General features: G+C 45.8%; 9 protein-coding genes, 1 long non-coding RNA gene and 1 other non-coding gene across 19 annotated transcripts; 5 read left to right on the top strand and 6 right to left on the bottom strand.

Annotated features, from left to right (window-relative positions):
- Window positions 1-369: 369 nt before the first annotated feature.
- On the bottom strand, window positions 370-21,643 carry GCH1 (GTP cyclohydrolase 1). The gene is made up of 6 exons (XM_051621186.1): window positions 21,255-21,643; window positions 9,751-9,860; window positions 7,459-7,514; window positions 4,470-4,501; window positions 3,392-3,476; window positions 370-2,760 (listed from the first exon to the last, which is right to left on the bottom strand). Exons 1-6 carry the CDS (start codon window positions 21,565-21,567, stop codon window positions 2,634-2,636), a joined length of 723 nt encoding a protein of 240 aa, XP_051477146.1. The 5' UTR covers window positions 21,568-21,643; the 3' UTR covers window positions 370-2,633.
- A 7,893-nt stretch (window positions 21,644-29,536) lies between these two features.
- Window positions 29,537-61,623, bottom strand: WDHD1 (WD repeat and HMG-box DNA binding protein 1). Of its 3 annotated transcripts, none has more exons than XM_051621135.1 (26): window positions 61,572-61,623; window positions 60,695-60,791; window positions 58,304-58,415; window positions 55,417-55,568; window positions 53,079-53,190; window positions 52,479-52,529; window positions 50,838-50,933; window positions 49,639-49,731; window positions 48,409-48,515; window positions 46,428-46,563; window positions 46,051-46,231; window positions 45,669-45,865; window positions 44,892-45,076; window positions 43,492-43,733; window positions 42,870-43,007; window positions 42,056-42,212; window positions 40,123-40,237; window positions 38,220-38,351; window positions 37,728-37,945; window positions 35,995-36,125; window positions 34,758-34,814; window positions 33,897-33,940; window positions 33,587-33,742; window positions 32,808-32,941; window positions 31,442-31,577; window positions 29,537-30,401 (listed from the first exon to the last, which is right to left on the bottom strand). In XM_051621135.1, the coding sequence occupies exons 2-26, from the start codon at window positions 60,772-60,774 to the stop codon at window positions 30,201-30,203; spliced, it is 3,363 nt and encodes a 1,120-aa protein (XP_051477095.1). In that variant the 5' UTR covers window positions 60,775-60,791; window positions 61,572-61,623; the 3' UTR covers window positions 29,537-30,200. The 3 variants fall into 3 exon arrangements, with proteins under 3 accessions (XP_051477095.1, XP_051477096.1, XP_051477097.1); XM_051621136.1 differs by having other exon boundaries at window positions 32,808-32,917; XM_051621137.1 differs by having other exon boundaries at window positions 43,549-43,733.
- Window positions 61,624-61,709: 86 nt separating this feature from the next.
- SOCS4 (suppressor of cytokine signaling 4) lies at window positions 61,710-70,237 on the top strand. Its single transcript, XM_051621167.1, has 2 exons — window positions 61,710-61,848; window positions 68,384-70,237. The coding sequence occupies exon 2, from the start codon at window positions 68,483-68,485 to the stop codon at window positions 69,791-69,793; it is 1,311 nt and encodes a 436-aa protein (XP_051477127.1). The 5' UTR covers window positions 61,710-61,848; window positions 68,384-68,482; the 3' UTR covers window positions 69,794-70,237.
- A 4,354-nt stretch (window positions 70,238-74,591) lies between these two features.
- LOC127385437 (uncharacterized) lies at window positions 74,592-88,237 on the bottom strand. 2 transcript variants are annotated; one of them, XR_007889674.1, is made up of 2 exons: window positions 87,983-88,237; window positions 74,592-78,506 (listed from the first exon to the last, which is right to left on the bottom strand). It is a non-coding gene; the product is annotated as an uncharacterized LOC127385437 (long non-coding RNA). The 2 variants fall into 2 exon arrangements; XR_007889675.1 differs by having other exon boundaries at window positions 74,592-76,665.
- A 117-nt stretch (window positions 88,238-88,354) lies between these two features.
- Window positions 88,355-99,361, top strand: MAPK1IP1L (mitogen-activated protein kinase 1 interacting protein 1 like). The gene is made up of 4 exons (XM_051621477.1): window positions 88,355-88,428; window positions 94,834-94,861; window positions 95,429-96,142; window positions 96,626-99,361. Exons 2-4 carry the CDS (start codon window positions 94,838-94,840, stop codon window positions 96,635-96,637), a joined length of 750 nt encoding a protein of 249 aa, XP_051477437.1. The 5' UTR covers window positions 88,355-88,428; window positions 94,834-94,837; the 3' UTR covers window positions 96,638-99,361.
- A 6,623-nt stretch (window positions 99,362-105,984) lies between these two features.
- On the top strand, window positions 105,985-110,593 carry LGALS3 (galectin 3). The gene is made up of 6 exons (XM_051621384.1): window positions 105,985-106,056; window positions 108,257-108,279; window positions 108,592-108,951; window positions 109,155-109,243; window positions 109,509-109,677; window positions 110,349-110,593. The coding sequence occupies exons 2-6, from the start codon at window positions 108,262-108,264 to the stop codon at window positions 110,502-110,504; spliced, it is 792 nt and encodes a 263-aa protein (XP_051477344.1). The 5' UTR covers window positions 105,985-106,056; window positions 108,257-108,261; the 3' UTR covers window positions 110,505-110,593.
- A 3,265-nt stretch (window positions 110,594-113,858) lies between these two features.
- DLGAP5 (DLG associated protein 5) lies at window positions 113,859-136,220 on the bottom strand. The gene is made up of 19 exons (XM_051621413.1): window positions 136,198-136,220; window positions 133,084-133,334; window positions 131,665-131,873; window positions 131,116-131,208; window positions 129,721-129,805; window positions 127,560-127,655; window positions 126,372-126,442; window positions 124,588-124,883; window positions 124,077-124,198; window positions 123,889-123,994; window positions 123,081-123,166; window positions 122,337-122,497; window positions 120,595-120,687; window positions 119,205-119,424; window positions 117,829-118,078; window positions 117,421-117,472; window positions 116,013-116,163; window positions 114,937-114,986; window positions 113,859-113,981 (listed from the first exon to the last, which is right to left on the bottom strand). Exons 2-19 carry the CDS (start codon window positions 133,322-133,324, stop codon window positions 113,859-113,861), a joined length of 2,505 nt encoding a protein of 834 aa, XP_051477373.1. The 5' UTR covers window positions 133,325-133,334; window positions 136,198-136,220.
- A 5,875-nt stretch (window positions 136,221-142,095) lies between these two features.
- On the top strand, window positions 142,096-184,473 carry FBXO34 (F-box protein 34). 6 transcript variants are annotated; one of them, XM_051620678.1, is made up of 5 exons: window positions 142,096-142,206; window positions 156,042-156,121; window positions 168,483-168,587; window positions 171,046-171,245; window positions 181,631-184,473. In XM_051620678.1, the coding sequence occupies exons 4-5, from the start codon at window positions 171,169-171,171 to the stop codon at window positions 183,819-183,821; spliced, it is 2,268 nt and encodes a 755-aa protein (XP_051476638.1). In that variant the 5' UTR covers window positions 142,096-142,206; window positions 156,042-156,121; window positions 168,483-168,587; window positions 171,046-171,168; the 3' UTR covers window positions 183,822-184,473. The 6 variants fall into 6 exon arrangements, with proteins under 6 accessions (XP_051476638.1, XP_051476637.1, XP_051476639.1 ...); XM_051620677.1 differs by lacking the exon at window positions 168,483-168,587; XM_051620679.1 differs by lacking the exons at window positions 142,096-142,206; window positions 168,483-168,587 and adding an exon at window positions 143,001-143,091.
- Window positions 184,474-187,949: 3,476 nt separating this feature from the next.
- ATG14 (autophagy related 14) lies at window positions 187,950-208,860 on the bottom strand. Its single transcript, XM_051620684.1, has 10 exons — window positions 208,619-208,860; window positions 202,080-202,142; window positions 201,898-201,940; window positions 201,391-201,472; window positions 196,232-196,469; window positions 195,440-195,669; window positions 194,857-194,974; window positions 193,681-193,771; window positions 193,485-193,570; window positions 187,950-190,995 (listed from the first exon to the last, which is right to left on the bottom strand). Exons 1-10 carry the CDS (start codon window positions 208,852-208,854, stop codon window positions 190,686-190,688), a joined length of 1,497 nt encoding a protein of 498 aa, XP_051476644.1. The 5' UTR covers window positions 208,855-208,860; the 3' UTR covers window positions 187,950-190,685.
- A 2,564-nt stretch (window positions 208,861-211,424) lies between these two features.
- Window positions 211,425-221,239, bottom strand: TBPL2 (TATA-box binding protein like 2). Its single transcript, XM_051622042.1, has 7 exons — window positions 221,189-221,239; window positions 217,632-218,038; window positions 216,528-216,615; window positions 215,798-215,889; window positions 214,769-214,936; window positions 213,234-213,328; window positions 211,425-211,504 (listed from the first exon to the last, which is right to left on the bottom strand). Exons 1-7 carry the CDS (start codon window positions 221,237-221,239, stop codon window positions 211,425-211,427), a joined length of 981 nt encoding a protein of 326 aa, XP_051478002.1.
- Window positions 221,086-221,157, top strand: TRNAG-UCC (transfer RNA glycine (anticodon UCC)). The gene has a single exon. It is a non-coding gene; the product is annotated as a tRNA-Gly (tRNA).
- Window positions 221,240-231,749: the final 10,510 nt, after the last annotated feature.

The raw sequence follows: 231,749 nt of genomic DNA, 5'->3' as shown, positions 1-231,749 counted from the left end.
TGCTTCCCACCTCCCCTGCCCCCATGTATTTGCTGTCAACTCCTCTGCTGACACCAAATCATACAATGAACCTTCAAGATCATCCAGCCCCAACTCCCTGCCATGGGCAGGGACACCTCCCACTAGACCAGGTTACTCAAAACTCCAACTTGGCCTCAATGGGGTTTGATTCTTTTTTTTCCTGTTGAGTCAACAACTGGGGACTGATCTGGAAACAACAGCAGCTACTCTTCCAGAAGAGCAACCTAACATCTCATCACAGGCTTGTGGCACCTGCTAGCCCAGAAACAACCCACACCCCAGGAGATGGAGCTCATGCCACTGCCTTGTGTGATGCCATCACCTCCAAGTCACCCAGGACACCACCACTCCAAAGGATAACACTGTGCTTTAATGCTTTAGAGACAATGGACTTACACATGGTACAACAGGCTGTGCATTCTACACCCCTATAGGCACTGGGTGTAGTTAAAGCTTGTGTATTTGAACAATACCAATGGTCCAAAAAACACACCAGGTCTTACAACAAAAATGTGAACAAAATCCAAGGCCACGAGGAGAGAGAGACATGTTTTAAGGACTACAGGTCACATCAAAATGAAACAGCCATGGTGCAACATGAACTTTATCCAGAATAGAGATAAGTGGTTAAAATGCAACTTTTCATTATTTCAGGAACAAGACAGTGTTCTGCAGAGACTTAATTTCCAAACTGAAGCAAGCAAAGAGAAAGAGATGGACTAGTGTGTGCTCCTTTGGTCCTCAGATTCTCCTTCCAGTTGTTGAGCTAGAAAGAGAAAGAGTTTTACTCTGAACTTCAGGCAAGAAAGATTTAAGGCTTTTCAGCTGGGTATCTGAAACATACACAGACCTCAAGAGTGGCAATACCTGCTCTTAATCATTTAAGAACAACAAATGCCATAGAGTTAGTGTATTTTATAAATGTGCAACACACACAGCTCATTTACACTAGCAGACAAACACTTTGATAGCACCTAACTCTACAGAATCCAGGACAGAGGATATTAGAAAGGATTTTTCCAATAATGCTGTGAAGGTCATCAAGGTAGATTAGTGTAATTGAACACACGAGGTTGCTGCTCTTGAAAGTTCTTTAGACCCAATGGAAATTTGTCCAGACATGATTTTCATTTCATTTCCAACACTGGTTGAAGCAAGAGCCCAGAAAGTTGGTAAGCTGGACCTTGCCAGATCAGGAGCTGCCTTTGAGGTTACTGTACAGAACATCTTGGATTCATATTGGGAAAAGCAGATACAACCATGGCAACCTGCAGTGGCAACCATCTGACACCCTGGCTGGCATTTTATTGCTCCAAGTTTTGCCTCCCGTGCTTATTTTGAGAAGGGTGGTTTTCATTTGTGCCTCATGTTTTCCCAATTAAGAGTTACAAAACACCCACTGGAATCCTAACAAAGAAGTTCAGCCAAGTCCAGCTGACTGAAAAAACTTTGTGTACCAATACTGCCACATGCAGAGGTTGCCACATGCACAGAAAAAAAAAAGTGGTTTAATTCATTTTGATGGCCCTAGAAATTGGCTTTTTTCAATTGCTCTGATGAAATAAGTTGTCACTTCAGGTTTCTTTGTCCTGAAATGACCTGCCCTCAGGCAGGAGAGGTACAATGTGCTGTGCTCAGGATTTCAGTGCTCACCTTTGGTCCAACATTTGAGAGATGCAAGTATTGAAATATCTGAAGAGAACTCTTCATTTTCAGATTACCAGACCAGACTTAGCCTTCTCATTCTAACCCACAAAAATTCCAAGAAGGAAAGCTCAAGATATAAATATCATTAAAAACCTCTTTGGATATCTTAGCACGTTGCAGAAAGACTCTGGGGTTTTCTTCCTCCCACCTCATCGTGTTAAATTTTGCTTTAAGATAGTAAGAAAGCTGAAGTGGTCAAACATTGAGGCACAGAGCAAAAAGGTGCACAAAACCCTTTACATTGTGTTAAGACTGTGCCCCGAGTGATTTAGAAGTTGGTTTCCTGGCATGTTAAGAGGCTAAGAAAAATGTGTTTTCAATTTCTCAAAGAAAAGAACACACACAAAAAACAGAGTTGGCAAGAATATAAAACACCACCAGCGGTAACATCTCAAAGAGGTATAACATACATATCCAGATACTGAAGTCACTGCAGAACTGGTAATAAAATACAGTCAGAGAGAATTCAGGGCCATCCATTTCAGCAGAGGCACAGTGCCTGCAGCAGAAGTGGTCCTACCAGGATCCAGAGCCTTTCAGCTCCTCCCTCTGCTGCTCCTTATTTATTCTAACAAACATCACCATTTCATCAATATCTGTTTCACTCCCGAGCTCCATTTTTCTCCTAACAGCAGCGTATCCTGCAGCGTAGGTGGGGCAAAAACCATTCCTAACCCCCAATTCACAGCTTGTAATTTTCTGTGACATCAGCATCATTGGAAATCCAGAAGGAGCCAACCTCATGGCTACATTTTGCATTTGCCATCAAAAGTCTTTTACTGCACAAAGACTGTGACAACAATTCACAACGATTTAGTTTCAAAGTGAGATGCAGGAACAAGGAAGGACAGACATTGACACTGGACAGAACAACCTCTCAGGTGCATTTAGAGAGTAAAAGAGTTTCAGCTCCTGATGAGTGTCAAGAATTCTTCACGGGTCTTTGGATCTTCCCGGAATACCCCCAACATTGTGCTGGTTACTGTTTTACTGGTTATTTTCTGTACCCCACGCATTACCATGCACATATGCCTAGAAGAAATGAAATAATGAAATAAGAAGAAACGAAATAAATCAGGCATCCTCAAAGGAGAGAGGTCATCCTACAGCAAGACATTTCCTCCACTGGCACATTTCATTCTGGGAAGTGACAAAACCTCCATATCCAGCATGGCCACCTGTCAGTGGTGTCCTCTGTGGAAAAGAGAGATTCCCGGCCTCTGAGCACTGCCTTCTCTCCCCTCAGATTCTAGGAGAATCCCACCTATCCAAGGTGCATCCTGATGCCAGGGACATGCCAATCCTAGGAGAATCCCACCTTCCCAAGGTGCATCCTGATGCCAGGGATGTACCTGTTGCTAGTCCCAGGCTTTGCTCCACCTGGGGAAGCAGCAGATGTGCTGAGGCAGAGCTCAGACCCAGTGCCACCAGGACAGATGACCACACTGCCAGTTGCCACTGCAGGGGACAAGGCAGGTCCCCACTTTGATGGCTCCAACCCACCAGGCCACTGGGCTGGGCAGGCAAGGATCAGCCCTGCCTGTGCTCAGCCTCACAAACAAGCGTGGTGCGCAGCTACTGCAGCCAAAGAGGCAACACACAAGAGCTCTGCAGCACACAGCAGGGGTCACACAGGACCCCAGAACAGCCCAGAGTAACTTACGTGGCTTCAACCACCACTCCAACTCCAGCAGGCTGCAAGGCTTCTGTGATGGCAATTGCAATTTGCTTGGTCAGGCGCTCCTGGACTGAGAGAACCAGGGGGGTTGAGAAGCAGAATTAGCTCTGACCAGCACACCAGTGCCCCACCACTGCCTGGGAAGCAACCCTGCAGCCTCCCTTCCAAGTATGCCTGATCCCCCCCCACCACCCACCAGCTCTGCTCTCCCTAAATCAATTTTATTCATACCAAATCCCATCTTACAGCTGGTATCCTGGAACAGACCTTTTATTTGCTGGTTTATATTGGGAGTCATTGTGCATTCCTCCTCTGCAGGAACTGCATTACCATGATTTGTTGTAACAGCTCTTGTGGCTCCTATTATGCAGTTAGATTTTTCTTGCTCCTCTATATTCTTTCAGTTTTTAGATATTTGTTCACTGGCTTTAATATGCTGCACTATCCATTCCCTACACAGTTTCTCTTGTGGAGAAAGGAAGTGGAGATTAAAAAATGAGCAGGTTAAGAGAGTATTGTCCTGCAAAGCTTTACTTCCTGCAAGCTCTAACAGCCTCTATTCACCAGTCTGACTCTTAGTGGTCTCTAAGACTTCTGTTGCCAAGAACAGGCCAGATTTAACAGCAGGACAATGAGAGCAGGCTGAGCCCAACCCAAAGCCTCAGATCCTGCAGCTTCCTCCACTTCCCAGGCCCAGCAGGCAGTCCATGACATGGCAGCTCTCACTTCACCTCTTCAGACAAGAATTCCTGAAGGCAACTCTCAAAGATCTGTAGGAGAGTTCATCTCCAGCAGCATCCAGCTAGCTCAGTTACTCCAGGCAGCTGTGTCTTGCAACACATTTACCCTCTGAATCAGTTACTGCCTATTTCTATTTTCATAGGCAGATTTTCCCCCTCACTGGAAACACAGGGGTTAAGACAACAGATGAGAAGCTCCTGTTGAAGAACATGGTGTTTTTCTTCACACCAAAATTTGCACAGCTACAGCCCACCTGCAATTACCAGTACCCTGACCTGGACATCAAAAGGGTACACACAACAACAACAAATTCAGTGTTTACCTTGTAATCTTCTACTGTATATTTCCACGATCCTGAAGGAGAAAAGAAAGGGACAATGTTACACATATCCCTACCTGCCCATTGCCTGATCTTCACTTGATACTATCAAACAAGATGACTTTGCAGACTTGTGTTCCTGCTGGAAACCCACACTGGCTGGCACTGCTCAGGGGCTTCCCTCAGCACATCCCTGCGTTCAGTGGCAAGTTGTTCCCCTACTTGCCACCCCCAGAGACAGCTTCAGGACACCTGTTACTCCTCCTTACATCATCTTCTGGTGGCTGTTACTTTGGAATCACTCATGCCACCACCCACCTGCATTGCAGAGGTGCAAGGGGATCCAAGCCTGAAGACTCCCCAAGAGCTAATCCTTGGACTCAGGATCCTTCAGGCCAGATTACCTCTTTTTGCTTCAATCTAAACCAAATGCTGTTTTAAGGACAACTCAGATATTGGGATTCCCAGCAGGCTACTGAAATTAAGCAAGAGATGTTTTGCATTCTTGCATTTAACCACAGAGTTAACTAAGAACAATGAGACCAAATTGTTTTTATTTAAAACAGATGCTCTCCCCTCCTATATCAGACCATCCTTCACATTTCAGTGCAGGGATCACCTTAGTGCTCCTCTCAAACACGACTTCAAAGTTAAGCCATCTGAGGGGAAATGCAAGTGGCACTATCATCATTTATTGTCACAATGTTATAACCCACACATTTAAGAAAAATCTGGTAACTGCTCTGTCACTCGATGGGTTATTGATGCCAACTTCAGATGCTTAATTACACATCAAGTGGCCATGTAAAGAAGTTGCTATAGAACACCCATCTGGTCAGAGTAGACAGAAAACAGACACAGGCTGTCAGCCTGAGGCACGAGTTACAAGGAACATTTCTGACAATGAGATTTGTCTGCTGTTTTGGAGAGACAATTACACACAGAAACTCCCCTCCAGAAATGAAATGGTTGTGTTACAGCTACTCTAAACAAAGCTACATAATCTTTATATTAAATATATGGATGGCAAACAAGATGATGCTCAGATATTTTTTACACTGGCATTGCATGCAAGAAGCCCTGTAAGCACAATTATATAAAAACAGTTATTTGTATCAGGATTTTCAAGCCCTGAGCTTAAAATCCAAAGATGTTTGTTTACTGAATGCAGGTCATCCACAACTACAGAAACTCCCCACATTAGACAAATCCTATTAGAAAAGATTAGGCCTACAGTACCAACAGCCTCACAGCTCTTCATGTGAACAATGGCTGCATTATATAGGGCACAAAAAGGCAGCACTACTTGGCCCACCCATCTCTCCATGCCCCCAAAAGCAAGTGAAGGCTGAGAGCATTTTGTTATACAAGATTCTAATCTTTTCATCACTGCAGTATGTGGGAGTTTTACCCTAACTTGAAAAAACAGAGGCAAAATTTCACCTTTCAAGCACAGCACAGGAAGCTTTGCACATTCATCCACCTGCCTATACTGAGAATAATCAGAGGGACAACTGTACACTTCTAGCAACATGTTGCCAGTTGCATTAAAAAATATATCACTGAAGATAGTTCTTTCTACATCTGCAATTCAGGGGAAACCAGGGACAAATCAACTGAGGCATATTTCATATGTGATCCTTCCTCCTGCATACAAGCCCTGCAGAAGTGAAGCCAAGTGCTGAAGACAGTCTTCTCAGCAAGGATGCTCAGCTTCAGAACTCCCAACTCAAAAAGTAAAGCCCTCACCCCTTAAAGAGACCCAGCCAACACAAACCCAAGCCATGAATGGCCACATGGATGTCCCCAAGCCTAAGCAGCTACAGGAGGCAAAGTCATTCACCCAGGAACTGCAGTGCTGTCAGCTCAAAACCTCCTCACAATGTCAGCAGTTAGGTACAGCCACAGAAAACCTGTACCAAAAATTTAACTCTTTGAGCTGCCTGTTCCAGCCTTTTCATCAGAGCAAAGCCCACTGCTACAAGCACTGCTGGAAGACATGAAGATGTCCTGCCTCTGCTATGAGGTTACATTAAAAGAGATGCCACCTCCAAGGGCCCAACACAAATTCACTGCTGTGCAAGCTGAGCACAGAACAGAACTGACTTTAAAACATTTCAGGGCCATATCCTACACAGCAGGTGTGCAGATTTACAAGGCTAATTCTCATTAGTATTATTGGAACTACAGTAAGATTAACAGATACATCAGGGAAAGTATAAGCAAAACCTACATGGACTTTCTGAACTACAGCCAATTTTTCAGAGTTGTTTCTCAAGAGACCCTTCCACTCCAGTCCCAAATAATCTGCTTTTTGAAGGGATCTCCCACCCCTTCCCTCACCAGAACTAGAAAGTGTCACTTGATAACAAGGTTTGGTGCAACAACAGATCCAAGGGCATTTGCTGAGGAAAAAGCTATTTTACATAACAGATGGATTTCTCCAGTGTATCATAACTGCTTTGTTTCTTAGGCTGAACCTTATCTATAAGAACTACCTTAGGGCTCTCTCAGCAGGTTTTGAGTGAAAGAAAGAAATGCCAAATTTCTCTGAAGAGTCAACTAAGAGATAAGAGTTTTAGGTTCAGTTTTTATCCATACAACGTGTTCATTTACGGTTTGGCAGTTTTGGATTTTTGTTCTTCTCAATATGCAGATGATTCATGAATAGCTGGAGATCCCCACTGGCTTTTGTGGCCTGCCTTTGAGACCAAATTCTCTGCTGCTCTTGCTTCTGTGCTCCCTGGAGACATCAGCACTGGGGGTGAATGTACAAAGGTGTTACAGCTCCAACCACGGTTGACTGATGTGAATCAACACAGCTCTAAGACTTCTCTCCTCTCCCCAAAAAACATAATGCTGAGAGCTGGTCTAAATCCAAATCCAGGACACAAAGTGGGCTGAGCTTTAGAGGGGGACCAGATTAGAAAGATTAGCACAGCTTGTAATCCTTTTTACAAATTAGCATCACTTTCATTACAGTAACACTTACCTAGCAAGCTTGCTGAGGCCAAGAACTTGTTTGTTAGGAAGGTAACCAATATGTACCTAGACAGAGGAGAACAAACCATTAACAGAATCAAACCCACACTTCCAAATCCATATGAAACTCATGCAGAGAGAAATGAAATGTGCATTTGCCCCAGAACTAACTCTGGAACAGTCCAGAAGTCTTAACTTGTGGGAGGAACATGCCACCATGCAAGCCTGAAAAATTTGGAGCAAACAGAGACTGTAGATGCCTGGTGAGGTCAGTGTCCTGGTGAAGAATAAATTAAGTTTTCTGAGGTGGAGAAAAATCACAACTCTTCTAGAGCCCAGGCTTATGTTCCAAGTCTCAGGAATGCTACAGATGACTTCTACATTTGGGTACTAAAAGCAGTCTATTACTCAGCACAGCACTGTTCATCTAAAATAAGCTTTTCTTTCAAGAGCTAAAATGGATTTAGGGAGCAAGTCCAAAAGGAACTGTTCTTTACTTCCAGTTAAAAGTCCTGATGGCAAGAATTACTTAGCCACCAAAGCCAGGCTGCACTTGTTGATTTATTTTTCCCTGCTATTGGTAGTACCATAAATCACTGTAGGATTAGGTCAGCTTCCATCCTGCTTGAATATGGATTTGCTGAACATTTGTCCTGAGCACAGAGTTGCACTAAGTTGGAACAAGTTTTGGAGAAGAAAAGTGCTCAGATACAAGGGTGGGGAGGAGGGGAAAGCTTCTTAGCTTCCTGTTTTTAGAAACCCACACACAGGATACTGAATCCAAGTGGGTTTACAGTTATAACAGATAAGGCAGCACTTGTGCCACTGTACCAGAGACTTGAAAAATGAGCCAAGATACAGTAGGGAAGTGTCAGTGGAGGATTCTGTCTGTGTGCTTTGCCTAGCAGCCCCACCTCAGAATCCTGTACTGCTGCACCTGCAGGTTGAGGTACCACAGTGCACCTAATTACCTGGCTAATTTGCTCATTCCTATCACTTCTGTTGGGTAATCAACCCACTGACACCTGAAAAGACATGAAACATTTCAGATAAAGAGACATCACTTAGAAATAAGCATTGAATCCTGTACCCCAGAGTACTGTTGTGAATTTCTTGATTTCAGAACTGCAAATACAAACCCAACTGGTCAGTATTTGCAGCCTGTTTGATGTACCCAACAGGAGAATGTTTACTCTTGAGAATATTTAGAGGCACACCAAGCCCTTTAGCAGACCATTACATGGGCAGGACCAATTCAGTGTTTGTGGGGAGACTTCTCCAAACCACACAGGCTCAACAGGAGATGCAAAAAGAATGCATATTGTCACTGGAGTAACAAAGGGAATGTACAGTGTGTAGCCAAGAACAACAGGTGAAACAAAGCTTGCACAGAAAAAGAAGTCACCTTGGTTTCCTGCATAGAATACCAACAGTAAGAAAAGAAAGCAGATGAAATGGACTTGACTCAACTACATAAACAGCTGATTTCTGTTTGGGTATTTTATTTTTGGAAGACAGTTCACTTGGGGCATGTCTGGTACTGATTGAATATTACAGAAAACAGAAGCACTTGCCACTCTCTGGATGCCAGTACATTTTGGTAAAGCAGATGGGGCAGAAGAAGCTCCATCCTTCTGTGCTGAGCAGGGAGTGCAAGGGCTGAGATGTGCAGGAGGAAGTACCCACTCTGAACTCTTCACCACATTTACACTGGTTAACTCAAGAATTTGTATTTTCTTTTATAAATTGTTGGCCTCACAATTCCAAGAGTCTCTAAACTACCACCAGCCCCTTCCATGGGAGTCCCAACCTAAGCAGCCCTCCTGCTAGGTCAATTTTGACCACCCCCTCCTTGCTTGCTTAAGACAAGGCTGCTAATCAGAAGTTTACTCCACCCACAGGGGGGTTCCTGAGATGAAGGAGCACTAGATAGCTCAGAGCCAAAAGCTAAATCCATGACAGAGCCAGCGTGCAGGGTGAGCCAGTTTAATATCAAGATGTCTGCCCTCAAGGCTTGTGGCTGCTTCAGGAAGAGCAGCTTTGATATGAAATGTCAGAAACCATTAGATTACCTAGACTAGGAAAGGTTAAGCATCGTATTTTAGGAGCTTAAATTCAAATAAAACTCACATTAAGGAGGCCTTCCTTATTTGTATTCTGAAGATTAACTTCTAGAATCATAGCCACAAGCAGTAAATACTTACAGCTTTAAAATCTTTGTAGTTACAGCTACAAGGTCTTTTACATGTACTTTAGGTCTTTGATCATGTATTCCCACATCTGTTTTGTGAGGAAGAGTTACCTTTCCAACAAATGGAACGAGGTGATGCTCACACAATGAGAACATGTCTATGTCCTTCACAATTACCATCTCATCGTGATCTTCGTCAAAGATGGCGTCATTCAGAACATCTGAAATCAAACATTGGCATTAAAAAAAAATATACAAGTGCACAAAGCATGGAAGGTTCTTCCAGGCAGCATCTGAGAAAGCTTGTAGCAAGGGCACAGCTCTCTCAGAACTACGGATTTTAGGTGTAAGATACAGGAGGAAAGTAAGGAGGAACATCACAAGAAGACTTTGGTTTGCATATGAGCACACAGCTGCCATGGTTCTGGTCAGACCCTCTGTGTGCTACACCAGAAGTCAGCCTATAGTGCTTCATTTAAATAATAGTTTGAGCCCCAGCTAGAACGAGCCTGCCTGAGCTCAAGAAGTGTTTGGATAATGCTCAGACACATGGTGAGAGTCTTGGGGTGCCAGAGGGACAGGAGCTGGATTCAATGATCCTGATGGGTCCCTTCCAGCTCAGCATACTCTATGATTCTCTGAGTCTACCCTTTGCAGAATTATTGTCATCTTGAAAGCAACAAAATACTGGAGCTGACAAAGCCAATGCTGAGGAGGAGAACACATCTCCAAGTGGGATTTGATTCGTGTTTCTACCTGCCACTTACAAAGCTGAGCCTGAGGTTTGAGAAAAGCTAAGCCACCACAGCAGCTTCTTCAAACAACTCAACACCAGTGTCTCCAAGAAGGCTTTGCATGCAAATAAAATACTTTCTTTCATCCTGAAGCACACCAGCCAGCAGCTCTTCAGGCAAACGCAAGAGTCAGAGAGAAACTTGCAACCACAGGTTGGGGGAAGAGATCTGCTGTCCTGAAATGAAGCAGGCATGCACATCCATACTCCAGCCTAATTCTGCATCCCAGAACTAGCAGAGAATTGAGGTGGAGAAACCCACAAAGATAGAAGGAAGAGGAGACAGCTCAATAAGTAAAGGAATATGAGTCTCAAAGCTCAGCAGAACAGATCCTCAGGTGGTTTTCCAGATTTAGCAGTCCTCCAACACATGCTCAAGCAATCTTGACACAGGTTACAGCAGATTCCTATAGTCTCCACAAAGACTGCAGGCAGCTGGACCATGCTTGGAGGCTAGAACAGTCTCAAGTCAAAAGACTTTCAAAGGACAAGAGGGAAGAGCTGTATAGAAGGGCCAGGTTAGAGAGAATAGTAAGAGAACTACCTGTACAGAAGTTGATCAGAACAACGAATTCTGTGAACAAGTCAGCTTGAAGCCACACTGACTACTGGGAGTTATTTCCAGGAACCAGAGCCTCACATACCATGACCAGCAGGGGAAGCAAGGGGCTGAGGGACTGCCCAGCTTCACCCATGGTGGAGCTTAGCACCCACCGTGGCAATGACACGAATCTGATAGTTGTGTCTGCTCTACTTGCCTTTGTGCCTCCCCCTGACACGCACACACACCTAATGGCCACCATCTGCTGGCGATAACGTCTCATCATCACGGAGCATTTTAATTTCCTGCTTGCTATCAGCACTACACAGGTAACCCTGGAAACTGTGCACAAGATGTTCTGCCTGCGACGCACGTTCTCTGCTGAGAAGGGCTGGCAATCTGCAAGGCAGCCAGGCTGGACCCCAGAAGGCTTCTGAGCAGGTCAGAGAGCAGGAGTAAGGGGCACAAAAGCAGCTAGGAAACATCTCTGTCAAGGTACATACTTTTGTTCTTCAGATTTCAGAGTTTAGTTCACTCCAAACACTGCTGGCAAGTTGTTTTTTTCTTACATGGGGAGCACCATGCAGTTCTATAACTATGAATTCAACCAGGAACAGGCAAAATCCAAACAGAGCAGGCTGAGAGGAGAGGGAAGGGGAGATGGAGCAGCCACCTGGGTTCTTAGGTCCCTCCTGCAGCACTCTGCAGACTTGCCATTTCCACAGCAGAAAGGCAAACAGTGGTTTCACAAAACCTGCTACTGTGCCCATTATTAAAACAAAATCCAAACAGATCCACGAAGCATCTCCAGAGTGATTGCTGCTGTTATTAGATCACCAGCTTGGCTCATACCAGCCTTGCCAGGAGCATATCAGAGCCTGATGTCAGATAGGGATTTACGTCAGCATGCTCACAAAGCAGACTGTCCAGAACAATCAAGAATGGCCACCTTCTCATTAAGTCATGGTAATGTGTGACAGGCTAAGGCCAGAGCTTCAACAGAAGGTACTTCAACCATGAAGTCTCATACGTGTGTATTTATATCCATAGACACACTTATTCATGTATAAAAGATGAGTCAATCCTTTCAGACTTCACCTAAGGAACCTAAGTCTATTCCTGAAGAGCTGTGGTGTATCATGGAGGCAGCTGTTGGTCCTGTTTTAAACTTGGAGGAAAAAGAAGGTTAAGTGACCTCTGAAGTAGCACACAGGCAACTTTCAGGAACAAAAGGCATCTTATCATGGCTACAGCCCAGAGTCACAGCAGCCTGGGCAATGCCAAGGGAGTTTTAGAGGTGTGTAAGCAAACAGATCCCTGCATCAGGAACATAACCACAGAGCAGTGGGGTGCTTCTCACTTCTCACTTATACAGGCCATGCCAATTTTGCACCTTAGATGAGTTCAACACCAGCAGCAAGTTGGTGCTGATTTTAAGTCAGCACCAGTCACTCCTGTTCAAGGAGGCCCAGAGCCTCTTAAAGAAGAATCCAGCTTGGTGTTAGCCCCTCCAATAACCCCTTCACAACTGCCAGATTATACAGGGGCACAAGGTAAAACAAAATGAAAGAGGGAAGACCAAAACCTGAGTAAATACCTGTGGTGTGAGAGGAGACCCCCAGTTACCTCTGTCCTGCTCCAGTCCCTCCTGCTCACACTTCACAAGCCTGTTACCCTGCAAGTAAGCACAGCTTATTTATCCATCCCTGTACTTCCCCCTTGGAAATCCAAGCCTTGTGTCGACAAAATAAGAGTTGGGTCAGAGTAGCTGCAACAAGAATCTCAGCCATGTCCCACCACAGCCCTTGTCTCCTGTCATTACACAGGAGATACTGGTTTGGCAGAGACTCAAACACTTCATGCAGGGAGGAAATACCTTTTTATCTAACTTTGTCTGCCTTTTTTTTCAGTCATTCAATTTGCAGCAGCATCAAACAGGGCCTCGACAAGCTCAGCCTGCAGCAAGTGTTCTGGAGAACTTAAGAGCTGAAAGCAGAGAAGGGGAAACAAGGCCCCAGATTAACCAGGCCAGAAGAAAAGCTGAGGACAAATTTGTGTCTCTTTTCCCATTCCTTCATTCTACCTACCAGGGCACACACCTGCTTCACTAGCTTGATTTGTTTCCTCATTTGAAGGCCACTCAGGGCAAGATCTAAAAGTCATGGTGTCCCAGCCCAGCCCTACCCCAGCTCACACAGAGCAATGTGACTGTGTCTCTCAGCTCCAAAATATCCACCTGCATCTTTGCTATCCCTTCCTCCTGTGGCACCAGGATCTTAGAAACAAAAGCATAGAAGAAAGGAGGGCTAGAAGTAAATACTGTTAGCTTGGTTTCCTGGCAAAACAAGACACCTGCAGCTCAGATGGACTTCTCAACAGACTACTTTTCCTTAATACATAAAGGAGATTCCTCCTCTCAAATGAAGCAACACTTTCACTTCCTCCAAGCACCACCTACACAATCCTCCACATCAGTAGGACAGGACTAGTGTCTCCTCTGCTAGCAAGAGGATGGGCATGTTCATAAATCATCCTTCTCAGAGTTGTACCTCCCCTCACTCCACTTTCATTAGTGGCAGCTGTGCTCGAGTGTTGCCACCAAGCCCTCTCTGTAAGCCAAAAACAACTGCAAATAACATCATTTCCATTCTCTACCACCCCAGAAAAGCTAAGGGTATTTACTGCTCAAGTCCTTAAGTCTAGGCACATCATGTTAAAAGCTAAAATTCAAACTAAAATAAACGGCTGGGAGGACAGAAAGAAGAACAAACACTTTATGCAGATTTGGGGGGTGTTCCAGCTGATTTTCCTTCAGCTCAGAGGTCAAGCCCTGTTGGAGAAACTTCAGTGGGCTCTTAAAAAATGAACAGTCACCCCTGCTGCAAGGTAACTCCTGAAACAGAGCAGAATTAATTTTCCCCCTCTCTTTATCTTCAAAAAAAGTTGATAAAAGCAAAAATCAGAATTGGCTGAAGACAGATTGAGAAAGACCTTTCAGGATCCTGCGTCAGAGCTAAGCAAAAAGACCTGTTGCTATAGAAACTATTTGCATGGCTTTAATGGGACACAGGGAAGCAAAAGCACCTCTGGGAACTGAGGACACCAGAGCCCACCCGGCAGCTGGCTGAGAAGGTGAGGGGAAGGAGGGCTGGCAACCCTCTGCAGAGCAGCACTGCACCAGCTCCACAGCACTTCAGGTGTCCCCTTTTTACTGTGCCTGTGAGAGAGAGACAACTGCAGTGATGTAGGTTGCTCTCACTAGGAGCTGAAGCAGTTCCCCGGGGTGTTTAGCAGCCTCACTGCTGCTCCACTTTTGAGGCATCAGACTGAGGGTTGTTCAGTGTCAAGAGATGAAGGCAGGCTCAGAGATTCCCTGATACTGTTCATGAGCTCATCCATCCTGGCAGACACCTAAGGCTCTCCTGACAGCCTTACAGAGCTCCACACTGTCCTCACTGACAGCCCCTGTGCTCTCCATGGTGACCCCTAAGTTGCAGCAGGCAGCTGAGGCCATCACAGAAATGGGTTCTGGCCAAGGGACCCTCCTGTGAGGCTGGTGGAGCAAGTCACACCATACCTGAGCCCATTAGCTTGAAGAAACTTAGAGGGTAAGGTCAGGTAGCTTCTCTCTCAGAAACACAAACCAAGTTACACCAAAACCTCTGGCAGGGCACCTTAGGTGAACCAGGAACAGGTCATGGTTTGGAGGATACTCCAGAAGAGCAATGCCACAAGCCAGAGACCAAAGGGTAACTGTTCATTAGGGCAGAATGAGCTGGGAGGATGCTGGCAGATGTCTTTGGCTGTCTCTCTCAGAAAGAAGTTCCTCTTCATCAGAAGATAGATGTAACTGATAGAGCATGAGCTGAATGAGGTAGGGAAACCAACTGACTGCTGGGTCAGAATTGATCTGGAAGGAAATTGCTACACAAACCTTGCAGTTGCTGCTGGGTAAGCAGTAACATGTGCAGTCAAAACTGACTTTATTATGTGATGACACTACGGGATAACTGTACTTTGAGAAAGTATTCCAGACAAGAAACAAGAAAATGTTTGCAGCCTTTCAGGGTTAAAAAGGCACCAGGAATTGACAGGCATAAAGTGAAGAGACTCAGGCTACAGAAACACTGATAGAAAGTTTGTACTGCTGCAGGAAGCAAATGGCTTCAGGTTGCTAAGAAAGGGAGTGATCTGGGTATGCCAATTCATGGCAGAACCATCACTTGCTTCAAAATGTCTTGAAAGGGACATGGCCTAAGGTAGCACATTACTATTGAAATAGGCAATAAAGCTCAAAAGCTACAGAGAAAATTAAACAAACACCATGTGGCTTCCTTGCCATAATGTACCTTCCTAACAGAAGCCAAGACACATGAGAATTTACAAGTTTCTGCCTAGAATTTCAGATTTCATCACTGCCACACCAAAGGACTAGGAACACACAATTAATTTCAGACAGGAACATCTGCTTCAGAAGCAAAGCTTAATTCCTCAGTTACTAGAAGAGAGGTGAACCAGATGTGTAATTTAAGGCACATTTCATAAAAGCAAAGATGGAGGAAAAGCATTATTGCTCTTCAACTCATTCTGGCCATCACTTGTACAGATCTGTTTATTTTCCTATAAGACATTTCCCATCTTGCAGTGAGAGACTCAAGTCTATTCATAAGAGATCAGTTATTGCAGACTCTCAGATGACAACTTCTAGAACCTAATCTTGGCTTCATCTGCCAGGAGATTTATTAATGTGAGGGAAAGCAGGGTTATGGAGATGCTCATTAAAATGTATCAGAATTTCAACAACTATTTCAATGTCTCATGTCATAGAAGGTGCTGAAAGTGCCCCCCATCCACACTTTTCTGAAATTGAAACAAAGGAAAAATCAGAGAAGATGAAACAACACTTTGAAAACAACATGAAGAGATTAGAAGCCTTCGAGTTAAGATCCAAGAGATTAAGACATTCAAGAAATTCCCAACCAAGCCTCAAACAAGACTAACAAATCTGGTGTTCCCTGAGCTTTAATGGGCAGGGGAGATCATCCTGGGAAGCCCTGCATCCCTAGTTCCCAGCAGAAGTTTCTCTGCACTGAGTGCCTGTTCAACAGAGCAGGTTTCACCCAAGCAGGGGGGGGGACTGAGGGAAGAAACCCCCAAGAACCCTTCTCTGAACAACCCTGCATCTCCCACCCTTCAGTTTATGAGGAACAAGCCATGGCCATACCACAATAATACTGATATTTGAGTCACTTATAGGTTAGACTCTTGCATCTATGAGAAGAGAAGCTGCAGTACCTTGTGTCCAGTAACAGGAAAGAGTGATGTAGCTCTCAGCAAAGGGCACTGCTGCTGATCAAACAGCCCTGTTTGTTTAAGGCCCTGCCTGTCTATTTTAGCACCTCTCACCCACAGCAAACTGAGTAAGCTTGGAAAAATTTGAGTTTACACCATTGTTGTCATCTGTCAAAATCCCAAATCCACACAGACCAAGAAGATGAAGGAAAAGAGCATTAAGGTTGCTTTTTCACTCTTCACCATAAGAAAAGCACAAACTAACAAGGGAGGAAAAGCAACATACACACAGTTCAGCAGGTGTTAATCTACTGAATGAAACCTAATTATTTATTTGCTTTAAAATAAAAGCTGCAGTTGAGTTACTTAGCTTGCAGGCAAATAAAGTATACATGCAACCTTTCAAAACAGAGATTCAGAAAGCAAGGCTGCCCCAGTATTTCTGATTTCCATTTCCCTATTAGACACGCTGAAAGGAGAACCTGCCAACATGCTTGAAAGTTAACATACCTACCAGAAAAGTCTTCCAGCTTTTGTTCATTTAACAATTATCACCATTGCCAGCAACTACACTGTGTAATGAACAGGCCATTTTTGCTTAGAGAACACACAGCTGATGAAGACAAGCCAATTTCCTCCTGCAGATGCAGGCAGCTTGTTCCACCCTGTGCCTAATGTTTCCTACAGGATTACACTATCAAGACCAACTCCTCTATGATTTGTCCTTTGAAATTAGCACCATTAGCACTCACCATTTCTGTAACTTACCACTTAGCTCTGCTTGCCAAGACTGAACTGAGGTCCTCAGCTGGAGTTACAAGTCAGTGCTGTCTGTCTGCAGTCTTCTATTTCCATTCATTTACAACCCCTTGTGCTTTGTTGTATTTATCTAGTCTCACAGCCAGCAGCACATGAAGCCTTCACTAGAGGAGTGAGAGATCTCTCAAGGTTTAGTCTCTGTGTGGCCTGAACCAACTATAGGAAACCTAAAGGCAACCAGCAACCAACAGCCCAGCTCACCTTTATTACCCCAGAGAACAAGTTACTACTTTGTTACACAGTTTGCTCCCAGAAGTATGAAGCTGATAGATCTGACCTGGGCTCAGGATGAGAAAACAGGTTCTTGGATGCTGATGCAGAACCACTGCATGAAATTGAGAAGTCAAACTTTTGGCATCCTGTCTGCTCTGACCTCCTCCCCACCTAGATAGAGAGGCTCCTGTCACCATGGCTGTTGGTCTGCACAGATGCCCAAGTGTGAACTGCCAGCATTTTTCTTTTCATCTGGTCCCCAAGTGGAATTTACTGGAAATCACTGGGGCATTCCTGCTACTCGATGGAAGTTTGATGAGCAGTGCTATGGAAGTGAGATCACTGCATTTGAATGTTTTGTCAGAGAAAGAATGAGGCTGTTAGTAGAGACCAATTAATAGGAGAAAAGACAAATCTAGAAAGAACAGCAAGACCCAGATTTAGATATTTAGCAAGCAAACTCTACTAATGGCTCTGAAATGCAACACTGACCAGCTGCAGAACACATAGCAAAGATGAGTAAGAGGTGAAGCCCAAACACTGTTTTCTGGACTTGCTGAAAAGCAACTAGGAAATGCACAGAGTGGAAGCTGGAAAAGCAAAACCAGCTTCACTGTTACTCACAAACCTGAATGAAGAGACAGAAAGCAGATCTTCTCTACAACACCACAGATTCAAGTTTGGGAAGTATGAAAACACAAATCCGAGCAGGTGCCATGCAAAGTGACAACACCCAGGAAAGGAGATCAAGTGTCCAGCATATTTAACCATGTCCCAAATGTATTGTGTTCTCAGACACACAGCAACCAAAAAGATCAAGAAAACAGCTGGGTTTTTTCTTCTCTTAAGGATAAATTAAGAAGTCAAGGCTCAAAAATGAAAAACAACCCCCATTTGCTGACTCTGTTGAAACCACAGACCAGCTTAGCAGCTTCCAAAAGTTTTCCTTAAAATCAAAGGAATCAGGGCTCCTTAAACTCAACTCCCCACTTGTTTCACTTTCTCCCCCAGAGAGGACAGCCTGCTGCAGGGCAGTCATCTAACCACGCCAGAAAGCTTCCAGCATCCTGACTGTACTGAGAAGTGTTCAGTGACAAAAGCCAGGCCAGCTTAAGTCACCAGTGAGCAGCACTGCAGGCAGCTTGTTTTGTGACCAGCCAGTAAACCCCAGGTTCTCACTTGCAGCAGGTGAGGCTTGAGTCAAGCACATTAAACACCAAAGACCTCCTGCAGTGTACCTGCAACCTTATGCTGACCATTCTTCATTACATTTCATACTTTGGGAATATATTTTTTACATCTTTTTTAGTTCCTATATGGAAATTAAAATGCCATCAAGAACATATTGCTTTTCTCCCACCTAAGTCAAGGCAGGCCAACTCAGAAGGCTGATTTAAAAGCCTGCAGCTGCACTGTATTCACTGCCTGGGTTTGCCATTGCCACTCCTTTCTGGTTGCAGTCTGGCAACACAACTGTTAACTTGAGAAGCCTTGTATAAGATGGGACTTCCAGTTACCAAAACTGTTATCTCCTGCCTCTTGAGGGGCAAACTTGAACAGCTCCTCCACCCACACCCTGCCAATCACTGCTTTAACCCCCACCTATCCAGACAGCCCCACATAAGGAGCTGAATAAGCTGCAAAATAAAGCTGAGACAACAAGAGGTCAGGGCTGCTTTTTTTGGGGATTTGGGGTTTTGTGGGGTGTGGTGTTTTTGGTTTTGGGTTTTTTTTGCTTTTACAAGCCATTCCCTGGTCTAGGGCACAGCCTGGCTAGACAGGCAGATGTATGAGCACACCCAAGTGAACAGCACATGGGGATGCTGCAGCAGAGACAAACAGCAGGAGCTGCAGCCCCACAGCTCCCTAAGACACTATAGCTGCTGGCACTGGGTTTCACCATGCAGTTAAAATTTTCCCAAGTATTAGTTACTTGGTTATCAACCCTCTCAGCCAACTCCTCACCCACTAGTTGTTTTGCTAGCTGCTGTGGATTGGTCCTTCAGCTACAGCTCTCTCTTCTGTTTGGCTAGTAAGAGTGGGAAGACTGGAAGCTGGGAATTGTGCAAGAGGTGGGCAGCTGGAAAGTAAAAGGATTCCACACCTGACACAGGAAGGGATGTTCAGATTACAGCTTTTTTTATTTCCTAGAAAGGGCAGAAAAAAAACAGTCCAAGAATACAGCACCTAGCAGTGATGCATCAAACACTTGGATAGAACACAGCTCTCTCCCAGGTATGGCTATGCAGAGGAGGGGACTGTTCAGAACTTAATGAAATATGTGAGAGATTGGGACAGACTATTTGGGTCCCAGAGAACCCACACTGGAGCAGACAAAAAAAGCTACAAAAAACTTAAGGTAAAATGTGGCTCTGCACACAAAACTGGCAGCAATGTATGACAGGACCTGAGATGGGTGGCAACCTCATCTAAGTTCAGCACAGAAATTTATGCTTAGGAGCCATCACTAAAACAATCCTGCTAGAGACTGGCAGAGTGACTGTGAAACCACCTGTGTTTTACAGCAATAAAAAGGCACGTGCAGTCCTCAAATAAGGAAAGTTATTCCCAACAAATTACTATTCCAGGAGACCCAAGGAAACTGCATCTCAAACACACCATGCAGCAGCACTCAAGGAAAAGGGGGGGGGGGAAAGCTGGCCACTGCAGCCCAGAGCTGATTTCCAGATGTGAACCTGAAGACCTGGTTTGGTCAGAAAGATGAAGGCAGAAATCCTGTTGCTGAGGGAAGCCAGGACACAACACCAGCACACGGGTAGCAGCTGGCCATGAGGAAGTCAACGCTGGAAGTTAACACCCAATCTGATTTCAGAGAAGCCCAGCGCTCCAGAAGTGAAAAAGAAACTCAACGCAGGAGCCAAGCGTCAGGCTGAAGCAGAGAGCAGGTCGGAAAAGGGCTGGCAGGAGGCAGCAGGCAGCTCCCTGCCGCCAGCCCCCAGCACAGCTCAGCCTCCCCATCCGGCTGCAACACCCTGATGGGGCTGCGGGTGCGGGGAGAGGAACACGAGCAGCTCCTTTCTGCTTGGCATCCCCAGCTCCCCGCTGACAGCCCTCGTGCGCCAGCAGGAACTCGCCTTTTACTTCAAGAGGGAGCAGAAAGGGGAATTCCCCAGCTTCCCAAGCCCTTTTTATTTTTATTTTTTTTTTTACTGCTTCTACTGGGTACAGCCCATAGCGGAGAAGGCTGAAAAGGGGAAAACTGATGTAAAAAAAGCTAAACTGTCGGGCAGAATTTACCCTGCACTGGAACCGAGAGACAATGTTGGGGTTGCTGGTGATGGTGAGAACAAATCCGCCCCAGTTCCTCTCCTCCTGGCTTCAGGAAGAGCACACAGGCAGCCGGGACACTCACCTGGGCAGGGTGTGAACCTGGGGCACCTCTCTAGACCCGCACTGGCTGCTCTCTCACCTCCTCCTTTCTCCTTACTCCAGCTCCTCAAGCTCCACTGGCACCCTTGGAAAACCTCACCTGACAAAAGCCCCAGCAGAACAGGACCTTGCCTGAGAAAATTCAAGCCACCTGCGTCTGCCAGAGAGAAGCAAGGGTTGCAACCCTTCCGCACACCCAGCTCAGCCGGGCGCAACCAGCACGTTCCTGCTCCGGGGCTGGAGAAGTTCACAGCAGCAGAAGGGAGGCAGAACCACCTGCTCCGCTCACCCAAACCAGAAGCACCGGAGTTGATGAGAAGGACGTGAACTTCACCAGCACGGAGTTCAGAACAAAACAACGACAAACACCGGGGAAACAGGGGGAGAAGGGGACAGAGAGACCCCCCCCCCGAGGTGACAAGGGGTGACAGGGCGGCGGCAGAGCCCACTCGAAGCAGGAAAACTGTCCCCAGGGCCGGTGTGGAGGCAGCAGCTCCAAGCTCAGCCGCCCCGGAGCCCTCCCGGGGGTGACCCCGACCCTGCCGCCCCATGGGGAGGGCTCCCTACCCGAGATGGTCTCCTGGTAGCCCTTGGTGAAGAACTGCATGGCCATGGCCGCCCTCCAGGGCGTCTTCAGCAGCCCCTGCCGCTCGGGGTCCTCGCCCAGCGACCGCAGGATGCTGGTGTAGGCTGCCGCCAGGTTGGGCAAGCTCAGCTCGTTGTCCTCCTCGCTGCGGGGACGCTCGTCCCGCCAACCATCCCCCCCCGCCCCGCCGCCGGGAGGGACGCGGGGCTTCTCAGCGCCCGCCGGCTGGGAGGCGGAGGGAGGCGGCGGCCGCTCCTGCCGGGGGTACCCGTTACAGCTCCGTGCCGCCTCCATGGGGGCCCCCGCCCCGGGCCCGAGCGGACCCGCTGGCCCTCAGCGCTGCCGGCAGCGCCCCTACCCCTCCCGCCCCTCCGCCCGCCGCCTCCGCGCCCGCCCCGCCGCGCCGCTTTTATACCGCCCGCGCCGCCGCCATTGGCCGCCGCGCCGTGACGTCACGGGCGGTGTCACGAGCCGGCCGGTCTCAGCGCGGCGGGGCCGGGATCCCGCGGGAACGGGGGTGGCGGGAACGGGGGTGGCGGGAACGGCGGTGGCGGGAACGGGGGTGGCGGGAACGCGGGTGGCGGGAACGCGGGTGGGCAGCGCTGCGCACACACCGGTGTGACCCGCGGCTCCGCTGCCCTGGGGGGTCTCGCTCCGGGAAGTGGCTCCCGAAGCCCTTCTTCATCCTGTCTTCATCACGGAATCATCACAGGCTGGTTTGGGTTGGAAGGGACCTTCAAGATCATCCAGTCCCAACCCCCTGCATGGGCAGGGACACCTCCCACCAGCCCAGGCTGCTCCAAGCCCCATCCAACCTGGCCTTCAACACTGCCAGGGATGGGGCAGCCACAGCTTCCCTGGGCAACCTGGGCCAGGGTCTCATCACCCTCACAGCCAAGAATTTCCTCCTCATGTCTCCCCTCAATCTCCCTCTTCCAGTTTTAATCCATTCCCCCTCATCCCATCCCTCCCTGCCCTTGTCCCAAGCCCCTCCCCAGCTTTCCTGGAGCCCCTTCAGGCACTGGAAGGTGCTCTAAGGTCTCCCTGGAGCCTTCTCTTCTCCAGGCTGAACACCCCAACTCTCCCAGCCTGTCTCCAGAGCAGAGCTGCTCCAGCCCTGGGATCATCTCTGTGGCCTCCTCTGGCCTCTCTCCAACAGCTCCATGTCCTTCCTGTGTTGGAGACCCCAGCCCTGGCCCCAGCCCTGCCGGGGGGTCTCAGCAGAGCAGAGCAGAGGGGACAATCCCCTCCCTGGCCCTGCTGCCCAAGCTGCTGGGGATGCACCCAGGACACGGGTGGGCTCTGGGCTCCATCCCACGGTTCAGCACATCCTCTCGAATTTCTAGAGGTGGTTCTTTTCCTGCCCGGGTGATGCTGGCACATCCTGCTAATCCTGCTGAAGTGCTGTCAGAACCACTCTGGGGTGCTTTGAGTGTCTGGCAGCAGGATACGTCCCCCAGAAAGATCTCTCAGCTGGATGTGTCCCCCTTTCTGTGACAATCCCAACCACTTCATGACAGCTGGGTTTTGGTCCCTTCAAACCTAGGAGTTCTGCAGACACCCTCTTGCTGAACAGCTCACGTGCCCCCATGTTTTCATATCCCCACCTGTGGCTCTGGAAAGGATGACCGAGACCAAATATTTTTGGGATCTTTCCACAGGGATCTAGCTGGAATATCAGCCCTCCAAACACCTTTGGGACAGAGGTGGGAGACGGAGCACAGCTTGTCTTTGCCAACAGCAGCCACCAGCCCTTTCTGCCCCGACCCCATGTAGGGTTCAAATGTTGATGGACAAATAAATGCTGGGATGGGTGGTTTGGAAGGGAGGTTCCCTCTGGCTGAAGCTATTCTGGGATTTTATGAGGTAGAAACTGAGTGGTAGGTTGAGCTGAGCATGGAGTGCATGCTCCACTGCTCCTCACCCCAACCGTGAGCGGGTAACTGATGTTTTCTGGATTGCCATCAGAATAAATAGCTGAGATGCTGAATGACACAGCGAAGCCCTCTCCTTTCACACCACATCTCTCCTGAAGGCAGCAGGGACAAATTCTCCCTGCCTCCTGCTTAGGAAATGGTAAATTGCTGGGAGATAAGGAGGGGAAGGAGCTGTCGGGAGGGTTGGGACGCTGAGCATGACTCACTGGCTTTCCATCTCCTCCTGGCACAAGAGCTACATTTAAACCCAGACAAGTGGAAAAAAAGAAAATGAAAATGAAGAAAACAAAATATTAAAAAAAACACAACAAACAACAACACAAAAAAGCCAACCAACCAACCAAAAACTCCAGCAGCAGCAGCAACACGCTCCACATTTATCGTTCCGACGTTTCTGATCATGGTTTTTACCAGAAGAGAACCAGGATGACTCAGGTGAAATCAAGAGACCAGCACTGGCCTGCAGCCAGTGAGGTTTTGTTTTATTTTATTTATTTTAGTGAGGTTTTTTTGCCCTGGGCTCTGACTGGGAACAGGAACTGTTGTAGCAGAGGATTTGAAGCCCTGAACTCCGTCCCCAGACACCCACTGAGGTGCAGCTGGATGCCTCACATCATCTCACAACCCTCTGAGGATGTCCAAATCCTCCCAAATCCTCCTTATAAACTAGATGGGTTTGCTGGAAACCTGCTAAAAATGTTCATGGTGAGCAACCAGCGCTTTCATTTGGGTCCAGACCAAGCTGACAGGAGCTTCAAGCCCCTGAAACCTAATCATTCATGTGAAAGAGGAGTTAGTAAAGGGCAACTAAGTAGCTTGTCAGTCCCTAGTCTTTGCTACCTGTTTTTTCTTGGGAAAGGAGAAGATAAGCTACAGAGTCACCCCAGACTTTGTGGGAGCTGGCTGTAATTTTTCTCCTGTTTATGGGGGGGAGAAGGGCAGCTGTCAAACTATTTGCCAGGGTGAGCACAGCCTGGATTCACAGAATCATAGAATCCAAGAATCACAGCATCATTAATGTTGGGACCTTAAAGATCAAGTTCCAACCCCCCTGCCATGAGCAGGGAACCACTAGACCAGGCTGCACAAAACCTAGTCCAACCTGGCCTGAAAAACCTCCAGGGATGGGGCATCAACAACGTCCCTGGGCAACCCATCCCAGTTCCTCACCACCCTTAGAGTGAAGAGTTTCTTCCTACTATCTCACCTAAATCTCCCCTCTTCCAGCTTTAAACCATCCCCCCTGCTCCCATCCCTCCCTGCCCTTGTCCCAGGCCCCTCCCCAGCTTTCCTGGAGCCCCTCCAGGCACTGGAAGGTGCTCTAAGGTCTCCCTGGAGCCTTCTCTTCTCCAGGCTGAACACCCCAACTCTCCCAGCCTTCGTAGCAGAGGGGCTCCAGGCCTTTGATCATCTTGGTTCCCCTTCTCTGGACCCCTTCCAACAGGTCTGTATCTTTCTTGTGCTGAGGGCACCAGAACTGCACACAGTATTCCAGGTGGGGTCAATTCCCAGATGCACAGAAAACCACTTTTTCTGGGTGGGCTGGAGCAGAGGTTGCACTCGTGGGGCTGATGCAGCAGTTCTGGTAACAGCCTTTGCAAAGCTGGAATTGTTGGGCTACAAGGTAATTCCCTTGTGTGTCAGGATGTGTCACAACCCAGCCTCATTTCCAGCCCTGCTGAAGTCCTCTCCCTCTGAAACACAAACCCACGTGGGGCTGGGTAGGCAGAAGCACTGATGCTTGGCCTTTTATTTCTTTTTCCTAAGTGTTTTATGATAAGATTTTCTTGATAGTTCCTTATTAATTACAGCCCACGTTCTCATGTAGCCTTCCCAAAAGACATTTCTCTTTGCTATTTCTGATGATATCCAAAAAAAGCAAAACACAGGCTATAAACAGCAGAGCAGCAGATGGTGCCATGCAACGGTGTTAAAAGATACTTGGAATTTCCTAGAGGGAATCTGTCCTGTTTCTCTTTCCCGTGCTCACCCAGAGCGCGGGGGTTATTGTCACTGGGCAAAGACTGAACAGAGACTCTTGAGAAGTGACAAAGCAAAAAGCCCCGTGGGTGTAACCTGAGTTATTGGCAGATCTAGAATAAGGTGTAGAGCAGGTGAAACCACCTGGAGGGGACCTGAGGGTCACCAGGAGAGCCATAGGGTGCTGTTGGGTGCCAAGGCTGGGGGCACATGGGTGTGTGGTCTGTGGAAAAGGCCACCAGAGGCCTCTCTTGTCTTTGAAAGTAGGGAAAATATGAAATAAAATCATAGAATTGCTTTGGTTGGAAAAGACCTTTCAGATCACCAAGTCCAACCATTCCCCCAGCCCTGCCAAGGCCACCACTGCCCCATGTCCCTCAGCACCACATCTACAGGGCTTTGAAACCCCTCCAGGGATGGGGACACCACTCCTGCCCTGGGCAGCCTGGGCCAGGGCCTGACAACCCTTTGGGGAAGAAATTGTTCCCAAGATCCAATCTCAACCTCCCCTGGTGCAACTTGAGGCCATTTCCTCTTGTTTTGTCACTTGTTCCTTGGGAGCAGAGCCCGACCCCCCTGGCTCCAACCTCCTCCCAGGCAGCTGCAGAGCCAGCAGGTCTCCCCTCACCTCCTTGTCTCCAGGCTGGACACCCCCAGCTCCCTCAGCTGCTCCTTGTAAGACTCGTGCTCCCTTCAACAGGGATGGGATGAAGCAGGTTGGTGTTCTGACTCCAGCTCCTTCACCCACCAGTCAAGGCAGTTTCAGTGGCTGGGAAGTGGAACGTGGTGGGGAAGGGTTGGAGCATCACTCCCGACCTGCCCAAGATGCTCCTCAGGGTTGGAAGAATACACTCTCAAAAGAAACCTCTCCACCCCAAGTTGGCTAAGGATGAAGAGACTCTGGACAATCTTCACTGGATCGGATGAGGTCATCTAAAAGGTCTTTCAAGGGTGATTTCTGCTCTGGCAGCTGCTAAATTCTGAGATATATCATGCACCAAAAACAAGTATTTTTCCTCTGTTGACTATAAAGCAGGAGTGTTTGGGACTGGGCTCAGAGTTTTAAGTTAGAGATGATGAATTTCACCTTCTCAAACCAGCTGCCTTGCCCCAGCTTATCATTAACAGCTCAAACAGGAAAACAGCAACACAGATCGATCCTGCTATTAACATCAAGCCAGAACGTGACCCAAAAGTGATCCTTAAATTACAGCTGAGGCCCTGACAGCGACGATGACAACATCACAGCCTCCTGCCATCCTTCCCATGCCCTGGAAATACAGCTTGGGATTTATCAGCCTCTGGAATCACAGTGTGTCAGCTGAAAGAGTGAATCACGAGCAGTTTCATTCTGTTACCCAGAAAAACGAGCAAAATCGATTGCAGGCTCCTAAACCACTAATTGCTTACAGAAGGATTCGTTGCTCTGTGAGGGCAGAGGATCCCTGAGGTCTGAGGGGTCTTCTGAGACACAATCTGCATTTTAACTGCCCAGGTGAGGGCTCAAGTATTTGAGCTGAAACTGGGAGTGAAGGCAGCCCTGCCCTGGTTTTCCCTTCCTGCCTTCACAGAGTGAGGATGCAGGATCTCACATCCACAGGCTCCTCCAGCTCCCCCAAACTTAGAAAACTTCCAAGGGCTGGTCAATTCCTATTTATGCTTCTCAGAACCTGCAAACAGCTGTGTAACCCAAGTCTGAAGACTCCTGTGGACCTGTTTCTGACGGGGCTGATATTAGCCAGGGGCAACTCTAGGTCTCTCCAGCCCATTCCCTAACCAAGGGTGACTTTTGACCCACGCACCGGGCAGGTGGGAACAGCAGCCACGTCCCCGCTTGGCTCCCCTCAGTTGCTGCTCACCATTGTTACCCCAAGATCAATGATGTGATTTGGAGGCTGGAGCGTTCCCTGGCAACACAAGGCCTGGAGCTGTTCCTGCAAATTTCCCCTGCCAGTTGAGTCCAGTGTCAAGTGGCTCTTCCCGCAGCCCGGGCAGGTATCCGTGGTTTTCCTGCCTATCAGCAAATAAACCCCTAATGAATTGATATTCACCCTTCAGCCAAGCAATTGCAGCACATCGACTGGTCAGAGCAGCAGCCAGGCCTGCTGTTCTCCATCAGAAAGCTCCACTGCATGAGACACCTGACCTTCTCATAGCAGTTATCCCCAGCCTTGTCTTCTCCTTGGATGAGCCAGCCAGGACCACCAAGCTGATTTCTGCCCGGAGTTCTGTTCTTTGGAAAGAAGTCGAGGTGTGTTTCATAGCCAGAAGGTGCTGCTGCTTTGCTTTGAGATGGTCTTTCTTTGAGCAACCTGGGCTGGTGGGAGGTGTCCCTCCCCATGCAGGGGGGTTGGAGCTGGATGATCTTGAAGGTCCCTTCCAACACAAACCATTCTGTGATTGTATGAGCTTTCTTCTCAGATGGAGGTGGGTATCTTGATGGGAATTGCATTGCCCCAAATATTTGCTATCACACTCCAGCAGCATATACTGGAGATAAGCTCATCAGATGTTGTGTTGCAAATAAACCTTCTAATCTGACCCACTACCTACACTGAGAACAACAAAACAAGTCAAAACTCCTGCTATGAAAGGCAGCAAACAGCTTAACCCCATTCACTTGAAAACAGTTCCTGCTCTGTGCTGCCTGCCAAACATACTCAGCCTGAGCACTGGGGTTTAAAGGGCAGTCAAAAAAACCTCACCAAACCCAACATAACACGAGTTGACAGGGATTCATGACACACAAAGGACAGAGAGATCCTTCTGTCAGGACCCTGCACCTGGGTCGGGGCAATCCCAAGCACAATTACAGGCTGGGCAGAGAATGGATGGAAAGCAGTGCTGAGGGGAAGGACCTGAGGGGTGTTGGGTGATGAGAAGCTCAACACGAGCCAGGACTATGCACTGGAGCCCAGAGCCCACCCGTGTCCTGGGTGCATCCCCAGCAGCGTGGGCAGCAGGGCCAGGGAGGGGATTGTCCCCTCTGCTCTGCTCTGCTGAAACCCCCTGCAGGGCTGGGGCCAGGGCTGGGGTCCCCAGCACAGGAAGGACATGGAGCTGTTGGAGAGAGGCCAGAGGAGGCCACAGAGATGGGTAGAAGGCAGGAGCAGCTCTGATATGAGGACAGGCTGAGAGAGTTTGGGTGTTTCAGCCTGGAGAAGAGAAGGCTCCAGGGAGACCTTAGAGCACCTTCCAGTGCCTGAAGGGGCTCCAGGAAAGCTGGGGAGGGGCTTGGGACAAGGGCAGGGAGGGATGGGATGAGGGGGAAGAGTTTTGAACTGGATTAAGGGGGACTGAGATGAGATCTGAGGAAGAAATTCTTTGCTGTGAGGGTGGTGAGACCCTGGCCCAGGTTGCCCAAGGAAGCTGTGGCTGCCCCATCCCTGGCAGTGTTGAAGGGCAGGTTGGATGGGGCTTGGAGCAACCTGGTCTGGTGGGAGGTGTCCCTGCCCATGGCAGGGGGGTTGGAACTGAATGATATTTAAGATCCCTTCCAACCCAAACCATTCCATGATTCTATGAGTTTAACTCTTTAGGACAATGACTGAGACTGAAGAGCTCTACTTTAGGGCTGCAGAAGGGGCAGCTTCACAGGCAGCTCAGCTTGATCATGGGTTACATGGACACAGACAAAAAGACAGACCATTCATACCCAGCCCCTCTCCCCACACCAGAGCCAAGACGCTCAGCTCCTCCTCAGGACACACAGAAAATCAGTTATTACTTGGATTCATTAACCTCTCTCCTCTCATCATTAAACAAAATGTGTAACATGTAACAGTGGATGAAAAAAAAAAAAAAGCATTTAGATTGTCAGGTTTTTGTATCTTAATCTGTATTTTCCACCCCTGGTTGACATCATCCCCCCCATTATCTACAGACAATGAAAACAGGAGCTGTTTTCCTCCAAAGTGGCCAACACCAATTGCTGAAGAAGTCCTGCAGAATATCTCCTACATGAAGACTTTGTGGCTTTTAAAGAAATCTCACTGAATCTTCAATAGATTCTATTATAATTTGATACAGACTTCCATGTTAAAAATGTGTTCTGTCATTTGCCTTTTCAGGAATAATGTGAAGAGAAAAAAGGAAATTATGAGGAGATGTGAAAACCCAGGGGGAAAAAAAAAATCCCTAAATTAGAACTCTTTATTTTTAGCTGTTTTGCTGAAGTGTTACATTATTTTACCTTATCTTAAGGAGTTTCAAAATCTGAGTTTGCTTCAAATACATTTATTAGACATAATGCCTTTTCTCCAGAGAAGGTAAACACAACTGCCTTATGACTTGGAGGTGGAAGTCTGTTTAGTTTAATTCTAAAAATTGCCAAGGAGAACACCACCTTAAACAAAGAAACATTCACTTTTTATTAAAAAAAACCCCAAACATTACATAAAACAATACAGAGGTTGTTCAAGTTCTGAGCACTTTCTGGACCCTGCTGAGGCACTGATTGGGAAAGCACATTTGCAGTCTGGGATGGCTCATTTTTGCACAGCTGATCTTTCTAGTTCAGCTTCTGTCCTGGTTTTCTCTCCCTGTCACACCTAGAGATGCTGAAGGTGCAGCTGAATACCAGCTCCATCCTACCCCCAACTCCCATTTCCTTGGGTGTCTTCCTCTCACCAGTGTCTGCAGCAGGCAGAGGGAAGGGTCCAGAAGCCAATCCTTTGCCTCTCTAAAAGTTCTTGTACTAAGTTTGTCCTCAGAATGATTAATCTGGCTTTAACACCAAATATGACAAGTATCAAGGCCCACACACACTGTGTGAACTGTGCTCCCAGGTGACAGGTCCATTAGTAACAGTTTTGCTACCAAGCTTTAGATTAGAAACTTCCAAAAGGTTGGGAGAGTGGATTCAACACTTCCCTTGGGAATTGATAACCAAATGCTTCCTAAAAAAAGATCTGGAGCAAGGCTGCTGCTCTTTGAGCACAGCAGCAGATGCCTCCCTGCACAGCTACCCAATGTTTTCAGCAAACAGACCCTGAGGAGGCACCAGGTTATTTAGCTCTGCTTGAATGCAAAAGCTGACAAGCGGACGTTTGTAGATTGATCTAAAGGTTTTGGTTTTTTGGATAAATTCGAGTCCTCTGATGTTTGCTCCTGGTTCTTTTTCACCTCACCCTCCTCAGCTGCAGGACGCTTTCGCTTTTTATCTTCTGCTAAATCATTAACTGCTCCTCCTTTTGCTTTCTCAGTCCACACCTTTGAAGAAAGCACATCATTAAACAGGAAACTACGTCTCAGGCCACCAAACCCACCAATTCATTTTGTACACCTTCTTTCTCTGATTATAAGGAAGCACTAAAGTAATTCCTCTTAAGAACTAATAAGGGTGAAGTGAGGAACAATTCCCTCACTTTCCTTTTTTTCTAACAATATCCTCCTTCAAAACTATCCTTCATTTGAGCCTGTATATGAAATTGAAGCTCTTCATTGTCTTTCTGGACAAATAAGAAACTCAAAAGGCCTTAGAAGAAATGTAAGCCCCAGTGAATTAAGCCTGGCTATGTCACTTTTAATGATTTCCCTTCTATTTCATTATTTCTTCATCCATTACGTTTCTCTTCACTTGGAAAAAGCTGCTTTCTGCTTTTAATCATTATTCAGACACTTTATATTTTCCTAAAGTACATGTTGTGTATCAGGGCCCAATTCACACCTGAAGTCCATGAAGATGGAGAACAGTGGGATTTTAAGGAAAAATTCCTCATCAAAAATAACCAAGGATTAGGGGGGGATTCTCAAAAAAGGATGGGACAGGCTGGAGAGGGTCCAGAGAAGGGCCACAAGGATGATCAGAGGACTGGAGGACCTGCCATATGAGGAGAGGCTGAGAAAACTGGGTTTGTTCAGCCTGCAGAAAAGAAGGCTCAGGAGAGACCATGTTCCAGTACTTTAGGGGTGGCTGCCAAGATGATGGAGACTCCCAATTTACAAAGAGTCACATGGAAAAGACAAGGGGCAATGGGCAAAAGTTGCTCCTGAGGAGATTCCAATTGGACACAAGAGGTAAATGTTTCACCATGAGGACAGTCAAACATTGGAATAGTCTCCCAAGGGAAGTGGTAGATTCCCCCACATTGGACAGTTTGAAGTCTCAGCTTGACAGGGTGCTGAGCCACCTCACATAAACTGTAGTAGTACCTAGAGAGGTTGGGCCAGATGATCCTTGAAGTCCCTTCCAACCTGCCATTCTGGTTTTCTATGAAAAAAAACCCCAGAATTAGAGAATGTTTTCTCACCTTTCTTTCTTCTGATGACAGTACTCTGAATCGACTCATGCCTTCTTTTATTACTTCTGCTTCATTCAGATCAGGATTATCTGCCAAAATGTTTGCTCTGTTCTCTTCTAGCCACATCTGGAATCCTGTCTTTGGTCTAAAACAAGCACATAAAAATTGTCTGTTTAAGAAGGTTATAGAAAACCCACATCCCCCAAAGCAACATTTCTAAACAACACCTAACTGGACTTTTTTGTTCTTGAAAGAAAACACATAGAAATATATATATAAGTCAGCAATTTGCTTTCTCCTGTTGCAGGGTGTTTAAAGAACATGCTGACAAGGCAAGACCAAGTCAAGCATTCTTATTAGAACTGTGATCTATATGGAAATTAACAGCTCAGTTTTAGAATGACAAAGCAAAATGCTTCTCTTCCTTTCTGACAGGGTCCCATCAACCTAAAAATAGAGCACATATCTTAGCATGCTCCATCTACTCCTTTTCACAGTTCTCCTCTCCCCTTGTTTTAGAACATTATCTGTAAAGGTTAATGAAAAGAATGCTAGTCCAAATGAATAACTACCTTCATCTTCCTCAGCTAAATGAAGTCTAAATGAAACATAATAATGCAAGTTTTATGACTGGGATTGTCAGAAAATACAGCTGCTCCAGAGCAACAAGACAGATTAGAGCCTTAAATAGGAAGAGATGTGCTCCTTAAGTGATACAAGATTTTTGTTTGTTTTCTATTTTAAAAACACACTAAAATGAAGCTTTGACACTTTCATGTAAACCTCTTTGCTTCTAGGCCTGCTCTGAGATTTGCTAGAGATGTTTAAACCTTAAGTATTTCCTATTCTTGGAACTGGCACAGCAGCATGGTGTCATTTATCATTCTAAGGTACTTACCAGATACAGAAGTATCATCAAGGCAAAAATTGCTGCTTAGAGCCCCAAAATTACATTTTGCAGAGTTCATTTATTATTCACTCACACATGGACTTGTCTCAGGTGGCTGGAAAGCTTCTACTTGGAATAACACAGCCATGCACTCTGGGAAAGGTGTAATAAACAGAGTGCTTTTCTCTGTCCTTTCACTGTGATTGGCATGTGGCAATTTGGGAACCCAACCCATGGGTTCAATGCAGGTTTCTTTGATGATATGAAGTGTAAGGAGCAGTTACTGAATTTCTGAAGTGTGTTCACAAAAGCAACAGCTATGTAGATCATCTAGTTCCAACCTCCTGCCATGGGCAGGGACACTAACACTTTCACCATGATGTTATGCTACTTCAGCCAGGTCAACATCTTCAGAAACAAAACAGTTTTGGACTTGCTGTTCTACCAAAATTGGAACATGGCATTGAGATGCAAGTGGCCACTCACCTTCTGTTTTCAGTGTTCTCCTGTGCAGTTACTTGGACTTCATGGGGCTCGTGTCCTGCTTCTTCTTGTCTATCTTCTCTTGTCTTTTCACTGGAGCTCGGGGTACGAACCTGGAAGAAGGAGGCTGCTGAAGCCTACATAAATGGAGTTTAAAAAAAGGAAATAAAAGGTAAGAACATTTCATTTTCAGACAACATGTACCATGGAGCCTAACAAATAACAGGCCTTTCCTAAAGATATAATAATCACAGAATCACAGACCGCTTTGAGTTGGAAAAGACCTTCAAGATCATCCAGTTCCAACCCCCTGCATGGGCAGGGACACCTCCCAGCAGACCAGGTTGCTCCAAGCCCCATCCAACCTGCCCTTCAACACTGCCAGGGATGGGGCAGCCACAGCTTCTCTGGGCAACCTGGGCCAGGGTCTCACCACCCTCACAGCAAAGAATTTCCTCCTAATGTCTCACCTAAATGTCCCCTCTTCCAGCTTTCACATGCATTAATACAGCATCTAATCCATCCAGTTTCAGCACAGCAGATGTTTAGTTAACACTATTTAAAAATAAAAGCCCAAGATTCAGTGCAGAATGTAGTGTCTAGAACTGAAATTTTATTTGCTGTTTTATGTATTTCTATGGTTTCTCCAATATGCTTACATGAACTTTGTCATCTAAGATGTTCTACTCAATCAACAGGGTTTCATACTTGATAAAAGCCAGTAAAATTCCATCTACTGCTCTTTGCTCACTGAAACAACATAAAAAAAATGGAAACATTACCTGCTTGGACTTGGGTTTGGGAATCAGAGGCTTTATAACTGGAGGGTTCTGCTTGTTTGCAGCTCGACTGCCAGACGAAGTTTTCTTTGAGTATTTGCTCATAGTGTCTAGAACATTTGCTGAGGGAACCACTGGGTCCTTTTTGCTAGATGACACCTAGCAAAACAAATACATAGACACTTAATTTTCTGTCATTTTCCCCTCCTCTGTCCCTCCAAGATATCTGTCATGGTTATACTGTCAACTTCAGACACACTGATCAGTTGCTATTTTCAGAACACCACAATCAAACCAGCTGCAAAATCCTTACCTTGAAGGGATTCACTCGTCCTTGGCTGCTTGATGCAACTACAACTATTTAACAGGAAAGGAAAAAAAAAAGAATGTAAAAATGTGTCTATGTACACACATAAATATACATAAAAATCCATGAAGCGACGGGCACATCTTAGGTAAGTGGATGAAACATCAGCCTCAGTCCCAAAGAACAAGGCTAACACTCATTTTGTGTGTTTCAGTCTCTATTCATTGAGAACTAAAGAGGAGAACTACATCAAAGGCAACTATGCCACACCAACGAAGTTCCCATCAGGCACAAAAGTGGTTGGATAAAGAGAAATACACTTTAATAACAGCATGAAGGTTGCACTCTACATGCTCAGCTATTATTAGTCATCAGAACCACCACACAAGACCAACAGCTCAAAATACAAATCCACAGGAAGACTCAGTACTTCCTCCACTCCCAAATCCGTTTCCACTCCTATTATTCTTGCTGGAGGGCTGGCAGGAGGGAAGAAGCAAGAAGCAGCAAGAGGTCACCTTCTGCCCCTGCCTGCCCAGACTCACAGTTCCATGGCAGTGCAACCAATAGATGTGTCTGTGATTAGCAAAACTAATAAACTGATCATTGATCCTCATTTTTCCCCTGCCCCAACAAATGCCCTCATGACAGAGCCAGGCAGACAAGTGATTTGGCACAGCCAGGGTTCTGGAACATCATTAGGTAATGGAGACACCAACAGGAATAGGGAACCTCTTAAAAACCTGAGAACAATAATCAGTGCAGGATACCACTTGACAACACTGTTGTGCACTGAACTTCAGAAGGAATGGGAGAAGGGGGATGAAAACAGGAGCAGATCTTGTGAATAAGTGGAGATTTACTCACCAGGCTTTGGAGCAGTCACCTCTGCAGAAGTGACACCTTTGGAGAAAGGATTTGGCCCTTTGGAACAAAGAAAGGGGTACATATTTAAGTGTAATAAATGTGATGGCATAACTTGTTAAAAATAAACCCTCTAACAGACAAGGCAGTTACAGTAATGCAACTTACACTTTAAGGCATGATTCTCATTTTTGAAGTGTACATACACTTTTACAAAACCATCTGTTGTCCTTACCTAGATTTACCTTAACAGGTTGAATGCTTATTCTCTAAAACTTAAACCTATTTATTAAAATGTGCCCAGCAAACTACCTGTCTACCAATTCAACTCCTGCAAGATCTGAGCTGAAACCAAAATAACAGCTTCACAAGGTGACCCAGTCCATTAGAAATAGCATCAGACAACACACAACCTCCCCAGAGGTCCCTCAACTCCTAAGTACAAGGTCCAAGCAAGCTGTGACAGAGCAGATGAGACACTTGTTTCTCTGCAGTGACTGCAGGCACAGGCTGGAATATGCACGTACTCCCTCAGGCAGGCACTGCTCCTCATGTCCCACAGGGAATTCCAGTAACAGGAAGCCCAAAAGAATGAGTTACTCCATGTCACCCCATTATTCTTGTGCATTTTTTCAGATGTCAACAGCCAAATAAGAGAAGATCAGAAACTACCAGACCTGCTCTACCTGGGTGGCAGAAAACCTAGTCCCTGCTACAGCTGCAGTTTCAAAACTCAGTGAAACAAATGGAATTATTTTCTAATTATGTCAATGGCTTCTAAACCAAACCTCCCACCCCTCACTTGTGGTGCCCTGTGACAGGTGGTGTGCCTTTCTTCCCTAAATTTTATGTCACAAGAACAAAACAAAGCCACAGACAGAAAACCATGTTGTCTGCACGGTCCTATAGACTGCTGAGTTACCCAAACTACAAATTGGAAATCTTCCAGAACTCCTTATTAAGTCATTAGAAAGAAGTTCTTCACAATGAGGGTGGTGAAGCACTGGAACAGGTTGCCCAGATGTGTGGTGGAGGCTCCATCCCTGGAAACATTCAAGATCAGGCTTGACCAGGCTCTGAGCAACCTGATCTGGTTGAAAAGTTCCCTGTGCACTGCAGGGGGGGCTGGACTAGGTGGCCTTTAAAGGTCCCTTCCAACCCAAACCATTCTATGATTCTAAGTCTGTGGAAGACACACATAGATAACTTTCAACCTATTCAGAGAACACATTTTTCCTACTTTGTTTAGGCACTTCTGGTGTTTCTTCTACTTCCTCACAGGCATCAGCTTCCTCAGCATCTTCCATTTCTTGGTCTTGCTGAACACTTCGGACTGGCCGCCGACTCCACTCCGAGGCAGAGCTGCTGTAACTGAACATGAGGAACTCATCAGAAAGGAAGTGGCCACCACATTCAGAAGGAAAACTAGAACAAAAGAAGGCTAACCTACTTAGCTAATTTAGGAAATGAGAACAATAACACTTGGTGTTTATTTGCATTGTGCCTCGGATTGAACTGTGGCAATTACTAAAATCAGAATAAAGATTCATTTACCACTTCAGCTCACCCTGAAACACCAAGTGCACTCACCTGAAGTGGAAGTCATGAAGTTTTAAACTACTTTTCTGCACACAGGAATAAATACACAGCTGGTAACATGGGTGTATATTTTCAGTCTGAAGCTTAGGAAGTGAGTTTTAATATTTAATCAGATTATTTAAATTTACAGTATAGTAGTATGTAAATTTCTTGCATTTCCCTCCTAATCTTTGCAAGATGACTAAAAGCTGTGTATATGTCAACTAAAGGCTCATCTCTTTCTACCAGAATGTCAGTATTAATCTGGCACCAAGAACAATACAGTGTTTGTGACCCATTTTAACCCTCAGAGTGGCTGACAGACACGGGATTGCAGCTTCCACGCATGATCCAGAAGAACAAGGTGGAGCATTTAGAAATTTAGAGCTTTAAAATGTGTAGTTTCACACAGAATAAAGGAAAGGCTACAGATAAGTTCAGGGATTTATCAGTTCCTCTTGCTTAATTAAGCTCCAAACTTCATACATAAAATTGCTATATGAAGACATTGCTTCTGAGAGAAAGTTATGACATATTTTCTGTGTTATCTGTGATGGTTTGTAACTATTTTGCTTACAGCTGCACCATCCCGAGGCCAAGCCAGGAACACAGCTCTTCTGTATGGTCTGCACCACACACATCTTTTGCCTCATCATCTGCTTTACAAAGCAGATACAGGTAGGAGATGAAAGGTAGAGAGGAGAGGGGGGAAATGAATAGCAAACTTGTAGTATTTCCATAGCTTTGAAGAGCAGGGATTAATTAGGAGGGAAAAAGACTAAATAGGATGCATTGAGATGGGATATTGAAACAGGGGAGGGCTGGAGGAAGATTAACACCTCCCTGGAGGTGTTGAAGGCCAGGCTGGATGAGGTTTTGTGCAGCCTGGTCTAGTGTGAGGTGTCCTTGCTCATAGCAGGGAGGTTGGAACCTGATGATCTTTAAGGTCCCTTCCAACCTTCACCATTCTATGACTATAAGATAGAAGAATTTTAAGTTAAGTGTGGAACAAAGTGAGATAGACTGAGACAAAGAGGAAAAAAAAAAAGTTGGAGTCATATAACCAAATCAGGACAATCCAGGTGGGAAAAAAAACAACCAACCGACTCTAAACGTGGTATGAAATCTGCCTCTGAAGCTGCTGAACACAGACACACAGTAAGCAAGCAGTGGAGATACTTTTGTGTTAGTACCCTGATACTAATGAGCCCTCACAAGATATCAACAAGAACATACCATTTTATATGTACAGTGTGCAAGTAGAGCAACACAAACTGTTACTTCATAACAAACACACTGCAAACTAAGGTCCAGAGAAGTGCATTGACAAGACCAAAGTCTTAATAGCTCAGTAAAAACGTTCCCAGGTTTTCTAATCACAGAAATATGTGTTACCCAGCATTCAAGTGCTTTCGGAAATCCTCTTCTTCCTCTTCATCTCCTGGGACTGTTGCCAACTCACTTGCTTTTTCTACAGCCATTTCACTAAGTCTCTGAGCTAAGTTTAGCCTTCGAGAACGAGAGGCATACTTGATAGCCAAATTCACCACGTTCTGTGTCATGAGGTCAGCGAGCTCCACGCAGCGAAACTCGCGCTCCAGTTTGCAAGAAAGCTGAGAGAAAGAAAACAAAAGCCTGGAGAGTCCCACTCCACAGTTACACACAAGGCTCTAGGAGCAGAATATTATCATCTTGGCTTTCTAACTTTCCCCCCTACCCTTCACAAAAAGCAACATTAACCCTTATCACAGTCTGTGAAGCAGCTGGATTGCCAGTCACCAGCCAGACTCCTAATTAGAGGAATCAGACCCACCCTTTACATCAAATGCCATCCACTCCAAATGAAGTTTCTGGGGTTCTTTCTGGTTTTTATTTTTTTGTACTTACAGCAAACAGCTTCATCAGAAGTTCTTGCTGCTCTCTCACTGCCTGACTTGTAATGTTTCCATCAAGTTCATAGCCATTTTTTGATAAGTAACCCAGGTGGTGGTGGAACAGGACAGAACGCCAGTACTGCTCCTGAAACAGAGAGGAAAATGCACTCTGCAGGTCAGAGGGGAAAAGACAGCTCACAACTTCATGCCTAACTATTTACAACATATTTTACCCATTTCTTCTTAAATGTTCCTTTCATTTCTAGGTTAATCCTACTTCAGTGGTAGAGTTGGACTTAATGATCTCTAGAGGTCCCTTCCAACTCTAGCAATTCTGTGATTTTACAATGAGAGTGAGGGGCAGATAATTCTCCTTAAAAGCCAATGCCTACCAAGAAGAAACAGAGCACACCAACACCCATCTGTGTAAAAACTGAGCCAAAGAGTCACCTTAGATGTTAAACTTCATTTATATTCCAGGCTCTTAGCAGGACGAGACCTACATGTTCACCGGTTTGCTACCAGGACAGACAATTCTAGAACAAGTTGATTATCTTCTAACTTCTGTCCCCCAGCAAATTGAAAGTATTCCAGAATAACTCAGTAACTGCAGGAGTAATCACCATCTGAGAGACAGGTAAACAGAAAGTAACACCTCTTGCTGTTCAGGGAAATACTGGTATGGCTAATAGACCAGGCTAGCTCTGTTACAAAATAATTATAAACTTAATCACAACCAGTATGTTTCCATCAGGTGTACTGGAATAATCTGCTGCTTTACTTACACAGCAGTACATATTCCCTCAAGCTAAATTAACAGTTCCTTCCTTCTGTTATTTTGGGCTGTGTGTGGAAATCAAATAAAGAACAAAAAGACTTGAAACAAATGAAAGAGGATTAATTACAAACAACAACATGTTTATTATTGAAACTTTTTTTATCTGCATTTCTATAATTTCAAATGGCTTTAAACTGTCTCTAAGGTTGAGGTTAGAATTTTATGTTCATTTCTATTTTGTGCACTACAGCTGAACCCCAAAAGACTGGGATATTTAAACTGATAAAAATTTGAAGAATAAATACAGATACTCTTCTGGAAGTTCTCATGTACACCTTGCTTCAGCCAGCCTCTATCTTCAGAAAGTAAGTTAAGCCTGCAGGCCTGTGTTTTCAGAGTGATTGAATGAATTGGAACACTTCGTATTTCTTTCAAAAAAGGACCTTCCAGACATTTTGTTATGCCTATAATATTAAAAAACAGGCACTTTCCAGAGGGTCTTGATTTGGATTCCAAAATGTGGTGTTTCCTAGAACATCAATTACCAGCCACTAACAATTACAAAAAAAAAAAAAGGAACAGCAAGACTTCATTGGTGAGAAACTGGTTATGTGTAAACATAAACTTGCATCAGCTCTAACAGCTTTCATAGAATCATGAAGGTTGGAAGGGACCTTAAAGCTCATCAGGTTCCAACCCCCCTGCTATGAGCAGGGACACCTCCCACCAGACCAGGCTGCACAAGCCTCATCCACCCTGCCCTTGAACACCTCCAGGGAAGGGGCATCAACAACCTCCCTGGGCAACCTGTTCCAGTGCCTTCCTACCCTCATTTAATTCTTCGCCCTCAGAATTAAGAACTTCTTCCTGATGCCTAACCTAAATCCAACCTCTTTCAGTTTAAACCCACTACCCCTTGTTCTCTTCACTACATTATTCTAGGAACAGTTGTGAACCAAACCAAACCAGAAAAGCTGTGCAAACCCCTGAAGCCATGTAACCTCCTCAGCCACAGGTCTTACTCAAGAGTTTGTGCTACCCCCTCTTCCATAGCAGAGATGATTAACAGGATTCTTTTATAATCCCTACTATGGGGCTACCCAAGACTACCAGCTGTGGACACACCACCACTCCATACCTCCATCTGGCCCTTTTCTGTTGTAACTTGACAGTAAGGAAGTTTAAAGGCTAATATTGCTACAGCAGGCCGGGGGAGCGTCGGAGGGAATCGGGCTCCTTTGCAGGGAATACACCTGTGCAAGGGAAACAAAAACCACAGACAAGCCTCCATCACCTGCAGTCACCAGTTGTTCTACATCTAAATCATGCCTCCTAAGAAGTGGGATGCTTTAAGAAGATTTGTTCTTTAAAAACTAGTAATTAAATCAATGACTTCACTACAGCAGTACGTAAAATTGCATTAAAAAGGGTTATTTTTACACTGCAACCAAAAAAAGATGTTAAGCCCAGCAAAGAACATGCTGCTCTTGTTCACACCAGAAACTCCAAACGTAGCAGGTAACAGACACAGATCCCTATCTCACAGGAAAAAAACACAACCCAACATGATTTAGCAGCTATTACAACATGTAAATGCAATTTATTAAAAAACAACTGAAGGCCACAGGCACAAAAAAGAGCAGGCACATCCACCATTTATTTTGATTAGGGGTTTTGGACTTCATGAAGAGGGTGCTGTGTTCAGACACACACAGGGGGGAAGAGAAAAAAGAAAAAAAAGAAAGAAAAAAAGAGAATTGAAACAGATAAGCATATCCTAAAAAGCATAGGTTTATTGTTTAATTCTACTTAAGTTAGTGCTTTCTGGTGACAGTCACTGAAGCAAAACATTGATTGGGGAAGTGCTGTATTTCCAGCAGCACCAAAGAAGCATTGACAAAAATGTCTGGTTTTATAAGCTACTGTTTCAGACTCTAGGGGAAAAAAAAAGAACAGGAAGTGTTGGTGTTCTGGCTATCTGTGTTAATTGGGGCATGTGGAGTTTCTGCAATAACCCTTCCCTCTTCTTATCTTTAATATGCTGCTGGTTTTGAATGAAACGTTCTTTGCAGCTCAGAAAGCAGCACACTCTTGGAGCAGAAGGAAAAAGCTCGTGGTGACCACAGCTGACCATCCATCTGATGGGTTCTGCACATTTCTGGTGCATTTTCTGGAGGCCAACAGTACTTCATGGTTTGGAGGAAGCGACAGTGAATTGACATTTACCAGCGAGAGCAAATCATTCACTTATTTTAAAAAGCACAGAGGATTAGAAAGAATGTCACATAAAATTAAATAAAATGCAGTTTCCCACCAACCTCTACAATTGTGCATTGACTGGCAAAGTAAAAGAGCTTAAATTTCAGTAAAATATGTGAGCTGATGGATTCTGCCCTGGCAGAAAAAGGACAGAGACCACTGAAAAAAAGAGGACTACAAACAAAGCTTAGCAACTAAATGTCTCTCTCAAGAAATACATGTTATTTAGACATCACCACTATCACATTTTTATAAAGTAATGCCCAACTCTCAGCTGAATATTTGAGCCATTTTACATATTAAATTCTTCCTCATGGCCACAGTTAAAATATTACTATAAAACCAGACAGTTCTGATGTATCTACACCTACTGATGTAGATTAGCAACAAGATTAGATTCTGCACAAAGGAAAAAAGGGAAAAACACAGCTAAGAAAAAGAAAATTGAAACAAAAAACCAACCCCCCCAAACCCATCAACAGCAGAATTAGGTTCCCAAGAGCAACCACAACTTTTTAGTAGGTTTCTCTAGAAAAATGCATGTGATTTCAGATCCAAGTGTACACGCTTGTCAGCCAAGGCAAGAAGCCACAATTAGTCAGTTGCACATTCTAAAACTCCAATGAGTTCATTCAGAAACCAATTTAGTAATGCAACATGCACACAGAATTAAGTTTATAAACTAAATCAATGATTGTGCATATTTCCCAGGCACCTGTTTCAGTCCAAGTTGTTTCCAGTTTCTCCTAGTAAGAAGTGCTCTACAAATTAAAGCCAAGACAATCAAAGCATGATTATCTGAAATATCTGACCTGAGTTGCTGGGGATTTTCATGGATGCCAACTACCCAGTAATGATCAGATTTTCCTTTGCAGTGCTCTCTTGTGTTACACACTGGAAGCCAAGTATTCCCAAGCCCTCTGTTCAACATCCGCACCATCCCCTCAGAATCCACGTAACACGGGGTGCCTGTTTGTTACAAATGAAAGGCAACTAATTACCAGGGGAGAAAGCCTGAGCTAGTGGATACTGCTGGGAAATGATGGTTTACATATCTCAAATACAACATCCTCTCACCCCCACAAGCATAAACTAGCTGAGAAAAAGCAGCTTTCCTTGGAAAGATGCGCCACCTTCTGACAGCCAACACAACTGCTACTCGAGTGACAAGTGCCAACTTAAAAAGTCTCTGAAGAAATCAAATTCATGCTACCTGGGGAGGTTCCCAAGGAAAAGCAGGTATTTTTACAATTACTTTTTCTGGTTATCATACAAAATTCTCCCAGGCTACCAGTTTTTTGGGGGTGGCTTTTGGTGAGAGAGCTGAACACGCCTGTTAGGGTGTATTCATGCAGTTGATTTCTTGTTGCTGAGCAGGGAAACCCCTCAAGAAAACAAGCTCTGATAACACTGAAGTGTGTTCTATTCACAGTGGAAGCATATTGAAGATTTCTGATAAATATATTAAAGGAATTTTAAAAAAATATATAATTTTTAACACTGAGGAGATAGAAAAAAAGTCTAGGTGCCCAGACCATCATTACTAAAAGGACATTCATTAAGCCCCCTCCAGAATTCCCCCAATAGCCTCAGGATTTCTGTGTCCCTCATGCAGGTATTTCCTACCTTCTGCAGAGAATCCAACCCAAACCAAATGGGATTTCTTTGTAAGAGAAAGAGGGTCTCCATGCAAAATCTGTTTTTTCTTCTTTCCTAGCTCCATCAGTTGTACTCCGAGACACTGGTCCCCATCAAACCCAGTACCTAGGAGGAAATTGTTCAATAAGTTAGAAAAGAAAATAATTGCTTTGTCTCTTGCCTAAATTTAAATTTTGAATCAGAAACTAATGGTAATGCAGGGTTATCTATGAATATCACTGTCAGACAAGCACCTGTTTGTCATTTTGGACATACCAAGCATGCATAACAACAGCTCCTCTAATTTCCTGTAGTAATTCATCTTGGCAAATCCCAAACCCCAGCTCAATCTATTAATACCACTGTTATAAAATTCTCCCCTTCCCCACAGGTTATTCTAGGCAGAAGAAAAAAATGTAGAAAAGAGAAAATGTAGAGAAGAGAAAATCCCAAGAGAAAATGTAGGCTTTGCTGTCAGGTGTCAAAGATCTGTGGGATGTGACAGTAAAAGCACCATTGAGAAGAGGAGGAGGAGGACAAGCATCATCAGGAAGGAAGAAAATACTTCTGGTGATTATGTTCATAAAAAATACAGAGGGGAGAAAACTACCTCTGTGGTAAATAACCATCAACTGCTCTCCATGTCCTGCCATAGACACCACTGGACCTGGGAGACTGAAGATCTCTTTCTGAACTCCTCCAACTGTAAACACACGGACCAGCAAGGCACTGGTGGCACAAGCAGCCCAGCCCTGACCCAGACAGATGGCTTCAATGTCTTCATCCTTTGGCATATCTACTGTCCACTCCTTGTTTGTATCCCACGAGCTAAAATGAATGCAGTGGAGCTTGCTAAAGTAGAGACAAAGAACAATAGTCAAATACCTCAGCATGAAGAAAGAGACAATATCAGGAAATATACTAATATGTTAAGCTTTTATCAGAGACCTGGAATCTGCAATTGTCATAGAAAGGAACTACAAATTACAAGTGGTCATTTGCAAAGGAGTTACTCTTATTATTCTAGAACTGAAGAGGCAGCTCAGGTTCCAGCACTGCAGATTAGAGCCTCCATAGCCTGAGCACACAGTTCTGAGAGGTCTGAGGGGAGATTTTTAGATGGAAACATGCAAGTGTCCTGCTTAATTAACATTAATAAGAACCGAAGGTGCTCGGTACCCCTGAGTATCAGCCCTCATTACAAGTCTTTCAGATGACATGATCTTTTAAGGGAAAAAAAAAATAACAGGAACTTGAGGTTTGCCATCTTCATAATTGAATTGTCTGTGACCAATTCAGAGACACCACAGCTTTTCATAATTACCCACTTCCATTGAGAAAAAAAGATTGAAATTTTCAGAGTCAGACAACCAGTACCTACAAATAATATTTTTGGTGCTTCTCAACTTATAACAATGCTCCGTGTGTGAAAATCAGTTCTTTCTTCAAGAAATTTCCACAGAAAGCAGCAATAAAATGTTGTTCCTGCTGTTCTGAAATGCAAGAATAGAGTCTAGCTGGCCCAGCTGCTTAAATCTTTCTATAGTTTTCAGAAATTTGTGCTCTTCACACTTAAAGTTCTTTGGCTATCTCCACACACACCTCCTTAGCAACAGTGGAAAAGAAATAAAATGGTCCTGATGATTTATCTTTGTTCAGAGCAGACTGAAAAACTATTGTTCATGTTTACAATTTCCTTGGACTAGCAATGCATGAAGTTATTAGTGTGTATATCTATATATATTTGAAACAGGGATTAAAAAAATTCCTCAGGAAACAAAATACATCTTTCCATATTCTTGAAGGCTTCAAGTGGGTGGGTGTGAAAACCCTCCTTGAAAGTGGTCCCATAAATAAAAAACATGACCAAAAGGCAAAAATCTCAGAAGGTGAGAGAAGTTGAAATTAGAAGCTGAAATGCTTGGAAAAAAACAAAACAAAACAAAACCCAAACAACAAAGTTAAGTGTAATTCCATGCTATGGGTTTTGCAGAGCAGGCCATGACTTACCTTGCAAGTTCCTCTGTGCTCTCACAGGCAAGTAAAACAGCTTCAGTTGAGAGGTCAGCCATGGTGTGGTTCAGGGAGTTTGGCAGGTGTGTTGCATGATGTATGGAGGTATCGTGGAATTCTATATCTATAGCATTGTCCTGCTCATCATCGTAACAGCGAATGATGCCAACAGAATTCCACACCTATCAAAAAGAATCCCCAAAAAACCCCAACCAAAACAAGTCAGGACTTGTAGTTGCCAAAACAGTTGGATTAGGCAGAACCTAGCTTCACCCTCATTGCTTAGCTATCTTTCTCCTTGCAAAATCAGATGTGAAGAGCTTGCAGTTAGAAAGAAACAGTGGATGATTCCCATACAAGTCTTCATAGCACAAACCCATCCACAAGTTCTGGCCAACAAAATAATTTTTAGAAAGACTTGCTAGAATTCAATAGCACAGGTATGTCCCTCCTCACTGCATGGAGGTTGGACTACTGACCTTTAAAGGCCCCTTTCAACCCAAACCATTCTATGATTCTAGGTACAAACTCTAGAGTTTGCTTTTGCCTTAGAGCCAAGTATTTATTTCTACATCAAAAGCAACTGAAACATAAAGCCTATCATCACACCACCTTTGCATTCACACCAAGCCACTTTCCACTGTTTTGCTTCACACTGCAAATTATGGAATAATGATCAATAATCTTGGGAAAGATTAGATTAAGACACAGGAAGAACTGGACAATATTAAGAAAGCAACTAGATCTACCTCACCAGACAGCAGGGAGATTTACCATGAAACGATGCATGAGATGTGCAGGAGTGGAGCCAGACTGGAATGGCTTTTGCTTGGGGGTTGGCATTGGCCCATCATAGAAAGGCTGTTGGGTAGATGATGGTGGTAAAGCTGGAAAGCCATCAGTCTGGTCATCATCATCATCATCATCTTCCTTTTCAAGATTATTAGAATTAGCTTTTATCATTCCAACATCTAGAAGTTTTTTAAAAAATAAAATTACATTTTACACATATTATTATGACAAAATATGGGTTAAAAAAATTAAATAGCCCAGAGTTCCCTGGAAAAATAAGGCAGAATGTATCTCAGAAGAGGATGCTAAGAGAACATCCCAATACCAGAAGGACAGAGCTCTGGAAAATCAGTTGATTCTGTACCTAGTGAGTTATCATCATCAATTATTGCCCGTCTCAGACGGCCTGAAGTTGGCCTAAGATCATCATCATCATCTTCATTAGCCCTTGGGGAAGACTGTGGCTCAATCATGTCTCCATTTAAATAGTCCTCATCTTCTCCATCAAAGAGATCATTGTAGTCTTTTGTCACTGCACTGGCAACCTAAAACCAGGTTAACAACCATCACAAAACTTCTTCTGGACATGGAATTCAAGAAAGGAACCAACACACAAGAAGGAACTTTCAACACACAATAAAGAAGGTTAAATATAGTTTGGTAACCTTAATAACCCTGTTAATTTAAGAAGTAATAACCTAAAGAACCCTGTTCATTTAGGAAGTAATCAGTACTGATCACCTTGTCATTTGTTTTCTTTGCAACCCCAATGTTTTCCAGCAAGCCCAGATTTCCTTGAGTATCTGTATAAGCAATTTGCCTGGTTTTGGGGTGCCATGCCAGTCCACAAATTGTGTAATTTTTCTCATGCTTCATCCTAAAAAGAATATAAAAAGAAAGGATTTTTAGCAGGTTTCTCAGGGAAGAAATATCCCCAAGAGTTATTAAAAAAAGTGGCAATATTTACTAGTACTAGAGAGTGATGTTTCAGTAATAATACACACAATAAAATAATAGGTTACCTTTAGCATAAACAGCTACTATAAAAAATACAGGTCTCTCTTTCTATGGAGGAAATAATCTAAGCTTCAAAAATCAAACAGAATCATGTTTTCAAAACAACAGCTTCCTGACACATGTAGAAAAGATAAAATAATTCCCCAGCAGTCATAAATTCCAGAAACATCCAATTCTAAAAAGAACATTCAGTTGTTTCTTTTGCACCAGACTGATTAATCCTCAGTCTTTTCCACCTTTTATTCTCATCAAAAATCCTCCCATTAATTATGTACATAATGTGCCTTTAATTCTTAACACAGGTGTTAACAGTAACAATCATGCTTCTTACCCAAAATATTCAGACAGATAAATCATCTCTTCTCTACCTCACTTAATCATACCCTTTTTTTTATTATTACTTTTTTTTGCCTGAAAAAGACATGCTTTAACCAAGATAAGGTGCAATTTATCAGTTTGTCCTTTTTTGCCTACAGGTGAGGATGGTTGTCTGATGTGTCTGTTATTTCTCTCTCCCTTTAGAAAATAAAGATTCCTGCCCATGATCTTGGGGTTTGGGATGTGGGGAAAATTTGTTTCCATCAAAACTACCCTTTAATCAACTATTGGATTAAAAAAGAAGAAAACTTATTTGCACACAGAAAACTAGACTATGGAATTAGAACAAAATCCACTTCAAAATGGGCCTTCCCTATTCTGTTTCTGAGAATGTAGTGTTTCCATATCCTTCCAGCTCTGCAGGAAGGACAACAGTATGGCACACAGATCAGGACATACTTCTGTGCCTATTGGACATGGTGGGGGAAGGCAACACAATGCCACCTTTCCATCTACCACCAAGAGTCAAGCTCTTGTGGGAGATGTTTCCTTGTAGAACAGAAATGAAACAGCAGCCCTGGGATTCCTTTCAGCACATGAACTGCAGCACTAGTGCACAGCCCTTTGGTTGCTGGGCTCCTCTCCCCTCCAGGGTTTTATCCCATGGTACCCTACCAAGCAGATCCCAGAAGAGGTCAAGGTCTGCTCTCCTGAAGCCCAGGGCAGTGAGCTTGTTTCATACTCTCCGTGTTGTCCTAAGGATCCTGAATTCCACCATTTCATGGTCACTGCAGCCAAGACTGCCCTTAAGCTTCACACTGTCCACCAAGCCTGCCCTTGTTGGAGAGAACAAGGTCCAGCATCACATCTTTTCTCGTTGGTTCCTCTAACACTTGGGAGAAGGAAATTGTCACCAAAGCATTCCAGGAACTTCCCGAATTGCTGCTGCCTTGCTGAGTTGTCTCCCCAGCAGATGTCAGGGGGTTGAAACCCCCCATGAGGGCCAGGCCCTGTGCTCTTGCTCCCTTTGAGTCCAGACTGAGGGGTGGCCCTGCCTGCCAGCATCACCCAGACCCGGCACTGCACTGTTGACCTGTGGGCTTTGGCTCCTCCTCTGTGGATGGTCTCCCAGCCCCACCACCAGCTAGGAGACCATCTGTGAGGGCAGGCAAATGGTATTTTGCAACCCGAGCCTTCATACACTGTCCCCTGGGGTGCTTATTTTCACAGGAACATCAACAGCAAACTTACAGAATTGCCCTGTAAACCTTATTAAAGCTTTTCAAGAGGCAGATCTACAGTTGCACAAGTATGTTTTACAGAAAAGATAAAATTATATTTCATGAAAAAACGTTTACTTGGGTATTTAGGGAAGAAGACTGAATACCTCTCTATGCACTCCTGGGTTTCCACATTCCACACCACTATACCCCCATCCACACTTCCAGCTGCCAGATACTGCCCACAGGGAGACCAGGCCACAACATTCAAGGGCTAAGGAAATAAAAAAGAAATAGAAGAAAAAAAAATATATTACCAATGCACACACAGCATTTAGACTCTGGAGCTTAAAATAAGACAGATATTCTAGAATTTAAATATAATTATTATTATCTTCAGCAAATCACAGCCAGCTTCCTGTACCAGAGCTGACTTTAGAGAATTCCCTGCAAAAAACATTCCTTAAAGATCCTTTTTTTCAAGGATTTTCATCTTGTGTCATTAAATGCTGCCATAAGGTTGAACAAAACCTGATTCTAGACACGTACACAGAAGCACAGTGTATTTTGCAAACTCAGCACTAAACATAGCTTTATTTATTTTGAACTTAATGCAGTACCATAAATTAATATCCAAGACTGTGTGTTCTGTATCTTAATAACACTAAGAAACTGGTTCTCTTTAACCCAAAAGTTTCCAAGTACATAGTAAGGACAAAAGAAAGAAGATGGCACTGTTAGGGTTACTAGGTAGCTAAATTTCAGCTTAAAAACTGATATTTCTGTTCTGTACAGAAATAACACAACATTTTCCCTGAAAAGCTATGTATTTAGAGCAATTTGTGGAAACAGATGTTTTGAGCTGCAACTGGTGACTCACCAGTAGACCTTGGAAATCTCATGGGTTACTATAAATGAAAGAGGAGAGCCAGAGCCACATAAAAGCATGTCTGACACTCATTTAGTATCTCTTGCCTTGTTTTCCAACATAAAGTAACAGGAACAGAAATGAAATAGAAAATGTGAGCAATCGTTACCAAGAGGAGGGAAAAAATATATATATAGACTTGTTTATAGGAGGAAATTATTCAGTGTCAGGGTGGTGAGACCCTGGCCCAGGCTGCCCCGAGAAGCTGTGGCTGCCCCATCCCTGGCAGTGTTGCAGGGCAGGTCAGATGGGGCTTGGAGCAACCTGGGCTGGTGGGAGGTGTCCCTGCCCATGCAGAGGGTTGGAACTAGATGATCTTGAAGGCCCCTTCCAACCCAAACCAGTCTGGGATTCTAATTTTTTTAATCTACATACATACAGACAGATAAATAGTGTTCAGAAGATAATTTCTATCACAATAACATTTAAATTATGGAAGATTCAGCAAGCACCTGGTTCATGTACCTACCTGTGTGATGAATGTATCTGACAGATCCAAATGACTCTCCCAGGTTTCTCTTCTGTACAGTTTAACAACTTTATCTACAGGAATTGCCAGCACCTGATGGAAGGAAACAAAAAATCAGACAACTTAGAACAAGTCACCTTTCAAACAGAACATTCAAAGATTGCCTCAGTGTTTAGCAGTTCCTCAGCATCCTACCAATGCCAACTGAGAAAGTAAAGAAAGCTGAACTAACTTGAATTACAGGTTCTTGATGCTTTCCACATGTAACACAGCAAAGCAAACTTTTTATTTTAATCTTAATTTCTTTCTGGCAGAAAACTGAAGATAATGACAGCTGCACAGTTTAGAAGTTCTTATTCACAAAACAGCTAACACTAACACACACATCTAAATAGTTTCAGTGCTCTGAGCACAAGGTTTATGTTTTTTTCCCCTCCATCTCCAAACCTCTTCTGTTCTGGTTACAATTTCTCAAGAGATCTTATTTGAATAGCTAATTCCTGAAACAGCTCATATTATCCTGCACAAAAGTTCATAAATGTTACTGCTTGTTCATTTCTTTAGGATTTGGATTTTTCAAAGACTTCTACCAATTTGCTTTGTAAGAGAAGCAAGACAACTACTTACATTTCAAGTGTGTGCACTTGTGTGTGTGTCAATGTGTGTGAAGAAGCCTCATCCCTGGAAGTGTTGAAGGGCAGGTTGGATGGGGCTTGGAGCAACCTGGGCTGGTGGGAGGTGTCCCTGCCCATGCAGGGGGGTTTGAACTAGATGATCTTGAAGATCCCTTACAACCCAAACCAGTCTGGGAATCTATGATAACTTACTAAGGAAATATCTACAGAGCAAGATTACCAAAAAGGCAAAAATTACTTAAAGTAGAGAAAGACTGAACTCCTTTGATGCTCTTTTGTGAGCAATTTAATTATTTCCCTTGTGTACAATGTTCCTTCCTATTTAGCACAATGTAACTGGTTCATGTTGTTGTGAGCTGACAGCTGCACTGCTTCCAAACACAGCCTGGAGCTTAAACCAGGAACCACTTCCAGGTTTTTATTTTTCCTAAAAGCAGACTTTCCCCCCAGATATTTTCCCTAGTCCCAGAAGCTGCAATTTGCCCTTGCCCAGATCAAATTTCTACTGTTGGGACTCCCAAAGAGAAAAGCAGGATTAAGATGTGATAAATCAATGGCACTTACCTTCCCACTGCCAGGTTGCCAGCCAAGCCTGCATATTGATTTGGCATTTACCACATCATTACATTTCTGCAGCAGTGACCAGCTCGTTGTGCATGTCTGAAAACAAAATATTAAAAAAAAATAAATAAATTAGTTTTCTAGCTCTGTGGAAGTCTGAATAGTACAAATTCTTAAAGGGAAAGTATGGGGGGTAAAGGAAAAAATGCACACCATGTTTTGGAACTGAAATAATCTCTCTCATCCAAATACAATTGTACACACTGCCTTAAAAACCCCAAAACTGAAAAAAATACCTTGCCAACACAGACTTGAAACTATTTAAATGACAATAAAACAGCTTTGAACAGAAATAAGGTCACAGAACAAGTGTTTGTAAGCAATTACAGAACAAATAAGCTCACATATTTTTAGGGTATAGGGAAATCTGGCCAAGTGCATCTGTCAAGCCCAAATCACCTGCAGCAAGGTGAGACACATCAGCCTGAATCTCAGCACAGCAGGATAAAGAATGAAAGCTGCATTCTCACATTACAGCCCAGATACATACATCATACTGCCAGAATGACACTGTTAAGTGCACCTGCCCCAAAAGGTACCCATTGCCAGTCTGGAACTTAAGATTTCACATTAGAAGTTTCCTTTTGTTTAAAACAACAAAAAGAAAAAAGTAGCAATCCACAAATGTGGAGGTACATTTTCAACAACTTACAGGAATAAATCCATGTGGATTCTTACTCCAGTCAATGGCATTTAGCAAAAAGAATCCCACACACACATGCAGAATGGTCACACTGAAATGTTCACTTCAACCTCTCTTTTCAAGAGTTCCAAGAGAAGAGACTAAATCTGATTTCATACCGGCCTTGAACTATTTTCAGACAAATATTGCCAAGCTGAGCCAAAGACTGTATTTCAAATGAATTACATCTTTCAAACTGTGCTTTACATCCTTTTTTTGAGAAATGGTCAAGTTTATAACAAACAAAGAAAAGTGGAATAGCAAGGCCCTCATTAATAGCCTTAAAATAATTTCAGTCTAAAAGGTTGAAATGCACTGAGCTGGACCTTGAGTCCTTAGAAAACTAACAAAATAAAACAATATATAAATTTACAAAATAAGATAGTGTGTAGCATCTCAGAGCATTATTCCACCTTCATCAGTCAGTCCACAATCCTGAAAATCATTATTTTCTAGGAAGCTTGGTAAAAATAAAAACAAACCAAAATACACCAAGATGATAGTTTATTAAAATAAAACCCCTTCCTTAACCCTGAAAGCAATGGGCTGAGATTCTGAAACAAGGACCCTGATGTCAATTGCTGCCTTTACTCAAAAGCATTTTTTTTCTGAATGTGCAGAGGACAAAACACTGAGTGTTGGCCAATGAAGAAAGATGAAGACAAGAAACCAGGGATTCCACAGACAGGAAGAACAACCCACAGCTTCCCAGGTGACATTTCATAACCAGTCTTTGGAATTTCTCCCAAAAGTAGAGAAATGTCTTCTGTAACGTGTAGTTAATTCTTTCCTCCATAAGAAAACCCTGTTCCAGTAAGGTTATTTCAAACCAGCTCTTCTCACTGTCTGGGAAATCCTGGATTTCTTATGGAACACTGAACTCTGAAAGGCAGGCCTGTTACCTGATCTGCCATTTTCCACACTCGGACAGAACCATCACAGCTCGCTGATGCCTGTGAGAGAGATTTTTGTAAACAAATCAACCATTAAAGGCAGAGAGAAATTAATGCTACAAAATTTAAAACCCTATAACCAATGCTATGGACATACAACACACAGGCAGTTTCAAAAAGAAAGCCTCCCTGTTTAAACCATTTTAAGACTTAAAACTTCCTAATACTGTCATCTTGGTAATTGTACTTGACTATACGCTACTGTCATTACAAACCCTCATACTTCAAGTGAGCTGCTTATTCACAGAGGCTCAAGTTTAATATTAATTTCTTTAGTGAGCCATCCTTTCCCCCTCTAAAATCAGATGACCATTAAGATACCAGAATAACACAGACAGTAATTGAGAAGTAAAGCAAAGACTGAGCAATCCTGGGAGGCAACCAGTCGTTGCGTTGCGACACGCTCCATCATCAGTCAAGTCAGCTGAAATGAAGGACTCTCATGTGCCCAGACACTGTTGCTTTTTTTTAGTTTATATAAAAAGTATGCATTTTCTTTCCCAAGAAAAAGGACATTCAAAGTAGAAAGGGAACAAGAAAGTGTTTTACCAGGTAAACATCCCTGGGGTCAAAAGACAGGCTCAAAACAGGAGCATCATGTCCTCGGAACGTTTTCTGCTTGCTGCTGTCAGCCACCTCCACAACTTTGACCATAAAGTCACTGGAGAACACAACAGCACAAACATCAAAGTGTTAACACTGGTATTAACAATGACAAGCTACGTGTTTATGGCAATAAAAACTGGGCACTATCTTTTGGAGAAGTTTATGGCTCTCAACACTGTATGATCTAAGGGAAAATTAGCATCTCGAAGCTTTCTACATAGACCAGGAGCAATGCCAGATCATTGTTATCAGAAAATAACTCTTGTCCACTGCAAAGCTCATAAAATATGGCTGCTCTTGGAAGAGGGTATTACATACACACAGTCCATAAACCTGTTTAACATAATATTGCACATGACCTAATGAAAACCTCTTAGATACCAGAGGGCTGACTTAACAAGAACTATCTGTTCGATGGGACCAACACTCATTATTATAATTACTTAGTCATGTGTTGGTTTTTTTAAATGATAGAGCAAGTAGTTCACTTTGTGATGTTTTTAACAGGATTTTTAAGACCATTTTGTGTAAGATACACCACTAGGTTATTTTTTTTTTTTTTACAACTTTATTCCCTCCCCCAAAACTACAGACATGACTGCAGTTTGACTCAACACACCAATGCTAACTTCCAAGCCAAAGAGCTCCTGTGACAATCCTTCAGTATCCCTCCCTCTCAGACTTCATGGCAACACCCTCAGAGAAAAAATTAATTTTAGGACCTAATTCAATAGGGTTAACCATTACTTCAACTACATTCAGAAACACCACCTCAGTTTTGTCAACTATCTAATGCCAAACAGTCATAAAAGGAAATTTGTGAGCTACACTCTGAGACAATTAAAATAATGTTGGCCCTCTTTAAGCAATTTTAAAGAAAAAAAAAAAGACAATTTTTAATTTTTTAAGATATTTTAAAGTGAAAAAAACCCCACACCAGGCAATAGGGTGTTTTTTGTTTATTTAAGAAGCCACACAACTAGTTTTCAAATAGTTCATCTGAACTTTGGCAGCCAGTTGGATGTTAAACTTTGATAAAAGTGGTTTGCAGAATTCACATTAAAAAAAAGGAGAAATCTGAGCCAACTAAAAGCAATTCTTCTCAGCTGTATTCCTTCATTTGATGGCTGTCACCTTCTCGTTCAGCATGTTACAGCAGACCTCGTGGAGGGGTTGCCTCACTGTCTTTTGAGCTCTTTTTCCTAACGTGAGAGCCCTGGCCAGGCTCAAGTAGTCCTGGGTTTTTGCAGAAGTTTCAGAAAAAGAAGAGTTTGTCATCTGCTAATCTCTCCAATCAAAGTCAGCTCCTGAGGCACTGCTGGTCCCTCAGCACTGGCAAAGGGCCCAAACTCCTGATCCCTGTCAGATTTAGAGATGACACTGGTTACTGCCCCCAGCTGCCCAGTCCCCCAGTTTTGGTGGAGCTGGTGTGTCTGCTCTGCAGCTGACAGAGTTCACAGTACAGCATGTTCATCTGAATTGCTTTCTAGTCCAATTCACACTTAAGAGGAGCCAGGAAGCAGATGCAAGGCTCTGCCATCTCTGCTATGGAGAACAAATTCCAGTAGAGAAGCCAGCAGAGAGCCTGGGTTAGCTACAGCTGCCCAAAGAGTTCACCAAATCCATCTAAGAATCACCTGAGCCTCAAATAAATGAAAACAGGATATTCCCTGTTTGTTATTCTGCCATCTCTGCTAAAAGACTAGTGTGTATTTACCCAAAAGCAAACAGGCTGCCCTAAGAAATTAACTAAACCAGGCATTTAATTCCCCTCAGGCAAGTCTTGCAACTATCATCTGTTATCATTTGGCAAAATGGCCATGATACTTAGGCCAGAAAATTACTCAAAGTCCTCTGACAAATTCAAACCCATCACACTTTTGTGTGTGTTTATCCATCTGCAACACCATGATCCTAAAGAGTCAGGACAGTATCTTCAGCACATAGGAATAAAATCCTTGATGGTGGAACAAGATCCATCTGGATGAACATTTATGTTTACTTGCTACAAGAATGAAAGCTGAAAACACTCAAGCCTCCTAAAGAAAAGGAATGATTTCACAACACCAGAATTCCATTTAAAAATCATTTGGTGGATCAAGTATGTCTCAGAACATTGTTTCTTAAAGTCCTCCTCATTCTTTTCTTCCCCTCCACCCCCAGAAAGCATTTTGCAACACTTTAAAGCCCTCAGAGGTGTGTGGATTAATGATCTCATTGGTAAAAATCAGCACAGGAGGAAGTTGCTGGACTTTGCTTTTCCTGATTGTGCACAGATTACCTTGATCCAGCAGCAACTTTGGTACCATCACCATTAAAGATGACATGGTTTGCATTCATGGTGAAACGAGTTAGGATGCCATCTGGAGCTCCTTCAGGAAATGTGTGTATCTGAACAGTATTGTTTGACACTGCTGTGATCAGTCTTCCATTCTAAAAACAAAAGCCACCATGGAACTGGTTAGCTAAAACACATTTATGCCCATGAAGCAATAATAAAATCACTCTGATGTTCCAAATATCTGGGCAGATTAACTTCTGCAGTTCCAAAAGAGGTCAGACAAGAGGAGTAGGAAGGGAAATATTATTTAAATGTTATTTCTTCCAAAAAAAAAACCACAAAAAAACAACAACCCACAATCACAGTAACTTTAATACTTGGTCACTTTAACCAAACTATGGAGAACTATAAGAATCATGCTTTTACTTTCAGCTTTGCAGAAACACGTGGCTAGATCCAATACTGAAACTCAGTTGCTTCAGTAGACTTAAAATTTACAATGGCAATTTACTGCATCCAAAGCTTCCCAACTTGCACCTTTACTAAAATAAACTCTAAGTCACTAATTAATTTCAAAGAGAACTGTCTGATCTCCTGGTGGATGGAAAATTCACTCCCTGTACATGGGCCAGGAAGCTCTTGGACCAGGAAAGATCTTGCATCCTATTTAGATCCATCTGCTGCAGCATCAGGAGAGGGCACCCTTGGACCAAACTTCTCCACTAAATGCCAGCAGAGAAAGATGAGAAGCTCATGAACTATAACTTAATTCTTTTCAGGTAACAGAAGGCAGATGTTTACTAAAAATGAACCCAGGTCACAAGAAGTGCAAAACATAAAGAAATAATTCCGCTATACTTGGAAAAGTAACAGCACTTCTTCAACAACACTATTCCTCAGCTGTATGTAGCAATGCATTTTTGAAATATATCAAGAAATGTCTTATTTCCTTGAGGTTTGGTTTTTTTTATTTGGCTTGGGGGGCTGTTGCTTTTAAGTTGCCTAAAGTTACAGTCAAAATCCTGAAGATAAACAAAACAGCAGCCAGTAGTAAGCCTACCTAAACCTAACTAACTAAGAGATTAGATTAATTACCTAGATGACACTGACATCTCAGGTCAGTTCCTCATTGCACTTTCATTAATGAAGAATAATTTTTGAAATAAGATTTCCTGCAGTTAACCACACAAAGTGTTCTTAATCTCACTGTTTCAAGATTTTAAAAAAATCCTTCAAAACTAAAAGCACTTTACAATAAACTGAAGAGCAGAGGATTTTTTCCTGGTGGTTTCAAAAATTAAAACCAGGATTCTCCCCTCCTCTATTCATTAACAGCAATTTCAGGCTCTACCACTAAGAGAACTTAATCAAGTCACCTCACTCGGTTTGTGAAAAGCCACATGACGAAAATCAGCAGCAAAATACCCTAAAAATCAATTATGCAAATAGATTATACAGGTATTGAGGAATAGATACATGAGGTTATGTTAAAAGGGATATAAGAGGTTTAATTAGAAGCAGTGGTGCTGAACAAGCTTTCAAAATCTTTTTTTTTTTTAATATAATAGCTATATGTTAATTTTCACCTATTTCCTCTTTCATAATCCTCTTCAAAACCATAAACAGCTGAAGAACAATTTAAAAATTGTCCTTTCTCACTGCAAAGTTAAGTACACATTATCTGAAGACCTGGTGTAGACTTCTGGAATTCCATTCTTCTTCTACAACTGCCACCAAGACAATGTAATGGACTTTCTAGTACTAATGTAGTACAGGAATAATTGCACAAAAAGAAAACACTGTGAGAATTCTCAAGCTAAATACACAGATGTGCATTATCTCCTATTACACAAACTGATACTGGCAACTTATTGGCAGTGTTATTTACAAATAATGACTCCTGTAAGATGTAATAAAGGCACTGCCTTAACATTAAAGCCAACAGAGCAGGTTATGCTCCTATTGCCAGTCACTCAAGACTGCACAACTGCCTCTCCTCAGCATTTTCACAGATTGCTACAACTTAACCACTTAAGAACCCTGACTTTGGGGGTCAGTGACATCTGTGGACTAAACAACAAAATAACCACCAATTCTAAAAAAAGAATTTCCAAAGCATTACCAGACACTGACTTTGTGAAAGTAGTTTTTGACTAATATAGATTATAATTCCTTGGGCCTTAAAACAAGGCCACATAAAAACAACCTTTTGGCATTTTTCCTAATACTTGATGATCACTTCTTACCCTGGGAAACTTGCAACTCACATTCCAAGTAAGAGCTGAAACGACCTAAAAAGTTCACTGCATAATTAGCTTAATCTGCTGGGTTTGTTTCTCAGAAAGGAGATCAAAGATAGAAATTAGTATAACTGAATGTGAAGGAAGAGAAGGAAAAAAATATGATAGAGGTTTAGCAGGAATAATTCCTCTACAATCCTGCATGGGGTAAAATGAATTGTCATAATATTCTTGATCTATATAAAATACTTGATTTAGTGAAAATATTAAAAAAGTCTATAGGCACATATAACCAATTAAATTTCTGTGTATTTCAGGAAATTATGTTTTCAATACTGGTTTAATAGCTTCACTTAGACTTAAGGGGAAAATATGTTCGTATGCTCAAATGTAAACACCTGTCCCTCATTAAACAGCATTCCATTTATTATTCCCACACATTAATTTAAAGAAAAAGATCTACATATTTAACATACATTAAACTGAAATGTGCTAATATTACCTTTGTCTTTTTCTGTATATCATGCTAGTAATGCTTAATGTTACCCACATGAGCAGCACCCCTGAGTCTGAAAATCCAGCACCTGTAGAGTGATGTATCAACACCAGTGTGACACAATTTAGAGAAGTTTTGTAAACTCTGGTACCTTCAGAGCACATGAATAGGCCTTTTCTCCCACATTAATGGACTTTGGGTCATCATCATCCAGGTTTTCCCAAATCCTAACATCTCCATCACCACCACAAGTTACAATGCAGCTGTGGAGAGACAAGGGACACGTTAACATTCAGGAATGGAAAGGACAAGACATCATGACTTTTGATCCCAAAACGAAAATGTTCCTGAGGTGTCAGGGTTTTTGTCAAACTGAAACACAACCCATATTATGTGATACTGTGAATACCTGCATTTATTATGTCCAAATAGCTTACTGAACACAGGGAGGGGGAGCAAATCACATCTGGTAGCAGCACCTCAAGTCTCTGATAACTACCTAGACTTGTCACTCATCTGACCAGACCCTGTCAATCAATTTTTCCCAGGACCTAGAGTGAATTTTTCAAAGGACTTATTTTTCACTGATTTTTCTAAGAACTGGGAATCTAACTGCATCTCAAGACATTAAAAATTTGCCTTACAGCTGACTAGAAAGTTGAGGGCAAAACTAAGAGTGTTAATGCACACTTGGCTGAAGTTTAACAAGCTTTAGGACAGGGAAGTGCTTGAAAGAGTCCAGCGCAGAGCCACAAGGATGATTAAGGGAGTGGAACATCTCCCTTATGAGGAAAGGCTGAGGGAGCTGGGTCTCTTTAGTTTGGAGAAAAGGAGACTGAGGGGGGACCTCATCAATGTTTACAAATATGTAAAGGGTGAGTGTCAAGACGATAGAGTTAAGCTTTTTTCAGTGAAGACCAGTGATAGGACAAGGGGTAATGGATACAAGTTGGAGCATAGGAGGTTTAAGATGAATATCAGGAAAAATTTTTTTACTGTAAGAGTGACAGAGCACTGGAACAGGCTGCCCAGAGAGGTTGTGGAGTCTCCTTCGCTGGAGACATTCAAAACCCGCCTGGACGCCTTCCTGTGTGATGTGCTCTAGGTGACCCTGCTCTGGCAGGGGGGTTGGACTAGATGATCTTTCGAGGTCCCTTCCAACCCCTAGGATTCTATGATTCTATGATTCTATGATTTATATGCTCTAGGTCCTACAGAACCCTTAAAAATAGTTAATACAGAATTCCAGTTTGCTGGAGTTACCTTGCACAATTTTAATGCAGCAAGCAGTATCTTCAAGCCACAGAGCAAAGTTCTCATGACATTAAAGACACTGTGAATCTATAATCAAACTGCTTTTTTTTTTTTTCCCTAAAGTTGTTTGCAGTCCCCAGAAAAATCTAATTGAACAGCAAAATGTTTCAGAGCCAGTGGTGAAGCTGTGATATTGCTCTTCTTAGTCCTGTGAGAGCTGTGCTTTGACAGCAATGGAAAACTCTGCTCATATTGAATATTTTGATGCTGGAGAGTCCAGCAGTAGGGGACCAGTGGTTTTCAGCAGAGACATCTGCATCTTTTTTTAAAAAATATTTGCATTGTAATGGCAAACAAGGTTTTTCATGGTCACAAGGGATTGTTATTAGAGTAATTATTAACAGACCCCTTCGTACCAAGTCTAAAGAAAGGAATAATATGGACTTACACTATACTCAATATATGACTTACCCCTTGAGTTCACTTTGACAGGGCTTGTTTTTGGGTTTACCCTCTATTTTTCATCAGTAAGAAGGTAATAGCAAATATTTAGTTTATACATTCAAGAAGTAGCACAAGAATAACAGGAAAAGATGGCAAGCCCAATATTGAATGTATCCAATTCTATTTCTAATTTCCTAGTGCTTATGTGAGCATATTTACTCCCACGCTACATTGATTTCTGCTAGATTCTGTGAAATCACTTATAAAAAGTGCATCTAGAGCTTTTATATAGATACATGCTATATATACACACTGTATACATACAATATATATAGGCATATATATAAATATACATGCTTACATTTAAGTTATAAAATCATAGAATGGTTTGGGTTGGAAGGGAGCTTAAAGATCATCTAGTTCCAGCCCCCTGCCATGGGTAGGGACACCTCCACCAGCCCAGGCTGCTCCAAGCCCCATCCAACCTGCCCTTCAACACTGCCAGGGATGGGGCAGCCACAGCTTCTCTGGGCAACCTGGGCCAGGGTCTCACCATCCTCACAGCACAGAATTTCTTCCTCATGTCTCACCTCAATCTCCATTCTCCCTGTTTTCATCCATTCGAAACTCAGGGCATCAAACTATACACCATTACAGCCCGTTCTCCACACAGGCAAAAAATCCCAGAGGATGTGCCAGGCAAGGCCAGGCCATCAACCCATCCCAGCACCTCAGGCAGTCGGTGGCAGGTACAGAAACCCCTGGGGAAAGCGGCAGCCCGGGAACAAGCCCATCCCTGCCCCAGACCAGGCTTCTCCCCGGTTTCCAGGAACAGGGCAGTTACCTGCCGGTGTCATCGAAGCAGACATCCGTCTGGCCCTCGCTGTGGCCGTACCGCATCGGCTTCCGAGCGGACGGCATCATCGCTGCACCTGCTTGTTCTTCGGGGGACAAAAGAGGAGAAATACAAACCCCAGAACCCCAGGCCGGTTGGAGTCGGAAGGGACCTCGAAGGTCGTTTAGTTCCAACACCCCCCCCCCGCCTCCTTCCCTCCCTGAGAGGGGCAGGGACACCTCCCACCAGAGCAGGTTGACTCGATAAGAAAATAAGACGAAAAGGAAAAGGTTTGGGAAGAGCCTCAGGGGGAGGTGGGGGCTGCGGGGACACGCACCCGCCGGGCTCGGCCCCCAGCCCTGCCACGCTCGGCCTCAGAGGGCTAGAAGGGGGCTAGAAGGGGGCTAGAAGCGGGCTAGAAGGGGGCTAGAAGCGGGTTAGAAGGGGGCTGGAAGGGGGCTGGAAGCGGGCTGGAAGGGGGCTGGAAGGGGGCTAGAAGCGGGTTAGAAGCGGGTTAGAAGCGGGCTAGAAGCGGGCTAGCAGCGGGTTAGAAGCGGGCTAGCAGCGGGTTAGAAGCGGGCCAGAAGCGGGCTAGCAGCGGGTTAGAAGCGGGCTAGAAGCAGGCTAGCAGCGGGCTAGAAGCGGGTTAGAAGCGGGCTAGCAGCGGGCTAGCAGCGGGCAGATGCCGGACACGGCGCCCGCACCCCCCACAGCCTTCGGGCCTGGCCCTGGAAGCGGCGCAAGGCAGAAAAAAAGGGGGGAAAAGCGGGTTAAGCGAGGTCAGGGCGCGGGGACCCACCCCTCAGGCCCCCGGGCCCCGCTCGGGACCCCCCCGGCCCCGCTCCCCGGCCCTGCCCGCCGCGGCGAGGGCAGCCCGGGCACCCACCGGCCTTCCCGCCCGCCTTCCCGCGCTCCGCTCGGCCCGGCCCGGCCCAGCCCGCCCCCGGGGCCGGGCCTGCCCCGTCACAGCCCGGGGCGGAGCTGCGCGCAGGCGGGGCTGGGCCCGGCCCCGCCACAGCCGGGATGGCGGCGGCAGGAGCGGCCGGGGCCGGCTGAGGGGAGCCGGGGCTGCCGCCGCGCTGCCTGCCGCCCGCCGGAGCCCCGCAGCCCTGCCTCCTGCCCTGCCCGCCTCAGGGAGCGGCTCCCCCCGCGGAGGGACGGTGGTAAGTTTGGGGTTCGGGGGGTGGGGGGGCTGAGGAGGGGTCCGGGGGGGTCTGTGCCCCTCGCGGCGGGGCGGGCTCGGCCCGTGTTCGCGGTTCCTGCGGGAAAACCGCCCGTGGGGTGTGTGTGGGTGTTGTGTGTGCTCGCCTGTCTCTAATAGTAGCCCCTCATAGAATCCCAGCCTGGTTTGGGTTGGAAGGGACCTTCAAGATCATCTAATTCCAGCCCCCTGCCATGGGCAGGGACACCTCCCACCCAGCCCAGGTTGCTCCAAGCCCCATCCAACCTGCCCTTCAACACTGCCAGGGATGGGGCAGCCACAGCTTCCCTGGGCAACCTGGGCCAGGCTCTCACCACCCTCACAGCCCAGAATTTCCTCCTCAGATCTCATCCCAATCTCCCCTCTTCCAGGTTACCCTCGGGAAAGCACAGGGACAGCCAAGAAAGCCGTGCCCCTCACCCCCTGCTCAGCCCGAAGTGTTGCAGGGAGGCTGGGGAGGAGGCTCTCACCCCAGCAGAGGCTGCAGGATCAAACCTAGTTGGAGATCGTTATGGTAATTACGGGATTACTCTGTAATTACAGCCATCCCCGTGCCCGTGCTAGATACAGCTGACAGGGGTTGTAGTTAGGCAGGTAGTGATTGCACTGCCAAAAAATCATTAAGCTATTCTGCATTGAAAAAGAGGAGGAAGGCAGTGTGGTTTAGTCCTTGAAGCACAAATATATATATATATAATATATATATTAGAGCTTGACAGGCCAGAAATAAGGAGCAAAAAAACCCAGATTTCTCTGTTTTCCCTTTATGTAGCTTTAATGATCTGGCTCAGTTTATTCCTGCTTCTAAGAAAAATTGCTTCCAGGCAAAGCCCTTTTATCTTCAGTTTTGCTCTGCAGTGGAGTTATCAGTGGTTGGGGTGAGCAGGGTGATTTATTTATATTGGAAATGTGGTCGGGCTCTCTATAACAGTCACATTGTTGGTACTTTCATGAATGACTAAGTGACAGAATTACAAAGCAGGCACGCTTCTTGTTGAAAAAAAAAAAATAAATATGCCCAGATTTCATTATTAAACCTTGTGGAAGCTGTCTAGAGACATGTTTTCCATGGGTGTATCCTGACATGTTTCAGTAAATCGTGATTTCTGGTGAGAATAATGTGTTCTAGCAAAATTATTCAAGCTGAACCATTTATCAGATGAGTGGGAAGACCAAGCTATTCTTGCAGCAGCCTCGCTGCAAGCTGCTGCATGGGACAGAGGCAAGTGCTTGTCAACTGTATTTATTTTCCTTTATTATTTTCATTTTCAGAAGCTCTCATACGAGCTGCACCTACCATATTTCACAATACAAAAGCCATTTTCAGTTCAGTCCTGTGTAACAACTAAAGTTCGTTGTCTGGAGGTGCTGCCAGCTGGGATAACGCTGTGAGCAGCGTGGAGAAAACCGGGGGAAGGTTTATCTTTTTATGGGGAGAGGGGGATTCCGTGGTCACTTGGCCAAGGGACTGCGGGGCCCCGTGGCTCTGTCACGTCTGAAGTGGCAGGGCATGAAGTGGGAAGTTATTCTTTAAATGCAGGCAGGAACTCAAACCTGCTGCGGGCTTGATTAGTAGGTGTGAGTGGCTGGGAGCGGGGCGGGAGCTGGGAATCGCGCTGCTGCTCTCCCATTCGGTTTCTGGGTGGAGCAGCAAGTGTTGGTCACGGACCACAAAGCTGCGACTGATTTAGTGCTTCAGACAGGCTGCTGCGCTCTGCCGGGCGCTGCCTGCCTCTCTCCTTCGGCAGGGTTTCATTAAAGCAGGATAGGATCAGCCCTCTCACCTTCGGCACCTGCTTCCAGAGCCCTTCAACCCTCCCGGGTGTGAGTAAAACAGCCCCAGTGTTGGGGGTAGTTGTCCTTTCACTCTAGGGTGTGCAGACCCAGGACAAATCAAGGGTATTTCCAAGTCAGAAGTATTGTAAGTTATCACTGGTAGCCTTAGACAGTTTCTTTCATGTCCGTGTGATTGTTGCTTTAATTTGCTTGGAAAGGCCTCTGGAGTCTAGCTTAGGTATTTCTGGATGGTATGGTAAATCAAAATAAACATGGTCAAAACTGAAGAAAAATAAGTTAAGACAGAGGAATTGAGACTTAATGTTATCCTTAATAGGTTGGGCTCTTTTCCAACATAAGTCTATAACAGCTCAAATTCAGTGGAAGGTCAAGTTTTAAAATGTGGTCTTGTGGCCAAAGTCTAATTGGGTGAAATTAATGAAAACAGCTTGTGACTGGCAAGGATTTTTTTAAAATAACTTTTGTGTAGTACATTGAAAGAAAAAAAAAGTATTCCAACTGATTATGGCTTGCTCTTCTCTCTCAGGATTTTATCAGCTCTAGAAGAATACCAACTTCTATAACAAGTCCAAAACTGATTTAATGGTCCTTTGTGTGAGTCTCCTCATTTAATTAGGTTTGCCTATGCTTATGGTTTTGATTCTCCTATTGGAGTTATTGAGTATTTGCCACTGATTTAATTAGATATATGGTGAGGCTGTAAGTCTCTTATCACAGCTGTTGATTGCAGCCTACCTCTGGCTAGGTGATAATATTGTCATTGCCTCCAAATAGCTACGAAATAGGATTTTATTTCGGGCTTGAAGTCTTAGTGTTGAGGCATCAGTGCTTGAAAGAAAAAGCATCTTGTGCAGCTATGTGTGCTCCCCCCACCCCACCTCTGCAGCTTGGTGAATGACGTGCCCCTGAAGGAGGGAGCTGTGCACAGCATAAAAACAACAACAAAAACCACCCAGCTCTCTGCTCATCCTCAGGGACTGGAAGCTGTGACAGTGTTGGGTACTACAAGACAGATCCTGTGGCCCGAAGTGAACTCTGCTCGTCCCTGCACGTTGCTTTCTCTTGCTTGTCTGCTGAGGCAGAGGAATCTTCAGGCATAGGGTTTTGTCAGTTCTCCCTGCTTCTGAGATGCCCGAGGTGTCCCCACGAGAAGAAGGCTTTTGTAGGCAGGAGACTAATCGTATCTACCAAAAGGGTCTCCAAACTGATGTGTGTGAGCTGCACAGAGCCGGGACCTTGCCCTCTAGGGAAAAGTACACTCAGTGTTCCCTCTCTTTTATCCTTTCCCTTCTCTCCTGCTCTTTCAGTGGCACCCTGGCCATTAATGGATGTGCAGCACATGACATTTCCCTGGGACGTTTGCAGTGAAAGGAGTAGCTGGTTTAGGTGGATAGCCTTGGGTGGTAATACAGCACTGAACGCCTCACTGCTTTTTATGCCTTTTTCTTTCTGACATCCAAACTAATTTGGGTTCCCATTTTACTGTTGGGGCTGGGAATCACAGACTTGGAAAGGCATGAAGGCGTGACCCCTTGTTGTCATGCCACATGGTGGGATTTGGGCACCTAAAATCCCCCTGGCCGGTGTGTGTCTCAGAAGGCAGCTTGTCTGAGAGCAGATTTGGGAACTGAGGTTCTGTCTCAAGCTGACCACTGATCTATCCTTCACTCTTCCTTCACCAGGTTCAAACCTGGCTTTAGCAGGATGACCTCCCTTTTTCTTCGTTCCCTCCCTGCTCTTCCCACAGGCCTGGTGATGTGTCTGATTAGCAATTACTGCTCTGACGTGGCAGAATTGGCGCCTCGGTTCCAGCAGCCTTCAGACCCCAGGGAAACAGCCTCCTGTGTTGCTGGCTAATGGTGCGTGCCTTACAGCACCACGTGCTGCTTCTCCAGTTGAATTTTCAGGGTTCAGGTACCACAAATGGTTCATGATAGAAGAAAGGCACAAAATAGGAGGTGGCTTCACAGTTAAGTACAACAAAAACCCAGGAATCACAGAATGGTTTGGGGTTGGAAGGGACCTTAAAGCTCATCGTTCCAACCCCGCTGCCATGGGCAGGGACACCTCCCACTAGGCATAATGACATCAACCACTGAGCTTATTTCAGTTGCAAGGCTCAAGTCAGGAAATAATGGGCTTTTTCAACATTTCTGGGTTTGGTACATTTTGCAGTTTTTAATTAAAAGCCCATATTCGGTGTATTCTTATTCCTTATATGGGCTGGATGTGCAGAATGAGATAATTGAAGGCTTCAAAAGCAATTAAAAACTGTCGTATCCTAATTTTTAAGTGCTTGACTTTCCAACCTCAGTGATATCTCTCTGTCCAATTAAAAATCCCATATATAGAGACAGTGTATTTTATCACAGGATGAATGTATAATAACTTTTTGCCTCCAGTTACTTTTCACCAGGATAAATGAGATTGCTTTTTTTTTTTTTTTTAATATGGAGAAAATTCAGTGCTCCACTCTAGTTGTTTCTGGGTGAAAAACATCAATGTTACAAAAGCAATCAATGAATCTTGATCTAAATAAAGGTGTTTTGGGTCTCATAGACAGATGTTGCCTTTCTCCTACCTGCACTGCATCCTGAAATGTTTTCAATTAAAAGTGGTTTGCAAAATCCTGAGAGAAGAAAAAGAAAATTATTGTGATCTTTGATTTGTAATTGCTGGAACATGGACCCTGTTCTGTGATTCCACTTGGTACCAGTGAGGTACCAGTCATCCAGCTTGCTCTAATGCCAGGTTTTTTCAACATATTTGCAATATTTAACCTATCTTACCCTGATTTCTACATTTATATGCATCTCCTCCCTTTCCCTCCCTTTTCTCCTGCAGCTCTCAGGTTTGTGAGTTGTAGATGAGGAATGTGATGTCAAAATTTCCTGGGTGAAAGGTACATCTGGGATGCATTTGACCCACAGATTGCATGTGAGCCTTTTGGCACAGCAGCCTTATTCTTTTACTGAAAGCAGAGGCTAGAACTCAGCCTGTGCAGCCCCAGGGGACCACAGAGAGGTTGTGTCATGCTGGCTAATCCTGATGATGAGAATGGATTGAATGGAGAGAGGAAGTGGATGCCCTTTTCTTTTCCTGCTTAGTATTTACCGTGTCAATTAGGTGGGTTTAAAAAAAAAAAAAACACAACCAAAAAAAACCCCACCACAACAAAAACCCCACAGCCAAAGGAACCCAGTGGAACAGAGAAGCTGTCCAATATTTTGGTGCAAAAACAGCATATTCCTGCCTTCTGCCATGCCTTGGGAGTGTCTAGCATACATTTGCTGTCTCTGTACCTTGAAAAAAATCTGCTCTACTTTGCAACTGAGTAATCAAAAGAGGATTTTTTTCTTTCTTTCTTTCTCAAAACCCAACATTCAAAACGAGCTCCTCTTATCTCTTTGAGAATTCAAGACACTTTTGGAAACAAAAGAGAATGAAATGAGCAACTGTAGGTCTCAGAGCAACACTGATTTTAATAATGTCAACTTTCTTCTCTAATGAGTAATAAGCAGTTCCATCTTTCACGGCCTTTTAAAATGGCTTTTAGTAAGGGACTGGATTTGTTTTAATCCTTTTCAGTATGTAAAGCCCCAGATATTTCAGTCCCTTAGAGGCTCAGTATTTTCTAGCTCCGTTTGAAAAGGCAGAGGAAAACAGCTTTCAGAAATTGACAGAATCTGTGACTGATATAATTTTTATTTTATTTTTTTTTTAAATCCAGAAAGTGACCCAGAAGTGTCACTTAAGAATAAGATCTCTGGCATCCCACCCTGTGGATTAGTAACAAACAGGCATATCATCTAGGTACAGTAGCTCTTTGTACTCTGACCTAGTTGTTTCTGTTCTGGCTTCTGCCTTCTTGAAAGGTTATTTGGAAGAGATGCAGAATGTGCTCAATCAACAGCTAAAGCACTATCACCTGCCATGGGAAGTGCTTCAATTTAAAATGGACCCAAGCATGAGAGGATGGCCAGCACCTAAACCTCTCTGCTCTGCTGTGTAGTCAGAGTGAGTACTCTTAAAACACCTAAGTGGTTTATTCTGGAGGATGCTTTTCCCAAAGAAGGGTTAAGAGAGCCTTTGATGGGATCAGGCCAGTATTTGTGGGGTGTTCTAGTGAATTCAGCTCACTCGTAGTGTTTTTACATTGTTAGCAACTAATTGTCCTGGATACACCTGCACTGGCCTTGTGTGCATGCACAGTCATAGACTAGAATCCCAGACTGGTTTGGATTGGAAGGGACCTTCAAAATCATCCAGTCCCAACCCCCTGCCATGGACAGGGACACCTCCCACCAGACTAGGTTGCTCCAAGCCCCATCCAACCTGCCCTTCCAGGGATGGGGCAACCACAGCTTCTCTGGGCAACCTGGGCCAGGGTCTCACCACCCTCATAATGAAGAATTTCCTCCTAATGTCTCACCTAAATCTCCCCTTTTCCAGTTTTAATCCATTCTTCCTTGTGTTCTCACTCCCTGCCTTTGTCCCAAGCCTCTCCCCAGCTTTCCTGGAGCCCCTTCAGGCACTGGAAGGTGCTCTTAAGGTCTCCCTGGAGCCTTCTCTTCTCCAGGCTGAACACCCCAACTCTCCCAGCCTGTCCTCACAGGAGAGCTGCTCCAGCCCGCTCTGCTCATGTTCATGAGCCTCCTCTGGACTCTCTGTTAACTCAGCTGTGTTTTCTTTCTCCTCAGATATTTCCAGCAAGTGCCTGGAGAAAGCTTCCTGATGTAGAAAGACCCTACCAGAAACACCGCGCGCTCTCTGGCAGCTTGTGAAGCCAAGCTGTCAGGATGGCAGAAAACAAGGATGGTAACGCTAAAAACGCCGACGTGAGACCCAAAAGCAGCCGGAGCAGAAGCGCGGACAGAAAGGATGGTTATGTCTGGAGTGGGAAGAAGCTCTCCTGGTCTAAAAAGAGCGAGCATTGCTCTGATGCTGAGGCAGCAAGTGCTGCGGGGAGGTCAGGGACTAATCTGAGGAGCCAGGAGAGGAAGTTCAGCTGCTCCTCCATCGAGCTGGACCTCGACCGCTCGTGCGGTCACAGGTTTTTAGGCCGGTCTCTCAAGCAGAAGCTGCAGGATGCTGTGGGTCAGTGCTTTCCCATCAAGAACTGCAGCAGCCGGCACGCCTCGGGACTGCCATCCAAGAGGAAGATCCACATCAGCGAGTTAATGCTGGATAAGTGTCCTTTCCCTCCACGCTCCGAGCTGGCTTTTCGCTGGCACTTGATCAAAAGACATACAGCCCCTATAAGCCCCAAGGGGGAAGACTGGATCATTAGTGACTTATCCCAGCACGAGGAAAGGGAGGATCAGCTGCGAGACGACCAGATTGCCAACGGGGGGATGGACTCTCCCTCCCAGTCCTGTGACTTCACTGACAGCGGTTCCTCTAGGGGTGACTTGAGGTCTGAGTTGGTTACGGGGAAGGTGGGAAGGAGCAGTAAAGATGAGAGCGACATGGACTCGGACGACGAAGTTATAACACTGTGCACGAGTTCTAGAAAAAGAAACAAGCCCAAGTGGGAAACGGATGATGAGCTGTTACGGATGGAAACGCCTCCGAAATACCACACGCAGATTGACTATGTCCACTGCCTGGTCCCGGACCTTCTCCAGATCAATAACAATCCCTGCTACTGGGGAGTCATGGATAAATACGCAGCTGAGGCGCTGCTAGAAGGGAAGCCAGAGGGAACGTTTTTGTTACGAGATTCTGCCCAAGAGGACTATTTGTTTTCTGTGAGCTTCAGGCGCTACAGCCGCTCCCTCCACGCCCGGATAGAGCAGTGGAATCACAACTTCAGCTTTGATGCCCACGACCCTTGTGTCTTCCATTCTCCTGACATCACGGGACTCCTGGAGCACTACAAAGACCCAAGTTCCTGTATGTTCTTTGAGCCACTTTTATCCACCCCGCTAAACAGGACTTTTCCTTTTTCCCTTCAACACATCTGTAGAACAGTTATTTGCAACTGTACAACTTACGATGGTATCGATGCCCTTCCCGTTCCTCCGTCCGTGAAGCTGTATCTGAAGGAATATCATTACAAGTCAAAAGTCAGAGTACTCAGGATTGATGTGCCAGACCAGCAAAGCTAGAAAATATTTTTATGAAAGAATGAAATTGTCTCTAAACAGACAAATAGTTTATTCAGTCTTTCTTTCTTGTAGTTTTTTTTAATAGCTTTTTTTTTTTCTTCCTTTTCTGCAGATTATTTAGCCCCAAAACTAACCTCTGCCTAAGACTTTTTTATCAAAATGTACTTTGAGTCTCCCCAGCTCTCTTTTTAGAAATTATGTTCATTGTGAACTTTTGGTACTGTTCCCAAACCAGAATTTTAGGGAAATTTCAGGTAGGCTTTCTGGTATTTCTATAGATGGATAGTCTTTAGTTCTAAAAACTCCTGAAAATCAGTTTTGAACTCGATCTGTCTTTTATATTGTAATTGACATAAGTTCCTGACATGTTTGCAAGAATGCACTGGTTACTAAAGATTAACTCATCTGTATTTTCTGCATTTCTTTTAAAATGAGTGCTCTAGCCTCTGTGTGTGTGTGTGTGTCTGTCCAGGTCTCATACAGTCAATTCATCAGTCTATTTCTAACATTACTATTCCTAGCAAAATGAAGTTGGAAAGAGGAGATGATCTTTCTATAAATACATCAGGGGACTAAACACCAGGGAGGGGAAAAACAATTCATGTTCAGGGCAGGAACAAACGTGTATGAACTGGTCATGAAATTGTTTTGGTTGGAAAAGAGGAAGGCTCAGAACCATCAGAGCAGCAGGGTTCTGGAAAAGCTTTTCATTTTGTGGAATAGCAGTAAAAAGCAAACAACTCATAAACTGGGATATGATCAGTGTCTGGAAGGGGTAATGATATATTTACTTATGATAGATGGGGCTTGGACTTTTTAACTCTATTTCTATGTTACTATTTCATTAGATGAAATCCCCAGTTTTCACTGCAGGAGCTGCTGCTTCTGAAGTGATAAAGCATGAGGTGGGGAGGTGAGAAGGAAGGTATTTCCTTAAAAATCTGGCTATTAAGCTATCTGGTCTTGCATGGTTGATCCTGAGGCAATAATATGTCTCTTACTTTGTTAGGAGGAGGGTTTGGGTTTTTTTTAATAAGTACGGTTTAAAAAAAGTCTGCAGATTTTTCTTGCAATGTGAAGCACTCGGTGGAATGGCCTCCTGCCAAGTTCCATGTACGGGAAAACCATGCATGGATAATGCTCCTAAAAGCTTCACTTACATTACATGGATAGGCAGATCTGCTGCTGAATTAGTGGTGAAATCCCAGTGAGACTCAGTGGATCCGGGTTCAGGCAAGAAACTCTTGCTTTCTAGGAGCTCCAGGAGGTGCAGGAGTGACCTGCAGTGCTGTTGTCTTCACCTGTATGGGCTTTATCTCCTCTCACAAAACTGAGCCCAGAACTACTCTGCCAAAAGCACGTCAGACGTTGTCACTGCAGCCACTGCGCTGTTTCCTCCTCTCCTTTGATCACAGGGAGCTTTGGTATCATCTTGAAATACTTTTGAAACCCAGATCACAAGCCTGTAGAATTACTAATGTGTTTAATTTCACGCATGCAGAAGATCTGGTCAAAAATCAGCAGTGACCTGTGTGTGTGAGGTTTTGTACGAGTGCAGGGAGGGGTAGGAAGGGCAGAGCACAGTGCTGGAGGGTCTTGCTCCCAGACTGTAGACTAAGACTAAGCAATATTTCTATTTCACAGAATCCCAGACTGGCTTGGGTTGGAAGGGACCTTCAAGAACATCTAGATCAAACCCTCTGCACGAGCAGGGACACCTCCCACCACCCCAGGCTGCTCCAAGCCCCATCCAACCTGCCCTTCAACACTGCCAGGGATGGGGCAGCCACAGCTTCTCGGGGCAACCTGGGCCAGGGTCTCACCACCCTCACAGCAAAGAATTTCTTCCTAATGTTTAATCTAAATCTTCCCTCTTCCAGTTTGAAACTGCTACCCCCTCGTCCTCTCACTCCCTGCCCTTGTCAAAAGTCCTTCCCTAGCTTTCCTGTAGGTCCCATTGACTATTAACACAAGCAGTTGTGAGGCTGAATGCAAGTTATAAATGATGAGGTGCTGTTTTTATGAGACTGAATTTAAGGACAAAGCTACGTTTTATGTTAGAAGATATTCCAGGATTGTGGAAAAGTGAATGTTTGGAGGAAATTCATAGTTTCCTCAGAAGTCAAGATGAGGAATTCATCTGCATTTTTTCCCCCCATTCAGATTATAAGTCTTTGGTAACAAATTGCCTCTCCAAATTCATGGACCTGACATTTGAATTTCATACTGACAGTAAGTTGCAGATCAGTAGAAATCACTATATAGTGTGATACCTTTCAAATGGCTTCTGAGATTTTGGTTTGAATCTTTTAATTTAACTTTGTACAGAAACCTACAGATGTGTGGACATCAAATCCTTTCTGCAAGAAAAGTTACCCAGGAAATTTTGCCATGCAGCTCCACAGGGGGCCTGCTGCCCTGCCCTTGCCACCCCCTCTGTGCAGAAAACACTCTTTCCACTAAACTGCTGTCAGTGTCACAATGTGAACAGATTTCCAAGGATATCTGCATAGAGACCAACCCGTTTGTTTTCCCTGTGTTTTAAAATAGGTTTTGAACCAAAGTCTGCAGGGAATAAAATGCTAACACCTCAATCTACCCCAGCACACGTGGATGAACAGACAAGCCCTCAGCTGCCACAACTCACTGTGGCTTTATTGACCCTCTTCTAACAGCTTCTACCAGCTGAGATTCTCCCTCCTCCATATGCAAATGATTATTGTATGACTGACTCCAGAATGATTACCCTTCTTTTCTGTAATCTTCTCCTTGTGCTGCTTCCATTCAGCTGACACTTTTGCATAAGCTGGATTTTATCCAGCTTCTTACTGGGAAATCTATTTTTCCCTCCATCTATCCCTGCTGTTTTCCAAGCACAAAGTGAGGTAGCAACAGGAATCACCTTTGCCCTCCCCTCTTACACTGTGCCTGTCGTGGTGGGATGGTGACCTGTGACAAAGTGATGGCACCTGGTTTAAAGTGTGACTTGACAGAGTGACACCAGGGATATCTGCAGTCTGCTCGATTAAAATTCACTTTCAGAAACTCATCATTTTGGATAAGAGATTAGCATTATTATTTTTATCACAAGACCACAAAAAATAGATCCCCACCAAACGTCGTGCTTGCTTTGGAAGTTAGGAAAGGCCACCAGCTCTTTCAAAATCAGCAGGGATTTTGTCCCTTCAAAATGAAAGGCCATGGAAGACCTTTTTTTGGGGTAGAGTTCCCCAGCACTCTGCATTTGCAGTGTCATTCTGCAGGCAGCCTACGGTGTTTTGACATTTGATGATGCATCACCCCAAGAATGTCTTGAGCACTCCAATTTTAGGAGACCTAGATAATACAGCACTTGGGGGAAGAAGGTGCAGCACATAAAAATAGTGTCTTTGCTCTGCAGGCCAGTTCATTGCCTTCATTTAGAGAAATCATACACAGAAAATACTGATGAATGAGGTTTGGTAGAAGTTCACCCTATTTTTCCTTGGTTTGTTTTTGCAGATCATTGATACTTGTGTGACAGGGAGCTGAGTGTAGGTGTGCAGGCTGTGAGAGGAAGATCCACTTCATGAAGTCTACACTTTCTGTTATGAAAAAGAGGAACTCAAAAGGTCTATTTGGCTTAAATCCAGGTCCCTTTTGCTTAAATCCTTTTACAATATGCTAAGAACTGTCATCCTAAAGTCTTCCTCCTGCTGCTGTCATAAAGTCTTTGCAGTGCTGCTCACTTCAATAATATTTGATAGCACCTTGCATCAGAAGGATGATCCAAAGATCAAACTTCAAAGTCTTGAAACTCAGTGTTGAAGCCTTCTAAAAAAGCCTCAGAAACAGGGTATGAACTTCCATTTTCTAAGCCCAAGCTCTTCCAAGACAGAGATCTCAAGTTTCTTCAGGATGGTGATTAAATGTGGAACAAAGAAAGATACAGAAATAGGTGAAAAAAGATGTGATAAAAATTATGCAGCCAAGTGAGGACATCATCCAGAGGTGGCCCTGGCCACAGCCCCCCTATTTTGGGGCATCCAGCCAGCTTTGCATCAGGAATGTTGTCTGCTTGACCTGGTTTGTAGTTTTTGAAGGTGGTTCCATAGGAGGAGAGTAAAAACACAGCGTGTTGAATCAGTGTGAACAGCTTCTGGTAAGAAAAAATTCATTTTGATCAACTATTTTGATACAAGGGGTGAGTCTCTTGAGGCACACTGGGCAAACCACACATACAAGCTATTTTCCCAGCATGGTTTAAAAAAAATATTCAACACTCCCCATTGATTCTGTTCTCTGGACTTTGCTTTTGCCCAAAGAGACTTTTTGCAGCTCTGTGATCATGGCTTGATGAGATCTAGGGCACATTTGGCACGGGATATGTGTATCTGTAGCAGCATGTCCAACTTTAAAAAACAAAACAAGTGATCATAATTTAAATGTTTTCCTTTTGTTTCCAATACAAAGAAGAAATCCTTGTATGATGCAGTCACACGTGGCCTTACTGTAAAATTGACATGTTCTTAAATAATTAAAAAGGGGGATACTTTAATTTTGAAAAAGGATGCTAGAGGAAGGAGGTTAAAGGAAGCTTTTAGTCAGCTCCAAGGTTAGATTTATTGATCTAGTGATCAATCCCTTTCTCTTTCCTGAATTTAAAGTTAATGGGAGACTGTGGTCAGAGATGAGTGGCTTTTAGTTAAGGTTTTTGACTCTTATAAATAATACAACAAATGTCCTGGTAAGTAATAAGAAATAAGATACTGGCTCATTCTTTTTAAATAGAACAAATGTGGCAAACAAGACTCAGCTGTAATTTTTGAAGTCATTTATTAGACAAATTGCTCTTCTCTACTTCTTTTACAAGAGAGACATAAACCATTATATTATTTATTCATGAATCATAGCCATTAAGATGATAAATCAAATTATCAGCTTCCTGTCTCTCTTCAGTTTTAATCATTTTTTATAGTTCATGCAATATAAAGACAGCTTCCTTCCTATGAAACAAGAGACCTTCAGAGACCTTTTTATTGGAAACGTACATTTCCTTCCCATTTTTCAGTAGATCCTAGTGATTTTCTCTGTCAATTTGATCTGCAATAAAAATCCAATAAGGAACTTGTCCATGGATTCCATAGAGCAAAGTTAGCCATGAAGTAAGTGATTTTAGTCAACCTCTGAAATAACGTACTCCTGGAAAATGCACTTAAAGGGTTGTGGGTTTTTTTTTTCCTGCCACCCCTAAGTGTCCGTGGTGACATCGCATCTTTAACAGAGAGAAATCTTGACACAAGCTCACAGGACCTGCCTCAAAAGTTTTAATACAAGCTCTGCAGTAGTATCACTCTTTTTTTTATACATTGAAGCTTATTCTTTCTGCTCTGTCCACCCAGCCAGGATGTCTTTGCCTCTTCCCCTAAGGCAGACAAGGTTATTCCATGAGCTGAGATTGCTTCACGCATCCTTTCCTCGCTTGCTTTCCCTCTGCTTCTGTCTGGTTCAGCATCTAAAACAGTCAGAGGACGTGACGTGGTGGGGGTGGAGAAGTTGTCCATTCAGAAAGAAATGCACATTGATTTCCATTCCAAACAGCTGCAGCTAACTGGTTTTAAACTTGATCGTCCTTGGTTAAAATTCTACTCCCGGGAAGCACCGATGAGGTCAGAGTTACCAAGGATGGAAGAAGAGCCTCTGGCTACATCATTAGACATACTCATCTGTGCTACAGTGTAAAAATCAATACTTGTTTACTCAACTCTATGAATAATAGAGTTTTGAATGTAAATATATCATTTATGCATCTAAAATCTATAGGCACGGGGCTGACGTGAGTTGCAATAACTTCTCCCTTCCCTACATCCATTTAGAAAATCCCCTGGGCATGGGAGGGATGTGTTATCCAGCCAAAACACCCTCAGCCCATCACCCCACAGGCAGGTCTTTACATGCACCTTCCTGCAGGGATCCTTGTAGGGCTGGGGAAGACTGCCAAGTGTCCCAAGGATCTCCTCGCCTGGGGACTCCAGTTATTTTATCACTGGGGAGAATCTCTTAATCCCTTGACAGGACAAGGAGCAGTGGTCACAAAATGCAGCACGGGAGGTTCAGGCTAAACAGAAGGAAAAACTCCTTCACTTTGAGGGTCTGGGGTTTCACTTTGAGCACTGGAACAGGCTGTGCAGAGACGTTGTGGAGTATCTGTCTCTGGAGATACTCCAGACCCACTTGGATGTGTTCCTGTGTGACCTGCTGTAGGGGATCCTGCTCTAGCAGGACCTCCAGATCTAGATGATCTCCAGAGGTCCCTTCCAACCCTGACCACTCTGTGATTCTGTGTTGTGTGTTTGGGACCTGTCAGAAGGACATTTGGATCAGAGAGATCCCATGCTGGCCACGGCATAATTAAGTCACTGCAGGCTCATGAGCCCACTAAGGATGTCTGCCCACTGCAGGGGGCCAAAGCCAGTGTCCCTCTGCTGAAGCTGGTCCTTGTGAACATGGGTCCTTCTTTCCCCCACCAGCACAGAGATACGAGGACAACTGTCAGGGGAGACACAAGGACAACAGCCTTGTGGGGCAGCTGCCAGGCATGCAGTGCATCTCCAGCCTCCCACCACAGTGGTGGTGATACCTTTTTGCCAAGAGCTTGCTCTGTGAAACCCAGAACTGTTTGTCTCCCTGTCTTCTTCGTTTTGCTGGTGGCTCTTTCATATCAAAATGATGCAGCTGGAAAAGCACCATGTTAGATGCTGTAACCTGCTGGGACAAAGCCATTCCTGGGAAGTACCAACTTCAGAAAGATCTGAATCCAGCTGTGAGGTAGGAAGCCCTCTTGGCTGTCTGGGAACTCTTCCATCTTCTTTTCCTTATTTCTCTTTTTAATTCTTTGAGAAGAAGAAAAAAAAATCTTCATTAGTTCTTAAGTCTCATGTTCAGCCACCTGCCAAGAGCAGCTCTGAGTTTGTCTCAATCAAACAGGTTCATTGCTTGACCTTTTTTTTCCCACACATGTCAGTTGGAATAGTCTACAGTCCATCACTTGTGCTACCAGGGTTTGGTTTTTTGTTGTTGGAGGAAAAGGCTGGTTTTGTCCTTTGTGGCAGTGATGAGGCCATATTTCTAGGTCAGGTCTTTATGTGTAGTCACATTAAATTTCAATTTGGACAAAACACCCTGTAAGGGTCTTGGTGCTTGATGCTGTTATGATTAGAAAGTTGTCTAATCAAATTTTGTTTCCAATTAAAAGAAAAAAAAAAAATTGGATTAGCTCTCAGACTGAGACCTTTGCTGTTATTTTTAGTCTTCAACTAATGAACCCCTGAAAATAGAGTGGATAATGAAAATATGGTGATTGGTTCTGCTGGGATGGTTGGGAAAATACATTAGCAGATCAGAAAGGGTAATAAATCTTCTGTCACAACCTTCCTCATTAAACTAGATAATTTGAAATTGCCTCTAGTGTATTCAACAGTTCATTATTTTGTAGGGGAGCAACACACAAGACAAAAGAGTAGTGTTCTTTTAACTGACACCCCAGGCCTGGAAAAAAAAGAAGATCAAACAAATTTAGTCAAGAAAAGGCAATCTGAGCTCTGGCCGTGTTGCTGCTCAACTTGTTCAGAGCCATCTGAAACTTTATGTCCTTCAACTTAGAGGAAGGAAAAAAGGTCCCTGGAAAACACTGGGAAAGAGGAGCAGGAGGAAGGATTAAATCTGACACTGTTTTTCTCCACCAGCACAACTGTAAAATCAGATCATTTCAGGTCTGTGGGTATTTTTTTGCTGATGGTTTTAGCACATGAGAAATGAACGGCCCCTCCAAAAAAAGCTTGAATTCTTCACCAGCACCTTAGTGTTATTCCAGAGGCTTCAAACAGCAAAGGGTGCTGTGAGCCCTGGGGAAGGGTTTCTGCAGCACCACGGAGGATAACCTGGGAAAGTGCAGCAAGGAAGGGGAATTTGGGGTGACAGCTGAACCGAGGAAGGACCCCCTTTTCTCTGTGGGGCTGGCTATGACCTCTCTTGGGTAGGAGTGGGAAATCTCCACCCTGGTGTTTTTGGCAAGGAATATCTCTGTGTGATCTTCAGCCTCCCCAGAATTTCCTGGTTTTTCAGGACACCTTTGACCTGGTAAGCTGGAGCCTGAGGGGGAGCTGAAGGGTTTTCTTGTCTCTTCCCAGCAAGAAGTCTGGGATTGGACTGGAAGATGCCTGAGATGTCTCTGCTGCCAAAGTGACCCAGGGCTGGCGAGGGGGACATCCTGTCATTTTATACTCTTGTCATTTTTATACTCTTGTCATTTTTGTACTCTCTGAGCCAAATTCTATCTTGGTGTGATGCTGCTGGCTCTGGTATCCTTGTTCACAATGAATCTCGGCCCCGTGCCCAAATGGAGAGGGCAAACGTGAAGGGGAAAAATAGGAAAAGGTTTGACTGGGGAAGAGCCACTGGAAGGTGGGAGGGTGTGGGTTTGAGCTCCTCAGCCAGGGGAGGCACTTTGTGGATTCACTAAGAACACACACATTTATTAAAGTAAACAAAACAAACAAAAAAATCCAAACAACCCCCACCATATCCTGTTTGAGCAAACGCCTCTTTCCTAATCCTCCTCTCTTCCAAACAAGTTAAAGAAATCAGGTCTCACCCTCTTCCCTCATGCATGAGCAACCTTGGTTTCTGCTGGATATTCCCTCCTGACAGGATCTGCTGCTGCCACAGGTACAATCTGTTGGTACAAATCACCTAAGTGGGTGGCAGATCCTTGGCTAGACAAAAGACTAGCCAAGGAATAAAGAGATCCTTTCTTCCACATCAGCCAGGGGGGTGCACTGAATACTTTGATACTGTGCTGCATTTAAGAGCAAAAGCCCAAGTAAATAATCCCTTCTTTTATCTGATGCACTCCTTTAGAGTAATTCCAGGCAGGCAGGATTATTGAGGAGGAAGGGAAGAAGGAGGATGGAAAAGACCTAAAGGGAAGGAAGGGGGAGACAGGGAAACTGGGGAACTGGAGCCACCTCTTCCAAAGGGCTTCCCAAGCCAAGTGTTGTACCTCTGCTCCTTCATCTGCTGCCCTTCTCCCCTAAATTGTACTTTCTCATACCCCCACAGTGTAAGTCCCAAAAGCATGTTTTGGAATGCTTTGTCAAATGTTTGGCCACACTTGAGGTTGAAATTATTGCAGATAAATTTGTTCAACACTTCATGAGCTAAAAGTGGCATCTTTGTTATCACACAAATAACATGTGGCATTAGCAAATGAAATTGAATGTTGTAGTGGCTGAAACTCCAAGTACAGCTTATCCACCTTCCCCTGAAATGCACAGTGGGAGGAAGGAAAGTACAGAGATGTCCATGCCTGGCCACCTCATGCTGGCTGGAGTACCAGCACAAGCATCCAAAATTCTTTCGGGTTCTCTCCCTTTACTCAGCTCTGGTGAGACCCCACCTGGAGCACTGTGTCCAGTTCTGGAGCCCTCAACACAGGAAGGACGTGGAGCTCCTGGAGAGAGTCCAGAGGAGGCCATGGAGGTGATGGGACGGCTGGAGCAGCTCTGCTCTGGAGACAGGCTGGGAGAGTTGGGGTGTTCAGCCTGGAGAAGAGAAGGCTCCAGGGAGACCTTAGAGCACCTTCCAGTGCCTGAAGGGGCTCCAGGAAGGCTGGGGAGGGGCTTGGGACAAGGGCAGGGAGTGAGAACACAACGAGGAATGAATCAAAACTGGAAGAGGGGAGATTTAGGTGAGACATTAGGAGGAAATTCTTTGCTGTGAGGGTGGTGAGACCCTGGCCCAGGTTGCCCAGAGAAGCTGTGGCTGCCCCATCCCTGAAGTGTTGAAGGGCAGGTTGGATGGGGCTTGGAGCAACCTGGGCTGGTGGGAGGTGTCCCTGCCCATGCAGGGGGTTGGGACTGGATGATCTTGAAGGTCCCTTCCAACCCAAACCAGTTTGTGATTTTTTTTCTTTCTTTCTTTCTCTGCCAGCTTCAGCATATTCATCCTCTAATACAAGCCTTCTACACTGACTAATCTAGTTTCATCTAGAAGGAGAACATGTGAATGGCCATGTAGTGATGGCTGAAGGAAGAGCAGCTCAGGCAGTGGCCAGCATTATTCAGCAAAGGGTGCTTTACTTGTCACAAAATCAAAATAAGCACCATTCATAGTGAAAATGTTCTGAAGTAGTTTTGGATGAAGCTCTAAGTGGCTGCATGCTGGTGTCTTCACAGTCTTAAATCCAACAGTGTGTCTTCATTTCTAACAGCAGGGAGATCCATTGCAAGCAACTGACTGCAAATGAGTGAATGAATGCGAATGGATCTCCAGAAAAATATACTTAACTCATTCTTAATCACGGAAATACATTTTAGCAGGCATGTAATATATATTTTGTCTCTAAAAGAAGAGTAATTTCTAACAGTGTCAGCCCTGACTATGGTGCTGGCTGTTAAATCTTCGCTGAGAGCAACAGGAAAGAGTCCATTCATCTTTTACTGCACTTCAGCATAATCGTTTTGGAGTCTGACCCTGAAATCCTTCCTGCTGCCTCCTTGTTCTCTAGAAGCAATTTGTGTGGATTAGGAGCTATTCATAAGTTTAAATAACATCACACTTGTTGTTTTTACCTCCTGTTACTTCACTAAACCTGCAGTCCCAAGAGTGGAGCTGGGGGAAGGTCTCCTGCTTGGGGAGCTGGTTCTTGCTGCTGTTTTGGCAGCACATCTTGTTGTTTCCCCAGAATGTTTAGCTGGAGGAGCGAGGAGGAAGGAGTGTGACATGGTCCAGAATGAGACTGGTTTTCTCAGGTCACCAACCGGCCTGGGCCCTGTGACACAGGGCTGAAATATCCACCAGGGAAGTGTTATTCCTCTTTGGTATTTGTATGGCAACAGTGCTGCGAGCCTCAAAACTAAAACAAGGGGTTGCTCCATATCCTGAAGAATCTGAGGATACGATGGGAAGTGACACACGAATGTAGGGGAGGGGCTGGTGGGGAGGGGGCTCTAAGGGAGGTACAAACCAAGTCCCGGGAGGCAGTCGTGGGATGGGGAATCAAAGGATGGCGATTTCCTGGAGGAGGAGAAGGAGCTCCTGCCAAAGCGAGCAAAAGCAACTGGGCGCTTGGGAAAGCAGGCAGCAGGGAGAGGAGTTTGCTGGAGGCAGTTTTGAAACGCCCATTCTTCTCCAACTGCCTCCAGCACAGCCCTGGGGAGCTAGAAATAAGCAGGCAATTATGTCCTCAGATCCCTGTGACACTGTTAGAGCCGAGCCCGGCGTGTTTTGCAACGCACTACCTCACAACAGCCAGCTCCTTCTCTTTCTGAATGGCTGGACACCCAGAGTAATTCTGCTAATTAATTGGGATACAGTCACCCCGGGGCGAGGGGGTGGGGTGTGAGGGCAAGAGCTTACAGTGGGGATTGGAAATGTGTTTCTTCAGACACGAGTATTTCCAGAGAGGAGCAGCACCTGCCCCCAGGCAGGGAGAAATGAGATAAGATAATGCTCACTCATACAGCCTGGAGCTGTAAGACTCAGGTCTGGCAGGAAGAAGAGCAGCCTGCCTGCTGGGAAGACTCAGGATGAAGTCTGGATGTAGGATTTCCATGAAGAAAAATAAAAAATCCAGTGCTGGATTAACATTCTTTTTGCCCTGCTTCAATGGGAGCTCCCCAGAGTAAACCTACATGAGGACAAACCTGTCACCCAAACTCAGCCGGGCTGATAATTTTCTCATTTCAAACCTCAGACCCAAAAAAAGCCCTGAAATCAATGAGGAAGCTCTGAAATGAACTTGGGATCAGGCTCATTCCAAACCTTCCGTTATCTCACTTCCAATTTATCACTGAAATGTCTGTAATTATCCCCAGGGAGACTTTCTAGTATTTAACCAGCTACTACCCTGAATTATTTCTTCCTGTTTTCATAAGGAGAGGAACTGAGAACATGGTGCTAAATGCCTCAGGAGTCCAAAGAATAGAAATTTTAATGGAATTTTCTGAATATATTATCATTGCGAGGGATGTGGCTGGAAACAACCCCAAGGTTGAAAAGTTCAAATGTTTGTTTTCTGTTTTTAATAACTCTTGCTTGAAATGTTCCCATCTTCAGTTAATTACAGCCACATTTGCACTTTAAAGAGGCTCTGTCAGACTGATATGAAAAATATTTAAGTCTCATTTATTTATAGGAATCCTTCATACTTGGGTGACTATTGACTTGACAAATCCATTTGACCTAAAATATGACCAAGAAGTGTATTTGCAGCATGTTTATTAGCTCAGAAGAAGTCTTTCCTGGGCTAATCTGTTTTCTGGCTGTACTCTCCCAGCAGGCTGATGGAAAAATAAAACCCAAAGAAGGAAGTGGATTCTTAAGAGTGGTCATGAAAACTGCTTTATTCTCGGGGCATTTTGGCATGGAATTAGCAACTCAAAGGCTCCCCTTCAGCAGATCTGCTGAATCAGGGCCTGAAAGCTGAAAGGAAAGGAGGAGGAATGACACGGGTGTTATTCCCACAGATTTTCTCTGAGTGTTAAATGAATATTAACTGATGTGACAAGAGTCTTCTGTCTTCAAGGTGCTGTGGGTGATGTTTGTGCTCTTTTGATGGGGGAGCTCAAAACTGAGAGGGCAACTGCAGCCATCAAGTCCCTGCCTGGAGCAGGGAGGGTAAAGGTAAGATACAAAACTTTAGTCTTGGATTGGAGTAAATCCCCTCATTGCACCAGGTACCTGGTAAACGTCCATCCCAGTTTAGCACAGGAATGTTGAGGGAAAATACCCCCAACTCTGACAGAGTCCTAAAACTATTGAGGTGAGGATTGACTTGGTCTTCACCTGTAGGATTTTGGGTCAGTTGGCCAGATGCTGCTGCCATGAACCTCCCAGAATTGTGAGTGAAACAGGAGCCCACTGGAGCCAGGCTCTCCACCAGACCTCAGGCAAGAAGGCAGCTCAGCCCACCCCTGGATCAGCTCTTTCCACACAGTGTTTTATATGGAATACTCATGTTACTAATTCATCATGAGCCTTTCAATAGCACCTTTGTCATACCAGTAACTTACAGATCCTTCACGAGCTCAAATGATCCTTTCCTCCATCATTCCGTGAATTACTACAAGCCATTTGACTGTAATGTGTTCTTTGGCACCAATCAGGGGATCATTGACCTTAGCAGTACGGCTACACCTTCAATATACATCTGGAGCAGAGACATGAGCAACTTGGTATGGAACAATTAATTTCACATACAGAAATATCTGTGCAACACTGGAGATCTCAAAGGTCTGCAGAGAGAAGTGTCCCAAGCACAGGAGCATCTCTGAGAAGCAAACAGATCCCAACTGCTTTGCACAGAAAGAGAAAATGAGGTGTAGACACGGCCCCCAAGGGCATAACAGGAAAGTGCTTAAAAACAGAGGGCTTGAGGTTTAGCAACTGAGGCACATTCTTCCTGCTGAGAGTTGCTCACACCATGGCAGAGACGGCCAGCTGGCATCCCATGGCACCAGTGATACCTTCCTGGGGTTCTGGCCTGGCCTTTGGTGGGTCTCCAGCTGCTGCTGCTGCTGAGGTAGCCCCAGACTAACGATGGGGAGGAACTTGCAGGCTTTGTTGGGTGGGGGGATCATTCCACATTTCTTTTCTTTCTCCTTTGGATCTGGTGTTGCCCACAGTCAGATGGGACTCAAGGCCAGCTGGACCTTTGGTGTGTCACACTAGGACTATTCACAGAATCACAGAATGGTTCAGGTTGGAAGGGATCTTAAAGATCATCAGGTTCCAACCTCCCTGCCATGAGCAGGAACACCTCCCACCAGACCAGGCTGCACAAGCCCCAACCAACCTGGCCTTGAACACCTCCAGGGAGGGGGCATCAACAACCTCCCTGGGCAACCTATCCCAGTGCCTTCCTACCCTCATGGGGAAGAATTTCTTCCAGATGTCTGACCTAAATCTCCCCTCTCTCAGTTTAAAACCATTGCCCCTTGTCCTATCACTGCCCTCTCAGGTGTTTCTCCACCAGGGTTATGTGTGTTTATACATCTGTTAGAGGATCTGGGCTACCAGAAAAATCAACTCATTGCCAGGCCAAAGCCTCCACAAGCCAGCTGCTCCTCACCTCTTCCTGCCCCCCAAAAAAACCAAAAAGAGCTTAACTTACAATTGCAAAATAAGAACAATAAGGGGTCCTTTTCTTTGCTTTTCAAGCATTTGGAAAAAGAAACTTTCCAGCTTGTCTCCACAGGAGTGGGCACTTGAAAACACGATCCTTCGGAGAATGAAGGGCTGTAATTTCTTATTATCATCTGCCTGTCAGAGCCCTGGCTGTGAGCCAAACAGCAACTGTCCCAAAACCCACAGAGAGGCTGTGAGGATTGCAACACCACCCCAGGAACCCCAGCCTGGGACTGGGCACAGGGGGAAGGGAAGGGGAGCAAGGGGACTGGTAAAGGTTCGGATCCCTTGGGAGAACCGCGGTTCTCTCTTTGGGGATGGGGAGAAGGTGGGTTTAACTGGTGTCACAGAGAGGAATCTTCTACTTTTTAATCCCGACAGGACAAGTGAAGAGAGCTCAAGTCTCTTCCTGACACACACCATCACTAGCTCCAAGATCTCATCAGTGCTGATCAATATCTACAGGGGGTGTCAGGAAGATGGGGTCAGACTCTTCTCAGTGGTGCCCAGTGACAGGACAAAGGGCAATGGGAACAAGCTGGAATACAGGAGGTTGAACCTGAATATGAGAAAATCCTTCTTTACCCTGAGTCTAACAGAGCCCTGGGACAGGCTGCCCAGGGAGGTTGTGGAGTCTCCATCCCTGTCCGTGTTCCTGTGTGATCTGCTCTAGGGGATCCTGCTCTAGCAGGGGGTTGCACGGGATGTTCTCCAGAGGTTCCTTCCAACCCCCACCATTCTGTCATTCTGTGATTCTGTGTGACTCTGTGATCTGAAAACAAACTCCCACGGCAGCTTGACACGTGATCAAGGCTCCTCACACCCACCACCAGGGAAAGAAAACGTACCCCAAAAACTCACTCCTTGTCCCAGGAGACCCCGCGTGTGAGTGCCCAGGTGTCCCCCAGGACAGTTCACCTGCTCATTAATTTCACAACAAGCAGCCAGCCACGCTTCTTCTCCAGTCCAATCCAGTCCATCTCACCTCCTCACCAGGGTGGCACTCGCCATCCCAACGCACTTTGAACCAGTTTTATGATTTTATCTTCACGGCAACAAAGCCTCTGCCTTGAGAAAGAGCACTTATTAACTAGAGACGGCGTCATTTGCAGCCTGATTTATTTGATGAGGGTTTTGAAATGAATGATCACTCAGGGATTGGCCATGGGGGGGAAAAAGCATCTGAAAGCTTACCCCGTGCACTGAACATACCATCTGGTATCCTTTAAAAATCTGGCTTCAGGGGGGCTCAGCTCGTTCTTCAGGGAGCCTGATGTTCACAGTGAAGCATGAACATAAAAGCTGAAGTGACACAACCCAGCAGGAATCAACGCTGCCACTGGAGCTGAGTATCTTCTATCTCACTGTTCTAGGCCATCACCAGAGACAGGCTTTTTCTTCACTAAAACTTACATTCCATTCCCTAATTTTAATCTCATTAAAAAAACCCCCCCACACACAAAAAAACAACCTACAAAAAAACAACAACCCCAAAACCCTAAGCCTGGTTGAAGAGAAAAGAGATGCCTCCACTGTGTCTTGGATTTCCTCCTTTTGACAAGCTGGTGTCCAAGCAGGAGGTACAAGAAAGATATTGTTATTGTTCCTCTGAATTTATTGTTTGTGGCATGCATGGCCCCTCTGGGTGTGATAAAGTTTCCTGATTCCTGTCACTTTTCAAGATCCGTGCGATTGGCCCCCAAAAGTGCTAAATCAGACAATTTAAGTATTGTCTGTTGGTCTCTCGCCCCCAAATTAAGGCTAAGGCGGGAGATGATGTGCAATTCTGCCACTGAAAGGTAAGAGAGATGTTGGCAAAGTGGAGGAGGGGCACTGCTGTGGGTGGGGGGCCAGGGCAGGGATGAGGAGAGGCTGTGGAGATGGTATTTTGGGGCTAGGAGAGAGGGCAGGAGGGATCTCACTGCAGGCTGCAGCTGCCCAGAGTGGGGTTACAAAACAGGATGTGGCCAAAGGACAAGCAGCAAGAGTCACAAGTCACATCCAGGGAAAGTCTGATGAGATGGAAGGAATAATGGCAGCATTCACAGCATCCCTACTGAGGGAGGGGATTGAACATCCAGAGGTTGTGCAATCTCTGTCTTTGGAGACAGCCAAAACTCGGCTGGACAAGGTTGGAAGCAAGCCCTGTTTTGAGCCAGAGGTTAGACCAGAGCATTTTTCCAAATCAAATATTTACATGATGCAGCAGAAAAAAACCAAAGTGGCCTATACTTGTAACATAGAGGCAACAGCACAGGCCCTGCAGCTCGACCTGTAGTGAAGAGCTTCCCTCACCACATCCCACCAAACAGCCTTTCTGAAGGATTGAAATGATCTCATGGCAGGTCCTGCAGCAGAGGCGTGGAAAGGAATGTCTCTTACTAATTGGGAGCCCAGTTTCTTTCACACTGCTCCCATTGTCCTCCTCAAGAGCCGCACGCAAGCTCTAAATTTGCCACTTCATCCCAACTTTATTTCTTTTCCATGACATAATTCAGACTGCCAAGTAATGCCTTCCAGTAGGATGTGGCTAGGGCTGGGTGTTGGGCCCCCTCGAGTCCTATTCCTGGCACTAAGATGGATCAATTCCACACAAATTATGTGACGTCTGCAGCTCTTTTCACAACCTCCAGCACATACACAGACAGGGATGAAGAGCCACGGTTGCTTAAAGGAAGGGAAAGCTGTGTATACAAACACATACTGGTATAAAAATTCACCATCCATCATCAAGGGGGTACGTTTATTACACATTGGGAGATCCTAATGCTGAAGTTGGTAAGGTTGGCTTGCAAGGTCACTGATGAAAAGTGCTCTCTCAGTTCCAGTTTGGCATTTAAGGCGAGACATCATCACCAGCACCGGCCGCATGGGCACTCATTAATTAAGGTTCCTAAGGACCAGATGGCTCAGGAAGAAATGTCATGCTCTGGGGAACTCCTGCTGTCACTGCTGGCAGGGCGTGGAAAAGCAAAGGTGAGCTGAACCGTGGCACACAGCTGGCAGGAAGACTGACCTCCCTCTCCTTCGCTCGTTTCTCCCGAGGAGGCCACACCAGAACTGCTGTTCCTACACAAACTCCCAGCAATCACTGTACTCAGAGCGGGAACTGGGAAGGGACTCAGGAGTCAGCCTCAATTTGCCACAGAGTTTCACTAAATTAGGAGGGAGCGGGTTAGCTGAGTTATCATGGGGCTGTGGCGAATACCCTGTGTGTTTTGGTATTGGTGATTTATGCAAATAAATCAGTAGAAATATTGTGGTTTCATGCCTATTGCAGCTACTCCAGTGCCTGGGGCCTGCTCCTGCTGAGGATATTTTCCCATCGCCTCAGAAACAGCCAAAGAATGACCCTGAGAAGTGCCAGTGGATGGGCACTGAGGGGAAGGGACCATGCAACACAACCCTCGGCAGGTGCTCACGTTCCTGACGGGTTCCATGGAATTCTCTGTGTATGCAAATACCCACGGATCAGTGCCATAGCTCAGAGGGGCAAGGCAGGAAAATGGCACTAAATATTTTGTCACCATCACCATGAGGGGCCTGAGGTGTGGAGAGGCTGCTGCCTCTTCTGAGAAAGCTTGCCAGGCTGTCAGGTGTGTGTGTGTATCACAGAATCCCAGTCTGGTTTGGGTTGGAAGGGGCCTTCAAGATCATCTAGTTCCAACCCCCTGCATGGGCAGGGACACCTCCCACCAGCCCAGGCTGCTCCAAGCCCCATCCAACCTGCCCTTCAACACTGCCAGGGATGGGGCAGCCACAGCTTCCCTGGGCAACCTGGGCCAGGGTCTCACCTCACCATGAAGAATTCCTTCCACATATCCACTCTAAAACTCTCCTCTTTCAGCTTGAGACCATTATCCCTTGTCCCATCCCTCCCTGCCCTTGTCCCAAGCCCCTCCCCAGCTTTCCTGCAGCCCCTTCAGGCACTGGAAGGTGCTCTAAGGTCTCCCTGGAGCCTTCTCCTCCCCAGGCTGAACACCCCAGCTCTCCCAGCCCGCCTCCACAGGCCGGACCACCCACCTTTCAGCTGTCACACGTCCCAACGGGATGTTTTGTCTAACTCGAGGAACAACCGGTGCCGTTTGGCGCTGGGCGGGCGGGAGGGAAACCCCTCTCCCTGGGGCGGGGGCGGGGGGAAAGGGCTAACGGGTGGCAGGACGGGGCAGGAGCGGGGTTCGGCTCCGGGGTTCGGCTGCGGGGTTCGGCTCCGGGGTTCGGCTCCGGGCCCCGGTTCCTCTCAGGGCCGCGGGCGAACGGGGCGCGCGAGGGCGGGAAGGCGACACGTGACCGCGGGGGGGGGGGGGGGGGGGGGGGGTGTCGGTGAAAGGGGGCGTGGCCAGGCGGGCCCAGCTTCCGCGCGGGAGGCGGGGCGCGTGACGCAGTTCCGGTTCCGCCGCGCGTCCGGTGGCGGGGGGTGCAGGGGCCGCCGCCGCGCTCCGGGCCTGCAACGCGCTCCGCCCGCCCAGGTACCGCCCGGGCCCCGCCGGCACCGCGGGGCAGCGCCTCACCGGGGCTGGGGTGGGGGGGGGGGGTGTCCATCCCGCGCCGCCTCTGCCCCTCGCAGGCCCCGCGCGGTGCCGCCGCCGCCGCCTCTCCCGGCCCCGGTGGGGGTGGGACCGGGGGTCGCTGGCCTGGGGGGTGTGTGTGGGGGGGGTGAAGCCGGCCCGCCGAGCCGCCGTGCCGGCAGGGCGGGTGGCTCGGAGGGCCGGCCTGGCGGTTCTGCCGCCTCCCGCCCCGTCGGGCCGGCCCTGCTGGGGCCTGCGCGGCGCGGGGGCCGCGTTGGCGCCGCATCCCCGGTTTGGCCGCGCCCGGGCACGGTCATTTAGCGGCTGGTGTTTGTGCTGGGTGGCCCTCATCGGTAAACGGCTGTAGGGGTGGAGGTGGGTGGGGTGGAAGTGACTGTTAAGCCGAAAGATCCTTCCCCGCAGGAAGGTCTCGGGCGAGTCGGTTTCTCAGCCTCGGTGAGGAGTTGATGCATTTTATCAAAGGTTAATGTGCTTGAGGCAGCGACTGGCTGGGGAAGCCAGCACGGTGCGATGGCACAGGGCTTGGAGACAGGGCTGCTTCTCTGACAGCTTGTATCTCCGAGAGAAAACTTGTTTCCCGGTGAGTCAGTGGGAAACATTTCTTGAGCTGAGGCTGTTCAGCTGCCTTGTCGGTGAGTATAAGAGCAAAGGTAGCAGCTGGGTTTTGTTTCTTTTAAACAAGGCAAAACTGACACGCCCTGAAACTGCCCTCCCCAGGACCAGGGGCTGGTGCAAAAACTGGGGATAAATATCGAAGCCAGGGAGAGAGATTCTGTAGATAGAGACTTTTTAGATCCTTTTGAAACTCGGGTTCATCCAAGTGCATTTGAAAGTGGCAAATCGAGATGTGAAAGATGCCAGCTGTATCCATGCAGTGAGAGTGCATCCTGAAGAGCAGCTCTCCTGGAAAAGGAGCCTCTGGGAAGGAGCAGAAGGGTGTTGTGGTTTTGTGTGTCACTGCTGAGGCTAGAGCTGGAACAGGACACAAAGGTTTGGTGGTTTTACTGGGGAGATCCACACACCAAAAAAACCCTGCAGTGGAGATGCTGGGTAGCCCCTCACACTCTGTGTGTTCATTTCGTCCTAAACACATGAAAATAATTAAGCTCCTCATTTCTGAGTGGATGGCTGTGGTAGGGCTTCTTTAAGTAGCCCTCCCAGCTAGTTCAGGAAGATTCCTGAAGAATTGGTAAAGCTATAAATAAGAATTGTAAAAAGGAGGATAAGATTATGAGAAAGGGCTCTCAAGGAAGCTGAGAGCTAGCCATGAGATGTTTTAATTATTCTGAGCTGCTGGGCTGATAGATCTGCTGCAGGAGGCAGGGGGTGGGATGGTGTGGACAGGAGCAGTTGTGGGCAGTAGGGGCTCAGTGGCACAGCTGGCACACAAACCACCACAAGTGATCCTGGATCTGCTGGGTTTGGAACCATCTGCTTGGGATGTGGTGACCATCTGAAATGATGAGGTCTGGTCTGTGAGCCAGACTGTCCTGTCATGGGTGGGAAGCTGGGACAGATGACAGCTCCTTATGGCTTTTACGTGTCTTGGAAACTGATAGCAAAGACTTCTGGTTTTAATAGCTGGGTTGGTTTTTTTGGGGAGTTGAGAACTCGCAGGAAGTGCACTGACATGCATAATCTGTTCAAATCAATTACATTTGTCCAGAAAATCTGAACACTGAAAATCCAAAAACTAAAAACCTGCTTTACCTCCTTTTTTTCCAGTCATGAGAAGGGGCAAAAACTTCAAATCTCAAGTAGCTCCTAAGGATGTAACTTGTTTTTCCTGTGTCAGTCTGTTAACAATTGCATTTATTCTCCCAGAGAACCAGGGTGCAGGACAGAGTGAAGGATTGTACCCTCCCCAAGTGCATCAGCTGCTGAGGAGGCAACTGAAGGCAGGTAGAAAATATTGATGCTTAAAGCCTGAAGGTAGAAGCTGCAGAAATTTGCATCTTTGAGAAAACATCGAGAAGCTGTCGAAGACTTGGTCTCAGTTCCATTTTATCTGTGTTAGCTCTGCTGGGGAGTTGTGCTTATGTGGGCAGGAATGTTGGAGCTGAGGTGGTGCTGGTGGGTATTAGTCATGTTAGAGCAACAAAGGGACCTCTTGGCTGGTGGAGCTCTGCCACCCAGTGGAGACGCAGCAGAGCCTGGTGCATCGTGGAAGTGTTTTTGCTGTGTTTGAGGGATGATCTCGGAGACAGGAACTAAATCTGGCGCCTCAAGTGTTGGGGAAAGATGTCGTAGGACTCAAAAAGGAAAACAGGAGAGCAGCTGGTGCTTCGTTTGGGCTGGGTTTTTGTAAGAGAGAGGAGAAGTGGTTTGGGCAGCTCTTTTCAACGGGGTTCTCCAGGGACTGGTGGTGGATAGAAGCTGAGGAAGGCAAGAGCCTGGGAAAACATGCTGCTGCATCCCTCAGTTTCATTTGGGCTGGAGTGATCAGAGGGGGGTTAGAGCTTCACATCTGCTGTGGCAGCTGAGGGATCTGGTAGTACCAGGCCTCTGGAAATGGGGTGTTCTCAGAGCTCCCTGGAAATCCCCCCTGCCTCTGGAATGCTGCTGGCAGAGCTGGCTGGCCATGCTGGGTCAGGGTGCTGCCCAGCCTGCCACGCAGAGCCCCAGCCTTGCCTGTCTCACCTTCCTGCTGGGAAGTTTTGGGAGCAGCCTGTGGGTATCTGGGAGGCCTTGGATCGTGCTCTGAAGATTTTTGTCTGGTTTCTGGGTAGAAGTGGTGGAAGGTCCTCCATGCCCTCCCATCACTTCAGGATAAAGGATGAGACACATGCTTTTTGTTTTTTTTCTTTCCTGACATCAGTCATTTCTGTCTTTCCCTCTTTTTTTCTTTCCCACTTCTGGCCATATGTGTCCTCAGAGGTGGCTGAGAGCTGCTGCCCTGCCCTGGGGGCCTGGAGCAGGCAGGCTCTGTGCTGCTGGGAAGCAGGAGCTGTTTCCAGGGGCGGTGGCCATCAGGAAACAAAGGAAATCTCATCTGGCAGCAGAGTGGTTAGGAGCAGGACTTCAGTTTGAAGGCTGCCCCTTCTGTTGGCTTTCTGCTCCCTGCCGAATTGCTTCAACTTCTGGACCCTCCTTCTTCCACTCATTCTTTCTTCACCCCCCCTCCCCAGCTCCAGGAAAGATTAATTTGGAGTCTAAATGTGGCAAAGCAGATGTCTGTTACATGACTTTGCTTTTCTCTCCTCAGATCAGTGCTTGTGCAGTGCTCTCCAGAGCAGAGTTAACTCTCCAGAGCCTAAACATCTAGTCAGGGCTAAAGTCAGGACATTCTTCTGAAATTTTGAGCCCACACATGACCAGTGGGGACTTAAAAATGAAATGGCTTGGAGGTCTCCTGTCTGACAGTGCCTCTAATTTGTGAACATGTGGTTGCCTTGGGCAGCACTGCAAATACAACTTGTAATTTCTGTAGGGTTCTGACTGAAATTCCTTACACTGCTGCTGAGCAACCTGAACGGAGCACAGATTCTAGATTGGAGGACCAGTTAGTTCATATGTTGTCCGAGTGTGTCTGACAGTCATTTCTGTTTCTCTTGTATGACATGAAGGTGGCAGCACCCAGATTAGATGTGTCTCAACAACATTCCTGAAGTCGGCCATCCCACTTGCCAGAGGATCCTTGACATGCTTGGCACTGGCTCAGTTATGCCAAATGTTGCCAACAAATGTTGTTCTAGCCTACTTGCCAAAGCAAAAGAGCCACTCAATCTCATTAGAAGCTCTTCTTGACTGTTTTTCCACCGTTGTTTCCTGGATTTTAATGGCACAGAAATATTTTGGAAGCATCTGCTGCCAAACATTGGGGTTGTCTGTGGATGCTGCGTGCACAGCTGTGGCCATCCACCACTTTGGCCTTCATGCATTGCTCTCTGACAGGTCTTGGGATTGTCTTTTGAGTTCTCCTTTAGGTCTGTCTCCTCTCTCCCTCCTTTCCTTTGCAGCTGATGTTCTAACTTCTGTGGCTTTTTTTCAGTCTCTTGCAGATCTGTTTTTCAGTTGCTCTTGTCCCATCTCTCCATCAGCCTGAAGAAAGGCTGATTGTCTGGCCTGTTGTGGTGTTGCCTTTTCTAACCTGTTAGTGTTAGTTGTTGGTTTTTTTTACTTATGAATACATTTACATGCACACTCATGTAAAAAGTTACTTTTATCCTTTTCTCTGTATTAATTATTGATTTTCTATATTTTGAGGGTTATGATTGCACTGACAGCACCAGGATGCTAGTTTTGTCCATATATATTTCTTAAAAGATTTATTGAACTTATTGGGTATAAATTGAGAAGCCCACTGGGGTCTGGGTTGCTTGGTGTGGTCATAAAATACTTGGGAAATGAGATGAACAATGTCTTTTTGATATGAAGCCATCCAGAAAAATCAGGATTAGGTTATAAAATGGCAGCTCAAATTCAATGTCAATAAATCTGATGTAATTCAGAGTAGATAAATGCAGAGTGGTGCATGTAATTTCATATATAAAATGATGGGCTGACCCTTAATGTTGTGGAGTGAAATATTGCTCCAAAAGTGTCAGTTCTGGAGTGATCAGAAAGCAGATGAAACATTAAGAAGCACGAGGAAGGAAACTGAGGACAAACCAGAACATAATTATGGAACTGTATAAATCAATGGTTATTCCACATCCTGAATTCCGTGTGGTTCCTTCTTGTCATTCATGTCAGAAGATAGAAAAGGGCTGGAACAACCTCCAAGAGAGGCAGTGAGAATAGTGACAGGTGTGGAATAGCTGCTGCACTAGGAAATCAGCTGGAACTCAGTGTGGAGAAGGAACAGCTCAAAGAATATGGTAACAAATCTGTAGAATCATGAGCAGCATGGGCAGGGTGGACAGGAATAGACTTGCTGACTTCCTCAGCTGTAAGAACAAAGGAGCAGCAACTGAAACTAGTAAGATTCAGGTTTAGAACAAAAAAAGGTGCCTTTTTCTGTTACAAAGAGCAGCCCTGTGGAGTTCCTCACCAAGGGGTTTTGTAGGTACAAGCAGGGAAACTAGATGTGTTTGTGGAAAAGAGATTCTTTGGGGGTTGTTAGGCCATAAAAACTGCCTACAAGTTGGGAATTATCTGAGCTTGGCATCACTGCAGTCGTGGAGTGTCATCCCTGTTCTTGTTCTTCCCTGCTGCCCTTGCTGAAAATAAAATGGGATGCCCCTTGTTCTGATCCTTAAGATTAGGAAATGGCGTAGATAGCAATGAACTTACAACCTAGACTCTGGCTTCTATGTGCATTATTAACATTGTGGAATTTATATTATCATGGAGCTTATAAACCTGTCTGTCCTAGGCTTGTCTGTACAAACCTCCATCCCCAAGACCAGTCTCTGTGTTAGATGTCAGGTCTTCACCACCACCAAGGGAAAAGGAGTCACCTTGGCAGTAGCATTTGTACTTTTGACTTATATTTTCCATTTTCCCCACTTTTTATGTTCCTTTCTATCTCCTGAAGCCCTCTGGCTGCTCTGGGGCTTCTCCACATATTTTATCTGCTCTTGGTCAAGATGACCAAGATCAAGATGACCATGATCAAGAGTTCTTCACCTCCAGCTGGTGTTTGTTGTCAGTCAAGCTGAATATAACTTGAGCTGCCCTCGTGTGGCTGATGAAGACTGACAAAGCCAGACAGGTTTTATTGTGGTGAAGCTCTGGAAGAGCTCCAAGTGTGGCAGTTGCCTTCATGAAGAGAAAGCACATGGCTCGTTGGTCCCTGTTTTTCAATGTTTCTTCTAAATGTTGAGAGGTTAGAAGTCAGGGAGGTGTTAGTGGCACCTTTGCTGTGTCTGCCTCCAGCTAAGGCCGGCGAGTCATTGAGTGTAACCAGGAGCATCCACTGCCTCTGTGTTCTGAAATAATTGGAGGGTAAAGCTCCAGCAAACTGTAGGTCTTTTCTTTCTGACAGTAACATCTGCATGGGGATTTAATCATGGGGATTTTTGAGGTGCATTCATTTCACCTGCAAGCAGCCTGCCATAACCTTCCTGAGTCCCAGCTTCAGCAAGACCCTGAATCCTGTAGAGGCATCACTGCCTGCTTGGTGTCCATATTTGAAATATTTGCTCTCTTGGTGTGGTGTGACCCATCTGCACTATGTATTGGTCCTGAGGTGAGACAGGGAGAGGCTGAAGGCTTTCCTCTGCGTGGGAGCTTTATCATGTCTGTGTGGGCCAGAGTCATGAACACCCATGGTGAAGAGGTGCTGCCAGTTCAACACTTGTTGTAGTTTGAAGGAGGCAAACGTAGCATTTGTCTCGTGAACTCTTGCTTGAAATACTTTTATTTTCAACAAATTTCACTTTATCTTACCTTACTTTTCAGCAAAATGTCTGGAACTGATGATTTTTCGGTAAGTAACAGTTTTTCTTTCCTGAAGATCAGCCCAGTTGTGTTACTGCCCTCTGAACACTGACATGTTTTCTCAAGAGGAAGGGGAGCTTCCAGCTGAGGGGCAACCTCCTCTGCGCTGCACTTGTGGTGTTTGCCTCCTGGGTAGCTGTAGCGTCTGTGGGCTAAACAGGTGAAGCTGCCAGGTGCCTTGTGGGTCCTCTCCTGCTCTGCTGTTAACAAAGGAGTTTGTGTTTCATAGTGTCAGGAGTAGCTCTAATGGAAATGTAGGAAAACCTTCTCTGCCTGGATTTGTGCTGAGGTTGCTCTGCGTGATGGGTCAGCTTTCATCTTTGGTTTTCCAACGGCAGCATGGCAGGATGCCTCTTCTGCCTTAATGATAGTAGCTGCACAAAAATGAATGTAATCATCTCTGTGCAGCAGCAAAGAGCTCTTCTCCTCCCACTTTGGCAGCTGTAACTCACACACACACACACACACACACACACACACACACGTAGTGGGTGAATGTCTGTGATGAGCAAGCCCAGTAGGCACTTGACGTTCTCACGGGTGCTTTGTCTTCTAGTTGGCAGATGCTTTACCAGATCAGTCTCCTGCTAAAACCTCCAAAGTGAGCAGCACGAAACCTGGTCAGCAGCCTGGGCAGCCTCCACAGGGTTGGCCAGCTTCAAATCCTTGGAACAACCCAAGTGCTCCCCCCACGGCCCCAGCCGGCCTGCCACCAAACACGTCCGCTTCCAGCGTGCCATTTGGACCTCCACCAACAGGAATGTATCCTTCAATGCCCCCTGGACCGCCTGCTCCATTTCCTCCTCCTCCTACTGGACCCTCTTGCCCTCCTCCTGGTGGTCCATATCCACCCCCAACTGTGCCAGGTCCTGTCCCACCAGGGCAGTATCCGCCACCAAATATGCCCTTTCCAGAGCTTCCAAGACCTTATGGTGGTCCAACAGAGCCAGCTGCACCTCCTGCTCCTGTTGGGCCATGGGGATCCATGCCCTCTGGAGCATGGGGACCAACGATGGGAGGGCAGTATCCTGCACCTAGCATGCCATATCCACCCCCAGGGCCATATTCTGCTCCTACCCAGACTCCAGGGGCTGCACCAACAGTACCATGGGGTACAGTTCCACCTGGAACATGGGGACCTTCACCGCCAGGTCCATTTCCTCCACCCACAGGATCATATCCAGCTCCAGGACTATATCCTACACCCCCTAATCCTTTTCAAGTGCCATCTGGTCCTGCTGGTGCTCCATCAATGCCTGGTGGTCCCCATGTAAGTATTTGAGTTTGGTCTTGATTTCCTCTAAGATTTTATACTTTTAAGCCTGGAAATTCAGTAGCGTGGGGCCTGGTAGTGCAGGTAAGGAATGGCAGGAATTCTTCTTAGTCAGTGGAATAACTTCCTCAATGCTTAACTAAATATGCTAGGACAGTGCAATTATATCAAGTTGGGGTGTGTCTAACATTACAGTAGTTTTCAGCTGCTTGGAAAGCCTTCTCTGAAAGGCAAAAAAGGGGGAAAAGCCTTTTAATAATTCCTGAAAGAGGAAGTTTTCTCATCTCTGTCATCTAGAGAAATTACTTCTAGGGCACGGAGGGAGGGAGCAACAAATTATAAGGATGAATTTGGGTTTTTTTTTTAGTGAAGAATATTTGTAACTGTGAGAATTTGAGAGACTTTAACTGAGGATTTTTGTGACTGAATGAACTGCCTTGTGAGAAGCCTGTATTGACCATGAATTATTGTCTCTTGCAGCCTTATCGTTGAATACATTCTGGGCAACAAAATACTGTAGCTTTCCACCTTCATCCACTACTTACAGAGATTTTTACAGTTTTTGTTTCAGTAATGTTTGGGGCTGTGAAGAATACTTGCCTCTTGTATGTGCATTTGAGGTATGAAGGAGCAGTTTGCATAAATTGACCTTGCTCGTGTGCTGGCCTGATTGTTTGGTTTAATAAACTGAGTTGGGAAGAGCAGAACTACAACTAACATCTGTGGTTCTTATGTTGGCAAGTATTCCTTGGAAAAATGGGAGCTGCCAAGTCAGGATTCTAAAGAACCAGGCTCCAGGACTTGAAAATAAAAATGAATTCTTAAATTTCCATGAATGCTTTAAGTCTGGTTGCCAGACTTGTTGCTGGTCACCGAATGGATAGGTAGTCACCTTTTGTCTGTTTTCAGGTTGTTTTAAAATGTCAATTAAAAAAAGATGTTTGTCAAGAAACCTGATTTTTGAACCTGCTACAGTAATTGAAACTAAAGAGACAGAGCATGTGAACTTGAGGGGTTTTCTCAGTGTTTTGTATATACTCAAACCAGTTGCTCAGTCTGGGACTACGAAGAGAAGATCCACGCTCAGTCTGACTGGTCTGCACACTGTTGGTGTTCACAAGCAGGCATTTCTGTGCAACTTAAGTAACCTGGATGTGCAGTTAACTTTGAATCAACAAATGTGAGTGTTGTGCATGCAATGGAGAACGTCATTTTGCCAGTTCTCATTCTGTGGTGGTTGGAAGTTTGGCTTGGTCTGTGTAAAGAGAAACCGCTTCCCACTTAGGTACTTCCTTATTTCTAACCTGGGTTCTAGTCATGTAAAATTCAACTTTGCTGCTGGGTTGTAGAGACTTAGCAGGCTTGGTCAGAGTCCCTGGAAACTGAACTTGAGCTTAAAAGATCAAAAAAACCCAACCTGAACATTTCCCTTCCTGGCAGTTTGTGGCACAGAGTTTGGTTCTGCCTTGGTGCCACAAGGAGGTCTCACGGGGCCACACTGGGTGTTTTGATGGGGAGAAGTCCTCTGTTCTCAGCTGGGTGTCTGCATACCTCACTGAGTAAGTGTCATTAGGGAGCAATTGAATGTCTAGAAGCCTGTGCACTGCTGTGCAGCTGCCCCTTGTCTGAAGGGGCGCTGCTTCAGTTCTCATAGTCTTGCCATATCCGTGCCAAGAGCACACGAGGGGTTTGCTGAACTGCTGCTCTGGCATTGCCAAGACATGCAGCCACGTGTCAGTGAGGGGTTCTGGCACTCTCTGTGGTACTTCATTGCCTAGGTGTTGAGCAAGGACAGTCTATGTCATCCCCAGCTGGGGACATCCTTACTTAGCCTTTCTAGGTAGAATTAGGAACAACAAATTTTCCTCATTAGGGAGTCTTTGTATCATGGAACTGTGAAAGTGAGTTAATTCTCTTCCAGTACCTTGTCGTAGCTTCCTGCATGCACGTGATGAACTTCTTCAACACAAGTGGGGTGACCTGGTGGTGATGCTGGTTAGTAGTTTTAGCCTTTATGGCAAAGTCCTGCAGCATTTTCTGCAGAAGGAAGCAGTCAGCTTAGCTGTGGCTGCTTCAGCCCAGTGTCCTGAAAGCTCATAGCCAAGGTACGTGTGGTTTTTGTTTCAGGAAGACAGCACTGGAGTTGAACAAAAACACTTAAAATGTTTCAGCTTCAAACCTAACACCTGTAACCCTAGAAATGGAAACCCAAAGTGCAAGTCTTCACTAACCTTAAAACAAGTCTCAGTTGCCCCCCTGCAAACAACTTGGATCTTGGCAAGACTGATTCAAAATAAACAGTGACTACATTTGCTCAAGTGCTTTTTTTGATACCTGCAGCCTTAGATGATGAATCAATGTCATGAAAAAATAACATTTATTCCAAACAAATGGATCATGCAGTAGCAACACTCCAGTTTGAAATTGCACTGGCTGTGTTCTTTGCAGGGAATGGGAAGAAGTAGGAAAGGATAAAGCAAACGTAGCAAGTAATGATTTTTGGAAAGGGCATTTGTAAAAGTAACTAGACTTCTAGGTTCTTCCTGAAATAGGCAGGATTTATTACTGGAACATTTAGGCTACAATTCAGTATATATGGGATGTTTTTCAATGTATATTCGTATTTCTTGAGGTCCTGAGAACTGTTTCATAACCCCTTTGTTTTTGTGAGCAAAAGTTCTTTGCATAGCAGTGAAAAGGGTATTTACCTGTTAATCTATTGTGTAAAAACTCCAGTTGTCACTATATACCGTGTAGTAACTTTATCACATGTTCTGTCAAGTGTGAGCAACTTCTGGCCTGAAGCTTTTTTGCAATGGAATTTGTACATTTCTCTGCATCATTTGAGTTAAAACTGCTGAGAAGTTCATTTTGACTTGTGCTTCGAGATTGCCACCCTGCATTTGTTTACAAGATGGAATCTAAGCAATCACATCTTCAAAGTATAGATTATCACCTGCTGCTGTATTTTCTTTAGATGAAACAAATATTGCTGTATGATAGTGAGGAGCTATAAATACAGGATTTGATATTTTTTTGAAAATGCTGTCACTTTTGTATAAGATTAGACATTAAACGTATTTTCAAGACTGTCGTGTTCACTGCTTCTCAATGGCTGCTTTTGACATGCTTGTGTAGACTTTTTGCCTTGAATGAACAGTAAAAACAGGACATCCTTGGTTTGCAAAGCCTGAATATAAAATCAGAATGACTTGACTTCTGTGAGTGTTTTTCCTCTTCCTTTGGTGATCGTTGCAGCCTGTGCATAAGCCCTGCAAAGTGTGGACACGAGCCCTGCGGGACGTCGGCCTCAGGTGTTGCCTGAGCACAAACCTGGTTCATTAAGGGGAAATAAAGGTCTGATCGTGCTTGTTCTCGAGGGGGAGTGGGGCTTATTTCTTACCTGGCAAGAGTTTGGTGTGGGGGCTTTGTTTTCCTGGCCCTGCACAGTCCCTGAGCTAGATCGACATGTGGATGTGGGAAATGACCCACATATCACCAGTATTTGTTGTGCTTATCAGGAGTTTGATGGGATAGGGTGGATAATTGTGTGTGGGAAGCTCCGTGGTTGGCAGTGTGTGAGCCACAGAGTTTGGGTGTTGCTCAGCACTGCCTTTACATTCTTCCTAGAGAGTGGCTTGCAGAGCAGTTCACACTGAGCTGGCTAATGCTGCTACTTTCTGCCCACACCTTCCCACTTCCAGGAGGGTAACAATGGCAGCAGGGAGCAGCAAAGAGTGGGAGCAAAACTATTAATTGACTTCAAAGCTTAGGAAACGGGTTCTTCTTAGACTGTGCGCCCAGAAAAATGTCATCAAGGTTTTGGGGAGCATCTGCCAAGTGCTACTTCTCTGCAGAACTCTTAGGGGAGTATTTAGCTTTGAAAAACTGATTCAGGGGTCATGGTGAGATCCATGATGTAGGAGATGTCAGTTCTGGGTGACAGGAGCACTCGGCCCCATTCCTGTGCACAGGCATGGATGGATTCCATGCCCAGCCTCTTTCAAACTGTCCCCATGCTGGGGATGTTGGTAGGAGGGTTGTCCTGAACTCCTGTGTAGCAGGAGACCTTGGGCATCTAGGTGGGGACAGCACCTCATACCTATTTTTATGAATAGTGGGTTTCCCATTTCTGAAGTTAAGCACAAGATTCCAATTATTAGGCTGCAATTCCATACACTTCACACAGCCCTGATTCACCAGGGACAAAACTAGAGGAGGATGTTGTGTCATCTGGCAGACCAAGAAATGCAAGTTTCAACTTCCAGCTCTTCATCAACTGGTCCGTGCTGCAAGATTGGGTGTCACACACAGCCCTGGGCTCCTCCCCGAGGCAGCAGGACTGGCCTTGGATCTGGAGGTGCTCGGAGGGTGGATGGAGGGATTTGTGGTGTTGGGAGGGGAAGAGAGAGATCTGCCCTCACTGTCTGGGCTCCATCCAGTCACCTATTCCCGGCTGGATGTGCTGCTCCTTGCACGGGCAGGGGTTGCAGTGGAAAAGGTCAGGATCTGAAGAGGGATCATGGCAGGTAGACATGATGGTTATGTGCTTCTTGATTCCCTTCTCCCAAACAGATGTTCAAGGTAGTTGTAGTGGGAGGACCAGCTTTTCCTCTGCTCTCAGAGTTCAGTGGAATTTGAGTTTAGCTTCATCTCAACCCATGGGTGCATGAACCCACCTGTTGAGCTGATAACAGGCAAGGTAACAGTTGTTTGGTCACTCACCTGCAGCATCTCTCAGGTACGTGGGAAATGCAGCACTCAAAGCTGTGTGCACCAAGCTGTGGGCTCTTGGAAGCAGGTGCTTTTGTTGCAGAGATCTGCTGGCCAAGTTGACTCCTGTGGTGAGGACGGAAGGTGGGGACTTTGTATCCCCTGTGTAGCAGAGCACAAGTTCTGGTGAAGTTACGAAGTTGCACCAAGATAAGGGGTAGTAGAACAAGCACTTCAGTTCTGTAGTGTCACTTTCCAAAGGGTGTCCTCCCTGTGGGATGAGAGATGGGGAGATAAAGTAGCAGTCCCTGCACTTCTACCCTCTTCCCAGGCAGGGAAGGACTGTGCTGCCAAGTCTGTTGACGCACCTCTGGGTTTCATTTCAGGTCCCAGTTCTGTTGTCTGCACCAGATCACACCTGTTCTTGCAGATTCATGTTCTTACTTGTAGTCTTAACCCATGAACTCCTGTATCAAGTTGTGAGTTGTTTAAAATGTTAAAGGTTGGATCTGGGGGGGAGGTTGGGTAGACGTTGTGTGCCCTGCTGAGCCTCATCCTGTTCCTGGCTGCTTCCGAGCGACATTTAGGCTGGAGCATCCTCAGTGTGAGGTGGGAATTGTTTATAGTTTAGGTTTAAAGAAGAAAACTTCCTGCTGCTGGAGACCATGTTCTAAAGCAAACACCAGCTCATCTTGCTGCAAAACTGGTGTTGTTGGTGTTCCTCAAGGAGACAATGCCAGAGTTAATTACCTTGAGAGCTTTTTAGCACAGGCACAGAATGACAGAATTGCTGGAGTTGGAAGGGACCTCTAGAGATTATCTAGTCCAACTCTCCCACTGAAGTAGGATCACCTAGAGCACTTTACACAGGACTGTATCCAGGTGGATTTTGAGTATCTCCAGGGATGGAGACTCCACAACCTCCCTGGGCAGCCTGTCCCAGGGCTCTGTCACCTTCATAGTAAAGAAGTTTTTCCTCATATTTCAATGGCACTTCCCATGTTCCAGCTTGTGCCCATTGCCCCTTGTTCTGACACTGGGAGCTACTGAGGAGAGCTTCCCTGCACCCACCCTTTAGATACTTGGATACATTGATAAGGTCTCCCCTCAGCCTTCTCATCCTCAAGCTGAAGAGTCCCAGCTCATTCAGCCTTTCCTCATACAAGAGAGAGATGCTCCAATTCCCCAGCCATCTTCATCACCCTCCTCTGGACTCTCTCCAGCAGCACTTGGGAATCTCAGCAGCTTTCATGTTTGCATTTCAACCTCGGTGCTGTCCCTGTTTCCCTCTTGGAAAGCTGAGCATGATGATCCCACCACTAGGTCTGCGCTGCCCCTGTCACCCTCCTCATCTCGATGCTCTCCTGCTGGTCTGTGCTGGCTGCTGGGGTAAGTAATTGTTAAATAAAAAAAGTATCTGTGGAGTGACACCGAGCAAAAACTACTCTGAGTGAGTCTAAGAAAAAATCAGATGCTGGAAAAATGAGCCCCTGACTGGTGTGTAAAAGCAAAGCCTGGTGTTGGTCCCTGTGGTTCGTGGCTCTCCCAGCTGGTAGCTGCAGCTCCACCATCCTGCTGCCATCAGGAGAGGGCAGTGGTGCTGCTCCCAGCCCTCCTGGCTGCTCTCCCTGCCAAATCCTCCCTGGCAGAGAAGGTCGTGTCAGATATTGATTCTTTTTTAACATTGAACTTGACGAAAATTGGGGGAAATCAGCAACGTTTCGGTGACTTCCAGTTTGGGAGATGGCGTCAAAACTCGTGTCCTTGCCCAAACTCGTCTTCCACTGGGCTTCCTACAGGAAGAAGACAAACACCCTGTGCACAAGGTTTACGTCTGAGCCCTGTTCAGTGTGAGGTTTCACAGGAGAATTTATTTCTGTGCTGTGCAGAAAACCTACCCTCAAAAGCTGGGCAGCAAAGGAGGAAAGTGCTGAGCTCCAGGGACTTGTACACAGCTCTGCCCTCTCCCAGCACCTCTGGCTTCCCGGGCTCTGGTAAAAGCCCCCAGTTGCTCTGGAAATAAAGTTATTCTGGATGCAATTCCTCAGAGGGGTTGGTATCCCAGCTACCTTCCAGCTGGATCAGGCTGAACTCTCCTGTCTTTCTTTGGCCTTCATGTTTTCTTTCCAACCCCACGTGCTCAGCCCAGCATCACACGGGGCTTTTACTTCCCTTATGGAGCATCTTTCCCACAGCAAAGCTGGAGATAAGAGGCCCCCAGGGCCAGTTTGGCTCTGTGAACCCTCCACCTGGATCTCCTGGTGCTGCACCTGGAGGGACAACAGGGTCACACCTTGGCTTTGAGGGGGTAACCTTCAACTGACTGATCACCCTCCTGCAACACAGCACTGCTGCTTTCAGCTTGTGAGGCCGGGTTAGTTTTCTGTGGGGTTAAATGTGTTGGCTGCATGTTTGGACAAGCATGGCCAAGAAAAGCACCAGGACCTCTTCTTTTTGCTGGCATCAAGACATCGGGGTCCTTCCACCCCCCTCCCCCCAGCACAGGTATTTGGGATCACTGTAGGGATTTGGGATCACTGTAGGGATTTCCCATCCAGTTATTTAGTAACATTAGGATGAAGAACCTTCCTTCAGGGCTGCACAGAGCTTGGTGAGGAGGAAGTTCAAAGCCAGGGAGGTTTGAGGACTTCGAAATCTCTGTTGACACAAATTGCTGCAAGACTCATTTAAGGCTTGGAAAGCAGCTGAATGGTCTGATCAGCACATGAAGCACGAAGTCCTTCTCATTTATTCATCTTTACTAATATACAAGCTTCAAACTGTAACATGGGTTTGCTCATCTACAACATCAGCATTAGAAGCTGTGTGAAGCTTTTGGGGCTGGACTTGTCCTTCTCCTGGCACTGCCAGAGCAGGAGGGAACTGGATGAGCTGCAATTTTGCACCAGTTCTGTTTGTTGTGGAATCTCAGACTGGTTTGGGTTGGAAGGGACCTTCAAGATCATCTAGTCACAACCATCTGGCATGGGCAGGGACACCTCCCACCAGCCCAGGCTGCTCCAAGCCCCATCCAACCTGCCCTTCAACACTGCCAGGGATGGGGCAGCCACAGCTTCTCTGGGCAACCTGGGCCAGGGTCTCACCACCCTCACAGCAAAGAATTTCTTCCTCAGATCCAATCTAAATCTCCTCTCTTGCAGCTTAAAACCATTTCCCCCTTGTCATGTCACTGCAAGCCCATGTACAAAGTTCTCTAAGAGCAGGAAGCTGCACAGGCAGGAGTTTTGCTTTGTGCTCTAGAGAGACAAGTAGGAAGGTCCTACAAGAAAAAGAGAGCAGGTCCAGACTTGCTGGTACAGGTGGGGACACGTGTGAGCAGCAGGGGTGGTGCTGCACCAACACTGTGGCTGCTGCTTTTACTCTCTTGACCGTCACACTTGGGTTTCTGAAGTTCTGAGGCTTCCTCTGCTCTGTGTGTGTCACTGCCACTACAGAAGGTGACATTCAAGTGGGGGGAAGACAAGGAAGGTCCCAAATGAACTGTCTCCCCAAAAAGGACTGCATGAGAAGCGGGGCTGTTGGGTTCTCTGCAGGAGGCTGTTTCCAGAAGTCCTGGGAGGACCTGCAGAAGCCTGGCAGGTCATGGAGCAGAGTCCTGCTGCCTGCTTTCCCTGTGACACCCTTTTTTTTATTGCTCTGGAGACTCAGGAGTGACTCAGCCACTGGCAGGTGGGGCTGAAACTTAAGTGACACCTCAGAGGGTGCAGCATGGGGCTCCCCGGAGGTATCTCTGGCATCTGGAACCTACTTCCTCAGCCTGAGAAAGGAGGTGACGTTGCCCTGGCTTCCATTCCCCAACCCAGGAGGTTGCACAGGGAGGAAGGAGGAATTTAGCCCCTTGGGACTGCTCTGAGCAGGGCTTTGGTGGTGGATCTGCAAGCCCAAATGTTGAATGTGATGGTTGGTGCCCACCCCACGAACAAGAGAAGCCACAGAAGTCATGGGAGTGATCAAATCCCTGGGGGGTGTTGATCTGCTCTGTGAAAGGGAGGGGGTCTCTGCCATCAAGCTTCTTGCTCACTACATTAATTGCCTTCCCATTAATTTACCATCAAGAAGACAGGAGAGAAGCAGCTTCTTTTTTTTTTTTTTCCCCTAAATTTCCAATAAGCAGTTTAAAATGACTCCTTTAAACTTACTTAACTTGACAAAGATCTCCCACTGGGATGGGGTCTTTTGCCTCAGGGAGACTCATTCTCCACAGGAACAGAAGGTGGTGGACTTGGCAGTGTTGGGTTTATGGCTGGACTTGATGATCTAAAAGACCTTTTCCATCCAAAATGACTCTATGCAGAAGACATTAACTCCTGAAATACATCAATGGGTGCTGGGACCAAGTGTGGGGTTGTTAATTCTCAGCTGTAACTGCGAACAGCCATTTATACAGATAGAACTGGGGAAATGGAAGGAATGACACCAAAATTCATTAAAACCAAACCGAATGGATTCTTGCCTTTTTTGGCATCAGCTAAACCACTCAGTTCAGCTGCTGCCTTGAGGGAGTAGCTTCTGCCTTTAATGACACCAATGAAAGTGTGTGTCCCTTAATAACCTTTTGTCAGCCCTGAATAAGTCAGACAGACTAGATGATAATTATAAGTCACTTCCAATTGAAATATTATTTTCTCCTTCTCTTCTCTTCTCTTCTCTTCTCTTCTCTTCTCTTCTCTTCTCTTCTCTTCTCTTCTCTTCTCTTCTCTTCTCTTCTCTTCTCTTCTCTTCTCTTCTCTTCTCTTCTCTTCTCTTCTCTTCTCTCCTCTCCTCTCCTCTTCTCTTCCCTCTCCTCTCCTCTCCTCTTCCTTCTCCTCTCCTCTCCTCTCCTCTCCTCTCCTCTCCTCTCCTCTCCTCTCCTCTCCTCTCCTCTCCTCTCCTCTCCTCTCCTCTCCTCTCCTTTTCACTCTCCCAACACCCTTTTCCTTTCCTATCCCTTTACACCGTGGAGCCAGACAAACATCTTGCAACCCCTCCACCTTGCCCGTGACTCCAGCGAGGGAAATCAAATTACGTTCGTGTTGACGGCGGCTTTTCCAGCAGAGGCGGCATCTCCCGGCACATCCCGGGGTATCCCCGCCCCGTCCCCGCCCCGAGCAGGCGGGGTCCCCGCTCCCGTGTCCCTGCCACCCGGTACCGTGTGTTCCCAGCCTCGGGAGCTGCCCCCGGGATCACCCGCAGCACCGGTGAGGGGCTGGATCCATCCATCCAGAGGGGGTGGGAATGTTGGGGGGCTGGAGCAATGGGATGCTTGGAATAACGGTGGGACGTGAAGGATGTTTATATTTATATTTATTTATATTGTTATATTGCTCACCTGGGCTGGTGGGAGGGGTCCCTGCCCATGGAGGGGGAGTTGGAACCGGGTGATCTTGAAGGTGCCTTCCCACCCAAACCAGCCTGGGATTCTATGATACGATATTCTACGATATATTGTATTATTATATCGATTAAATGACGGCGATGAAAGGCTGTTTACAACCCTGCCCATGCCCCAAAAACTCATGCAGAGGGATGGGAGGGACTGTAGCTGCGGGGGAGGCTGGAGACACCCAGAAAACCGCTGCCGAGGACAAGAAAACTGCGTTTTATTTCCCTCCAAAACCGAAGTTTTTCCACTTCACCCGATTCTAAGGAATACCTGGGGTGCTTTATGGAGATCTGCCCCAGGGCGTTGTCCGCAGCTGGTTCTCCGTAGGGCCAAGTGAGAGCTCAAAAAGTTGCTGGGGGAGATGGAGGGAGTTCAAGTTTCCGCCCAAGTGTTGTTGGAACCGCGGGGCAGCACCTGCGGGCGCTGCCGAAGGGCAGAGCTGCCCCGGGGCTGAGGGGGGGAAGAAAAACCCCTCCCTGTGCCTGCCACGGCAAATCACCCCCTGGAGCATTTCCAGAGGCCAAGAGCTGCAAGGCTGCAGCGGCAGGGGAAAGAGGGGGTGACGGCCAGGCCCCCCCGCCGGCGTTTGGTGGCAGAGGAACAGGCGTTTTCCAAGCCTTGGGTCACAAATATCAAATCGGCCGTTCCAGCCCTGGCTGGGAGACACGGGTCTCCTGCCACGCCGTCCCAGCAGGGACAAAGCGGTAATAAATTCAGGCAAAGGAGCAAAAATTGCTTCTCCCCGAGGTAGGAAGCAGGAGCAAGATGTTGCCCCCGGCTGGAGCAGGACAACCCACCAGCAGCCACATCCCTGACCCGGCTGGATCCAGCCCGGGGGGGTTGGCAGGAGCTGTGTCCACCCTTGGCTTCCCCCTCTAGACAAACGGGTTTCAAAACACCCAAACAAATCCAGAAGGGAAAGAAAAGCTTCGTGAGATACGGGCCGTGCGAACAGTCGGGGCTTCTGTGGCTTAAACGCCAGGCGGGCCCGGGAGGAGGAAGGTTGGAGGGGAAAGGGGTTATTTGTTGGTTGTGAAAACCCGGGGGGCTTTGTTTGTCCTGAGGCAGGATCTGCCCTGACCATTGAGTACGTGCGTTGTTCTTCCCCAGAGCATTTATTTTCCTTCTCTGCTTTCAATTTGGAATTTTCCTTTTCTGTCCCCGTTTCTGCCTCTCCTTTTTCTTTTTGTGTTTGTTTTTTTTTTCTTTCCCCCACCTCTGGGCCTGTGAATGTTCCCTTTGACGGGAGGAACCCAGAGGCTCTTCCTGCTCGCAGGCAGCGCTGCCTCCGGCCCCACCGCAGCAGAACGACTCGGGGCGGACTCATAAAAGCCTTCAAAGCAGCTTTTATCCAGCGAGGGACAAGCAGAGATGGGAGGAGGGGACCTCCACCACCCTCCTCGCACCAGGCCTGGCACAAGTGTCTGTCCATGTCTCCTGGGGTGGCTGTATGTCCCCCCAGCGTGCTGTGCTGGGTTTGTAACCCCCCCCACCAGCAGCTGATGTTTGCTGCTCTGCCCTACTCTCCCCTCCGGGATTTGATTTGGGGTTTTTAAAATGGAAATAATCTCTGGGATGGTGCCTGGGGGATGGGGAAGTGAGGAACTGTGGCTGGTGTGTGGGACAAAACCACCCCCGTGACACGGGTGGGCATTGACACCATGTTACTCATCCCAGCCAGGGCAGGGAGGTGGCTCTGTCCCCCCATGACTAGGGCAGGGAGATGTTGGTGCGTCCCCCCATGACCAGGGCAGGGAGGTGGCCTTGTCCCCCACACACACAGCCAGGGCAGGAAGGTGACATTTTCCACCCCCATGACCAGGGCAAGGAGGTGACCTTGTCTCCCCACCAGCCAGGGCAGGGAGGTGGCTGGAGCTGTTGGCTCTGCCTCCAGGTATGCAATGGGGACTTCCCAATTTCCAGCCCCGTGGAACTGCAGCTTTCCCCAACAACCCCTGGCTTTCCCTGGTGTGTGTTAAAAATGACTCAAGTGTCTTTTTGTCTTTTTGTTTCAGGAAAAATGTCGGACGGTTTCTCAGTAAGTACAGATTTCTTGAAAGCAACAGGTGGGGGCTGTGGCTGTTGCCTTGAAGTGGGGACCTTTGGTGGGGATGGGTGGGAATGTGTCTTTGCCAACCTCCGTAACTCCCCCAGTCCACCCCAGTTCCACCAGCACTTACTGGTTTTCCAGAAACAGCCTGGGCACTCACCCCCCTACCAATGGGGAGCAGCTGAGCTCCTGCCCTCAGCACACACTCTTGGTGACAAAAGGTGGATGTTGGAGGACACAAGGTGACCCCAGGGTTAATGTCACCCCTCCTAACCCTCCTCCTCTCCCCTCTGTTCCCAGTTATCTGATGCTTTGCCCACTGGCAACAACCCCACCCCCTCTGCCCCCCCACCCCAAGGCTGGCCCTCCTGGGGGAACCAGCCACCGGCTCCTGGAGCCTTCCCGGTGTATCCCGGCCCTCCGGGGACCTACCCTGGAGCACCGGGAGCTTATCCTGGAGGACCAGCAGGACAGGGACCATTTCCAGGAGCACCTGGAGTATTTCCTGGAGGACCAGCAGGACAGGGATCGTTTCCAGGAGCACCTGGAGTATTCCCTGGAGCTCCAGCAGGACCAGGACCGTATCCTGCCCCAGGACAGCCACCCAGTGGCTCTGGATTTGGGCCTCCCCCAGGGCAGGGGGGACCAGCTCCTCCCATGGTAAGAGCTCCATCATATTATAAGGGTTTCTCTGTCTTCACTGCCAGGTTTTGCTTGGCCATGGGAGGGACCTGGGGCTGGCTGTCCCTGGGAGAGGTGGCAGGGGTGGTCACTGTGTCACAGGGCTGTCCTGGTGTGTTGTCACCAAGCATTTGGCTTGTGACGTGCTCCTTTGCTAACACCAAATCCCTGCTGTCTCCCAGAAAGTCCCCTTCGAGCTGCCCCTGCAGGCAGGACTCGTTCCTCGGCTGCTCATCACCATCACAGGGACCATCAACCCCAAACCAAACAGGTACTGGGGGTGTCCAGCTCCAAGAGGGAGGAGGGGAGGGGATTGTTTCCATGGAGTGCTGCTGGATCGAGCTGGAATTTGTTTTCCATCACACCCATATTACAGAACATAAACATGTAAATGCCCCGTCACTGACCAACAAGGTCTGTGGTTTTTTTTTTCTCTGCCCACTTGCTGCTACTTCTGGCAAGGCCCAAAACAGAGCCCACGGTTGTGGTGGGGTTTTTTTTAGCAAAAAGCAGCCAATTCATTATTTCCCTTGCAGGTTTTCACTGGATTTCAAGAAAGGGAATGACATTGCCTTCCACTTCAATCCCCGCTTCAACGAAGACAACAGGAAAGTCATCGTCTGTAATTCCATGTTCCACAACAACTGGGGAAAGGAGGAGAGGACAGCTCCCAGGTTTCCATTTGAAGCTGGAAAACCTTTCAAGGTAATAAAAAAGAGCCCCAAAATTCAGTTCTAATGTGTCTACAGCACCTGCACCATGTGCTGGGTTCGGTCAGGGCTGGGTAACAAGATTTGTTGTAAGGACCTTGATGCTTTTGTGCAAAATCAGATCCCAGAGGTGTTTTTGGGGCTGTCATCTGGTGCACCTCCCTGCCTGTCCAACACAGCAGGTCCCACAGCACCTTCTCTGTGCTTCTTACCCCCTCCTGCAGGCACAGGTGCCCAAGGTATAACTTCTCCCCACTTCTGTTATTCCCGTTTATTATTAAACCCTCCAGTCATTCTGCAGCAGGTTGGGCAGGTTTCTGGGAAGCATTTTCCCTGTGAGCTCAGCTCTCTTCATCAGCTTTGTCTCCTGCCAACCAGGTCCACACTTGGTGCAAACGCAGCTCTTGCTGTGTGAACTGCAGGGTCCAGCTCCTTGAAAACACTGTCACAGTCATGAGGAGACAGGATCTGTGGGCTAAAACATGAAGGAAGAGGACAGCAGGGCTTGGGGGAAAGGTCAAAAAATGGTTTTGCAGCTGAGAGTTGCTGCACCAGCTCGTCCACATGCCACCGGGCTGGGCCCAGCAGGCAGCAGCCTTTAGCCAGTCTGTGGCTTGAAACTTCTTCCTAGCACAAATCCAATGTATTTTGGGGGTTTAATTCCAGCTCCAGATCCTCTGCGAGGTGGATCACTTCAAGGTAGCAGTCAATGATGCTCACTTGCTGCAGTACAACTTCCGCGAGAAGCAGCTGAAGGAGATCACCAAGCTGTGCATCGCCGGGGACGTCTCCCTCACCAGCGTCCTGCCCACCATGATATAAACCTTCCCTGGTCAATGCTGGTGCAAACTGAGTGCTCTTCACCTGGCCTTCTTATTTTTAACATTTTGAAGTAATAAAACGTACTTTCGCCAGGAAAATTTGGTTTCAGTCAGATCTCAAAAGACATGAGACCCTCCAACATGCTGAGTTCAAGTGTGGACACATCTGAACTCCTGGAGACAGAGAAGTCCTTTGCTGAAGGGTGATGAGTAGGAGCTGTTTGATTTGGATGGAGAGGAATGCTTGGGAAAGCAGCCTGTGGTGAACAGCTGCTGGCCCTGGGAAGTAGGGGTGTGATTTTCAACCCCATCATCTCCAAGTACCAGCTGGTAACTCTGTATTTTTAGCCCCAGTTGCTCTGCTAGGAAGAGCAGTTATTCCTTTTTCACTAGAGGGATCAAAATTGTGCAGTAAAGGACTTCAGATCCCCCCAGGGGAGGAGGAGGGGCAGGGTTGTGTGTAATTCACAGAATCATCATGACTGGAAAAGACCTCTAAGGTCACCTGTCCAACCATAAACCCCCAGCCCCCCCAAAAAAAACCCCTCTAGAGCACGTCCTGAAGTGCCTCATCTACAGGGTTTTGAAATCCCTCCAGGGATGGTGACTCCACCACCTCCCAGGGCAGCCCATTCCAGTGTCTGACTACTCTTTCAGTAAAGAAATTCTTCCTCATATCTAGTCTAAACCTCCCCTGGCACAACTTCATGCCATCTCCTCTAGTCCTCTACAGAAGTGTCACCTCACTGAAGCTTTCCCCTAGAAAACACTGGGAAAGAGGCAAAACTCCTAAGCTTGTGATCCTGACCAGAATGAGGTGTTTCAGGAGGGCGTTCAGAGGTGGAGAGAGCAAAACCTCTCTCCCCAGACCGTGGCTAGAAAAGTCACCACTCTCCTTCATTTCAGAGGCCTATTCTGCCCCTTTGGTGGCCCAAATCTGGGTGTCCTGAACCCACCCCCCTCCCAAGGGAGATCCACTTTACACAAGTGTTACAGACTCCACCAAACGGGTCATGAGCCTTGTGCTTCCCTCCCCTCATAACTCCTGCATGAGTCAAGACTGATGGCAAGGGTGGGGAGAGTTATTGGCAAATTCACCTCATGAGTCAGGCTTGTTAAAAAAAAAAAAAAAAAAAAAAAGTTCCCCTTGCTGTGAGTCATTCTCCTGGTCTTGTCTGCAAAACAGGAACAGTGCAACAGCCACTGCTGGAGTTCTGAAGGATCTCTTTGACATGTCTTGTCCTCTTTTATAACATTCAGTTCAAACAGGCCAAGTGCAAGGTCCTGCCCCTGGGCTGGGGCAATCCCAGCACAAATGCAGGCTGGGTGGAGAATGGATCGAAGAGTCTGGAGGAGAAGCACTGGGGGGTGGTGGTGGATGAGAAGGTCAACAAGAGCCAGCACCATGTAGCTGGCAGCCCAGAGACCACCTGTGTCCTGGCTGCATCCCCAGCAGCATGGGCAGCAGGGCTAGGGAGGGGACTGTCCCCTCTGCTCTGCTCAGACCCCCTGCAGGGCTGGGGTCCCCAACACAGGAAGGACATGGAGCTGTTGGAGAGAGGCCAGAGGAGGCCACAGAGATGATGGGAGGGCTGGAGCAGCTCTGCTCTGCAGACAGGCTGGGAGAGTTGGGGTGTTCAGCCTGGAGAAGAGAAGGCTCCAGGGAGACCTTAGAGCACCTTCCAGTGCCTGAAGGGGCTGCAGGAAAGCTGGGGAGGGACTTGGGACAAGGGCAGGGAGTGGTGGGATGAGGGGTAATGGATTAAACCTGGAAGAGGGGAGTTTGAGATGAGATCTGAGGAAGAAATTCTGTGCTGTGAGGGTGGTGAGAGCCTGGCCCAGGTTGCCCAGAGAAGCTGTGGCTGCCCCATCCCTGGCAGTGTTGAAGGGCAGGTTGGATGGGGCTTGGAGCAACCCAGTCTAGTGGGATGAGTTGGGACTAGATGATCTTTAAGGTCACTATGAACTCAAGCCATTCTATGATTTTATGATTTATCTACAGCCAGCAGTAGTGAAATGTCTTCCAGCAGATGCAGTAGGCTAGACCAGCAAACTGCTGCCCTGCCTTAAATGTCTGTCAGATGTCAGAAATGTCTCATTAGCCCCTGTTCATTCTACAGTGTCGAAGCCTGAAGAGAGCAGGCAAGTCATTAAGGGCCCCCTGCTGGAAATTATCTGTATATCTGGAGTTCAGTAATGAAGAAAGTTGATCCCAGCACAGTAACACCAGGTGCCATGAGCTTCCTCTCTTTATTTCAGTGCAATCAGTACAGGATAAAACTTGCAGGGTAAAACTGAACTCGGCAGCAATGGCTCCTGCATCACCTTTGTTTGCTTTAAAACAAAGGTTGGTGGAAGAATGTGTGTATTACAAGAAGCAGCCCAGGCCAGGTATTGGTTAAAAACAAAACAACTGGAGATACTGATATATATACCCTATATTTGAGTAGTAGTAACTGGCACACTCCTTGTGCCTAAATATGTTACAGTCCAGATGAGAACATGCATAAGGAAAGGGATGAGAGAAGAAGCTGAGGTTGACAAGTGTTTAAAGAAAGAGGTTGAGAGATTTTCACATGAAAAAGCAAAGAGGGAACAGGGTTTGGCTTGAAGGTACTTAAGATATTCAACAGATAACTGTGTCCTTACAGGAAACAATACTCTATGCCTATTTTAATGCAGTGCCAGGAAAAGATATTTATCTGTCTTGGAAATCCTCATTCTGAGATAATTTCTACTATTACAAAGCAAGTGGTTGTTAAGCTCCAGGAAGACTCCCACAGGAAAGAATTACAAGCCCAGCCACAGCTGCTGATGAGGCAGAGCTGCTAATGCACAGCACCCTGGAGCCCAGGGGTGCAGCTGCACCCTCCCAACAGCCACCAAGCACCACACAGTGCTTGGGGGGAGGCAACAGGCTGAGTCTGCCCCCCTAGAAGGTGCCCTGGTGTCAGAAACAGCTAGTCTGATAGGCATCTTACTAGAATAATTCATGAGGTGAGTTAAGTTCAAGACGGAAAAGCTTAAAGGCAAAGAGTTTCACAACTTGAAGTAGACAGGAAATGCATTATACAAAAAGATATTTCAGGTTGTAGTAAGAACAGGCAAACATGAGGTCCAGCAGGTGCAACCAGCACACACCCTGCTGCTCACAAACTGCATGTGCAGCACTGTGCATCATGACTGCTCCATAAAAAACATTACAAAACATTTTAATAAGTTCCACTCTAAAACAATACAGGTGCTCATTCACTCAGAACACAGCTCAGGGGAGCAGGCAGTCTTCTAGATATTCTGTTTTGTTTGGGGCTTTTTTGTTAATATAATTTACACATTTTGAATGTCAAGTCCCTCTTCATTTTTCCCCAGAGGGAGAAAGGGGAGAAAATACAATGAGGTCAGTGAAAGCTTCAGCTGCTGCAAACTTCTGGGCTTTGCTCTTGACTGGAGTGAAGGGAAGCTCAGCATCCAGCATGGGCTGTAGGAGAAATTTAGGAAGAAATTCTTTGCTGTGAGGGTGGTGAGACACTGGCCCAGGTTGCCCAGAGAAGCTGTGGCTGCCCCATCCCTGGCAGTGTTGAAGGGCAGGTTGGATGGGGCTTGGAGCAGCCTGGGCTGGTGGGAGGTACCCCTGCCCATGGCAGGGGGGTTAGACTAGATGGTCTTTAAGGTCCCTTCCAACCCAAACCATTTAAAACAAAATAAAAATAAACAGGAGTATGAAGGAAGTGTTTGAGGAACAATTATCTGCTCTGCAAAACACCATTGCAAGGACACATAAAATAAGCAATTTCCCCTTTCTCTAATGACATTTTTGTAAACACCAGACCAACAGGAAGTTCTGTCAGGCAACAGCCACAGTTAAAAGCAGGTAACACTGGAAGCAACACGACTTTCCTAAGATAAATTTTGCAAGATTGTTTCCAGACACAAAATAAGGGGTCCATTTCACACAGTATTCCACATTTTAAGGAGGACTTTTCACATGAGACCAAGGAAACTATACTTCCAAATTCTCTTCACAACTTGAAAAAGTTTTTCAAAGATAAAACTATTAAAAAAAAGGGGACGGACCTGAAAAACTCCAAGAAGCAAGAGGAAGTGAAAGGCCGGGTTGTTCAATGTGTTGGTAAATATTTACAAGGAAATCCACAAGAAACATATTTTAAAAGATCAATCTGGTGAGAATCAGAGATTCTTCTGTCACAAATGTCTTGATTGATCCTACACTCCTCATGGGCAACAAGGAGTATCATTGTGAGCAGGGTGACAGGTTGTGTGGTGGCTTTTATTTGCAGGCAGTTCTATGAATTGGCTTGATAACATCTTACAGAGTTTATTTTACTTGCTGCAGTAACTGATTTTGTAGGGAAGTTAACAATCCTGTAACAGGCAGATTTGTCTTAGTCAAATAAACCTGAAGGTCAACTTACCACATCACAAGGATTTCTGCCAAGGGATGTCAAATCACTACGTGAAACATCTGAAATAGAACAATATTTCATTTTTTTTCAAAAAAGTTAGTCTGATGCTGCCAAAGCTGAAACAGCAGCAGTGTTTTCTGCATTTACAGAAAAAAACCCAAACAACCCCAACAAGAACAACCCCTTCAGAGGAGAAGGACTTGGGAGAGGTAGTGGACAAGAAGCTCAACATGAGCTGGCACCATGTGCTGGCAGCCCAGAGCCCACCCGTGTCCTTGGCTGCATCCCCAGCAGCGTGGGCAGCAGGGCCAGGGAGGGGATTGTCCCCTCTGCTCTGCTCAGACCCACTGCAGGGCTGGGGTCCCCAACACAGGAAGGACATGGAGCTGTTGGAGAGAGGCCAGAGGAGGCCACAGAGATGGGTAGAAGGCAGGAGCAGCTCTGATACGAGGACAGGCTGAGAGAGTTTGGGTGTTTCAGCCTGGAGAAGAGAAGGCTCCAGGGAGACCTTAGAGCACCTTCCAGTGCCTGAAGGGGCTCCAGGAAAGCTGGGGAGGGACTTGCAATAAGGGCAGGGAGTGAGAGGGCAAGGGGGAATGGATCAAAACTGGAAGAGGGGAGATTTAGGTGAGACATTAGGAGGAAATTCTTTGCTGTGAGGGGGGAAGACCCTGGCCCAGGTTGCCCAGAGAAGCTGTGGCTGCCCCATCCCTGGCAGTGTTGAAGGGCAGGTTGGATGGGGCTTGGAGCAACCTGGGCTGGTGGGAGGTGTCCCTGCCCATGCAGGGGGGTTGGGACTAGGTGATCTTTAAGGTCCCTTCCAACTCAAACCATTCCATGATTCTATGATACTTCAAGCCTTTTGTATTATCTTTCTCCTTCACTTACCAGATTGAAACCATCCAGCAAACCTAAGGAGCACTGTTTGCTCATGTGCAACACATCTCTAAGTCACACCAACTACAGGTTTTGCTCATAGGGTGCAGAGATGAACAGAGCTACAATGACAGTGACTTCAAACAGTAATATTTAGACTACTATAAACATTTAGAAGAAACACAAGGCCCCAGCAATACCACACAAACCTGTTCGATCTCCAGACTGAGCAAAGTTAGTCTCTGTGCAGGTCCCCTTCTCTGGACTGCACATGACAATATCTTGTCCTTGTTCTGCAGCAGACAGTTCCATCTCTTCCATGCCATCCATGTTTAGTTCACTGCTAGAATTTTCCAGCACCTGAAAAAGAGGAATTTTAACTGCTTCTTGTGCCCTGAGAGGGTAAGATGTCTGGAAACCTGTGTTTGCTTCTTAGAGAATCAAAAGGAAAGCATCAGTGAAATCAGGACATGAGGCAGCATCTGTTACACTAAGAACTTATTTTCTTTTATTTTTGTCTGCAATAAAAGGCAGTTTGTCAGCTTTTGATGCAGAAAAGCACAAAGATGAAAAGGCAGCCAGGACATTCAAGGGATGTGAGTTCACAGAAAGCAGCATGTCCCTATTATGTCAAACCAAGTCCATACATCTGACCTACAGATGTTATGGACAATGCAGGAGACTCCACATGAAAGATTTTGAAATCCAAGTGCCGAAAACATTCTGGGGATGTTCTCTAATGAGACTTTTCCTTAAGAAAAACCCAGCAGCAATGCTGAAGTTAAAGATTACCACGGTGTTCCTCAGAGCACATTGCCCAACAAGCAACTGCTCATTTGACCAGAAAAGGCTGGAACAAAAGGCATAAGAGCAGATTAGTAACAAAGATGGTTGGTTTTTTAAAATATCTATCACATCTATAAAGTGGTGGTGGTGGGAAATGAGTTCTCTAGCCATGCACAGATCCAAGCAGTCACAAATAAAATTAAGATACAACACTTCCCATGAGAGGTACTACAGGATGATTAATTTTAGAGCACTGGTCTTCACTGAGTAGCCCAGTATCATCTAAATTATGGAGGCCACATTCCTGGTTTTCTTAAGGCTACTCAAACATAGGCATGTCACCAAGTCCTCAGACATTTCAGGGCATGGATTTCTGAGCTCTGGTATTACTATCACTGCCCTTGCTACCCCTTGAAACAGTAACACAGCTCAAGCTCTCCAAAGACTGCAGGAGGATCCAGAGGGATAAATACTATTGCTGCCCTTAGTCATGGTCCCTAAATACAAAGGCATTTTAAAAAATTCACACCAGAAAACAGGTAATGGGCTTCAGGGGCCATTGCTTTCCCAAAGAGTGTCATCACACAGCAGCCAACAGGAGCTCCAAAAGATAGCCCCAAACAGCTGGACAGTCCCCAGACTGCAGCAGTCCCTATCTGTGTCCACACTGAGAAGGAAACAGCACCAGCTTGAGAAATACAGAAGATCTCTTGATAAGGATTTAATCAGAAATCCAAGTGTCTGGGGCTAATAAAAATAACTTTTTATTTTTTTTCTTTCCTAATAATAATAAAAGACTTAAAGCATATAAATGAACTACACATGACTTACCTCAGCTCCCTCTGCTGTGCCAGGACAGTGTTCTTCTTCAACTACAGAATTGCTGAAAGAGAAACCAAAATGTTTTCACTTAATCACCTTCATCATTTTCAATCATCTTTTTAATTAACTAACTGATCTTACTATTTGTTCTGCAATTACACTTGCTTTTTGGCACTGGTCAGCTATATCAAATTTTCTGGGTAAAAAACCTAACAAACTTCTACCCAAGCAACTATATTTAATTTGGGCAAAGCTCTTAATATTTGCTTGAGGGAAGGAAAAGACACAAAGACTTTGCAAGCTTTGCAACAGCCAAATTGGAATGTAACATTCACTGGTTATTCATCTTAACTCTTTCAGTTCAAACTATAAAATGATTGGAACAAAGTTAATGAAAAGCTGCCTTAAGATGTCTACCTTGGTTCAAGAAAACAATCAGGGAGTTTTTCCAGTGGGGGAGTTTTTCCAGTGGGAAATAGGTGCATATTCAAATGTTGTGCTGGGTGGAAGCCTTTGAGCACTGGTGTTGTTTGTTTTGCAATTGTATCCTCAGGGTTACAAGGAACAGAAGGGATACTCTGAAGCAAAGCTCTGCTGGAGGATCTGGAAGTTGTCAGTTTTTCAGAAGTCTGCTGGCAAGATCTCTGAGGTGTCCTTGAAACCAAGCCTGAAAAAGTGTGTTCCACATTTCATTACTACAGCAGATTCCAGAAGATGAAATTAACTGGTTGGTTGGATTCTAGCTAGGAGCACTATTGTTTGCTGCTTGCTGGATTATCTTATACAAATATCATATTGAAATCTTGTATAAACTGCAAGGAGAAATGGATAAAATGTGACAAGGGTAGGTCAATAAGTTACAAAACTACCTTAACTCCAGCTAAACAATTTAGTAATGATTATCCCTTCACAAAGAACTTGAAATAATGAGACTTGCTGTTCTTATTAAAAAGTCCACCTGGTGAGAGCTGTCATTAATTTCCAACTTTTACATCAGATAATTAATAGAATTAAAAAGACACAGATTCAGAATGGATTCTTATACAGATTCCCTGCTAGAGGTTGCTTAAACCCACCAGTGCTGCTCTAAGCTTTTCAGGAGGTGAGGCACACAAGAAAAGGCTAGTCTGATGCTGAGGAAAAGGATCTGCACAAAAAAATAAACTGGGAAATTCAAAGTCAATTGATGAGCTAGAAATGGTAGAGAAGCAGGATAGCCCCCAAAGAATGAAGGATTCCTGAAAATAATGGCTTCACATAGATTGTAATAAGATGGATACTGAGAATGAAGTTGTATTTTGAGCACCTGCTCAAAACCCACAGCTTTTACAGTTTACAGGTTTCAAACTTGTTGAACATGAATACAGATTACAGGTACAATTTATTTGCAGCTTTGATGGCAGCACTGCAAGAGATTCAGCTCAAAACAATCCCAGTTGCTGCCTTACAAGCAGACATGCACTGACAGTGATGAATGGGTTCACCAGCCAAGTCTGGCAACATTCAGATCAAACCTTCATTGTTAAACCCATGGTGAAAAAACATGAACCAGCTGCTTTTCCCTCTCTGTCTAAGCAGAGATTTCATGCTGCCATAATCACTCAAATCACCACATTCACTTAGAACACTTCACTTTGAATCCCTGAGGTAATTAACCACTAGCTGAAATATTAATTGTGTCCAGTACTGGAGTTGTTTCCAGTATAAATAGCACAATTCCTTCCCCCAGTGAGACTGGTTAAGCTCTCTTCAGTACATTCAGGTCACAGAAATCATGATTAAGTTTCACCCACCTGGAAAGGTTTTTGCAGGGCTTTCAATTCTGAAAAATCCTGCATCAAAAACCACTGTTTCTGCCTGTGGTGGCATCTCCTGATGGGCACAACCAGCACCTTCCTCAGGCTTCATTTTATCCCTCATAGCTGCTTTTACGGCAGCAAGCCGGCTTCGGGCAGCAGCTCTTCCAGCTGCTCCCAGCTTTGGTTTGGACACTCCATTTGGAATAGTCTTCTTCTAAAATGGTAAGAAAGCTCAGGTCACATCTGGAAGCTTCAGAGAGAAGCGATTGCACATGAGCAGCCATGCAGCAGAGAAGTGATTGCACATGAGCAGCCATGCAGCTGCTGGCCGTGCAGTCACACTGGAGATGAGGCCTCCATTTATCTCCAGAATCTCTTGGGCTGCCGTTCAGCTGCTCAGGTTACTTCATCATGACAATATTAAGGATTGTTCATATTGAATCTACTGTTCAGAAATACTCAGTACAACTTTTTTCCTAAAAAATCTGGCTAACGTGTTTTAAAACGCTGGGATGCGGGGACTCCTAGTGGCAGGGGGATGAAGTAACGGCAGGACAGACACCAGTCAGCCAGTGACGTCTCTCCTGACATTCCACTTTTTTTAAAGGAAGTTTTGTCTCTTTTACCCTCCTTAGGGTTCTGACATTTATGGGCAGCTCACACAGGCTGCCTTCCCTCCAGTCCCCTGTGCCTAGATTTTCCTACCAACCTTCTTGTCTTTTTCATGATGGAGCAGTTCCAAGGAACTGGACGGAAATCAGACAACATGAATATGACTTGAAGTTCAGTCATTAGAAGCAATGATATACTCCAAAGCAAAGAGCAGATAAACCAGCCAAATTAAAGCTTCTCTTTTGGGTAGTGTCAGATCCATTTGTGCTTAGAGAACTCCTAGTTTAATGCTATCCAGGGACACCATTATAATTCACCACTCACTGCTCAGAAGTGGCAGTCACTGCCAAATTCCTGTGTGGTTTCCTCTTCATTGAAGTCGGTGCTCATACCAAAGGCTCAGATAAAATGTTCTACAGCTGAAGGGTAAATTCTATTCTAAATTTAAAAGATTTGTCTTACTAGCAAGGAGTCCCATGACTCCAAAAGAGTAGTTGTTAATTCTAATCTTCCCAGCCAACAGAGCCAGCTAGCATCACAGACACCAACTAATGCCTGGGAGAAGAGTGCATCTTGAGAAGAATTTCCCTGAATTTTTAAAACATTAACATGTAAAGGAGCCAGAAGAGTAGGGCCTTAGAAGGAACCTCCATTTAAGAAGAGCATTCATTACTGCAATAGCCCCTTACTAGTTATTTTAGATATATGTATCACTGTAACACACTTCTGCATCTTTATGCCTTAGAAGACACCTTTTAGGGGCTATTCATACCTTGACAATTGCTTTGCTTGGGACATCAAGTGGTTGCCAGTCATTGTCTTGAAGCTTCTTCAGATTATCAAACTTCTTATTCACATCTTCTATCTATTGGAAACCCCAGAAAAAACACAGGTTTCATTTGCAAGACTTCTCAGATTCACAATGGAACAGTCAGGTAACAAATGTAAGCATAGTCATGCATTTAGGTGCCTCAGCTGATGGTAAGCATCAAACATTCTCACACAGGTGACATGAGATTAGATGACAAGACTGGTATCATTTCTGTAGCTTCAAGATTAGTAGGGGAAGCACAGAATCTTTCAGTAAGATCTAACATTGAAACTGAAGGAGCTGGTTTGCAACCTGTTCTCCTACTGAATTAAGCACTTGGACAATGGCTGCATTTAAGGAATGCAAAAGAATATGTTGCATAATGGTCTTTAGCCAAACAAGCACGAGCCTTCCTTTATGTAAGAAACACACCATGCAAACTTGTTTGCTCTTTTAAATTGCTGGTCTGAACAGCTTTATGCTGCAGTCTGTGGCTGTTGGTGTCAAACTAGGTCTGCAGCTTTACCTCCTCCCTGACTCATATTCCATGCAACAGCCTTGTTCTCCTTAGGCTTTGTCATGGAGACACTTCCCTCATTTGCTAGAAGGCCATACAAGGTTTATTTCTGTACAGCACTGAAGCATTCTCCCTGAAACTCACAGGACACAAAAAGGAAAAAGAATGCAAGAGACAGAGTCAGCAATTCTGCTACTCCATGTTTATTCTGAGGAAAAAGGTGGCATACTCAGGAGAAACTTCAGCTGCTCCCAGAGAAAGACTAAGTACAGATAAACTCTGCTGTTAAGTTACTGGTTCTAGCAAAGTTCTCAAGTATCTCTGATGTACAAGCCAGTCAAACCCTTTTGCTTTCTGGAGGGAATTAAAGACCTATAACTAGAACCCTACACAATAAATCCATCTGTGCATTCAATTTAACTAGTTGCAAGTTCCTTTGTTGAATGCTAATTTACAAATACTGTTGAGAGCCATTCTGATAACTTAAAATATTCTATTTCATTCTGAAACCAATGGAAATATCAACAGAGAAAAAGAGATGAAGGTTTTCAACTACTTAAGCTTACCCCTAGGGTTACTGTAGATTCTGCATTATTCTCCTACTGAAGCACGGAACCCCTGCTTTTCAGGTGAGCTCCCGGAACTTTCCAAAAACTCCCAAATTTTTGTCCAGGCAGACATTGTGACTGTATCCTCCTCACTCCAAACCAGAATGAGACTTGGCTACATGTCTTCATTCCAGAGGAAAATGAGATACACAGCCACAAGACACAACAGATGAATTGGTCCATGAATTACAAATTGTAGCATTTGTGTGGCTGGTACTTATACTTACTCACCCACCACTGCTCTGAGGGTGGTGAGAGCCTGACCCAGGTTGCCCAGGGAAGCTGTGGCTGCCCCATCCCTGGCAGTGTTGAAGGGCAGGTTGGATGGGGCTTGGAGCAACCTGGTCTGGTGGGAGGTGTCCCTGCCCATGCAGGGAGGTTGGAACTCTATGGTCTTTAAAGTCCCTTCCAACCCAAACCAGTCTGGGATTCTGAGAAAGTGTTAACAAGGACCAGCCTTTTTTTTTTTTAAACACACAGAATCTGACCATTCCAACAAACAAAAAAACAGCTGCAATCCAAAGTTTGTAAATAACCCCATCAACTTTATCTTAGTAGGTTAACATGCAAATACCTACCTGAAAATTAACCATATCCCAAAATCCATCTAAGTCTGTACACGTTGTTTCTTTTTCACCTTGTTTAAACTCACAGTTATCCACCAGGCCTTCAAACTGTTTGAATCTTTCTGCTATGAGCAGCCTTGTCTGACCAATTGTGGTGCGAATTAGATCTTTAGCTGAGAGCAACAAGAAAACAGCAGAGAAAGTTCATCTTGGAGGAACCCATCATTTCACGATTGTAATAAGTATCTGAAGTCTGAAATGCATTGTTTGACCTACATTCATCTATTGCAGACCTGCAAGACAATGTAGTTGGAGCACATCTGTCCATTGAACTGCTCTAAACTCACTTCTTTCCAAGAAATGCTATAATTTATGTAAGTCTGAGATAAGCATTTATGAGATGCCTTCACTTTCCCAGATCAGGACACTTATCTAAGTTAGATTTTAATTTGGTTAAAGTTCATACATTTAAATACAGTTAAAACTGACAACAGAAAAACTATATTGATGGGTATTTTGTCCATTTAAGTGTCAAGCACTGTCATGGCAAGTACTACACCTAAGTTGTATTATCAGGAGATAAAGCATGACTTTTTGTCTTAAGGCAGATACAGCCCTAAGCTTCATTCTAATATAACTTTTACTCAGTTCTGTAGACAGTGCTATTTGGCAGATGCACTCAGACACATGAATATCCCTCTGTCCCCTTCAGTTACCATAACACCCCTTCTGGTGTCTGTTACAGTTGAGTCTTACCGTCCTCTGGAATATCCAGCTCAAATTTTCCATCCCACTGGAGGCACTGAGACATCAGCCTCTCTGTTTCAGACTTAAGAATGTTTCTAAAATTAAAGGGGAAGTGAAAAAAACAAGTTTTTTTGAGACTTTTCTAACTGTTGTCAGTACTTATAATTGTTAATGATTACTGTCCTTTTACTTTCATAGAATCCCAGGCTGATTTGGGTTGGAAAGGACTTTAAAGATTATCCAGTCCCAACCCCCTGCATGGGCAGGGACACCTCCCACCAGCCCAGGTTGCTCCAAGCCCCATCCAGCCTGCCCTTCAACACTTCCAGCAATAGGGCTTCCACAACTTCCCTGGACAACCTGCACCAGTGTCTCACCACTCTCTTTCTTCCTAATGTCTAATCTGAATCTCCTCTCTTCCAGTTTTAAGCCATTACCCCTTGTCCCATCACTCCCTGCCCTTGTACATAGTCCCCCCCCAGCTTTCCTGGAGTCCCTTCAGGTTCTGGAAGGCCAGCTTCACAGAAGCTGCACTGCCTTTGAAGCCATCAGCCTGTTCCAGTTTGCTGACTGGCTGAGATGCAATTTCTTTTCTGCTGTTTTCAAGCCTGTGTTCCTTAGGATGAGGTGTCAGTCTCCAGAATTTGATATTCTTTACTTTTGCTAACAACACAGAAGGGAAGACAGGAATGTGTGCCTGCTCAGGTCACTGCTGGCAGACACCAACACCTATAAGCTAATCTTTACAAGATGTTTATTTATTCTTGTTAATAACATCCAAACAGACAAGAGGGAAAAGAAACAGATGAACACAAACCTGAAATAAGGCACGTCATGCTCTTGCTCTCTTACATCATCAGACTTCATTTCAAGAGTTGTCTCATTTGATTTATGAATGGAATTTTTCTCATCTGATTCACTTGCTGAAAAATATAAAAGGCATTTGTTTGGAATCTGGTGAACACGGAAAACATTAGGACAATAAGCTAAATGTGAACTTCTTACCTTTTCTTCCTTTCAGACTTTTAGGGGTTTGCTGGTTTTGACTGCCTTTACCAGCAGGTGAAACTGGACTTTTAAAATTAGGCTCTTGTGCCTTAGTTTCACTGGATTTTTCAAGTATATTACTGGAAACAATAAAAAAGTACATTTACAGTTAAGATACAGTGAGAAATTGACATATAATGACCAAATACACAGAAATACACAATTTAAAAGGCAATCCCACACACAGTGCTAGGTAGATCCTGTTAAAATTAATAAATTCATGCAGATATACATGGCACAGTCCCTGATACTGCTCTACTTCTAAAGCCTAGACAGAACTATGGATTCTTTTGCTTTCTTTGCTGTTGTATTAAACTTATATTTAAGCAATGACAGCAACCACAATGATCAGGTGTTTCTAAAGCACAAGTTTGTTACACAGGGAACCTTTCTGTAGAAAGATTATGTCCTCTGTAGCATCATAGAGAGATTCACTCGCATTTTAAGCCACTAGAAGAAAGAATCTTACACTGGGGACTTTGAAAAATCCCAGAAGGCATCAGGTGTCAAAAATGCATTTGCCCTAGAAGGAGTCATGGGTGTAACTTTGTAGGTTGCTAATCCACTTAAAGGCTGAAACACAAAGTTTTGAGGTGCAAAAGAACGTGTTCTGGGTCTTCCTGGTGCAGAATTGGTCTTGTTTCCTGTTGAGGTCTGTTCCTGCTGAAGTTCTACTGACACCAAATGTTTAGAATCAGCTGCAGGACCTTTCATCACTGGTTCCAGTTGAGCATTTTCATCCACTTGTTGTTTAGAAGGAATTACCTATAACAGCAGAGCCAAACAAAGCAAACACTACATTATCAAATCAATAAAGTTTTTACTAGAGGCGTGGGCTAAATTATAACATGACTGTATGAAAGGAATCAGGAAGGAACAGTTTCTGGTAAGCCCCTATCACGAGTTCAGAAATTATTTACCAGTATGCCCAACTGGTTTTGACACCTGTGAATCATTCTAGTAACAGGGACAGCTCTTCATGATGAGGAATGCAACAATCCACTGGAGGGGCTAAAGGAGCAGAACACCTCACCTACCAAAACAGCAATTAAAATTAGCAGATGCTTGCTCCCACTACTAGAAATCAACGCTTTGAGGTGATAAGCTCCTCAAGAACAGAATTACTGGCTTCAAATCCAACTAGGCCTGTTGAATAATCACAGTTTATACACATACTCTAACCCAAAGACTGAAGAACAAGCTTCAATAAGCTGATAGTTGAAGAATGCAGCCCAAGACAAGTGCAGTTAAGACCACAGAAGGTGGTGGTCATTAAAGGAAGAGAAAAAATAAGTTGAATCCACATTCCTATGAGATGAGTGACTGGATAGTCACACAGAGCACATTTCTGAGATACTTACATTGTTAGCTCAAACGAGCCAAGAAAGCTTAGATTGTTTTCCAAGAAAACATGCAATTTCAAACCACTGAAAGCCTTGTTATACTTTAGACCCCCCCTGAGTGGAATGTAAGCCTTGAATTCAACTTTGAACACATTTCTTGTAAAGGGATGACTGAGGTTACAGCAGGAGTTACCAACTGGCAGCACAAAGCAGCTCCTGCCTGGGAAGGGGCACTTCTCCAAGCCAAGATGCAAGTGCCTCTTCCTGTTAGTATTTCTGTGACTGCACCAGTTTCAAGACAACACCAGACCACAGCTGCAGTTACGGAAACAGGAGTGAAGGTGGGAGGTGTGAGGGCGACACGAGGAGAGAGGTGGAGTGCAAAGGAGGAGAAAAACCACTGGTAGTTCTTGCACACAACTGTCAGCACATGAATGCACACACAAATTGTTTGGGAACCTGGGTTGGAGGGCTACGAGGAGCTCAAATCCTGCTGTCTCTGTGCAGAGGTTAAGTTTTGTTGTAGCTCTGGCACAGAGAACCACAATGGCTGCCTTTGATTATGGTATGTCTACCTTGCAGAGAATAACATTTCCAGCTTGATTTTTTTCATGGCTCCAAACCTATAAAGGCATTTATTTCTTAGCTCCTAAAGTCTCATATCATGACCTTAGCATGACAAGGATTCATCCAGAGTATATTTCAAAAAGGAATGAACTGCAGAAAATTTACAAGTGCTCAATAAAGCAGCAAAGCAGCCTTTTTTTATACATGCAGCTTCTTCCTAAAATCTATTAATGAACTTACTACTTCTATGCTTTAACACAAATATATTTGAGCTACAATTACACTGTTATTTGCTTTTAAATCAGTTTAACTGCTATTCCATTTCAAATATTAAATGACCTACCTCTGTGATGTCAGGTTTGACTGCTTTCTTCTGCTTTCCTACATTTGCTGGCTTTCTCTGTGCCTGGTTACCTACAATAAAATAAACTCCCAAAGGTCAAAAAGGCATCTAATTAAGACAATCTTTCACCAAAATATTGCCATAAAAGTTCAATCATTACAGACAGGGAGAGACAGTTTTGTTTCTTGACTAGGAGGTGGCTAGAGGGCAGACACCTAATTGCAAAAATTCATTCAAAAGAAAACCCAGCCTAGGATTTAACAGCCTATTAAGAGATGTATCACCAAGAAAGGGAAATAGATTAAGTCATTAGTCTTTAGATGTTGTCATATACTAAAAATAAAAGTCACCTTATTTCCTTAAAGGCTGATCAGATAGTGTCAAGGCCATTTGAATTTAGATTTTTAAATTTTACATGGCAAAGGATTTCTACTGCTGAATTGAAACTACCAATGCTTTCATTGGTTAACTCCTGCCATGTATAATACAAGGGACACTGCAAAACATTCTCAAGGATATCCTGAGAAGAACAACATATACTAAACATTTCCCCTTCATCAACCATCATGTCCCTCTCTTCTAGCAGACAAGCAAACACAGATGAGTAAAATTTCTGACCTGAAGAACACAGGCTTTCACCTCTTCCAGAGGTATCTGTTCCTGATCACAGATTAATCATATGTTCTTAAAGAGCAATACATCAAACTGGCAAATCTTTACCAGTTCTGGTTTTCTTCTTTCACTTTACAGTTACCATATGGCTACTGATGCTCCACACTGATGGATTTTATGGGCAAGGGTCTAATGCTGGTTTCAACATCTCGATTTAAATATTGCAGAAGAGTTCCAGATGAGAGTCTAAGTGGTCTAGTATTTAGTCCTTTTCTTACAAGATTTACATACAGCCTATCTGTTCAAAGGAGGCAGTTACACAGCAGAAAGCTGTGTGCTAAGTTCAGAACAAGCTGATCTGTATCTCTACAGCACATGAGAGTGCTTGAGATACCAGCAAGATCCTAAAGACAACAGAGCTGTCCTAGAATATAATTTGACAATGAGTCTAACAGCAGCATATGAAGTATATACGTTGGTTTTAGTGCTAGATGGTATCTCTTTACATCATACCATTCCAAATTGCATATCAGACTTGAGCTACACAAGCAGGACTATGTTCACTGCCTCACTTACCAGCAGTAGCTGTTTTCTTCAGCATCTGCCTTGCTGCAGAGGAGGCTGCTCTGGTGATTCTTACATTTGAGCTCATCTGGACTGCAGTCTGCAACACTGCAAGAGATAATTCCAGAGATTACAAAGCTTAATACGGAGCTGCATTCTAGTAATATGATTGAAAGTGCACAGTTTGTAGAGATCACAAAAGTGCACTAGCAGTTACTATTTGTGTTCATTTGCCAGAATCAACAGGGGTATTTTTTTGTCAGTTCACTGCAAAGTGCTAAACATGGACAGCACAGCTCAGCCTTGGCATCAAGGCAGTGCTCTGAAGGATCTTCATTGAAGATGGTTTTGTTGTAGAGTACTCCCAGGACCCAATAACATCAAGATTCCAGTTTGCCAGATGCCACGTACAAAGCTTAAGGAACGCTTCTGAATGTTCACTGCAACCAGAGACAACACCCCCCCATTTTACAGATGAAACTTTCTAGAGGAATAACTTGCCATGGTTCTTTGCAGAACTGGAAGTTTAAGCAAATCATTTGTATAACAAAGTGATGTCCTGGTCATTATACAAAAGTATTCTCAGGTCTGAACTGAATGTAATCTAATACAGCATTCTTAAAATTAAGATGAATCCCACCTGATGTATGTTACAAAATAACTCAAGTCCTTGCACTGTATTACCCATCTTAATAATTTTCATCTTTGTATTTTGTTACTGTTTTTTATTTCCTCCAAAAGATGATAGCATTTTTCTGCACACAACAATTTAAAAGAAGTCTTTATTACACACCTTCCCTTTCTACATCTGCCTGAAACTTAGTATCCCCACTTAGTTACTGTTAAAGCCATTTGTGGTTTAATGTTGCTCTAGTTTCCACAGAATTGCAGGTTGACAAGTTGGGAAAAAAAAATTACTAAACAAGTAATTGTAACACTTATCCAAACATTCATTTCCCTAACTTTTTTTACTAATGTTTAAATATTCTTGCATATTCTTGCTTCAGCAAAAAACATTAACAAGTCCAGTGGATGATAATTTTAAAAAAAGACATTTTAATTGTTATATCAAACACTGATAATAGATCTTTTCAGTATTCATTGAAGGCATTACTGAAATTTACTTAAATAAAGGCCTGCTGCTTGCTGATTTAATTAAGTTAATGATGTGAGAGTCATTTCACTCTGAATTACTGAATGTCTTGCATTAACATCAGTATTCCACATGACTTAGCCTTGTCTACTTAAGGCATGGACATCACTGAGCTATTAGGAAGAATTTCTAATCCAAAGTATTCTGCTCCCTTAAGGGTGGTATGGGTTGGGGTTTTTTGCTGGTTCCTTAAGAAATGTATGTAATTGTCACATAGAAAGTGACAGGCACAGAAGAGGCTGCTGTAAAATATGAACATGTAAGATTGTACCTGTCATTTACCAAAGACAGACACATATTTACTCTGTTACACCAGTGTGCAGCAGAAGTCTGGGCTCCTGTCTCCAACATTACATGTTAACATGCTTTCCCAGAGGCTTTCCTTTTCCAGTGCTGAGTAACACAAGCAGTTTCATTTAGAGCCCACAGACAACACCTATCTGCTATAAAGACAGACTTCACTGAAAATATCTACAGCTCATATAATCAGCTATTTTTCAGGCTACCAAAAATACCTAGGGAAAATTAATACTTTACTTATGTCAGCTGTTCTTCACCTTTCCAGGTGAAATAATTTGCTCTTCTGCAATAGCAGCAGCTACTACATGTGATAATGTCCTTAGAGACAAGCAGAGAGCTCTGCACAGCTCCAGATGCTAAGACAGCCAGTCACGCAACTCTGCCTACTGACCTTTTTCTTTTCCCTCTCCCGGGAGAAATAACCAGTCACCAGGATGGCATTAAGTATCCTGCATTCCATCTCCCCAGCCCACAGGGGCAGCAAGTACCTGCAATACCTAGAGCCACAGGGTTGACAACCGGCCAACTGCTGCCCTTGTCACAGTTGACAGGAATGGCTGTCAGAAAAACTCCTTGGTTCCTACATCCAAATATATACTTGGGATCTCTCCCAAAGATGTTCTTTGCCCTTCCTCCCATCATCTCACAATCACTGAGACAGAAAAACAAGAAAGCAGTGTCCTTCCAGAAGCAGATGTAGGGATCACTCTACTTTCATACCTTTCTCTTTTTCAGCTGCTTTGTCTGTGCCCACCTGTTTACGTCCTGCTTGTGTAGGGCGCACGCTTTGCCCCTTGGCACAGACCTACAAGAAAAGATTGATTTTTGTGAAGCATCAGACTCCCAGAAATGAAGTAGCCTCATTTCCTTCATCTGTCTTAGGTGCCAGTAAAACAGATCATACAGAATGGTAGGGGTTGGAAGGGACCTCTGGACATCATCGAGTTCAAACCCCCTGTTAGAGAAGGATCCCCTAGAGCAGGTCACTCAGGAATGTTTCCAGATGGGTCTTGAAAGTCTCCAGAGAAGGAGACTCCACAACCTCTCTGGGCAGCCTGTCCCAGGGCTCTGTAACCCTCACAGTAAAGAAGTTTTTCCTCATGTTGAGGTGGAACTTTGTGTGTTCCAGTTTGCATCCATTGCCCCTTGTCCTGTCACAGGGCACCACTGAAAAGAGACTGACCCCTCCTCCGTGACACCCACCCCTCAGATATTTATAGACATTAATAAGGTCCCTTCAAGGTCAAATGGTCAAGTAATCAGGCACAAAGAGCTTTACAAAGTAGAGAGAAATTAAGGATAACTAAAATAGCCCGTTTTAGACGTGTTAACATGCATTATCCAGCTAAGAAATTGTCAGAAAAAGAATGAATATTTAAGAAAGAGGGTCAGTTCACTGTGAAACTAGGTGTCAATTAGTGCTGCATCTTGGTAGACATTAGGTTTTAAAAATAAATTTTCACAAAATAGCAATAATTCAGTTGTAAAGTTTGTAAAGTTATGACTGGAAATCCTTCAAATGCACTCAAGTTTTGTAAGGCAAGATTGCTAGATTCAAAATATAGCTGCTTTCACAGATTACTGCTGGTGACATTCCTGAAAAACACCTACTGTTTTATAGAAGTAATAGCAGAAGGGGCTGCCAAGACTCACAGTACAAATATGCCAACACTGGAGGGATTTTTGAGTGAAGAATGAGCCCTCTCTTTATGATCTGCATTCCTGACAGACTTTCTGCATTCAAGGGAGATGCACTGGCTCTCCAAGCCAAAACCAATGTAGGTAACTTCAGTCTCATGACTATCTTTACACATCTTTGTGGTCTTTGCTGACTACAACAATTTGTGTTGAAAAATTGATCCAGAAGTTATATGCACTTCTCTCTGTTTGTACAGACCCAATACAAATCTTTGTAGTTCAGTTCAGCCCAATGCTCAAACCAGCATGTCTATTGGCTTGCTAAAAGTTTTTCTGTTCTAATTTGTCTTTCTCACCAGGAAAACCTCCTTAGAGGTAGCACTCAACTTGTAAGCAAAGAAGCCTGAGTTATGGGCTGAAGGATCATTGCATCTTCTTCTTTAAATATATTCACTGAAGTTTATATAGAAAACAAACCGTGGGGTGCTTGGATGCAGCTGGTATCACAGATTTTTCTTCTTGGTTCTTGGCCTTTGATCGAGTAATCCTCCCTGAGAAAGCAGGAGCTGCCTGGAAACATCCCAAAGGAAACAAGAATTAACATAGCCCTCCTTTTTACCCCCATCCTGTTAAGAGTGGGCAAAAGGCCTAGGTGTGAAAAGCAACATGCCCGTGCAAAATGGGTCAAGGGTGTAATTTGAAAAGCTTTCAAAGTAAATTGGAACAAGTTACCCATTCTAAAATAATTTGGCTGTTTCATTGGTGGACAAATCATTCTAGTTTTTGATCTGAGAACACAGTCATAAACACAAACAACATATCACCAGTACTATTTTCAGCTTGGTTCTAAAAAACTGGCTAAATTACAACCTTGTAGCTCCTTTTAATAAAATAAATCTCTATAAGGTATTTACAAAATAAGTTGCTTATTTGGCATAACATACACATAGCTGAGTATACAAATATAAATGTTAATAAACTATACTACATATACATCATTTAGATATTTAATATTACTCTTATTACCTTCTCTCTTGGCTTCACTGTCACTGGATTCTCAGGTACAAGAGCAAGGAATCCAGGAGCAGCTGGTTTGTACAATCCAACTTTAAACACACCCTTTTTTTCTTTCTCTCTTTGCTCTCTCATTTTCCTCAGTTCCTTTTCCTCTTTATAGCGCCGGAGCATCTCCCTGCGCTCATTAACCCTCTTGGTGGCTGCATCTGTAGATTGTTCTGAAGCAAAGATGGGAGACAGATGTGTTAGAAAACCTTGGAGAGGTTTTTCAGCAATAAGCAAGTCAGAAAATTTCAAAAGACATTCTAGGATGGAAGAGGAACGTACCAAGTCAGAGAGCAGAAGATTGTATGTCTCTGTGGGTGCAAATTTTAATTGAAGTCTTACTATGCAAATACATGTGATCTATTAGCTTGCTAAAGGTTGAAATTCTCTTGTCTTAATCCTTCCCACTAAGAGAGGATGTCCTGGCAAATTTCAACTTGCAAACACACCTCCCTACATCTGCACCTGAGGGTCACTGTGAATTCATATCCATTTTACAGTGTACAGGCTGTTCCTGCAAGGCTACTAATATTAAAGTTAACACTTATTTAGTTTATTTGTACCAGTTTCCCTATTCAAACATTTGTAGTTATTGAAAGCTGAGGTTTAGGTCAGATTTAGATACTAACGTCTGCCTCAGGCTGAGAATAAATGAAGCAGAAGTTATATGAAAGAATAAAACCAAACTTTAATTACATGTCTATCTGAAAAATGAATAACTGCTTAAAGAAAAAAATGATTGAAGATCATAAAGATATTTTTTTAATTTAATATTTTATATTATTCCATAGGCATTGCACTCCTTCCTCCAATGATCTTCTGCTACCAAAAAACTGAAGGTGAAAATATTTCTAAATAAATCTGTTAACATTTTTAAAGATTAATTCCCTAGGCCATAAGAATCCAGGAGAGCCAGGGAGGAAAGAGAAGTCATAAAAGAATTAGCAATTAAAAAAATACAATTATACCATGCATTTACCCATTTATAATTAGATATATCCAATTATAATATACAATTGCCCATTTCTAAACACACTTCAACCACATGACAGACACCAGTTATATGTTAGATGAGATTTTAGATCAGGGTTTTTCACTTCTGGAATGACAAATCCATCATGAAGAGACTTCCCAACAAATATTGAGAGCAAAATATATTCTCCCTTTAGCTGCTGCTGACTAATCAGAGAAAAGCCTCATTCATGCCATTGAAAAAACAAGGAGGATAAAGTTCTATTAAGAACTGGTAGTCATTGTTTTTTACATCTTATACCTTTTCTTCAGATTAAAATGTTGAACACAGGTTCCTGTTGATGTTACTACATCAACATAAAGACATTTTTAACAATTCAAAACAAAGGTTTATAACAAATCTTTACTCACTCTGTTTTACGCTGCTCTTCTCTTGAGAGGCTGTTTCACTTGTTTCATTTAGATGAGCTATTCCCCTCTCTTTTGAGAGCTGAACATTGACATCTGCCAACCCAAAGCGCCTGCCCTTTTCAAACAACTTGTGCCTGTTCTCCTTCTGAAGCATCGACTTCCTGCGAGCAACTTTTGTTCTGAGTGTTTCTGTACTCAAATCCTTCTTGTACCTATTGGCAAACTGGGAAGTGGCAGCCATCCTGATGGCCCTAGACAAAAAACAGGAAAAAAGATGTCATGTTTTGTTTTTCCTTTCCTTGGAGTCTGCAGGTTATGAACAAAGCCCTCGGTTCTTCTTCATCTCTCTGCGTGTACCAAAGCAAACACAAGTTAGAATTTCAGTGACAAATCTTCATTATTTCTCTTTATTTTATGCTTTTAATGGAGTAGTTTGCTTGTTAAGTGGTCAACAAGTCTGACATGGAGTTAGCAGAGGATGCTGTGTCACTGCCAGGGATTGTCCTGCTGCTGTTCTCACCTTTTGATGTTTTTCACATTAAGGAGACACACAAGTAGATGACAAGGTTGTAGGACAATAGTTGGAAGCAACATTGCCATGGAGGACTTAGATTATACCCTATCTGATGGCAAAGCATTTTGGTTGTTGCAACAGAGTACTCGGCACCACTTCCCAACCAAGTTTCCAGGATACCACTGCAATACAATAGCATTTATTTCAAGCAGGATTTCCCCCTCCTTTTTTAACCTGAGGAAGACTTGATGGAAACATCAGTTGGTCTGCACATGCTGTGCTACCAGCGATGTACAAAGCTCCAGTCCCCTGCACTCCACTGAAGCCTGTCCTATAGGATTTGCTTGCTGGAGATCAGTCAGGATCAGTTCTTGCAATTGGTCTTACTCCACTGCCACCTCAATCAGAGTCTTCCAGAAATCTCACCTGCCATTCCTTATAGGAGGCAACTTTACAGTAAGGAGGGTGATAGAGCTGCACTAAATAGGCAGCAGTTACTCACTGACCACCAAGCTGGTCATTTACTGAGGCTCTTAATTTTAAGACAGCAAGCTTTGGTCAAGCTAAAGGAGACGTCAGTGAACCAGACTGAAAAGACCAGCCTTGATTACGGGTAGGCAGGATTTCTTACAGTCAATGCCTTCTCCTCCATTTGCTACCAGTATCTCAAGCCAAAAGCAACACCAGACACTTAACTGAAAAACCCAAATGTCAGAAGAGCAACAAAACAGAAAAAGTACTGAAATAAATAACAATAACACACTCTTAAATTGTGTGTACATGTGAGGAAAAAAAAAAGCAAGCAAGGAGAGATTTTAAGCCTGTTCAGATACTACCAGCAGTGGCAACTCCTTGTCCCTAGTTCATGGAAGTATTAATGTAGTTGAGTGACTTGCATAGCACCAACAGTACCTGCAAAACCACCTGGAAGTGGTTGGAATAGATACTGGAGATAACATAGGGGGCAGAAGTCTTAAATGGGTGTATTTTTGTTCTTTTTTCCAAGATGTTCAGTGCTACAGGAGAGTGAAATGGTCAATGAAAGTGTAAATGGGCAAATGGGAACTAAAATCTAAAATCTAAACTGACTTTAAAGCACACAAATCAGACTGGATCTCTTCCACATAATCCTGAAGGAAGTGGTGCATGTCTGTTGCCACCTGATTTGTGAATGTCTTACATTTTATCCTGCATCTTACATTCCAACTTTCAGAAACTGATTAAAGACACCAGTTAATAATGACTGCAAATGATCAGGCTAACCCTACTACAGTTCCTAGGTCATATTTGCCTTGCTTTACATGTAAGTGATTGAGGAAGGTTAATTCATGAGCATCTCCAATAATCATGTTTGACTTTTTCTTGTATATAATTCCCACAGTGTTACAGAAAACCATGAAGAAAACAGTTATTGCTAATGTATCTCATCTATCTACCTCCTAGAAGATGCAGTTTTTTTGAGCCCAGTGGATGAAAATAATTCCCAAATGCAGCAGCCAGCATTAAGTCTCTGCACTCATCCTCTGTGGACCTGTAGGACAGATTCCCTGTGTCTGGTAATCCTTAAACATGGTCTTTCAGTACAGCCACAGAACTTGCAAAGTGCACCCACAATTTTGAATTCAGTGCCTTGATGAAAGGTAATATATTCTCTATCAACAGACCATATGTTGTTACCTATCAGGCAAGCTTACAGAAAGCTGGATTTGCCTTAAATACGGATGAATATTTAACACATTTAAAGGATTTCTATGCTCAGTCTTTTACTCTGAACAGTATTTTCCTCGTTATTGCAATATAAGTCTACTCAAGGCCTTCTACCCTGGAGAAGTCTCAAGAACAAGTGATCCACCTTCCAACCCTGAGAAGAGTTCATCTGAAACCTGAAGAAGGCAAATACAATACAAATATGATCCAGAGAGAGCTTCCCACGAGGGTATCATCACATCTGGGGTCAGCAAGAGCAATTCAAGAGACTATCTGTGATCTCTCTGGGCTCATTAAAAACGTGTGGCATATCCAATATCCTAAACGTCTCTTTAGGACAAAAAAAAACAAACACAAACCCTGTCTCCTTTTCTTTCCTGATTATGGTTTCTGAGAAACCTACCAAAGCGTGTTCAGAAGTTTATCTGGAATATACATTGGCGTAAATTCAAGTAAGGAGTAGGAGCAGGGAAGGGACAAAGAGCTTCTCCAAGAGATGAGCTCGCTTGTAGGTGGCTAGGAAGGTTAAAGATCAGAACGTGCAGGCCTGATTTTTACAGAAAAGCAGTGAGGGGAAAGAACCACTTTCGACCAGCAACGCCGCAAGAACCGAGGGAGATGAAAGAACATGCAGGTGGCATTTTGAGCCCGAACGGCGACCGAGCAAGAGCAGGAAGAGCAAACACGGCTGTTTTTAAAGCAAGAACCTGCCCCAAGCTCAGGGGCTGAACGAGGCCTGGACTCAAACCATTTCCCGACGAGGCCCCGGGGGGGTGACGATAGGCCCAACTCCGCCTCTCCCAGCCCCCCCCCGCGGCTCTGAGGGCTCCCCACGAGTCCCCCCCAAGCCGCCCCGCCGTGTTCCCGGGACCCCGTCCCCGCTCCCGCCGTACCTGGACCCACCCTGGACCGAGCCTGGACCGCCCCGCGGCGCGGCGGGCGCTGAGGGGAGCAGAGCGCCGCCCGCCTCGCCTCAGCTTCAAATCTCCCCCGGCCGCGCTCATTGGCCAGCCCCGGCCTGCCCGCGGGCTCCGATTGGCCCGCTCTCGCCCAACCGTTGCTGGGCGGAACCGACGCCTCAGAGCCGGGCTGCTGATTGGTCGCTCGTCACCGCCGCGGTTAATAATCATTGGCTGCGCCCATCGCTTTGCCCCTCATTGGTTGTTGGGGGGGGGGGGGCGCCGCTCTAAGATGGCGGGCGGGGGAGCGCGGGGCGGGCGGGTGGCTGGGGCTGCGGTCCGGGTGGGGTGTCCTCGCACCCCGCAGGGACCCGGGGGCAGGGCAGGGCTCGTACCGCCCTCCCAGCGCCCAGGCAGGCGCGCCCGTGCCTCAGCGACCTGGCTCTGCCGCCTCCCGAGGCGCCGAGGCCGCGTTTCCCACAGGCTTCAACGCGCTCGGTTACCCCTTTTACCCCCCCACACACACACACACACACTCCCCGCAGCGGTTTGGCGGGGCGGGATGTGTTTGTGCTGCGGTTGGGTTTCCTCGATCCTGAGCGGTGAAAGCCGGAGCTGCAAACCGGGCTGCTGGGGGGGAGAAGCGGCCGCTGGGCGGCACTGCGGGAAGGGAGGCGGCCTGGGGGTGGTGGGGTGGGGGGGGGGGGCGGCCCGGGCCCGCTGGGCAGCTTGAGACACGCAGGACTTCCAGGGGTGACGGCAGTAAAACCTCGGTGAATCTTCACACGGAGGCGACGGCGGTGAAATAAAGAGGATTGGAAGGAGCCCGGGCGGAGCGCGGAGCTGCTCCCGCCGCCCTCCCGGCTCCTCCGCCTCGCGGGTTCTAAGTTGGAGACGTGTCACCCCCCCCGGCTCCCTGTGCCCGCTGCCGGGGCGTGCGGCAAAGATTTGCAAACCTGAAGGTCTGGACTAGCCCCCAGATCATTGATTTCCTTACTAAACGTAAGAAAAGATCGGTGTGGAGGGGACTGACTGCTGTCGGGCACGACCGAGATCCAACTGAAAGACAGAGCTACAGCGGTTCTGATGTGCAGACTCTGCCCGCAGAGTCCGATCCCATGCTGTCCTCCATGTCTGCTGATTTTTGTGCCTCCCCCTTTTTGCCCCAAATGGGTGGAATTTGAAGGCATTCAGCGGTTCTACCTTATGATTCCAGGATAAAGTCCAGCGATGTGAGCCGTGCTGAACCACAAGTTTTAGGGCAAAGATGAGTTTAGGAGTGTCTTCCTTCTGAGGATAAACAATTTTTTCTTACTATATACCTCCATCTGAAGGATTCCTTCCCTCTGAAACAATTCTTGTTTGCTCTTTGGAAGCATCTAGACTGGCAGATTTGCTAATTCCCACTCAGGGAGATGTTGATACTGGATTTAGGAAGCGTGGCTGTGCTGCAGCTGGGGCTTTGATCTCCCTAACTCCAATAACAACATCAGTGATAACGTGGTGGTACGTGCTCCAAGACAGCCTGGTAACCGAGTCCCTAACTGGGGTCCCTGGCAGGCTCAGGCTCTGCTGTGCACCTTTGCTGGCTGTTACCTGAGCCAGGTAAGTTAACACCAGAATGGGTTTCCTTAACACCCTGCGGTGACACCTTCCACTAACAGTATCTAGGTCACTGCAAGGGTCTTGAAGGGTTTGAGCAATGCCTTGGTTTTAAAGTATTGCAATGTCACTTTGTGATAAAATGCAGTAATTATTTTTTTTTTCAACCAAGTTCCTGATTGCTGATTTTTTTGTGCGTGTTAAGAGGAAGAAACATCATGCTATTTAATACAGACAAGCAACATGAATATATAAACTCATTATCCTGTACGGATATTATACATGCCTGAAAGATGAACCGTGTCATTCTCACACAGCCCTGATGATTTTATGACAATATACCCACATTTTAGCCACTGAAGCTTTGAGAATCAATTTGAATGTATCTATTTCGTGACAATACAAGTGTCATTAGCAGATATGGTTTGAACCAAGGAGATAATGATGTGAAATCTGCTACCTTGCCTCTTTCTGCTCTTCATTTGCTCACGTGTGATGCTGTTCTTTGGGAGGGAAATTCTTCCCACTTACTGAAAAGCAATATGGAGCCTATAGGGAAACCTTTATCCAAATTTAACCCTGAAATAGTCACAGTTTCTGAATGTATTTTGGTGAAAGTTCAGGCAAGTGATTTATAAACCTGCAGGCCACATCCTTGCCACTTGCATGGAGGCAAAGCAAAGCCTCTGTAGGTAAATTACTGTGTGTGGAGCCCAGCATGATGCTGCCCAGGTAACACAGGGTCCTCCTGCCAAATTTAATCAATAGCATCTTGATCACATCTTGTGCAGCAAAGCCTTTCTGGTGCACTGGCTGTTGTCCCTGCTTAGGATTTTCATCTGAGGCGGCTGCTAGTTTAAAAGCAAATCCCAGGAGCTGAAAATAGAAGTGAAATTCCTGTCTTGCAACAACCAGGAAATGCAGGGAAGCTGCCTGCTGCATTTTCTTGCTCTGCTCTTTGGTGTTCGTTTTGCACAGCAGCACATTTTTAACAGGAGTGTGAGAGCCTGGGAGGAGGTATGGTCCAAGGGGGGGCAGGAGAGGGACACATCTGGACTTGGAGAGCACCTTCCCTTCCCTGGGTGTTTGCTCTACCAGCTAGATCAGCACCTACAACAAACTACATCAAACACAACAGCCCAGGATGTTAAAAAGAAATTGGTCACCTCCCTTTGTTCTTTCAAAGAGGAGTTTAGACTCCTGCACCCCAGATGTGTGGGGGCCTGAGGTGATGGAAACACCTACAAGCAAGTCTGATACATCCCATGTTTGATGTGTCCTGCCACCAGGTCTCTGCACCATAGGTGGGAGTTTCCATTGCCCTTGGGAGGTGTCTTAACACTCTCTGGGCTATAAATAGGAGGGCGAAGTACTCGACTCTGGGTATTAAATTGCACTCTGGCAGCCTGACACCTAATACCTGGATGTTGTAGCACATTTATAAGCTCCCAGCTTTCTCTGGAACTAGTCTAAAATGCAAACTAGCAATTTATAATGCAAAGTGCAGTTGGAAACAAAGCCTGGCTAGTTTTTATCTCAGCTTATCTTTATGTCCTCTGTTATTCATGGTGCATTTACACCTGATGTTCCCTGCTATTACAGATTTCAGTCAAAAACCCTCTCTAGCACTAGAAGTGAAAGCATTCTGCAGCTGCCTTTGTCCTCTAAGGCCCAAGGCCACATTCGTTAAGAAATTACATTTATTTCCAAACAGACTCAAACCTTCTTGGTTTTCTTCCATGGGGGAGAGGGAAGCAGGAATCAACCCAGGCACAAATGCTGGATTCAACCATAAGCCACTGCTGAGCTCACAACAAACTTTTTGCTGTTTCCAGGGACTTTGGAGCGTGTTACTGTGGGTGACTTGTACTTTTATCCCCTCTAGCAAAAGCAGATGAAGAAACTGCTTAGTGAGGTGGTATTAGAGGCTGTTTCAGCAGTATTAAGTAGGTTTCTAATTGAGTTAGGCCAGAACCATTGCATTTTCATTTGGAAAGAGCATAATTTTCCCCAGCTTAGACAATGCTTTTAGTAGTTGTTGTGTTTTTTTTTTTCTTTTGGCTTAAAACCTATAGGTGCTTTTTCTCAGCATGCATCTCCTGTGTGTCTCCACAGAACATCCTCTATGGAAGTTGGATGCAACTGCTGGAGTTGAATGTTTCACAGCTAAAGCAAACAGAAAAGTGGTAAGGAACAGCCTGGTTGAGTGCAACAAGGCAAAGCTTTGAGGGATATGACCATTAATTAAGATGGAAACAATCAAAGAATTATAATGACTTGGTTAATCCCATGTAGTCTGACAGGGTTAAAACTTCTCCAGGTCTCTGATAAGATAGGACTGGTTTTCTTTATCTATTGTTTTTTTAATATTCAAGGCTACTGAAATGCTAAAGTGCCAGATGGCCATGTAAGCTAAACAATGTGCAGAGTCTTTCTTATATTATCACTAAAGGCCCTATGGGGGTGGGTGGGATGCGGGAGGGGAGACAAAGATTATTTAATCATTAGGAGTCACTTATCAGCAAATGGCATTTAGCTGTCTTTATCAACTTGCACTAAAAGACTGTCTGTACCCTTGTGGGGACTTTTTCTAACATGACAGGGCATGCGTTTCATTCCCCTTTAAGTCATCTGCTGATACCATGTGTGTCACTGTGTGGTACCATGCTAGTTAAGTAGGATTAGGAGTTTTTTTTTCCATGTGCACACACACACACAAAAAATCACCATTGTCCTATACCAAAATACAGAATTTCCCCCTGGAACACATGGAGCTACAGCGTCAGCAGCAGCTAAATCCCGTTTTTGTTCTGGGGTTTTGTCACGGGCCAGAAAGTAAAAGAAAGTACTGGAGGGATGAGGAACTAGGTTGTTTTCCATCCTGTCACTGATCTGATATTTGACCTTCAGCAACTCATTTTACCTCGCTCTTCCCTCCTGTCCTCCCTTTGTCTTTGTACACAGCAGCCGTAGTCAACAGGGACTCCAGAGACTTTGGGAGGTTCATCTCAGCCATCTGAGACGCCACGTTAATGTGATCCTGTGCCTTGGCTAATTAGCTCTGGCCCTCATCAGGACTACTGCAGCACAGTGCTGTGCTGACACACTTAGACTGCTTTTAGCTTGAGCATGGTCTCAAGGATCTTCTCACACTATTGCATTACAGAGAATAAGTAAGTGCCTCCACTGCTGCCCTCCTGCAGGTCAGAGAGACCAGGCCTTTCAGGTTTGCTAGCCCTGCTCTCACCCTGGATCCTCTGTGGTCTTCACAGGGACCTGCATCCCTCCCTGCTTCCCTCTAAGCACGAATGAACTGCTGAAATCTTCTTCTGAGGAGGGGAGAGGCTCCTTCTTGCAGGAGCCCCCGAGGCTCAAGCTGCCATCTGGTGCCACCCCTTTTCCCAACCCACTTCCCTTTGCACTTAACTCTTTTCCCAAGACCCTTGGGTTTGGAGGACTTCTCTAGTACCTGTCTCTTTCTCCCTGCAGGCTGAGGGCTTTGCAAGGACAGCTCAGAGGAGATGGCTGGGCTGATGCCTGAGGGACAAGCCACTGCCTGGGGGCTGTGCAGCCATGCCTCCGAGGATGCATCTACACCAGGAACAGCAGCTCATGTTTTTCCCTCTGTCGAGGGCAGCATCTGCACAGGTGATGGCAAAAGGTATTTAGTGTTTGTGCCAGGGAGGTGACATTGGCAAATAAAACCCCCCTAGCTGGCAAGGCTGGCACCGTGCTCGTGGTGTTCCCTCACGCTCCCAATAACCTCCCAGCAGCTCTTTTAGCCCTGCAGCAGGAGTTAAGTAGATTTTAAAGCCAGAAGGACTTTCAAATGAGTTTCTCTGGCCTCCTGCAGAGGACTCCATAGATTTTTAAGCCTGTTAACCACCACATGAAACCCACTCGGAAGCTGCCGGTGCCAGGCAGCGGGGCTGGGAGCTGGCACCCTTTGCTTTCAGCGGCAAGTCGGTCACTAGACCCCCCCAACAACGGGCACCTCGGCTTTCAGTCCGGGCGCGGAGACCCCAGGGCCAGCGGGGGGGGGGGAGAAGCCCCGCACCCTGCAAGGCGCCGGGCTCTGCCCTGAAACCTCCCCCTGCCTTTCAACCTGCCTCTGAAGAAGGGAGCCCCGGGACCCTGCGGACACCCCAGCGCCGCGGAGCCGGCGGGGCTGCCGGTGCCTGGCACGGCGCGGGGGCGGCCGCCGCTGCCCCGGCCCTCCCCGCCGGGCCCGCCCCGCCCCGGGCCCCGATTGGAGCGGCGGGCGCGGCTCCTCCCGCCGCCGCGGCCGGGCGCAGGGGGGAATCCGGCCGCGCCGAGCCCGGCCTGGCGGCTCCGCGCAGCTTCGCCCCCCTCCTCCTCCTCCTCCTCCTCCTCGCGGGAGCGCGGCCGGCCCCGCTCCGGGTAGGGCTTCACGGGGCCAGGCGGGAGCGGGACGCGGGGAGGGAGCGGCTGGGCTGGGCTGGGCCCGGCCGGGCTGTGCTGTGCGCGGGGCCGCGGGCCGGGGCGGGCAGGTGGGCGGCGAGCAGGCCCCGCACGCACCGCCCGCTCTCCCCGCCGGCCATGGCGGCTGCGGGGGCCGCCGAGGGGCCGCCGGCCGGAGCGGGGAGCGCAGCGGGCCTCCTCGGGGCTTGTCTTGTTGGGTTTGTTTTGTGTTTTTTTGTTTTGTTGTGTTTTTTTTTTCTTCTTCTTCCCGGCCGCCCTCTCCGCCGTTGATTTGGTTTTATTCCCGGTGTTCGCCTTGGCACCCTTCTCCCGTGCCACCTCCCCGGGGGTGTGTGTGTGTGTGTGTGTGTGTGTGTTTAATTCGCTTCCCTGATCGCGCCCCCTCCCCGGCTCCGCTGGCCGCGCTCCCGTGGCCTTCCCGCCCTCCCGGCGGCTCTGACAGCGGGAGCCCGCGGGGGTGGAGGAGGAGGAGGAGGAGGAGGGAAGGGGGAAGCAGAGCCGCCCGGGGGGGGCTCCCCGGATCTCTCGGCGGGGCCGGGGTCGGGCCTGCGGGTCGCGGCGTTTCTCTCCTCCTCCTCCTCCTCCTCCTCCTCCTCCTCCTCCTCCCCGGCCGTTGCATAACGCGCCCGGCCCACGCGTGGCCGAGGGCAGCGCTGGGGGAGCGGGGGCTCGTCCTGACCGCCCCCTCTCCCCTCCCGCCGCCCCCCGCGTTTCTGCGGGTCACGGCCTCTTCGGGGGGTTGCTGCGGGCAGAGGTTTTCTCAAAAAAAAAAACCCAACAACAACCAAACCCACCAAGCCACCAAAACCGGCCGACAAGGACGACACCGCAACAGAACCCCAGGTATTTGTCCCCAAATGTTGAGCGCCGGAGCGCTGTCACTTCCTGGGGGTGGCTGCACGGCTTGCCCTGCGCTTCCTACCTCTCCTCAGCCTGCGGGAGGAAGGACCGTGAAGCTTGGTGAACAGCAACAGCGAGCCAAAGCTGAGGCTCTGGTCGTTATTAGATGTTGGAGCTAGCGCTTCTGATAACGTGTTCGCGCGGGGGTGGCGTAAGAACCTGCAGAAGGGTTACAGGTACGACTGCGGTGGAAGTGATTTCTTCTGGAAATTACTTCCTCCGAGGCCTTGCTGGGAACAGTAAGTGCAGCTTTTAATTTCTTCAGTAAACTGAGGTGTTTGCCTTGCGCCGTGTGGCTTCCAGTTGGGAAAATCTCCGTCTGTCAGCTGGAGAAGCGGGGCTGACGCTTGTCCTTTAGGGGCTGCCTACGACGCCGACCTGCAGCGCGTGTCTCTCTGCTCTGCTTGTAGAGAACCGGCTTGGATGGGGCTGCAAAGCTCAGCTCCAGGGTTGGTGATGGGCTGTGAAACCCTCCTGGGAAGCTGTGCAGACCCTCGGGTGGTGAACCCTGCCCTCTCTTGGCGATGCCCTGTCCCCCGGTATCCACTTTTGGTAGCTCGAGATACCCAGGCTGGCTTTGGAACCGAGTCATCATGGGCGGTTGCGTCGAGCTTCGTGTGATTTGGATGAAAGGTTTTACATAATTGGCCGTTTTAATTGTCTTGTCACCCCTAGAGAAGAGTCAAAAAATAAGCAGCGCGGAGGTCAGCGGTTGGGTTGGAAGTGCGAAGCCTAAACCTGTAGGTAGGTGCCTGTAGGTGGTTCACGTTGTTCCTGCTTAACGTGGAGGCAGCAAAATGACTGCTTAAAAAAGGGCAAATAAGCTAGTTCTCTTCTTTTGAACCATTTGATCAGCATCATCCAGACAAATGACATCCTGCTTACGACTGAGCTAGTTGTTCTTCAGTGCCCACAAGTCCTAGTGCAGCTCCAGTTGCACCAGAGTTGCATGTTTACTATTATTATTTTTTTTTTTTTACCCTTGAAACCTTAACTGGAAGCCTTTTACAGTGTTTTGATGGCTCTTTAATAAATGGCTAATCCTTGCTGCAGGGGATGGGGAGTGTTTTGAATGCAGCGTTTTTGGGTCCTGAGGGGAGGGGGAAGGGAGCGCCTGGTGTTGCTTTCCCAGGCCTGAGTGAAAGAGCCTTATTGACTGGTTTTGAAGGTAACATGCCCAAATCTCCCCTTACATGCTAAAACCATAAATTGGCTGTAGCCTTTGAGGGAAAGAAATGGAATGTCAGGGAGTTCTGGGCTTCATCACGAGCAGCCTGCTAACAATGGCAGTGTCTGTTAATTGCATGGTGCTCATCAAAATCTCCCCTTCTAATGACAATGTTCGGCTTTAATAGGTGTGAAAAGTTGTGGGATTTGATTTAATACCAGTGTCTTAAAATCATCCTGCACACTCTGTGTGACTAAGTCGTCTCTTTCCTGCTTAATTAGAGAACGATCAGAGGTTGAGGAGGAAGCCGTGTGCATTTCACTTGCACTAAATGCTCTTTAAAAACATCTTTCCTCCAATTAGGTAAAGATCGTGAAGAAGCGTGAGTGACTTGTCAGGCTCTGAGCTGCAACTGATTTTCTTACAGTCGTTTCAAACATCTCTCTGTATCCCTTAGGACTGGAAGCTCAGCTTGTAGCGTGCTGTGGACGTGTGCCACGGGGTTGGTGAGCTCTCCGCTGGCTTGCATAGCAGCTTGCTGCAGGAGCATGTGTTCAGAGGGACTGGCCTGTGATGCCTGTGCCAGGAAGGGTTATGGTTTTGGGGTACAGAGGTGCCAAGGTCGATTTCTGGTGGCTGTGAAGTCAAATCTTGTGTAACAGATGCACAGTTCTGCCTAGGTGCTAACTGTTCCTGAGGTTCCGGGTGTCAGCACGTTCACCATAACGTGTTATTTTCACTTGTCGCTGCCCTACAGCCAACAGCACAATAACTCAGTGTCATCATCAAACACCAGTTGCTTTATTACCAGCAGATACGGCATATTTCACTGTTCCTGTTGCAGGTTTAGTGCATGGTTTCAGAGAAGATAACAGCTTTTCTTGCACCTGGTAGTTGAGTCTGTAAGGAAAGCACATGAATGGTCCTAAGCCTGTGATTAAAGATAATGTAGCTTTGGAAGCATGCATCTGTCTTGTCCCTGTCTGCTGCTTTTTTGGGTTCTTGTGGATTATTTGGTCATTGGATGTATTGCTAGATGTTCCTATCCATACATTTAAGCCTTTGAAGGGGATCTTGGTTTAGTGAAAGTTGCTGGTTGGAGGCCAGCTTTCCAGTTTTGGAAGCTCTGCAGTAAAGAGGGCACAGGAATGTTGCTTTGGTATGTGTGGCTGCTCAGTTTTTATTTGTACCATATTTTACTGGTTTTGTTTTCTAAGCTGTTTGGATTCTGTTAGGTTATTACAATTAGATGCTATTCAAATCAGTGTGACAGACTTTTTTTATGTATGAGTGTTGTCCTTTTTTTAATGTCCTTTTTTTTTTTCCACCCCTAAAATATGAATAGGGGTAATTGCCCATAGGGCAGATTCTGGCTGTAGTCGTGGGGTTTGTATTTGGGATTTGCATTTGTGGAATTTGTTTTTATTCCCCAAATAACTTTTCTCTTTAGTCTTGTTGTGGCATCGAAATATCTGCTGTATCACTTGCTAATCCTGCTGTTGCAATCTTATGCCTGGAGCATAACTGGGGATGTATTTACCACTGTAGGCTGGAGGGTTAGTTTTAATCTGGCTATTTTGGGTGTTGAAAGCAGAGAAATCATAGCAGGAGGGGCATTGGCATGGTGGCTTGTGCAACTCCCATCCGTGGTACTTGCTTGGAGAGCCACTTTGTGTTAAAACTGAGGTGTCTGCAGTGTCACTGCAATGGATCTCAGGGACAGGTAGATTAAAAATAGCTCAGGTGTGCCTGAACATGTTGCAATTGCACCTCCCCTTGCAGTAGGGAGGGAATAAGAGTGTTTACACAGATCACCCTCCTACACATCAGAGGTTCAACTACATCTGATAGTGAGTTGCTGCTGGGCATCCACATGACTCCTTGATACTGTTTTGAGAATGAAAAATATACTACAGAAGGGTGCATAGATGGCTGTTAAGAAGTTGTCAGCTTTTTAAAACATATCATTAAGAAATGGCTGACTGGGATCTTGGGGTGCAGAAAGTAGTGTTGTTTTCCATGTGGATTAATAAAAAAATCTGTGCTGTGTCTGCAGTTCATCACAAACTAATAGTATTTAGGTAGTACAGAGGCTGAATTTCTGCCAGTTAAATCTTGCTGTCCTAATGTGCCATTCTCTACAGTGCTTGGAAGCTCCTATGCAATGTTCTTCTGCCTTGCAGCAAAGTAACTAGTGATTAAAAATTCAGCAGATGTTGTGGTTCACTTAACTACTTGTTGTTGCATCATTCAGGTCATATCACACAATTAATGTTGCTAATGTTCAGTGTAGCTTTTTTTTCTCTTCTAAGAATGGAAATTATCTGAACTACCCTGGGATTTACAGAACTGTTTTGGCAGGAACTGGGCTATGCAAAGTAGATTATTCAGAACTGTTTTCATCCTTCCCCTAACTTGGAGCATCTCCTTTGGATTTCTCAGATACTATTTGTTCATGCCAGACAGGGCTTTCATTTTTTTTACAGCTTTTCTCACTTTAAAAATCAAAGTGTTTTCTTTTGATTGCTTTTAGATAAATGAGACTCCCTGGTTGAGAAAGGGTGGGGGGAAGAGCATGATAGGTGTAAGTGCTTGCTTTCTTACTCGAGCTCAGTATTTCATTTGGCCACAGAAGTATTTTTGTATGAGAATTCTCATTTTGTTTCGGGCAGGGTTTCTACTGCTTCCAGTGCATCTACTTTTAATTTGCACAGTTGTGGTTAATAGTATTCAATCCAGTGGGCTGCTTACTTGACTTCTAAATTAGAGTTAAGCTTTACTTTCCCCTCCCAATGTTCCTTTAATTAGGTAGGTTTTGGCTTCTTATTGTAGCACACACACACAAGTTCTGGAAACCTTTTCTGGGCTACCTGGAGCTACAAAGCGATGTTCCTCTAGCAGGAGTTGTAGCTTGTTTTCACCTTTCTTCTTTGGAAGCTGGTGCATGCAGAGGACAAGAAGAAGCCTGTCCTCTTTTCATATTGAGTGCAGTAGCTGTGGTTTTGGTTGACCTGCCTGTGCTTTCTCAAGACTTTGCTGATGCTCAAAGGAGACTGGAGGCTCCTAGGTGAGTACTCCGTAAAGATGTATGTCAGTGTAAGCCCCTAGTTCATGGATTGTGCTGCTGTATGTAAGCATGATGTAAATGCCAAGGTTAAGGCAGGCAAACAACAGAGAAAAGTTACTGGGTCTTTCAGTGTTTTTGAGAGCAACTTGCTGTACTGGGGCAGCTCTTGGCTTGCGTGTTTAGAGCAACTAAATTCAGAATGTGGAACACAGGGGAAGTATTTTGGTCAAGGGCACAGGTGAGGTTCAGCCATTGCTGGGTGCACTGCTGCAGGTAGCTAGAGAATAACAGGGCTTAGGGAAGGCTGGATCTTTTTCAGCATGAAATGAGTGACAAAATAGTGAAGAAAAAGCTGGATTTCTGCCTTACAGTGCATGATAGACAATATACGATGGGTATGCCTGTAAATTGGGTTTTGGAGAAGCAATGGGCAAGAACTGGAGACTTCCAGTTTATGCACGTTGTTTCAACTTGCAGTTTGGGTGACTTTTTTGTGATCTGTCAATTAGCACATCAAGAGGATGTATTTCTAGTCAAGGCAGACATTTTTCTTTGGCAAAACCTGTTTGGGCTATTAACGCTAATGTACTTTCAGAGAACTTGCTTCAACTAAATTGCAATCAGTTTGAAAAATGAAGCTTTAAATACTGAAACCCTCCCCCAGTGTCCTGATCAGAATGATGGAAAAGTGGGATTCAGATGGCTTTTTGCATATTCCTGGTACCATGTGTGCACGTCTCCAGTATGCTGTACTTGCAGAATTGATATTTAGGATAATATGGTTAATCTCTGCTTGCAAAAAAAATAACTTCACACGCAGCTAATTCCATCTGCTGGAAAAATAAGAGCAAGGCTAACTTCATCACTTATTTGAGACTTGCTTTTTGCTGTGCTAATTCCTATGTATGAACTTTGGAAATTTGCATAATTTTTTGGCAAACCTAAGCGGCAGCCATTTAATTTAGAATTTTGTTAACTTTAAGCATCCCTAGCAACTCCTTAGCTACTTCTAGCTCTTTCTGTGTTTCTGATGTTTTACCAGCTTTAATTTAGTAACCTTCAGTAACATATTTTTTTTTTTTCTTCTTGCAATGACTTTACTTATATATAACAGCAGCTTGCTGCCATTTCCGGTGACTTTCAATCTGCAATCTAACAGAAAATTCATTCTGTCATTGGAATAAAAGTGTTGAAATTAAATTATCATAAACCAAATGCTTAAACAGTAAAACCAGTAAAATTAGAAACTAGGTGAAGCAGTGTGAGAAGAGCACTTGAAATATTTTAGGTGTAGATGGTTTTCAAAAAGTAACCTTGGGGAAACTGGGGCATGTCAAGTCTGGTCCTCATTCTGCTAAAAGCTGGTCTTATGATGTGAATTCTTGAGCTCCAAAGGGCTGGGATAGAAAATCATCACTGCAGATAGCTACTAAATGTTCTCTCCTACTAAAAGGCTGGGTTTTGACACATTTTCAGCTTCTCAAGGTGTCTAGCAACGCCTTTTCCACTTGGTTTGCTTTTGTTCTTGTGACCTCATCCTTTTACTGATTTTGCTGGTTGACAGTAGGGGGAATTTTAGAGTAAAAAAGACCGTCTGCTTTATTGGAAATCTGTTGTTTACTGACTTATTTTGGATTAATTTTAAAATTTGAGCTCTTCTTTTTGTGTTATGGTCTTACCCTGCCTGCTGACTCAGTCCTGTAAGAAGCTTCCTATTTTGCTGTGTGCAATTGCAGTCCCAGGTCTCGGTCCCTCTTCGCTCCTCCCTTATTCCATTGATGACTTTTAAGAATCCAGTTTCTTCTTTGGGATGGACAGGGTTATATTGCTAGGCTCCTTAATTCCTCTCTAATTGGCAGAAAGCCAAGCATAAAATCTTGCTAATAAGTCACTCTAGAGATTTCTTTGTACATGCTGTTATTTTCTTTGCGTGCTAACACTGCTGAAAAGATTATTTCTTCCTCCCCCCCCCGCCAAGTCTAGACCAGGCATAATTATGTTGGTGTGTATGTGTAGGCTTGGGTGTTGCCTCTCTGCAGCCCAGCAAGCAATTTGAATTCCTTGGGCAGTTTAAGACCAAAATTTCTTGTAGCATCAAAGGCAGCAGCTATCCTTCAGCATCTAGGTAGGTGAAATAATTTTCTGTTGTATCTAAACTTCAAAGACTTAACTCGTGGCTTGTGTCTGTGGTTTAGCTTTTTGCAATGTCATACTGGAGGCTATGTTTTAAAAGAGAGTTTGGACACTGGGTTCAAAAAGGACTTGCTGTGTGTTGGCTTAGAGTAGCTGGTGTTGAACTGGAGTTGGTGTTCTCTGCCTCATGTGCTTCCAGAGGCAACCTGGTTCCATTTTCATTTATAAAACTCTTCACTGGGGTCTTTGTTCTGCACTTTGTCTCACATACATCTTTATTGCAAAGCTTAAAAATCCTTTCCATCGTGAAGCTTCTGCTCTGGAGTGGGGACTGTGGTCTTAATGTGTTTGTTTTCAAATCTTTTATGCTTCCTCCTGTCCTGACTCCTGAGGCTGAGAGAAGCTCCCCGTGAACACGTCCACAGAGCTGCCCCTTCCCCTCTGCTGTTCAGTTGCTCTTGCTTTGGTGTTGTGCTGCCATCAGGTTGGCTGCGAGTTTCTCATTCAGTTGCCTTCCTGACTGCCAGCACATGGCCTGTTCTGGGAAGAGGAGGGTGTTTGCCCCCCAGGCAATCTGCTTCTGAACAGTCAGGGCATGTAAGGTGGGACAAATGTCAGGGAGTTCGTGAGTGAATTCTAAAAAAACCACCTTTAACAAAGGCCTGTCCCCTGGAAATGGGTTACTGGACCTTGATGTAACCATCAGGGCACCAGAGCTTGCCCTGCAGTGAGGGGCAGACTGTTGGTTTCTCACTTTTTTTTCCCCCCTTAGTTTAATTAATTTTCTGAAGCATGGTGGCACTCCACTGTCACTCTTTTAAGGAGACAACTTGATCTTGGCAAACACGAGTGAAGTGATGTAGAGCGCTTGCTTATGCGTCTGAAATCTAAGTAAATCTGTTACCACTTCTGAAATTCAGGCTGTGGGAGGATTCCTGGTAGCAGTGAATCCATCTTCCATGGCATGAAGAAAAAACCCCAGTGTTTCTCTTAGAATGATTATGGATTTGTTTCAGGTGCAGTAGGACTGCAGCTGTAGTCATATGGAAATGTGTAACGACTTGCTTTGAGTTGGTCTTGCAGCAGAAGCAGTTGGAGACATGGCTTTGGTACAGGTTCCTGGGAATTCTCTTTTAATGCAGCTTCACAGCCTGTGCTGCCAGCAGGAGCTCAGAGCCCTTTGAGTCATGCTCCCCTCAAGATGGTGCATGGCTTGTCACCGACGTTGGACTAAACCAGTTTTCCTAATGATTGCTTTGTTAGGCTTTGACAGCTTATAGGGTTGTTAAAATGGTGTCTCTTGATGTGTCAGCTGCAGGCTTTGGGGCAAATTGTAGGATAAGTAGTAGTAATTTACATACCTTTGTAGCAAATGGCTTTCAGCATTCTGCATACTCTTCTCTCCCTAAAAGAGGTTCCCCCCTTTTTTTTATTCTTTTTTGGATCAGTAGATGTAGCCAGATAGAAAAGGGTTGTGTATGAATTTGGTAAAGTTAATGCAACTTCATCCCTGGCCTGACTGAATCCAAGGAAGTAGAGGCACCTGAGTCCTGCAGGGATGGCCCGTTTGTCTTTGGGATGACACTTTTAAGAGGATTGGAAGAATTTAACTCAGTAAAAAAATCAAGGAACTTGATCTGAGTGTAAAATCATTGCATCTGTGATGGAGCAAATTCATTAATCTTGCCAGTTGTGTTAATACTGGCTGTAAGGTGGTGTTTGTGGGGTTTTTTTTGTAAATTCTTTTGTGTTCCTTGGGTCACAGCACACCAACAAGAAATTGTTTTTCATCAGTGTCTGTTCAGGCAGAACAAACAGTTCTGGACCAAGGAGTCTGCTGGGCTGCTTTCCATTTGAAGAAGCCTAGAGATTAAAAATAAAAAAAAAAGGTCAACGTGGAAGTCTGTGATCACAGACAGAGAAACTTTATTGGGGTGTATGTGAAGCAAAGGCTTGTCTTTAATTAGACCAACTGGTATCACTGGGGTGGAGGGGAGGGATGGATGAAGTTTTGAGCATGTATAAATGTGAACTTACATTTTAGCAGAATTGCAGTTTGGAAGAAAGGATCTACTGTGAGTTGCCATTTGGCTTTGGGGTGTTTGGGGCCTTTCTGCCTTTCCATATATTAGTTGCAGGTATGGAAGAAGCTGTGTATCCTCTTTACAAACATAAAACATAACTCTTTTTAGGGGAAGGTAGGGTGCAAATTGTTTGGGTAAAATGAGCCAAAATTGAGCCAAAAAGGGTTTTCAGGCTGGACTCAGTAAAGCTAGACAGACCTACGTCCTGAATGTGATATATTCACTTCTCAGTGGTCATGCCCAAGAGGATTAGTGAAAGATGCTTTAACTTAGAGCTAGTAGGAACAGCAGTGCTTTTTTCCTCTGAGAAGTGGTGTGCTTTTATTGGAATAGCTAAATGCAGATGTGTTAAGCTTAATATATGCATGTGTGGGTACCTGAGAAAACATCCCATTAAGTAAACCAGTAACTTTCTTCTGGGGAGCTGCTGAGGATTTCTACCTTTGCTGCCAGTCAGGGCTCAGCCAGGCTTCTCAGCAGCTTGTAAGCAAAAGCCCTACTTTGCTTTGTAGGTATTTTGAAATGATGAGGGTAGCAGAGCTAGAGGTGATAATGTCTGTGCTATTGTTTTTTTTTTTTTCTTTTTAAAGGAGGAGGAGATGGGACTAATTGCATACCTTCTTATTCCAGTTACTTCATTACTGGATAATCATTGGAGCAGCCTTGCAATCTGCTCTGATAGCAGATAAGTGGCGTGGCTTGCAGCACTTCAATCTAAACAAAACTTAAGTGCTTTTTCCTTTTTCCCTGGAGTGAAACTGTAATTTTGTTATGTGAATGTTAGCCAGGACAAAGGGGTTTTTATGCAGCTGTCATGGTGCTTTTCTGGGCCTTGTGCATGTTAGAGGTGTGTCCCCAGTGTAGTTACCAAGAATACCCCAAAATGCTGCGTTGTCTTACCTGGCAGCTTCAGCTGAAGGTTTTTCAAGTGCTTTGCCAGGTGATGATGTGTTTAGCTTTGCCATTAGATGTCTCAAATGGTTTAGATATAAACCAGTGAGCATTTAGATGATATTTCCTTTCCATAGCAATACATGTTAATTAGTTTCTCTGTGTACATTAGGGCCTGAATAGTCAAGTCAGGCCTCAGCTGACAAGCCTCCTGCTTCAGGATGTCAATTCCTGCAGTGAGAGTGGTCAGGTGGAAGAGTTTGGGGGCAGAATTGAGTTGTTTCAGTTCCCCAGACATGGCCTTAGATACAGCTCACATGATGTGAAAGAGAATTATAGGGCAGAGCTTCAGAGAGGGCTTTTCTCTTTCTTTGAAAGAGAATAAAAGTGCGTTTGTGCATCAGGTTCAATCCTGATAAAAATACCTTCTTGGGACTGATGGTTCTGAAAGATGCTGGTTTTGAGGTACCAAATTAAGGCTGTGAAGGCACCACAGAGGAGTGCCTGGGTTTTGCACCGCGTAGTACTGGGCAAAACTTAAACTCTTGTCAGGCTGACCTTTTCTGGACTGCCACAGAACTGTTAAATCTGATCTGTTCCTAAAAAGACAGCTGACTGTGCAGCCTGAGCCACATACAATTCTTTGTCCCCACTTTTGACTCAAATGGAAAAGCAGTTTGTTTTTGCATTAAATTGACCTCAACTGTTGCTGCTCCAAAGGAGGGTTGTTCTTGCAGGCTCAGCCTGGACTCCAGGCAGATGCTCTTGGCACTGGCTGCTTTTTGCTGGAAGCTTGGCCACTCAAGTCAGAGGGATGGGAGAATGGTAGACCACTAAGACGTACTTGTGGACAGGTAAAACATCCTGGCAAAAATAATGTAATTCACATTTTAAATTATTTTAAATATTTTTTTTAAGTTTGGGCTTGGTTGTGTTTGACCTGGCTGATCATGTAGAGCGACTCCAACTCAGTGTGGATCCAACTGCAGTATTAAGCTCTTGGAGTGACTTAAGGTGAAGTGATGGTGTGAGGCCCCTTAGTTGGGCCTTACATTTATAGAGTGGCTTTTGGAGGGAAAGACCCAAATGTGCTTTGCAAACTGTCTGGTGCATTGTGCACTGGAGTGGATCCACCTGGATTCTTTTAATGAAGTGGACTGCATCACCTCTTTTGAAGGAGATATTTATTTATTTGTGTAAGGGGAAAAGACTTTTTTTTCCTGTTAAAATCTGTAGCTGATCAGGCTCCTGCATCCATTTGTAGTCACTGATACTGCAGGGGCAGGAGGCTGGCAGGCTAAATTGGGTATTGCCTTACTAAAAGCTAGGTTCAAACGTGGAGTGTTATGTGGCAGCTGGGCTGCCTGACCCCCAACCTGCTTCAGAAGTCGACTCAGTGTGCTCTATGTCACAGTTTCCTTGGGAGAAGGTTGTGGGGCACAGGAGCCTGGTGTGGGAGCGTGGGTGCTATGCTACCTTTCCAAAAGAGGTGTGGGGACCTTGCCTTGGTAGGGAAAAGAAGCTAAAGGATAGGCTGCAATAACTTTATCTGGTAAAAAAGCTGATCCTGCATCTCAGAATGATCTGATTGCCTTCCCAGTGCTGTGCTTAGTGTTTTGGAATTACCCTTGTGTCTGAGCAAGTTGGCAAAACTCCTCTGGCCATTTGGGATGGTGAAGTGTGTTCCCCGTGTCCTGCTTCTGCTGTTGAAGTCTGTTCACTGAGCTTCCACTGTAGCCAGCCAGCCTTGGGTTCTTCCCCAGCCTCTTGATAGTTGAAATACACCCTCTGTACATCCTTCCTCTCTCTCTTGTGTTTGACTTGGGGGTTTGATCATCCCTCTGAAGCAATGTATGGTTGCTTGAATTGGCATGTGTGAGTGGGAGGGTGGATAATGGCTGTCCACAGGTCTTTGCATTGGTGTGTTCATGAACTGGGATGGGTGTGCTTGGCTACTCGACTCCTGTGCTTCAATATCCAATACTTAGTTACAATCCTTGACTGTAGAAAATGAATTGAAGGGAAATTACCCAGTACTGGAGACTTTTTCTGGGACATGAGTTTAACGAGTACCTGAAGGGCCACAATCCTGTAGGTTGTGTGTGGTGTTAGGTAGCTGTGAGCAAGTTTTCCTGAATTGATTCCTCAGGGCTGGATAGCATCTGATCTTTATGCAAAGGGAGTGGAAAAAGCCATCCGACTTTAATCTGAATTTGCTAGGTAGTTAATAAGAGAGACCTCTGCCCTGAGTAACTTGTTCAGCCTATGTTGTGTTGCAGGAGCTCCATGGAGATGAAGTCTGCTGGCTTAATTTTGCTCTGAAATCCATTTAGCTTAAAGTCTCCTCCAGAATCTCAGCCCCTGTGATACTCCAGACTTGCAGCTGGGAGATCTGCTGGGCCTTTAAAAGCTGAGATGGGGGCAAAGCCTGGATGTTTTGGTGATTGAGAGGTGACATTGGCATGTGAACCTTGTCATTTAGGTGTTCTCGTGATGAGAGCCTCTTGCCTGTCTCTTCTCCCCTTTTGTCCTGGAAAATTGGCTTCATCCTGGCTCAAACCAGGACACCTTTATAACTTGCAATTTGTATTTAAAAGCAGAGGGATTTAATTCTTGTTTTCTCTGCAGTTGTGGTCCAGGAGAGCAATTAGCCATGTCGTGATGTTTGGCTCTGGAGCTGCCTGGGGTGGCTGGTTGCATAAGCTGGTGTTGCTCCACAGACAGGGAAAAGTGAAGGTGTTTGCACCAGTCATTTAGAAACTGGTGCGATTCAGGGCTGAATCAAGCTCAGACTCAGGCTCAAACAGGTTGTGGAATTTATTTATACAACACCACCGGGGGGTGTGGCATTGCAGAGACAAATAAACAATGGTTCCCAGCCCTGAGGCTTGTGTTGGGTATTAGATAACAAGGCATGGGGTAATTATAGCCAGGGAGCTGGGTGGAGGGGTTAGGAGAGGGTGAGGGTTACATCTGTGTAGAGAGAACATCAAGTGTCCCTCCTTGCGCCTGCAGCTTGTTCGTGGCACTGCTAAGAAATGGTGGGTGTGTCTGAGGTGGTAGGAAGGATGGAGGTCGGCTTTGCTGAAGGAAGTGTTGAGGAGTTGGAGGAGACCCGTGGATTAGTAAGAGAAAGCAGAAGGAGATGAACTGAACCTGCTGGAGTGCACTGGGAGTGGCTGGGCTCACGGGGAAGCTGTGGCACTCCAGGCTCTGGAGGATCTGGGAGTTAGAGCAGTGACTGGGAAACCCCCCACCCAGACCCTAAACACGGCTACTTGGCGTGAGTGGAGGAGCAGGTAAAGAAAGGGGTCTTGTGGTGGAGCAGCTGCCTTCAGCTGTACTTGCTGGACTCTTTTCGAGGTGTACTCTGCTGGCACTGAAGACCTTGAATTGGTGGTGCTTCACACGTCAGCAGTGCAACCGCAGTTGCTCCCACATGCCCTTTGCACTGGGCAAACCGGATCTTTTGGGTTTTAAGAGCTGGTCGGTAGTTGTAACACCGTTAACATGTAACTAACTTCCTGTTTCCTTCCCTTTTGCTCTTCAGAAATGCCGTTCTCGTGAGTTGTGCAAGGAGCCTACAGGACTGTAATGTCTTACTCTACATGGAATAAGAACTCTTTGAAGGTACCACCCTTTTTTAACTTACGTGGCTTTGTTATAGGCTGGGTTAATGATGTGCTGATCTTTGCTTCAAAGCTCACAGATGAAGAGCAGTGTCTTATGTCATTCTGTTCCTTTCCAAAAGGGTGACAGTGCCATGACACTCTGGTCTCTGCTTTCCAAAACTGTGTGCAACCCAGCACTTAATCTGGGGTGCCAAGGAGCCATCCCTGTTTCTCTGTGAAGGATGTCTTTAGGCAGATCTGGTGTTGCCTTAGGAACAGATGGTGGTTTCTATTCAGAGAGCTGAGCTAAGCTTTCTTCATACTTGGTGGCCGTCCTCGGAAACGTTTTGCCCTTCTTTTTAGTGATGCATGATGGCTTGCCTGTTTGTCATCAGTTTAATGACCTTATGGATCATCTTTCCTGATGAGAGGCTTCTAGTCATATTTATGAAAAATATCATGATATGGTGCAGTTACACTTTAACATTCAGATGGAAATGTCTTAGCTGTTTGTGCTGCAAAAACCAGCTCTGGGGCGTTGGCTTGCTCTGCTGTCTGATCCTGCAGTGATGCCATAATACTGAATTTTGGACTGCCCTGTACATTGCCATGGCAACAGACTGATGTCACAGACTCAAGGACATGACTTCAGTGTATGATCATGCAGAGGCACAATCAGATTTGTGAAGGAGAAAGCTGACTAATGCACATCTCAAAAGCAAACAAGGGCAATGCAGGTTACAGCTGACCCAGCAAGGTGCTTCAGAATGAAAATTCCCCTCTTAGAGGAGGGGCTGGACATGTCTCTTAAGACAGAACCAGTTGTTGTGATGAGCTTCTCCTTACTGTAGATAAGCAGACTTCTTGCAGGTATCCTGTATCTTTTAAACAGGTGGTTCTCTGGGGAAGGGAGTCTTGCTCTCTGGTTTCACAGCTTTGAAAGGGCACTTGTCTGAATTTTAAAGAACTTCTCAGTGGTCTTATGAGCATGCTGAGAACACTTTGACTTGCTTAATGTTGTTCAAACAGTGTAATTGGTTTTCCAAAGCTTTTATTTTATCCATAACATTGGAAGGTGAAAGGGGAACTCTGCATCTGCATTATGGTCACATTTTCCTATATCCTATTAGCAGATTCCAAGATTGTTTAATGTGATCTCCACCCATTTCATTTGGCTGCAACCTTTGCTCCCATGAAAACAAGGCTGATTGTTCTGAATTGCTGTGTGTATGTGCTTTGGCATGGCATGAAGGTACCTATAATAACACAACCATTGTCTGGAAAAAAAAGCAGTTTGCAGTAATAACTACAAATAAAAGGGTGCAGTACTGGGGCAAGACAGATAATGGTCGTTTTCCCACCCATTATGTACAGCAGATCCTCGACATGGTCACCCCTCAGCATGACTGGGATGTGGGATTGAGTGTAGGATGTGGATATTGGGAATAAGGGACTGAAATATTTGCATGTTGTTCCAAGTTTCTCTTTCCTGGACGCTGTTCCATTGCTCGTATCAACGCATGGGGAGACTGAATGACTTTTGCACAATGCAGTGTTTTACTTGCATGCTGTGAGCAGTTTACCAAGTGTGTGTGCTCAGTGAAGCATTCCCACTTGCAGTTAGCAGCTGATGCACCCTTAAAATAAAGAAAAAAACAAGTGCCCTTAGGTGGAACAGTGGGGTTTGGAGGGGTGACACCGTGCTGTGTGTCTGAATGTTAACTTCATGGTGCCAAGTCTGAATGTTAACTTGAAACGCTGTGGGTTTCAGAAAAACCCAACTCAGACTCCTTCATGCTGAAGTAATTTGTGCTCATCTCTGCATGTTGTGGAATGAAAGTGCTGTTACACAGTGCAAGGTTGGGGTAATGTAATTGTTTTAAATGTCAGTGTCACAGAGATTGAGGATTTCTTCCAGCAATTTGGTTGCCTCCCAGGACAGGAAGCTGTAGAGTGTTAAAAAGGAGGCAAGGAAGGAGCTGAAAAAACCTTCTCTAAATCAGGAGGCTTGAATTAGGTTGCCCGGCCTGGAGCTGGAAGGGCTGGAAGATGCGGTGATTCACAAGAAGATAATGGTGATGGACTATCAAGAAGGCAGCCTTGCTGAAAAGAGAGGCTTTGTGGTATGGTAAAGGAGATGTAAGTCTGAACAACTTAAGGAAAGAACAGATGTTTTTGGAGGTGGGGGAAAAAACTCAACTATCCGTGTAGTGCGGAGCCAGCAGAAGGAACTTGATACCAAACAAATGTAGGCACACCCAGTATTTAGCACAGGGATCTTGGAAAGCTGCTCTTGGGTGCCCTGATGCTTTTCTGTTTGACAAACACATTGTGTGGTGACATCTCTCAGAGGCAGAAGTGAATAATCTAAGTACTTGAGAGTTTGCGCAAGGGTAAAAGAGATTGGAGCTGTTTGTTGCTTCTCTTTAACAACAATAAGAAGAGCTAATTACCATAATGGATGGTTAAAATGATACTCAGAGCAGGAAGCCAAGAGGGATGCCATTCCCTGAGAAGGAAATAATAACAGAAGATGCATTAAAAAAAGAGGAAGAAGCTGTTTGTAGAGCGTAGTTTTGGACCGTGATGACTAGAAGTGGCATAAACCAGATTGCTGATCCTGTGTATCAAAGTACCAGTGGCAATGATTTTTCAAGTTGTTGAAACTTGCATCAAAAAAAACCCCAAACAACAATTTTTGCTCTTGCTAATAGGTTAATCCACTGTAATTGACTGTGAAATAAACCTGGGGGAATTTTCCCATCTGTATGGGATGCAGAGCCTCTACTTGGCAACTGTACCTTCAGATAATTAAAAGCTGTTTTTTAAATCCACTCTTCTTTCAACTGTTATTTTTTTGCATCTTGCTACTTCTCTGAGAGCTGTCAGTCACTCTTGTGGCTAAGGTGTAAAATTTAGGAACAGAAAACTGCAGATGGATGCTTTTTACTTTAAAAAAAACAACAAAAAAAACCCCAACCAACATAACACAAAACCTACAAATTCCTGTGGAGTTGTGAGGCTTTTTAACATGCACGTCACTGCTGCATTTCTAAATACAATTAAACTTTCCCAGTCCAGTTTGGAAAACTGTAAGTTCACTTGAATTTCTAAGCTCTCATGCCACTTGCCCCTCTAAAATCAATACCCAAACACCCATGGCTACCTCCCCTTAGGAAGCAGTTGTAATTACCCAGAAATTACAGGAGTTGTTCAGCACAGGGATCCTCTGGTTTCAGCACATAGTTTCATTGCTCTGTAGTGTTTTGAGAGGCTGAAGGGTGGGATGCAGCTACAATGAGTTTCCAGATTCCTAACAGTGTGTGAGGGACTGTTTTTAATAGTGATGATAAAAACAGCTATTCCCAGTTGGAGGTTAGTCAGTGGTACAATTATCAGAGCTATGAAATAGTGCAGAGATGGCTCAGAATGGAAAAAAACCTAAGGCTTGAAACTTCTTCAGGGAGCCATTTGAAATTATTTCCTGCTCACAGCGAATCAGTAAGAGATGGTAAATGGTGAGAGATGAAGCTGATGGGGTTTGGTAATTGCTTTGGTAAGTTAGTTTCCAAGATATCGAACTTCAGCTGGCTTTTGGGAGAGGGATTTGGTAGCAATTTGTTGACGAAAGTCAGCGTGGTGAGTAGGAGCTCTGGAGCTGGCATGGTTGGTCTGCAAGGGTGTGGTGGTCTGCTCTACAGTGTGCTCACACCAGCTGCTCTGCTGGGGGGGGTACAAACATGCTGAGTGTTTTCACAGTAGAGTAACTAATCCCCAGCTAAATATCTGTTCCACTTAAAACCATCCCTTTTAAAACACAATTGTGGCTATCTTATTTTCTGCTTAGTTTCCTGCTGATTCATATTTTCTCTGTTTTGTCCAAGAGGAGGAAACACTGAGAAGAGAATATTGATTGTACTAGAGGGGGCAGCAGCAGAGAACGCTGAGAGAGCAATATTTTTGCTTGTCTGTCTTGCTTATAAAGCTGGTTTTGCATTAATAAGTCTAAAAGTAGTGTAAAACAAACCCGAGTGTAGTGTTTTCAGAGGAACTTTTGGAGAGTTCATACTTCTAAAGTGGACATTAACCTGGAAATGGTGGCACCAGAATGATTTCTGGTGTTCTGTTGTAGCTTGTGCTACCAGATTTTGAAGGTGACACGTGAAAAGTGAAAGATTTGCAGCAAAAGTTCTCTGAACTAGCAAGGCACTTGAGCATTCAGTATTTTCCCTTTACTGAAACTTAGATTATATTTTTGGGCCTTCCTCTTTTCTCTGAAGAATGTATGATGGCAGAATCAGTGCTATACTGGGAATTTCTGAAAACCTAATTGTGTTAGTTGCCAGGCGTATTAGCTACATAGCTCTGAAAATATAGAACTTATCTTTTACTTCATGTAACTCTGAGTTATCAATGGGGAAAATAAAAAAAGTTTGAAAAATGTAGCCAAAAAAATATTACAGGTGGACAGAATTGGCAGGTTTCAAATCCAGTGTAGATTTTAATCAGTCTTTTGAAACAGACATGCAAAAAGTGTGTTTCATGTTGGTCTGTACTGCAGTTCACTTGCCAAAAACCTGAGTTTGTCTGTAGCTGAGTTAGTTCAGCAGAAGACATTCTGTGTATGTTCTTTCAAGAATTTTGTGTAAAACCAAGGAGATACTTTGGCTGGGAAAGTCTTTAGTGTGTACTGCTGCCTGCCTTCTGTCTGCACTTCAGCTGCATCTTGTCACTGGTCACACATGCTCAGTGTTCAGAGCCCTTTTGGGTCTCTCTGAGCAGGTTCTGCAGGAAGCTGCAAAGCTCTTTAGTGATGAGAGACATTCTCCACGTCCAGATGGTGTTTCCTGGATCCTTCACCTGTGTCTGGGTAGCCCCAGCTCCACTCACCGATGCAGTTTTGCCTCTGCTCCTGCTGAGCTGTGTGTGTTTGGATGAGCTCTGCTGTGTGGTGCTGCAGGTGCCTAGTTTTGTATGATGGAGGGGTCCTCTTAGAATCATAGAATCATAGAACTATTCAGGTTGGAAAAGACCCTTGTGATCACCGAGTCCAACCATCATCCCTACTCTACGAAGTGATCCCCTAAACCACATCCACCAGCACCACATCCAAACAATCCTTAAATACATCCAGGGGTGGTGACTCAACCACCTCCCTGGGCAGCTTATTCCAGTGTCTAACCACTCTTCCTGTGAAAAAACTTTTCCTAATGTCCAGTCTGTTGCAGCTTGAAGCCATTCCCTCTTGTTCTTTGAGTCTCATCAGCAGTGCTGTGTTATTCCTTCTGTCACTCATATGGATTTCTTCTTCATTTTGCCAGCTTGGACATTCTGCTGTCCTCCTTCCTTGCTATGCATGTGTGTGACTTCGTTCCACAGGCCTGGAGCTGCTGGAGTGAAGGTTGCACAATGGTAGGCAAAAAATATGCTGCTGGTTTTAAATGAAGGGGCCTCATCCTGCCCGGACTGAGCAAATGTGCCCAGAACTGACACATCCATCTTCTAATGAAGAAGGGGCCTTGAGCAACCTGATCTAGTGGCAGGTGTCTCTGCCCATGCAGGGGAGTAGAACCTAGGTGATCTGTAAGGTCCCTTTCAACCCAAACCATTATATAATTCTTTAATGTGCAGCCTAACCGAAAAGGTACAATTCTTGTGTGTGGTGTGGCAGTTAAACAGGACCAGCATTTAGCAGCAGAGTCAGAATGGCTTTAATTTCTTCATATTTCATGAAAAGTTGTGTGGTGAGTTAGCCTTGGCCAACAGCCAAACACCCACCTGGCTGCACTCCCCCTCAGTGGCACGGAGAGGAACAGGCTTAGAGAGCTTAAGGGTTGAGATAAAGTCAGGGAGATTACTAGTTACTGGTGTTGACAAAACAGGAAAAAAAACTTACCACCAGCTAAAATGGATGTAGGTAGTGAGAAATAAGAAGATGAACATAAACCAGATGACTTCCCTCTGTCCTTTCGCTGCTGGAAAATACCTGCCCTGCCATGAAGCATCTTCTCAATCTTCTGACCTTGGTGGGTTTCCCCCCCCCTCCTCTGTCTGGTGTCTTTTGCCTTTTCTTAACTATGGTTCTGTAGTGGTGCCAGTTGCTTGGCTAATGGGTCATGGTGAAGCCAGATGGAAAGTGCCCAGGGCAGCTGTGACCTCCTCTCTGGGGCCATATTAGAAATGGACACTAATCAGTGATTTTTATATATATATGTATATAAATAAATAAATATATTTGTCTTAGACTGTAGCCTGTACTTCGGGGGCTTTTTGTTTTGTTTTGTAAGATACCACTTGAAAGTCCCATGAATCCAAAGCTTGTTGTGAGGGTGTGGGTGGCAGAGTGTCTTGTTTGTGAGTGAGTGGGTTGTTTTAAGATATGCTTAACAAATCTGTTGTGTTAGAAGTTTCTGTCCTCATCAGATGTAATGGTGCACTTTGATGAAATCACCAAATAGTTTGGGTTGGAAGGGACTTTAAAGATCATCCAGTTCCAACCCCCCTGCATGGGCAGGGACACCTCCCACCAGCCCAGGTTGCTCCAAGCTCCATCCAACCTGCCCTTCAAACACTGCCAGGGATGGGGCAGCCACAGCTTCTCTGGGCAACCTGGGCCAGGGTCTCACCACCCTCACAGCAAAGAATTTCTTCCTCATGTCTAGATCCTCCTCCCTTCCAGTTTGAATCCCTTCCTCCTCATCCCATCCCTCCCTGCCCTTGTCCCAAGTCCTTCTCCAGCTTTCCTGCAGCCCCTTCAGGTGCTGGAAGGTGCTCTCAGGTCTCCCTGGAGCTTTCTCTTCTCCAGGCTGAACACCCCAACTCTCCCAGCCTGTCTCCAGAGCAGAGCTGCTCCAGCCCTCAGATCATTTTTGTGGCCTCGTCTGGACTCTCTCCAACAGCTCCATGTCCTTCCTGTGTTGGGGACCCCAGAACTGGATGCAGTACTGGATGTTCTGTGAAAAATAGTTTGAGCTTCCTTTTACATGACACCTGTCCTGAACCTGGGCATACTTAGTATTAACTGTTTCCTTAAGTTTGCAGAGCAGAATTTTTTGTAAACTGCTGACATACACATTTGAAATTTCAGAGTTCAGCATTTTTTATATTGTTCTTGCAAGATTACAGATAGTTTTCTATGAAAGCATGAGGTTGGGGCATCATCAGTGTCCTAGTTTAAACAAAAATTTGGAAGGATAAATGATAAATCATAGGACATAGGTGCAAAAAATTGTGAAAACGGGGTGGATTCAGGAGTATATGATTTTGGGCATTTTGAATGACAGAAATACTTGCAACTAATGGTACAGTTACTTCTAAAACATAGTTTTTGAGTAGTATTTTATTTATCGTAGTGTTCATGTTGCTGAGCAAGGCTTCTGGTTGTTGGATTTGGTTTTGGAGACCTCTAGGAAAAATTGAGGTGCTGTAGAGGTGTATGGTGAATGGTGGAACCTCTTAACTCAGCAATGGATTGGCAGAATGAATCCATATGGATAGAATTAGGTCTTTCTTCTTTGAGACTTGGTGGGTTTTTTTGGTGCCTGGGTTTTATTGGGTGGGTATCCACAGTGTTATAGGCCAGAAATGCACGTCATATCATTTTGGTTAAAGGGTAAAATACCACAGAAGTAAAGAAAAATTAATGACCCCAACTTGTGCTAAACTGTTCAGGGCTGGTCCTGTGGTCAGGGTATATGGGGCAGTCTGTGTGAAAGGAGAACTGCTGGTCCAAACCAGTTAAAACCATATTTTATTCAGTGAAATTGTTTCAAAGCTGATTAAATTTAGTGTTTAACGTTGGGTCACCTTGGCTTATTAGCCAAGTTCTAAAGAAGGAACTGTATTTATTTATTTACTGGAGATTTAGAAGTGAAATGTGTGTTTTTTCTTCTACTTCAGAAGCCATTTAATGCCCCATGGAGAGATGTACAGAAGCAGTTATTACTGTGCATTGTGTGCTGTGGTGCCAGGGGACTTCTTGCCTGTGTAGTGTGAAGTATGAGCTTTTTGGTTTCTTGCTGACATTTCACTTTGTCAGTAGATGCCTCTAAAATGGCCAGTCCTGTGCTGGAAAACAGATTAAAAGATGCACTTGTAATCAGAGGAGTCTTGCAGTGGGTTTATTTTCAGTATTGTAAGAGCTGCTACAAAACAGGCAGAAGAAACTGGAAGAATTATGTCATTAAGCTGTGCTCCTGGGTCACTAACAAAGTATTATGGGCTAACTAGTGTGTAATTACTGTCAGACAGGCCATGGGATGGTCAGTTTATTAAAACTGAGTCTACCAGATGTTTGCCAGAATGAGTCAAATGGACCTCTCCAGGAGCCCTAACATCCACAGGCAAAACAAGGATGATGAAATTACTGTTGATAATCTGCCACGTCAGTGCTGTAATAATAATCAGGATCTTCTTCAGAAAACTAACATTGTGTTCTTGAAAAAGATGGGGTTCTTCTCGCTGGTTTTAACTGGCTTTGAATGTGGGACAGGTTGGCTCTCTATTGGCATTCAAGCTGATCTCTTTCGTGTAGGGTGTCTGGATTTCTGTCTCTGGTGTTTGTCCTAAACCTGCCCTTTAACGTCAGTTCTGCATCTTGCAGTAATTTCTTTGCATGTACAGGAGCAATCCAGTGAGAGCTCAGCCTTACAAAACGAGGGCACAATGTCTTCAGAGCTCTGGGACTGCTTCTCTACTATTTTTGGAACCAGCTCTATTGCTTCTATAATAAGAAAGCTTCTGGAAGCTTTCTCCTTCCTCTTGCCCCAAGAAAGTAGCCTTTCAGCTGAGCTTTCATTAATTCAGAATCTGCATGGCAAAACAAACGTAGTTTTATACGCTGAATAATTCAGATGTGGATCATGTGGTGTTACAGGGAGTATCTTCACCCTCACCCTGTCACCCGAGGAGGCAGCAGCTGCAGCTCAGGGGTGTTTACCCCCTGTTTGTCATTTGGGGCACACCATAGGTTCTGTGGTGACAAGGAGTGCCAAAGGAGGTGGTAGCTTTCTAGAAAGTGGAGTAATGTGTGGTCTGGGTGTGTTTGTCACCAGCACTGTGGCAGCATTGGCAGGGAAGGGACTTACTGGTTTTGTTTCCCTCTTGGATCAAGCAGAACAAATCTAATGAGCCAGTTCTTAACTTCTGCCTGGTTGGTCAACAGATTATATCCCTACCCAAATTGTGCAAGGCAGCTGAAACCTTTCAGGAATAGTTGAACAAGGGAAACACTTGTGATGATATGTTTTTTTCCATATTAAAATACAGGGTTAACAAGGTGCAGCAGAGCTTATAGTTTCCTTTTCTCTTTTGAGGGGAGAGCAGAGAACTTAGTCCTTCCAATGCTAACCACACCTAGAGGAGAGAAGTCATGACAGCTACAAATCTGAAACCTTTCCTCCTTCATTGATGTGATCTTGGAAGGAAGTCAAGTCCTCCCTGTAGTGCTTGGTTAGAATAGGTGTTCTGTATGCTTATGGGTACAGCAACTGGTGCTGTTTGATGGAACATACTTTATTTTGCACACTGTGCATTTGAAAATGTTCCTTTCCACTGACTTGAAAGAAGCTGAAAACCACTTTGTGGCAGACACCTTTCCTGGCACAATTCAGGGTGTGGATTCAAGACCACTGGGTCCAGCTGGTGCCTGCCAGGTCTAGGGGTAAGTGGGTTCAGGGAGCTGACCTATTCTGAGTTAATGTTCTCCCAGTTCAGTTCCTTGAGCTGCTTCAGGTAAGAAATCGGATGGGAACCAGTTCTGATACAGGGGAAAAATTGGGAGGAAGAGAGGGATGAGAACCCAGCACGGCAGGAATTGCAGTGATTGAAATGGCTGTGGAACTTCACTGTTTTGGAGCATCCACATTCTCCCTCCTGATGTGGATGCCCAAGGTTAAATTTATGTGGAATTTTCAGATTTCAGTTAAGTAACTGCTCTGTCTGGTGTTATCCAGGGTAGAGAGTAGGGTTGGGAGCTCGGTGGAGCTTTGGGAAGGGCTGGAGTGTCACCGTTTGACTCAGGTTCGACAACAATGCTCTTGATCCCCTCCACCTCCCACCCAGGTAGGGAAGGAGAGAGAGAAAAAGAGAGAGACTTGGCTGGATTGAAAACTAAACCACACAGCTTTAATTCAACACTAATGATATAAGAAAATATATACAATTATATACAGATATGTTCAAGTATATGCAACACCCCTGTTGCCTACCCCCACCCCCAGCAACTCCCACAGCATCTCCTGAGCTGTGAATAGTCCTGAAAAGTCTTGGAGCTGCTGGAGAGAGCACAGAGTGATGAGGGTCAGGAGAGCTCAAGCCTGGGGGCTGAGGGTGCTGGATGGACAGAGTCCTCCCCGGACGCCGGCCATGGACGGGAGAGAAGGGAAGAAGAAAGAAGGAAGTTGTCTTCTGTGATCTCTGACCTTCCTCTGAGCTTATGTAGATCTATGGAATGGAATATCTCTGGCCAGTTTTGCTGTCTGTCTAACTCAGCCTCCTAAGGGGGGGTCATAGATCTCCCCGTAGTGTCTGAGCCGGCAGAGTGAAGGTGCGACCTGGAAGCCCCAGCAGTTAGAAAAACATTCCAATGTCTTATCAGCCTAGCTAGAGCAGAATGTTGCTAGTTAAAAGAAAGCTCACTGAATAAAAAAAAAAATCAGTAAAAAGGAGAATTGGCTTCATCTTGGCTCACAATTTGGTGGGGAAGTGAGCCCAGGGCCGTGGTAACAAGGTCCTGCTGCTTAGCCAGCCCTGATTCCTGGTGCCTAGAAGAGGTGGCAGCAGCAGGTTTTGGTGTGTAAGGAGACATAGAAAGCTCAGTCCATTTATTCAATCTGGAGCCCCTGTGGCTAGATTAGGTAACATCAGATCTATGTTACACCTTTTGACCATCAACCAGAGGAAGCTGAGCACGAGGTTTCGTCAGGCAGGCTGTGTCTGTGGTGGCTCCTGGAGGTGAAAAGGCCAATCTGCAGCTCAGCAGGATTCAGAGAATCTCATCGGATTGGAGGTATTAATCTTTGCATCTCTTAATGCTCGTAAGTTGGATACACTGTCTTTAGTAAAGTAGTTTCATCTGAGAGTTTGCTGCCAGCTGCAGGTGAATGGGAACACAAATGTGAGATCCCTCTAAAACTCTTTGTAAGGTAGGTTTAGAATTTGGTTTTTATTTTACTCTTTATTTTGCCTAAGACTGTTCTATTAAATAAAGAAGGAAAACCCAGCAGGTGAACTTAGTGTTAAAAGGTAGTTCTTTTAAGGTGTTTAAAATAGATAGATATTACATGAAGAACTGCTAAAAAGAAAAAGTGGTGTCCCTATAGGTGTCTGAGAGGCTGCATATGAGGACTTGGGGTAGCATCTTGCTGTCTGACCTAGCCTGGGAGCTGCTGTGGATTGCTGGAATGTGAATGTTGGCTCTAGGGAAAGATGTCTGTGAAAGCCTCTTGCTCTGGAGAGTCTGGTGCAGCTATAGGTGTCCCAAGGGGGTGTTTGGGGAAGGCTGCAGGGCTGCTCAGGCTGGGAAATGGCAGAATTGCAGGTCTGGTGGAATATGGTTTTAGAGACAAGTGTGGTGTAACAACCTAAACTTCAGCTGAGGAGGGGTGGAGTGGACATGCAGCTCTGTTCTTGCAAGAAAGCCACAAATACTCATGTGGAGATACCTATTTTAAGGCCTCAGCACTGGCATTGTTATATTTTTAGAAGTTTACCTATCCTTCATAATGCCTGGTTTTTGGCATTAACTCCTCTGAGGTCCCCTCTGCAATACTTGCTGTAGCTTTCCTCTCATCCCCAGTGTGCAGGTGCTCTTGGCCCAGCTGATTCAGTGCCACAGCCCTGCTGAGCATCCTGCAGCCAGCCCTGCATGGGGTCAGGGCTTGCCAAAATTGCTTCAACAACATGATTGCTGCTCAGGACCAGTCCCAAGGTCACAGCCTCTTTCCTAGAAAGCAAATTTCCCAAAAGGATCTGCTCATCCTTTGGACTCCTTTGCTTATCAGTGACTGTTGCTACTGTTTAAAACACGCTTGCTTTTGCAGTAAAGCTTTAGCTGTCAAAATACCAAAAGCTGGAGTGTATTCCTGCACAGATGAAGAGACCTTGACCCCCCCCTCATCCGCACTGCTGGAGTTAACACATTTGTTTTCCTGAGCTGCAGCAGAGCTCAAAACTGGTGATAAAATGAGTTTTGTGGGACCATTCAGTGAATTGCTGTCCTTTGGTGAGAGGACGTGATGCTTGCTGCTGCCAAAATCTGAGTCCTTCCCACATCTAATGCATAAAGGCATATGTTTGGGGGTGTTTCAGAAAGGGAGAACAGCAAGATTAGGTTTTTAACTTCCTCTTCTGTTTTCTTTCCTTGTGTATCTGCATTTCAGTTTTCGGGCTGTACCCAACTCTCTGCAAAACTAACAAATCAGCTGAAGCACCTACTGATAAGGATCAGCCTTGGTAAAAAACCACACTGTGGTAGTTAAAAGGCAGTAAGTATCTGTGCTAGCTTGGATGCTGATTCCCCCCCCCCCCCCCCCCCTTTTTTTTTTTAATTCACAAGCACAGCTTTTTACTACTAACACAGTAGGAATTTGTCAGTAGCTCGCTGGCATTAATAGCCTATTTCAGCTATTTTCTATAGCCCAGCAGCTAGAGGAGGGGAAAAAGCCTGCTTTGTATGGAGCTGTGTTTGGATCTGGGCTACACTGCCCATCTGAACTAGTCTGAGTCTGTTTTGTCAGCTTTGGCTTTCCCCTAATAGGTGCTAGTCCCTTCTTAAATGTGTGACATCCATACAGTGCTTGGACTGGGGTTGTAGCTGCCCCCAGCATGAACCACTTCACTTAAAGGTTTTGCTTCTCAAGCTCTTGACTGCAAACAAGTTACCTTTTGGTTTCAATTTGTTGTCTGGCTTTTTATAATTTCCTTCTCAATTGATCTGTGAAGGAGCAGGACTAGGATAAAACATTTGGTATTCCTCACCAGGAATACATGGAGAGAGTTTTAGCAATTGAAAAAGTGACTGGCATTCTAGAAATGGTATGGTTGAATTTATTTGGGTGTGGATATCATCATGTTTCTGTGATACAGTTCCTGCTGAGTCTGAAATGCTAGTGTCAGGAAAGCCAGACAAAAGCTTGGATAAAAGTCAGAATTTCAGTGCCTCTTACTGGTGCTTCATGGGAAAGTAATGATTTTGTGTTTAACTTTTTATTTTCATGAAGCACTATGTGTGTACTTGTTTCCTCTGTGAATTACAGTTTGTGAATATATATTTTACAGCCTACAAAACATCAGAAATGGCTGATTTTTGTTCCTAGGTTTCACTGTTGCAGGTAGGTCCTTGTAGGCTTTGGGCAGCCTAATGAAAATGGTGTTTAATTACAAAGCTTTGATTTCCTGCTGCTGGTAACCACAGCAGCCTAACTCCTTGTCTTTGGGAATTCATGGACTGGAGGGCATATCCTCATCCTCCTGCTCTGCCAGTGCAATGCCTCCATCTTCTCAATCTGACAGGTTTCATTGCCTTGTGTAGAGCTCAGCAGAGATTTCTGCACGAAGACTGGAATGTGTTTATATAGTATTTTATGTATTGGTTTAGGCTCCTGCTTACTCAGAGGTAGGCAAGTGATTAACCTCTCACTCACCATCACCAGAGGAATCATGAAATTTCGACAGCAGACATCAAGTCAGATGGATCTAAACCAGCTTCTGTTTGCTCTGCCTGTGAAGTCATCCCTCACCACTTTCTTGGCAAGTGTGGCTACCCAGGTAGAGCAGACTTTCCAGGCCAGGAGTGTTCAGTGGCAGCACTGAGTTGTAAACCACGCTGATCAGGCACTGATTCACTGAGCCATGCATAGGTAGGTGCTCCTCTGCGTGGGAGTTATTTCCCTGGCAGGTTTTGTGAAAGGGGTGATGTGAGAGGCTCTGTCTCTGCCAGAGCTCTTTTGCCAGTAAGGACAAACCTCCAGGAGTGCCTCTGCCAGGCTGTGCTGTGGAAATGCTGCTGTAGGAACAGGGCAGCAGGCAGAGCTGCTGGGAAGGAGAGGGCAACCTGCTACACTCCATCACCAATCCCCTGGGGACACAGCTCCATGGGTAGTATCTTCAAATGGTGTTCCTTTATATGGCATCCTTGTGCATGGTCCTCTGGAGAGAGAGCAGATAATCCTCAAAACAATCTTCTGGCAGCTCAGGCTTGAGTATTTGAGTTTTTCCAGGGCTCTTTTGCTGTGTCACTTTTTCCTTTTTTGTTCCAACTCAGAGGTGGTTGTTCTTCCACTGTCAAAGCAACATTAAAGTGGTAACTGCCCACTCCAAGGACAAGGCAGCAACCTAGCTCGAGTGGGAGATATTGCTGAACACTTTTGTTTTGGTGAAATCTGCTGCCTTATCTGTGCGTGATGCAAAGACGGGGCGGTTTTCACGAGGCTCGGAGGCTGCAGGGTGGCTTGTTTTTTGTCCTGTATGAAATCCACCACGTTATTTTGATTAGAAAGCTAACGTAACTCCTGGCAGGGTCAAATCTTACTGCTAGCAGCCATTTCCCTCCAAAGCTTGATGTGCTTGATGTGGTGCTAACGAGCAGAAGGATCTTGTGCGTCCTGTTTGCACGGAGCTCGGAGGACAGCTTGTTCCACCAGAGGTGCCAAGGTAGTGCTGCAGTCAAATATAAGGTGAAGAAGCATTTTATGTCTAGACAGGCTGTTGTGAGGAGAGTGAATTTGTATTTGAATGGTGTTCAGAAGCATAGGTGCAGTTAATGGCATGATGATGTTAAATTCTTTTATATTTTTATATATAATCTTCTATATATGTATATGTATGCATATATGTGTGTGTATATTTATTTTCTCTTGGGGAAGAGTCCTTGTCCTGATCACCTGGGGTTCAATTGCTGCTGTGCTTGAACATGATCATCTTATGTACCTCCTGTTTGTTCAGTTTCTAGGTGGCAGAGACATGGTGAAGCTCTGTGTGGGGCCAGGAGAGCTGATGGGGCAGCTTTGTTTGTAACCCAGGATGGACTGGCTGTGACGGCGTGCCTTAGCTGGAGAGGCAGTTACCATGAAGAGTTCCTGCAGAGCTGGCCTCCACAGGGAACCACTGAATTCCACATCCTCCACCTTCCATCAAGTCAAACGGTATGAACAGACTGGCTGCTCTGCCTGTAGTTAAGTATTTAGCACTGACTGAACCTTCCCCTTATTTTCCTATTGTCTTGCCTGTCGCTCAAATATTTGATCTGAGTTCTTGCTTTCAGATGGTGATGAAGTGAAATGTTGTAATGGCTTCAGGGCAGAAATGTTCTTTGACATTTTTATTTGATAATGACAACTACAGCTGGTACTAAACTGGGAGATATTTTGGGTTTTTTTAGCAACAGCTGTACATTAATTTGGGAACATGGCTTTGAAGTAAAACTTAATTGGAGACTGACTTGTCAGAGTAGGCTTTAAAACATGCAGTCAACTTAAAGCAAGTGGAAATACTGGCAATCGTTGTGGTTTGTCTTGCTATGGAGTAAGTAATTAGATTAGTTTAAGCTCAGATTTGTTATTGGTCACACTCTTGTGTCTCTTATTAAGAAGAAATGCACGATTGATTTCAAACACTTGTGCTTATGTGACAATTAAGTGAACGCCTCTCACTGTGTCTCCTTATAGGAACACTGCACAGAACAACTTGTCCTTATGCAAATGCAAGAATATGTCAGTTTGAGTTCAAGCTACTTGAAAATATATGTATCTTTTTCTGTTATTGAAACCAAGACACTTAAACTTCCTCAGACTGGAGCAAGAGAGCCAGCTTTCTGGTTTCCCAAAGCTGCGTGGATTTAAATCAAACTTTAACCTTTGGTCTTTGTGGTTGTGTAGACAGCATATACTTGCTGTGTTACTGTCTTCCTAAGTTAGTGCTGGAAAATACTTCATTTTCTTCTCTCCTCCTGTAGATTAAGCCATTATTGAAGATGACAGATCTATCTGTGCAATTAGGAACCTTCTTTTGATTCCCAGGCTGCACATTCATGCCAACTTAATCGTTTGAGCTTGTGTTCCTTTTTTTTTTTGTGTGTGTAAGGACTGCTTCTTATTTTCTGTGGTTTACCTCTTCTGCTGTATTCCTTAAAATGTGGTTGTATACCCTTGCCTGTGGTTTTGCTGTGCTAAATGACCCAAGCAGTAGCTTCTTGAATAATGACTGTCATCATCGTTCTCAGTCTGGATGAATCTTCTCTGAGTCATGGCAAAAAGCATATGCTGCTCTCAGAGCAGATCTGGCAGGAGAGCTTTTCACTGCTGCCTTGAATATATCACTTAAATCACCTCTACTTGCCTTTGTCTCATAGATGTGTCTGTAGTGGCCAGTGCACCTTTCTTAGTTAACTCCAAAACCTCTTGGTGTTTACCTTTCTGGTGCATCACCATCTGAACTTCAAGACTCTCCTCTGTTTCTGTGACTCTTTGTGCCTCTGCTGTGCTGGTAATGCCTTTCCTTTCTGTGGGTGCAACTGTAGGATTTGTACTGAGGTCATTCCTAACAAAATCAGAGTGTTCTTAAGGCTGATTCTTGGAGGCATGTCTTTGGTTTCCAGGCTGGCATTCTCTTCTTCAGCATCACCTGGGGCTGTCTGCTGCTAAACCAGTTCCTTTGTCAGTGTTCCTATTCCTCTGCCAATCTGTCTTAACTAGTAAATCTACGTGTGCCTTCTGAAGTCCATGTGAGTAAGACAGAGTACATTTCTCTAAAAAGATCACTACTGGTTTTTTTTTGGAGAACCTTCAGGTTATTCTGGCATATTGAACTATTCCCTCTTTCCCCTTTTTCTTTGTGTCACTTTAATCCTCTTTGCTTGCAAAGCACCTTTATATTGAAGTCAGGCTGCCATCCCTGGAGAGACTGCAGTTTTCCTCCCTTTCTCCCCTGCAGTGCCACCTCTAATGTGCCACATGTTTTATTAACTCATATTGTTGCCTTTCAAGAGGTTTATAAATCTCGCTTCTTGGCCTGCAATTTCTAAACCTATCTATTTTGGATTCTAAAACTGAGATGAGCCACTCCTCAGGACTTCTGTGAAGCTTTTTAATCCTCCCTCTGCCAATGTTCTTGTTCAGATGAACCCCTGTACTTGTGCCCTCGTGATCACCCTTATCACCCCTCCTTAAAAATGCTGCAAAGTCAAATTTAGTGTTTTGTGCTGTACCTAGAGTACTCTTAATCTCTGCCCTGACCTTGCTTGCAGCCCTGATTCTCTCCCTGTTTTTTCTCACAAACTGAAGAACTTTTAACTGCTTTGTTTTTAAGTAACTTTGTGGGAACTCAATACTGCACCGGTTCCCACATTTATTCCTACACTTTTTGGCCTCTAAGATACAACTTTTCAAGTGATGCGACTTGAAACCTCTGTCTGCTTCTTGTGTCCTTCCCAAAGAAGGAACGTGTTGGGGTTTCTTCTGTTCTTCTTTGGGTTGTGTTCTTGTTAGTGAAAACACCTTTTGACTCCTGGAGGATAACTGCTGGCATGTGCTGTCTGCAGCAAAGCTGACTTCATGAACCAGTTCCTTTCAGTCTTGAGTTTCAAAAGAGCAACCTGTTGACTTGCCTTCAGATCCACCTCTGCTTACTCTTGAGTCTCTTAACGATGTTGTGGTCCAAGGTTAATTTCTGTAATCTTTCATGTGTTCTCATTATGTCTGCACAAAAGGGAAGACTAAATGGCATCACTTTGCGTTGGTTCGTTAACTGTTGGAAGAAATTCCTTGCACTGTGAAATCCAGAAGGATCTTAGTCCTTGTACAGTTAATAAATAAATAAAAATAAGTTAAATCAAAGAAGAGAAAACCTTTCTAGGAGGAATCATCTCACTATGTCTGTATCTGTGGTGTTCTGAGCAGGTCTTGGCAGAAATCCTGTAAAACCACCACTTATTTTTTTTTTCTTGCTGTCCTTCTCCCAAATGACTGGTGTGATTCCTTCTCATCTTAGCCTGTTCTACCACAAGCATTCCTGCTATCCCATCATCTTGGAGCTACATGTTTTGGGAGCAGCTTAACCTTTTAACACCATCATAGAATGGTTTGGGTTGGAAGGGACCTTCAACATTGTCTAGATCCAACCTCCTCTGCATTGGCAGGGACACGTCCCACTAGATCAAGTTGCTCAGAGCCCCATCTGACCTGCCTAAAAAGGGCATTATTAACAATATAGTCCCTACTACCTTTAACTGTTACCTGGAATCTAGGGGCAGGATTCAAGTGTCTGTCTTCCTAAACCTGTTTGTAGGTGGCAGGCAGATCCCCACTTCCCCAGAAAAGCCTTTTATGAGCGTATGTTGAGGAAAGTTAAGTATATTGGAAACTATCATACTGAATACAACTATAGTATCATTTAGGTTGGAAGGGACTTCTGATCATCATTCACTTTCAGCTCCCCCAGGGGCTGGTCAGCTGTTTAAGTTACATAAAAGACTAGATAGTCTTCAAAAGCTTATAGGACTACACCGCTCTCTGAGCCTGGATTTCGGTTGATTTTGTTCTCTGCTTTGTGTCATCCCTGTGTCATCTGTAGCGTGTGGCTGGGAGGCAGGGAGCACGGGTTTGAGCTTCCTCAGGCTCAACCAAGAATTGCTCCTGCGTCACTCATTTCATGGTCGGTGGTTTTACACAAAAAGCTGGTGGAGCAACGGGCACATCGCCGCTTCCTCCGCAACGTTTGGAAAGTTGCTGGGGCTGGTCCGCGTTCTGCGGAAGGGCGTGTGTGTGTGTGTCTGGTGGCTTTTAAGAGGTGCTCAAAACTTATTAATGGGTGGGGGCCCTCAAACTGGAGTAGTTTGTGCGTGTGGGGCTTGGATGTGCAACCTGCCACCCAGAGCTCCTGCTGGCTGCAGATGGTGGAGTTTCTGCATGATGGATTTTACGACCGCTCCTGTGCTCAGCTCTGTTTGGGTGTTGTCCCCTGCAAAGTCGGGTTCTTTGAACATCTGATGTGGGTGAATAAGTGGTGGGGGATCTACAGTTAAGTGTGAGGTGCCTACTTTGCATTTAGCTCCTCAGCTCTTGTGGTCCAGCTCTGCCCCGCGTGTTCAGCTTGCTCCTGCTTCCTGAACCCAGGCTGGTTACTCAAGTCAAGAACCCAATACCCTGTGTTTACCCTCCAAGCCCGTGATAATCCTCACTCTGATTGATAGGAGAGGCAGTTCTGCTGGTGTTAGGAGATGAGTCAGAAGCAGTTGCTTTGATACGAAGTTACTGCTGCAAGGGAGTGGGTTGTCTGGAAATCTGATGCCTCTGCAGCTGCTGAAGTCAAACCCACTCCTGGTCTGGAGCATTGTGCTTCCCGACCCGCCTTTCCCTGAGCTTGGACACTTGCCACGTGCCAGAACAAGCTCCAGTGAGTAGCAGAGCATCGTCCATCCTGGCTGCTCAGCTGGGACTTTCCCTCCCCAGCAGAATCCATGGAATGCTTTTGAAGCAGCTGCTTGTCTGCTTCGCCTTGCCCCGCCAGTGCAGAGGGGATGGAAATGGCAGTGGAGATGGAGCCTGGAGGATCCACCAAGTCCTTCCAGAAATAACAAGTGGTTGACCATAGTTAAACTTGCATCCAGTACTTAGTCCTTCATAATTGGGTCCTTTACAGAGGAGCTAGGCTTTATAGACAGGGAAATGGGATGCCAGGGAAGAGGAATGCCTTGCCAGAGGTTATGCTTGGTGTGGGTTTTTATTGTTAGCTTTTTTTCTTCCTCCCCCCCCCCCTTTTTTTTTTTTTTGGCTTCTGCCTTGTGTTAGTGTGTCCTGAGGGTTTTTTTTTTTCAGAGTTGTAGTTGGCACTGCATGTGCAGTCAGCAATGCTAGGAACTTTTGTTGACTGGAGTTAAGTGTTTACAAAAAGAAATCCACAGGAAACTTTGGGGTTTTGATTGAAATTTTCGCCTGAGTAAAACCTTCTGGTGCTTTGTGCAGAAAACTTGCAGTGTGAATGTGCTGTCTGAGCAGATCACACTACTTCTTGTTGCTCATGCTGGCCAGAGGAAATCTTTTGGCTTCACAGAACATCATGAGAGTCCCTGACCCAGATGCAGCAGAGGGTGTGTAGACGCTCTGGACCCTAGAAAGGTGGTGTTAAAACGAAGCCTTTTCTACCAGTTTTTCCTCCAGCTTTGGAGCTTCCACTAACATAAATATGTTACTGTTAGGCTGCAGTGATTTAGAAGGTTGTTCAAATGCAGAGTGATGCAGAAAGCACCTACCATATGAGGAAAGGCTGAGAGAGCTGGGGCTGTTTAGCTTAGAGAAAAGGAGGCTGAGGGGGGGTCTCATCAGTGCTGATCAGTATCTACAGGAGGTGTCAGGAGGGTGGGCCCAGACCCTTCTCAGTGGTGTCCAGTGACAGGACAAGGGGCAATGAGTACATAAGAAACACTCCTTCACTCTGAGGGTAACAGAGCCCTGGGACAGGCTGCCCAGGGAGGCTGTGGAGTCTCCATCCCTGGAGATATTCCAAACCCACCTGGCTGTGTTCCTGTGTGATCTGTTCTAGGGGATCCTGGTCTAGCAGGGGGGGTTGGACTTGGAAGGGACCTCTGGAGATCATCTAACCCTGAACATTCTGTGTTTCTGTGAAGATTCTGGCCAGCTTGGCACAGCAGCACGTGGGGCTTCCCTTCAGCAGGGACAGGAGGGGGTGTGAGTCTGTGTGTGTGTGTCTGTGCATCTATAAAGGCATAGATTTCTATATCAATCCAAATATCAATCCCACATAGTAACTAACTGGGTAAAGCTGTAGTGGAAACAAGCTGTAGTTATGACTTGTAAAAACAGCAGTGTCATTCCAGAAGTGTAACTATTCTGGTTTTCAGACATGGCTGATTAGAAATAGAAAAACTGGCCCTTTTATTTCAGCAGGTTAAGGCTGGAATAACAGTTTTAAGGCAGCACTGCTGGTTGTTTTGGTGCTGATGATTCTTGGCAGATTTATCAGCAGTTCAAAACCACACGTTTGGGATTGAAAACCTTTCATGCTTCCTCCCTTAACTTCTGAAGAGTTGTTGTCTCTAAAGATAAAGTTAGAAGCTTGGTAACTCAGAGGGTGGAGGAAAGCAAACAGAATTACTCTGGAATTAAGTATCAAAGGGAATTGTCAGTGACTTCACCTTTTAACAGCTATTTTTGGTGTTCTTAAATATTTTAAAACTTACCTGCAGCTGCCATGATTCTCTGCTTGCCAGCACTGAAGTGTTGCAGAAATAAGGTAGTCTGTGGGTGGGGACTGGGCTCTGGTTCATCTTCAAAGCAATTTCTGCTGGGAAGCTTTGTTCCAGTTCTAGGAGCTGGAAATGATATGTGCTGCTGATGTGCAGGGAAGAAGCTGAATTTGCCTAAGAGTTTTTATTTCTTAATGTTCACAGCAAAATGGTGTGGGGGCTGTTTTTGTTTTACTCCATTTTAGGGAAGATCCATTACAAACATCCCTTTTAAAATGGAAATTCTTCTCCCCACTGCCCAAAAACGGGGAGGTGAGGGTGGCCCTGTGATTCAGCTGGTCAGGTGGAGTTAGCAGGGCTCCTTTCGAGCTGTCTGAAGTTATTAACTGAAGGTTTTCTTTAAATCTGAATCCATTAAAACAGTGCAATGAACTGAATGCTGAATTCAAATGAGGCAATTACTCTGGCAGTAAAAAGTTCTGACTAAGGCATAATTTTGTTATGTAAATTAGAACTTTTCAACCTTAAATGGTATTGTTGGCCGAGCCAGAGACTAACTGAAACACAGGAGGAAATAAAACCTTAAAGGAGAAATCAGTAATAGGTGAGGCAGAACTCTACCCTTTGTCTTTCTCCACAGACCAGAAATAGCAGGGAGCAGCTGAACCAACTTTGCTGGCTAAACATGTCCTCTGAGCATGTTGAGGTAACCAGTTTGCTCCTGTTTTCCTTCCTATAATACCTGATCTCACCTTTGTTTGCAGCTTCTCTTAATGAAGGGTGTTGTACTGATTGTCCTGCTGGATTCCTGAAAACTACTTGGAAGAAAGCCTTTTAAAAATACCTTCAGCTCATCTTTCAAACACCCTGGCATGAAGAATCATGAAGTAAATTTGATCTTCTGCTCCCAGCTTGTGAGATTTCAACAAGCAAAGTCCTGTGTTTAATTGGAGTCATAGAATCACAGGATGGTTTGACTTGGAAGGGACCTTAAAGGTCATGTAGTTCCAACCCCCCTGCATGGCCAGGGACACCTCCCACCAGCCCAGGTTGCTCCAAGCCCCATCCAACCTGCCCTTTAACACTGCCAGGGATGGGGCAGCCACAGCTTCCCTGGGCAACCTGGGCCAGGGTCTCACCACCCTCCCACTAATGTCTTCTCCCCAGGGTACACTGGTGGGCAGCCATCAGAGCATTTCTTTTTCCTCTTAGCTTGGAAAGCACAGCTCCAAAATGCCCTTCTGGATGGGGAAGGGAGGGCTGCAGGCACCATTCTCTGCAGCAGCTTCCTGCAGTGCTTCACCTGCTGCTTTTCTGGGCTGGGCTTTGGCCTCAGCACATCAATGCCCTGATCCTGCAACCAGACCCTCTGGAAAATGAGGCTGACACAAACTGTTGCAGTCTTGATTTCCCATGCTCTCTTATTCATCTGTTTCAGCACCCTGAAGTTCTATTTTTATCAGATTATTTTAGATTTTAGCATCCAGTTGAGAAGGCAAACAGGCTCAGTTGCGTTTTGCAGAGGAGACTAAACTGAGAGGTGACCCAGTTCCAACAAGAGCTGGAATTAGCACGCAGGAGGCACAGGGGGAAACTTAACCCCAGCACTAGGTGGGTGTATCTGCAGGAACAGGAGCTCTCTTTCTCCCCACATGGTTGTTTCTCCCCAGATGGTTTTGGCAGTTGCAAGCGCAAGGTGATGATCTTCCTGTAAAATTGGGAGGACAGAGAACTTGAACTTGCAAGGAAGCCTGGAGAGCACTGCACAGAAGCAAAGAGGTCCACTAGGTTTTATGCACACTCAAAGAAAGGTGAATGAAGCTTCTTGATCACAGAATCATAGACTGGTTTGGGTTGGAAGGGACCTTATAGATCATCTAGATCTGAACCCCCTGCCACAGGCAGGGACACCTCCCACCAGACCAGGTTGCTCGAAGCCCCATCCAACCTGGCCTTGAACACTTCCAGGAATGGGGCAGTCACAGCTTCTCTGGGCAACCTGGGCCAGGGTCTCCCCTCACAATGAAGAGTTCCTTCCACATATCCACTCTAAATCTCCCATCTTTCAGCTTGAAACCATTCCCCCTTGTCCTATCACTCCCTGCCCTTCTCAAAAGCCCCTCCCCAGCTTTCCTGCAGCCCCTTCAGGCACTGGAAGGTGCTCTAAGGTCTCCCTGGAGCCTTCTCTTCTCCAGGCTGAACACCCCAACTCTCCCAGCCTGTCTCCAGAGCAGAGCTGCTCCAGCCCTGGGATCATCTCTGCGGCTTCTTATGGACACACTCCAACAGCTCCATGTCCTTCGTGTGTTGGGGACCCCAGAATTGGACCTGCAGGGGATACAGTCCCCTCCCTGGCCCTGCTGGCCACACTGCTAGTGATGAAGCCCAGGACAGGGTTGGTTTCCAGGCTGCAGCACATGATGCCAGCTCATGGGGGTGTTAGGTGATGAGAAGCTCACTAAGTCCTCCTCAGGGCTGCTCTCAATCTGTTCTCCACTCAGCCTGTCACTGATGTACCTCTCCAAAACCTCTCTCCCCACACTTGTCACCCATCCTCTCACCTCTTAGCACTAGAGCCAGAAGGAGGAACCAGAACCTCAGGGGAAAACGTTGGTGCTCCCTGGCTCAGCTCTGCCATGGGTCGCTCTCGAGGGTCTTCAGTCCTGGCTAATCCCACGTGCAAGGTCCCCAAGCTGTTCTCCAGGTTACAGCATGTCCATGTGTGGTTTTGGTCAGTATCTGCTGGTATGGCTTCCTTCTTACAGCCATCCTGAGTGCTCAGGTGGGTCTGCTGGATGGGTGGGTGCTCTGGGTTCCCTCCTTCTTGGGAGCCCACCACATGGGTGCCCTGTTTAGTGTCCACAAGGGGCATCTCGAGGTAGGTGTGTGTCCTGATGGCACTGTGGCAGGACAGGGACAGCCCAGCTGGACTCTGCAGATGTCCATCTGATCCAGACCTCTCGTGTGTGCAAACTGCAGGTGTCACAAGTATAAATTTGTTTGACTTTATAGATGTTGTGGCTTGAGCTTTTAAATAAAAAGCTGTTTTTAGGGTAGAAACACAATTGCAGAGCAACTGGTGTGGTGGTGGCTGTCAAGGGAGACACGTTCAGTGTCTGAGTGTGTCTGTATCAGCTCGTGATAAATGTGGCATTGAACCTGCTGTTCTGAAACCAGCAAGCAGGGATTGTCCCCCTCTCAAAAAGGAGGCCTTTGCATGTAGGAATTCAAAGATTACGGTGGAAACATCATCTGTAGTTGGTTCTGTAATATGCTTATGTGATGCTCCTGGGAGAAGAGCCTGAAGTCTCCTGGGAACTGCATCCTCTGTGGCAGTGCCCTGGGCTGCTGTCTTTTTTGAGCTTTGAGTTGGAGGTAACAGAATGAGTGCCTGGGACTGTCACAGAATCACTTTGGTTGGAAAAGACCTTTAAGATCATCCTGTCCAACCAGTAACCGTACTTTACCAAGTCCAGCACTGAGCCACCTCCCCAGGTGCCACATCTAGACGACTTTTAAACCCATCCAGAGATGGTGACTCAACCACCTCCCTGGGCAGTGTGTACAGGTATATGTACAAGTCACATCCAAGTGTCTGCTTCACACTGTTAAATTCTCAACCATAAAAACACCTCCTTGAAAGGGGTCCTATTCAGCTGGACATGATGCTTCTCTCGGGGTGTTTCTGGGGGGCCATCTGATGTATAGCCTAAGGGCCCTGATGGGGAAGCACACCAGACTTGCCATTTTTGATGGAGATGTGGGAAACTGTTCTTTTCTTCCCCAGGGTAGGTTTCATTTTGAGTGGTATTAGGAGGTGAGAAATCTGCTGGGATCTGTGAGGGATATAATTACACCTGGTACTTTCCCTTTTCAGCTTTGACTGCACTTCACCTACTGAAAAGAACAGATACATTTCTATCTATGTGTCTGGTATCTAAAGATAAATCCTTGGACCCACGTGTGCCTTCAGCTGGATTGAGAAATGCATGGACAGTAGGATGGCTCTAACTCTAGAATGAACCTGTAGCTGTGTTTGCAGGGACAGAGCTTAATGATAGGATTTCTCCTCGTAACTTCCTGGAAACAGGTTTCTCTAACTGGAAGAGCTCTGCTATCCTTACGATCATAATCCTACCGCAAGAAGCTCTCCAGGGCTGGATGTTGCAACCTTGGGTGCTTCTTTTCATTTCTTGTGTGGTTCCCTCTGAGGTTTGGGCTGCTGGATGTGGAGTAGGCAGAGTGCTGGTGCCTACGCTGGGCCACCTTCTCTAATTGCAGGCAGGTATATTTTGCAGCTCTTAACTTCTTCCCTTTCTGTCTTTCTAGGGTTTCTGGTATGCACTTAAAGCCATATCTCAAGTTACAGAAGAAGGAGCGATCTCCAGAAATAAGCCAGGATTCCCTGAGGGGCCCACCTGTGAGCCATCAGAGATCAGCACAAGAAGAGAAATACACCAACAACTGCACCAAACTGAACGTTTTCCCAAAACCCTCCCTCCTGACTCCATCTCGAAAGCTTCTGGGGATTATTTATCCAAATACTATGTGCAATATGAACGGGAAAGGTCCAGCGGATGGTCCAAGTGCAAGGGAAAAGAAGAACGCCCTGTCTGCAACGATCCACCAGGGAGAAGAAGGGGAAGGGCCTCTGGATGTCTGGGCTGTAGTGAAACCTGGCAATACCAAGGAGAAGATTGCCTTCTTCGCAGCCCAGCAGTGCAGCAGCAACACCCGCCTGGGCTCCATGAAAATTAAGAGCACGTGGGACATCGACGGGCGAACAGCGAAACGCCGGAAAAAATCGGTAGATCTTAAAAAAGCCAAAATTCAACTGGAGAGAATGAGGGAGGCCAACTCCAGGTGCTCCCAGCCGGAGCCTTTTGCCTGTGGCATCGAGCACTGTTCGGTGCATTTTGGGAATGACAACGGGGAGGGTGTGTTCCCGGGCCGGTCCCTCTCGGTGATCGAGATGGTGGCCTTCCTGGAGCAGCGGGCGAGCGCCTTGCTGGTGGACTGTGCAAAGTCCTGCACGGCTGCTTCTACCACCAGGCTGAGCGCTCAGCCCAGAGCTCTGCTCCCCGTCTCCGACCCCTTCTCCTCGGCCGGGGCCTGCGAGGTGCACGGGGAGAAGGGACCTTGTGGTGGCGGCGAGCAGCAGAGCGAGCCCGTGCGCGTGCTGGACATGGTGGCCAAGCTGGAGTCGGAGTGTTTGAGGCGCCAGAGCGAGCGGGAGGCCGGGAGCCTCTCACGGAACAACAGCTTCCGCAGGAATGTGGGGAGGGTGCTCCTGGCGAACGGCACCCAGCCCGAGGGAGAGGTGGGGAAGGTCTCCTCGGGGGGCCAGGCTCTGGGGGATGGTGGCTTGGAGGAGGCAGGGGTAGCAGAGGCTGGATACGGAGGGCGGTGCGGTCCTCTGGGTGATGCTGAGCTGTGGGATGGTGCTGCCTGTGCTCGGCATCCTTTTCCTTCCGGGCTGGATGCTGGGGTGGGGAACGCGAACCCGGGGCTGGCTCACGCGGTGTTGGCGATAACCTCCGGCAGGAGCGACTCGGAAGCGCAGCTGGAGCCTCCCAGGGCTCTGCTCTCGGGGTGCCCGGCTGCTGCCAGGCTGCCAGCAGATCCCTTGCAGAGCAAGAACGCTGCTGGTGATTGTACGTCGGAAGAGCCTGGGATTTTCCCAAGGCAGAGCCTGCACCCTGCTAGGCAGGAGCCCCTGTGCATCAGTATATCCGTCACCAAGACCGAGAGAGGATGCAGGAGAGAGAAGCTTTCTGACTGCAGCTCTAGTGAAGACCCCCTCCCAGGGAGGCTGTTTTTCCTCCAAGCTGACCAGCCTGCCGCTCGCGAGCAACAGGCGCTACGGGAAAGTACCCAAGAAAAGCCAGGAGAAGCAGCTCAGAATGAGGATGAGGATGCTTTGGCATCTGACAGACCGTGCGTCGGAACCCGTGTCCCTACAGAGCCATCTGCCCTTCCTGTGCCACCCACAGAGGGGGCTTTGCAAGTACTTGATGCTTCCTGCTTGAAAAGGCAGGTCTCGCATGACTTTCTGGAGACCAGGTTTAAAATCCAGCAGCTTTTGGAGCCTCAGCAGTATATGGCCTTCCTGCCTCACCACATCATCGTGAAAATCTTTGGGTTGCTTCCTACTAGGAGTCTGGTTGCCCTAAAATGCACTTGCTACTACTTCAAGTTCATCATTGAGTACTACAACATCAGGCCAGCAGACTCCCGCTGGGTCCGTGATCCCCGCTACAGAGAAGACCCCTGCAAGCAGTGCAAGAAGAAGTATGTGAAGGGGGACGTGTCCCTCTGCCGGTGGCATCCCAAGCCATACTGTCAAGCTTTACCCTACGGGCCTGGGTACTGGATGTGCTGTCACCGGTCTCAGAAGGGCATCCCGGGCTGTAAGTTAGGTCTCCATGACAATCATTGGGTTCCTGCCTGCCACAGCTTTAACCGTGCTATCCACAAGAAAACCAGAGGAGCTGGAGCTGAAGTGGAAGAGGAATATTAGTGCACATCCACTTTTCCTGCAGGATTGGTTGGGGTAGGAGGAGATTCTCATGCCTTGTGCTGTTTACAGTGTATATAATTGTTGTGGTTTGTTGTTGTGTGTTGTTTTTTTTTTCCACAGGGCTATGAAACTGCACATCCTTAAACACAAGAGCCTTTACCTTTTAGATCAAAGAGCTTTTAGTCCATCTGTGTAAATAACACTATAAAAACTAATTGTACATATACAGAGTCTTACAGCTGGCTGAACAACGTAATCACTACAATGCAGCTATGATAGTGTTGCAGCTATAGTTGTGTGTGTTTTTAAGTGTCTTGTTTCAAAAATCTGTATATCCTGTATAATATATGAATGTTTCTGAGAAGAAACTCTAAATAGGTAAAGGTCAACTTGTTGAAAGAGTCTTCGGTCAACTTAACTGGACAACCTTAAAATTAGACTAGGCCAGATCCATTATAGTAGTGTGGCAGTGGATAAAAAGAAAAGAATATTATTGTATAGTCAGAATATAAAAAATTCTTGTCTACCTTACCTGTGTTGTCTGGTTGGGTTTTTTTTTTTTTTACTTAAATGAAATGTGCATTCTAGATCTGCCTTACCTGATTTTCTCTTGTAAAACTCTTGCCCCCAAATAAAAGTACTGTAAAACCTGTGGCAGAAACTTGGTACTGTGATGTAGTTCAGACTTTGTGCTTCCTGTGGAAAACTGGTCCTCCTCCTAAAAAGGAAACAAACAAACAAAACCTAAACCTGTTTTACTTGGAGAAGTCCCTGCTGTAATGGTCACAAGTTCCAGGTTTTCTTTTCCCTCCCATCAGCAGTGGAGGCTCAACAGAGGCTCCTGGTGCCTGGAGAGCTGGTGATAAGTGTGTAAAATGTGCAAAAATGAGGACTCTGCTTCTCTGCAGCTCAGGTGGGCACTGGATTCCCCAGGATGGGGCCAGCAGGATGAAAGTGGAGTTGCCTTGGCTTGGTGATGTTCTGGGAGCTTCGTCCTCTGCTGTAGGTGGGATTTTTCTGGAATCCTTGCAGTGCTCTGCCTGCTCTGCTGCAGCCTTGGGCATCTTGTTCCTGAGTTGGTGCTTCCAGAGAAGAGCTGTGAACGTTGGTGGCAGAAGCGAGATGAACTGTTCCTCGAGCTCTGGGTGGGAGCTGAGCATGGCATCTGTTCCAGGATTTCTTCTAACACATTCCTCTCCTGCAGTGTTCCTGACTCCAGTTACAGCCCTCCTGGTGCCCAGCTTGCTGCCTCAAGGTGAAGGGTTTGGAAGCCTGGGAATGTGCCCTGGGCAGCCCAGCAGTTCCCAGGAGCAGAGGAGGTGGAGCAGCAGCTGTGCTGCAGGCAGAGGGAGCCAAGCAAGGGCACAGCAGCTGTGTCTGCCTGGTCTGCCTCCCTCCTCTGCCTGCCCCTTCTCAGGACAAGGACAGACCCTGGCAAGCATCATTGCCGACAAAATCTGACCTGGAGGAAGAAGAGCTGGTACTTCCCACAGGGATCACTATGGCTTTCCTGTACCCTGCAACCCCCAAGAGAACACCTGGGACAGGGCGAGGAGCAGCATCTGGATGGGGTGGCTGTGCCCCTGGCTAGTCCTGGTTTCTCAACTTTCAAAGCAAGGTGTGGACAGGTGAGAAGAGCTTCTGGCTTGGGGGGCCAGGCTGAACCTCCTCCCTCCCTCTGCTTCTCCCATGGCTCCCTAAAACCGGAGTGGGATGGCATGGAGAGACTCTGCTTGTTCTAGAGCATGAGGTCAGAGGGTTTGAAGGCAGATGCTTTTATTCTGTCCAGTAGCAGTGAAAGAAAGAAAACGGAGCCCTTCAAAGGGTGGGCTGGGCAAGCTCAGGCTGCTCACAGGAGATGTAAAAGCTGCTGGTTTGTTTCCCCAGCCCCTGCTTTACCTGCTGCCCGGGGCTCAGGCATTCCCTGCTGCTCGGCTGTCTCTGCACCGCAGCAGACATGATGACAACCAGGAGGAATGAAACCAGAAATCTAACAGGAGGGTGGGGCTGCCTTGTAATCAGCTGTGAGCAGGGAGAGGAAAAGCAGGATCCCTCTGTAATTCCTGGCTTCATTCTCTTTGCGGGGCGCAGGTGTCACCCGAAGCTCCCAACAGAACAGCTTTCTGGAAGGAGCTGTTGTCTTGCCAAAGCCATCAGCATCAGGGGCCTTCAGCTTCATTTTCAATTAAGGAAGGAGGGGGAAGAAGCTGCTTTCCTGCCCCCCACCCACCACTCTGGAAAACTTGAGATAACCCGCCCCAGGCTGACCCCGGGGAGGGAAGTCCCTGCGAGGCTGAAATAGAAAAGGCAGAGGAAAAATCTTTTGTAACTAGATAAGGGGCCAGTGAGGTCATATTTTTTTCGAGCAGGGTGTGAGATTTTGGTCACTTTGGTTGCACAGGGGGAAAAAATGAGAATAAAAATAATAGCCTTGGGCTGTTCTGTTCCTTGGGTCCGTTCAATAGGGAGAGGACACTTTGCTCCCTACCCTGCCCACTTTGCCACCCTCCCCCTGAGCTGCCTGAGGAACGTGGGCTGTTTTATACATCATTTATTATTACCCTGCTTGCTGGAATTCTCCCTGGTGCACAGCGTTGCTGTGAGCAATTGTTTCACAGAACAACCTTTTGCATCCAGCAGGGGGTTGGTTCTCAATATAGCAGCCCTGCTCTGCTGCCTACAAGCTTGATTTTTTTTATCCCCCTATGAAGTAGGAAAGTGCCTGTTCCTGTTTCCTTAAGGGCCAGTTTGGGGAGAACCCAAGGACTGATTAACTTTTTTTGTTTCCCCTCTAAGAGGCAATAAAAAAAACAAACCCAAACACAACAAAAGGCCAGTGTTGGATTTAGAAAATTGTGTTCAGAAGAACTGTGAACTAAAGACTGTGCTTGACTTTGCTGCCTGGAAGGGGTTGGGGTGTCTGCACTGACTTTCCAGATACCCCTGTGAAGAAATGGTAACAACATTTCCATTGTTTGTAAGCTTCCAGTTTTCATCAAGCTCTGAGGGTCTTCTGCCATGGACACCACTGAAAAAAACCCACCCGTGGCTGAGGCTTGTGGTTGGGTCTTGCTCCATCCTGCCCGTTTTTACAGCAGCTTTTCCTGTTTGCTGCATTCCTGTAAGGAGGCTCTGTGATGCTCTGGCAGCTCAGCCTTGGCCCCAGGTCACTTTCTGCAGCCTTTTGCCCCCGTGCCAGCCCCTCAACCTGCCATTTTACAGCTGCACATCCAACCTCCACTTCTTGCCAGGTGAGAATGGTGCTGCAGCCTCACCCTGGGCTGTTTCTTTTCTCACTCTGCATTGGGCTGTAGTGGGCCGAGTAGGGGTGGTCTCAGGGGCTGCTCTCCTGCCACAAACCAGGGTGGGAAGAGGACAGACCCTCCTGCTGCTGGCACAGCAGTGACTTAAGCACCATGTGGGCACAGCCCCCTGGTGTCTGGCATGGCTGTGACCAACTCTGCTGTGACCGAGGCAGTGACCTGCAGGAGCCCCAAGCTGCTCCTGACAGCAGACAGGATGGTGGGGCCTCAGTCCTCCCCAGCATGGAGCTGCCACCAAAAAAACCAGTGCAGTGGGGTGGGTTGTCTCCCCTCCCTCGTTCAGCAACCAGTAAAGCAGGGTCTGCCAGGCCACCAGCTCCCAAGGGCAGAGCTCGCTTTTTGATGACAAACATGGCCCTTTCCCAGCCCTATTGCTCAGACACACAATAGTCCACTTCAAAAGTGACCTCCTTCCGAAGACACACGTGTCCTGCAGTGACCTTGTGAAGAGGAGCATCTGCCCTGGCCTGCAGCAGCAGTTCAGGCTCAGCACCTGCAGAAATCAATGTCACCCCCCAACAAGGAGCAGCTCCAAGCCAGGCTGACACGTGAGATCTCTCCGTTTACATGTACAAACGTGTGTGTGTGTGTTTTGCAGGGCTCTACCTGCTCTCCTGGAGCTGCAGTTATTTTATGTCAGTGTTGCAGGTTGGGTGTTGCTCATTACCCCACTGTATGATTGCACTGTAGCAGGGCTGGTCCCTGGGAGGCTCTGAAAGCTGGAGATGCTTGAGTACTGCCCCAGCATGGTACAAAACAAACCACACAGAAGTAACAGTTATAAACATAAAACTTGAAAAAAAAATTACTGTTAAAAGATTTATTGCAATAATACAATAAAATATAGAAAAAACAAAACAAAACCCAAACCATTTGTGTTTAGTTACATTTAGTTCAGAAGTTGGCAAAGAGAGGCCCTGGGTTTTTGCAGGTGACAAGTGACCCTTGGGTGTCCCACCTGAGACCTTTCCAAGGCACCTGATTTTTCAGTGGAGGGTTTTTGAAATCAGGTTCTTCCTTGGCAGCTCAGATTGGTCACCCCAGATCACTGGTCATGGACAAAAGTTCCCACATTCGTGCTGGGCAGAGTGTTCTGTAAATTCTCAGCTGGCTGTCCTCAGAGATCTATAATTAGCAGATAGTCCTGCCCTCCCTCCCCTGCCCCCAAAACAACCTGGAAAACTAATCCTGGCGATTGCACTCAAGGTTTGGACACACACATAATTCTTCCCTAGCTACACATGTGCAAAACACTAAAAAAACAACCCAAAACAAACCACAATCTGTTACAAAAAGGTTTCATGAAAAGACCTACCTCGATGCGTTTTAACACCCTGGCAGTGCCACTGTGCACCTTCAGGAGATGAGCTGGTTGCAAATAAATTATTTGGAAAATAGGATGATGAGGAAGGATATGGCTTAAAAAGGTTTGTTGTGTTGGTGTTTCTTTCCCTAAGTTAAGTAAATGACAGTGTAGAAAGCTGAATCATGGCCTGACCTTCAAGGGGTTCAAAGTAGCATGAAGGCAGCAAGGAAAGAGTGACTGAAATGCATATTAAAACAAACTAACAAAACAAGGAAGAGAGGGTGTTTATATGGCAGGGTCCAGTGCAAAATAAACAGGGAACCAGAGGGGGCTGCACGACACCAAGAGCCCAATCTCCAGAACTGGTGAGGGTGCTGGTTGCTCAGAGCTGCAAAGGACTGAAAGCTGGGAGTAAAGTGCTGTGACCTGAGCAGAGCCCAAAGCCCAGAGGGGCTGGGGGGGCAGTGGCCCCTTTCCTGCTGCAGTAAAATCAAGGGAGTTGTGGCTGTTCTCTTAAAATGAGCCCAACTGTTGGATTTAGACCAGAGGAAAGGTGGGGCTGAGGGTGTTCTCACCCAGCAGCCTGGGTGCTGCGAGGGCAGAGTTAAGGGTCTTTGGTATTAAAAAAAAAAAAAAGAAAAATGGTAAGAAAGAAACTACTGACACCAGATGCCCACCCCCAGGACAAAGAGAAAGAGCTGCCAGGCAGAGGGGTGGGGGGCTGGGGGACACAACACTCACCTGGCCCCCCTGGTATGGGACTCACTGGGTACATGGGCAGCAGGACCAAAGCTGCTTTTCCACCTGCTCCACTGGCTGGTCTGGAGAGGAACCAGCCACAAAACACTGGGTGAGGTGGCCAGCCCTGGGACTGCAGACAGGCAGGAGGACACTGCCTGGTGGCACTGCCTGGTGGCAGGGACAGGGCTTGTGCATCACTCCCTGCAGCCCCATTCCCAGCTGTGACACCACAGGGAAGAGGGGCAGAGGCGTTTCCAGCCCTTAACCCATGGAGAAGTCCAACACCCCAAGTGTGTAACATGGAAACCACAGGTTGGAAGCCTCACTGAGCAAGCCTGTCTGTAAGTAACCACACCACAAGGTGGAAGAGAAGCCATTAACCAACCCACCTGTCACTTTCCCACCTCCTGTAGCTTTACAAGGAGCCAGCTGGGCCACCAGCATCTCTGCACTGAAACAACTCCCTGGCTTTCAGTAAACAAGGGGGAAAAAAAACCCAAAAACCCACCATAAGCTTAAAATAGAACAGGGTTTAAAATACATGTAGTGTGGAGAGCGTGTGACTGTTCAGCTGGCTTGAAATGAGGTGGTGTTTTTTCTAACATGAACAAGTGGCCACGTGGTGGTGTAACCGAGGAGCATTATTGCAAGGATGCAATCCTGGGGCGGCCTCGAGCGTGGGTCTAGCTAAGAGAAGGTCCAGTGTTTCTTTGGTGTGTGATTCTAAGAGTAAAGAGCCTGTGTGTGCTTTGGACAGCACAACACGGAACTTCTCCACTACCTCCCAGGTGGAAAGAGCAATGAAATGAGCCACATTTCTCAGGCAAAACTGGGGAAAGATTCACAACCAACTCAAAACTTGAGACCAGTTTGCTGTGTGAATTCCTGCCCATGCTGATCCTTTGTATTAAAAATACGGCAACGGAGATTAGAAAAGATGTTTAAAAATGTGTCACTTTCATGTCCTGAATGAAAAAAATTTAGAAAGATGCATTATTATTATTATTATTATTTCTTTTTTTTTTTTTTTTTTGCATTATGCAAGACAGATTTAAAACACACACGCAAACACAGAACCCTGCAAGGGGTTAAGAAAATGTGACCTGCCTTTGCAGCACTGTCCAGGCTGAGCAGCCCTGTCTCTTTTGTACTCATCCTGCTCCAAGTCTTCCAAAATTCTTCTGGAGAAAGTAGAGCTGGAGGCTGCCAGGTCCTTTTCCTTCCATACTCAACCATGCAGACAGAGCCAGGACACCAAGTGCCCTCCCAGAAGCCACCAGGAGCAGGGAACTCACTCGTTTACAAAAAGGTACCATCCCAGTCATCTTGGGTAAAATAAAAAGGTGTGTTTTTTTTTTTCTGGCTTAAAAAACGAAAGTCTGACCTTTGCTTTGTTCCAGGCACTACTCAACTGAATAGGTCGGGTTTTACTCCAGCCCTGGCTGGGGTGGGGAGTCCTTCCACAGCCCCACAGGGCCCTCCCTGCCCGGCTGGTTAGCGATGCCCAGTGTAGGCTTTGAGCCAGGAGGTGACGGAAGCGGCCGCCGACGAGATCATTCCCCCCGCGCTGCTGCTGCTGGCGATGGGCTGGGACACCTGGGTGCTCTGGCTCTGCAGCATCTCCACCTGCTGCGAGGGGATGTCACAGAACCTGGGGCTGGGCAGGTTCTCCCAGTCTGTCCCCAGGTCTGTCTCTTCGTCGCTGACGCGCTCGTCGCCGCTCTCGTCCGTCTCGCCGGTGGCGCTGGGATCCACGAACTCCATCGAGTCCTCCAGGTCTGCGCTGATTTCGAAAGGCCCAGACCTGTGGACATGGAATCAGACTGGTTTGGGTAGGAAGGGACCTTCAAGATCATCCGATCCCAACCCCCTGCATGGGCAGGGACACCTCCCACCAGCCCAGGTTGCTCCAAGCCCCATCCAACCTGCTCTTCAACACTGCCAGGGATGGGGCAGCCACAGCTTCTCTGGGCAACCTGGGCCAGGGTCTCACCTCCCTCACACAGTGGAGACCTCCCTTGGCAGCACCCTCAGCAACAGCTCAAGATCTTTTTTACTATGAGGCTGGTGAAAACAGTGGAACAGGTTGCCCAGAGAGGCTGTGGACTCTCTGGAGATACTCAAAATCCCACCAGCCATGGTCCTGAATAACTTGTTCCAACTGGATCTGACAGATGGGCTGCATCTCCAGGGGTCCTGGCCAAACCCCCCTGTGCTGGGACTCCAAGTTCCCTGCTGCTACTGCCTGGTGGGAGAAGCAACTGCATCCCATCCTACTGCCTTGTGCTGGAGTACAGGGCAGCCAAAACCTGAGACACCTTGACTGAGAAAAGCCAGGCAACTTCAGAGAGCAGGTGGCTTTCATGGGGGTGGTGAAAGGTGGATCCTCCACAGCAAACCAAGTGGCAGCCAAAGCTCACTCCGAAGAACCAAACTGCTCAGTAAAACATGAGCAAGGTCAAAGTGTTTCTCCAGCCCTGGTGGGAGCAATTTAGTCTGGAAAATTTTAATCCAGATCATGAAAGCTTGATAAAATGGTATCTGAAAATGGTGGCTCAGAAAGGAGGTTATTGGGCAACAACAGGCCTAGATATCTAAAGGAAACCAGAGGGAGCTGGTGGCTGCAAACTTTGCAGACAGCTGGGAAATGAAAGGTGAGCACTCATAACCTGGGAAGGGAGTGTTGCCTTCTGGCACAGCATCCTGCTCAACCAGGCAACACAAGAGTCATCAGGTCTGAGGCCAGAAGGGACCATTAGATCATCTCCAGTGACCTCCTCTATAATAGAGGCCATTACATCCCACCCGTTCCCCCTCTCCTGGGCCCAGTAACTTCTGCCTGATGAAAGCACCAATTCCAGAACCTCATCCAGCCCTGACAGGACAACATAAGGAAACAGAGAATCCCCACCTCCATTCTTGCAGGTAATTACACTCTGTATGAAGTGCACGTGCCTCATCTCAACCCAGCTCAGACTCCTTGCTTCCAATCCTGTCTACAAAGCCATCCAGCAGCCTCTATTTTCTTCTCCCCATGAAGGTGTGGAAATCAAGTCATCACTCACTCTCACCTTTAGCAAGTTAAGATATTTTTCTACAGATTAAACTATTCCCCTCAGTGGGAGTATTTTTTCCAGTTCTCTCCTGGAACCTCTTCTTTTACTGCATGGACCCAACTGATCCATGTGGAGCTCTGTCACACCTGCAGGCCCATCTCTCTGCTCAGCCCTTTTACTTCACATCCTGGGGATCTGTCAGGATTAGCTTCTTGTCCACTGAGGCACTTGGATCTTTAACAGCAGCTGCTTTCCAGGACAGTTCTTCATTCTCTGGGTATTTCCCTGCTCTCTCCTTGTTTTCAGACAAGCACATCATTTTTTCCAGACTGAGCTAAGCTACAAAGATTTGGCTCCCTGTATCTTTGGGCTGAATCAGTAGGGATATGCCCAAAGAACTTCATTTTAGAGGCATGTTTGTAGCTCCTCTTTATGATACTACAGGTTTTAAAATAAAACTAGATCCTGTACAAGAGAAAAAAGTGGGAAAGTCGATTTCAGAACATTACTGTGTTTAAGAGGGAATAAAGCAGTAGTCAGATTAAACAAATATTTGCAGACTGTCTCGGGCACAAGTGACTTGTGACTGGATTATTCCAACAGGAAATCAATGCTGTTGGCTTTCTTACATTTAAGTTGTAAAAAAAAGAATTGAATTATTAAACCCAGTGTGTGCAGCTCCCAGGAACTGATGTTCTTTTCATCACGTACTAAGTTAACAGAAAAGTTATTTTTAATCTTAATTTGCACTGAAATCAGTATTATTTGAAGAGTTGACTTTGGTCTAAGGTGGCTCATTGATTCGAAGTATTTTGGGAAAGCTTTATCTAGTGTTTGTTTTAGGCTTTATGTTGCTGGATGCCCTCAGGCACTGACACATTGGCAAGATGTGGGCAGGGTCATACTGGAGCACAGTGATACTGCCTGGCACATGTGCTGCTGCCCCCTGGAGGGAAGGAGGCTCCTGCTTCTGGTTGTAGGGGCAACAAGTCCCACCATCAGCTACAAAACCTGCAGCTGAGCCTGCCACATGCAGAAGCACAGCACACACCCCTCTCTGAAACCTCATTTCCTACTCAGGACCCCCTTTTTCTGTCCTATCTCCTCCTCGTAACGCCTCCCGTTTCTGAGGTGCTGAGGATACAGCAGGAAAGAAGAATTTCCCCCATAAGTAACAGGGCAAATACAACACTTCAGAAGGGATGCAGTCACAGGTGAGTTAAGATGCTTTTCTTACCTGCCCAAGTTCTCAGTGTCTGGGCTGACCAGGTACATAAGGTTCCTGAGCGTGTGCAGTGGGTGCAACAGATCTAAATTCACGTGCTACCACGGGGGAGGCAAGAAAGAGACATGATCAGTTACTGGAGGAAACCTGCAGGCACAGCTGATCTTTTCAAAGCATTGAAAGAACCCAAATGTGCATTTCCCCTTACCTGAGAGAAGCAAAGGTGAAGGATATTGGCATTCAGCTTCTTCACTGCCCGCATGAACCTGTGTCTGCTGAGATTCTCTCCACAGAACTCGCTGTTGAAGCACCACACACACATTTGTACACACAGAGCTAAATGCTGTGAAAATACACCTGCTGGGGACATCAGCACTCTGTGCCCTTCCTAACAAACCACAGAGTAAACATCCTTGCAGTGAGCATTTGTTCAAACTCTGCAGCCAGTTTTAGGGTGCTCAGGGGATTCATTTTTCAGCTTACAAGACTGTTAGCACTTCAGTTGCCCTAGTCTCACCAGCTGCAACAGGATGGATAAGGTAAACTGTGGGAAGCTCCAAGATCCATTGCAGCCAAGCTATTTCAGCTCTCTTTTTAACTCTTGCATCACTTCCTGGCCCCAACCCTTTCCTTCTGTGAAGCCTGAGCACCTAAACAATAGTCTAAAATAAAACAAACAAACAAACTTTGCAGATCTTGCCCAAGTTCTGTGCCCTCACTTAGGCAACCATTATTTTAAACACTTAAAAGAATCCCAGCAGCATATTTGAGACCTCTGGAGGACTGGCCAGGTCTACAGCTTCCTCAGTATTTCTGTACAGATCCCATCTGCTCCACAGACCCATCCAAAACCTAACAGTGCTTTTCCTCATGCGTGGGGTTTAACAAAAACACTCCCAGGTGCCTGGCAGCCAGGTACATTCCCCATTGGGAATTCTATCTCTGCCATGTCAGACCATAAGGCTTTCTTCTACAGCACGTCATTGAGTGGAGCTGTGGCAGATGACAAAGAGCTGCTGAATTGGGCTGGGATTTTGTAAAGCACAGTAGGGTCTCATAAAAATGAAAAGTGCTATTCAAGGAGTGTCATATTTCACTTCTAATTTGAGGATGCTGAATAAGTCCATTAGAAAGGTGTTATCTTCAACTCTGATGGCTGGTCTACACTCTCAGGAGGTAAAAATGGGAGGGAGAGACTACAAACTGTGGTCTGAAATCCTACTAGCCTCCCCCCCCCAATTAAACAGCATAAAAATCCATGACCCATCAGCTGTGACCAGAAAAGCTGTTTCAACTTCATCTCTCTGTTCACAAAACAAAACTGAATTAAGGTCAGTGATCAGTTTTGACTGATTCCCCTCCTGAGAGGCTTGCATTTACTTGCCTGTTGCAGAGCTTCTTGGGAAGATTCACATCAAGTATGAGGGACAGGGTGTTAACCAGCTGAGTTGCATAGCACAGCGCGGCGCTGATGGTGTGAGCAGGGTTATTATGCTCCATATCTAAAGGGAACAAAACCATCACGTTTTAAGACCATAAAACTCATCAAGTTTCCTTTCAGATGCAGCCTAAATGTGTTACCCAAGTGTATTCTAGAAAATGTCATTTGTAAGTACTGAGAACAGCCTGAATCCAGCAACCATTCCCAGTGGAATCTGTCAGAAGTTGGGAGAAAACAGCAAGTCTTGGAATTCCTGTTACAACGAGAGCATGTGAGCCATGTCCAAAGTGTGAATGATTTTCTTCAGCTTCCTGATAGACTGTGCTGTGTCCCAGTGAGCATTTCCTGCAAAAGAGGATTTCAGTGGACTAATCCCTCTCCTGGCATTTATTTCGGACTCAGGTTTGTCCAGGTGAGAACAAACAGGTGGGGCTACTGCTCCTCGGTGCCTTCTGCTGGCATCCAAGGCTGCAAGTTCTACAGCTTCTGGAGCATCCCAGCTGCCTCATCAGACCTTGCTCCTTACCTGGTCCTTGTGTAGTCTTCTTCTCTTCCACCCAGTTGTAATAAGCTGAATAGTCTCCATTATTAGGCAGGGTTATCCAAGGCCCTGTGATACTGATGCTGGTGTCCCCGTTATGATCATCACACACCCATCTCCCAGAGAGGTAGGTGGTTCTCCTGGCCTCTGCCAGCTTGCTCACAGTGCTAGAGGTCATCGCATTGTCACTCCCAGAAGACTCATCTGCAGGATCTCTGGAGCACCCCCAAAGAGGAAGAGAGTGTTTTTAAAGAAAGGTTTTGAGACATATAATCAGGAGATGCACTTGGCAGACAATTATAGCCAGCTTTGACAGAGGGCAAAACGCTTGTAGAAACACTCCCAACAAAGGCCAGGTTGGATGGGGCTTGGAGCAACCTGGGCTGGTGGGAGGTGTCCCTGCCCATACAGGGGGGTTGGGACTGGTTGGTCTTTAAGGTCCCTCCCAACCCAAACCAGTCTGTGATTCTGTGATTCTATGAACACTCTAGCAAAACTCCTTATTCCCAAAACTCCTTTCCCTTGTTCTGGGATTTTTTGTTATCTCTTTTAAGAAAGTCCAACACTGGACAGATCCCTCAGTGGGGAGATGCTAGCCCCTCCAGCTTCTGCTAGTCTGGACCTCTACCTTTGGGCCAGATGCTTTGCCTTTGGCAAACACCTTCTTCTCCCCACAGATGCCAAGGAGAGCCACAGTGTCTAGCTTAGACTTACACAACTCACTTCTGGGTGTCTAAAGTTAAGGAAAATGAGTCCAGAAGGACAAGGCTTCTCTACCTCATGCTTGTCTTCACCTCCTCGATGGGAAATATGACAGATGTTAGCTCCAGGATGTGCGTGCGACGAAGGTTTGCCAGATGCTCATACTGGGTTTTCAAGTCAGAGGTTTTTTTCTCTACCAAGTCCCCCAGCTTGCGGTTGTGCCTCTGGATCTTCTCTTTCTTCTCCTGGTGCCTCTGAGCCCTGCGATAGTGCTTCTGGTTCTCCTCCTTGATCCTCAGAAGCCCCTCTGCATCTGTGAAAACAGCAGCAGATGTCAGCCTTGGAAAAGGAGATGGGAGGTACTTGTGGTGTGCTGTGTCCAGCTCTGGTGCCCTCAGCACAAGAAAGACATGGAGCTGTTGGAGAGGGTCCAGTGATGGGCCACCGAGATGATCCCAGGGCTGGAGCAGCTCTGCTCTGGGGACAGGCTGGGAGAGTTGGGGTGTTCAGGCTGGAGAAGAGAAGGCTCCAGGGAGACCTTAGAGCACCTTCCAGTGCCTGAAGGGGCTCCAGGAAAGCTGAGGAGGGGCTTTTCATCAGAGAAGATAGTGATAAGACAAGGGGTGATGGTTTTAAACTGAGAGAGGGGAGATTTAGGTGAGATATTCGGAAGAAATTCTTCACCATGAGGGTGGTGAGGAACTGGAATGGGTTGTCCAGGGAGGTTGTTGATGCCCCATCCCTGGAGGTTTTTCAGGCCAGGTTGGACGAGGTTTTGTGCAACCTGGTCTAGTGGTTCCCTGCTCACGGCAGGGGGGTTGGAACTTGATCTTTAAGGTCCCTTCCAACCTTAATCATTCTATGATTCTATGGTAATTCATATTTATAGATAACAAGATCTATAGCATCTTAGAACAGAAAGCCCTGCCTCAACTATTAACATTTGCCAGCTGCTAAATGGTACAGCTTTTTAATCTTTCCTGAAGATCTCCAAAGAGACTGAAATTGGGATTAATCTTTCCCTATCTTTTACCCAGCCATTTTTTTATTTGAAGCAGGAAAAGCCAAGATTTTGCAGTTTAACTAAACTTGAGGTGATCATCATGACAGAAATAGCTTGACTGTACATGTCTGTATGGTGCTGGCCAAGAAGACATGCACTGCTTGCAGCCAAAATCCAGAGCAGACAGCATCTTCATTCACCATTTCTGGCACCACTGCTTCTATTCTGGGCTCCACACTCATGAAGTGCCCTTAAAGCACTTGGACCCCAACGGTGCAGTCTTCATGTTGCCACAAGGGAACACTACCTCCTTCTTCAGCCACCAAAAGAGAAATGTGATGATGTACCTGAAGTGCTGCAACTGCCTGAACTGACTCCATGTGTCAGGCAAGGACAAAAATACCCTTCAAGAGCATCTGCTGATTCTCCTATAAAATAATTTACTGCAGTAATGCTTCCACAAACATATGGTGCTAAAGAGAGTAAGTTAACCACCTCTTTCCAAAGCACAGGAAAATATTTGTTATCCATGGTCTCCAAACACACGTCTAAAATTCTTGATGCACCCTAGTTTGAAGAAGAGTCCCCACCTACCAGTCACTTACTTTGCATTTTTAAGGCTGCAAAGCAACCATGTTAGGTTCTCATGCAGCAAGGCATCACTTTCCTGTAATCAAGAAGTTGGAAAACTGACCCTTGCACAGCAGGGAACTACAACATCCTGACATGTTTTTAGTGACATATTTTGTTTGCAAGGCACAGATAAGACCAGAGCTACAATAAGAATAACCCAAAGCAGCTGCATGAGGTACTACTAAAATCAAGAAGACTTCTAAGCAACTACATCCACCTCCAACTCCTCACTCAGACTGTCCCCAACAGGGGAACACAAAAATTAAAGGCTACATCCAAAGAATGGGACCTGAGGCCAATTCCCATCTGATCTGGCAGGGTGGGAGACCAGGACTTATTGTTTTCCCACCCCCACAGACCCAGAAGGGACTTTCTCTGAAAGTCAGGAATTATTTCTAAGCCACCTAACTGATCTGTTGTGATCCACGGTGTGTTTGGAAGGAAGGAAGATCTGACACGTGGGAGATGCAAAGTGCCAAATTAAAGAAGGTGAGAACGTTTTCTCCACGCAGATAAGAACTGATAATTCTCAGAGTGATAAAATAAGGGCCCCTTTGATAGAGGAACCATAAAAAAATTGATTTTTCTCTGAGCCATACCAAGAATCCCCAAGTGTCACCTAGTCATTCAGTTTCCTTTTAGCACTCCTGAAACATCAACAGGAAATCAATTAATGCTTGCGTTCACATGCCCAAACTCTGCCTTTGCATAAAGAATAAGAGACAGAGGAGGAGTAAAATGTCCATCTGTTCAATTTTCACATTCATGTTGTACTTGAAAGGCTGCTTTTTCACCGAGTCAACTCTCTTTTCTCCAGCCACAACAGCAATTATTTGGGAAGCTGGGGAGAGCACGGCACACGTTTCCCGACTAGCAGTCCTGGTGCAGAAACAACTGTCCTTTTCTTTTTGGCACAGCACTTCTGCTTTACGACCCAGCTGATGAGGGGGTTAAAATGTGTCCCCAGAAGCATTTCAGGACCCCACGATGGCCCACACATCTGTGCTGCCTGATAAATGCAAGTGCATGCACACCAGCCTCTGCCCGAGCCAGAGCTAAGCCAGAGGTTTGCAGGATTGTCTCCTTGAGCTGTTCTCCACAGACAGGAGGCAAAGAGACACATTTTAAAGCCTTATTTTAAGAAGCATCAATTATTGAGGTATCCAGGAGAGTCAACTCCAAAAGCAGGAACCCAATGTTCTAGAAATTGTGCTTATTTCAGAACACCAAACTATGGCACATCCCAGAGAAGAGAAACCACCTATGACACATTTTCTAATGTGGTCCAAGAGTAAACGGAGTTGGGCTCCTGATCTTCTGGCTTTCATTTTGGGTCCATTTGCACTAGCAGTTTTGGGATAACTGAGCTAACAGCAGGCCAGCTGGGCAATAATACTTCATGGGTTAAATCTACTCAATTCACTGTGAGCCAGAGAAGCTGCAAAAGCTACAGAAAACACACTTCACAAAACAGTAGAAAAGTGGAGGAACCACTGCCCGGTTGGCCCTAACATTTTGCCACCTTCAGAGCTGCATTTTGAGAAAAGGTGCCTAAGTTCCTTGAAGTCACATTGATTTCCCCTTCTCCTTTATTCACAGACTGAAGATAAAAAGTAGCTATTATCTCCATAATAATCTCCTACCTACTGAAAAGCTTTCTTCACCTTCCTCTTCTCTAAACCAAACCAAACATCGATTTTCTCAGCTACTCCTTGTGTTTAACTCCTAATAATCACTTCCAGACTTTCTCCAGTTGATTTGTACCTTTCTTAAACTGCTCAGATGGGACACCAGATTTCCACTGAGGCAACACCAGTGCTGGGCACAGCAGGGTAGTTGTCCTTCCATCCTAAATATAATGCTTATATTCCTATAACCCAGAGTGAGGCCTGAACCACTCTGGAGCACCATGAGATTAAGAATTTTTATTTAATTTGCAATTCCCCAGATCCCTTCCTGTCAAATCTCATCGCTGGTGCTTCTCTTTCCTGAACAATGGGCACTCTGCTTGGTCCTTTTCAGATGACATTGTCAGTTTATGTGCATGATTTTGAATTTGATCCTGCTCTCACAGAAGTCATCCACCTTGGCTTCCTTCATTCCACCTTCTATTTTACCATGCAAGCTATTATGGAAAACACTGGACAAAACTGGGCCAGGAACCAGTACCTGCTGAGCTCCACCTGTCCCACCTCCCTGCTTTGACAAATATCACCATTCTTTGCATGCAGCCTTTTGTGTCAGCCTCACAGTGATTACACCCAGAGCAAAGGTCTTTCCTTGCTCATGAGACAGTTTGGGGCAGTGTCCAACAACAAGGTATGTTGGATCTTCTGCTTCATCCTCCACTAGACCACTTCATCCCCAGACAGTGGGTTGATTTGACATGGCTTCTTCTTAACAAAGTGATGCCTATTTTTAATTTTCTTACCTTCTAGCTACCAAAGTGGTCAGAGCTTTATAATAGGATGACTGTGTCATCAGTCCTTTCTCCATCCTTTGAAAACAGACACTGTTTTCCTACTGGTTCATGGGACACCCTCTCTCCCCTCAAGTGCTCCACAGACAACTTCAACTTTTTCCTTAAGTTCTCTAAGGTGACTCTTGTAAGGCCTTGCTGACATAGTAAAAATAATATTTAGCTTTGTTTTCTTTCCTCAGCCTGCAGTCCTCTCATGATGTAAAACTTAATCTGGCTAAGCAGCTGATCACATTTTCTTTGTGAGAAGACAAGTGAAGAAGCTGCTGAATGCTTAAGTCTTCTCTGCACTGTTATTTGCTCTCTTTCCTGCTAACAGAATCATCTAGTCCATCTTCTCATTATATGTTTCTTCTTGTTACTGTCCACCCTCCTTATTAACTGAAAATCATTTTGCATCTCAACCTTTTGATGTTATCACCACAAGCTTGTGCTATTCCTTTAGAACTATTCTCAAGGTATATGCCTCTGTTTTCACTCTGTTTGGCTCCACCTGAATTTCAAGTAAATAAAAATGTTCCTGATTCAATCAATATGCTTTGGAACACCCTCTGCATGTATGCTGTAAGGAGTGCTGCATGATCTCCTCTGAAAAATGGCCCTACAGATCTCTCATGTGTGAAAAACATGAGCTTCAAAACTGAAGCTGCTGAACAGTAGCAGCTCCCCAGCCTATGCTGTAACTTCAGTGACTCTGGCTCAAGGAGGATTTGAGGATTTCTAGACAGGTGTGGGTTAAAATTCATCAATGGCATGACATTCCCAACAGCTGCAGAGCTGTTTGCTCCTCTTTATCAAGAGGAAGTGATGAGGAACACCACACTGAGCAAAGCCATCTCTAGGGACAACGCCAAAGTCATCGGCTGCTCAGCATTTACCTTTTAAAGCTGCTGCAAAATGATCTCCATCCAGCTGAATAATGTCTGCTGTTTGCTAATTAAAACCCAAGCATGAAAAGGCTAAAATCCACTCACCAATTTGCCTTCAGGTTGATTGAAGAAGGGTTATGGTTTGGAAATCCACCATTATAAAAACAACCACCACTCGCATTCACCTCGACTGGTTTGCCCCTCTAAGGCAGAGAGTTTTGCACACCAGAAAAGCACAGACACTACTCACGTCTTGTCATTTCATCATTCTCCTTGCAAATGGTCTGTTTCAGCTGCTCAATCCTCATCTTGCAAGACATTATTTTCCATCTCTGAAAAAGAAGAAGAAAAAAAAAGGACATTCAGCACCTGGAGGGCACAAACGGCTTCAAACACGCTGACTAATGATCAACAGCAAAGCCAGCAGCTTCAGCACAAAAGGAGAAGCAGGTTCTTAGTTGGATCACACCAAGGAATAAATACTTCACACACTGTTTTGTGCACAGAAGAATGGCACAAGAACTGAATGCTCAGTGCAAAGTCAATCAGTGTAACAAGTTATTGAACAAACAACTAATAAGAAATTAAAAATATGGACAGTTTGGAGGACTCTGCTTGCAGAGCCAGTTTCAGTTTTGCTTACAGCAGGTTTTTTGGGAAAGCAACACGATGTCCTCAAGGCAAACTGTAACTTTAAACTATGAGATCTAGGGATTCAGAGAGTTTTAAAACCTATGGGACATTTTGAACAACTCACCAGCTGATCAGTTATCTCCTTCCCTTCCATGGCCTTCAAAACACTAGAGGAAAAAAAACACGATTGAAAACTTTATGACTATCTGGACTACATCTGTCTCCAGCCACAGGTTGTGTGAGAGAGACTCTTTTGTGTTTCTGAGGGTTATTATAGTTTATTTTAATTAAATAGCTGCAACTTACTGTTTTTGGAATTCTCTCTGCTTAGTTTTAAGATGCATCAGCCTTTCTTTCTTTTCAGAAAACCTGGAAGAGATTACATTTCTTTACTGATATTTCTCACAACATGAGATTGTAAGTTGTCTGAAACAATAAAAAGACTGAAGCTTGTGGGAGTCTTTAAACCTCAACTATCTGTCTTAATCCTTGGAAGTAATGGCTAAACATATAAAGATCTTGCAGAATTCTAAAGCATCTGCCTCACAGGAACTGCAACAGAACCTCTAAGCTGAGGAAACATCAGCTTGTTCTATTATCAGACTTGTAAGAAAATTCCTTGCTATTTCTAGAAGATTCATAGCTCAGCAATATCAATATATTGTGTATGAAGAAAAATACAGTAGTCTAAAACCCTTCAGTCACTGGAGAAATTAACAGCACCATCTCAGGTCCTGTAGTGAGGCTGAACTGAGCAGAAAGTCTCAACTTCCACAAGCTGTGGTGTTATCAGCCAAGTTCACTCTGGCAGTGGGAAATACAGGTCTCTACACACCAAGCACTGCATGTTTTCCCTTCTAACCTGCAAGTGTCCCACTTCATTCATTACTGGCTCCAAACAGGAACAGTCTCTCAAGGCTTTTCACAGTATCATTCTGGTTGGAAAAGACCTACAAGATCACTGAGTCCAACCACTACCCTAACTCTGCAGTGTCCACCACTAAACCCTGTCCCTTGACACCACATTTGTTTTCTTAGATGTCTCCAGGGATGGTGGCTCAACTGCCTCCTCAGACAGCCTGGATCACTTTTACAGGACATCCAAATCTTTCTTGCATTAGTAACAGCAATAACTTGCATTGTTTTCTCCTTATTTCTCCTAACCCTCACAAGTCCCTGACCCAACTGCCTGCTTGAGTTCAGCTTCACCAGATGTTTGAGGTACAGGAACTAAAAAGAATTGAGGAGAAGGGCATTTTTTTAGGATTCATCACCCTGTGTTTTCTCCCTTTGAATATGTAGCAACCATGTTCTGCTCCCCTCCACGTGCCACAAAGTATTGAGAAATGCATTTGAAGGAAACAGCATATGAGCAGTGCATATTGAGAAATCACAACAGGGCACAGAGTGACCAAGCCAGTATTGAGAGCAAACAACAAGACACCCAGGAGAGTTAAATGGCATTAAAAAATAGCAAACGTGCTTTCTCTTTAGCCAGTGTGTGGCTTTCCAGCTTTCCTCTCTGCTTTCCATGTCACAGCTCCATCCCTATCCACACCTCAAATGTGTCTCTTGGGTTAAGTCTACTTACAGAAAAACAATTTATTAATTACCCTCTAAACCACCTAGAACTGGCAATTTCATCCTAACAGAGGCCTATTACTTCACATAAAACCCACCGAGCCCTTTATTTTCAGGGATATCTAAGCTTTATTTAGTAAGAATTCCAGAGTGAGCCTTGACAAGGGCATGTAGTGAGAGGACAAGGGGCAATGGGTTAAAACTGGAAAGGGGAAGATTTAGGTCAGACATTTGGAAGAAATTCTTTGCTGTGAGGGTGGGGAGACCCTGGCCCAGGTTGCCCAGAGAAGCTGTGGCTGCCCCATCCCTGGCAGTGTTGAAGGGCAGGTTGGATGGGGCTTGGAGCAACCTGGGCTGGTGGGAGGTGTCCCTGCCCATGCAGGGGGGTGGGACTAGATGAGCTTTAAGGTCCCTTCCAACCCAAACCAGCCTGTGATTTTGTGACAGGATGGCATCTTGGGCCTCTCTCCTTCTGCTCATCTCCGTGGGTCTGATTTCAGGTAAAATTTTAAAATCCTTCATTTGTTTCCTTGAAGTGCAGAAGCCTGAAAGCTTGCTGACTAACTCTGGGTTCAGAAAGCATGTAATCACCCTTCCCCCATGGCATTGGCATTAAAACAACAACAAAACTACTGGCTGCTGCCTTCCTAGTAGACCAAGAATACCTGTCCTCCTTCCAAAACAAACCCAAAGCAAACGTGGGTGCTTGGCATCAAAGCCAGAGGCCACGAGTGATCTGGAGGAATGTGGTGTGACTGGAGCCTGGCTGCCCAGCCTGGTGCATTCGTTCTTCCTGTGTGTCCTCACCCCACCAGTCATCATGGAAATGACAAAAGAGCACTGTACTGGACTCCTGTTTACCACAGAGTAACGCACACCTACTGTACTCCTGACCTTTGGCTGCAACCAAAAATAACTTGGCCCAGGCACACGTCTCTCAGCAGGCACACAGGGAGAGAGAGCTGGGGCAATTTGTGTTTTCAAAGCTGGATTAATACACAGAGTCTGACTGAAAGAAATGACTCAAATGATGCCCATCACATCAGCAAGAAGTTGAACGATCTGTCAAGAATCTGGGACTCAATGAAGTTCTTACTGGGGAGGGAAGACAGAAATACATGTGGAAGCCTGCAAAACTTCTAGCTCACCATGCACCTCAGCAATGACCTCAAACAGCTCCTACAAACTTCTTTGGCAGGTTTCTCCTAAGCAAATGTCTCAGTTTCTTTATATAGCCTTAATCTTAATTGCATTGAGTAACTAATTTCTCTCTCTCTCTCTCTCTATATATATATATAAAGCCTTTCAGTTTGGCAAAGAAACAAAACTTTGGATGAACTATTATAGGAACTCCCATAAAACGTCAACTGAGAGAACTCAACTTCTCAAATTATCCATTAAATGCTTCTCTTTCTTCAAGTCTTATCACATAAAGCTGAGATTTCCCACGGTTACCTGGCTTATTTCCACGTGTTCATAATTAGAGAGAAACAACCAGGAAGGAGGACTTCCTCATCTGTAGGAAGTGATTAATGCTGAGGACAGCATGAGGTGCATCCATTATTGTACCTATTCACTATAAAAAAACTCCACTGCTGCATAAAGTCACTATTCCCAATCCTAAACCACAGCTTAGGGAAGTCACATGGGCTCAGACATCATCATTATATTGTCTTTGGCTTCTGCCATCTGCAGACACACAAAGCAAAGCAACTCATGTAAAGCATGTTTGTAAAATACACCCTGTGAATTTATGCAGATGACAGGCTGGAGTAAACTCCTGGGAGCAAGAAGGGTCTCTGAGCTGAAACCAGCATCAAGATGCCAGCTTATACTCTGTTGAATATACAAGACATTACTCATGAAAAGAAGAATGTCAGTGATGATTTTCCTGGAGGACTTCAGGACTACTCATCCTTAATTGTAGTTGTACTTCATAAATTAATCTAAAAGCTCCTCAGCCTCTTCCCCCTCACAGATACAGGGTGTGATTTTTGCCAGACATGTGAGCAACTTCAATCTCAAAAAGACTGCAACTTGAATCAGCACACAGAACAGTCCAATGAAAAGAAACCCAAAATAATTCTGATTCTTAGAACATGAAATCGTTGATCTTCTTATAAAGAAAAAAATCACAAGAAAATTCTAAAAAATAAACCACCCCTCACTAGATAGGAGGGTGATGCTTGCTTTCTCTTCCCAAGAGGGAGCACAATTCTTTTCCCCAACCTGTAACCCTTCAAAAAGCCAAACAGGAGGCCCAAATGACCCCCCCCCCCCCCACTTCCACACTCTGCATTTCTCACACCATGCTCAGACAGAAAAGCCCTTGTCGTGACCCTGTGGCCTCCTCCAGAACACTGCTGTAAAATTAACCCAGGTGCTACTTGAAGGCTTAAAACAAACACACAAACAAGGAGGACAGGCAACACAACCTGAAACCCAGCCAGCCAGCTGCACCTGTCCCTGCCTGGCTCTGCCATGGTGTGTGATCACCCTTGAAGAACATGACAAGAACTTCACAGAAGCCACTTGGTGCTTACAAACACACGCAGAACCACGGAAGTGATGGCCTCTCTCTTGCTCTTCTATCACCCATTCCAAGTTTCAATTACAGAATGCAGACACAATATTTCAAGCTTTAAAAATCAGTAACTCCATTATCTTCAAAGGAACAAGGAGAAAGCCAAGCTCAGCAGGGCTTTGTCCCTGCGCTGAGAGTTCCTGCTGCAAACCTTCTTGTTACTCTCGTGGTGTTATTCATATGTCAGGTTGCTCCTTTAATTCATTAACAGGAAGCTGCCATTTTTAATGAATTGCACTACTGCTTGGGAAAGTGTTGAGCAGCAGGAGAAACCAAGCCTGGGGAAGTGGAGCAAAGAGGGAGACCCATCAGAATGGAGGCTCCAGAACAGCAGTGATCCTCACAGAGGGAACCATGATTTCCAGGCAGAGGGGTTACAATAAAAAGACAAAGCCCTCCCAACAATCAGGAGACCAACTCCTGCAGATAAGAAACACAGTGTGAACATACAGAGGAGTCTTCTAACCACAGACAAATTAAAGCATCTTAGGAAGATGCAGTGAAAACTGCCAGGCAGAAAAGCTGGTCTTGCCTCGTGCAAGAAGACAGGAGGAAGAGAAGCTTTTTCCCAACAAGCTGCTGCATCTGGTACTTTGGCTAAACCTGCTTCTTTACAGCTTCATTTTTCTGATGGGTAGAGAAACTTCTTCATAGAATCTTCAGGCTGGTTTGGGTGGGAAGGGACCTTAAAGATCATCCAGTTCCAACCCCCTGCCATGGGCAGGGACACCTCCCACCAGCCCAGGTTGCTCCAAGCCCCATCCAACCTGCCCTTCAACACTGCCAGGGATGGGGCAGCCACAGCTTCTCTGGGCAACCTGGGCCAGGGTCTCACCACCCTCACAGCAAAGAATTTCTTCCTCGTGTCTCACCTAAATCTCCCCTTTTCCAGTTTTGATCCATTGCCTCTCTCACTACAAGCCCTTCTACGAAGTCCCTCCCCAGCTTTCCTTTATCTTAAGCCTTGCTTAACAGAGAATGACAGTGGTTCCACTATAACAAAGGCTACAGTTGAATTTCTACAGCTGTTCAGCCAAAAATCTTATGGCTACAAAACAGCCAGGAAAAACAATCCTTGGTTTAGGTTCCAAATTCCAAACCCATTTTTTTTCCAGGGAAGCTGCAGATAATCCTGAGGGGCATCACACCAACACAAGTTTCCCATCTATCTTAGAAGGACTGAATGCAGTTTGGCAGAGGCTTTAACATAAAAAAATAAAATAAATTCAAGAAAGCAAGCCCATCCAGGGGCAGACTAAGGGACTAAGGTCCCAGTTTTGCAAGCTGATGGCAGCTGACACCCTGTGCCCACTCCCAGGAAGACACCACTGTCCCCAGGGCTGCTCTTGTGCTTGGCAGGACACAAGGAGCCCTGAGGACCCTACAGCACAACACACCACTTGCCACCTTCCCAAAATAGTTCAAGAAATCACTCCCAGCAGCTGCTCATGAAGCTACAAATGAAGGACCAAGACGACAGCACCAGCCAAAAAAAAACCCAGAGCTATTCCAGAGAGGATCCTGGGGCAGACAAATGTTGAGGAATCTGGGATGGACAAGATGTGAAGGGCAGCTATGGAGGGGTGATTTGGATCTGACTCATGGAATGGGGATATTTGCTTCTTGAGGTCAGGCTCAATTGAGCCACCCTCCCAGAGAGCCACTGCTCTGCAGAAAGGAGCAGGAAGGTGCAGGATTAACCGAAGGGAAGGATGTTTTGTAATTCTAATGGTCCTGATTAGGGCTATTTATGCAGGCAGGGAACCAAAACAAGGTGCTGTTTTCTTTCTGCACGCCTTCCCGGTTTTACTTAACGACTTAGAAACACCACCAGTTTGACACCTGCTGCTGAAAACAGAGACGTGTGTCCAACCTCCGACCACACGGGCTGGCCGGTAGCTCTGAGCTGCCCAGAGCTTGTCACTCACATCAGCACAGGCGCTGGCAGCTGCACCTCCCCAGGGGAAAGCCGGGGCTTCCAGTGATCATTGTCATTATTTTCAGCAGCAGGACCCTGTAGCTCCTGCTCTGCCCGAGCCCCGACCCCAGCAGCAGCCCCGCGGAGGGCCCGGCAGCGGCAGGACCCTTCCCCTTCCCACCCCCCGACCCCCGTTTCCCACCCCCAGCTCCAGGCAGCAGCAGGGCCCTTCCCCTTCCCACCCCCCTACCCCGTTTCCCACCCACAGCTCCAGGCAGCGGCAGGACCCTTCCCCTCCCCCCCACCTCAGCCCCCCCCCAACCCCCGTTTCCCACCCCCAGCCCCGGACACGGGCAGGACCCTTCCCCTCCCACCCCCTGAACCCCCCCGACCCCCGTTTCCCACCCCCAGGCAGCGGCAGGACCCTTCCCCTCCCCCTCCCCCCCACCTCAGCCCCCTCCCAACCCCCGTTTCCCACCCCCAGGCAGGGGCAGGACCCTTCCCCTCCCACCCCCCTGAGCCCCCCCGACCCCCGTTTCCCACCCCCAGGCAGGGGCAGGACCCTTCCCCTCCCACCCCCCTGAGCCCCCCTCGACCCCCGGTTCCCACCCCCATCCAGGACCCTTCCCCTCCCGCCCCCCCCCCCGGCCCCAGGGGGGGCGACAACGGGGCGGGGGGGGACACACACGGACACCCCCATTCCCCGGCCCTGAGGGGAGCGGGGGAAGGGCAGCAGAAGGGAAGGGTGCCCCCCCCCCGTACCTTTCCGAGTCGCGTCCGTCGAAGAAGACAAAGTCTCCGCTCCGGACGCACTTGGCGCAGGTGAGGCGGCGGCGGGCGGTGTTGCAGAGCGGGCAGCGCTCCACCGCCACGTACAGCCCTTCGGCGTCCTCCTCGGCGCCCCGCAAAGCCGCCGGGCCCGCCCCAGCCCCGGCCCCGGCCCCGGCCCCGCCGCCCTGCCCGCCGGGCTGGGACCGGCAGCCGCTGGGAGACGCCATGATGGGCTCCGCGCGCCGCCGGTCACGTGGGGCCCCCCGCGGCGGGGCATTGTGGGAAAGCGGCGGGAGCGGCGGAGGAGGAGGGAGCGGCCCGGGCCCCGCACCGCGACCCGCACACCCGGGCCGGGCCTCACAGCCCCGGGAAACCGGCTCCCGCCGGCCTGCGGACCCTCCCCAGGGCCCGCTGCCTCTGCCCTGCACCCGCAGGCCGCGGGGGGGAAGCCGCCCTGCCCCGCCGCGGGAGGGGCGGCCTGCCCGGCTGCTGCAGGCCCGGGTGAGGAAACGGGGGGGGGGCGGTTTTCCTGGCGAAAGCTGGATGAGAGAGGAGATGAACATTCACCCTGAAGCCTGCAGGAAGCGGTAGAAGGGTAATTCTTGCCGGGGTGTAGCCCAGGGCAGGCCTGGCTGGACCTCCCCCCGTTTTATTTCACAAGGCGAGCAAGGGCGATCGGTGCAAGGAAAGGGACGCGCTTCCTTCCGATCTCGTTAGGTCATAGAACCCTACGGGGCTGGGAAGGGAGCTCGGAAGATCATCCAGTCCAGCCCCCCTGCCAGAGCAGGGTCGCCCAGGCCCCGCTGGATTTCCTCACCCCAGCCACAATCAAGGGCTGAAATGGGCGTGACTTCACTCAAAGCGAGTCCTGTGTGAGGATGGAGTTAAGAAACAACAGTTAGAAGAGGCAGGTAACAGGATAATTTTAAGCAATATCCTCCTAAAAACATCCACACCAAAGCACGTCACAGTTAAAATGAAATTAAGTCCCAGCCTGCATTGTTTCCTCTTCCTAGTGTATGTAAGTGCTACAAAACACCAGCACAAGCAGCTATTTTTAGGATGAGTTACCATAGCAAACATCAGTGAAAAGGCAGAAAGCCTATTTCTTATCTTTAAGACTTCATCCATACTTTTAAAGAGCATTAAAATTCACTGGTGAAGTTCTGAGGCAAGCTATTAAAATGCAGTTTCTTGAAGAGGGCTCCTCTTAAATCAACTTTTTCCAGCATCCCAATAAGAGCAGGTTGTTTTTCCACTTGCAAAAGATTACTTAACTCCAGCTTATCAGCTTTTACAGCTACAGAGCAAACAAAAGTCCCACCCATAGCTGTGGAAAGTCTACACTGTTAGAAAGCAAACAGAAAAGTAAGCCTCTGTTTAAAATAGATTTGAGTGTGGAAATCCACAGTTTGACTGTGACAAAGAAACTGATAACATAGTTAAGACCATTTTATCATAAGGAAGTGCATGAAGTTTTTCCAGACTTTTTTTTTCCAGGGAAGCAGACAGTTATAAAAGCAGTTGTAAGACATATCACAGAGACAGAAGTTGAAGTCTCATCCTCAGGGCACCAGAAATGAACTTGTGACAGCAAAACTCGACCCAGCAAAACGATGACACCCTGTCCTGTAGGAAGCCATTGCCCAGGTTGTGTATTCCCAGCAAGAGCAGACAGCTTTTGGCCAGGGTTGTGCTAAAGTCATCTCACAGCAACCTCTAGTGGCACAGGGAGTTTCCTGAGAGACCTGACCCATCTTCAGCAGGAAAGAAGGGGAGGACACAAGACAAACCTCAGCAGCACCAACGCCCTGCTCTGGGAAAACAAACACTTGCTGCCAGGGAATCACAGGAGGTTCCAGACCAGTCTTTGCTCTGTTCCTAATCACCCCACCAGTCTGAGCATGGCACCTTCTGCAGAGGAAGCCTTGAGTTCACTTGGACATAAAGCACAAGAACCCCACTGTTCTAAGCTGCCAAATTACCAAAGGCTTTGATCCAATGTAACTGTGGTTAAATAACCCAGATCATTAAGTGTGGAGCATCCAAGACTCTTAGTATTTTCCTCAAGACCACTTTAAAGGCAGCTCCTAACTAACAAGCCTGTCCAGGACAAGCAACAAATTCCCCATCATCTGAGGGCACTTCAGTAATACAAGTGATTACCACTTTAATTAATTAGTTGACCCTTCACCCACCAACTTTCCAGGTATGTTCCAGCACTGTCAGGGGCCTGGAACATCATCTCTGTAAAGGAAAGACCAACACCATTACACACAAGAGTTTATCCAACCAGTAGGATCAGAGGGAATCACTTGTCTTTAAAACACTGAAATCAATTCATGCTGGATTTTGTAAGCTCTATATTGTAGACAAAAATATATGTTGAGTTTAAAGAGGAAAATGCAACATTTCAGGAGCAAGGTTTCAGTACACTTAAAGGTGAGGACTTTGAGAAAGCTAGTTTGAAGTGCAGTGGTGATTCATCTGTTCAACGGAGAAAATACACCAGGTCTCTATTACAAAACACTTAAGTGCCACCTTTCATGTGCATTCTATCCAAAGTAGATTAATTTGGCTAATTTTTCAGCCTGACAGAAGTTGTGAGAACTCAGGTGGGCTACAGGCAGGTGATCTGAAAGCAAAAAAACATTCATCAGCCTTCACAGCATCCAGAGTAGCTTTGTTTGCTTAATCATCTACACCTGTAGAAATCAGGTCCAGAAATGCTCTTGCTTCTGCTCCATGCAGTGTGATACAAGTCCATGGATTATTTTTAGTTGCTTTATGGGCCATGTTATGGTGCTTTTTTGAAGCCTTTCAAAATGGGGTAGATGTTCTCAAATGCTTCATAGATCTCTGAACGCTCCTTTGCTCCTGAAAAGACATTTAGGAAGAAAACAGGTTAAGAATTAAACTGAGTGTGGAGAATAACTGAACAGAACTCAAACCTACTGAGATTATAAACCATGAAGAAACACAGGAGTTGAAAAGCAACTCACTATTAATCTAAGGCAGGATTTATATAATATTTCTGCTCCCTCACAAAGAACAGTTTCTAGCTTGCTTTGCTTGAAGACTAGTTTTGTTTAATCTGTGGAACCAAAACAGGAGCTTGCAACTCTTGGCAAGTAACTGAAAAGAACCATCGTGTTACCTGCTTAACAATAACAGCTCTGCCTGTGGATAAAGTGGAAAGAGAAACAAGCAAAAAAGGGCATTTATTCCAATACTGGAGGTTGATCCACAATTTGAGCACTCCCCCCTCCTCCAGTTCTGAGAAGCTTTTTTATTTTTAAACTTTGTTAGGGCACCTGTGATTTCAAAGTCAGCCTTTTACATCATCTTGCAAGCCAACCTTGAATCCCAAGTCTTGTGCACCAAACAGTATTTCAGTGGGCAGGAGTATTCCTTGCCAGTGACACTGCTCAACATGCCAGTGCAGCAAACATCAGCTACAACAAAACTGTTTAAATGAACCTGCAGCTGGATTAAGTAGCACTCAAGGTATGTAACCCTTTTATCTCAGAACACTCTTGGACATGACCAATTCATCTGCATTACTACAACTTCTGCTTTCAAAAGTAAAGCTACTTTCAAATTGCTTTCTTAATTAGGGGGAAAAAAACAAAAACAAAACACAACACCTTGCTGCTCAAATTGTTTTGTCATTGCAGTTGGGCCCAGTGTTCACAGACAAGGACTTAACCTTCTGGGCCTGCTGCACATTTCAGAGGGTGTTGCAATTAGTGTACCCAAAAATGCAAATAACAGTGGAAAGGAACTGGCCAGTGTGACTTTACTGCACCTAAGAAGGTGGGGAGACATGGGAGGGGGAAGCATTTACGCTCTGTACTGAGTGCCCCATTCTTCAGTTTGCTGAGCTCATGCCTGAGTCATGGGTGTGAGAAGCCCTGGCTAAGGCAGGTGCTTCTCTTCTGTCTTTCTCATACCTCCAAGCTGTACTGTGAATACACCTTTAGTATTTGGGTTCTCTAGGAACAAGTACTATTTACCTTTCAGTACATCTGAGTAAAAGTATTTTCATGAGCTTTACAAGACAATGTGTTAGGAATACTCAGGAATTCAACCTTTTTTGCCATTGGATCTGATGTACAGATTCCTGCTCAGCACACATACTAAGAGAGGCTTTTGCCTGCTGAGTGTTTTGCCAAACAGTCTGGAACAAGTTCTTAGATCTCCACCCTTTCCTCTAATAATCCCTACTAAATGCTGCCAGAGAAGTGTTCTAAGAAGTTTGCTTCCTGTCCAAGTAGTTTTAAATTGCTTATTGTGATGTTTGTGTTTAAGTGACCATGTCAGTGTCCTGTTGGGATCCTATACCATGACACGTGGCATTATACTTTGAATAAAGATCCTCAAATGTAACAACATGAAAATCCTGGACACTATATATATATATTTTAGTGCAACAGAACTGATATTGTTATCTGCAGAAAACACAGATAAGAAGCAGTGGCCATTAAAAAGATCACTGAGTGGCTTTACTAGGGCAAGATACTAGTTTAGCTCATGTTCAATTTAAATACTTTCTCAGAAGATAAGGTAACACTTGATTACAGGTATACAAAGGGAGACCACTTACCAGTCAGCACAACTTTTCCAGACACAAAGATAAGCAGCACTATCCTTGGTTTGACCATTCTATAAATAAGGCCAGGAAATAGTTCAGGCTCATAGCTGTTTCAAAGCAAGCAGGTAACATTAGTAAAATGCAAATACTGTTTCAGTGTTGTATGTGCAAGGTGCTCTTTAATTATACTAACAGAGTCATTAAACACACAGATTTTAGCTAGCTACCCAGAGAAAGGCAGGTCAGGTTTTAGAGAAGCCTGACAATCCCATCTGGAGCTGGGAAGAGTTCTTCATGTTTAAAGACTTCTGAATCTGATTTTCCACAACATTTGAACCATTATTGTGATCTTCAAACAGTACTGAAACCCATCTTAGCCTGCAAAGAGCATCTTGTGTAACTAAGATGACAGCCAAGTTAATATTTAATGTATATTTAGTCCCCAAATGACATGCAAAATATTAAATGCAATGCTAATAAAAGACAACTGAATTTTGGTTTTGTCAGTGATGGCAATAACTAGCTCTGAACAAGCCCTTCTTGAGGGCACAGTGTGCCCACCACTCAGCTACAGGTTTACTTCAACTTGATGGCCATCAGACACGCAGACAGAACTGAAGTGATAGCCCAGAAATGCACCATATTTTCAGTGCTGTGTTTTGCAGCTGGAGTTTGGCTTCATGCCTGAAGGTTAGAAACCTTGTCTTTGCAGGCAGGCAGCTGGTTGGATGGGAGTTAAAAGAGGCCCTCTTGGGATTAGAGGCTCACAATGGAGCAGGGCCATAGACCAGGTTCAAGTAGCTCAAGAGCAGCTCCAATTAAACCAGAAGTGTTTAATCAAGACTGGTTAGTCCCCTGTTGATGTGGTCTGCAGTGCAGGGAGACACCTACTAAGGTTTGATGTTGCACTTAGCAATAACAGGAGGCTAGTGCAATTCTGGTCAGCACTGCTCAGAGTAATGAACACTTCTGGGGGGCATTTCTCTGCTGATACACAGCAACTCTGGCAAGCCACAACATTCACAGTCCTTTTACAAAGGAGAATCTTTTCTTTAATCAACTAAGAACTCAGGAGCTTCTGGCAGTTCTTCAGCCCTTTCTCTTAACCAGATCAGAAGAGGCTGAGCCCTACTGTAGGATGCTCTCAGGTGCAAGGTTCCTAGAGCTGCTGTTTGCAGTGTCCCTGCAAGGAGGAAGCAGGGAACACCACACAGGAGGGCAATTCAGCAGAGTCCTTCACTGTTGAATTGTCAGTCGTGGTTTCAAGCACTGAAGGCTTTGCTGCTAGCTGCTGTTTGGCATCCTGGCAATCAAGCAGAGGCTTGTTTTGGCCTGTGCCCCACTCAGGACATAAACCTTACTATCTTTACTGCAACATACAGCATCTAAAGCCACTTCACACTTGCTCAACTAGTGAGCATGTCTTTTGCTCACCAAAAAACATGCTTGATGTTCACTGTGCAGCTAATACCAGACTTGAGTCCATTGGCAGCTACTAAAGAGACTGCTCCAGGTTGTGTGGGGCTGTAACTCTGACTTCCACATACCTGCTGAACTGCTGGTGAGTGAGAACCAAGCCTTCCAGCCGGATGGGGAACCTCACATCACAGCTCCCAACCATGTTCTGTATCTTAAAGTCCAGGAACTTGGCAGGGAACCCGAGCTTCTGCACCACACGGGCGTACTTCCTGGCTGCGAGCCGGGATTGCTCCTCACTGAAGGAAGAGCAGGAGGGGGCAAGCTGCTTTGCTTAGTACTGTCATCTGCTCTTAGGCTGGAAGTCAGCTTAGAGCCACCACCATGCTAATCTGTCCTCTGGGCAAAGATATGCTACTGCTCAAAACAAAGCCTCCATCCCCAAAGTCACTTCAGTGACCTAGAAGAAAAAAAGGCACTTTTGTCATTCGCTTCCCTGTGGTCTTTGGGAGGAGCACGTTGCCTCACCCAGGAGTTCCCCTCTTTAGAGGTTCCTCTCTCAGTTCCTGACACCATTTCTCAGAGCTGATCCAGGCAGCAGACTGCAGGCACCAGTACAGTTACCTAGCTAAGCTAGCTGGGGTGATGGCAGAGGTTGGAGAAGAGGTCTCCTAAGCTGTGAATTAATGCATTATCTTACTGACAGCTTAGGGACATAAAAATCAAGGCAGCTGCTGAGCTTGAAGAAAAGAGAGCTTCAAAGTACAGGAATAATCTTTGCTTCTCTTCCATTCCCATTTTCTCTAGAGGCATATGTGTTGACTGGTGAACAGAGGCACTGAAGGGAGACTTGACAGACACAAGTTATGTCCTAACTCACTAAAAAAAAAAATCACTGAGAAATGCAAATAACCCCTTAACAATTCCTGGGCATTTTAGCAGCTTTTCTGCTAATGTCTGCTCAGCTCAATCTATATTCAGGGAGAGAAGCAAGCAGTTCAGTGATGTCTAAATTGCTAACATGAAGAAAACCAGGCATTTTTCAATACCAGTGCTTCATTTTTTTCATTTTTAACCAAGCTTTTCTGACATTTTTTATCAGAATATAGGTACAGCTGCAAGACCCAGACCTTTAGAAGGAAGGAAAAGCAAAAGAATACCTTTTTGCTCCTGTGCAGACCATTTTTCCTGAGCTGAAGATGAGGGCTGTCGTTCGTGGTTCCCTGATCCTCATGATCACAGCAGCAAACCTCTACAAATCCAAAGGAAGACCTCACAGTCCAGCTGAGGGATTTAACTGGGACTGCATTTCTGTTTATTCTTGCAAGGATCATCACTTTGAAAGCTCCACATTTGCTTTCTATTAAGTGTTTATTTACCACTCTGAAGTTACTTTCCAACCTGCCCCTAGGACAAGGGGGCTTAAGATTAGTCACAGAGCCACTGCCTTGTCCCTTGCATTTTGTTGAGCAGTCTGGAGTCACCTACAGAAACACAATCTGTTCCCAGCAAGTTTCCTGCTAGAAGTGTCATGTCATACCAGTCTGACTCCAGTAGTTCTCTTTAATCTAGGCAGGAGTTTTAATCCTCAGTGAGGGCTGCTTATGCCCTTTCAGCTGGAGGTGGCTGGCCACAGGTAAGAAGAATTCTTAAACAGCTTGGTAACATCTCATCACTAGGACTTGATTAAAAGAAAAAACAAATCTCCTTGTGGTCTCCTCTCTAAATTTAACATGCCAAAATTGCAGATTCTTTATGTTCTCCTATGGGTCAAGACAGTGCTACTAGAAAAAGGACAAAGCTCATGGTGATTCCTAGATCTAGGTTAGATTCCAATAGCACTGAGAAAGGGAAGTGAGAGGTTAAAGCTTAAGAGTCTTTAAGGTTTACCTTTGGGTTATACTCTGCATTTCTGGCATGCAGAGCTATGTTCTTCAGATCTAGTTTACAGGCCAAGTTTACAGTTGACACTATATTCCTGAGGAATGAAAGAGGAATTTTTTTTATTGCCAAAGCAGGTCACTTCAGAGCCAACTCCCAACATTATTAGCTTGATGTGGAGTCACTCCAATTAATAATTGCCATAAACTAATTTCCTGCCTGCCTCTTTCCCACTCTAGCATTAAGCTACTTCTGGCAAAACGTAAGTAATTAAACACCAAAATTACAGTTTCTGAGATATAACAAGGTATTAAATTATTAGTCCCTGAATCCTAAGTTTGTGTGTCTTCCAATAACTACATCACTTTGTTCTTTTACAGCTTTGAACTGAAACATTACTGAGTGTTTACAGAGTTACTACAGCACTTTTAAGGTAGGTGAGGGTATGTTATTCTCTACAGGTCTAAACTACTCCATAGTTGCTCTAGCCCACACAGGACAGGATCTTTTAACAGGGCCAGAATTTCTCTCACTCCTTTCCATGTCCCTTTCCCTTGCTTAGTTCAGACTGGTTCTGCTCTCAGAAAAGCAGACATTTTTAAAGCCCTGGAGCCTGCTGTCATCCTTAACATTCTCCTGGCTGGAAGAAATCCTTTTCAAGTAATTTTTCTCTTTTCATCCTGCAGACTGAAGTAACCAGCAGTACGTACTATATATAAATAATTTCTACCAAACACTTCTCCCATGGAGATACTTCATCTCCTGTCTCCCAGAAGAGACTTTTTCCTCCTTAACAAGCCAGAGGCATTTCAGATACTCACCCAGCACGTTTATCAAGTCAAGTCTCCCTTGTTTTGCTAAGCTGGCTATTGTTCTGTGCCATTTTGGTATTGTGCTGATCAGCAGAGTTATCCAATTGCCTTCCAGTATTGTTAGGTCATTATTCTTCTTTGAGGTGATATGGAGCTAAATGTCCCCCCTGGTTTTTCTGGGTGGGCTTATTTGAGACTAAACCACTCTTGCTACATTCTCCAAGTGAGAAGTCAGAGCTGTACCTTGCAGTTTAAGCAAAATTATTACATATGCTACATATATTATACATACATAACTTACTGTAACTGAGGAACTATGCCAGAGCTTTCTGATGCAGGTGTCACAGGGGTCACAGGAGTCATTGGTGTCAAAGAAGGACAGACACCAGATGCTTCAGGAGATGGCTGAGTTACATCTGGATAGGACAAACTGCTTTCATCCATGACGATCCCACTGTCCTCATTTCTTGATGTTGAGCCAACAAGCTCTTTTTGCATTTCATGACCATCTTCAGATAGATTTTGCTCTTTACTGTCTTGGGTAATATCTGGAAGAAAGCTGAGGTCCACTGAGGAGAAGTCTGTAGCTGGCTCTTTGGGCTGATTAAATTGGGAACCAAACAGCACATCTTCAGTTGTTTGAATTGGCAGGTCTACATCATAAGGACTCATGGGAGTAAAGAGCTGAGGACCAGTTGAGAGGTCATCCTTGAATTAATAAAAAGCATCATTAGGGACCTTGTAAGGAAACATGTAATCAGGAGACTAAATCAAGGTTACTCTTCTACTCAATGAGGAAGTTGAAATCATTTTTCCCTATACATATTATAGAATAGTCTTAAGATTTTAAAGCATGTTGCTGGCTTGTCTACCAGGTTATAAAAATCCAGACAGCTTCTACAGCAGGGACAGACATTTTCCTACCACACTTCCAAAGGCAGTCCAGAGCACTCCTGTAGGACCCCAAGCTGAGCAGTGCTCTGTGCCTTCAGCAGGGACTGCAGGAGCAACGCTGGCGCTTTGCCCTTCACAGCCCTTTTGTGCCTCAGTTCTGCACAGAACCCACATGAGTTTTTTCCAGGGAAGACAGCTGGCTTTACCTCCCTCATATGCTTCTGTCTCCTCTCCCTCCTAGCAGGGGACAGTGTCCGTGCTGTGTTGGATTCGCGCAACAGAGGGCAGCAGCTCACAGGATCACGGGCAGTTCATTCTTGGAGCTGCTGGAGGTCACCAGACTAATTCAAGTGAGACACAGTCAGCAAAGCCAGCATCCTTTCCCACAGCAAGCATGCAACTTACCTGCAAGCAAGTTCTTGCATACTAATGCCCTTCTTTATCAGCTGTTTATTATTAAAAGCTATTTAAAAGGCACTGTAATATTGAGGAGGCAAGACTTAGGGAAAGGATTTATTCCCTTCTCCATTATGGCATAAGCCTCTAGTTAGTGGAAAGCTTCTTCCAAGAAGGTGGTTGCTGCCAACACCCACAGCAGGTGCCAGCGTGGACTAGATGATCCATACAAGAGGTTTTGTGTTCATTTAGGCATTTTTTGGGCTTGAGAGCCAAAAGGATTTAAGAAGTCCAAGCACAGATCAGAACAGGGAATGGTGCACAAGACAGAGGCCCTTAAGTTGGCAGCAACTGCCTGAGCTCCAGCAGGAGCAGGGTTTCCAGATCAATGCTTTTCAGCCCTGAGCTAGTGCTGCTCTGTGTTGTGTGCTAATCAGCTCACTTAGCAACACAGCCATGCACACAGGGAGAGCTCTGCTCCTGCTTTGCAGCATATTTGCTTGTAGACACTTGGAAAGCTCTCAGTGACAAATCCTCCCAGAGAACCCTTAATAGCTTGAATGCAGGTGTGATCAGGTCTAGCTCTGAAAGCTTTGAAGATGTAAGTTCAAAACTGTTTCTGAAACTAAATTCTAGATACAGAACCCCATGTGAGATGATTTGGGTCAGAATGCCACAGAATAAGACTAGGTGCTCCTTAGCTCCTCAGCTCTGGAGAACAGGATCCAAGAGCCCTATCTGAGAATTAAGTAGTCAAACACAAATGTATTAACAGTATCCCATAGCAACATACTATGGGATAGTTAAAAAACATGTTTTAAATAGATATTTTCAAGGTAGTGACACAGGAGGGAAGGCACAGTCTCTGCAAGGACTAAGGCTCAGCTATACAGGAACTAATTAGAAAAGTTGTCTAGGGACTGTGATGCAGAGAAGATGATACAAAAAAGGCCTCAGCCCTGCAAGCCTGCAGGACTGCTCTCACACACTGTGCTAAGGGGCATCAGAGAAGAAGAGAAATAGAATAGTAAAAAAAGATGCAAAGCAGACAGCTTAGAGAAAGGTGATGGAGGACTGAGTGGTGTCTGAGGCTGGAAGCACTAAGCAGCAGAAAAACAAATCAAGAAAAGCACCAGAAAGTACATCAAGTAGATGGGAAGATTTGCTTTCTGTGTCTTATTCAGCAGGTTTCCATCTAACTGGTCTGGGCAAAGCCCTTACAGGGTTAAGCAGTGGGGAAGATTGCCTCCTTGTCAGACAGCTTCTCAGAGGCTGTGAAAGGGGGCACAAGACCTTGTTTATGTTGGGCTGCCTGCCAAGGGTTATGGCTATAGACTCTAGGTTAATTAACTTCACTGAAGGCCCCATCAGCAGCATAGCTTTGGACATCTCCCAGCAGCTCCAGGAAGGAGATTTTACACATAGATCCTGTCTGAGATCACTACTTTTAGGGCAGCTTGAGGGCAAAAAGCCATTTTCATTTCCACTGCAGGAATCCCTGCAATCCAGGTACAGATGAATCAAATCCAGCTGCTTAAAAACCAGACTTGTTTTTTCTTTTTTTTTCTGCAGCAACATCTCACACATCTGCTATTAGCAAGTACCCCAGCAAGTCTGTAATACAAGCCCAGCAGCATTTGTAAAACCCTGGGTGTATTTCTCTGCATTATATACTGTATGGGGCCATATTCAGCAGGTTTTACTGATTGCCACTGGGAGGTCTCTGGATTTAAACAGCCTGTGCTAAACCCATTTTCTGAGTTGAGAAGTAGTTTAGAACAGGAAGCACCTCAAGGAGTTGTGTTCCTTGGGTGAAGATGATGCTCTGCACAACCCAGCCCTCTCCTAGCCCCTCGCTCTGTTCTCTCTGCAGCCAGCTGAGACCAGGAAGGCTATTCCAGATGAAAAAGAAAATAAACAACGACATTACAAACACTTAGCTTAGATTCATTTTGGTTGGAAAAGGCCTTTAAGGTCATCAAGTTCAACCCAGTACAGCCAAGGTCACCAATGAACGGCCCTCAGCAACACACCCACAGGGCTTGGAAATCCCTCCAGGGACAGGGACTCCACCGCTGCCCTGAGCAGCCTGTTCCAAGGCCTAACACCTCTTTTGGGCAAGACAATTTTTCCCCCCTAATAGCCGGTATAATTTACCAACCAGCACGAAGAGACGGGAGCCCCCTGGGGCAGCACCAACACCCTCCCGCACACGGGCCGGCCCTCCCAGCCAGCACTGCCAGCCCCAGCTGGAACGCAGCAAGGTTCTTGCAGCAGCTGACTACAACCTCCCGCGGCACAGAGCCTCCCCGAGCTCTCCTCCCTGCAGCCCGGGACGGAGAGCTCATGGCAGCCCGGCACACCGCGCTGCTCCTCAGCACCAGGGATGCGGGGGGCACAAGATGCCCCGCCGGGGCAGGCAGGTCGCACTTGAGGTGCGGGGGGGAATAAATCTTCCCACCGCGGCGTTGGTGGTATAGTGGTGAGCATAGCTGCCTTCCAAGCAGTTGACCCGGGTTCGATTCCCGGCCAACGCAACAATCCTGTTTTCTTTTTCCCCCCTCTCACCTGCCCGCCGCAGCTCTCCAAGTACCGCTCCAGAGGGGACGCACCGTCCATGGGCGCAGCCGCCCTGCCGGGGTCCCAGGGACCCTGCCGGGGGCGGCTTTAACTCGGCGGGGCAGGTGGGGCTCATCGGGAGCAGGGCCCTGCGCAGCTGCTTGTTGTTTAAAGCGAGCTCGGAGGTCCCTACCGGCTGTGATTTTTTTACTCCCAGCAAAACAGTCTTGTGAGTCTTTCACCAGGGGTTTCCTCCAGCAGGGGCTAGAGAAGTCAGGGAGCTCTGTTGTGCTTTACGTTGTCACCATCATCAAATGGTCTGGGGTGGAAGGGACCTTAAAGATCATCTAGTTCCAGCCCCCTGCATGGGCAGGGACACCTCCCACCAGCTCAGGCTGCTCCAAGCCCCATCCAACCTGCCCTTCAACACTGCCAAGGAGGGGGCATCAACAACCTCCCTGGGCAACCTGGGCCAGGGTCTCACCACCCTCAGAGCTCATTATCTTCTTAATGTCTAATCTGAATCTCCCACCTTCCAGTTCACAGAATAAATAAAACCTGCTCCTGGCCTCCTCCCCTCCACCAAATTGAAGATAAATGGGGAGTCAGAGCTACAGCTTGCACCTTGCAAAGGTAATGCTTCACTTCTAGCTCGTGCTCTGCAGCCAGCAAGTGGAATGTGCCCTTCATTCATCCCACCTGCCTCATCAAGTGCAATAAGGCACATCTTTGGCTTTGAGAGGAGCTCCTCTCCAAAATGAAAAACCTCAGACTCAAAGCATAGCAATGATTCAGAGACTCACAGAATTGTCAGAGTTGGAAGGGACCTCTAGACATCATCTAGTCCAACAAACCTGCTAAAGCAGGATCCCCCAGAGCACATTACCCAGGACTGCATCCAGGTGGGTCTTGAAATATCCCCCAGAGAAGGGGACTCCACAACCTCCCTGGGCAGCCTGTCCCAGGGCTCTGTCACCTTCACAGTAAAGAAGTTTTCACTCATATTCCAATGGCACTTCCCATGTTCCAGTTTGTGCCCGTTGCCCCTTGTCCTGTCACTGGGAGCTACTGAAGAGTCTGGCTCCATCGTCCCTGCACCCACCCTGAGATACTTGCAGGCATTAATAAGGTCTCCCCTCAGCCTTCTCATCTCCAGACTAAAGAGTCCCAGCTCTCTCAGCCTTTCCCCATAAGGGAGGTGCTCCAATCCCCCAGTCATCTTCATTGCCCTCCACTGGACTCTCTCCAGCAGTTCCATGAGAAATGGTCCCCATGAAGTGGCCTGTTCTCAGCTGGGCCAGTGTTGCTGACACTGCTCAGGGGCAGGAAGCCATCACTCCTGACAATCACCCCTGTCCTCCCCTGGCAGACATTTTCCCCACCAGAGTCTCTGTTTCTGTCCCCTCGAGGGATGATTTAAAGCTATTCCATTTTTGGAACAGCTTTTGGGAAGACTCCTAAGCGGGGACTCCAGGTGTGAGGCAGCCTGTTCCCAGGAGGGAGTTTGTGCTGTGCCTCACTGGTGGTTGCTGTGGGGTCTGGTGCTGCTGGACTCCACACCAGTGGCTGCTGCCTGATGGGTTCCTTCTCTCTCATCCTGGCCCTGCATGGTGAGGGATAGATGGGTTTCTGTAAAGGTGCAGCTGGGGACATGTCCCTGTCTAGGCTGGGGGATGTGCTGTGATCAATTCACCTGTTCTGTTCAGCTTTCTGCTGTGAAACTTGCTGGCGAGCAGCTGGCTGAGCTGAAAAAACCCTTTGGAAGTAGGCGCCAAAGCCCAGGCACAGAGCAAGTCTTTGAGAGGTGCTGCCAGGCTCTTCTTGCTGCCTCAGAGGTGTGAAGGACTAGATTTGTATCCTTTATCCGTGGGGCAGAGCGTACGTGGCTGATGAGCATCCTTCCCTCCTCAGCACAGCCTGCTGAGCTGGTCTGGTGGTGTTCCTGAGCCTCACCTTGCTCTGACGCTTTACAGGTGCCAAATCCTCCTGGCCCCAGAAAAATCCAGCCTCAAGCAGTTTGATTTACACACACAGTCCCTCTCCGAGCACCCGGGAGGCACGTCAAGCAGCAAAGCAAGGAGAGGACTCTCTGGGAGGTTGTGTCTTGAATTACGGAGGCTGGTGGAGCTAGGTCAGACCAGTTCAAGATGGTTAGGACCAAAATGTTCAGGGCTGGTGGGTGACTGGGGTGGTTGCAGAAATTTTGGCTGCCTGTGCCAGCACTGCAGGACAGGGTGGCACAGGACACTGTTCCCACCAGCTGCTGCAAGCCCAGCCATAGTATTTTCAATTTATTTGTCCAATTAATCCTTCGTTGCACTGCAAAACCCACCAGAGATGAGATGTGTTCATCCTGCAGCTCCTGGGGACTCGTTCTTCTGAAATCTCTCCTGAGAAGGAGAGGTCGAGCCATGGTGTTTAAGTGAGAGAAGCTACGTCAGAGATGAACATTAAATACAAATATCTTAATGTTGGTGTTGCTTCTTGCCTTGGGTAGGAGTGTCCTGCAAATGTCATGGGCACCAGCAGGAAGTGGTGTGGTTTGGGAAAGTAATGGAATTTGGTGCCTGCTCCATTAAATGGGTGTAAGATTGTTTACCCATCTTGAGGTGGAGAAGAAGGGAAGAGGTTTAGAAATCTGCAAGATGACCAGAGGAACCAAGAGGCACACTGTGTGGGTGAGTCAAGCTCTCAGAGTTGCTTTGATGTAGGGCAAGGGTCTTCTGGGTGCTGCCCAAGGGAGGGAGGCATGGCTGTGCCTCGGGAGGGCTCCGTGCTCACAGCCTCCTCCTGCAGCCTGGACATCCACTCGTGGTGGAGTGGGGTGCCCAGTGATGGGGATCTCCAGTGAGTGGAGGCACAGGTAGTGAGAGGTCCAGAGAGTGTTGATCCAGTGAGCAGGAGGCACAGAGTCTCTGGGCTTCTCCTTCCCTTAGTCTCCCAGGCTCTGGACCTCCCCTTCTTAGTCATCAGAGGCACCATCCTCTCTGCTGCGAGACAGTGTTCTTCCTTCCTTCTTCATCAGAAGACTGACCCCTGTCACCAGTTGGACAGATGTTAATTTTAAACATCTCACTTGGAACTCATGACACTTATCTGCTCTGTTTCTGATCATCCAGATCAAACAACATTCGAAAAGGAAACTATTTCCCGTCCCAGCTTAAAAAATATTATTCCTTTCGCAAGCTGCCTTTCCCCCCACCCTTTTTTGTTTCCCCTTTTCTTTTTCCTGTTCTCTGGGAAGGAGCAGCTGCCCAGAGCCAGGCCAAAGTGACTCATGGACAGGACTGCTCAGAGCAGGGAAGGAGCTGTGCTCTCTCCTGGGTGCTGGAAGCAGCCGTTGCGCACACCCCGGAGCGGCGGAGCCAGTTACAGGGTGATGAATCATCTGAAGCACGTAGTTCCAGTAATGATGAATTGTCATGAGCCTTAATGAGCAAATTGGTTAATTTTACTTGGAAAGTTGATGATGAGTACAACAATAAGTGCTTTGTGCATTCTTTGTAAGAGTCATTCAATATCGTTCTTCCTTGGATAACTAATTGGGAGACTATTCTGTGGAGCTTCCACCAGCATTCCTGCATCAAGTCTCTTAAACATTTCTGTAGCAGATATTCCTGCATTACCTGGATCCTGCAATCTGATTATGGGATGGGACTAATCACAGGAGCCTTCCAAAAACTTGGAAGGGACAAGGAGCAGTTCAGTGAGGAAACTCTACCTGTTTTTTTCCTTAGTGCTCTCAACAGCCACCTTCTATTCGAGCACCCTCTAAATTCCTTGCTGCTTGCTTTGAAGTTGGTTAATCTGGTTTAGTTTTATCTTATCTTTTTCAGGAGCCAGTTTGAGAATTAAAAGCTCGTGACTGACAGTGTTCTGCTTTCTGCTCTCCTGAGCTTTATGCTAAACTTCTATAGCTGCAATTGTAGCTCGTCTCAGGCGTAGCTTTCATCTCCTGGTGCCCTCAGTGCCTGCAGCTTTGAAGCCCTGCTGTTGGAGGAGGTAGAAGAGCAACTGAGAGGAGGATCATGCTCCAAGGAAAGAGGAATATATTGTGCACAAGATGTCTCAGTGCAGCACCTTCCAATCACCCCAGGACTCCATGCTTCTCTATCAACAGGAGAATCCAAATCTTGTTGTGAAGGTGATTCCTTCTACTTGGTTTACCTCAGTTTTGGTCCCTGTGCCTTGATTTCCTTCATGCCAGAGGTGTAAGCAGAGTGAGGTGCAAAGGACCTCTGTGGAGTTGGCAAAGCTCTTGAGAAGCAGCTGCAGCCCTAAAGGCAACACAGAGGTAGATGCTGGAGTGCCTTTGGTCTGAGAACTGTGACCATTGCTCTTTCACACTTACTTGTCCCATAACACTCCATTCTGGACCTGCTCAACACTTGTCAGTGTCAGCAGATACTGGATTTATTGCCAGGGAAGGAAAGAAATCACCGTGACTCTTCACTGAGCAATTGTGAGTAATTTGACTTTTAATTGAGAGTTATTATGCTTTTCATCATTAGGTTACTCTGGTATAAATACAAACAGAACCAGATCAATTAGATTTGGTATTTGGTTCTGACTGGCCCTTGTGTAAATCAGGAGTAACTTTCTTCCAGAAGTGAGGTTCCAATGATTTGAATTTGGGTCAGAATCTAGTTTAGTTTTGCTGGTTTACTGGGTGATGGGAAGCAGGGCTGATACCTCCCATGTACCCCCTAGTGCCACGTGTCCTTCCCTGCATTGGACAATGCTGCCCAGGTCACACAGTAGCAAAGCTGCTGTTTCTTTATCTCACTTAAACTGGGGCTCCCCTATTCCCTGAAAAGGACAGTACTGGGGGATCTGGTACCCTTTGCAGACATTAGTGGGCTCTCAGCATTTGTCCACTAATCCATGCATTTTCCATGCTGGCGTGAGGTCCGTGCTCAGTGTGTGCATTGACTTCTGGACCAGGAAAGAAAGTCACTTCTGTCAGAGGGAAAGGGGTAAACTGGCTAGAAAAGAGCAATTTTTTTCTGGCTGCTACAGTGCTATTATGTGCAAGGAAGACACTAACTGCCCCCGTGTTAGAGAATTGCTGAGAACCAGACCCAGAGAGGATTGCCAAATCCTCCACTGAATGGCAGAGGAAGTACTGTAAGTAAAAGCCATCTGTCTCGACTGAAAGGCTGAATGGTGACTTTAAAACTATACACTGAACTTCACTGGATTTTCCTATCTGTGCAAAGCAACAAAGTGATGAAACGAAGGCATTCTGTGTGTTGTTTGCATAGAAATCCCTTTGTCCTGGCCCAGCCAAGCTCTTAAGCCTTTTACTCCTGTGTGGGGAAGAGCACATCCGCCAATTTTTATTTTTCATTCTGTGCTGCATTTCAAATAGGGCCAGAAAAGGGGAGGACAGTAGGGGCTTTAAACACTGGCTGCTACCTTCATTGCAACCTAGCAATTAATGAGCAGAGACTGTCTTGAATGGCTCCTCTCTGAATGTCACACACAAATACATCTGACACCCAGGTTGAGAGGAATTCTTCCGTGCTTTTTGTTAAGTCATCTTTCTCATTTTTGTGCCAAATGGCCTGTCTAAATTGAATTGCATTCAAATGAGGTGAGTGTGTGATGGATCATCTGACTGCTGCTGTTTCCCTCCAAGTTTTGTGACAAATCACTCCAGTGCAAACACTGTGTCTCATACCTTGAACTTACTGCTGCAATTAAATACCGATCCTTTAAGCCTTATCTGGGAAAAACAATAGAGTGATAACACTCATGTGTGTTTGCCCAGAAAAGCAGAGGAGTGTGCATATAGCAGGTGCTAACACACCTCTATTAATTTAGCTTGAAGGGCTCCCAGTAAGACTGAAGACATGAGCATGTCTAGGACCTTCAGTGCAAACTCTCCAGGAATTAGAGCATACACTGCGATGCCTTGGCTGCTGTGTCAGCTGAGTTACACCAGCACTTGAGTTTTTACTGGCTTATTGTATAGGGGAGGACAGCTGAGTATTGTGCAAATACCATGAGCCAAGGAAAGGCACTGACCAGTCACTGAAATCCCCATAAACCTTAGTTTTGTCTGAGTGATTAGCAAGATATAATGACTGACACCGGAATGAGTCCACAGGGTGCACAGCTCGGCGATCAGTCAGTTCTCATTACCTCTTCTGCCAATTAAGGGCAAGCAAATCAGTGCTCCAGAGTCAACGAGGACCTCAGGAGAAAATAGACCTCCCCCAAATGCTGCTAAAGCTCTGATCCCCCCCCAGCCTTGACCTTTTCCTACTTTTAACAGCCCTAATTAACTGCTAACAGAGTGATGGTTCTGTCACTCCAGCCCTTCGCCCCTGGGCTGCCAGTGATGCTGTGAGCTTCACCCTGATGGAGGAGTCTGTGCCCAGCTCTGCTCTTCTGTGCTCCTGCATTCATCTCATTTCCCAGCCATACAGGAATCCAGCCTGATATCCCATTTGGCACAGCCTCTTCCTCACTCCTCCTTGCTGTCTTTGCAGTTTTTGGTGTTAATAATCATAGAATCATGGAATCATAGAATCATCCTGGTTGGAAGGGACCTTGAAGTTCATCAAGTCCAACCATAACCTAAATCGCCCTACCATAACCTGATTTACCCATTCAGTGCTTAATTACTAAATTTAATTTAATTAATAAGTTAAAAAATAATAATTAAAAAGTGTACCCTTGGATAGTTACAGCATTAAAATATGGACACCATGCTTTCTTATACCTGCTATGGTCACCATAGAGAAGTGGAATATAGTTAATTTTCTCCATTCAATCCAAGATATTATGATGGAATATTTTGGCTTGGTTTTGGTGCCTGCAGGCTGTGGAAGATGTGGACTCATCACAGTGTCCTTCCTTATGAAGGTGTCATTTTTTTCCTCTTTTTCTTTCCTTCAGTTCACTTCTCTGCGAGTTCCAGCAATAACAAAATGCTGTGATTGCTTTGGCCACCCTTCAATGGGCATTGACCCAACTCATGAATACAGGAGTAGCTCTCCTGAGCTCTGTTTCCACTCTGACCATTGGACAGGGCTCAGGTAGAGTTATTAGGGTAACACTCAGGAAGGCTTTGAGGAAAATGAGGAACCCAGATGGGCATGTGTTCAGGACGGTCCTAACTTGCCTGTTTTCTAAAACCCAAATGGTGTTGCCCAGATTCATTAGAGTTTGCCTCTTAACATTAAAAATACTCACATCTATCCCCAGGTATTTTTACAGTCTCCTTTACTCCCAAAGTGACATGAGCAGAGCTGCTATCCAAAATAAATGGAGTGTGTGAAGACAGACAGTTTGAAGGTGTTGAGGAATGCAGCTGCTTCAGAGGTCTTACATCTCACTTGACTCTCACCTCATTTATTAATGGGTATGTTTTTCCCTCTAGGACAATAACTCTTTTCTCTGTGATGTTTTATAAAGGACCTTTGAAACCTCCTTTTGTCCCTTTGGGTAAAATCAGTTGAATTGGCTTATGTTCTAGGGTCTTTCTATATTCCCTAGAGGATCTGACCTGATTCTTAACCTTTTCTGTCCTCCAGGCCTTACGAATGGTATGATAGAAGCACTTCAGTGTCTTATGAGTCTAGACACAACATGGGCACGTGGTAAGTTCTCTAGGGAGAGGCTTGTTACTATCTCATATATCAGACATATTAGGCAAAGAGAAGAATATTTGCTCATTTTAAGTCTGAGGAGCTTAACCAGCAACTCGCAGCTGACACTGCTGGGAATTGTTTCTGGATCTCCTGGGATGCTGGTGATCCTTACACCATTTGCAGAGTGTTTCTTCAGACCCAAGGATTTGCAAGCATTTCCAAGGCTGCAGCCACCCTTGGAAGGCAGGTGTGTGTCACCACCAGTGGTGACAAACTAGGGGCTGGAGAACAACGATCCCCTCTGGTGCGACACTCATTACACCAGGCAGGTGGCCACATCCCTTGTGTAGTCACAGACAAAATATTAACTTTCTCTGCGGTGGCATAAACAGCTGGGATGGTTCCTGTGCTCTTTGATTTATCCAGACAAGCTACCAGAGTGTTTGCTGCACATTTCCTTGGAAGTTTGTCACAGCCTGACACACGCCGTTCCCGAGGTGCCTTGCAGGGCTCAATCAATGTCCTTCCCTGGCTGTGGGAGGAAAACATGCTGAGCCAGCCTCGCAGGCTGCTTGGGTGCTGGGATACCTTCTCCTCCTGCTGAAAGAGCCCTTGGAGCAGAAGGTCTGGCTGACTTCCCATTGCTTTTTCCTCCCACATCTCTCACTGCACATTGTTCCTCTTCCTCTTCACCACCCATCCTGCTGCGTGTCAGGTGAGTTCCAGGTCTGTGCTGAGGAGGCACATTGCGTTGCTGTTGCAAATGTTTTGTTTGTTTGTTTTTTCCAAAGGAGTAATCACTTCGTTCCATAGGTACTGGTGAGGAAGAGTATTAATTTAAAACCTGCTAGAAATCAGTGTGGAACAACATAAATAACAGCTGAGTGCTGTGAGGGATGAATGGGAGAAAAGGTTTGAATTGTCACTGTGGTACCACACTGGGAGTTGTACAGGAGACAAGGTAAATTGTGTCATTTCTTCAATGGCTTTGCTTAACGATACCCACCTCTTAAAAAATCATCTTATGCTAGGATGCTACCAAAACAGAGGCAGACTATTTTGAAACTTGCTTTGAAACAGTACCCTGAAGTGAATTCAAAGCATGGTTATTAACATGCTGCTTGGAAAGCTGCTTTTCTGCGCAGCTTCCCTGTGATCCCTTTAGCTAGATCTGATGCTGAAGGCTTAAAATCTCCAGATTAGAAATTAAATTCCACCTCTGTGGCCCAGACCTGATAACCCACTGCAGTTACAGCAAATACATTTGCCTTTACAGTGAGCTCTTCCAGCCAAAGCTGTTGCTTTTGGAAGAGAAGATCATTAAAGCGACACGATACAGGCATAGGAATTATTGAGACTGATGGCAGGCCCTGATCTTGCAAAGACTGAGGTGCTTGTTTTATTCTGCTTGCATGTGTTAGCAGATAGGACAGTTGGAGGGGCTCTACCTTGGGCTGACAGGGCCATGACCGTGGGAGGGAAAGAAAGGGGTTTCCCACTGGGATTTCCATTTTTCATCGCAGATGTGGAAGTTGAGAGCACTGAGTCCCAGGCCTGTGCGAGGAGGTGAGGACTAGACACTCTTGTCTAGACGCTGCTTTTGCCAAGAAAGGTTGGACCGGATGATCTTTGAGGTCCCTTCCAATCTGGTATTTAATGTTCTATGATTCAGTGACGGAAGAGCCTGCAGGGAAACTGTCAGAAGTCATGACTGGATGGGGCTCTGAGCAACCTGGTCTGGTGGGAGGTGTCCCTGCCCATGCAAGGGGTTGGATCTAGATGATCTTCCAACCCAAACCACTTGATGATTCTATGATGTGATTCTATGATTTAAGCCTGAAAACGTTAATCACTGAGAAGGACACTTAGTTTTCTTGATGTCTTTTATTGTGCTGCTCATTGTTGGTCTTCTTTTGAATGTGATAGAGTTGAACAGGAAAGTTTTAAACCCCATTTGGGGCTTTTCAGTGCTCTGTTATGAGGGTGAAATCCAGAAATAGAAGTGGAATGTAATTTATAGATACACGTTTTTATTTTGCAGCGAGCTCTGATGCAGCTTCTAACAATTCACGTTTTATTAGCTGGATTTTCAGCAGCAGAAAATATGATGGTGATCATCTCAGCTTAATTAAAAATGTATATGAGTTGTGATAGCCTGCGGGTTATGTGGAGACTTTTATTAGCCTGACCAATTTTTATAATGATCACATACAATCTCAGGGTTTAGACCGTTGGTTTTTATAATGAGCATTTTTCCTTCTTGCAAGAGTTTCCAGTGTAATTTCTGCTGACAGATGCTGCTTGGGACAGATGTATTTTTGTTCCCATACAGTTGGATTGAATCAAACGTCTTTTTCCATTTAGCTCAAGTTTTTGCAGTGAAGTTATCCCAGCCTATAACTCTGAGAAGAAAATTGTAGTTGTTTTTGTGACCTTCTTTAGCAGAAGTTGAAATCTTCCTGGCACGTGTGTGTGATCTATTCATTTCCACTTCCTACCAGTTGTAGGAATTCGTGCTTGTAAATAGTATAAAAAAATAATGCCAATAAATAAGATGGAGAGAAAATCCAGCATTTGGTCTTTTTTTTTTTTTTTTTTTTTTTTATTTTTCCTGTTTGGAAAGACAGGCTGAATCAGTGAGGAGTTGAAACTTGCAGGGTGTTTGTTTCTGGCATTGATAAGGATCTCTCCTTAGAAAAGTTCTTATCTAAAATGCTAAATTAACAATCATCAGCTTCCACGACTTCCAGCCCTGCTACATGTGTAGCTCACCTTTCTCTTGGGCTTCCTCTGAATCCACAGATCTGAAGGCTTTTTCCCTGTGATCTGAGCAAGCAAAATTCATGACAAATGGCTTGGGGCTCCTGAGGCATTTTAGAACCTTTTCTTTTTCCCCATGAGTGGCTGCCTAATGTGACTGGGATTTCAGTGCCTGCATTAGTTCCTCCCTGCAGTCAGGGACATTCAGC

Source organism: Apus apus, chromosome 5 (genome assembly GCF_020740795.1).
Source record: "Apus apus isolate bApuApu2 chromosome 5, bApuApu2.pri.cur, whole genome shotgun sequence".
NCBI classification, from domain to species: domain Eukaryota; kingdom Metazoa; phylum Chordata; class Aves; order Apodiformes; family Apodidae; genus Apus; species Apus apus.
Note: the sequence above shows the minus strand (reverse complement) of the source record. Positions and strands in the feature narration are given on the sequence as shown.

Bases quoted from the DNA above. Each gene is read 5' to 3' on its own strand.
- SOCS4 (XM_051621167.1), top strand. From the start codon at position 68,483: ATGGCAGAAAACAAGGATGGTAACGCTAAAAACGCCGACGTGAGACCC.
- LGALS3 (XM_051621384.1), top strand. The intron at 109,244-109,508 runs GTACTGGGGGTG...TTTCCCTTGCAG, and splicing joins ATCAACCCCAAACCAAACAG to GTTTTCACTGGATTTCAAGA. The intron at 109,678-110,348 runs GTAATAAAAAAG...GTTTAATTCCAG, and splicing joins AAGCTGGAAAACCTTTCAAG to CTCCAGATCCTCTGCGAGGT.
- TBPL2 (XM_051622042.1), bottom strand. From the start codon at position 221,239: ATGGACGGTGCGTCCCCTCTGGAGCGGTACTTGGAGAGCTGCGGCGGG. The intron at 218,039-221,188 runs GTGAGAGGGGGG...TATTAATTCAAG, and splicing joins TGGAGAGCTGCGGCGGGCAG to GATGACCTCTCAACTGGTCC. The intron at 213,329-214,768 runs GTATGTGGAAGT...GCTTTGAAACAG, and splicing joins ACTCACCAGCAGTTCAGCAG to CTATGAGCCTGAACTATTTC.
- ATG14 (XM_051620684.1), bottom strand. From the start codon at position 208,854: ATGGCGTCTCCCAGCGGCTGCCGGTCCCAGCCCGGCGGGCAGGGCGGC. The intron at 201,941-202,079 runs GTAAGTTGCAGC...TTTTTCCTCTAG, and splicing joins CAGAGAGAATTCCAAAAACA to TGTTTTGAAGGCCATGGAAG. The intron at 193,571-193,680 runs GTAAGGGGAAAT...CCCCCGTGGTAG, and splicing joins TTCACCTTTGCTTCTCTCAG to CACGTGAATTTAGATCTGTT.
- WDHD1 (XM_051621135.1), bottom strand. From the start codon at position 60,774: ATGATGCCGTCCGCTCGGAAGCCGATGCGGTACGGCCACAGCGAGGGC. The intron at 45,077-45,668 runs GTAAATCTCCCT...TCTTTTTGATAG, and splicing joins ATCTCATGCATCGTTTCATG to GTGTGGAATTCTGTTGGCAT. The intron at 30,402-31,441 runs GTGAGAAAACAT...CTTTCTTCAAAG, and splicing joins TGTCATCAGAAGAAAGAAAG to GTGTGGACTGAGAAAGCAAA.
- DLGAP5 (XM_051621413.1), bottom strand. From the start codon at position 133,324: ATGGCTGCCACTTCCCAGTTTGCCAATAGGTACAAGAAGGATTTGAGT. The intron at 131,874-133,083 runs GTGAGTAAAGAT...TCTTTGCTTCAG, and splicing joins GAAGAGCAGCGTAAAACAGA to AACAATCTACAGATGCAGCC. The intron at 123,167-123,888 runs GTTTGTGTTCAT...CTTTAATTTTAG, and splicing joins CATGACGTGCCTTATTTCAG to AAACATTCTTAAGTCTGAAA.
- MAPK1IP1L (XM_051621477.1), top strand. From the start codon at position 94,838: ATGTCTGGAACTGATGATTTTTCG. The intron at 94,862-95,428 runs GTAAGTAACAGT...TTTGTCTTCTAG, and splicing joins CTGGAACTGATGATTTTTCG to TTGGCAGATGCTTTACCAGA.
- GCH1 (XM_051621186.1), bottom strand. From the start codon at position 21,567: ATGGAGGCGGCACGGAGCTGTAACGGGTACCCCCGGCAGGAGCGGCCG. The intron at 4,502-7,458 runs GTAAGTGTTACT...TTTCTCCTTCAG, and splicing joins GGCCTCAGCAAGCTTGCTAG to GATCGTGGAAATATACAGTA. The intron at 2,761-3,391 runs GTAAGTTACTCT...CATTTCTTCTAG, and splicing joins GGAGTGGTGGTTGAAGCCAC to GCATATGTGCATGGTAATGC.
- FBXO34 (XM_051620677.1), top strand. From the start codon at position 171,169: ATGAAGAGTTCCTGCAGAGCTGGCCTCCACAGGGAACCACTGAATTCC. The intron at 171,246-181,630 runs GTATGAACAGAC...CTGTCTTTCTAG, and splicing joins ACCTTCCATCAAGTCAAACG to GGTTTCTGGTATGCACTTAA.